At 38.9% G+C, this 253,182-nt stretch overlaps 3 protein-coding genes across 11 annotated transcripts in view; all 3 read right to left on the bottom strand.

The window, feature by feature from the left end:
- Positions 1-69,208: 69,208 nt before the first annotated feature.
- lrrc4ba (leucine rich repeat containing 4Ba) lies at positions 69,209-133,967 on the bottom strand. 3 transcript variants are annotated; one of them, XM_038297347.1, is made up of 4 exons: positions 133,615-133,967; positions 83,482-84,016; positions 70,882-72,831; positions 69,209-70,761 (listed from the first exon to the last, which is right to left on the bottom strand). In XM_038297347.1, exons 2-3 carry the CDS (start codon positions 83,731-83,733, stop codon positions 70,900-70,902), a joined length of 2,184 nt encoding a protein of 727 aa, XP_038153275.1. In that variant the 5' UTR covers positions 83,734-84,016; positions 133,615-133,967; the 3' UTR covers positions 69,209-70,761; positions 70,882-70,899. The 3 variants fall into 3 exon arrangements, with proteins under 3 accessions (XP_038153275.1, XP_038153277.1, XP_038153276.1); XM_038297349.1 differs by lacking the exon at positions 133,615-133,967 and adding an exon at positions 133,374-133,525; XM_038297348.1 differs by lacking the exon at positions 133,615-133,967 and adding an exon at positions 116,708-116,797.
- Positions 133,968-142,578: 8,611 nt separating this feature from the next.
- On the bottom strand, positions 142,579-183,600 carry med25 (mediator complex subunit 25). 7 transcript variants are annotated; one of them, XM_038297338.1, is made up of 20 exons: positions 183,443-183,600; positions 181,414-181,553; positions 181,275-181,320; positions 181,061-181,185; positions 180,881-180,979; positions 180,664-180,784; positions 176,901-177,051; positions 171,149-171,270; positions 170,937-171,012; positions 168,766-169,013; positions 165,514-165,615; positions 162,287-162,369; positions 162,092-162,149; positions 161,884-161,991; positions 160,824-161,000; positions 149,404-149,514; positions 149,170-149,241; positions 147,375-147,545; positions 147,175-147,295; positions 142,579-143,041 (listed from the first exon to the last, which is right to left on the bottom strand). In XM_038297338.1, exons 2-20 carry the CDS (start codon positions 181,536-181,538, stop codon positions 142,938-142,940), a joined length of 2,220 nt encoding a protein of 739 aa, XP_038153266.1. In that variant the 5' UTR covers positions 181,539-181,553; positions 183,443-183,600; the 3' UTR covers positions 142,579-142,937. The 7 variants fall into 7 exon arrangements, with proteins under 7 accessions (XP_038153266.1, XP_038153268.1, XP_038153270.1 ...); XM_038297340.1 differs by having other exon boundaries at positions 142,902-143,041; positions 147,175-147,292; XM_038297342.1 differs by having other exon boundaries at positions 142,902-143,041; positions 149,404-149,511.
- Positions 183,601-200,890: 17,290 nt separating this feature from the next.
- syt3 (synaptotagmin III) overlaps positions 200,891-253,182 on the bottom strand; it is a 75,614-nt gene continuing 23,322 nt past the window's right edge. The window contains exons 4-13 of the mRNA XM_038297328.1: positions 242,996-243,376; positions 240,536-240,644; positions 233,919-234,095; positions 227,583-227,709; positions 215,398-215,616; positions 211,320-211,440; positions 208,425-208,596; positions 207,714-207,843; positions 202,439-202,532; positions 200,891-202,040 (exon numbers count right to left, since the gene is read on the bottom strand). Coding sequence (XP_038153256.1) covers positions 202,443-202,532; positions 207,714-207,843; positions 208,425-208,596; positions 211,320-211,440; positions 215,398-215,616; positions 227,583-227,709; positions 233,919-234,095; positions 240,536-240,644; positions 242,996-243,376 — 1,526 coding nt within the window. The 3' untranslated portion in view covers positions 200,891-202,040; positions 202,439-202,442. The remainder of the gene's footprint in view (positions 202,041-202,438; positions 202,533-207,713; positions 207,844-208,424; positions 208,597-211,319; positions 211,441-215,397; positions 215,617-227,582; positions 227,710-233,918; positions 234,096-240,535; positions 240,645-242,995; positions 243,377-253,182) is intronic.

Raw genomic sequence — 253,182 nt, 5'->3', positions numbered from 1 at the left:
AAGGTTTTTCTTCATTTGACCATTTTTAAGGTCCTTTTCAGTCCTCAAATCTGACTGTTACATTATTTTGCAGTTTGTGTTAGAAAATATGGAAAGGGAATCCAGGAAAGACCCAAAGAGGATATGAGAGACTCTGGGAGTTAAGCTACTTAATTTACTTCTATTAATAATGTCAAAAGACATAGATTAAGACTTTTTTTCCCCTGATGTCTCCCATTGAAATAAGGGTAAAAAACATCTTAAAATCACTGTGAAATGAATAGAAAGCGTTTTTTTGCCGCACACAGCTAAGGTTTTATCTTTTCATCAGACGCGGGAAAATTTCATCACAAGAAAAATCGAACTTTAGTTATAGAAAATTTATTTTGTATCCATGCTAAGATTTTTTTTTTTATATTTTTGCAAATTTGTCAGCATGACACTAATATGACTTTGTCAACATCCCTCTTTAGTCATTAGGACAGGGCTTATGGTTAATTATCTCTGCTGTCTTAAGTCATGATTTCTGATTAGGAAAATTGGTAAAAATGTCTTCTATAAATCTGAATCCTGACTGTGAAGGTGGAGCTCAATGAGCCAGTTCCAACTCTGCATCTAAAATGGCCGCTGGTACTCGTATAGAGAAATGCTTTTAAATTATTTACTTATTTACTTCCCATTTAAGCAGTGGAAAATGGTGTTGAGAGTAGTTTAATCTGGTTACTGGAATACCTCAGCGCTGGTCTGGTGTCACTTCCGTACCATAATGCACCACCTGTATTTATAAAGTGATTTAAAGTAATGAAGATTATTTAAGTGATGTATAAACTGTATATACCAACTGATAACAGTAAAATTAAAATAGATCCGTAAAAACAGATAAGCTAAAATAGACAAAACATAGTAAAAAAAAAAAAAAAGCAGTATAAGATTTATTTAAATAAATAATTTAAAAAGTAAAAGTAAAAGTAGAGTTAACCTCTCAGGGTGTGAAAAAAGGTGATTTACCAAAAGCCCTAAACTATGCAGGATAGAGGGCCTGTCTTACATGCGATGGTAGATCAATCAACAACCTTGGAGTTAAGTGGCAATAAGGAGCTGCTGGTTAGAAAACCTGAGGGAGCGGGCAAGTGTGTGGGAGTAAAGCAGCTCAGAAAGGGGGGGGGGGGGGGGGGGGGGGGGTGCAGACTTTAACTCCTGAGACAAATCAAACGCAGCATTAGTTTTTTTCTCCGATAAAATTACACAAAGCAGGAACATACCAACAGATGGGGACTTGGCAAAGTGTTCTAGATCCTCCAGAGTTCTAATTCTTCTCTTGTACTCTGTTCTCTTTAGCCCAACTAACAAGTTTGCAGAAGGATTTGGAAGGACCATGGAAGATTGATAGAATCTGTACTCATTTTACCATCATGTTGTTGACAATGTTAAAAGAATTTTATTCCAAACTGTTCTAGTATCCACAAATTTGCCAGGGCCAGCATATTCAGCGGTGGACTTAAGGATCCTTTCTACATAATAATAATCTGATCAAAACATTTTGTATTCAAGAAACTTTGAATGTTTATGTGACAAAAAATTAAAATTAAAAAAATGACAGGTTGAATTTTTCAGCAATCTTGACAAGAGAAGTTTATTTTAAATCAATCTAAGCACCTTTGCAGGGTTGTCAATAAATGTGAAGTGCTCAGTAGGTCTTACGCTCTGCTTGTATAAAAAGTCAAAGGAAAGAGATGTGTTTCAAGCAGAGAAGTAACTGTAAGTCTGCGTGGTGTGAATATGGATAGGGGAGCTGTTTGGCTTATGTTTTCATTTGGAACCAGGAGGAGAAACCAGCTGGTTGACCATAATGCTCCCTCTGCTGTGTGGACGTTAAGAAAATCTGTTCAATATGAAGGAGCTGCAATATTTAGAATAATACAAGCTATACAATGAATTAGATCAAAGATGTGACAGCGAAACTCATCCATTCATGTGCCAGCTCTATAGATGCAAAAACAAATTATTCTCAACTGTAAAGAGAGCATCAGTCTCACCTGAGCAATTATTTCCAACTGGAAAATTATTGTTGGTGCAGAAAAAATAAGCAAAAATGTCAGCAAGTTTCTGATAAGTTTTCCAAATATGTCTACTTATGTCCTGTTTTCTGATAGAACCAAAACATCCATCTCATATGTTCCTGGAGTCTCTGAAAAACTGAAGATTCTCTCCAAATCCCAGTACATTTCAAAACAAACAAGATCCATAAGCAGAGACCAGTCCTAAAGACAAACCCCCCCAGACATAAGATGAGCAGAGGGGTGTATGCAGCAGTGAGGAATGCTCTGATCTTTATATTGGAGAAAACAATCAAAAGATGCATGGCTAAGCACGGGCAGGCTACCTCCTCCGGACACGACTCTGCGGTCCACCTACAGTTAAAGAACAAAGGACTCTAGTTAGAAGACAAGAATGTTCACATTTTGGACAAAGAAGACAGGTGGTTTGAAAGGGGTGTGAAGGAAGCCACTTATGTTAAGAGGGAGAAACCAACCTTAAACAGAGGGGGCTTCAGCTCTCAAAAACCTACAACGCAGCAATAGAGAGAGTTGATTCCTTCCCACTATCATCTCAATCCTCATTGCTATGCAGGAGACCAAAACATCCTACCTGGTCAGCCAGGCTAACAAAGACCTCAACAACTCCCCATTAGTAAGGAGTTTGCCAGTGTTTTTGTTCAACTTGCATGTTTTTTAAGCCAAAACAAGGCTTTTGTTTCGGCCATTTTATAAACCTAGAACTCAACACTACTCCAGACATTTTGAATTGAGAAAGATTTCTGGATGAGAAGCGAAACATCTTCAAACTTGGAAAAAAAAGTCCAGTGGTTTGTTTTTTTAACTTTGTAACTTTTTTGGAATGACTATGACCTGAATGACTGAGAATCTTCACCAGCAAAACTGAACAAATAATGTCTCTGACAAAATGTATTCAGGTGTGACTTTAGGAATATTGATTAAAAACGTATACTTTCTTTGAATTTTTTTATGCTGATAACTTAAAAAAAATTTAATAAATATCAGCACTTATTAAACAGGAACAATCTTGTAACTAAAGAAGACGGAGTTTTGGGTTAAAATGTTCCAAAAGCATTTGTACAACAAAAAGGGTAAAATATAAAAACAACGTAACAGAAATATGTACAAAGCCACAACAAAGCTAATGATTAATATGACATGATTAAAAAATGAATTAAAACTCCTTTCAAAGAGTTTGTCTTTGCTCAAGTAGACAGGGAATTGCCCAAACTGTATTTAGGCCTCACAGTAGTTGTGTACCTCCAGAGTATGGTACAGTGTGTCCTGGAAAGCAGAGCAGCAGTGATTTTATGACTTTAGATGAGCTATGCTCACAATGCTCACTCTGAGGAACATTGTGAGCTTCGTCTGCTCCAGGAGGTGCTTTGCATCTTCCTAGGCTGACCTGGAGAGCTGCTGCTCCTCTCACAGACTTTCTGCTGCTGCATGGTGTCTCATTTCCTTCCCACTCTCATCTGGTTCTGGGGCTGGTCCTGATCTAGTCATCTGTTTTTATTTTTTTTATCAAGATTATCTTCTAATTTGGATGTTTGTGAGTTGTGATATCAGTGCAAATGATTGTGTTAAAAGGTCATATGATATTGTATCATAATGATCACAGAAACAAAATTGTTTCAGGACAGAGTGCATATCAGGAAAACATCTTCATCAAAATCAATACAATATACTTTTGTTATAAATTTGGTGATTTACATCCCGGTTGCAGGAATAACGCTACGTGTTTCTTCTTCTCTGCTGGTAGTATAGTTCCTCTTCAGAGGTATGGTAATACTTCTCCCTCTGATCAATAAAAAGCTCAAACAACAGAAGGAAAACTCAGGTCAGTGACCATGTAACTCTGACGGAGGAAGATTACCAATGTGTTAGTCACTAACCCGGTCTTAAAGTTCATTCTGTGCCCAGAGAAAGAGGTGGAGTCCAGCCGGATGGCTGCCAACACCACGCGGTGAACGCCGCCCAGAGAGTTCCAGGATCCGAAGCCTTGAAGACTGCAGAATGAAAAGATCAGATCCAAGCAGATGAAGGAAGGAGATCTGAGGAGGTACCAAAGGGAAATCCAGGTCGGTGTCAGGAAGCAGATCCAAGTTTGGTCAACAGGCAGAATCCAGCAGGAGTCCGAAGAAAGGTTAGACATAAAGAACAGAAACATCCAGGCTCAAAGGTCCAAAGTCAGAACGGGTCAGGATCAGGCAATCAGAACAACAACAGGTACGCGAGAGAACTCTCACCGAAGGTTTGAATAATCTGGCACTGATGACTGGAAGCAGGCAGGTTGAATAGAGACTGGAGCTGGCGGCACAGATGAACGGTGATGAGAAACTGGGCCCAGCTAGACAGGTGAATCAAATGAACAATCAAGCCAGTCATCAGTGCCAAGATCATGACAAAAGCTTTGAGTATCAAAAAAAAAACAAACACCCATGATATTGGACTGACTTAATGTGTTGTTTTCTAGACTTAAAGTGATATTTCAGGTTTTTGGACATGAAGTTGTGTAAAATGTTCACTGTCTGTAGATGAGATGCAACAGTGTCCATGTTAATGATTGAATAAAACAAATAAAAAAACACCTAATGAGAACATATGTTTCATAGAACGGGGATGCAAAACGCCTTACCTGATATCATTAATAACTATAAAAATGTGTTAATGGTTATACAGTCACTGATGAGGGCAGAGTATATGGGAATATTCTTTAACCAGTTGGAAAGGTTTGAAAGATTGTAGTTGAAGTTTATCAGAGGGGCAAAAAAAAAAAATCTAATTTTTATTTTTTCTGTTTATTTTATAGTTTTTCAAACAAAACAAATATAAATGGTTGAAACAGGGAATCATTAAATGTGACTGAACAAGTTTGCAAAGCTTGACACCAAAAGCCTGAAGGGATCCCAAAATGAAGAGCACTCTGCCTTCCCTCGTTTACTTATAGTGCATCCTTGCCCAGATCGTGAAGAAGCATCCTCCAGATGCCTGAAACTGGGCCAGGACTGGTTGCTGAGTAAAAACACAGTGCCTGCAACTTCAACTCCGACTCTGCGTGCATGTTTACGTATGTGAGGATGTTGACATAACGTTTTTGTCAGTTAACCCAGGACGCAGGATGCCGCGCTCCTCTGCTGATTGACACATGAAAGCAGCACTGGGGATGCACTGCGCATTGCGTAGCATGGAGGTTTTGGGAAATAAAAAACACATCCTCCAGAAAGACAGCACATAACCTCAATCTTCAGTTTCAGCTCTCCTCACCTTAAAAGTCAGTTGCTAAGCAATCACATTAATTGTGTCTACCGGCATCATCCGTGAGCCTTTTGAAACTTTACAAACAGGAGAATGTTTTGGGGTTAGTAGTGCTGCAGTCTGTCTTTATATGTGTGCACAAACATTAGAGCATTTAGAGAAATAAGATTAAAAAAGGAAATATGGAGTGTTTTTTCCCCCCTCACATTCCTTTTGACAAACCTTAAGGCTCGTCAAGTTTGTGATGTGTGACTGCTTAATTAATAAGGAGTTGGAAGTGCAGGAGTAAACCAGCACTGTATCTGCTCTGCTGTTTTTCCAATATTAGAACAGGCCTGCCTGAGACGGCAACGACGAGACAAAGAGAAGTGACAGGTTACAGCAGCAGGCAGAGGGGGGAGGTAGATTTATGAGGGGGTGAGTACTTCTGTGTATGCGTGAGCAAAGTGAGACAGAAACAGACCTCCTGAAACAGTAGGATGGAGGGAACTATAATTATGCAAGTAATTATACATGAAATCACAGACTTGGAGTGAAAGAGAGAGCAGTAGAGGGAGAGAGCCTCACTGTGAGTCCCATCTGAGTAATTACAGTATAGGAACCAAATGAAACAGACACACACAGGACCAGGACCTTTCGCCTGTACTCCTAAACTTTGACGTCCAACTACTTTAATGTACAGCACATCAAGAAGTCTTCAATCACTCCTAATTTATTCTATATTAACCTACCTATCACTTAAAACTATATTGGTGAGTACGTTTACCTGTTGGACATTTATCTTTAAACTACTTTTTTATTTTTCATCTCCACTCCAATTTTCTGTCTTATTCACCCAGTTCTGACTAATTCATTACTTTTAACGCAATAGCTCAGATCCTCAGCAAAAGTCATTTTATGGCTCGTTGCGAGGCATCTGTCCATCTATTAATCTTCTATCAGGGTTCAGGGGAGGCTGGTGCCATTCTACAAGAGTCTATAGGAAAAACGTGGCTACACCATGGAGAGGTTGCCAGTCTGTTGCACGGCACATCAAGAGGTAATTTAAAGATGCCAATTAACCAACAGTCTTTATTTTGGGATTGTGCGGGGAGCTGGAGTACCCAGAGAGAACCCAAGCATGCACAGAGAGAACATGCAAACTCCATACAGACAGACCATCTTGCTTCAAGGCAACAGTATGCCAACGTCCAGCTCACTCTTTGTCAGACAAAGATCCAGCTTATATTTATGATCTTGGCACTGATGACTGGAATATTGGTTCATTTCTTCCACCTGCCTAGCTCTGCCTAGTTTTCATTTTCACTCATCAGAGGTTCCAGTTCCTATTTAAACTGTTTGTTTTCAGCCATCAGTGCCAGCTTATTTGAACCATATGTAAGAGTTCTGTATTCTCTTTGTTTTTGATTTCCTGATCCTTGGATTTCCATATGGTACGTCTTCGGAACTCTGATCTTCTGGCCTGGACATCTGCTCCCGACTTTCCCTCAGGATACTTTTGCTCTACCGCATCTACTGGCTTCTGCTCCTCTGTATGCTCTGCTTCACTCCTGGCACTCCCTGTGCGGCTCCTGCTGCATGCTGTGGAGTAATTACCCGGCTGGATTCTACTCCTTCCTCTGGGCTCGGACTGAACTTAAAAACCAGTTTAGTGACTCAAATGCTTGCTAACGTTCCCCATCTGAGTTTTGTGGTCACTAACCTGAGTTTCAACCTCTACAGAGATTTCACTTATCCTGTCCCAGCGGACGAGCCGCAGATTACTGAGCAGTAAAGAAAATGCTGAAAGTGGCACCAGTTTAAACTGGTCCAGTTTATTCCTGTAAAACCACACCTGGTGAGATTATATGCAGGGTATATGCAAATTTGCCACATTTAATAGATCGGAGTCTATTTCCCCCCTTTATCCAGAGCTTTGGTACAGTTGTGACTAAGAATCAGGATAACCCATCCGGACCAATGAACTGGTCTAAAACCCACTTTTTGGTGATCTCTTTGATTCGCTTCTGATATGAACCTCACTTCAACCAAAATGCAAGAAGCATATGTTTCTTTTGACTTAGCGAGCCACAGTAGTAGAAAACATAGCATAACAATCGTACGTAATATACTGTCTGGTTGTTGCCTGGGACCGGTGCTTCCAGTAAACTCACCCAGGACACAATCTCCGACATCAAAAATAAAAACAAAAGCCTTAAAATCTGCACTGAAAGACCTGGTTGTGGAACTCAATGATTTTTCAGCTGAAAAGAAAGAAGCAGTAACGTTAGCAACCAACACCCAAAACAGGCTTTAGAGAGTCCAGGAGCCGTGTCCTCCTCCCTGTAACAGATTATCTTTTATAAAAATAACTTTTGTCTACTTCTTCTCAGTTAAGTATACTGTGAAATGTTTTATATGTTTGCCTCTAGTAAATCAGGTTTATTCTACTGAACATAACAGCTCCAAAATGTATTTAGCAAATAAGGTTCAAATTCAAACCATCCCTGAACAACTTTTTGGAGACTATGGAGAAGAAAACATTTAATAGGAAAAAATTTAAAGCAAAGTCTGTTTTACAAAAAGCACTCATCAATTTCAGAAGTTGAAAGTTGAGGACTTGAAAGAGAAAAAAGAAACACACAACAAGATATGCTTTCTAAAAGATAATGGAGGCAATGGCTCTGTCAGTGTTGTTGTCCAGGAAAGAGACACAGCTTAACACAGGAGGACGTAGTCAGGAATACAGAAACAACAGGGTCAGTTGGGCCAACTTTTAGAAATACAGCATTGGCTCGTTATAATGGCTCTGTCTGAGGCATCTTAGGCCATTTCTCAATTCACAAGAATGGACTGGTGTCCTTCCCCAGTATGTTCTTGAGAAGAACACATGAAAGTATCGACTCGAGGAGAACAGGAGCATGCAGCATAAATATGGGTCAATTGGAACCGAAGTATACTTGTGACGTCAACACAGGCTCAGCTCGTCTGGAGCTGCATTTTACCTCCTGTTATTAATAGTCTCTGGATAATCATAAATTCTTACCTTTTTCATTTAGTGGGGGAATGATAATTAACACAGTCAGATAAACACAAATAAAATCAACATTTTGCCAAATAAAACAAAAGAATCGCCATCAGAGCCAGGGGTACTTCACACACGGCTATGCTGAGAGAGGGCTATTGCAGACGGGCTGCAGTTAGCTTTGGAGGTCTGCTGGTTGCCACAGTCCTCTTTTTTTAAATTATGCACCAAATCTTAGACTTGGACGAAGACAGACTTTATTATCATTTTGTACACACAGAGTGTATACAAAAAGAAATTTAATTCAGTACAGCTCTTAAGGCATTAAAAAATTTTTTTAAGTGCAGCCGTGATAAAGGAAAGCAGCAGTGATAATGTAAACATACGACTGTATATTAGTTGCAGTTTCAACATTCATTTTTAAATTTAAATTAAATCAGTAAATGGGCCATATAGTGAAGTTTAAAAGTGTAATGTTCTCGCCTCACATGAGTTGGGGGAGTGTTGGCCTAGTGGTTAGACCGAACCATTTCCTAACCGCTAGGCCGGACCTCTAGGCCCCGGTTCGATCCCGACAACCTTCACTCTGGCTCTCTGAGCAAGACCCTTAACCCCCACACTGCTCCCCAGGCGCTGCACAATAGAAGCCCACGGCTCCCCAAAGGGGATGGGTTAAATGCAGATAGTTAATTTCTCCGTTGTGAGACCAATAAAGCTCAATTTCTATTTCTAAATGACCTAAACACATACTTTTATAGAACAATGGCTAAAGAAAAGAGAAGTTTTAACTTAATACTCTGAGTTCTGTGAATGCTCCACTGGAAGCTGCTGCTGCTGCCGCGGTGCATGCTGGGACAGCTGTCAATCTCAAGAACAGACAAGTCTGCTCTGATGCATACTCAGTAAAGAGGGAGGGGTGAGAACAACATCCGGGGACTTTGTCTGTTTTTGGTCTGCTTGTTCTTCGGAATTGGAACGGTACCAGGGCTGAGGCTGATGACATTTTTTGAGTACACGAGCACATCAGAAAGCACAAGTGCACGGCTTCAGTAACTACTAGAAAAAAGATGAGACAAACTGGCTGGAAACTGTGACACTTACTAAACATCCAAGCCACAGCCAGGGCAATCCTTGAATTGGTTTTCTTGTGTTGTTGGTCTAATGAAAACCTGTATGACTTATGTTCTGTGTTATCATTCTCATTGCGAACAGCCTAAACTCCCCCCTGGGCTCATGACCCGTATAATGAGCTCAGTGTATCTCAGGATGGATCGAGGTTTTAAAGCAGAGAGCTACCCTTCCACTTCTCAATAAAAGCTTTATGGCTTAAACTGTCAGACTGCATCACTGCGCTAAGAAGAGGACCACTTTATAAAAATGTTAAAGAAAAATGCAAATTGTGTGATAAGTTACATCTTTTTTAACCGTTCTATAAAACCTTTTCAACTTTTTCTGGAAAGCATCAGAGGATTCACCATTTTTAGTAATTCTCTTGAAAGCCTGCAGACAAGAAGAAGTTGTCCTGTGAGATTTATCGGGCAGAGGTGAAGAAGGCAGGATAGACTCTCATCAAACAGACTGTGCCAATGCAATTCAAACCTCATAGGCCAAGGGCAGGTTAACCTGACTCATCCTTGCTACATTTGCAACATCCTCTCTGGAGAATCCATAAAACTAACTCTGCAAATTTTAGTCAATTGTTGTCAGAAACCATTGGAAATAAGAGAAATACCTTAAAAAGTAAAAGAAGCAAAGAAAGACAGATAAAATTTGTTACTGATACACTGTCTGTCTTGCCGCCCATCCATCTGCTCAGCTGTTTATCCTACCCTCCAATCATGAAGCCATTTCAATCACTCCTCCATTTAACTGTCTTTTTTATCCATCCAACTGCTCATCCTTTTCATCCACCCATCGGTTCTCTTTGTGAACATGTCACCTGTCGATGTTATCCATCCATCTGTCCATTACTTATCCTATTGGTTCCTTCTACTGTCCGTCCATCCGTCGGTCCATCAGCTTGCTCAACATTTTGTTTTATTTATAACAAGTTTAACACATAAATGAAATGCAAAGTGTCATGATCTTGGTTCTATTGTACTTTACTTTGCTCCTTGTTTTCTAGTTTTATTGGGTTAAATCCAGATTTATTGTCATTTCTAGATTTATGTTAGTTCTCATGTTTTTCTGTTGTCCTCTGTTGCCCTCTTGTGTGTGTGTGTGTGTGTGTTCCTTTCCCCTTGGCTCCCTCGTTGTCTCCAGTCACACCTGCTCCTTGTCAGCTCGTTAGCCCTGCCTTTGTCTCAGTCAGCTATTTATACTCTCCCTCTGCTGCCACTCCTTGTTGGTTCCTTGTCGTTGCTGGCTTCTCATGTTGTTGTCTTCATACCTCGTCTCTCCCTGGCTCCTCGTGTTTGGTTTCCCCCGATGTCTCCATGGTTCTGGTTTGCTTTACATTTTTAGTTGGATTTTTGGATTCCTGCCTTTGTTAACTATTTTCATTAAAACTACAAGAATTCACCTCAGCCTCTCTGCCTCTGCATTTGGGTCCTCTTAACTACAACCAAGACGTGACACAAAGACTTTTAGTAAATAATAGAATAGTCCAAAAATAAGTAATTCTATCTATAAACGTCTGTGTTTAATGCAGCTTAATTCTAGCAAAAAAAAGTAATAGTTACTTAAAGGTATAGTTGATGATCTTCGTGAATTTTTTAAAAGACCCCCCTCTCCACTTAAAAAAAAACAAACCATAGTTACAACCCTGTACCGCCTCCTGAAAGGAAACGCCTATTAAATGCGTGCAACAAATTGCATTAGCTCCTGTCTCGTTGTGTACGCTCTTTCTAAAAGTTTCTCTTTGCATCGCTCATACAAACTTACTTTCCAAAAGATTTGCAATTTTTCCACTATGTCAGACTCAGAACTGGTAAGTGAAAATCGGGACGAGCAGGTAGGACGGCCTTACGTAAACATATCACCAGAATGATTTAGAGTTAGGAGGAGCACTTATTTTGATGATCCAACCAGAAAAAGAACATCCTCCACTACACTTTTAAGTTGATAATCCTTAGCAACACTAAGGCACTAAAATGAATAAAAAAATATATTATCATCTATTATATATAAATGTGTCCAAAGATCCTGAGAGTATTTTTTTTTTTCAGTTTGGCAGCGTGTGACATTCAAAGCAGTAAAGCGGAAACAAACCCTGCATGTATACAAAGTGAGCATCTGTCTATAATCAGCACAACTGCACACATCACATGTAACCAGTGTGACCTAAAACATTTCCAGCATTTAGCAGATGTATTTTGTCAGGTAATCTAAAAAAACAGTGCAGAAAAGCAGTTGCATGTCATTACTGCCACCACTGTAATACTGTATCCTACCAAAATGTAACTGTGGATTGAAAAATGAGGTTCACACTCCTACAGGCATTTCTAATTTAAAAAATTATTTCTGTATTGTGGTTTCATGAATTGCAAAAGAAGACAGTGTAAAACAGTCAGCTAAAAAATGGGGTTTGTGGAAGTTATTGTGTTTGTAATTTGGAGCTACTTTATTTTAGAGCTACCATCCATTTTCCAGGAACACGGTCCAGGTCACCGGAGAAGCAGGCGAGCTGAGGCGTCTCTTTCCTTTATCACAGCTCTTCCTCAGAATCCCCCAGCTCCCAAGGTACTCTGGGGTCAGAGGGGTCGTATATTTTTATCTCCTGCTTTGCTGGGGAGTCTTCTCCCCTGTTGAAAATTCCCAGAAATTCCCGGCTGGATTCACTCTCTTCCAGGTATATTCACAGTTCATCACTACAATGTGTAACTTGAATAGGATTTCATACTGTATTTTAAAGTGCTGGTGGAGTTGAAGCCAAATTGGCAAAAAACAGACAAAAGTAATTTGATTAATTTTGAGTCCAAGAGTGTGCAAAATGTTTGAAACACTTAGCAGAAAACACGACTTCAAATTTCAATGAATCTGGAACTGATAATCTGCATTAAAGACACCATTAATAACCCAACACAGCTAATTAGCTAATTAGATTTGAATTAAGCTGCACTCTTATTTATAAAGATTGTTAAATATTTATTAAATAGTAAAATGTGCTATTTCACACCAATAAATGTTCTGGTTGCTCTGGAAATTTAAACTGTTTTCTAGGGCTGCAACAACGAATCGATAAAATCGATAAAAATCTACTTTTAAAAGCGTTGGCAACGAATTTCATCATCGATTAGTTGTGTCGCGCGATTAATGCGTCATCCGCCGCCGCCGTCATCCGGGGGAAGAAAAAAAAATATGGCGGAGCGAGTCAGCGCCGCAGTTGCAGTGTTGCCAACTCAGCGACTTTTCAGACCCCTCCAGCGACTATTTTTCAAAAAAGCGACTAGCGACAAATCTGGCGACTTTTTACGGTGTCACTGGCGGCTTTTGCCTGCCGTGGGGCGCCTCCCCCATCCCAACGCCTTTCTCCCTCTCCCACAGGAATCCCTCTCAGCGCGGCAGTCAGAGTCAGAGCAGCAGGATTTTAGTGAGGAGTTTACCTTCAGCGTCCAGACTGCAAATGAAGCGCGCATGCGTCGGGATTGACGGCGCAAATTGATCACAATAATTAAAATAGCCTGCGCTTTTAAAGTGAAAAAAGTCGTAACATGCAACTTTTGTAAAAACAAATGAACATGGCACGGAAGCACCACTGTTATGACGCAGCACCTGAAAAGAAAACACGTCGGAGCCTTCAATGGCAGTGAAGAGAGCTGATCAGCAGGATGAGCGGCCATGTTTGTTTCATTTTAAAGTGGGGAAACGTAACGTTAGTTTCTCAGGTAGCTCATCTGATGCTTTCCTTACCGTGTTAGTAGGTTACAGACAGTGATAAGGTTGGCTACTTATTTTACTTTTAATTTCATTTGAATTAGCTTAAGCAGCGTTTATATTTTCTTTATAAATAAATTAACTTGCAAATTATGAGGGCAAGGCTTTTAAAGTTTAAATCTTCTGGCAAAGATAAAGAAAAGAAGATCCTGCAATTTATGGAAGTAAAGCAGAACAAAATCCAGCAAGATCAGTAATATGTCAATTAATTATCTGCCACATTCCCATGTAAATATCTGTCTTTGGAGGATGTGTTTTTTACCACCCCTAGTTCTCTAATTTTTATTCCAAATACAATTTATAATTTGAATCACAGGGCTATTTTTATCTCTATGGTTCAGTATTTTCTCAAGTAGCAACTTTAACTGCTATACTTTCCTGTCTTAAAAGGCAGAACTCTTCTAGTCTAAAAAAACCTCATTTGTTGAAATGGGGGGAACTATTGTTTGAACCCCTTAGGGGCTTTAAAAAACAAAAATGCCTGTCTCTTTTTGCGCTTTATGAAACAAAGTAGCCTATATTTTGTGGATGTACAGCTACATTTCTCATGTAAGTTTGCATAGTTTTTACACAAACATTTATTTTTCATATTGCACCAGTACAGTTAATGAGCAACCTGTACTTTTGTGCTTGTTTGTTCTGTCTAAAATGTTTATTTTGGAATAAAGAGGTTAATATAAAAAATTTTTTTTGTCCGATTCATCGATTAATCGAAAAAATAATCGGCCGATTCATCGATTTTTAAAATAATCGTTAGTTGCAGCCCTACTGTTTTCCCAAAGGTTGGCAATGTTTTCCCTTTTTTAAATTGTAAATAAACTAAATCTGGATGACAATATTTTACAAACATTTGGGTTCTTCATGGAGAGAAAAACATATATCATCAATATTCTGCAGCATTCACAAAATAACCCAAAAGGTTCCAATAAAGATGATTTCCATGCAGCTCTGTGGGTCACTTAGTAAATCCAGTGAATGAAACTCTAACCTGACAGCTAGAAATATGTTTGTTAAGCAAGCAAGAAATTTTGAAATAAGTAAGATCTCAAAAAACACTGGATTTAACACTGGTTGCTCATCAGTAGAGAAGTTACTCTAGTGATTGACCTGTAACTACTTCAGCAGCTTAAGTGGGATCTGGAAATCCCGGCTTTAAGGCCTATAGGAAGGTTTTGATCACACTCACATCTTTATGTTTTTTTTTTGTTTGTTTGTTTAAAACGATTCAAGCAGAGGTACCAGAAGAAAAATAAAACATTCAAGCCAAAGAAAAAAAATCCCACAAAGTACCTGGTTACCCTCCTTTAATGGCTGACTTGTCAGCTTCTAGTTCCAGTTCAACAAGCTGCTGTCAAAACCATTTCCATGACTTATTAATTTTGTTGTAATTCTAAAACCAGGTGGAGACCATTTTTTAAAGCTGCAAAATTAGGAATAAAGACAAATTGGGCAGCTGTGATGTTGCTGTGACAGTTTCAGGTTTATATTTATAAATATAAGCAACAGAAGGTTCACATAAGTAACGTGTGGGTGTGCACACACATGCAAATCTGTGAAGGTGTTAAATGTGTTGACACACACAAATGAGTCACATTTCGTATATGTAAATCCATCTGCAGAGGGGGAAAGAGATAACAGTCTAGAAAAATCTTTGAAACATATGATAAACATGGCCTAAGCAGGGCTGATAGATACAAGTAGTCATCAAGATGGATTCTACATGAAAAAATCGGATAAAAAATTGGAGAAAATGAAAGATGAAACAAGTTCATAACATAACCAGATGAGAATTTAAGTGAAAAATTCAAAATGTTACAATTATTTCTGATGCAGTATTAAGATTTAGAAAGCTTTCTAATAACATGTTTACATTGTGAACATTGGATCACCTGATGCATTCAGAGGGGGGTGATAAGAACAGATAGAAGGTGACCAGACTAACTGGGTTTTGGGGTTATTTTCGGGTCTGACTAAACGCAATGTTAGGCACTGACTTTTAATAGGACCTATATACATACTGTACTCCAACTTTACGAACTTCTACAGCAGTAGCTCACCCTAACATACAAAAGCTCTATGGTTAAATCATGCTGACTATTTACTGATCATCTTTTATTTTACTTTTATACTCTTGACAATAAACAATGTACTTCTGTTTATATTTATCATGACCATTTGATTAGAGGTATGATATTGTGCATGCAATGAGTGAATGCAGCCGTTCAATTAAGTAACACCCAACAAAGATGGAAAAGGAAACATTATAAGTCTGAGATCAAGTATGAAAGAGACCAATAAAATATTGGATGCTAAGAGCAATGAAAGATGATGAATAGTACTCTCAATCCAATGACAGAAGGTATTTACTGATAGCTTGTTGAATGCGGGACTTCATGACCTTATTAATACTGATACTAGTGATGGTAACACTATTCTTAGGCTCTTAGTTATAGTGATGGAAAGGATATCACTGTATTTTTCAAAAAGACTCTGTTGATATTTCTACAGTACAGCCAGGAGATGGCGTTTCATGAAGCCTAGGCGGAAGTACAACTGAAGAAGCTGAATTACTTACCCCCATCCCCCTCCGACACAAGCCAATCAGCTTGAACCACAACTCCACGAAGCCCAATCAGCATCAAGAGTTCATCTTAAAAGGTCTCTAAATCTACAACTTAGTCTGCTACCCGGCAAAAGCACGTTCAGTGGTTGCACGATGTCTGACTTGATTCAGATGACCCTGATTTAGTCCACCTCCATCCCCTTCTCCACCATCGTAGCTAAAGCTTCATCTGACCTTTCCATGGTGCTCCTTCTACCGGACTCTTACGGCATTCTCCGTCTAATCTCAACTGGTCTGGCAGAATGCCATCATGTTGAGCTTAGTTCTGCCAGAGGTTTACTACCAAAGGGGAGTTTTTCCTCTCCACTGCCGCTTCATGTTTGCCTAATGGACAGGTTCATGCAACCTGTGTTTATCCAAACCTGACTTCCATCCTCCCAGGTCCCTAAGTGAGCAACTATTGTCAGCTCACACGGTATACTGGATCTCACCACCACAGCTTAGGCACACCGTCTCGCCAACCAGCAGTGTATAGAATGACCAACTTCATCTATCTCCATCACCAATTTCAGGTCTGGAGGCAAACATCCCGGTTCTCATACACCTGCTTATGCATATTAAAGTAAAATTCAGTGCTAATGTTTCCTGCCAAGGTTTGATTGCCAAAGAATAAAGTAATAGAATCGATAAAATTCTTCCAATTGTCTTTTTATTTCAGTGTGAGATTTTCAGATTGATACAGCATTTATGTCTGCTGAATGTGAAACTTGGCATATATTGCTAAAGTGTTGTTTTTGTGGTGACAGTATGTGATTAGGCCCCATTAATGATGCATTCAGACAGGGTGATTTCCGTGAGCCCTGCTGGGAGTTCACCCCTCTGCGTTTCAGAAGATCAGGCTGTGTCTGACAGGTCCGCCCTAACCCCTAAAACCCTCAACCATTATATAGAGTAGGGACTATATAGTTAACTTTATAGCGAGCTCAGTTAACTGACCGTTCTGACAAATGATCAGTATAGTAGAGGAGAGCTCACAACTGGTATCTGCTCATCTAGTGGAAATGGATGATCACTACTTTTCAAGGTGCATTGTGGGAAATTTCAAGTCCACAACCTTTTCATCCACTAGACATTCGGACAATCATCTAAAATAGCGTAACCACTATATAGTGCTCTATATACTGGTTAGGGCGGACATACGGACACAGCCAGTGTGTTTACACCCCGGACCACCTCACCAAAAAGGAGAAGCTTCAGCTGCATGAAAATCACCCACATGAAAGAAAAAAAAAACAGCAAATACATTTAATGATTAGTGCTTCATTAGTTCAAGTTTGTTCAGTTGAAATGATCCCCCCATGTCATTTCCTGTCAAGGTCTTGCTATCGTATTTCACAATAAAAGCACAGACGAAACTTAAAAACTCTATGTACAACTTTTGAATTGGCTTGGAGAGACCATAAATATTTTTGAAAAAACCTTGGAGGCACTGAAAAAGGGTTTCACTTTGGTTCTTCCAGAGCTGCGTGTGGTTGAATTTGGCTGTACTTCCTTCTAAATCTACCCATGCTAGAGAGTAGACATGGGCCATACTGGGAATTTTTATTCAATATGATACTAAGTAAATACAGGGTCAGTATCGTGATATCGATACGATACCGATACTTTTTTATTTATTTAAGCTTGATGTATCACGGAATAGTCGATCTTTCAGTGTTTCCGTGATTTTTATTTATTATTAAAATTGAATAATGATAGTATTAATAATGTAATGTTAATAGTGTTAATAATCTGCCACTTTTATTATATTTTTCGATCCTTATGTGATTTTGTTTGTATTGTGTGCACTTGCCTGTTGCTTTAATTCTATAAAGTTCCACATTGTGGGATAAATAAAGGATTAGCTAATGTTAGCACACTTAGATAACACATTTTAATGGGATAAATGTATTGGGTTCTTTCAAGGACTTAATTACACTTTCTGAGTGGGCTCCAGTAATATATGACTTAAAATATCTACTTTGAAAGTTAGAGGTATAGTGGAGAATGATCTTTTTCCGGTTGGATCATCAAAATAAATGGTAATAATACCAGTGATGAGTGTGACCTCTAATATGAAGTGCTGCTGAAGGTGCTCAGTCTTATCTCCCTGGATATTCCCTGGAGGTCTGAAACGCCTCTGTCAATCATGTCTGACTGAGGGTCTCTTGGGGCAATGAGCCAGTTTTGTCTCCTCTCTCCGTTTCCGTAGCTCGATGTTTACTTGCTCATGGTTTTTCATGTGCTTTTTAAACTGCATTTAATTGGCTTTTTGCAAACGATACAGCTTGCAGTTGTTTACATTTATGGTATTTTCTACTCCGATGGTCTCTCTCTCTCTCCAGTGTTTGAGCAGCACGGTTGTTTGTGTGTGGAGTGGAGAGAGAGCTGAGTAGGCGGGCCAGGCTTAGCCTGCTTACTGAGCCGGTGACGAGAGGGGAGCAGCAATGCGCTGCAATTATACAGACCGGGAGACTGGCGAATCTGTAGCTGTTAGTGTGTGCTGGAGAGAATAAAAAGTATCAATCTTGTTAAACGAATATTGTTCAATATCAATACCAGTGTTGGTATCGATAGCATCGATCCTAGGATCGATCGGCCCACCTTTACTAGAAAGTGGGCAGTGACAGACCGGGGTCTGTGCTGGAGGTAAGGGAGGATGATTAACAGTCCTTCTAGAACTAAATTAAAATGGCTTTTTTTTAAAGCCGCCTAAAATATTCTCGAGAGCATTGCTTATTTATACTTTTAAATTTTTTTCTTTAGTCCATTTTACCTGTAAAAAGCTTTGCACACAACGAGTCACTGATTTGTTGCCCCTTCGCTCTTTCATGGAAAAGTTGATCTTTTTTCAACTTCAGCAACACCGCTCCTCTCTCTATGCGGTGCAGCTGTTTCACAACACCTAATTTCTATCTAGTAGCACAAGGTGCAAGCAGATCAGTTAATTCCCCTTACCATGTGGAATTCCCACTGACCAATTCCCTGCCCTTCCCTGCACACTATTGAGATACTATGTAAATCCACCGCCCTCGCCACAGGTACCGGACTCGGTCTGAATACTACTTAAGAGGAGAATTTTCTACCTGAATGCAGCTCCTGCTGTAAGAAATTAAAGATGATGCGTTTAACTCCAAAGCTTTCTGTCCAAGTGCTTGGATGGATTGTGTATGTGAAGCTGTGGCTGAAAAGAGTGCTGACAAGGATAAGGATCATCTGTAATCCAAAAAGACATTTAAAAAACAACACCTTTTCATTCGAAAAAAAAACAAAAAATCTAGTTTAGGAAATTAAATTTTCAGATTTTTAGGGAAGGAATAGTTAGACATAATAACAGATATTTAGCACATTCATTTAATGACAAACTGCTATATATATATATATATATATATATATATATATATATATATATATATATATATATATATATATATATATATATATATATATATATATATATATATTCCAGAGGACATGCTGGAAGCCGATCCTGGTCAGGGATCCAGAACAGATAGGAACAGACAGAACAGGCAGGATCCAGATCAGGCAGGAACAGAAACAGATGGCAGGATCCAGACTTCCAGGCATCCACAGGCTCCCAGGAGGGTTCAGAGTCTGGCTGGGACCAGGAGCATGACCAGGTGGTCATGCACAGGAGCAGACAGGATCAGGTGCAGACAGGCAGGCTCAGTGGAAGAAGGTAGCCGAGACAGGACGTGGAACCGGAACTTGAAGCAGGACTTTAAACTGGTCTCCTCCCTAGAGCCAGGCTTACTGGATAAAAACTGAACCTCCACATATTGAGCCAAAAACCCAGAGGACTCCGTGGGGGAGGAAGAGTGGACGATCAGGAGACGAGACAAACACTAAAACCCTCTTTCTACTGGCTGCTAGGATCCAGGACATGAACCATGAACTAAAACTGAAACGACAGACTGACAGAAAGACAAGAAATGATCTGGCACTGAATGCTCAGGCTGAACTGAATATAAACCAGAGGAAACAGGTGAGAGGAATAAATTATAATTGAGGCAGGGAGGGAAAACAGGTGAAAGGAATTACTAATTAAGGAGGAGCAAACAGGCCAGATCATGACACTAAGGGTTTTTTATATTTCAATAGGGATTCGTGATGAAAAATAGCTCGATTGTTGACTTTATATGGGTGGATGTTAACCCAGAGATCCAGCCAAGCGACCCGGACCTGAACAGGTTGCATTGGTATTTATTGTTGGGAAAAAAAAGATGCAAACAAAGGCAGATCTGGAACTAAGTAAGGAAGGTGTGTTTCACTCCATTTAACTGCTAGTACTGAAAGCTGTGGGAAGACAATGGTTGCTCTTAAAAAGTTTCCCTAAGTTTTGCTCCCTCTTCTTCGTTGCTCTTAGACTCAAGTGATCCTAACAACAAAAAAAGAAAAAGAAAGTTAGAATCCAACTGTATTAAGCTCTTTAATCCTCTTGGCAGGCCACCCCTGGATAGCGCATCAATATACAGGTTTCTTTTCATTTTTATAGTTTTAGATAGGGGTGTAAATAATAATCGTTTTGTATCGATACATCGATCCAAAAGCCGACGATCCGATGCATCGACACGTCCGCAAGATAATCGATTCATGTTTTTTTTTTCCTCCGGTCTATTTTTATCCATTTGCTCCTGGGCGTAATTCTTCCTCCCGTGCTGCGGTGCCGCTAAACCTATTTTGCCCTCCTACCGCGCTTCCTGGTTATACTCTTACAGCAGTTTGTTGCAGCAAGCTTCAAACAGACATTTTTAAATTATGCTCAGTATTGAAGTGTGGTCTGAGCTACACACTGTGGGTCTAGATACGGCCGAGGCGGTGAGGAAGTGGGGACGAGTTTAGTCCGACGACGAAGGGACATGAGAGCAAAAAGAGCGGAGATTCAGCTGGAAAAAGGGTCCCAGCGGTCTTGCGCACCTCGCTCTTCTAGCGGGTCAAACTTCACGAGTTGTTTTCAGCAATTTCGGTCATAAAAACAAAACAAGCCGGCCTCCTGTCTGCTGCACTGTTTGCGGTCAGCTACAATCTGGGAGAGGAGCAGCGGAGCGTCTGTGGAGGGGGCGGTGACGTCGACACTCTGAAGCCTTCTTCTTCTTCTTTTTTTTTAATGGCGGTTGGCAAACAACTTATAGGTGCATTACCGCCACCTTCCACAATGGAGTATGGACCAGACAAACTATTATATTCTCCCTAAAATACCCGTTCTTCTTAGAAAATTAAAAATACTACCAAAAACTACATCCCCAGATGACCTTTGAAACAATTCCCTTATATGTAGTTTATTTTTATTCCTGTCTAACTCTCTAAGCAACATCTCTCTTTCCTGAGTATATTTATTACATTCTAAAAAAATATGTTGGACAGTTTCTCTGGAGCCGAGGTATTGCATTGAACTCATTACACTGATATTGTGCAGTATTTTTGCAGTATTTTTTGATGCAACTTTTCTACTTCTGTTATTTGCTGTTGTTTCTAAAGAAAATGCATAATGATATTACAGCTTTCATTGATTTATTTCAAACTTGAAACTTTGTTTAGCCTGTAAGGTGTAAAAAAAAAAAAAAAAAAAAAAAAAAACTACCGATTAATCGATTAATCGAATCGAATCGTGGTGTATTCTTGAGTATCGAAAATAATCGAAACGTTGGGTCAGGAAATCGATACTGAATCGAATCGCCATGATGGATGTGATTTACACCCCTAGTTTTAGATGAAATCTTTTTCGTCTTTGGTCACTAGGTTTAAATTGACATTCATGCTTGGTTGTTTCACTCTAACATTTAGTGGTGATGTTAATGGTCCATGTATAGTTTGTTACCTCTAATCAAATATTTATTGGAAAAACAAATCTTTCTAACAGAGAGGTAAAGAATCAATCCTTTAGGGGGTTCTTAAAATTACTTCTTAAACTTTTCAAAATACATTAGGGTAGAACTATTACTGCAATTTTTGTGTTATTTTACTTTCATTTTTAACAACACCCGTTTATTTATTTGGACGTTGTTGGAAAGTAGAAAATTTACTGTGGCTGTTAGTTGTATTGCATTTCTGAGGATACGTCTTACCTTGAAACATTGTGTCTGGGAACCAAGATCTGCAGGATGGAGAGAGAGGTGTTGATATAGTCAGGATAATTTTCCGTATTATTATTTTAGCGCAGCATGGCTCTATCTTGTAGAAGCTGTACATATGTACCTTTACAGGATTCGTTGCAAGTAAAAGAGTAGTGATTTTTCACCCGCCACTGTCGTTCGTTTCTCTTTTAAGTCAGGTTAATATTAGACTTTACAGACAGATGTGTTGTCCTTCATCTCCCTTTAAGCCTAAGGGTGCATTAATCTGAACTCTATTCTCCTGTAAAGAATATTTGCTTCGTTTGGAGAGCTGAGAATGTGTAAACACTGGTCTGACTAAATCCCAATAAGCTGTATTAATATAAGTTCAAGCTCAGACCAGCAGGCAGGTGGGGGAAACCAAACTGAGGCCCTGACAGGATTGAGTCTACTGGACTTTTCAGTGTGGGAACAACCCTTGATTGCAAAAAAAGTCTGAATTTAAGACAAATTTTTTAAGGAAAGGTTATTTTACAAAGAAATAAAAATAACAGCAGTATTGTTGCCAAATCTTCAATATTTTCCCACCAAAAATCTTATTTTCGTTTTGCAATATGCTATCTAATACGAGCCAAGAAACGGGATGAAAGCTGATGGAGCTGAAGCTGCTAGAAAGACAGCATGGTTAGGGGATGCTTCGGTTATTTGGTTAAATTCTCTCCCTCCTCTCTGAATGTGTTCATTTTGTTCTCTCTGCATGCATTTGATCATAATGTCCTCACCTCTGCTGGCATCCCATCACCAGCTCCCAGGAATCCTGCAGACACGGATTTTTTTTATTTTTATTTTGTGCAGAGCAGATTGGTCTGTTGCAATCTACCACACACGCAGAGATTACGTATTTCTATCCTTACAGGAGCTTTGCATTGATTTCCATTGATATACCATTGTTTTCTAAGGCCTATTCCTGACCTTAACCTCAAAACCAAGACTCAGATCTCACCCTATTACTAAACATAACCCCTGATCCAAACACATCCCTGTTTTTCTCGTGGGTCCCATGCTCTAAGTCCCATAAGAAGGGATGGATCATAAGAAAAATGGGTCTCTCACCGTAACAAATGTTGGAACACACACACACTTACACACGATTCCCTGATGAAGATGAAGCTGGCAGTGCTTCCTTCTAATCTCCGCACTTTGGGATTTTTTTTTCTTCTCCCAGGCTCCTCTGCAACCAAAAACCCTTGCTGTTGAATTAGATTTGCTTACTCGTCCTCAACCATCTTCAAAGGACTCAGATAGCTGAATATACCTTTTATTCATTTCATGCCACTGTAATTGTTTTTCTTTCCCACTGAGCAAATCCTGAGGTCTGTAGGGAACAGACTTGTGTATATGGCTGTGCTTTCATCTGCATTATGTTTAGTAATAGTGTTATTATTTTAGAGTGTGCTGCCGCTCAGCATTTAATGCTGTTGAGCATTCACTTTCCTGCTTCCTCCATGATTTCAGGAACATTCTTTCGTTCAGCGTTAGAAGGACTCATCTGCTGCCAAAGGGTAAGGTAAAAAAAAAAAAAATTGCCCTTAGGTCTTTTCATTAAAACAATTATGTTAATTCTGTCCTCCTTGAGCAAAGAATGTAGTTTGCTTAAATGTTAAGGGTCATAAAACTCCTACCAGAGAAAATAGAAACAGTAAATGCATGCACTTAATAAAAAAAGCTTAATTTTTTTTTTTCTAAAACCATCTGATATTAAATTAGACCAATATTATTTTGTTTGAGATAAATTAGGATAAACAAAAAAATTCTGAAAATTGCTTCACATTTAGAAACGAGCATTCATTAAAATAATTTTGCCTATAGGAGTCAGTCTGTATTTATTATTTTCAAAAGGGTACAAATTTTAAGCTTTGGGGGGAACAGGTCAAGTTATATTTTCCTTCATAGGTCCCATATTAAGGTATGGCATGGCAAACTTAACATTGCTGGATAACATGGGGGGTACAGCGCTGTTATACGCAGTCTGTGCAGCAGCAGCAGATTGAGTTCTTGTCACCCAGACGAAAAAAAAATTTCTCTTATCTGAACATGGCTGTAACTTGTTAAAGTCCTTCCGTTTTTTTTTTCTTTTATAAAATGTATCAAATTGGAGAATATCAGTGGTGACTTCAGCCTTAGATTGGTCCTTACCTTGGTTTTAGGGCAATCAAAGCGTTACCTTTACCTCCTGTTCCATCATGAAAAATTTGAATTGACTGTTAAAACCACGAAAGGATCAATCAGTAATCCATAATTCAGGTGCATCTAAAACAAAAATATTTATTGTGAAAATATTCAAGATTTTTTTTTATCAGTTATTCAAGTAGATAAGACCTGTGACACAAAGAGGGAAATATTTCAGTGTCAGGTTCCACAGGTCAAATTTTGGTTTAGATTTTATTTGTTAGGCTTGCAATATTTATAATTTTTGCTCTTTATGGTTCTGTTTGCTTGCCAACTGCTTCTTGTTTACTTCTCTTGTGTATTTCTTAGTGTTTCTTATTCTTAGATATTCTGTCTGTATTTTTGCTGTAGGTTTGTTAGGGTCATTTTTTTACTGTTTGTCAGGCTTAGGTCATTTCTCCTTTAGCCAGACTCACACTAATTAATTAATAGATTCCTTTCAATTGTCTCTCCACTTTTTAGCCCATTGTCTGCACCTGTCCCCTCCTCCTGTCAAGAATAAGAGGGGACATTTCTTTGCTTTATTTGGTTTCTTTGCTTTATTTTGTCATTCGGTCTTTGCGTACGCTTTCTGAATTTGTATACAGTTTTTGATCTTTTTGAGATTTTTTTATCTATAAAAGATTCTTTTAACGATGAAAAAAAATTGTCCTTGGTTCCAGTCCATATTGGGGTTTAACCTTACGACCTTAGTAATTTTTTTGCTCATGGTTCCCTGTTTGAATGGAAGTCTAACATAGATAGTATTTACACTGGATCATTGCTTCTATGTTCCTTTTGTATGTCTATCTCTTTGAAACGCAGTTGACCTCGGTATATGGTCGCTCACACTGAGCCTTGTTCTGCTTGATGTTCTTTTTGTTAAAAGGGAGTTTTCCTCTTCACTGTCACCACAAGCATGCTTAGTGCGAGGTATTGCTGTTGAGTCAATAAGTCGATGTCATCCGCTGGTTTTGCTTAAAAAACTTTGACCAATCTGACTGCACTATCTGGTTGAATTATTTCTATAAAGTACCTTCAGATGAATGTTGTGAATCGGTGCTATATACAGTAGTATCGGTTTACCTGTTTCCTGGATGTCTTTTACCATCGCTTGGAACTGACAGCTCTGTGGAGATAATGTAATCTCTGTGATGATGTTGTCACTGAGGCCTCAACAAGATGCCTGACTGTAAACTTGAAATACCCTGAATTTTCAATAAATGGGGTGAGTTACAGTAAAAATTGACATTGACTTTCACTTTCCCAACAGAAAGAAGGGGGGCCCCTCCAGAGGAATGAATTTGATGGGAAATTGGTTGGAAACCAGAGGCCATTAGACTGGCTTTCAGACTGAAGGTGAACTACTACTGATGATAAACTGAATTAAATTGAAGTTCTTTAAGTTGAACAAAAGCTGCATGAAAGAAAATACCTATTTTCTGGTGTTGTACAATATTAGCATGTCTGATTTGTTCCCTATACATAGTCACATTCAGTTTTTTCAATTGCAGTGCTGAATGCTGGTGACCAAATCTCGTGACCCCCTTGCAAACTCCCACCTTGCTCTAGAACTTTGGAGTCTTCTTATCTGGAGTGATGAATCCTGCCTCTCTGCTGGAGTCTGGGTTTGGCGGTTGCCAGGAAACAACACGTTTCTGACTAAATGATAACTAGTTTAAGGTTTAGTGCAAAAGGGATGGTGAAGATGTGAAGCACAGGCTCTTAGTTCCAGTGAAAGAAACTCTTAATGAACTCATCTGACTGAAATATTTTGGACAATTTCATTTTCACAACTCGGTACAAACAGTTTGAGGATGAACTGCTTCTGTTCCAAGAAGGCTGTGCAGCGAGATCCATAAAAACATGGATTAATGAGTCTGATGTGCCCCGACTGGGCTGCTTGGACGCCTGAGATCAATCTGGCAGAAGTACTTTAAAAGAGTTAGACTGCAAGTCAGAATCTCTCATCCAACATCGATTTCTGGCGTAACAAATTTAGGAAGAATGGTCAAAGAATTGTGCATAAACACACTCCTAAAGCTTCTCCACATGGAAATCGACACCCCGCTAGGAATGTGAAAATGAAATCCTTTGGCAGTGCTGAGGATGTGTGTGTGTATAGATGTGGATATTTGCAGTGATTTATGCAGTTTCAGGCAAACCCATATCTTTTTATTTCTGTTTGCATGTTTTTCATCTGAAATAAATGTAGAGAAATTTAAAGAGAAAAAAACTACCAAAAAACCATTCCTCCCATGACACCTTTGGGTAAGAATTTCACTCACCAACCTACAACTTGCAAGCCTCCTCTATGCTCAGCTTTAAAAGCATGAGATTTTTCTTCAAGAAGTTTGCAGAACCTTTGATAAAAGCGAGGCATTTCAGTCAGTTCACATCATCAGGCTGCGCCCCAGGGGAGGAGTCAAAAGTTTGACAGGCAGGCTTTCAGCTCAAACATTTGAGAGGAGGGAAGCTGAAGGTAAGCAGCAGATGAGGAGAAGAGGCTTCAGCAGCAGGAGCTCGTTCATAATCACGTTAGGTCGGTGCAGAGCGCTCAGGACAGGATGCGAGCATGCGCCGCAGCAGTCTTCAAAGCCGAGGCAGGTGTAGTGAAATGTTGCATCAGCATCACACAAAAGCAAACTTCCTGTACATAAAAATCTAATCCCAGATATATTTGAGAGCAGGTAAAATGAAGCATAGAAAAGAGATGGGGGTAAAAATAGCATGAGGGAGAGGAGAAGCAGAGTGGGGGGGACGAGTGCAGCAGTTCTGGAAGAGCTTGGCTCTGTTGGAACAGTTGCCATGGTTTCGAGATGTTTCCATGGAAATGCTAGCTGCCAATAAAATGAATTTGAGGACCGTTGCAGCAGGTTGGCATGAAGGTGAGAGCGATGTGGGAGAAAGTGGCAGCAGAGAGTGAAAAGGGAAGGAAAAGAAATATGAGGCGATTCTTGTCCAGGGCCCTCCTGCTGACCCGAGGGTCACAGAGAGAGAGGTCACAATGTGACGTATGAAGTTAAAAGCTAATTGAGGCCTCAGCAGGTCATTAAAGGAAGCATGTATTACCACTGATTAGTGTGTGAATTTTCTAGAATGGCTTAGAGAATTTGCATGAGTCTGTCATTCCAGCATATTCTCAAGGATTTGGACTCGATGATGGGAAGTGAACAAGCGCCGACTCCAAGATATATTTTTTTTACGTGTGAGAGATCGTCATACAATGGCTGTTTGTAAGCTCTCCTTTCTTTCACCCGTTAAATACATTATGTGGAGCAGGCTTTTTTAAAGTGGATGTTAAAATCTCCAAGTCTGATTTCTAGATTTCTTTGTACCAGCTTTTGGCAGTGAAGCATAATGGGCATGCTGATTCTGTAAGACATTTCATCTTAAGCTTGACCAACCTAATTACTGTGCGTGCCTCAACAAATAAAACACCTTCCATTACACTCAGGACTAAAAGACATACAAAAATAGGTGAAACCTAGAGCTTTTCAGGGACAAGTAGCACAATTACTAGCATGAAAATAGAACTGCCTGCCGGCAACGAACTGCAATGAGCACACCTTTAACCTTAAAGGGTGTGACTATATGGTTAAAACTGTTAAAAATACATAGTATTTACTGATTTCTTTTTGTTTTTATGTCTTGTAAACAATTGTTAAAAACAGTAATTTGTTCTCAACCAGTCCAGGTTTTTGTTTTTTTATGTATTTTATTTAGAGGTTTTGATAAACTTCTAGAAAATAAAACAATGTCTGCAGTGGGAATTCGAATAAATAAAATAAGAGCTGGCTGAGGAACATTAAGTTGACAAATTGATATTGTAGAGAGATTTGCAAGATTTAATTGGATATTAGCACCTTTAATGGTTATACCCATGTGATACTGAGTGTTGTAGAATATAAAAATATTCTATTGAATGGAGAAAATGATGTTGTACCCAGTGTGTGTTGTGTAAAGCAAATATCACATAAACAAATAGCAAACCTCACATTGTTTTGGAATGTAAAGCTTGAAACTCAGCAGTGACGTCATTCCCAGCTTCAAGCTGATGTATATTTGACACACCAACAAACCAACTGGAAGCTCTTAGTTTCATGGCAGAAGTTTGTCAAGTAATCTGTAAAAGGGATTTATATATATATATATATATATATATATATATATATATATATATATATATATATATATCTGTTTCTGTAATATTTTAATTAACTTTAGAATCTGTTTAACAGCAAAGAAAAACTGAAATAAGTTATAATGTAATTTAAGGGAAAGATTCTCAGTCATCCAGGCCACCGTAAACACAAAGAGGGTTAAAATAACAAAAACTAAGGTCTATAGGCTTCATCTGAAGCGGTCTCTTAGATAAAAGCAGTGAAGAAGACTTTTTCAGGCTTTAATGCTTTAAGTAAAGTTCTGTTCAGATTCAATATCACATGCAATCCAATTGGATCAGATTTCTGCTTTCAAAAACATGCACCTTAGCATTATAACCTGAAGCATCCCTCCGTAGACGTTTTCATCAACCCCATCAGCATTAAGAGAAAAATTCTAATCAACCTACTAAATTTTGCAAATAAATCAAGTTTTTAGGAGGCGATGAAAACAAATAAGTTCTAATGTTGTGAATATTTACCTCATACTGCCAATGTCCTTAATTGAAGCATTAGAACTGAACTTCCCTATGGATGTTTCCGGATGGTGTTTGCTATCCCTATCACTATCCAACGGAAGGAAAGATGAACTTGCCCGATTTTAATATGTTCATTAAAACCTCGCTCTGTCACTAAGCTGGGGTCCATGCTAGCTTGCTACCTCTACTTCCTGTTTATTACAGTCAATGGATGGAAACACATCTAATTCACATTTTTCTTTATTATTTTTTTGACATTTTAAAAATCTGCATGACTTCTGGATGGAAACACAGCTAGCCTGCAAAAGGCACAATCCTCTGCTGTTTGGGGAGGCAAATCTCTATGTGAAAGTTGGTCTGCAGAGCTGCAAATCCCAAACACCTCGAAAGCCAGCTTAAAACTTCTCCCTTAAAAATTTGAACTGAGAAAGCCCATCAGATGGAGGAGGAAACGTTTTGACTACAACTGGAGAAAAATTGCTTTAAACCTTTGATTGACTGTAAACAAATGCAGGCATTGGAAGGTGTTGTTATGTAATAAACAAGTAGACATGTTTTCTGTTTTTTCTTATTTGTTTTGTCTTTTTATAAGACATCAGTCATTAAAGCTGCTGCAATTCTCTATCAGCTCTTCAGCTAAAATGTGAAGCTTTGACTGTCTAACTCGAAGGCCTTGTACGTTTGGCACACAAAATGGATTTCTTTGGGGTTCTTAAATTTGTTCTCCTGATTCAGTCATACTTTGCTTTTACCATCATAGCTAATATTGAACAGCCTTATAGCTGCGTGCTGTGCCATGCTCTGCTCTCTCCCAGACTGCTGGGCCTCTGCTGAGTGGGTCACGTCACACACCTATCAATCTGAACGTCAATGTAAAACCTGCACTTTTGTTATGGTTTTATTTCTGGAAACCCCCAGGATTTCTCAATCAAAAGGCAAAAGTGCTACCAAAGCAACCCTGTGAAATCCTTGAAAAAATTTAGAAAATCCTAAAAGAGTTCAATCTATTAATTTTGTACCAAGCATAATGATTTTTATTTATAACCTACAGGAAAAAGGTGTTATATTCAGACTTGACAGCATATGCTTTAGATGTGAGAATGTTAATTTATTGTAATGCTGAGACTCAACTTGAGAGGAACCCCACTGATGGGGTTTCCAGGTATGTTTATCCAAGCACCTGTCAGAATAAGGAATAAAGTTATTTTCTATTAGAGACTGCTATATCATCTGTAACACAAACTCAAACTTAAAGAGTTGAAGCTCATAAAATGTTATAATGGTGGTTATATGGAGGGTCAAAATTCTTTAAGGCTAAACTACATTTCTTTCATTGAAACTTGCTTATAAACACAGGTAAATCTTTAACTTAGAAATTATAGTAAATTTGAAGTTTTGAATTTGTTTATTTAAATCAGGGGTAGATGAGTTTATTTGCCCAAATTGTACAGTAATGCTTTTTCATTAAACTGATGCCTTCTCCATTAGATTTGGTGGCCTGGCTGGCTCAGAAGCTGGCAGCACCTGTCACTGCCTACTGTTATCGCCGAGGCAGGCAGAAATAGAATGTCCCAGGCGAAGGTAGACAAATGTCACCGTGCACTTAACAAGTTCATTGTTTCACAGAATCGAAGGGAGAATCATAAGGGAATCGAATCATTTCACAGAATCGATAAGGGAATCGGAATCGTGAAAATCTTATCAATTCCCACCCCTACGCGCTATTATCTTGAAAACATTCTCCTTCGAAATGTTGGCAACATATTAATTGTTTTTTTTCTCTAGCCAGTAGTTTGAATGCAAATCCTCCCTCTTTAAGTTGGCAATCCAACGACAAACCCCTCCGTGAAGGATCAAGAACTGAAATGGTGAAATAGCTAATTTTTTTTCACTTTTACCCAATGCATTACAAGATCCAACTGCCATGCATGTGAGCATTGTCAGTTTAATTATGTGCTCATAAATTGTAATGGTGAAGTCCTCTGGAAAGCTTAAGTAATTGTTGTTGATTGCAGATGTGTCCAGTAGTTCACATTGATTTTGCCTGTAAAGCGGGAAGAATGGCGCTAGGCTTACCTCATGGTGACGTCACTGCCAGAAGATGTCAGGAGAGAGGTGTTACTATATTTGGGCATAAATGGCCGTTCCCAAACTCTACCTCTAAAATATTTCTACCTCATCAAAATATTTCTGTTCTTTGCCTGCCGAAGACACAGACGTCCATCCCTGTGAACACAGGGACGTAACTCAAGGGTAAAGTAGATGATTCTTATTTCTTATTTCAACTGTTGTGTTAGCTACGACATGTGAATCAAGATGCTATGAATCAAAAAATGAGATTGACAGATGACCGTTATATATGATTATATATGATTTGCCAAATTAAGGTGTACAAGCTGACGTATAACTAACTGGCCTCTGCGTAAGATAATGAAAGAAAAATTCTAAATTTTGGGACAATATTGTCTGATAAAGAGTACATTTATATACATGTTTAAGCCAGAATGATTTGACATTTATATATGACTTCCCTATGACTTTAACACAATGACACTCTCTGACCAGCTAAGATGGCTGAACCCTCTGAGGCTGTTCAATGCTTCAACCTCATTGTTTAAACAGACGACCCCTTCGGATGTCTGGAGATTAAACCCAAGGATGTGGCATAAAGTTCTTTATAAAATCAGATTTGTTTTGATTTTCCTGTCTTAACCCAGGAAGCAATGTCTGAGATGCTCTCACACACATATATCCACAGGTTTGCCTCTATTTTACTCAAATAATCAGAAGCTCAAAAAAACCTGGACATCATCCTTATCATCTTTATGGTTGATTCAATGAGAAGGGATCTTAGATTAAAACTTCAGAATTTCTTCATCCGGTTTCTCTCCTTTATGAAACAGCTCTAAAACACACATCATGCTCTCTCGAGCAGATCCAAAGAACATTATTCATGCATTTGTGTCATGCTGTCTAGACGACTGTAATTCCCTTTTTATAGGTCTGGACAGATCTTCTGTTTCACACCTTCAAGCTATCCGGAACGCAGTCAGACTTCTTACTAAATTTAGCAAATTCTCTCATATCACTCCCAGCTTTATAGCCCTTACACCAGCTTTGGACCACCAGTGAATTTTAAAATTGGATTTAAAAATCTTCTTATCTAAATGATGGTACATGACCTGGCTCCAGCCTCTTTGTGTCTGCTTTTAACTAAACTCTTCTCTCCTTGTAGCTTTCAAACCGGAATCCAAAACCTCCTGGAGATTCTTTGCACCAGGCTAAAAAAAATGGGGGGATGTTTATTTTCATTCTGTGGTTCCTAAACTGCAATATTTTGCTGCAGCAGCTTTGTATTGCTGACTCTGTGATTTTGAACAACTAAACTAAAATCTCTTCCACCATGCCATTGCACACAATTTTATTGCTCTGCACTGTTTGTATGATCATAGTTATTATTTATTATAAATTTCTTTTAGATGTTGTATCTATTATAGGGATTTATAAATAAGAATATTAATTTGAAAAGTTCTTAATTGTCAGGTTGTGTGGAATTTCTTTGATGACCCCAGAGATGAGTTTTTCCAATTTAATGGAGAGTTGATGGGCACAGAAGCACAAATCCAAGAACACTGAAAAGAAGTCAAAAAACCAGGAGACAACAGGGAGAAACACACATGAGGGGTTAAGCATTGAAGCAACAGAAACCAGCACTGAAGAACTGCACAGAGAGAGTATATGTATAGGAGACAGAACAAAAACTGGGGTAATCAGCTGATATTGAGCAGGTGTGGATAGAAATGACTAGAAGGGGAAAGGAGACTTGCACAAGGGGGCAAAAGAGGCTACATTCACACTGCAGGCCTTAATGCTCAATTCTGATTTTTTTTATGTTGCCTTCCACATTTCCAAATATATGCTACTTGTATGTGATCTCCTGTGTAAACTGCATTCATACAGCTTATGTGTCCCGCATGCGGAGTAGAGGACGCAATGACGTCACAAGCCAGCGTGCTTCGTATTTACGGAAGTAAACATGGATGAAATGCTGGAGCGCATCTAAAAATCTTTGCAAACCTTAAAACCTCAATCTTTTCAAGATGGATAAAAAATATACCACTCTCCACATCATCGTCTGCCAAGGTGTTTGTTTTTCTTGCCACTTCTGTGTAGCACGATGCAGAATAGTGACCTATGTCGGTTACTAATGGCGTTCAGGTCGGATGAATGCGACCTGGCCATTCAGACACGGGTCGCATTTGAGAAGATCAGATTCCTATCGGATTCAGGACCAAAAAATCAGATCTTACAGAGAAACTAAAAATAAACTTAAACAAAGGACCATAACATTAATCAAAACTAATTTTTGAGATGAACTGCTGTTAATTTTTATTGTATTTATGTTATCAAATTTTATTTTTTCTCATTTATTTTTAATTTTTTTTCTTTTTTGGAAGGATTTTTAAGAATTGCAATATTTTCAAACTGTGTCTTATAGATCTCATATGGTACTCATCATTCTGGGGTGGTTATCAGTTTCTATTGGTGTGAATGGATGTTTTTATTTTTTATGTGTGCATTGTATTGGGCTTAAATTGAAAAGAATGCAATGTAAAAAAATAAAAATAAATTATTTGTAAAACTCAACCTGAACAAGAGAAATTTGTAAACTAAATAAAAATAAAATAAATAATGAAAGAATAGAAAAAAAAGGAAATTCTAGGAAAATAGCAACGCTTTTCTCTAAACCATTCTCATTTTTTATTTTTTTTTTTGTGCTTTCGGCAATAATGGAAGAAAAGTCACTCCATAAAAGTCCTCTCCTTGGTTTTTGGTTTGCTCCAAATAGAAATAAATTTTAAAATCCTAATGGAAATAAAAGGGGGAGAAGTTATTTGAGTTTTAGGTCAGAGTGTAGGAAAGAAATAATGAATAATGCAGATAAGTAGCTAAGGATATTTGTATAGCCTAGCTTTATTATATTATATGATTTTTTTTTTTTACTGTCATAGTTAAGTTATAACTCTTTGTTGAACCAAAAAACAGATCAAAGAAAGCTTTTTCAGATAGATATTGTTTATTGGAGATTCCCTGCACTATGACCGGAGAATTGAAAATCTCTTCAAATCCTTTCTTGTAGTAGCGGATAAAAAAAATAAAAAAATACATCCTCCAGGTGGGTATGAATTGATCTGTGGTCAGTATGAAACATCCTGCAGCAGACAGCTCCATTTCCTACCAGAAAAACTTTGCAATAAAATGAGGAAGGAAAAATAAATACAACTTTTTCAGGTTCAAAGGATCCAGCTGTTTGTTAAGCAGGTGCTGAGCTTATTGTGGCCACCTTGTTCTTAAGGCCCAGTCAAGCTTAATTATGAGCTTTTTACAAATAAGATAGTTTCATACTTTGATTTATTAGATGTCCCTGGTCTAAACAACGTGTTTAAAGCTCAGTCAGCTTCTGAGGCAGTTCATACTTCATTCCTACTCTCCTCTAACCCTGCCCTATGTCTCCTTCCATTCTACGCTCTCACCTCTCTGTCCGTCTGTCTGTCTCAATTTCTCTCTCTGAAGGACAGAGGTATTCCCACCTTCCTCCGTCACCATGGCAACGCTGCAGCGAGAGAAGAAAGATGGGCCGCAGGAGGAAAGAGGTGGTGGGTAGATGCGGGGCAGTTAGGTTGGGGATGTGTGAACAATGCTAATGCTACTTCAATGATCATCGATTGTGTCTTCCTCCATCCCTCCTTTCTAACTTTTATTGTCTTTTTTCATTTGAGTCACTCTGCTACCTCGCTCATTACTACCGCACTCCGGCTGGCGTCCTTTTTCCCTGCGGTCTTAAAATCTCAACTTCCACACGCTGCTGTCATTGTTATGGTTATTATGGCTGGGTCATTTAACAGGCAGTACTGGGAACCCACTGGAAACCAGAGAAGGTCCACTGGTTCCTTGGTGAATATAGACAAGCATCCATCAATATCCCAGTGCCTCATTATGAGTCTAATGGAGAGGTCGCTGCTGTCAAACCCAGACTATAAATGATGTTGACTCTTCAAGCTCCACCTCCATGTGTAAACAGGTCTGACATGTGCAGTGCGGCAACTGAGGTGCATGGAGAAGAAGATGCATGTTTAGTGGACAGCTGTGCATCACAACAAACGAGAGGGTCTACTTGATTAAATAGAAACTCTGCAAAATATCCCATTTTAACACCAGGATTTCATTATAGCTACAATGCCAAGCAAAAGTATTCATACTTTTGAATTTTTCAAATTTTTACCCTATAAAACTACTTTATATAATTTATTGCAGACACGACTTAGCTTTGCATATAGAACCAGAACCAAACATGGAGAAGCTTGGTTTAGTTCTGATGCTCCAACTCCCCAAAGGCTGTTAAAGCTTTGAAACCCTCTGTGGCCTTGAAAGAGGATCAAAGAAAATGAGTTTGTAACTGTATTACCTTTCTATCAATAAAGTCTGAAAATTATAATAATAAAAAAATTTCCTACAAAACCCTGCGATTTAACAAGAGATCATCTTTTGTGATAAAGGTTTTTTGCAATTCGAAGACGTGGTTTTCGATTTGCATCAGGATCATATTTTGCAAAACTGCAATGCAAACATCACACAAGTCATGTGATCCGCAGCTGTAGCCCACTGCCTTGTAAAAAGAGGAAGAAGGTGACTGGATGTAGAAGAGGATGGCAGAGAGTATTTTTTTTTTAGTTAGCGACAAGGAGTACAATGAGGCTGAAATATGGAAATATCTCACGGTCTTATATTCTCTGCTTTCATGTTGTTTTCAAGATTTGTCCCATGAACAAACATTTACTGGCCATTGTACTTATATTTCTTATTTAATGGAAATGCCACAAATACCCCAAAATAGCATGATTGAAATTAGCACAATATCAACATAGTTTTAGGCACATTTGTCATGGAAATGCAACTAGTGACCCTAATAGCTAAACATTAGTAGTTCAATTTTCTTTCTAACTTTTATTTGATATTCTTGTATATTTAATCCTGTTATTTTAATGTGGGACTTTTATTCTCTATCTGTGTTGCCTCTGTGCCACTGCAAGGTACTCTGGTTTTTCTGTCTTTCTCTCATCTAGAGGAATTTTTATTGTCTTGCTTCTGAAATGCGCTTGTAAATAAAGTTGCCTTGCATTGGTATTGGAGCTGCAACAAATACCAGATCAAAGAATACAATATTGAGGTCAGTTATTATTATTATTATTATTATTATTATTAATATTATTATTTTTATTATTATTATTATTATGTTGTGGGTGATTCATGCGATAGAAATCCGATTTTTTTAATTTTTAAAGGCTTTTGCAACAAAAAAAGTATGAATGAGATTGCTATAATTGAATCTCATTAGCTATCCAGCTACCACGTGAAGGTGTCTGATATAGTTAGTCAATATTAATAAGCAAATATCATCAAGATGTCCAAGGAACACAGCAGACAGGTCTGGGTGAGAGGTTTGCTGGAGTTTGAAGCTGGGTAAGGTAACATATAATCTACACGTTATGGATGCATCATTAAGGTAAGTAGGAGCCATTATAGAGACAATTGGTAGAACTTTTTAAAGTATTTTTAAGGCCTATGGCTATAGGATGGTTTAGCAGAAGGCATGGATCTGGTTCAGGGACAGCAAGTTATCGTATAGAAGGAGAAGCATAACACAGTAAATAAAATAATTATAAATAGAGCTAGAGGGGTAATAATACCCTGCAGATGGGTTAATGCAGTGTGAGATAATTCAGATTATACAGGATATTCACAGAGAAGGGCCACCAGGGTGGTCTACAGGGAGCCTGTTTGAGCCTGAGGTCAAAACACCACAGGGGACAAGGAGACAACTGAACACTTCCAAACACAGCTGGGGCTTCCAGGATTTGCCATGAAAAACAAACATAAGGGGATTCACATAATGTAGTTGTCAGTCTAAATGTGCAACAACAGATAGGTGCTCTCATAGGTACAAACAGTCAGTATCTGCTGCACGTCTTTTAACTGGCACATGCAAGTACGAGCACATTTCACCTATTTTAGCTTCACTGCCCATCCATCTTAGGATTCATTTTTAAATTCTTTTATTTACTTTTAAAGCCTTGAATGGCCTTGCCCCAATTTACCTCTCTGAGCTTCTGCACCCCTACACTCCCAGCCGATCTCTCAGGTTAGCTGATCAGCTGCTCCTGACGGTGCCTAAAGCAAGGCTTAAGCTCAGAGGAGGTCGAGCATTTTCTGTTGCAGCTCCAAAACTTTGGAATGCATTGCCACTGCACATTAGACGGGCCACCTCTCTGTCTCATTTTAAAACTCTTCTTAAAACACCTCTTTTCTTTGGCTTTTGACACCATGTAGAGTGTTGATTTTATGTATACACATGTTGATTTTATGTACATATACACAGGCATATTTTTATCCTGTGCGGGCAGTGCTTTTATTTTATTTTATTTACTTTTATCTATTTTAGTTATTTTATCTTTTTTGTGCAGCACTTTGGAAACCTTGTGTTTATTGAAATCGTGCGTGCTATATAAATAAAGTGGAGTGGATTGGATTGGAGTATTTGGGACTATAAAACCAAAACAATAGAGGATTTTTTTTTTTGCCACAAACCAGGAAGAGGACACAACACATATAAAGGTGTTTTGTGCAGGTTTCAACAAAATTAAGCTGTTTGATTAAAAAAAACTGGTAAAAAAAAAAAAACTTGCTCTGAAGACACCTTCACTAAACATCCTCATGGTAGCAGCATGCTGTGGGATGACTATCCTTATTACGGACAGCTGGTCAGAGTTGAGGGGAAAATATCCATCCATCCATCCATCCATCCATCCATCCATCCATCCATCCATCCATCCATCCATCCATCCATCCATCCATCCATCCATCCATCCATCCATCCATCCTATTCAAGGTCATTTCACTCGGTTAGCAGCTTCAGGTCCAGACGTCCCTCCTTTATCCATTTGGGCCAAGTCCTCCAGGAGAATCCATTGAACTAAATACAGTACAATCCTAAAAAACATGTTCACCTCCAGCAGAACAAGGTCCCTAAAAGTCCAGCTAGAGCTGCTCTAATATGGTTTGGTCCATCACACAGAATCTTGGTAAAATATATAGTTTAGTTTACAGTGATTGCATATACAAAATGTTCAAAGTATGTGAACATCCAGACAACCATACAGGATTTTTATTTTTATTTTTATGCTACAGCAGTGAAGCAGAGCTGCAGGCTGCAGACTGCCTGTGTTTGAAAATATGTAGACACACATCTCTGCGTGTAACAACGAGGAAAGAGTCAGAGCACCTCTCTAATGCAGTGTCCATGACAATCAGCTCTAATGTGGAAAACAACCCTGAGAACACTTAATGCTGCAGAACTGTGCAACAAGGCATGAGATGCTGATTGCCTGTCTGCAGGATAGTAATGCATTCTTAATTGCATCACGTTTCTATAGATTTTCTCCTGTTTACCATAGTCTACAGAAGCCTGAAATGCTGAATTTAAGAGATAATTATCCAGCGTTGGAGCCTCTGATTCAATCAGCTAGAAACCTTTTCATCTCTTTCTACAGACAGGCCTCTCAGACATCATAAATTGTGAAGAATAGATGATGGACCCAAGCGGCGTGTCTGAAGTCCAAACTGCAGCCCATGATTGTGTCACATCACACGTCAACATGCTGGGAGCGCAGTACGGAGGTGGAGCTACGCCATCCTATAAAGAGCTGTTTTTAATGCGCACACAGTCACACACGGTGGATGGCAGACTTGTTTTATGTTGATGCTTCTGCCGGTGTCTGACAGAACATATGCTCACTCTCCAGGGGAGAAAAAACAGCATCTCTTCATGGATAGCTGTGCATGAAATACCGTCCCTCGGTGAATCCTTGATATAATTTACGTCTTGTGTTCTTTGCTGATTTTTTTGACCTTCTCCTGGGATAACATATTCTCTGCTCTGTCTAACTGCACACTGGTTCTCTTCTACCTGCTCTGCAGCGTGAGCCACATGTGGCCCAGAGTGTGTCGGTGTTTTCATTATGAAGCAAAGTGTTTAACTGGGAGCTTAAATAGGATACCAGGGTTCCTGGGCAGTCTGGAAAAATTGGAACCTTAAGTCATTTGTTCCAGATCTTGATTAATGTGGGAAATGAAAGTAAAGATATATTTCTTTTTTTTTTCTCAGCTCCTTGTTTTATTTCCTTCTTTTCTGTTTTTCTTGTGTCCCTTCACATGTCCTTTGTCTGCCCTTACTATCTGCTGTCCTTTCATCCTTCTTAATGTCTTTCTGTCCTTCTGTATTTCTGTCTTTTCTTCCTCCTTGCATTCATCAGTCCTGCATTAATGCTAATTTAAAGATCTGCTGTGGTGCAGTACCCGTTGTTTGCCTAATTTACAGCTTGCAAATGTAAATATGTGAAGGGTTTCCAGAAACTGGTCACTTTCAGTCAGTTTATGGGGCTGTCAGTGTTTTAAAGCTACTTTAATTTTATTCTAGGTCATCAAGTATGTTAATCACACATTTTACTGGATAAGGTTAATCTTAAAATCTTTGAAAAACATCCCTAAAAACCTAAATTAAAGCAGTTACCTGTTGTGTCTTTAAAAAAGATGCTTCTAAGAACAGATATTTGAACCTGGTGATGTATTACCCTTCAGTAGATTTGCTGTTGGTGAGAAGTAGAGCTTTCTCTAATTTAAACTGTATTTTCTTAGGAAATGTTTTAAAAATTAAATGTAAGCCCTAAGAAAAACGGAATCATCTACCTCATAAAACACAAAAAATCTAAGTCATTGATAGACAAATGCTGATAAATGAAAGGTGACTTGTGTTCAGAAGAGCATGGTTTTCAATGGAATAAATACCTGGTGATATTGTTTTTTTTATTTCACTTTATGCAGAATTTTTTATTTTTTTTGTATTTCTTTCAAAAAGTTCACTAAGTGTTGCCTTAATAATGGGAATGTGTGAAGTTTATATATGTTTCACACCATGACTGTGATATTATTTTGTCACCTAAAAATGGCCAAACAAAGCAAACTTCTCCATAGATGAAGCTAACGTTTAGCAACGCTGTTTCAGCCAGCTGACAAGCAGTTTTAATTTACAGGACTATGATATGGTCTAATTTATTTTGTCCCAGTCAAATATTTCCTCTTTGAACTCAAAATTTTGAAGCAACGTTTTGAATAATTGAGTGGAAAACACCAATCAAACCAAACTGAGCATTTAAAATAATTGGTGTCCTTGCTGAAATCATAAATTAAATTGAATTAACCACATTTCTTGTGAAAGCTGCTGTACTTTAAGTTCAGTGTAACTAGCCACAGTCCTACCTGACTCCTGCTGCACCTCTAGAATCAAATAAGTACTAAGGTTGAATCTGTTTGACTACATGAAATAGGCAATCAGTAACTCATCATGCCCCAATGTAAAGGAAATCAAAAGCAAAGTCATCAATTTTGGGATGTTTCCAAGCATTATAAGGTTTGGGAGTCCCTGCGAACTACAGAGAGACATCAACTCTTTTCATCAGGAACAACTATCAGGGATGAGTTGGGTCTACAAAAACATAGTAGTGATGAAAAAGTTGAAATAATGGGTGAGGTGAAATAGAGGTTAAATGGGAGAGTTTCAAGGTTGAATCACAGCCTGGCTAAATTCACACAACACGCACATGGTGTTTCTCCAAGAAAGATCTTGATATCCGCCAAAATTCTTTGAGCTGGCAAGCCAAAGGTTGAATCTTACGGAAGATGAGCATCTTATTTCATCGGTTGTGTCGAAGATCGTTTGGACTGCAGTGGGTTCCCCTAAAGACCTGAGCTGACTCTGAGGCATGGTATGCTGGAGCCGCACTTTAGCTGCAGCTGAGAAGAAGCAGCTGTTTAAGCTCATCTGTCCCAGGATTCCTCGGCAAACAGTGCAGGTGGCAGAAGATATAAACATTGTAGGGGAGTAAACACAATTGGTCAATGTCTTACATACCAAGTGTGAAGTTTGTTGCAGAAATATAGAATTCCTGCAGTGACAGACTGCTGCATCCTAGATGAAAAATGGAGCACAATCGCAGGTCCTTCCTGCCAGCTGCCTTAATGCCAGTTTGCGTGATATTAATTATTGCTGCTAAGGCATAACGATGTTTTCTCGCTGGTTCCGCCATGATAACTGCACAAATATCGCCACTGCGCTAGCAACGAGCATGCCTTTCACTGGGGGCGTGTAGCAGTTCTTGCTGTAAAGCAAGACCGACTCTCACGATGCACGAGACTTCTGGGCCTGTGTGTGCGGGCCGAGGGCTCCTGCAATTGCAAGTACGGTATTTCCCGTACAGACCACCAGGGCGGCCGAGAAAAACCTTTGTTCGACCTGAAATGACTCATTTAATTATCCAAAACGTTATGGAACACATTAATTAACTGAAAAATGTTGCATAGTATGCCTTTAAATTTAGGAAGAAAAAAAAAGAAACCTGCAAAGGTTCATATACTGTACTTTTGCGTAACAAACTACTAACATACAGTACATATCCCTTTAATAGCAAGGTTCTGTTAGACACCTAGGAACCCACTTCAGTCTGCATTAGCAGTGGTTCTCTAGCATACTTCCTCGGTCATTCAGTGCATCCTTTACCAGTATCTTCTGCTCTAACACAACAGATTATGACAAGTGTTTTTCTGTCTTTAATGCTAACACAAACACAGCCTACATACAGTAGAAGCATCCAGGGAACAAGCGGAAATAGCAGTGTCTTCCTTTCGTGTTGTTTGGTTTTTAGGGGATGAATGTAAATTTTTGCTCTAACCTGGGTTACGCCGTCCCCGAGCTGGTAGACAACACTCTACTTTGTCTTTTTTAGGGAAAGGATAAGAAGGAATAGATTGCCTTTATTCTCAGAGGAGGTGAACCAACAAAAAATCTTTTTTCAACATCTCAAAACAATCTAAGCTGGAGATTGTTGGGAGTCTATTACTGTAACAGGAATTATATTTTCGAGCAATAATCCTGTCACTGGCAGTTATGCATGCATGTAGCTGGCTACATTTTTCACACAGCAGTTGCATGTAGATGTGGTGTCCTTATACGATATGCAGGATGTGTCACTAGCTGGACGCGTCATCCTGTCTTTACTCTCTGGCTCTCTCTGAGTCGGATTACGTTTCTCCTGGAACCTGCTTTCTCATCAATAACTCATCTCTCGATGTCGATCCCCCTCTACCCTCACAGGAAAACAAATGTCCTTCCACAGGACAAACAAAAAGAGCGAAAGAAAAAGTAGGTTTAAGAGGTAAGGAGAAAATACTGTAAACCCTGTGAAATAACTAAACAGCCTGTTGCAGGGAAGAGGCAGAAGGTGGGAGGCCGAGGGGTGGTGAGGAACGGATTAAAGAGGTGGGAAGGGGATGGATGATTAACCCCTGTCTCCAAGGTTACACTTTACAACAACTGTATCTATGGGACAGCAGGACAGTGACGCCATGGCGACACAGGCCGTTCATCACCTGAGACCGTATTAAAGACGACACAGACACCTTTTTCTGCCTCTGACCTTCATATTCAGGACTGATAGCAGCCTTGACCTCCAGACTAAGCTCACTGTGCCAATGGACCACCAGAGCAGAAAACCAAAGACGAATGGCTCAAAGGAGCAGCAGAAGGAGGAGGACGTGAAGTAGAGTGAAATGCAGTGCATCTCCACTGTCCACATTTTAAGCCTGTTGAAAAGCCATGATTACAGCGTGTAAAATAATGAGACCCTGAGAAAAAAAAGTGTTCAGACTTTCACTAATTTCACATATTCCGTGAAACCAGGCAACAAAAAAACATATCAGAAAAAAATTAATACTGCAACAACAGCGGCTAATTAATGCAGTTTAAGTCTTGTTGTGATCACTGGCTACCAATCCCAGCAAATCTGATAACGTTCAGCTCTTAACTTTCCTCTCCACTGTCCCCACATACTTCTACAGGACGGAAGCAGCATGAGTGATATGATGTTTAAATCCTTCAAACTGTCTAAATAAACGAACAAGGCTGTGCTGTTTGAAGAAATAGTGTTGAATTTGAATTAATACAATTTACTTTAAAATATCCATCCATCGATTTTCCCTCATCCGAGTGGGGTTACAGTACGAGGGGTGCTAGTGATACATCCTGCATATCATATAAGGACACCACATCTACATCCAACTGCTGTGTGAAAAATGTATGCGGCTGCATGCATGCATAACTGCCAGTGACAGGATTTTTGCTCAAAAATATCATTCCTGTTATAGTAATAGTCTCCCAACAATCTCCAGCTTAGATTGTTTTGAGATGTTGAAAAAAAATTTTTTTGGCTCCTCCGAGACCTGCTTCTCGCCTGGTACACCCTGGACAGGTCGCCAGTCCATTGCAGGGACTTTAAAATATCAGAGGCTAATAATAAGTTCAGCATTAGCTTAATACATATAATTATATATTTACTGGTAAGAATGCTGAGTTGTGGTATGGAGAGTTAATGTCAGCTTTGCATGAAGGAGGGCATTCAACGACCTTGTCACAAGAGGATGGTCCTCTTCGATGTGCTTGCTGCAATTTCTTACTCTGACAAAAGAATGGCTTCTTTTTGTTCATTCATAATTGCTGGCTCTGAGTTCATCTAAACATCCCAGCCTAAGAGTGTATGGGCCATTTGGGGAAACTCTTTTTTTTGTAGCTGGAACACTTGTTTAAAAGCACCTGTTCTAGTTTTCGTTTGGTTGGTTGTTTAGAAATATTACAAGATAGAAATTTCTTTAAACTGATCATATCTGAAGGCTAAGTGAGGCATAATCTTCTGATGAAGACTCCATGACCAACAGCGGGCCAAACTGGATCCAGTTACTGTACAAGGGGTCACTCCCCAATAAGACCTGAAATTTGACGTAAAGTATAAGAACTCTGTAATCTGTAGTTAGTAATCTTTTTTTCTGTGGTTTGTTCCTTTACATTGGAGATCCTAGACATCCTTGTATTGATTACAAGATTATTTTTATTACTGTAAAATACTCTTATATAAGTTTTAAAACACAATTCTGGACTCCAGTGTTTTGTATTTTGTGATTTTAACCTATCAGTCCCTGAACAAACAGCTGGGAAATGAGCAGCAAATTTTGTAAAAGGAAGAAATTTGTTGCTTTTTCCATAATCTGAATTCCTTTTTGATTAAAGCTGAAGTCTGTAAGTTTTTAAAAATCACTTTTTTGTCATATTGGCTAAAACTGTCCCTATGCCCAGACAGCAGTACATGTAATATGTAACCTGTGAAAAAAAACTGCTTCAATTGGTCCCGCATACTGCCTGTATTTCAATCTGGAAAGAATAATTCGGGACGAGTCAAAACAACCAATCACAGCCAGAGGAGCGTCTGATGGAGTGTCAATCACAGCTCACACACGCTGAATCCTGCCCCCTCTCTCTCACCGCTTAACCTGCGGCTGCCGCCCGGCTGCTGCAGTCAGGAGGACACGCGTGGAAGTCATGGCGGAGCGACAGCCACCAGCGAAAGAGAAACTGCCCTTACTGCCCCTGCCGACAACTGCTTACACGGCAAACTTCAGTATAACCAGCATCTTATATCTAGATGCTTGGAGGTGAGTGTTATCGCTCTTACTGGTTCACACTCCATGCCGCGTAGGCTGCTTGGACGCTTCTGGTCGCATGTGGTAGCCGCGCAGATGCTGTGAGAGGGGTGGAGCTTGGAGGTGGGGCATGAGTGAAGCAGAGAGGGTGGGGGAGTGGCGTGAAACCTGTTTTTCTTCAAATTTTCAGTCGAAGTCTGCTCTCTTCTCAATGTTACAGACTGCAGCTTTAAAGCCAGCTAATTTTTTTTTTTTTACAAAGGTATCAAGTGAACTGTCAAACTTACACATTATAAAAAACAATAAGATGTAAACTAATCAGGGAGATATACAGAGGTTCCTTTCAACTGTGAATAACCTGAAGAACTTTCTGCCACATGTGTGTCTCCATATGTCCAGAGTAAAAAGTAATTTAACGGGGGCAAATATCACCGGAAACCTGAGGACGATGCAATCTGTGAAGGTCAGATGAAACCAAACATGAATGTTTGGCTGCAGTCCTAAAAAAACCCCACTAAAAACAGCAATACACAAAACAAATCGTACTACTTGATGTTGGCAACATTAAACTCTTTATTTTGTAAATGTGGATGAATTGTTCCAGACACCAGTTCAAGCAAACATCCAAATCAGAATCAGAAAAAAAGTCGATGCATTCTGAAAGTCTGAAACAGATTCTGCAGGCTCGCCTGAAGAAAGATAAAGACGAGTTTGAAGGTTTTCTCAAACCTGGGAATATTCTTCTTAAAAATGCAGCTGTTGTGGTTTATAGTGGTTCATTGTGGCTTAGATTCAGTAAGAACACACCTCTACAACCAGCTTAAAGTACAGTTCTCTGTATAAATATATTATTCTCTAAATAAGATTAGTTTGTTTTGCACATTAATCACAAGGGTTTTCCTTTTCACATTTAAGATATAAAGTGGTTTGAAAAGATTTATTATATTCTAAGTGTTTATATCACAAAAGCCTTAAAGCATGTTTACAAATACCAATTTGTCAGAAAAGCATTCTGCTTTCTTTTCATAAAGGAGAGAGGTGCTAAAATTTACTCAGTTTTAATCTCCACCCCTTTCATTTGCTTTTATTCCTGTAGTCAAAATTTGAATTCCCTCCCATTCCAACTTTTTGACCCAAACTGGAGCAGAGAGAGAATCAGAGCCTTGCGGTTCAGTTAGTCTCTCCAAACTTACTGTTTTGTCACATTTGAATTAGCCTGGATTTGAAGAGGTCTCCTCTTATGTACTTCCTCTTCACCCTTGGGTCATGTTGAAACAAGAGACTGTGAGGTGAAAATGAGAACTGCAAGGCAACTTTGCATAATCTCCTCAGTGAGACTGCGGTCTGCACCCTTGATAGCGTACATGCAGTGGGGTGGTGTCGCATCAGCATTTTAAAGTTCCAACAAAAGGCTTCTGGAGAGAGAAGCACTTGCATTTGATGATAACTGTCTCCTAGATATCATGCTCATGTACGCTATGTGTCCTTTTAAATCTAGGTGATTAAATAAGAACCAGATATCATGTAAAACAGGGTACCATTGCTTTTTAAAATTTAGCTATTTATGGTGCATGCTTCTAACAAAAACCGGAGGAGTAAAACAGGATTTGTAACTGGATTAAAATAATCTGATTGGGGAATTTAGAAAACGCTTGGTACAAGAGAGAAAAAGCAAAACTTTCCAACTTTCAGATTTGGAAACATAAATGCATCACCTATGGGTTTCCTTGTAGAAACAATCTAAGAGGGAAAAAAAGTTGCTCTGTAAAAAATAATTGACCTCTTGGTGTAGAATAGGTTATGGTCAGAATAATATATCAGTTTGGTTAAATAATAATTGAAACAACCAGGAGATATCCAGGAAAACCCCTTAAAGGTTCAGATTTCACATGATTCATAATCATGTTTTTTTAAAGGAATAGTACACCCAAAACATGATTAGCCTTCATTTTCTACTCACCCCCATGCTGAACAACACTCTGGAGTACTTTTTTGATATCTCAAATGCATCTGGAGATCTGGGAGGCTTCTTGCTGTCTGCTGACATTCAAATAATGGAGGTCTATGGCGCCCGAGACAGAAAGGTCCATAAAAGTCCACAAAAAACGTGTCAATATTCCTCCATACTGCTCGTCCAATGTATTCCAAGTGTCCTGAGTGGGTAGCATCCAGAATTTACTCGAAACGAAGTCATTTAGAATGTTTTTAGAGCATAAGCAGTAGTGTATAGAATTTCCTGAAAGCGCGCACCTGCGCGTTCACGACGCTACGGAAGCCGGCAGACCAAACCAGCGCATTCAGCTCGGCAAAGAACTCATGCTCTTCCTCAACACTGAAGTCCTCAGACATTTTTTCTTTCGTTGTTTCTTTCTTTGCACAGGTAAACAGCACATTTCTTCTTCTACGCTTGCATTATTGGAAGAGCAGACGCTGAATGCGCACTTTCATCTGGTTTGGTCTGCCGGCTTCCGTAGCGTCGTGATCGCGCATGTGCGCGCTTTCAGGAAATCCTATACACTACTGTTTATGCTCTAAAAACCTTCTAAATGACTTCGTTTCGAGTAAATTCTGGATGCTACCCACTCAGGACACTTGGAATACATTGGACGAGCAGTATGGAGGAATATTGACACGTTTTTTGTGGACTTTTATGGACTTTTCTGTCTCGGTCACCATAGACCTCCATTATTTGAATGTCAGCAGACAGCAAGAAGCCTCCCAGATCTCCAGATGCATTTGAGATATCAAAAAAGTACTCCAGAGTGTTGTTCAGCATGGGGGTGAGTAGAAAGTGAAGGCTAATCATGTTTTGGGTGTACTATTCCTTTAATACTAGAATCTGTTTCCTCTGTAACATAACAAGCTTAAATGTGATTTAAATGTGATGAACAGAAGCACATATACTGTACAACAAAAGAATATAATAATATGGACCTATATCACTAACTAAAACTTTTATAGGTTGGGAAAACATTTCAACAAACATATAACTAACAAAAAGGATTAATTAATTAATTTTTCATCTAAACCTCAACAAAAAAAAAAAAGTTTTTCTGATGAAGAGTTGTCTTGATTTCTTCAGTTTTTCATTTCATTCAAATAAAATTCATTGAAGATTTGTCTTTCAGCTTTCAAATATTTTGCTCATTTATAATATCTATATTGTAATTTTGTTTTTTTGAGCATTGCGGTTCGGATAAGGCAGAATAAAGTGAGAATTTTAACCCCAATATACTTCCATAGACGCAATTGAACGTAGAGCACATCAGCTTGACAGCTTTATTTAGTGTTGTTAAAAATCATTAAGAAGCAATTGTTTAGACATTTTTTCCAAGAAATTAAGTCTTTTTTTTGGCTTTGATGTAATGAAGAGAACAAGATAAAGAGGACAGAGTAGATTAATACAGGGTTAATTAAAAGTGGAAAATGAGATGTTAGACAAAATCTAAATGAGTTAGAGGGATGAGTTTTATGATTGAAAATCTAGTAAATTAGCATTCACTATTGTAAGGAGTACGTACCTTTAAATCAGCTGATTCTGGTTCATTAATAGGTCAGGGTGCATGAAGTGAGCTGGGCTGAACCAACTGAAGAAGGATGCAACTTAAATTAGGCAAATATTTCTTAAATCATGAATAGTTTACAATCTCAAATTCTTTTAAAATGACTTAACGGTAACTTTAATAATTGGTAAGACTGTAGGAGATGATATTATTTATTGGTAGTCAAAATATAAGAAAGAAGAATCAGAAACATACATTTATCCCCCAGTTTTAAAAAGGCATATCAGTTAATTTTTCTTTTTTTCCTGAATCTAAGACTTGTCAACCAGCTATGCTATGTTAGAATGGAAGATGGACTCACCAAAAGAGGTTGAAATCAGCAGCTGGTGTATGTGATAATAAACTAGGATAGGCTCTATTAAGTGCTGATGAGTTCTAAGGAGCAAATTACGTTCAGCAATGCATTATATAAGTGCATCATTGTGGAAAGTGGGCAACTCCAGTAGTCGGGCTTTGAAAGGTCATGGATGATCTTAGCGGCACTGTTAAGGACTCTTCTCATGAAAACACTTAGGGAACTTAAATGTGACTGAAGGAGTTTGAAATCTAATCCTACAGCTGGCTTTTAAAGTACTGCGCACACACCCCTTATAAAAGTTCAGGTGTTATGATGTAAAACAGGAGTCAATAAATCCTTTCATATATTTTTACACATTTAACATAACATAAAACCACTACAGTTCACCTAAAATATGCTAGAAAACTGCAATAACATGGTTGCACAAGTTGATATTTTGTTGTTGTACATTTAAACTGTGTTAACAGCATTCAGCCCTTCTGCGTTCACAGATATCCTGTGATAAACTTGACAAAAAGTCAGTCTATACTAGTTGGATTTTCCTGCCACTGGCCTATTTACATCTAAGTACAGCTTTATAAAGGTATCAGACAGGAGAAGAATACAACAAAGATCCCAAGGCATAATGCATTCAGATATTAATCAATAATGGTAAAGTAAGTACTTATATAGCGCCTTTTTTCAAGTCAGGAGACTTAACCAAAGCACTTTACACTACATTCATTCACCCATTCACACACACACTCACACACTGATGGTGGCAAGCTACATTGTAGCCACAGCTGCCCTGGTGCTCACTGACAGAAGCGGGGCTGCCGTACACCGGCGCCACCAGGCCCTCTGACCACCATCAGTAGACAATGCAGGTGAAGTGTCTTGCCCAAGGACACAACGACACTGAAAGTCAGAGTCGGGGCTTGAACCATCAACCCTTCGATTTCAGGGCAAACTCCAACATCCAACGCCACTGTCGCCCCTGTTATGTCTGTTAGGAATAATGGGAAATTCACAAACATTTTGGACTGTTTATTGCTTAGAAACCATTTTTAGTGTAGCCGTCTTCTGTTTGGTTCTCAAATGTCCTGCAGCAATAAATGCACCATCATGGGAAGGTGCATAGTGCCTTAATTAAACTGCTGAGGCTCAGCTGTGCTGCCATAGACTGGCATAATCAGAATGGAGGAGACTCCCTGGATTAGGCATATTTAGGTTGTTTTTTAAAATAAAAAAAATTAAAATACTGATGGCAGAAGCAGGGGCTCAACAGGAAGAACCCACCACCTTAAAAAAACAACAACAAAAAACTGAAGTAAAAATCTTTAAACTGAGTTGACTGGTAAGGCAAAAAGTAAAAGCTGTCTAGGTTATGTAACACTTAACAGTCACTATAGTCAGTATTTCCATTGTTTTTCACAAACATGAAGGCTTGGTGGTGTTTTGAGTCTCTGCTAATTCTTAACATGCTTTGATGTTATGTCTTAAATTTAGAACCACAATTTCCCAGTAAAACATGGCAGTGGCAGCATCAGGCTTTGGGGTGACTTTCTGTTTTATGAAGCTGTATTATTTAATGAGTTGGATAAAACTAGGAACAGTTCTGTTTAAGGATCATTTAAAATATTAGATGGGTTAGTTTTGGCTGTAGATGAAGAACAATGAATATGTTGGGGAAACCTGAAGACATATCCTGACCACCTGACAGGTTTGGGAGAATATTGATGAATGAATGAATTTGCTGCACGTGGACAGAGTCCTGCCAAAGCAGCCCAAATATGTTCATTAAATTTGAAGCTCACTGCAGAAAGTATTAGTTTTCTGGTTTTACAGCCTTCTTGCAATCAGAATCTGCTTTTTTTTTTCCGTTTTTACCTAAACTATTTATCAAATGTGAAAAAATAAGTTTTTGTACTATTTGTTATGATTACCTTTTTTTCCCAATGATTAAAACCTGGTGATCTGACGGGGGTGTGCATACTGCATATATTTAATGTTCATTGTAGGTTTTCCTGTTATCATAAAAGGAATAAACAAAAGATTCATGGCCAAGGTGACCAAAACAGCTCGGTAACATCAACCACTTTAATGAGCTCTGATCCAAACCACCAGCTGCAACTGTTTGACTGAATCTGGACCATCAGATTGGTTTATAAGCAGCTCATCAGTGAACTTTCTGCTTTTACCTTCTATTGCAAGAAGCGTATTAGTTGTGTTGGGATGATCCCTCAAAGTACTTCCTTCAGAATCCTGTGACGAGGATCAGAACCGCCTCATGCTGACTTGAAATTATAACTTTCTTTGCACAAGGCTTCCAGCAGGGAAGATCTCCTCTGAGTTAATTAAAGTCCTGTTTTTATCAAGATCCTCCTTTATCGGGGTTTACTATATAGCACTCTGCATGGCCTGACAATACCTGCTATGAGTCCCACAAGGGGACTTTTTGGCTCTACAAATGATTTAGTGTGAAAACAGAGGGGAATCATTTTAACCCCAATCTCTTCCTCTTTTGCAAACACACACATTGCAAGGCCAATAAGTGTAAGTCGGAGTCAGAAGCATGAAGGAGCTGACCTCTTGGAAAAACCCCAGCCTGCATGAGCAAAGTGATCACCGCGGGCAACAGCAACAGCCCACAATCAGAGCACTCACTCCCAGACAGACAGCACACCCCCATGCACAGGCAGACTCAGGGTGCAGGCGAAGGTCAGAGGTTCGGGTCATGATTGTATCCCGGCATCCAGGAAAAAACATGTTTCCTTTAGAAAAAAAAAAACAACCCTCACATATGGCCCAAAACAACGACTCTAAAAAACACGAAACAGAACGAGGAAAAAGACAAGACAATCTCACTGTGAAATTTGTGAAAAAATGTTTTTTTTTTTATTTCCTAAATTTCTCAATATGGCACATGAACAGAGATTTAATCTTCTGGAAAAAGATTTGGCACAGAATCTCAAAGCAACCCCCCACCCCCACCCCCACATTTCCAAGAACCCACATAAACCAACAAACAAACAAACCATGGAGTGGACTTTGTTCCATTAAAGTAAATTCCAATTTTGTAAATGAAAATTTGGAGAGAAAAAAAAAAAGAAATACAGAACTGAAAAACTTCTTAAATAAAACATATTTTAAGAGTAACTTTGCTTTTTGATAAGATTATTTTTGTTCTCATCTTCAGACTGAGAAATACTAATCATATTCTCTATTCACTTTAAGCCCAATAATCTTGACCAATAAAGTTTTCGTTGCCAAATTCTATGCAGATCAATAGATACATCTTTGCTCTTTACTCCAGAGGAAAGCCTAATCCCAGAAGTGAAAATCAGTAATCTGTAAAAAAGAAAAAAAAAACAATGCAATTTGTAAAGTTCAACATAAAAAAAAAAAAAAAGAAATATAAGTTTGAGGAAAAAATTGAAAAAAACAGAACAAATGAAGCAATAAAATATTAAAACAGAAAAATAGGATGGAAAAACAAAAACCGAGATACTCTCTAAACCTCAACGTTTCCCAAAGTTTTGTTCCTAGATTGCATTTTTTTTTTACATTTCCATTATCAAATTTGTTCTTTTCTTGCTGCAATAATGGAACAAAACTCACTCCATAGAGACATCACCACCCCTTCCCACTGATAACATGCCAACCAGCATTAATATGCACATCTGTGGCTTTAACTGGTTTAAACAAAGTCTTGATAAACAATCCCAAAAACAACCAGTCGATTTTGGCAGCAAAACAAAAACTCGTGTGAAAACAAAGAGGCAGATGGAAGCCATGTTTAATTGAACAGAGGGAAGGAAATGTAAGAGGCCGTGATTTGTTATCCGTTGTCCTGAGAGGGGATCACGGAGGTAAAGAAGAGGCCTGTTGGGTGTGTGTTTGCGTGTTTTTGTTGGAAGGAAATCCATAACTTGACATGTAGCTGCAGGGGGCTGAAACATGGCAGAAGGAGGTAGCATGAGGTAGATAGAGCAGAGCGGAGGAGGAGAACAGAAGCTCGGGAGGGGGAGAAAAGCTGGATAATGTGAGACGTACACCTGCGAGCATAAGAGTATGAGTGTGTGACTCAGAGAGAGAGAGGCCGCGACTGAGGCTTTAGCTACATTTTGGAGGGGCGAGACGATGAAGAAGAAGAAGGGAAAAAGAAAGCAGAAAAGCAGGAGTAATGAGGCGTGCTCCTCCTCTGAGTCCCCCGGGTTGAGGACAGAGAGGAGTAATTTCCCTTCTGGCTCTGGGTGACATATAAGCACCGCGGCAGCCCTTCCTCCTCCATGTCTTTATGTCAAACCCACAAACACAGTTCAAGTGGTTGTGCAACAAGCAAACACATATGCAAAAGTCTGCCACTCAAATGTTACTCCCAAACATTTGGGAGTAACAGAGTGTTAAAACATGTTTGGAGGTTTTCGACCTAACGCTTGCTTGTACTTCTGCAGCTCACCATTAACAAATAGTTGAAAAACATGAGCTCCCTGCTTTTCTTCATGCTGTCTATGGCGATATCTCCTGCTATGGAGCTTAAGAGGTCATTGCTCACCAAGAGCTGCAGTTAAGGCCCAGATTTTCAGCTGAATCTATACTATTTCCATCTAATCTCCTAAACGCTGTGTTTGGCTGCTCCTCCCAGTGTTGCTGATACCAAGATAAATGGAGATCTAGAGGTTGGACTGTGAAACGTTAACAGGCACGTCCTCTTGACTTATGAAACAGCAGAAATAAGTCAAGCTGAGATCAGGGCCTCTGGCTGTGTGGATACTCAGGTAACACGCTGTGATATTCCTCAGAAATTCACAATAAGACTGGATCTAAAAATGGACAGACTGAAGTGAGAAGAGCTCAATATCCAATTCTTTTTACAGATTCACAGCCTGATTTAGTTCTGGACTTTGATTTGGCCATTATAACCCATTGATATGTTTTGATCTTTGATGTTTACGCATCCAGCTGAAAACTGAACCTAGTTTGAAGAGATTTAGTTCTCATTAAAGCACTGCTATGGACATTCAGATTAAAAATATAAACTTCCTGACATTTTTGTGAAACATGCATAAACAATTGTGATTTCATGGTATCCATCTTTCCTCTCCACTGTCGCTACAAGCATGCTTAGTGTGAAGGATTGCATTCGAGTCAATGAGTCCATATAATCAACTGGTTTTCCTTAGATAGAATACTTTGAATCAATTTGACTGTATGATCTGTTTGAACTGTAAAGTGCCTTGAGATGACATCTGTTGTGGATTGGCACTATATAAATAAACTGAATTGAATCTGTAGGCCTATTGACATAAATATAATATTTGCAGTTAACTGTTTATGTGTGGTTTGATCCTCCACAAAGGTTTGGAATTAAACTGACAGATCAGACGTTTATAGTATGGTTAAGCATTGGCTCAACAGCTTTCAAAATTGACTGGCATTTATAAATTCTCACTAATTCTCAGTGTTTCTTCATCTTCACATCTGCTGCAACTAATTTCCCTTCCCCTGCAGTCCCACAGCATGCTACTACCTCCTTCATGTTTCACTGCAGGGAGCGTGTTTTGTGGGCAAATTGCAGCATTAGTTTTCTGTCTCACTTATGTAGATACGCTGCCTCTATGCTCTGGGATCCTCCACTAAAAATCAGATTAAAGTTTAAACAGGATAAAATTTTAAATAGATTGTTCCAGTGAGATAATGATAGGATTAAGAGTTTGCTCTCTGGATGAGGAATTTTACGATAGTTTTAGAATTGTTTAACATCTAGTTTGAGTTTTGGGGGAAAAAAGCGCTTTAGATCTACACACATCGATGTATAAAGAAATACATTGACGGGATGTCCTCCAGTGTCATCTTTTATTCCTGCTTCCATCCCAGGATCCTCTCTTTTTCAATTTGTGCCTGCCCTGTTCTCTGTTTTCCCTTGTTTTCCTCTGGGCTTGGCGAGAGGGGAAGCCTGGGGCGACAGAAGCAGTTGTGTGATAAGCAGGGATCTGGTAAATGTGGCCCTACAAAAACGAGGGGCCATTTAAAAGGAGCTTAATGCGATGGAGGGTTGTGCATGCAAACAGAAGCTCGCTCGTGGCAATTCATGAGCATCTGGGGTGAGAACATGTGTCTGCGTCACGTAAACTGTAAGCAGAAAGGAGAATGAGCAGAAAATGAGGCTGGTAAAAGCCAGAGTGGATAAATAAATAAGGACGAGGGAGAGAAGTATTTTCCCCTCACCGGTCCACATTTGGGGGTGGAGACATAAAAAAAAAGGTACAGCAAAATCCAAAGTGCCATGTGGAAGTTTATTACATATGGATGACAGCTCACAAATGTTTTTCTCTGCGTCTCAGGAACTTCACAGAGGGGAGGCTGCGTCTCTGATTCAGAGCTCAGCTGGGGAGGCTTATCTGGGTCAAAGAGGAAATTTAGCTCAGTTTTCAGCTTTCAGAGAATAGACAGCCTCTGAACGGCGCTGTTGACAGTGAGTGGAGGTTTGACCTCTTGTCCTCTGAGGCCACACTTATACACAAATATAGATCAGACAGCTCTATTATCAATCCACCCGTTTTTAAAATCCACAATAAACCCTGACAAAAATAAAGTCAAGCATAAAAAAAACAACAAAAAGAATTAAAAACAATCCACAGAACTTTGTTTCCAAGTTTGAAGATGTTTCGCTTCTCATCCAGGAAGGTTTTTCAATTCAAAATGTCAGGAATAGTATTGAGTTCGAGGTTTTATACAGTAGCCCATCAAAACCTTGTTTTCGTTTTGAAAACATGCAAATTGAAACGGACAAATGGGTCCATCCCTTTGGAATGGGGGTCGTTTGGCTTCTTTTGTTGGCCTGCAATGCCCCATTCCTGTCTAAGGCCCCGTCCACACGAAGCCGAACCCTGGCCTAAACGCACAAATTTTTCAACAAACCAGCCTCTCATCCACACGAAGCCGGCGTTTCGGGGGTCTGTAAACGATCTTTTTTTTATTCAGCCTTCAGAGTGGGAAGATTCTGAAACGCCGTTTTCGCGTTTCCATCTTTAAGCTCTAACCGCATTTTTTTTTTTACACGCATGCGTCATAGCGTCGCCTCTAAACACGCATGCGCGACACAGTATCACAACAACAATGGCGCCATACTGTGTTGAATGGTTGCTGCTCATGCTACTCACCCTGCTGTCGGGCTTACAACAGAATAATCTTCTTCTGGAATATCTCCAGGAAGAACAGAGCAATATAGACGACATAGGTCAGCACCTGAATTTGACTTAACCACGAAAATGGACCCGCAGGGCAACCATGTATAAATATTAGTGCGCATGCCCAACATTTCGTTGCCTATGTATGCGTGTGGACGATCACATTTATTTTACGTCTCCGTCTTTACGGCAAACGTTCTGGAAAATATTAGCGTTTCGTGTTCGTTTTGACTTCGTGTGGACGGGGCCTAAGTGTCTGAAATGGGGGTCGTTATAGGGAATTGTCGGCCTGGCTGAATTGGCGAGGTGTGCAGGACTACGTTTCTGAAACATGAGGTTAAACATCTGCATCAAAACATTAAGGAAGAATTTTAAAGCTACTACTATTTTATCTCTTAAAGCTTAAAGCTTTTAGCATCCTTTTAATGTTGCTACTGCTAGCTTTCATTTATTGTATTGTAATTGTATTACCAAGATCTGAATATTGTTCATTTGATTTAACCCACCTAAGAAAGGGGTCTGTCCCCCGTACAAGTCAAAGAGAGATTTTTGTCCTCAGTCCAGCTAATTTAGAGCCACAAAAGTAAAAACAACATTTATTAAGTTTTTAATGAATACGATCTATCCTTTTGTAACAATAACAATTTTTTATTTTTAAAGGTAATAGCTTCAACTGTTTCATCGAAAAAATTTAAATAATTCATGTAGAGAACAACTGGAGTGCTGCAAAACAAAATTATTTCACAGCAAAAGAGTATATCAAAATAGTTTTGTAAATTTTGACGGGTCCAAAATATAAAAATATGTACTTCTGGTTATGAAACCATTATTGACACCAAATAATTCTGCACCAACAGGAATAGTAGTCAGAGGCAGAGCATCCTATTAGCTCCATGATAACTCAGAGAAATGGCTTCTTTAAGAAGAATAAAAAGAGAGTATCAGTCAAGCTTTTCAGTTTTGGTTCCAATTTAAGGAAAGAAAGAGGCTCAAAATGAAAAAGATGGTTGCCACTTTTCTACTGAACTGGTAAGGTGAATGTTCGGTTTGGTTAGTACTATAAATAGCATTGGCGGGACTTGCACAGCCTGGGAAACAGTATAAGAAAGTTTGTCAAGGAGTAGGTAGAGACAATCCGTTAACATCATTTTTTATTAATTTTTTTTAAGAAGAGCTATTAAAGCAGCCAGATGCAGAAATTTTAAACATATCTATACAGCTCATTTTGGAATATTAAAGGGCATTATCACAACATTACTTTGTTGCGGCCACAATTTTGACTTTTGGGATCACAGAATATTTCTGTTCCATCCTGAGCTGTGATTGGTTAGGTTTGTTTTTAGACAAAACAGACTTACTACCCATGTAAAACATTCTGGCTAGGCAGGCTAGGTGAACAGTACAGAAGGAGAGCAGGCAAATATGCGTGCAGCACTTACTGTCCGAAACACATTAAACATGTAGCTATCATCTTTATAGTTAGAAAATAAACATAAACATTAAACCTAATTTTTCTCAGAGCTATTTTTATATCTATGGGAACTATGTAAAAGAAAAAGCAGAGATTTCGTTTACTATTTTACTGGTGCTTTACAATTGTTGTGGAAATTCAATGCAATCCCTCAATTCAAGGAACAGCCAAAAGTTATTGACAGCTGTTGTGAAAGGTTCAAAAGTCACTTGCAGCTCTGAAGCAGCAGATAGCAGACCCCTGCCCATAGGCACGACTTCACTGAATCAGTTTTAGCTCCAATTACATCTGTAGGTCTCTGAGGTCATGTCTCCACCAGAATTAATCAGTCGTCCATCTGTTTTGTAAAAAGAAAATTAAGCTCAGTCTCTGGGGAGCATGTGAGTACCTCAGTTGTCAAGTCAAAGATTCCTTATTGGATTTAAGAGTGGACTTGGACTAGGCCATTCAAACACATTAATATGCTTTGATTTATAACCTGTCATTGTAGCTCTGTTTGTATTTGTAGGGTTGGTGCTCTGCTGAAAGGAGAACCTTCACCCCAATATGAAGCTATCTGCAGCCTCTTACAGCTTTATTCCAGGACTGACTTGCTTTTAGGTCTATCCATGTTCCCAACAACTCTGGTCAACTTTCCTTTTTCTGCTGCCTAAGAAAATCATCCCCCTGCACCATGCTGCAATCACCATGTTTCACACTGACAATAGCATTTTTCACGTTGCTGTGTAGAGATTTTTTTTGCCATATTCCTCGACCAGATTCACAAAGCAGTTTGCACAGAATACTTCTAGAGGAAACCTCTTATTCCCAAAAATCAGAGCCTCTTTTGCACCTACCATAACATCAGATCATAGCTATCATCTCTTTAATCATAAAAAAAGCTATTAGATAGAAACTTGAAGGCAATTTTGATGAATCGATATAGCAGTAGGTAGGCTTATGTATACCTGGTTTTATTTTAATTTCTGTTGCTCATTTTCTGTGTATTGGTGAAAATGTTGTGTTTTTTATTTTTTATATGGTTGTGTTTATTTGAGGTAAATGATATAATAATAATATAATAATCTAAGGTTTTGCTTCTTTCTGCTCGTTTTCTTTCATTCATGATTTTTGTTGTCGCCTACACAGGTTTTCTTATGTTTTCTGATAATAAATGAGTGAATAACAAATAAAAAAATCGATAGAGAAACATGTCTTAACATATTCATACAATTGTAAATTACCACACAGGATCCCTGGATGTTGTTAGCATCTTCTAAATGTTCTTTTTCCAGAGCTTGTTGACTCTAATGACAGACAGATTTGGTGTGTTTTAGGGTGAAAATGAATTGTGTGTGTATTTGCGTGTGGGTGCATTTTTTCACTCTTTCAATTACCATATATATATGGGGGCCCGTAAGTCAGGCGGGGGGGAGCACAGGGCCTCCAGTGTCCAGGTTACTGCCACCGGGTCGGGTTTTGATAGCTCCGCTGGATCCACCGGGGCTCTTTTCGAGTGCCCAGTGTGTTTCGACTACGTGCTGCACTGTAGTGAACCAAAATCCTGGACGATTTTGAAATTTCCCACAGACAGTTTTTTAGGTCTGAAAAGTAGGACACGTCTGGGAAAAAGAAGATGTCTTCCTTTTTTTTGTGTAGTTGTCTGTTTATGATGTGTTTTCCACATGTTCATATGAAAGTTTTATACTCTTAACTTAGATTTCAAGAGAAATTCAGGTATGGGCAGTATTTTAGTTTTTTTTTTTTTTTTAGTTAGGTGGGTTTTACGTTGTTTGGGCTACAGAGTGTCATTCAAATCTGTTAACCCTGCCTCCGACAGGGCTCAGCTGCTTCAGACTGACAGCTGAGCGGGAGAGAACTGAGCACACCGCAGCATGGTGTTGTAACGCCTGACATTCGCTCAAAGCAAAGCTCTATTGATGAAGCAATGGTTAGTCAGTTTCTCTTTAAGCTTGAGCTGCATAGCAAATGTTACGAAATGAACTATCAGAACTGAGAGAAAGGAGGCTCTTGCTAACCTGCTGGTCCTTATAACAAGCAGAATGCATGATTACAGAAGACACAGGGAAAAAAATCGTTTCCAACAAAATTGCGTCAGCTCTTCACATAATGTAATGTTCTAATTCCCGTAAAGCCCACAGGTGGTTCAAATCCAGCCTCTCAGCATACAAACGCCTTCAAGTTGAGGAAAATAATGTTCAAATGTCGCTAACTTTCTGTGGAGTCAGACACCAAAGATCTGATGAACTTATATAGCCAGAGAGCCATGGAGAGCTCAGTGGAAAAGGTCTGGAGAGCTGCTGCCTCCAAGTCTTGCACTAGCGACCTAATGTAGAGCGTCAGATTCAATGGTGCAAAGCATAGCAGACTCTAAAAAAGTGTGGATGTGTTCTCTGGAGTAAAAACCATGTCTCATTGTATGGTAGTCTCACATTCAAGTCTGACTTTGGAAGACACAAGAGGGAAAAGTACTTTCTTGGATGTACTGAGTCATGTATGCATTTTGATGCAGATAGGGTGGTGGAAGGGGCTTCATGGGCTCTTTAATTCCAGTGAAGGGAACTCTTCCCCATCTTGAGCTGACAGAAGACCTTTGGGATGAATTAGAGTGAAGATTCCCTCACCCAACATCAGTGTCTGACCTTCTGAATGCACATGCAAAACAAATATCAAAAGTTTCCCATACTAAACTGTTGGAAAGCCTTCTCAGTAGAGCTGCAGCTCTTAGAGGGTTTACATATCATGGAGAAACAACAGTGTGTCTTTATTTGGCTTGGATAAGATATAATAACAGTAGTAGAGAAGAATGTTTATGTAATTTGAACTGTTAAAATGTCACTTCAATAAGAATACAATTATTTGATAAATCCCCAGAAATTTGGATTTTTTTTAAGTGAGGAAATTTAATTTGTTAATTGCATAATAATTCAACCTTTGTGGGAAACAAATTGTTTAGACTGTAAAACAAGAGATCCAGCAATATCAAAACAGGAAATATTGAATTTGGACAAAATCAAAATGAAATTTGAAAAAAAAAATAATAATAATCTCACATGAGCCAAATTTAATAAAAAAGGAAATGATTCCTTAGAGGTGTTAAGTAAACATCAACAGTATGTTTCACATGTCATTAATTTTACAGTTTTTATATAACTTAAGCATATATGACTCGATGAGATTAAATCCTGAACAAATTTAGCTTAAGACAATTTTTGGAAAAAGACAAAGAAAAAAACAAAAATCCAGTAGAAAAAAAGGGGAGCTTGCAAAAACTCGATGTGTATCATACATTTTTCCAGTGGCATTAGCATCTGGGGAACAAGACTTTAATCTCCATCTCTTGATGTGAAGCACTCCTCAGAAACAGCAGTTATACATCCCAATGTACGCTCAACAGTGACTCAAGAAATCATCGGTTTATTTATACAGTTAGAATTTCATTATACAAAGATAAATATAGATCCTTCTGATTTTTTAAAAGCCTTATAGTAATTTTGCACTACATTTTGCAGAGTGATAACCACATTTAAAGGAGTCATTGCCTGGATTTCACATATCTGGATATTCGGATATCTCTTTCATGTTAAAATGTGTGTTGGTGTTGGGCTTCTGTTAAAAACTGTCAGATAATCCGTAGAAAGTGGCTTCATTTTCTTTGTGTGGACTGTGTTAAATAATTACGAGAAGGCTGCTAACATTAGCCGACCTTGCACCAATTTCATCTATAGTCCACCAAATAGGATGCTTACAACAATTAGAGACTCACCTGCAGGCTAGTAATGCTGCTTGTGTAACTTTAAACCTATTGGAAGAGGAAGAGAAACAATGGTAATTGAACCATGGCCACTAATGTTACCACACTGGAAAAAAGATCTAGAAAAATCTAGTAAAAATTTCCTAAATTGTGTATTTACCCTTATTTTGAGTAGGTAAATGAGATAGTTTGGAAATGGGATGAGTATTTTCACTGTAATTAATATGCATTTGAAATAAGACAATGCAATAGTTTTTTTCTTATTTTAATTGTAAATTGTATCATTCCATTGGCAAAATTTCTCACTTTCCTTCTCAATTCAAGAAAAAATGCATTTTAAGAAAAAATGACTTATGTAGATTTAAATTTTTTTCAGTGTAACACTACATCCCAATAAATGTGCATACACACTAGTCAGATTTCATGCATACCTTATAATAGATATATCCTTAATATATAAATAAAATGAGATCTGAATTTGCTTTGTTTATTTATTTATTTCTCCTAAAGATGATTGAATATGAATTTAAAAACTATTTCAAAAGAATTGTTCATATAAATTACCATATTATGACTCCTTTAATGAATATCCAGTTTTGGGTGTATGGAAAGAAAAGTTGTTACTTATATATTTTTTAAACTGCAGTGTCATTTTGAATTGAACTTAAATAAAAACCAACTCCGGCTAGTAGTGCCACACACAACCCTGGTAAGTAAGCATGTCCAAGTTTTACCATTTTGGTCCGTCTTTGCAGCTCGGAGGCCTTTTGACCCAAAGCTGAGTGACACATGAGAGAAAGAGATAAGGCGCCGACCTGTCGACAGCCCTCAAAGCTCAGGAGGTGACCAACATGGACGCCTTGTGACCAGAACCATGGTTTCCAAGGTAACAAGGAAATAAGCCATGTGCTAATGCCTTGGCCATTTTTAAATTAAGGACACCTTCACAGGGCGTAAAGCACACACTGCGTGAGCTGAAGCACAAATGCAGCAGTAGCAGCTAAGAAGTTTGCATTAACCTCCACCGCACTCGCCTCCAAATTGTATGAAAACGCTTGATCACTCACTCATTCCCTGTCAGAGAGCAGAATGTGTGCGTTTGTAGTTCTCGCATGTATTGTAAGGCGACATTATAGGGCCGGGTTTTCACTGTCACGGTCATGAAACAGAAAAAAGAAAAAAGGTTCAGGTCTGACAACTTTTATTTTAGGTGATGTGATTGAGCAGAATGACCGGAGCATAAAAAGAAACTGGTGTCATCAGATCAGCATCAAACCGGTAAGACGGTGATAAAACCAGGGTCTGACAGCTGCAGCAGAGGCTCTAACGAAGCACAGTGAGGCAAGGGTAACGCTGCCGATGGTGCTGACTAGGGAGGGACGGCTTGGTGACACAGTGGCACAGAAAGCACTCCAGCACTGCTCAGAATCACAGCAGCCGTCATGTGAGAAGACAAGCTGCAACATTTGGCTTCCAGCGAACACCCTGTGAAAAATAATAGTAATAACGACGCATATAAATTCCAGACGCTTTGATGCTCTTGGCCCCTGCAATGTGGAGAAAATTAGCACTGGTGCCTCAGCACATGCATCATTGACACCATATGTATCAATAATGCATTAAGCTCTGCTATCGCTTCACTGCTATTTTTAAAGAGGAGGAGGGAGGTGTCAGAAAATAAATTAAGTTGTGCAGGGCTTGCGGAGGGCTCGTAGAGTTGAGGTTAACATGTGTGCAGTGCAGCCTTCAGGGACCGGCTCAAATACAGCCTGGATTTGTGGCACTGCTGCCCATAGCGAGAGGCGAAACAAACCTGGAGCGTTACCACATCTCAGATTACCCTACCAGCCATGAGGAAGACGCTTGGAATCATTTTCATATGAAGAGTTATGACAACAGACACATTATTGTCAGCACTATTAAAAAAAGAATCGGAACAATCTAAATTTAGAGTATAATATAGTGTATTTGTTTGCCTGTTTTTCAAGTTCCTAACCTGGATTATAAGAAAGTGTCTTAAAACACTTTTACAGAACAAATAAAAGCCCAATTTGCCCTAATTTAATTTAGGTATGATGTACAGTATTTAGCTAATGTATGTACAGCCTTATTCGTGTAAACCAAAGTCATAGAAACACATGTTTGTGTTTTAAAAGACCAGGGATCATCTTGTTTACAAGTTGTGTTGGAAAAAAAAAAAAAAATCTGCTGCATGCATCTTTTGCAGCAGTGGCGGATCTAGACCAAATGTACCAGGGGGCCAGGAGGGGGCCAGCGTGTTTTCATGGGGGCGCTGCACAAAGGGAAATTTCTTTTCAATCAGGTTCAATAAAAATTATATTTCTTATGAGGTCAATATACAATTTAAATTTAGGAATTGTACATATTTTTGACTTAATTTAAGTTAAAACTACAGTTTTCTATAAATTTGAATTTGAACTCAAGAAGAACTGTTAAATTCATCTGTAAAAATTAGAGCATTTTTTTATTTGTTGTGGGGGAAAAAAAACATTTGATAGATGAAAACTTGGATCTCAATACCACTGAAGCTTTCAACTTATTGTTTTTGAATAATTAGTAGAACAGAATTTGCAATGAAACAATGAAAAAGATCCAAATGACCTATCAGAAATTATTTCTGTTCCAGCCGAGATCATTATTAGAATTTCTTTTAAGTATTACAGTAGGTCTTCAGTACAGGGGCCATAACAGGGGCCAGGGCATGATCTACAGGGGCACTGGCCCCCGTTGGCCCCTGTCTAGAACCGGCCAGGTTTTGCAGGATAGGAACACGAAAAAAAAAAAAAAAACCTTATGGTTCTGCTGGCTTTAGGTTAAATAAACTGGCCAAAGACATCACAGGAGGCAAAATCTCTCCTCTACTTTTCTAAGGTGTTTCTCAATTTTGCATATAATTATTCTCTTTTAATCATTAAAAAATAATCATAATAATGCAGTAGCTTCAATAAACAAAATATCTAGACCATATGAGTGGATATGAGTGTTAGATGAGGGACAACAGCAGATACTCAAGTTAATACGGTAAGCTGTATAAATTAGTGGAAATTATTTTGTTAAATAAAAGCATTTCTTTCTAACTATAAGTAGATTATTTATTTAGATCTTTGAAAACAATGTTAATGTGATTTCCTCTTTCTGGGCTTTAGGTTTTAATTTAAATAAAAATGACAAAGATGCAAATTTTTCTTAATCTTGTTCTGCATCTTACGCCACAGTGGCAAAAGGACGGCTGAAATCTCACACGAGAATAAAAGTAACATCGGCTTCTATTTAGCCAATCTTCTTCTTCAAACTACTGCAAATTGCTAATAGCCCTCTAATATAACAAGTTCCACCATCAGGTGTTCGTCTTAATAAACAATAATAAATGTACTGCTCAATCCACCTGCCACTAAATTTGGCCAGATTAAGAAGACCTTTCATCAGTTTCCCGTATATTGCAGAAGAAAAGAGGGAGCAGCAGCTGAAGCAGTGAACAAACATCCTGTTTTTATTCAAAATGTCAGTGAGAAGATCATAAAAATTAGCCTGAAGCAAAGAGTGAGAGCGGGTTTAACCGAGGAATCTAAAATGGAGGTTTGACCGCCCCTCCTCCCTCCTACTGTCCTTACACAACCGAGCCAGCAGAAGCCCACCTGAAAACTCACACAGTCGATTGTTCTGCATCAGCCTGGTATAACATCTTTACCATGTAAACATCTCCAAACGTCCAGATTTCTTAGCCTTTCACAAGAGCACAACAAGTTTGTTTTTAACCCAAAGCTGCATCTGCAACAAGCTCTCTCTCTCTCTAACACATCTAAATTCTGGTGATTCTTCACCTTTTCCCTGAACGAGCGGGCCCCTTCCTGCACGGTAAACACAGCATTTCCATTAGATTGTTTGGAGCGTGTTCACTGCTCCGTGACTCAGACACTGCAGCAATGTGACTGCGTGTCTCCAGCCTCAATAACATGGCCTCTGGTTTGTGCCACTTCAGAGGTGCCTGTGGGGCTCCCCGACGCTTTCAGACGCGATGAGCTACTACGGGCGTGAGGGCAGGAATTTAGGGGTAAATAGCTTTTGTAACAGTCCTTCCTTTTAGCCAGTGATGTGCACAAATGCTGACAGAAAACCACACATACAAATGCTCTTACCCACAAGCATACCCACACGATCATTTCTGTTATTTGCACACACAGGCAGATGAATATGGAAATATGAAAGGGGGGGGGGGGGGGGGGGGGGGGGGGGGGAAGGAAATGTTAATAGCTTGTGAGCGTTAATCACAAGTGTAAGATGCATAAATTTTTTTAGCAATGATTTGGGGCCCATCTAAATTAAAGCGGCGGTTTGGATTTATTTGAAGGGAGGCTTGTTGGAGAGGTGTAGGAGTTGACATCATCTCACCTGGACTAAAGAGTTTTTTCAGTTTTTGGAAACAGGAAGATGTCTTATTCAATGAATTATTTTAGATGTAACTTTAATCATTTCAATTTTCCCTAAAAACCTTGGTAAATGTAGAAGAAAAACTGGCTTAATCAGGATAACTTCACAAAAAAAGCTCATGCCCAACGAGGACTTCAAATCTCCATTTAATTATACCTATAATGAGTATTTAGATTTATCTTAATACAGGCAATTACTGCTGCAAAAGTTGATTTAATTCTCTCCTTCTGGCAGATCTTCTTTGTCAAGAGCAAGTGTTTTGTTTGTTGGCATTAAAGTCTACCAGTTTATCTGCCTCTATTGGGCCTTTCAGACAGGACACAGCGTGCGATGTTCTTGCTGCAAGGTTCTGTGCATTTGCGGCATGTTACGCTGTCTGGTTGGTGCTGCATTGACTGGATGGGCGGGTGTTTGTTTGCTGTCAGCAATAAAGTGCTAGCACTAGCCATCCTAGTTCGTAAAAAAACAAAGAGCAACAAGGAAGAAGAGGCAATGGGTGCACAAAACAATGGGTCCAAGGGGCAAATAGAGGAGTTCCTGGATGTGACAGCTTTGGTTCCACAGAAACTGTGATTGGAAATTTGGGCCATATATTTGTGGATTTCAGACACACTATTAGTTTTTCCATCTTTTTGCTTTCTATTCTTTCTTAACCTCCCAAGGACAATTGCTAATGTGTATCAGTCAGGTATAGCACTCATTTTTTATCCTGGACTGCTCCCATGCAATCTGTTCTGTGAAGGGAGGGATGTTCAGCAGTACCTTTCAAAGCAACACCTAGAGCAGGGGTCAGCAACATGGTGCCCGCGGGCACCAAGGGGCCCTCAAGGACCACAAGAGGTGCCCTTAGAGTCTTCTGAAAATAGAACAACTCAACAGTGAGCAACGTTTTAATTTCATTGTATTCTGCTCTTTTTTTTTAATCAGTTATAGAACATTTCCTCATTTAATCATATATGGCATTTAAGCATTTATAGAGATTTCAAAATTAAAGTGTCTAAAAGAAAATGAGAAACTTAAAGAAACGATAAAGATTGACCCTTGCAATTCATCGGTCAGTATTCGTACTGTAGCCCTTCCTGTGACTCAGTGCCCCTGAAATAGCCCTCAACTGTAAAAAGGTTGGTGACCACTGACCTAGAGAATGCCTACCAATGTTTAGTGTTAGTCAATCACGATAACAAATTAGCTAGCAGCAGACCCCGCGAGAAACAACAAATGCTCTTAAGCTATTCCTAATACAAAAATTTTAATTTTGATTCTGGTATAGCATATGTGATAGCAGCTGCTGGTATCTCTCCGGCTCTGACATTTTATTTTGGTTGGTTGTGGTCTTTGCAGCTCTTACTTTCATCAACAATAGAGCTATACCATCCATCCATCCATCCATCCATCCATCCATCCATCCATCCATCCATCCATCCATCCATCCATCCAATTTCCAGCAGCCTATGGGCAAAAGACGGGCTACACCCTGGACAGGTTGGCAGTCCATCGCAGGGCAACACAGAGACATACAACTATGCACATACACACTAAAACATAAGGATAATTTAGGGTTGTCAATCAAGCTACCTGTCATGTTTTTGGACTCTGAGAGGAAGCCATATTACCTAGAGAGTAATACTGCAATGTGATTATATACTGTAACGTGATTGGTCGACCCATTTTGGTTTATATTCAAATGATTTATGATGGATTCTTGTGCATTTGTTGACTTCCAAACACTGTAAAAATCATCCTGCAGGCAAGATTAGGTCTCTCTGGCTTGTTTTAGGGTGGCTTGGATTCTATTGACTGCGCATGCATTCATCACTGAATACCACTGGCGATTTCTCATTGAATTCTGAGGCTAAACATCCCCTGTAAGTTTTGTAAAATTAATAGCTAAATATCCATTGCTACTGCATTAAATGTTCTCTAAAATACACTTAATGTTGCTCATTAATCAGCTGAGCCCACTCTAGGACAGGACCTCCCCTCCACTCTGGAGCAGCAGGACGCTGCCTGTCAGTCTGTATGAGAAATCCCTCTTGAGGCCAGAGCATCTGTACATTGAGGCAAGCAGTGAGAAAGTAGGACCCTGATTGAATAAGATGCAAAATTCACTTCCAGTAAGGCTTAGTTCTTAGGGGTTTATGGAGCAGGGGCAAGGCTGGGGAGGTCATGAAGCTGGCTGATTGAAGCTGATTGGCAGAATGTGCTAAAGAATTTGACTGACAGTGGCCAGAAAAAGGGGGGGTTTCCTCATGAGACTGAGAGGGGAAAAGGCGATCACTTAGTCATGTTGTTCTTAACTCTTGCCATGGTTTCTGGAGTTTATTATTTCGTAGAGCTTCACAACAGCTATTTTCACAGGTCATAGTAATGTGTTTTATGTGTTTCAACATTTATTAAAGATTATAATTTCATTAACACCATTGAAACCTCCCCTGTTTCAGAGACCAGCAGCTGCCACTGCTGCACACCATGGTAGAAAATAACACAATATTGAACTTTGACTGCCTAGCATAGCGGTTTACTTGCATGGTACAAGCCATTGAAAATAATGGGTTTCAGAGCAAAGAGGTCCATGCACCACGTCCTGTCTTAAAGGGGCATATCTAGAAAATAATCCATAATTTCTCTACTGTCACATAATGCATAATCGGGTAAGGGGGTCTGAGAATAATCAACGATCAAAGTAACCTGACCAAAACATCTATTTTGACATCTTTCCTTGTCAAGAAAGCATTTAAGCTGATACAATTTTTTTTTGACTGATATAAATTGATTTAAGCTGAATTTAAATCTAGAATGCAGTGTCCTTATTTTTATTTATTTTAAAAAGATACACTTAAAAAGTCAACTTTAGGGTTTAAAATATAAATTATCAGTATGTCTTCAAAATAATTATAAGAATGAACTGGAAAAACACATAGCAGTGCAAGTCTACTTTTTAAACTTTGCATACTGTTGTATTCTGCAATTTCTCATAGGTGTTCCTCAGGGAAAATTACTAGTGACAGCATTTTGTTGAAAATAATCCTAAATGACATAAAAAACAAACATGTGAAGCTCAACTGATGACTGGTTATCCGTTAGCTCTAAACATCTTTCAGTTGATCAAATCTGGGTCTGACTTTCTGGCATATAGAGCAGGACCTGCTCAACCTAACTGCTTCAAACATTTTAAACAAATATCTAAATGCAAGGATGACAGTAAGGGGAATAATTCTCTGCCTTTACAGAAAATATAGCTTTTGGTGTAAAATGGTGATTAACGCGGTGCATAAAAAACGTTAAGTTCTGAACTGTCTGCTCTCTTCTGTTTAGCATTCAAAACCCAAATCAAGACGCCGTGATAAGGGCTGTCGCAGCAGCAACAGTTGCCAGGGAAACCTGATGGCAGGATGCTGAGGACTGGGGTGGAGGATGAGGAGAAAGAGAGGGAAAAAGAGGAGTGGAGAGCGGGGGAGTTGGGGTAAGGTAGGAGTTTAATATGAGAACATGGTTCTAATGCTTAGGTTGATTTGCTGCTACTGAAGGAACACAGGCAGGCAACTTCAGATGCGGCACCTTTAGAGGAGTGCGACTAACAAGTATATGAGGGTGGGTGGGGGGTGACGCCGGTTGGTGCATTAGTGGGTAGTCATGGCAACGAGGCGTTGACATAGCGGTATCACACTCTGAGCACTATGGTCAGCGGTGACATTCACAAATGTACACAGCGAGCCTTTTCAGTCTTTTCCTTTCCCCTGTGCAGAAATAAAACACAGAAAATTTCTTTCCAAAAAAGCCTGTGTACCACTTACTGTTTCTTATTCGCTATGTCTCTTCTCAAAAGAAGGCGAAGGGATACAAACTGTGATACAACATTCAAAGTTGATCAGAGGATAAACAAAAATAATAAAACAATAATAATAAGAAACAGCGACCAAATTTCACAGACTTCCACTGCCTTTTTTTATGTGCCAAGTTTTTTTTTTATTTTCAAAGTGACCTCTGCTAACAGAACATCTCTCATAATTATAACCAGCGTAATCAGCTAATAATAACAATAACAATATTACAATAAAGATAACACGTGATTTAAAAAAAAAATCAAACTAGATAAAAACAAAAAATGAAAAACACTTATAATAATTTTGTATCGTTTTTTAAAAGAGATCTATAAGATTCTATTTTTTTTTTATTTACTTGTCCTTTTTCTTTAGAAAAAAATTCGCCCACCACTGAATACTGCACTAAATGCCACCTCCTCCTTCAACAAACAAGCTTTTCTTACCTTTTAAAAAAAATGTTCATCCATTTTTGCACCCCGCTGCCATCAAACCAACTCATAACACTGAGATACAGTCGGGAAATAATCCTCTGCAAATATGTGCAGTCTTCGTGCTTTATGTCATATAGCAATGGTGTCCCATCAGAAAGGGTCGATGAGGGTCGGACTCAAGGAAGCCCTTTTATGAGCCAGGTCATTTCCTTCTGACGCTTACAGAGTTCGTTAAGTGGCATGTTAGATCGGCCAAATGATATCAGCGTCATGTACAAATGAAAAAAGTCACTCTTCAGTTATCTGTGGGCAGTAGCAGTAACAATAATAGTCACTTCAACAATAATAATGATAGCACAATAACATTGACATTTCATATCATTAATATTTTAAATGATTTGTTAAACTTTCAAGAAATTAATTTTCTGCAACACCATTTTAACTGCAGAGTAATGTCCTAATGACAAATAAAGCTGAATTTGTTATCATTATTATCGGAGTGATTATTATTAATACTAGAGTGCCATCATAGAGGGAAAAACAAATTTCAAAGCTCCTGTCGTGTTTCATGGTTTTGCAGCAGAGAATAACAGACTCTGTTTCTGTAAGTGAAAACAGCGTTTGTGGATACAACAAAGATCAAGACTAAAATAATATGGTTTTCATCACTTTGTCAGGTCTGCGTTGTGGCTTCTTTCTTTCACATGTATCCAGAGGAAGAGCAGTCAGGGCGGCTTTTTGTATTTCAAGTTCCAGGAAGTTTTAAGAGGGATTGTTAAACTAAAACAGCAGGGCATGTACTTAAATCTTTTTTTTTTTAAATATATATTTTCTTCAGTTGTTGTAGTGGTCACTCATTAGCTTGATAAAGATTTTTCATAATTTATTTGAATGAAAATATATTTACGGTATATATATTATGTACCTTCAGTTCTTTATATATCGCTCTATAGTTGTCCTTCACTCCTTCATAATATTTCCATTCTTTTAAAGAAGACAGTAACCAGTAACGTGTAAAATTGAAAATAGTGATAAAGTAAGGAGCAAAATCACTTTTTGTTGTTCTGATATTCCAAGCGGCGTTGCTGCTCCGCTCCTATTTTGCTTCCTCTGGGTTTTCCTGAAAACCTGGGACTGCTCTGCTTTGCCCACACAAAGCATTGTTTGCTATTCCCTGCCTTTGCCAAACACTAATCTGACAACATGTTCAATGGCCACTATTATGTCCCCCTCCAAATATATACACTGAATGCATCTGGAAATGTACGAAGCAATCTGTATACATCCTTGAAGGGTTCACTGCAGGTGTGCATTGTTCATTTCTGTCCGCTGAGAGAAAATGCTTGATCTTGAGCTTTGGCAAATACCATATCAAGCTGCACACAATGAGTAATTCTGACATTTGAGACTGTGCAGATGCTGTTGGTGGGACTGGTCTCCTGTCTCCTTTTGTCTTGCTATCTGTTAACAAAGGGCCACCAAAAAATAAAGGTTATGTAGAGCCTTTCTGAAAATTGTCCAAAAGGACATTGCGCTACAATAGTCACTTGCTCATTTGCTTTAGCATCCGCTCAGTCTTACCTCAAACGTCTACCTTTTTTAGATTTGGGTCTCTTGCACATTTTCTTTTGAGCCGCTCTTGAAAAGGAGTGGTTCATTTTGGCCTTTTCCTATCAGGCCTTTCAGAGAACTATGTAGACCCAACTGAGGCAGGGCTATGTTGGACGGAAGGGTGCCACCAGTGGACGTCCCCCCACCAGTGCTAGATGGAACCTGGGAGCAGGATATGCTCTGCGCTTGAGAGCATGGCGAGGGGTTGTTGTTGTTGTTGAGGCCCACACCTGGCCCTGTGCCCATCCCAAGGCCCATCATGTTGCTGTTGAAATGATGTGTTTTGTAGTAGTGGTTGAGGTGCTCTGATCGAGCTAGGTTTGGTAGATTCACAATCTCTGGATGGTGCAACCTGAGACTCTGACATCCTCCTAATCCACTCCCTGCGCTTTGTGTTACAGTGGAGCCTCCAGATATTCCACTGCCCCGGCCACTAGCCCCAGGACCTAGGTCATCATCCACATTGATGATCTCAATTGCACGAGCAGGGCCATGATGTTTGTGCAGCTGATGCTGCTTCCTCAGCTTATAGAACACCACCAGCATCACTGCTGCCATGAAAGTGATGGCTACGAAGCAGCCAATGATGATCTTGGTGGTCTTCATCACATCATCCAGGCCAGAGAAACCTGGTTCCGTGAATGGCACAGTGAAAGTTGGGCGAGTTGCCCGTGGAGAGGAGGACAACCAACCACCAGTTAGAGAGGAATCTGTGGTAGGAACTACCTCAGACAATAGGTCAGAGGGAATGGATATGGTGGTCTCATCAACCTGTGCATAATCATTGGGTCCTCCATTATCTGTTTCCACAGTAACAGTTGTAAAAAAGGTGATGTTGACAAGGGCATCAGCAGCAGTAACATTGAGGACAGCAGTTGCAGTAGTGTTTCCAGCAGCATTGGTAACCATGCAAGTGTACTGGCCTGTGTCCCTCAGGGTAACATTTGTGAAGTTCAATGTGCCATCATGTAGAACAGAAATCCGGACTCGGTAAGACCCATGGGTCATTAGGGTACCGTTGGGAGTAATCCAGTTAACGGACGTTGTAGAGGTACTTGTGCGACACTTCAGCTCTGCAGCCATCCCTTCAGTCACATTAAGGTCAGTAGGGGGCTCTACAATGACGGGTGCAAAGCAGGTGAAGTGGCTCTGGTCAAGTTCTCCAATGTACTTGCCCTTGAGAACTGGAGGAGCATGGCAGCGTGCACAGCAGGTGGTGTTACTGGGCACTGTCTCCTTCAGCCACCAACTAAGCCAAAGTACATCACAATTGCAGACCCAAGGATTATGGTTGAGGTGCACCCTCTCCAGTTGGTGAAGGGGTGTGAAAAGATCATGAGGCAAGGAGTGCAGGGAATTATGTGAGAGATTGAGCTCCTCCAGGTTTTTTAGATCATCAAAGGCATTGCGCTCAATCACAGAAACCTGTGAGTGCATTAGCCACAGCTTTTTAAGAGACACCAGTCCCTGGAAAGATCCAGGACGAATTATCTCCAGGCGGTTCCCTGACAACTCCAGCTCTTCCAAACGCACAAGGGGTGTCAGTTTGGGAATATCTTTAAGCCCACACATACCCAAGTTCAGGTACCGTAGATTGACAAGGCCAACAAAGGCTGCATCAGAGATGTATTCCAACTTTTTAAGCTCACCCAGGTCCAAGCGACGCAGGGAGGGCACACGGTTGAAGGCATAACTAGGGAGGGTCTCAATAGGGTTGTTGCGTAACCACAGCTCCCGTAGCTTGCTGAGGTAATCGAAGGCCTGCGTTGGCACCAACGTGAGGCGGTTGTCAAAGAGCTCCAGCGTGTTGAGGTTGGGGAGGCCATTAAATGCTCCGATTTCAATTTGTCTTATCTGATTCTTGGAAAGCTGAAGAATTTCAAGGTGCCTTAGCTGCTTGAAGGTGTCCGATTTGATGACCTGGAAGAATAGATGAAATTAGCATTAATAAAAAATATAAGGATTACTTTATATAGTTTACAAAGAGTGATAAGGAAAAATATTGGTTTCTTTTTGCCACACAAAAGCAGTAGATCAATTCTTACTATTTAAAGAAGCAAACTCCAGCTGAATCATTTTGATTGGTCTTTTGAAAGGAACACCAGTGCTGAAAAGTTGATCAGTTTCTAAGACACATCCATGGTCAAAAGAAAGCAAACCTTTCTAAAATTCTTTGTTAGTAAGTATTTTGTACATATAAAAAGTTTTTTGGTTGAACATAAAATTGATTCGAATCACTGCTGCTCATGTCTTCACTAGAACTAAGAAACTAAAGCACGTCAACCCCGTTCCAAAGTCCTTCGACTGGCTCCCTGTAGCTCAGAGAATAGACTTTAAATCCTCCTGTCAGTATTTAAATCACTGAATGGATCAGCACCTCAATACTGTACATAACAGATTTGTTGTCAGTGTAGCAACCTCCCAGACCACTCAAGTCTTCTAATTAAAATCTACTCTATACAACCAGAACCAAATATTGAGCAGCAGCGTTTAGTACCTATGCCTCCTTATCTAGAACAAACTCCCAGAGGACTGTAAAAGTGATAGAAGGCTGTTCTTTTAACTGGAGCTGCCTTTGACTGTTAAAGTTAAACCGTTAAATGAGGTACTATAAGTTTACGGTTGCAGTCCAACTGTTTTCTACTTGTTTTAATATCTACTTTTATTATGGTATTATCTTTACCATATTTTATTCTACTTTTATTTTGCTTCTGTTTTCCTTTTTTTCATTCATCTAAAGCAATTTCAATTGTCTTTGCTATTCAAATAAATTAGCATTTCTTAAAATTTAGCATTTTGCTTTTATTGTTATTAAACTTGAATAATATGAATGGAAGTTTTCCATCCAATCATCCCTCCATCCTGTCCTGTAATCTGCAGACATACTTAAGAGGACTGTGCAGTGCCCTTGGGGGCATCAAAGTTGGACGAGAAGCTGAGGGAGCTGGTGAACCGCTTTGTGGCATAGTGTGGAAACAATCGCCTGGTCCTGAATGTCAGCAAAACCAAACATATGATTCCAGATTTCAGAAGAAACAGGAGCAAGATGAATCCTATATAAATCAAGGAAGAAGCATTGGAGGTAGTGGAGGAGTATAAATACCTCGGTGTTCACCTGGACAACAAACTAGACTCGAGGCGCCACTGTGAAACTGTCTACTAGAAAGGACAGGGCAGATTGTACTTCTAAAGGAACCTCAGGTCCTTCGGCGATTGCAACGAGATGTTACATATTTTTTTATAAATCTTTTGTGCAGAGTGTGATCTCTTCTGCCATCACCTGCTGGGGTTACAAATGACTTAAAACAGCTCCACATGCTAGTTCTGTTCTAGGAAGTCCTCTAGAACCACTAGAGATCATTTAACAGAAGCTAATTCTTCATAAATTGAAGAACGTTATGGAGAATTGATTCAATTAATTTAACATTATAATCCTTATTCATTTCTTTAAGAAAAAGGTAGAAATAGTAATCCAGTGTTTACCCTGTCACCCCACCTGCCAATGCTTGGTGTTATTAGCTGTAGAAGAAACTATCCTATATAGTAAAAACAATCAGAGCAGCACAGAGAAGTGTTGTATAAGCAACTTTCAAGCAATAACAGTTACTGCCGCAAATTATTTTTTTTTTGTATTCCCCAATCATCATATGTAGTGATCTGTATTTAAAAAAAATAGTAGACCTATATAGAAACTAGTAATTTAGTTTCTTCTTTGCAGTGTGCTCTGATAATCATAACCCTGTGAAAATGCCCAAACATGACCCCTTGTTTTGTTGTTATAACTGCACCAATAGACAAAGCTTAACACGTGGGTTCAGCTGATGCATGTTTAACATTGACTCCCTCACCAGCAGACAAGGAATCAAGGAAGATGTTGTTAAGGAATATAATCTTAAAGTGACCAATCAATGCTCATGATGACTTTTTTCACAATTTGTGTTAAAGCTCAGGTAGGAGTAAAATCCTTACCGTACTTTTGCTTGACATACTTCACAACTGACTACCAGATAAAAAATATCAGAGGATTATTTCCATTTCTAAGCGCAGATCAGGTATTATTTCAGGTTTCAGAAATACAGATAAACCTCATAATTAAATCATTTCAAAATTGGCTTTAATTTATAGGTGCATTCCAGTCTTCTTGTTAATAAACACATTTTTAACTCCAACAGAACATCCTCACTCTAAAACCAAGACAAACACAACCAATTTGCACTCAATGATTAAAAAAATACGAAACAGCAGATCCAGAAAAAAATGTAATGATCATTTTTCCTCAAGTAACTGTAACTTTAATGATACATAGATCAACATCAATACATTCATTAAATGATTTTTAACTCAATTTTATTAATGATAAATAAAAATATCAATCCACATCATGTTTAAGAGACACCTTCATTGTGAAATTTATTAAGTGCAATGTTATGTCATGATTCCGCACTTTTTTGGTTCTGTTTAAAGTTTTTTTTTCTTAAGATTAGTTTTCAGTTTCACTTTGATTCATGTGTTTCTGTTTTTTCTAGTTTTATTGTTTTAATTTCCATTATGAGGTATCTGGATGTATTTGAGTTCTTATATGTCTTGTTTGCCTTCTGTTGCCTATTGTGTCAGTCTCTTTCCCAAGCTCCCTTCTAGATTCCTCTGTCAACACCTGCTCCCAATCTGCTTACTAGCCTGGTCTTTGTTTCTGTCTCCCATATATAGACCTCCTGTTAAGTCACTGTTTGCTGGTTCCTTTTCATCATTTCATTGCCATTCATGTCTGTTTCCCTGGTTTTAAGTATTTTGTTGGAAGACTTTTGCTTCTGTTGCCCATTTGGACATTAAATCTGCAAGACACCACCTGTAGCGTCAGTCTCTGCATTTGGGTCCTCTTCAAACCTCCACACAGGTTTAGCTGCTTGGTGAACTGAGAAGACTAGTTAAGGGTAGATATAGAAGTAAATAATAAGCCCTCCCACTAGACTATTTAAAGTCTAGAGTCGATGTTCACTCTGAATAAAAAGGCAGTAAAAATTAGGTGGATTATCACAGTGATAAGTGTCTGACTCTGAGTCTGGCTCTGATGGCTGAGAAGGCCAGGGTTTGAGAAGTCCGACAGGACCACCAGCCTTTGTGAGCATTGTACCCTCCGTACAGGACTCTAAAGCTGGGACTCTCCTGAGCATAGATGTGGTTCCAGTGCCCCCCCAGCAGACACACCACCAGTGTTAGAAATGGAAGAAAAAAACTGATGTTCTTTCATTATTTTGTGACCTACATTTTATATGCTTAGCAGGACTTTTAGTCATTCCAATATACCTAGGTAATTAATAACACATACTTTTGCGGCATTACAACTATACTCAATTGCTACTTGAGATGGATTTAAAATCGAAAACAGCATTCCTCTAATAAAAACATAATATAAAAAATTGCCCATATGAATTTTAGGAAAATGGGCTATCTAAGAGATGATGATGTGGTTTCATGCTTTGATTTGGCATCAATGTAATTGGATCATAAATCATTAAATCAATGTTTTAAAGGGGATCAATTTATCATTACATGACCTTTATTCCCATAATTAATAAACAGCAATTTAACATAATTCAACCGCAGGGCCATATCTCATATTTCTTCCAATATGCTAATCAAATTTTTTGAGAACATATTGTTTTGATTATTTCTGCATTTTATTTAGGTTCTTATTGTTAATCAAGGAAAATGAATTATTATCAGATAATATATCATCTTCTGCTGAGAAGAACCCGTTCAAACAGGGATTGTTAAATATTCTTCATTGTTGAAAACAGACAAAACTGGTTCAGACGCTTAAGAGCAAATGTTTAAATCAATTAGGGTAACAAGAGAGATTTTGAATTCATTGTCTGAATAAAATTCTTTATTTTTTCTTATATATCTAGGATTTAAAGGCTTCTCTCAGGTTTTGCATTAATCAAAAAGTCCCAGATCTGAAATATTTGGATTCAGTTTTTATATTTTTTTCACTTATATTTCCAGTGTGCCTCTGGACTCTAACTGAACCCCTGCTGACCGGCTTCATCGTGACTCGTGCTGTGAAGCCGTGCCCAACCAGGCGGCGCATTCGTCAGGCAGCCACCACCACACACAAACTTGACCTTTGTGTAGCACATGTGCAAAAGGTCGGGCATTGCTCAGTGCTCGCACAGCAACAACGTCATCATGGATAAACCTCACAAGCATTCGCCTGAGGAGGAATCGACATGAGCATACTTAAGCAGAATATGCAAAACTGGAACGCTTCAAAGATGGAACCTAAAATTCTGATTATATTAACCTATTCACAGAAACAATCTATGAATACAATGGAAATAAACTTCAATTTTTTAAATGATTTTTAAATATTCAAACTCTTAGTTTGAGTCAACTTAGAGAAGCTTTGCTGTGCTTGAATAAAGCAGCTTGTATAGCTTCTTTTATCCTCCTTAATGCTGATGAATAGTGAGGCAGTAAACTCTAAATCAATACATTTCGGCTGCAAAAGAGCACTTCACTTTGCTTTTAAAGATTCTAAACAAATCAAGAATCTCTGTTTGCTTTTCTCACATAAAAACTGTACTCTGACCCAGCAAATCAGATGGCTTAGCAGGTCGATTGGAGAGCAGTGACAGTGACCATGTCAGCCCTTCCTTCCCTCAGCCCACACGAGGGTTAATTGTGGCCATTAAATTGGAATGAGTAGGTGTGTCTGAACGTCTGCCGGCTGAGAGAAAATAAAACAAACTTTGAGCTGCTTATTACCTGACAAATAGAAAACTGAGGGTGAGGAAGAAATCAGCAGTCTCAAAATGAAACACAGCAATGCAGCTAATACAAGAAATCCCTCATACTTGATCTATTGGCATAAATGGCAAATGCTTTATTAGTCACACTGACCAATCAAATCGCCTTACAATGCAGCCGCATTCACCCGATTGCACTAACTAACATTCATACAAAGACAGATAAAGTCGTTGTTGTGGCATTTTATTCCTAACTTGTAAATTGGTGCCACTGTTTCAAAATTTGCTGCCTTTTCTAAGATTTCCTGTTTAATTCAGCTATATAGAAACATTTAAAGTCAGGTCTGGTTGTTCATACCAACACATATTTAGATTGTCTACTGAGTTTGCACCTCTGATCAACTTAAAAACTATTTTTTGTGGGAAAGAGGGTTTGGATTTTATGTCTATTGAATTCTGAACCTCAATGCAGAGGTAGAACAAAGCAAATAACAACTCTCTGCAGTTAAAATGCAGATATTTCATTCAACCAACATGCATATATTTAGATAAAGGCCAGCTCATATTTAACTTTATTTACATATATACTATTAACCTGACTCCGCCAGATGGATTTGCTCCGCATATCCATCTGGAAACCTTCGGTTGAAGGAATTTTGGGAAGGGGCGAAAATACTGATTAGCTGATTGGCCTATGTTGGTGATAGACGGGCCAAATAAACCAATCAGATCAACGAAGCATATGACGTACTAACAGCCAGGCTACTCTTGCCGAAACCAGTCAGGAGAAGAGCAAAACATCTTTTCCTCTGAGAAAAGCCTCCAGAGCAGTGTTTTGCTCTTCTTTCAGTGAAGAAATACTCTGTAATTCCGATAAAACTTGCTCGATAGCCAAGCTAACGCTAGTTTCATCGGCTGAGGCCGCCATGTTCTTTAGACTGAACTGTCGCGCTTTTCGTTGCGTCACACCTCAACCCGCCTCAAAGCCAACGCTGATTGGACGTTCGTTTGGTGAACTGCTCCAAATTTTCTTCAACGGAGAGTCTCCAGACTGACTAGCGAGCGAAATCTTGAAAGCTCGCGAGATCAGGATGGTCTCACGAGGCTAATATACTAAACCTAGGACAACAAAACATCATTTTCTCAAAGATAAGAGCAGTTTTTTTTTATTTTCTCCAACTATTTCAAAACAAATAACATGCACTTATAAAGGTAATACAATTACCTTTATAAGTGCATGAAAAGTGGTTGAAATATTTTTCTTAAATATTCTCTGATTCTGTACCACAGCAAAATAGCAGTCATCATGAGAATAAAAACACATCAACTTAGATGTGATCAGGATTTGAAAGAAGAATAAAAGCAAAACTAAAACTATAATATATATAATAAGAAAACAGAATGTAACATTGGTCAGACTTGTAAGATTGATTTGATCCACCTTTTATCAGTTTAGACAGATCAGAATTTAGGTTTATATGTAAACTTGATTTAGATCTCGAAATTTTATATTTTTCAAGCACAATTTAGACTAAACAGTAAAAATACCTTGACGTCCCAAAAAAAAAAAATTAAAGTCTTTATATCAGTAAAAAATACCCAAAGCATAAACCAAATCTTTACGGATTTCCTCTTGTTGCAGTACTGTGGTAAAATTAGCCCTGTGTTGAAAAGTTTTCAGATTTTTATGTATGTAAATAAAGTTACTTAATATTATTTAAGGTGTCATCTGGTGTCAGCGCCAGTCGGGGAGCTCTTCCAACACTTTAGCGCTTCCCACACTATCACTGCACAAAGTCAGTGTCACAGAAGTCAGACAAACTGAAGGTGACAAAAATCTTTGAATTTTTAAGAAGTGTGTCCTGAGCGCTCAGTAAAACACGGCTGGAGTCTGAGCGCTGCGTTTTCTGTATGTAGAGCAGAAGAAGGGGCAGAGCGAGGAAAGGGTGATAGGCAGCGAGGGGAGGAGGCGAGAAGAAGGAGGGGTGAGGATGTTAAGAGGAGGTGGAAGCTGTCAAGGCTTTACTCTCAGGGTACTCAGTGGAGGAAAAAATAAGCCACAGAATCTAGGATGCCTTCAGGTGTTAAAACATTTTTAGATTTTTAATCATTTCAAGTGGAGCTGCAGGATACAGCAAACCGAATCAAATTTTCCGGGCTAAAAACAAGACGCAATAAATACTGTTATTATTTTTTTTCTTTATTTTCTTCCCCTCCTCGTTAACAGCTTCCCTTTAAACCTCACATTTCAAATCAAGTGGCGTGATGTCCTATTTATGCTCCGTTAACATCACATAATGTTTAATAAGATGTGAAGCACATTACTAGAGATGCTCTGGAAAATTTTAACAATCTCGAGGATATCCGTGGCTTTTCATTAGAGAAGATAAAATGTAGCAGAAACTAATCTAAAAACACAGAAGAACAAAGCTGTGTTAGCAACATGAGGATGGATCCAATTAGAGAAAAAACTGCAGAAGTATCATTCTGCACATATTCAGTTTCCTTGTTTATATATATATATATATACATATACATACATATATATATATATATATATATATATATATATATATATATATATATATATACATATATATATATATATATATATACATATATACATATATATATATATATATATATATACATATATATATATACATATATATATATACATATATATATATACATATATACATATATACATATATACATATATATACATACATATATACATATATACATATATACATATATATACATATATACATATATACATATATACATATATACATATATACATATATATATATATATATATACATATATACACATATATATACATATATACACATATATATACATATATACATATACACATATATACACATATATATATATACATATATACATATATACATATATATACATATATACATATATAAACATATATACATATATACATATATATACATACATATATACATATATATATATACATATATACATATATATATACATATATATATATATATACATATATACATATATATATATGCATATATACATATATATATACATATATATATATACATATATATATATATATATATATATATATATATATATACATATACATATATATATATATATATATATATATATATATATATATATATAAGTAAGCAAATTACCCTTGCAGTTCTGCAGCCACAAACAGTCCCCGCTCTAGATAAATTGGTAATGCATACAAAAGGAAGCTTTGTGTTGTGAAAAGTGTGCCTGACTTTGTTTTTTAAAACATACTCTCTCAGTTCTGCAGTCTTGGGTGTCCTTTTCCATCACTACAACCTCCTTCTCCCCCTCGGTTCTTGGACCAAATGCTTTAGAGGAAAAGCTGCATAAATGTATTAATATAGGTGAGCTTGCAAGCTACAGTCTGATATAAAGGTTAAGATTAGGATTTGTCCGTTTGTTTCAGAATGTAAATAGGAAATTATGTTCAGATCAAATTCATGTTGGTCTGGATTTTTCTACCCTTTCATACATAGTGATCACTACAGTCTACAGCTGTTTAAAATTAATTTTCTTACTATATATATATATGCCTAAAATTTAAAATTTTGGGCACTTATGCATATAGACCAAACTAATGGAGGTTATTGCATCATCTCATACAAAAAATGCCATTTATTGATAATCGCAATGGAAAAAAAAAAGAATCTGTGAAACCAAGATGGCTGACGCATAGGGAAAAATATCCCAACAGAATACCATATTAAAATTTAAAAAACTACAGTACAAATATATATATGCAACTACTTTTAGTATTAATTTTTTAAAAGTATAAAATGCATAAAGTAAACTTGAGTGGACATATGAATATTTAATTATAGAATGTAGATAAATGTTTTTTTTTTTACATTCCTAAGGATGTATAAAACCCTTTATGAAGGTATGAAGAAATACTAAGTTTATAATTCATGCATGAGAGGGTTAAATGGAAACTGCAGACTTTCTAATTTATTCCCCTTTACAGTATTTGTTGAACAGCCAAATATATGAAGCCCTTTGTACTCCTCACATGACCCTTAAGACGTTGTCAAAACCCTGGATAGACCATGAAGGTTCAGATTTAATTTTAGATTGCAGCCCTTGTTGTGCCGGTACATTCATTAACGTTCCTCTTTTTAACCTCATTAAGAGGTACGGCCATACTTTCTGATAAATGAATATAGGAGAGAGGAACCTTCTGAGTAATGACACACGAGGCTCCATGCCTGGACCAGTTTAGTGTAGACTTCATGTAAACAGTATTACATAAATGTTCACATGTAGGCAGACGACACTGTGGTTTTTACATATGCAGGAAAAATCAAAGAAACATCTTTTATTCTGATATTATCTGTTTAAAAATTTGAAAAACACAGTAGGTATCTGCACTCTTTGTTTTTTTTCACAAATTATTTTAAATAAAACTTGAAGAAAAACTCTTAAAGCTACAGTCTGTAACTTTTAGCGACATCTAGCGGTCAGACTGCAGCAACATGAACATCTCTCCCCCAACGCTTCTCCCCCCCAACCGTACGGCGAGCGTTACGGGACAGAACGTCTTCCACGACGTCCGCATCACCTACCTTCTCAAGTGATGAGGTTTGTTTACATAGATAATTTTACAGATAGTATTTCATTAGTCTGTGTAGGGTACAGATTTCATGTAGACTTAAGATAATAAATATACCCGTTATTTTTTCTACATCGTTGTGACATTTTGGCGATCTCGCAATCGCTAGTTTGTTGGCTCTGCGCTGCCGTAGCGCAAAGATGTCTGCCTCCATGGCTGCGAGACCCGCTCCTATGTAATTATAAATAACGAATTCTAAGGCAACGCAAATATTAAGGTTAAGAGGCTGAGCTCGTAGATGATGATAAAATAACATAGTTATGTATAATATATTACATTTCTGACTGTATATCCCTGTAATTATTACACACTGTAGCTTTAAAACTTTAAAAACTTTAAAAGCCTTTTTGATTTCACCACAATAACGGAATTTCTCTCACTTTTGAATATGCTTGTTTTCTGCATGAGCTCTTCTCATCATCTGATTGATGGTTAAGTAAAAGAGACGAAGAGGTATTTGGTAAAACTGTAATGCCTATTAATTGTGGTAAGTTTTGGTAAGTTTACAATCACCTGTTTTATCGCTGAAGTTTTCTTTAAACCGACTGGTTAAATCCGTAATATTAACAGGGTTCTACCTTGGCCACAGGTAAATAAAATTTTAAAGTTTGAACAATCAAATAGAGGAAAAACCAAGCAGCTGGCTGCCGTGGTGATGAGGGGATGAGCTGTTTTCATCAGTTTAAGACAAACAGGAACTAACGGCTCAAATAATCTGTAACAGTGAAAACTAGAAGCCATAGTGCAAAGAATACTGAACTGTTTGTGAGAGAAAACTATGCCTTTTTAAAGTTTAGTGAGTGTTTAACTTACGAGCCACTTTTCTCAGCAGTACACAGGAAAAATTATCTAGAAATAAGTACAAATTTCTTAAATTAAGTTTATTTACCCTTAATTTGAGTACGGCAGGTAAATTAGATAGTTTGCCAATGGAATCAGTATTTTTACAGTATTTTATAATTAGATAAAAAGGATTTGAAATAAGACAATGCAATTGTACTTTCTTATTTTAAGTGTAAATTATCTTGTTCAAATGGCAAAATGTTTCTTTTACCTCCTTAATCCAAGAACAAATGCACTTATTTTAAGGAAAAAAATTACTTATCAAGATTTTGATTTTTTCAGTGTATTTACCTGTATCGAGTTCTCCTGCAGGTTGAGGTATCGCGTGTTGACGGATATGCTTTCAGGCACCTGCTCCAGGTTCTGCCTGGTGCAAATGACTCGGCTGGCCTGGTTGGAGCACGTGCAAAGGGAAGGGCAGGTGGAGGAGGCTCCCGTTATTTCCGGCCCGTGGAGGATGAGAAAGAGCCGCAGGAGCAGATGGACCAATAGAAAGAGGAAGGGGGAAGGGCCGGGAAGGCAGGTCAGCGTGGCGATGCGCATGGCAACTGGGACATGACCCTGCTCTTTAATCCGGAGATACAGGTGAGGTGACTCCACACTGGTGGATTTAAGGTTTACTTTCCCTTCGGACCTCCAGCATCAATTTGTTCCCTCTAATTCCACATCCTCTGAGATCTCATTTGTCCTCTGTCAGTCTGTTTTCTCCTCTTGTTTCTTGAACATAGAAGTATGCAGATAAACAGATGTTCTTTTTTTCCTCTTTCTTAGGCTGTCAGGAGATTTGACTGAGGCGTTTTGTGAAGTGAGAAGAACCCAGGAGTTACTGCGATGAGCAAAACAAAGACAAAGAGAGAGAAGCAGATATTAGAGACGAAACACAAACTGCACTTTGTGTCTTCACCAACACACGTCGAACAAAACAAACAATAGCAAGACATCTACAGTAAGGCTTATCAGGGGAGGGATTGTCAAAAAAATCTGTCAGAAGTATTAGAACTTCTGTGGCGCTGCTCACATCAAATCCCACATAATCCCTGAACAGATATTCTGCCAGTAATCAAATCCCTTTGCACAGTAGCAGAGGATTCTGGTGTTTTTTAATTGTTAAAAGGTTTAGACAACAAAACGCAAAGTAAAGAGAAAACATGTGTTTCTACTGACATTACATGCATGTGATTTACACAAACGACTCAAGCTGAAGTAAAAGAGGAATATATGGAAAAATCTTCCTAAATAGCATTTAAGTGTTCTGCTGTATAAAAAGTCATTTAAATCGCAAGCATGGATTTCCTGCTATTTTTAGTCTTTAAACAAATTGTGAAAAATAGCACTTAGTAAGGAATATTTGGGAAATTCTACGCCAACCATGTGCTTTTGCAATCATTAATAATTGAAATAATTGCAAATTCTACTTAAATCTTTCAGTCCGGTTAAGGTCTCAGCTAATTTCTGCTGCTTATACCAGTGTAACCAGTTTAGATGCATGTTTGGTTTGGGATTCTTCTTCTGGAACATTCAGGTTGGTGCAAGTTTTAAACGCCAACCCATGGATTTATGGCTAACGTTAACCCTTTCACCCCATTGATGCAATGCAACAATAAAAGTGGAAACAAAATTGCCCCACAGTATGATGGTGCCACCACCATGCCTTAAAATGGGTAGAGAACTCTAGGCCTCCTTAAAACAGTGAAGCCGATAAAAGGGGGATCACACATTGTTACGGCTGCAGTGGGTTTCTTCACTCTTCCTTGCAGGGTTCTGGATGCAGGCCTTCTGCAGGTGTTCTGTTTTGCCCTAATTGGTGCTCGTCTGCTTTAAAAGCTGTCATGCAAGCAGCAGACAGGAGGCTTCTCTCTTTTACCTCCTCAGAACCCCGTTTGGCTTGGTTTGGTTTGTATCCTGTCCTATGGTTGGGTTTTTTTAGGTTTGGTTGCATTTGCTTATTTCTGTTTAGTTATTGGTTTTGCATTAAGCCATTTTCTGTTCCCCATTTTATTTACCCCTTTTCAGGTATTGTTTCTTTATTATAATTTAATAAATTCAATTTTTACTTTAAAGAAACTCCTTGTGTGGTCTCCTTTAATGTTACCCCCACCAAACAAGCCTGGTGGACGTAACATACATATAATAATCAGACACAGATAAAAAATCTTCATAAATAAAAACACTAAGTATCCTCAGGAGACACAAAAAATTAAAAACCCAAAGAAGAAAACCATAAAGTATTGAACACTAAACACCTTTTGTAGCTTTTGCAAGAAACATTAGAAAAGTCTTAAAAGATGTAAGCAAACTTATGAGAAAATTATGCAGCTTTATATCCAGCACAGTAATCGCATAAAGTGTAGATTGTGCTGAAGTAGTCTATGATTTCTACTTTTCTGCCAACTCCTTTCCTAGAATGCAAGACAGTATTAGATAGAGGCAGCATGATGGTTTGGGACAGGATCTTACTCTAAGGATAACAGGGCTTGTTTTTTGTTTTTCTAGAGGTCAATACAAAAAAAGAGAGACTTGCACACACAAAAAAGGGCAGATTAGGAATGGGAAGGCAATCCCACAGCACTCTGTGATCGAGTTAGTGACTCTGAGTAGCTCCTGCTATAACAGTACTGAGACATTAAAGTCATTTCGCTAAATGTGATTTTCTAGTTTGCATTAAATTTGTTTTGTTATTTATCTTTTTAATTACCTTGTTTTTCATGTTAGCCATTATATCAGCTGCTTGAATTGCTCACAAAATTTCGTTGCTACCAAGATTAGAAGGACATTATGGCTTATTTTTTTTTATAAAAAATGTCTTTTTCAAATTGCCACGGTGTCGTATTTCTTCAAACTTTAATCATTCAATCCAATAGAAATCACCAAAAAGATAAAGTCAACAGCAGAATAAACTGTTTGGCATTGGCATTTTAAACTGACTTTTCCTTCCAAAAACAGACAAATTTAAGGGAAAAGGAACAAGCTTTCCTATGATATCTCAACATAACATGTTATATCTTTTTTTTCTATCTAAGCTAATGTTTATATTTCTTTCCTCAACGGCTTTAAAAGACACACAAAAATATAAAACAGTCTGCTAAATAATGAGGTTCAATATATTAGCAATGATATTAGTATTGGTCACATCAATATAGGTCTGATAAGTAAAGCAGGGCCAATATTAACAAACACGAGCTGTATGTTGGTAAATATTGGTTATCAGCAGTGAAGGAGCTAGATTTTTTTTGGTTGGGGGAAGTTGAAGGGAAATAGCTCCTCTTTTACTATAAAAATATGAACCACAACATTTCTTTTATGCTTACAAACAAGTAAGTAACTTTTACTTAGATTTTGCTTTGGTTACTTTTACTTTTATTTTTACTTTTTTAAGTAACAATTTGAACTGGTAACTTAAAGGTATTGTGTAAGATTTTTTAAAAGACCTGCCCTCTCCACTTTAAAAAACAATGCGTGTGCAGAGCATGCAGGAACCTATCTCTCCTTGTGCACGCCCTGTTTAAAATGTGCTGTTCTCATAACTCATACAAGCTTATTACTGTCTCCACTATATACTGTAGTGGGCTATATAGAAAACTCAGTTAACTGACCAATTGGAAAGATGATCACTGCTTTTTGCTCCGGTGGTCACTTAACTCCTCCTCCACCGTGCAGTGCCTGCACCATCTTTGCTATTAGTCGCCCTATGGCGACAACGGGCCGCTTTGACAGCAAATCCCATATTATGCTGCAAGGCGAGCTCTCCGTGCAAAGCATTCTGGGATATATCTGCCTCTTCTGAGGCCTTTCTTTTCTTCTCACAAACTTCCTAAACATTTTTTTCTCTTACGACCCTCTGCCATTTTCAAAGAACTGTGGTGAGAAATGTGAGCTTTAATGACTGTCTGAAACCGTAGCTCACCACAGATATATATGGCTGAAAAATAGCTAAGGGGATGAGCCCTTCTGACGGCCTTACGTTAACATATTTATTTATTTATTCGTTTATTTGATAGGGACAAGTACCGGTATGTTTCATGAAACATGTCACACACTACAACATTTTAGCTAAGGCTAATTCTCAATGCCTGTCCCCAGAATGATTGACAATTAGGATGACCACTTATTTAGATGATCCACATGGAAATAAAAGACTGTCCTCTATACCTTTTAATTGTGTTTGAGTACAATTTTTAACTAAGTAAGCTAATACAGTGAGGTCCAGCATCCCCCCCCCCAGTCCCGGCCCTTGTTATCAGTCCAAAACAACAATATTATTACCAGATATCAATATTGGGTTATAGTTTCATATTGGTGCATCCCTACTGCTATTTCTTGATTTTAAAGACTACTGCTTATGTGTTACATATTTAGTCTCATTTGGGGAAAATAATTTCTGTTCGGTAAAAGCCCTCATATACTGTAATGACTCCCTTTATTTAATCCATAAGCAGATGTACAATTATAAATGTATTGACCTTACTTTTATGTGTAAGATAAATCCAAAATGCAGATTTTCTGATAATAACGATTTTATAAGACTATCACCCTAAGTGTTGAAGAACTCACTGCATAATGCCCTTCATCAAGCAGGAATATTGTTTTCCATACAGTATCCCTTCCTTATCAGGCGAAAGAGAAGAAAAGGAGAAAGAGAACAAAATAAAACTCACCATAAGTGACCATCAATTAAAAAAGTCAAACACAACTCTGCTGACGGGGAGCGATGGGGATTCTGAGGCATTTAGTCTAAAAGTCTGAGAGCCATTAATAACATCACTAGTGTGAGGTGGAGGCTTGCAGTCATCTCTGCCACGCTCTCATTTGTTAACACTAATTATACCAAGGTATAACAATTAATACGACAATGATGGATAGATGTTCGAACATGCCACACTTATGAACTGCAATTAAACTCAGACTTATTAAAGGTCCAAAGCCTGAAAACAACAAGCCCACCCATTCCAGTGGCATTTTCCTGCAGCAGACACAGAGGTGGGACCAAAATGCTAATGTCATTGTTGCGCTGTATGCTCCGGGGGCCGCAGAATGGGCCTGGAATAGTGCGGTCCACATTACTTCTAATAAATGACCGGTCAAGACAGACTCTAGCAGCCCTGAGGAGGGAAAAAAAAGGAAGCCTCTGCTCCCCCTGCAGGTTATTTAGGCCTGAATAACCCCAAATAAGGGCATCCAGTAATCTGGATCCGGTTATTAATGATGATGGTTGTAATGATGGGACGTTGACACGAAAACCCATTTGACACGCTGAGCATCCTAAAGAAAGAAGACGTGGGTTGGGGGTGCAGAGAAGGTGAAGAAGAGAGGGATTATTAATCTGATAGATGACTGTATGGCTGCAGGCAGAGGAGGGAATTATCAACACTACAGTAATAGATGAATACTGAACAGCTGCAGAGAGAGAGGGCCAGAGAAAGAGAGACAGGCAGGAAGAAAGAAATGGAGATCGAGACAGATGGAGGGAAGGCTGGGTGAAAGGGATAGAGGTATAAATAGTAGAAGGAGCAGGAAAGAGATCAGTAGTAGAAAAAACGAGTAAAGGAAAAAAGAAAGAGGTATTAATATTAATATTCTGGGAGAGAAAGAGGAGAGGAGAGAGCCAAGCTCAACAGAGATGAATATAAGACAGACAGAGATGGAGGGAGGGGGATGATAACACAGAGAGGCACATAAAAAGAAGAGATGGAGCTAAAAGACAACACACAGGGATGAATATGAAACAGGTGGAGTTTTCCTACAGGGGGGAGTGGGCGGATAGGTGGGCTCGGATTGGTTGGGCACGACTGATCAATAATGCGTACGCTGAAGTTCAATGACATTAAAACACACACAAGGACACGGCGATAAATCACACAGGTGACATCATCTCTGTAGAGGGGGAGCGGGACGGCTGCAGCAGCAGCGGAGGTGGGACTGCAAACGCAGAGCCGGTCTGCGACGCAGCAGTGACTGCTGCAACATCTGTATCCTGGCATGCAGCCCCGCCGACGCTGATGGGAAAAGTGCTGCTCCGTGTTATTTTCGGACCACCTCTTTCACATGTTTTAATTTACAGACACCTTTTTTTCCCCTCTCTCTCGGTCTTACAGCAGCGAAGGTTTAAGTGCCAGAGCTATTTCAGGTAGACATCCTCTGAGCGGAAAGGTGTAAGAAAAAGAAAGCTGAGGTTAAGATGGTTGCTTAGATGTTGGGAGGAGTGAGTCCATCGCACAGAGTGAGACTAGTTGATGCTGACAGCACGTTAGAGGCTGGTTGATTGCTGCCACGTTTCAACAGTGAACACTTTTACTCAACATCCGCTCTCTTCCTTATCTCAATCCTTCCCTCCCTTAAAGATGTATTGCTCTAACTTTCCTTTCACACTTTAACATTTCAATCATGAAACTAATCTAATACTAGACAAAGATAATTAGAGTGAACAAAAGAAGTACATAAAATGAAGTGACATCGATATTAAATTAAAACACATAGAAGTTAATGTTTGTTTTGGAATGATAAAACCAAAATTCCTGGCTTCTTTGCAGAAAGATGGGCAAAAAAAGCCAAAAACAAAAAAACCTTATTTCAGAAACAGATTTTTTTTATTTACTTAGGTTATTTTCTAACGTTTGCTGGCCATAAATATTTACATGCAAAAAAAACAGCAGAAATCTGCAGTGGATGGCATCCTTTTTCACTCTGGGACATAAAAAACTCCTCTCTGTAAACTCTCATCCTTTTTCTTTCATTTCTGACCTCTGATCCTTCCCCTGTTTGGAGCACTTTAGTCTCCGTTGTGTGTGTGTTTTTCGGCTGTGGAGGGGGGAGGGAGTTAAATGCTGCACCGACCTGGTAGTGTGATGAAAAATTAACCTGAAACAACGATGCATATTAACCTCTAACCCCACTCTTTCTCTTACAAACACAGTCACACTGCAGCTTCCGTCTTCCCCCCTTTCCCTTTTTCATTCTCTCATTCCTCTCTCCACATTTAAATCTTAGCCAGCAGAGTTACCATGGTTACCTATTCACCACAGTCTCCCGCTCCGTCCAGCTGTATCCCACCGACTCCGCATCCTCCCCTCTCCTCCTCCCTTTCCCCCCTCATTAGCACTCTATACACACCATCATACACAAGAGGCCTGAACCAAAGTCTGAAATACATCAACTCTCTGAAAAGCCACGAGGAAGCATCTCAGCAGGCCGCACCATGGATGTTACAATGATGATGCCAAAATTTGATCTGACAGTTTCAAGCAGGGACATATAAGAGACTTAACCTGATGTTGTCCTGTTAGGTTTTAAATAAAAAGATTTATCAAACAGGTTTTAAGTTCATAAGATCATTGGGAAAATGTGTTACTGTTGCTTCCTGCAGCAGACCCCTAGTGGTGATTAAAGGAAAACAGCACCTTAGGGATCATCTTATATGCAACAAGTAGAATAACGCTTTTACAAAGTAGAGATCCAAAAAAGGACAGTTAATTTAATAATGGACAAAAAAAACTTTTAGTAAAGAGGTGATTTAGAAAGCAGACAGTTTATAGCAAAACATTGCTGCATATAAAGCTTAATACAAAAAGTGTCCTCTGCACATGACTTAGTTATAGGACAGTTAAGTACTTAATGAAATAGGTCTACTGTATAATCTACCAACAGAGGGTCAGTATGTGTGAAGTATGTAATTAATGAAGTAATTACGTATGTAATTAAGCAGTTTTAGAATATATATATATAAAATAAATAAATAACAAATTTTGTCTGCACTAAATGGACTCAAGTAAATGCATTATGAGAGGTACAAAACAAGCAGCAATCTCTGCTGCCTCCTCTATGGAACCAGACTTCACTAAAACTCCCTCTTCTTTGATCTCTAAATAGTGATTCCATAAAACTAAAAATAAAACATACAGAAAACACTATTATTTTAGCAATATTTGTTTTCTTGGATGTATTTCCTTACTCTTAATTTAATTTGCTCTTCAAATGGCCTTTTGTATTGGCTAATACACAGATTATTAAATTGATGATCAAAAAGTCCACATAAACAATCAATAGAACCACAATGATCATAATATATCTCCGTGATATCAGTCTCAGAAGATAGTCAGAATATGGCGGCCTTCAGCTCAACTTATAAATCACTACATAGTCCACTATAAACTAGTTAAACAGTTTAGTAAGAAGCAGTATACTGATGTTCACTATGGATTTGATCAAAATAGATCAGAATATCCTACAAACTAAACTAACAACATAATATATCAACTCTGGGCTGGACAGCAAAACCCCAGAGACCCAACAGCTAAGAGTTTATTATAATGGCTGATATTGTGGAAGATTGATGGAAAAAACACAAAAAATATATATGTACAACATTTACAGCCAACCAGGCTAACCTGTAGAATGCAATTATGAAAAGTAGCTTCTTGCATTAGAACCTTAGAAAAATGAATAAGGATAAAATAATATTGAAGAGGTAAAAGATAAACAATAAAATACTGTATTTTAAAGTGTTTTAACAATATAACACTGCACCAAGAGAATAAATAACCAATAAACAACTATGGACATTTTTTTACAGATATTTGAAAATAGAAGAAACAACAGATGTGCAAAATGACAGCAACATCTTATTTAACTGACTAAGGTAGAATCTGTGAAAAATCAGCATGAATGTAACAACTTATTAAGGTTTTTGGGAACAGTGGTGGTTATAAAGTCTTCCAGCTGCTGGGAGGAAGGATCTGTGATAACGCTCCCTGGTGCATTTAGGGTGCAGCAGTCTGTGACTGAAGGAGCTCTCCAGTTCAGCACCAGCTTCATGCATGGGGTGGGAGACATTATCCAACAGAGATGTTAATCTAGTTAGGATCCTTTTGTTTCTCACATCCAGCACTGAGTCCAGAGGGAATCCAATCACAGAGCTGGGCTTCCTGATCAGCTTATCCAACCACTTTCTCTCGGCTACAGATATGCCACTGCTTCAACAGACAGCTCCAGAGAAGATGGCTGATGCCAAAATAATTAGCACCGTAACCAAAAAGATGGTGTTTAAAGGGAACTAGAAAAATAGATATTTAAGACTTTGCAGGGCCGATGCTACGAAAAAAATGGTGGAATACGTTTTTTTGCAGATAATAACTGTAAGAAGATTCAGTAATTTTCAAAATGGGCATTGCTGAGGTTATCTGATGCTTCAATTACATTTAAGCAATGGTTTATATTCTGTGTTCACAGCATTGACAGTATAAGAGAAATAATTTGAGCTCTTTAATTTACATTCTAATTAGAAGCATGTTAAATATGATATCTAACATTTGTGCAAAATCCTCCCACCGATTCAACCTGGATGTCTCATCTGACAGAATATTTGGTTTAAAGAGTGTCTCTTTAAGTTTTCCTTAACTTTTCTTAAACTGCTTCCTACTCATGGGCACAAAATATGTTTCCCTCTGTTGGCCAAACCAAAAGAGATTTGGCTTGTTTAAGTAAATTTCAATCCAAGCGTCACAACTAATTAATGTGCATATTCTAAAGTACAAGCTAAAAATATTAAGTAAGAAAACTAAGTGTTTTTTTTTTACAATTCTTACACTGAACCTGTTACTTTCAGCAATATATTTGAAGGTTTTTTTTATTTATAAAATACCACAAGAAGCCCTTAGAAATGTTTATCATTTGGATGTTTTTATATCTTATCTAATTGTTCGAGAGTATAAAAAGATATAAAAAGGAAAGTATGAAAAAAAGCATAAAAAAGCTCTAAATCAGAAGGGCCTTAAATATAATCAGAAAAAGCATTGTACAACTGCTCTGTTAAACTAGAAAGATGCAAGAGTCTTAAATACATTTCTAAATTGCCATAAATGCTAAAAAGAGAAAATAATTAATTTGTTTTTTAAGGGCATAATAAATATAAGAGCTTATAAAGGCCACAGACTTCTCTTTCTTAGTTGCTATCACTATTAAATTATTATTGTCGCTTGTTTAAAACAGCCTTTTTAGGCACTACTGTCAGCATTCTTACATAAAAAAAATAAAGAGCTGTAATTTTTTTCCCAATAAACTCTTAGGATTGTAGTGTAAAAAAAATAAAACATCGCCTCATGCTAAAGAATACAGTGTTGTTCAGAAACGTTTGGATTTTCGGGTTAGAATCCAAAACATCACTTTAATTTTAACATATTTCCATTTTCCACAGAACCAGCAAATACAAAGATAGAAAAAGGGACAAAACTGTGCAGAGAAAGCTCTCTGCCCTATATATCTACCTCCTCCACAGATATGAGAACATATTACAGATTGGTTTTGGAGAAAGGGGATAATAAAGCACCACAAAGGGTAATAATGCAATGTCTTCAAATCGGGATTCCAAAATAATTTTGGGTAATAAAGCCTAGAACCATAAATATCTTGTGCATTCTTCCAAATTCATTCCCAAGCATAAAAAACAAGCCAATAAAATGTGATTTAGTTAAGATCTCACCCAGAATATATAATAAAGTTCTGGCTGTCTGAGCAATACTTAGTGTCCCACAATACAAATGCAGACAAATTTCAACCAGCCGCATAGCTCATGGAAACAATGCTTCATTTCTGCTAAAAGTGATTTCATTTAGTTAATGTTTGTCTGTCCACCTAACAAATGCTATTAATCCTTGTCCTCTTTCAGACCTATTGTTGTGCCTTCAAGCTTTTTCTGAACTGTTCATGGTGGCTTTGTATTGTGTGCACAACACTGAGCATCAACCAAATAAAGCAAAGGTGAAAACTCTGTGAGAATCTCAATAAGTGGAACCCAGAAGTCCATATTAGGGATGCACAATATTGGGATTTTGGCCGATATCCGATATGCCGATATTTTAAAACTCATGTAGCCGATAACCGATATCGATACCGATGTTAAAGCTGGACAAAAATAAGTAGTCCTTGAAAATAGCGGTTTTGTTATCCATTTCTGACACTTTGAAAAATAATATACTCAAATATATTTTCATATGCTGATATCAAATTGATTTTTAAAAACGTGGTATCGATCTATTTTACTTTCAAAATCTCGTGAAATTTCATCGTTCTGTTACAAACTCTCGTGATATTTAGCAAATTCTTGTGAGATTTTGTTAGTAAAATAGATCGATACTGCGTCAATATATCAACATATAAAAATATGGCAAAATTTTGTGAATTTTCGGGGATTTTGTAGCATAACGATTACATATAGCAATATTTCATTAGTAAAAGAGATTGATATGGTGTTTTTAAATGGCAATATATCAGCATATGATAGATATTGTGATATTTTAATGTATCAATATTTTTTCCCTCGTCTTTAGAAGTTTTTAAGTCTGTAAAAAAGAAGTTTTTGAGGAAGAAGAAGAAGTAGTATTTTTTTTTTTTTTTTAGACTTTAGAAACTCAGAAGCTGATCAAATATCGGGTTAAATATCGGTGGGGTGGCCGATGTCCGATATTCAGTTTTAAGGCCGATACAGGCCGATACCGATAGGGGGCCGATTATATCGTGCATCACTAGTCCATATTATAGAAGCTACAATACTATCCTCAAGAAGGCAGCTTCAACCCCATGTTCAATCATAGCAGGCACATTTAAACCAGAGCAGAGCTTCACTTTTGCTGCCAAACGTGTTACTTATAGGCAGAGGCGCACCTTTTCAACAGGCAAACCAAGCAACTGCTTGGAGCCCCGAGCCGCTGGGGGGCCCCCCGAGAGCCAGCTACTGTACACCCGGTAGATAAACAGCAACAGGCGAGCATGAAGTGGCAACGCTATAGTGACTGAGGAGATGCACAACTGCATATAAAAATTCAGATTGGATGGAATGTTGATTGACATTGGCTTTGCCCAGTCAAAATCCAGCCCTGCCCAGGTGGATGACTTCCCTTAATGAAAATGAACGTAGCCTAGCGAATGGGTGACGTTGTAGGCCTATCGTTCAGTAAATTGGAAAGCAATTATGTAACTCAGCTGAAGGAAAATGATTCATTTTCCATGTCTCAAGAGAGACTTTCAGGACTGGCGCTTATTTCTATAGAGTATAGTGTGCAAAGGTCTTTGGATCTGGAGGACTTATGTCTGCATTTGCACAAGCCAAGGCCCGTAAGCAGCAATTCTGGAAGCAGTATAGGACCCCAATCATTTCACTACACTTACTATAACTACTTTATATTTTGTACAAAGTTTATATTGGGTTTTTAAAGTAATTTACTGTTTTTTTTTATTTTATTATACATTTATTTTGATTTATTAGTTTATGCTTTACTTTTATTCTTTTATATTTTCCAAAATAACAAGGTTGTTCATGTTTAGAACATTTGGAATAAAAAAAAAAAAAGGTTTTATTTAATAAATTTTTCATTGGTGTCAGATTATTTATAGCCTAACATAATGGTGATGAACACTGGTCAGTAAGGCCCCCTAGGATTTTTTGCTTGGGGCCCCCACAGACTCTAGAATCACCTCTGCTTATAGGAAAGAGTGATTAACATGCTTCAACAGCTTGATGCTAAGGAGGTCACGCAATCGTCGACAACATGCAGGGCAGAGGGTCCTCAGGCTGCTTTAGACTGATGAAAGACATGAAACTTGAGTTTCTCTGCACCTACTGGCCACTTCATTAGGTATACCTCTTGATTTCCCTCATGAAACAGGCAATGAACAATCGATTGACTTAGAAAAAAGAAAAGAAAGCTTGCTAAAGTTTAAACCGAGCTTTCATCTCTGCAGTTTACACAAAATGGACCAGAAAAGAGAATATCAAGGTAATCAAATAAGCACTTATTATAAACAGCAATGATACAGTGTCTCTGAATGTGTAAGAATCAGAGCTTTGAAGTACACAGGCTGCAGCAGCAGAGAACGTCACCTGGTTAAACTCCTGGTAAAAAGAGGAAAACTAAGTCTGCACCCACTTCATAAAGAGCTGAATGAAGGCCTCTGTTTTCCATCTACATGTGTTTAAAGGAGAATTCCGGTTTTTAACACTTTTAGCCCATTTTCTGTAGTGTCCAGGATGAAATCGAATGATCGACACCAAAATTTTGACAATTGGTCCTGTCTCTGCTATTTGGCTCATGCAGAATCCCCCCCTGGCTGCTTCAGAATGGCTTCCATTGTGCATGTCCGATAATGTCCTTAAAACAACCTTAAACGTTCTTTTTTTTAAATATGCTACTCACCGGGTCGTCAGCGCTGTTCAATGACGTTCCAAAAAAAGTTTCGTGAAGAAAAACCGTTCCTGTCTTGTTTTATTTAGCATTTTGTAAATCCCAGAACTATTTTTTCCGATACATCACAACCGCTTATAAACTTCCGCTTCCCGTTCGAATCTGAAGCGTTGCACACTCCAGACCACTAGTTGGCGACGGTATCCTCTACCGTCAAACTCAAAGTCCAATATGCCCTCCTCAAGAATCCACCTTTCATATTCCATTTTCAGAGTTTTTTAAAGTGTTTAACAGAGACGTTAGCACCTCGACGTCGGAGTACACAGAGTGGAGCATAAACACTTGGGCCTTGCGAAAAGACTACAACTAAGTGTAAACAGGCCCCATTTCTGTTTCCGGTGGCGGAGGGATATTGACTATTGCAACAGAACTCAATGGGATTTACAAAATGCTAAATAAAACACTACAGGAACGGTTTTTCTTCACGAAACTTTTTTTGGAACGTCATTGAACATCGCTGACGACCCGGTGAGTAGCATATTTTAAAAAAAGAACGTTTAAGGTTGTTTTAAGGACATTATCGGACATGCACAATGGAAGCCATTCTAAAGCAGCCAGGGGGGGATTCTGCATGAGCCAAAAAGCAGAGACAGGACCAATTGTCAAAATTTTGTTGTTGATCATTCGATTTCATCCTGGACACTGCAGAAAATGGGCTAAAAGTGTTAAAAACCGGAATTCTCCTTTAATGACGGATGTATCGAGGGGGCTAAAAGTCACCTGTTTTCCCCGATTTTTTTTCCTAAATTGAGCAGATAAGTGAGACAAAGTGCCAATGGAATAAGACTGTTTACACAAAAAACAAAAAAACAATTGGAGTCCCTTATTTCAAGTGCATGATATCTAATTATCTTATTTTCAGGGTAAAAAAGCTCATTCCATTGGCAGATCATCTTATTTTCCTGCTTAAATTAAGGGTAAATACTAATTTTAAGATGTTTTTACTCCTTTTTTTAGAATGTTTTGCAGCGTATGACGACAGAGCACCAATCCTCTGCGCTGCAGGAAGGTCAGAGTCTCTGTGACTCCTTGTTAAATCTGTGCCGTGCCGAATTAAGACAGTTCAGAGGACAAACAGCCACATCAGTGACATTAGCTAGCAGATGTATACCGAGTTTAATATTTGATACTTAAATTCAGCTTATATCCGTTCTTCCTTGAATGAAGTGTTGAATATGAGAAAATGAGATTTCCTAATTCTTAAATGTAAAAAATAGATTTGTAATTTGGAAAAGACAAACTTTTCAAGACTGAATTTTGAACTATATAGATGATCTTTGGGTATAAATATGTGTCCCCTTTTTTGCTGACCAAGAAGATTGAATATTTTAAGCTAAATGGTGATCATAACATATCTGGTCATAACTGGAATTTGCCAGTAGATGGAATTTACATGACTTAAAAGTTACGGAACGTTTCAGAAGAGAAACACGAGGAGACAGTCCAACATGGAGCGAGTTAAGCAGACAGGAACACAGTCCTTCTCTCCACTTTCCTGTCTGCACATCAGTATGGAGGCACATCAATAATGAGCTGGCACACACCAAGATGGCAGCTCATGCAGCCTCAAGAAAAAAGACAAAAAAAGAAGAGGAACGCTCGTCATGTCACTCGTATTGTTTGGGAAGAGAGCCATGTCCTCAGCTGATCGTGGTGACATCTCTCCAGTTGAGGCCGTGCTTGTGAAGTTTTCACACTTTCAAACTCCTTCGTCTCTGGCTTCAGGAAATTGTTTGAAATAATGGCCGTAAAGAGATCTTCTGTGCCGCATCTGCTGTGTTATCAGGGAAAGTTTATGCAATGATCACTGCTGATTGGATCAGTTTATTCAATTAATCTAATCGATTCAAGTTTGATTAAGATAGCCTCAGTCAACGTCGAATAAGAATATCATATGTATGGATTGACGACAGCATCTGATTCTTTCAGTCTGAACTAAATTCAATGACCAGATTCTCTGGAGAGCAATTAAGTGTTTTGCTATCTCATGGACCTTCACCACCCGATATCTGCAGCTTCAGAGCCTGAAAAACAGAGAGGGAAATAAAATTTGGAGGCAAATTGCCTCTTTTTATCTAAACGGCATCGATACTGGCAGTAACAGTCCAAACAACAAATGGTAATAAAAAACGATTCTGAACCAATCCAGGAGAATTTGCAGTGCATGTCCTGTGCAATGCTTCAAGTCTAATTGCTTGCAACAGGCGGTGAGTTACAGAGAGGTGATAAAGAGCGCGGCAGTAAGGACCCGGAGTCACCTCCTGTCTTGCTTCCTTCATCGCTTCTGTCTTTGGCTTCAGTGCTAATGACAGAAAACCCAAACTGGATGTCTGGGCACCTCGAGGCAACGCCAGGGGGTTACATCTCTGGGGACAAGTCCCAATGTTTACCCTTTTTATAGAGGCTCTTTTCAAATCCATTTTTAGGACCTGTTCTCCTCTTTCACCAATTGTTAAATCATTACTAATCTCCCCTGTGTCCCTGGGATATAACACTTTGAGTAGAAGTAGTTCATAAAGGCATCTACTTACATTTTACTTCAACAGAAAAATAATTTACTTGATGAGATGCAGACTGCAGCTCTTCTCGTTACCAAACTGGAGGAGCTTCTTATTTGCTTCTCTCTACGACTATGTAGCATCATGCAATTAAATTCTGCACCGATGGAATATAATGGCAAATAAGTTGATTCCTGAAAGTAATTAGCTACACAAGATTTATTTAGAAGCATCAGATTTTACATTAAAGCAGCACACTGTAACTTCTAACCACTAGTGGGCGCTAGAACATTACATCCTCCAATAGCCCAGCTGTTTCCTTTTATTAGTTTTGCATTTCGGTTTTCGTTAGTGAAGTTAGCATAGGTGGTTGAGTTGATTTTGATCTGAAATTTAACAGGATTTTTTTTTTCTGTCTGGTGTCTGACTTTTCCTGTTAAGCTCTCCTGTTTAGGGGTCTGATGAGGATACGACTGCAGCGTCTGTTAATCTGCAAAGCCTCAGTAACTGCACCCACAATGCACAGTGGCCGATGTGGGCGCACAAATTGCTTTCTTGTCGGGCCAAAATGACAGCTGATCATTTTCAGTGTTAGATTGACATGAACATATCTCTGGGTCACATGACTCATTCAATGACTGATCTGACTCTTAAAGGTATAGAGGAGGATTTTCGCATATTTTTGAAAAGTCCTGCCCTCTCCACCTTTAAAAAATGTACATGCACAACCCTGTACCGGCTCCGGAGAGGCAATGCCTATTAAACACATGTGAAAGCATGCAGGAGCCCATTTCTCTTCGTGCACGCTCTGTTTAAAAGTTGCTGCTCTCATAGCTTATACAAGCCTACTGTTTCCGAACATCCACCCTAATCCCTCAATCCCTTAATAACTATATAGAGTGGGGAGTATATAGTAGACTTTATAGAGACTCGCCATTGGTCAAGTAACTCCTCCTCCACTACGGGTGCCTGCGCCATCTTTGTTATTAGTCGCTGTTGCCGGGTTGCGACAGCCTATGGCGACAGTGGGCCGCTGTGACAGCAAATCCCATAATGCTTGGCGAGGAGAGCTCTCCGCGGAAAGCATTCTGGGATTTATCTCCCTCTTCTGAGGCCTTTCTTTTCTTCTCATACTCTTCGTAGACACTTTTTGTCTTACGACAATTGGGCCATTTTCAAAGAACCGCGCTGAGAAAGGTGAGGTTAAATGACTGTCTGAAACCGTAGTTCACCACAGATATAATCCTCAAAGTGCGCATGCACAGAAAAAGGTAGCTCTATACCTTTAAGTTACAAAGGAACGTTTTTAAGAAAGGAAGCCCTTTATAACAAGTGCTGAATATTGAACGGAAATATAATTTCATAGATCTCAAATTATTAAGAGATTTAAGGGCCTTTAATTCCCTAATTTCATTAAAGCCCTGTCACATCTATGCCTTGCTATAACAGTGAATCCATGAGTTGATTGGCTCTTTTTAAATGGTAAAAGAGCTACAGAACTGATTAATGATCAATGCCAAAACACCATAGACAGAAACTTGAGCCTTGTTTAACAATCCTTTCAACAATCCTTACCTCAGCAAGTAATTAGACATTCAGCATGTTCTGATCATTTTAATGGGGTAGATCTCCAGTCTTGTTTTGTCTTTTATGCGGTTATTCTTTCCTTAAACCTTTAAAGTGCTCATTGTAATTATTTGTGTTGGGGTTTTTTTTAAAACACATTTGAACGTTTCCCTTAGTTTTTGACATGTGTTTACATTTCTGTCAAGTCATTAACATCTTGCAATTTCTGAACAGAAAGCTGGAGATGACTGAATTATTTACTGATGTGATTTTGATCGGACATGTTTGCTATTTTCTATAGTTCCTTAAAGTGACTTTAATTTGGAAATTAGGTTTTTATGGATGAATTAACTAATAATCCCTAATTTCCAGTTTCTCTTCTTTATCAGCATAACGTTTCATTGAAAGATAACAGAGCATTATCAGGAGTTTATTGATCTACGTTAGTAGGACATGGTTACAAGAAGGAACTACTCACATTAACTTCCAACAGCCTACCCTTCTACAAACAGTAATGAGGATGGTTTAAAAATTCAAAATCTAACCCACAAAGAAGCACCACAGGGTCCCCAACTCTTGCTAATAACCAGGTTTGGTTGAGTGCAGGACAGCTGGTGGTTTGTGGATCAAAGTCACACCACAGAGGTGCAGCAAAGTGTGTGACTAAGGCTATAACCCACTTCCATCTCATTCTGCCCTTTTAAATATACAACTCAGAAATGGGAGCCTCTTTCAGAAACCATCATCAATTTTCATTCTGTAAACCTATTTAGTGACATATGTCCACGTATTGTGCAAGTACACGCCGATCCTGCAGCTCACGTTACGTTATATGTTTGTTAAGGACATGCAAAAACCTTATGCAAAATGTGCTCAAAATCAAAAACAAATGTGTTTCAACTAATTCCAGTTCCTGATTATGTATTGCCAAACAAAATACCCATTTTAATAATAAATTATAACTGATTGTACACCACTTCAAAGAAGAAGAGTATGCTAATAGTCAGCCATACCTGGAGTATCTACTGTATTATGTTACATTATGTTAGGATATAAATACTAGAATAATGTGACAGAATAACTGATTTTACACTGCACATCCTGATTTACTACAGCTTTTTTTTATTGAGTGAAGAAAAAAAAATTAAACATTTAATAAATAAAATATTTCCTTTTCAATAATGAAAACCGCTGCATGGTGGTGCAGCTGTAAGCACTGTTGCCTTGCAGCAAGAAGCTCCAGAGTTTGAAGCCGTCCTTTGAACCTGGATTTCCTAACCCTGGTCCTCAGGGATCACTGTCCTACATGTAGGTGTATCCCTATTTCCACACACCTGACCTGAAGAAATTGATAATTAACTGGCTTCTACAGCTTTTAATGGCTGCTCAGGGGATAATGCAAACATTTGAATCAGGTGAGATGCTTCTAGGGCCGCAGCTCTTGATCATAATAGATATTTTGCGTTGAATAATAAAAATGCAATGCAAAAAGAGAACATTCACTGTGAATATCGTATGAATTGTAAATGGCCAAAACATGCAAAAAAATACACCACATGTACATATACATGTAATCACACATAAAAATTGATATTTTCAATTTAAAATGGAAAATATATATTTTTTCACAATATTTTGTCTTATTTTAATTACTATTGTGCAAAGGTTCTTCTTCCAGCAAGTAACACGAATTAGAGTTTGTTTTCCATTACTCTAGCTGGTGTTTTGATTCGAACAGCAATTTAGTTGACGATTATTTTAATAATTATTTAATCATAATTAATCTGATTAATTGTTTATAGCTCTAGATGCATCTAACCAGGGATAAAAGATCCTTCTTTAAAGTAAACAAAACATGTCCTGATGTGCAAAAAAGACTGCTTAAGTCAAAAAGCTTCAATTGCTTTTAAGTTTCCCTTTAAATAAGTAAATTCCCCTAACTGTTTAATATCGTTTAACTTGTCTGACATGACATCCAAACAGCTAAAACTCAAAAATGTGTTGCTGACTAGTATAATTTTATTGCATTAAACACCGAGCAGTTGGATTGACTACCATTCATATAGTGCAGTCTAATTTTCCTTATAGCGTTTATAGACAATCAGCTAACCATGCTAAGCATGTTAATCACTAATGGAAAAATGCTACCAACCGTTTAATTTATATTATATTTATTCTTTGTTTTGAATCAGCTTTCTCACACACCGTGTGACATCACCGCTGCTTTTTATGTGAACGATTAATAGGTAAAGACTCCGGAAATAATTATTTTAAATGCTGGTAATTATTGTTCCTAAAGTTAGAAGCTACTTAGCAAAAGGTCAAAACCTAATCAAAAGTAAAGTTTGGAAATCAGCCACCAATAATGAATTAATCAATGAGTTGCAGAGCGCTCTTTCTTATTTCCAGATGTTGTTTTTTTGTCCTGTAAATTTCCAGGCTGAGGTGAAGTTGGTTTATTTCCTTGCAGCACAGCCTATAAGGATGAGACATATTTAGATTAGATCAGAACTAATCTGTTCCCCCTTGATGTTGGCTGGTTAGCATGAAAAAACACCAGCATTTTACTTAACAGGCTTCCCCTGTCAGCCTACATTATCCCGTTTGTCTTAACTTTGAGTCATTGGGAAGAAAAGGCAACTCATACAGAATACCTATAATATGCAGAGGCCTCAGTAAAGATTAAAGAAGCCACTTCCGCTTCAGAGCTTACCAAACCCAGGCAAACGTGCAATTTGTTTAAGAATCCCATCCAGACTGCATGGTTACCAACCAGCATCAGTTCTGAGCCTGGCTGTTCATCTAGACTCTTTTTATCCTTCTCTCTCAGCCTCAGCCTGCTCCCAGGGTGCTCTATCGCCCTTAAAGCTTCCGCCCTTTACAGACACTTATACACATTTAAGGCCTGGGAGTAACTGCCAGGCAAGGCTGACTTCAGGATCAAAGACTGTTGGGCTTTCAGAAAAATGAAAGAGGAAATCTGGCTTCAGGAGAGAGAAGCCTTATTTAATAGAAAGCAACTAAAAAAAAGGGGGGAGGAGGAGGTTTACTCTGCAGAGTTACGCATAGGGCTTTTCTGTATTTAATGATCAGCGATGGAGGACAGAAGGTGCCAGTGATAAAGGAAGCCCCGCGCTCCTCGGCTTCCTTCCCCGGCCTTTTCTCCTCTCACCCCCGGCCCTCATAGAAAGAAGCAAAGAACGGAGGCTGGATGAGCGCTGGCCTTGCTGCTGAATGAAGCCCTGACGTCACGGGCCCACGAAAACAAACACTGACTGTAAGCAGTCTGACTAACATCAGCCTTTGTGTTGCTTCAGTTTTCTACCTGATTCATGTCTGGCTCCCAGGAGAAGAAGCCCCTGGATGACTGAAATAATCATCCTAGATGTTAGTACAGGTGAATCAATGTCTCTTAAGGCCACTGATGGGTTACAGAAGCAATTCAAGTGAAAACACCTCCACTGTTCTCGCTATTGATTTTCTTTTTTCTTTTCCTAATACCGCACACTGTAATTTTATCCACAATTACAGGTTTATAGGCACACGTTTTTGCCTAACATCATGTTTTGAATCAATGAGCCACTGATGGCTGATATCATTATGAGGCAGGAAGGATGTAATGCGACTGAAAGGGGCGGAGGTGAAGAATTTCAAGCACGATTCTTTCCTTTTCCTGGTGAAATGAGCCCGGGAGCACGTTGAAAGAGAGATATGCATCTGCAGAGACAATCGCTGCGTCTGTCTTCCCCACCATGAGACACTGTATGTTTTACTGTAATGCTGATCGCAGATATAAAGTCTTATCGCTTCACGTGAAGTGCTCCGAATTAGTCTCAAATGAGTTCTCTCGCGTTCAAACCAAGTGTTTTCTCTCACCTCTCTAAGCTTGTTGTGCTTATCCGATTGAATCCTGATTAAATTACCTTTTATCAGGCAGTGGGCAGCAGCCAGGGACGCCGTGCTGCACGGTTTAAAGAAGCTGTGTGAGAGACAACTGCTAACAGAATCACGTTTCTGATTCTGCAACACAAATGAGAGCAACAAAAACCTGAAATCAAACCCAATAGGTTGGTTGTATAACCTATAATTAGATTTATTATCAGTATAACTGTTTGTTGTATTAAACAACATACGTAAGTAGGCTTTCATTCTATAATTACAGATGGTTTCTTTGTGCAAATGAGACACAGTTAGAACCAATTTATTCATTTATGTTTGTTTTTTTTCAAATGATCTATGTATTTCAGCGACTTTATTAAGTAAAGTCTATTTATGCTTTTATTCCACTGAACTTTAGTTTGATTTATTGTTTTGGTTTCATTTCTGCTTTCCCTCATTAGTATTCCAGGAACCAAGTATTTATTTATTCATGAATTTTATTGTTAGTATTATTATTATTTTGTTTCCATATTTATTTAATCATTTATTGAATAACTTAACTATTCGTTTACTGTTAATTAAATTTACCCTTTTGTTTGTTTTATTCATAGCAATTTTTTTTCTTTATTTATTTACTCATTCAGTCAAAAAATGTATATACATATAATGTTTATTTTACTAAATAACAGTAATTTTTTGTTTAAATTAAATGTTTCAGTTGTGTTTTTCATTTATTGTTGTTTTATTAATCTACAATATTTGTCCGTTTATATACATTTTTTAAAATGTTTCTAATATTTCAGGTTATATGCTGCTATCTATACTAAATAACAAAAAAAAGTTAGAATAATAAACGTTACAATTTTAAGAATAAAAAAATTCTGTTTTTTCAAATTATTACAGGTTTGTTCATCTAATGACTTAAAATTTAGGAGATAAATATTTTTTTTAGGTAAATAAATATGTTAATATTTCTATTTTGTTTTAGATTTTGGTTTAATTCAGTCTTATCTTCAATTGGATTATTGGTATTAAAATATTTTTCACCTGTTCTGAATGACACTAAAGTAATGGTAGTTAATGGTGGCTGTGAGGACAGTGGAAAATAATTTTAATCAAACTTTTTATCAAAATCAATATGAGAATCGTTTTAGAACTAGAAAATCGATTTTTAACACAATCCTGCTCAACAACAAAGGTAATATATCTTTGATTATATTAGTTCATCCAAATACATGCTGAATTTGTCAAGATCACATTATCACATTCACCTGTCTAGCTCCTCCCAGTTTTTCATCACGTTCACCTGTGTCACCTGCTCCAGTCTCTATTTAACCTGCCTGCTCCCAGTGATCAGAGCCAGATTTTTAGAGCCTTTTGTGAGAGTTCTAGCGTACCTGATTGTGTTCAGGGCTTCATCGTCTGGAACTCTCTATAAGTTTTTAACATCTTGCTCTGAAGTTTTTTCATCTGTTTGAGCTCCTCTCATTCTTTCCGCCAACAATTCAACAGGTCAATTTTACTATGATAATTGATCAGTTACGCAGAACTTCTAGTTTTTTTCCTGCACTATTTTATCAAGCACCATAATGTGATCTCATTGCTTTTTATTTTAGCTATTGCAGCAGCGTTACAATAAGTGCTTATTTTTAGTAAGCAGCAGAACGGCCAAATTAGTCTTTTCTAAAACGGGATAATTTGGCATCTCACATTTCATTCAGCTCTCATGCTTGACAAATAGGATAAACTTGGGCCCCCGCCTGAATGGTCTCCCACCTTGCCTTCCCACTCAAACCTTCCAAAGAGACAGCTCACTTCTCATTAGGATGCAAAAGGCACAGAAGAGTCCTGATCTATTCAGATTTGCTCTTACCAGGGCGGGGACCTCCTCCTCCTCATCCTTCACAGGGGGCTGAGAGCTACAGATTAAAAGTCACCGTGTTCATCACCCTGCTGAAGCACTCCCATTAACGGACATTACTTCACCTCCACCCCACATGGTCGGAGCCTTAAATGGGGGCTCCATACCACTTGTCATTAGGTGCCGAGATAAAAGGCTTTTTAATGTTAACATCTTCCCAATCGTAACGGCAGCTTTGGACTTCAAACAGAAAGCAGTTATCACCATCCGTTGTGTGGTGCTGCTTCTTGGGAGAACCGATTTTGTGAACAATTGATCTGCCTTTAAGCTGTTCGGAGTGCTGATGGACTGGTTTAGCGCTCACTGAGGTACAGGTGGTGGGGGCTAAAACCAGCCCATAATGAAAATGTCTCTCAGCCATTTACAGAACAGTGTAAATGGGACAGTTTTGGGATTTCTCTCAGAGCTTTTTCAGTGTTTCTGAGCAGAGTGTTTGTTGCTCCCAGCTGTTTTGCAGAAGAGAGCTTGCTTCAGCATTTCTGGGTTTCACGCCGCCTCCACCTTTTTTTTTTCTCCCATCATTAGAAAGCATGTGAGAGGGATTTCTCATAGGGGTCTGGGTATGATCTATATGCTCTGACTCTATGAATGTGTGTGTTGACTTTGTAATATTTAGTCAATCTATGCTGAATTCTTTGTTTTTTCTCCCCTGATTTTTATTGTTTGCTTGCAGCAAAAACAGACCATGATGCAAACTGTCCTTTTTTTATTGAGTCTGGAAAGTTTCTGAAGAAATATAAATCTTCATGAGTTTGTTCAGGTTCAAAACTGAGAGTAAATATTACAACAAAAGAAAACGGCTGAAAGAGAACTGTCCAGTGAAAAATAGCTAAGAACAATAGGAATCTTTAAAGTAAATGCTAACTTTAATGTTCCGTAAAAATTCAAAAAATATCCACTGGACTTGGTTTTCCAAGATTTGAAGACGTTTCGCCACCTCTCCAGGAAGCTTTCTCAATTCAAATGTCTGGATCCGCAGTGAGTTTGAGTCTATATATAGACAAACCCTTGTATTGCTTGGAAACATGCAAATGGTAACTGATGAATGGGTCGTTTGGTTCGATCGTAATTGAGGCCACTATAAAATCGAGAGCTGAAACATTGAATCGGATTAATCAATTATTGAAATAATTTTCAACTAATTTTGTAATTGATTAATCGTTAACTGGATTGTAGAGACTGTAAAACATGCCTTTAGCTGACAGAGCAACCCACATAGAGCAGTAATTATGTCACAATTGTAAAACAAAATACATATATATTTAGCATTTAAGATAAAAAAAAATATTTAGTTGTTTGTTAATACGGTATGCTCTATTCAGAATTCCTAAAGTACAAAAAGTTTGAGTTTCACCTGGTTTCATTTCGCAAAAATCTTCTTTAATGAATGACTCCCCTTTCAGAGACAAAGGGCGTTTCTCAATTCACAAGAACGCGAGTACGTACTCGCGTTCTTGTGAAGTCCGTTCTTGGCGAGAACGCAGGAAGATCGGACTTGACGAGAACGCGAGCACGCAAGCACGTATGTGTATTGGAACAGAAGCGTACTCGTGACGTCATCACATGCAACATACTTTAGCATTTCTTTAACAGTCAAAACTATTTATTCCCTACACAAAACATTTTGAAAACAATATTTTTAATTTCTAAAGCTTAAAAAACATTTAAAAAATTAACGAACCGCAAAAAATCGCCATCAGAACGAGCGGTAGTTCACACATAACTAGACCGCGAGAAGTGCACTACAGACGGGGTAAATTTAGCCCTGGCTGCGGTTACCCTCGGAGGTCTGCTGGTCACTCTGGTCCGCTCAACGTCAGACTTTTTTTTAAAATTTCGCACTAACTCTGTAAACAGGCCACACAGGAAGGCTTCAATGTATAATGTTATCGCCTCAAACGATTTCAAAATGTGCTTTTGAAGAACAACAGCAGCAGAAAAGGGAATGTTTTACTTAACACTATGAGCGCTGTCTCGAATCAAGCTGCGGCCGCGGGGCATTCTGGGGAAGCGGTCAGTCTGAAGAACGCACAAGTCTGCTCTGAAGCATGCTCGATAAAGAGGGCGGGGTGAGAACAACATCCGGGGATTTGGTGCGTTCTCGATCTGGCGTTCTCGAGAATTGGAACGATACTCGGGCTGAGGCTGATGACGTGTCACGAGTACACGAGCACACGAGAACGCTCAAGAACGCATATTGAGAAACGCCCATAGACAGGTATTGGGTATTACAGGCTAAGAAAGAAACCAAACGACCCCCATTCCAAAGGAGCGGACCCGTTCGTCCGGTTCAATTTGCATGTTTTCTATATAAATAAGGCTTTGTTTTTGGTCCACTGTATAAAGCCTGAAACTCAACACTATTTCTGACATTTTGATTTGAAAAAGCTTCTTGGAAGTGAAGCGAAACATCTTCAAACTTGGAAACTAAGTCCAGTGGATTTTTTTTTTTTACTTTTTTGTAATTCTTTAAATAACCTTTGGCTCTCCGATTATTAATCAATTAATCAAAAAAAAATTGAAAGATTTATCGATTTGCAAAATAATAGTTAGTTGCAGCCCTAATATAGTCCCCTCAATATATAGTGATAGAGGGAATTAGGGGTTAGGGCGGACATTCAGACACAGCCATGGTGTTCCCACAGTGCTTAAAAAAAAACTGAAAATCCAAAACATGGCAGGGGAAGAGGTAGATTAAACAAGCAGGAGAAGCCTCAAAGGTTTTTAGGGAGGATTAATGAACAAACAGCATAATCAAGATAAAGGAGCTCAGCAGGTAGTCAGGGAGGAAGCTGCAGAGACGTTTGAAACAGATTTAGGCTCAAGACTATGGACATCTCACAGAACACTGTTCAGTCTTTATGAAAACTACTGTGTGGCAAACTAACATCTCATTTCACCATAACACTGCATCTGCATTGTTAAACAAGAAGGTGGCAGTATTGTGATGTGGGATTACGTTTCTTCCAGAAAGACAAACCAAACCTAATAGAGTTTCTGGGGAAAAAGGTTGAGGCAATGAATGCTACTTACGTATTAAAGAAAATCTTGCATTACCAGTTTGCCTAAAGCGTATTCAAGCAATTTCTGCAAAGTGCGACACTATTGTAACGAATATTCATTTCATGAACTAATTGTCCGTTTTTTTAAACTAAAGTGCCTGCTCATGGTTTTATACTTTCAATAATAATATAAAGTTTTGTGGAAGGAAAATATCTAAAATTCTTCTATATACAAAATTTGTCTTATACACTCGTATCTCTAGGCTTTTACTGATTTTTAGCAGTTTTTTAAGCTGAAAAACAAAATCAGTATTGTGGGGGCAAATAACTTGTTTCATGTAGCTTTGTTTTTGGTAACTGCTCATATGAGCTTGGTGTAGCATTATTCAGGTTTATGGTTAAAAACTGCAAGTAGAAGAGTATAAAATCAAATGATTTGCAAATTTCATTTAATGTAGATATAATAAACTGTTATGGACCAGTTCAGGAACTAAATATTTTAGTGGCGTACGGATCATCATCATCATATATCTCTTTGGATATAAAAACAATGCATTCTTCTGGCTCTTTAAAACCTGTGGAGTTTAAACCCTTTATAATTATTCATTTTTCATTATTTTATGATGACAGCTCTGCAGAAGTGATCACAGCTTGCATGTAGTCTGCCTGCCAGACAGCTTCTGGGTCAGCTTCTCTGATTGGTTGATACTCCCAAGGTGCAAAAGTTCAGATTTACCAACTCCGTGCAAAACTCTGGATGCTGGAGCCTATGCTGCTCAAAGTTAGCTGTTTGTGAGGCTTGAGTCGCTCCAAGAGTCGCCGCTCCTGATGCTGGAACTGTGGAAACACCTCAATGCTCCCATAGACTGTATGTAAACCAGACAACCTGCTGCTTAAAACATATTTGTTGTGAATTAGTAAATATTTCATTTATGAATAAATTTTCCCTTATGTTGCAAAACATGAGAAAAAACAATCGTTTCTCATTAGCAAAACTGGTAGAGACAAAAGCCCTGTAACTGGTGGAACAGCAGTCAAAGGTAAATCTACATAAAATCACTACACCTTTTAGGTATTCATTTAAAAACACTAGAAAAAAAAGTAAATAATGTATGGTTTTCATCCATCTCCCAGCTATGGGTCCATCTGTGCTGGTTTATCAAATAAAATCCCACTAAAACACACAAGTCTGTGGTCATAAAAAACAAAATGAAGAAAAATCCAAATTCTACAAGGTACCTTTTCTCTGTACATCCATTAAGAGTAAAAACGATTGCTAAATGGCTCTATTTTCACAGCCTGGTTATGAAGATAAAAAAGATTAAAGAACAAAAAATTAAAGACAGCAAAATAAAAAATGTAGAATAATTAAAAGATTGTAATTTGGGAAAATAAATCCTCCTGCAGCAGGTTTAGGATAGCAAAGAACTAAAGAACACTGATGATTGAGTTTATTAAGTTTATTAAGAATGTAAATAACTGTGTATAACAGAGCTATCAGTTCACGTCTGACATTTCTGGCCGTGTTTCCAGACCATAAATGCGTAGTGAGTTCAAACTTCGACTTTAACGTCACACTAAAACATTGAGGTAACGTTCAGAAGCATAAAAATGATAAATTTGGCACATTATGTAAACCTAAACAAGCACATTACCCTTTTTTTATAACAAAATACTACTTATTCTTTAAAATAATTGCATGGAGAATATTTTTCCAGTCCCTGAAAGCATTGTGAGCTTGGCAATAACAGCAATTATAAATACTCCCACTCAAACATTCAAAGGACCAGCATCCAACGTGTTGTTTGTGTTGCTGCAGCTCCTGTTTAACACTTCATGGAAGAAATTCTCAGACTTTTGCAGCAGAATCATAATTATACATTAATCACACTTATATATGGCTTTTAAAGCAACTAGAACTAAAGAAAAAAAACTGTTAAATAAAACAGAAATGATTAGTAAGTTTAAATTTAGGCTTTTCTTTTAGAGATAAGTTTTGAGTCCGACCTTAAAACTGCATTGTGAGCACCACCCTCTTGACCTGTTTTTTAACCAACCACCTTTCTAATGAAATCAACATTCCTCAGATTTTTACCCTTCACACGTTATGCGAAAAGGAGAAAGGTGGTTTAACATAAAAAAAATGTAATCTAATACACAGAAACCAATAAGAGAAAAGCTCTTAACTATATTTTTACACTCCTTGAATCATGAGCTTTAATGCAGTCACAGTGCTTTAAAATACAGGGGCAGAGTTTCTTCTTCCTGCTGATGAGTTTTGCAGGTTTAATGCACTTTCTGATAGGCTCTGCTGAAAGCTTTTCTGGATTTAGGCGATGCAGAACAACCAGGATGAGCACTGTGATTGCTAAGTACAAACCTAACAGCTGCAGCCTGGCTTCGAGCCCATCCACATACCGGGACACAGCCCGCCGCTCCACTAATTGGGCCGGAGAAGTCGGTGCATTGCAACAAAGCAGCATAACAGCACCACTTAAGAGTTTAACGGATGCAGTTTTTAAATTAAACACTGAGATAAGTCTACCTCGCTGAGAGCTTTCACGCACAACTGCTTCGGATGAGTGCAGGACAAGGGCATCTTTCTAATTAGAAGGGTAATTACAAGTGTTTATTGGGCGTTAAAGGTCAAGGGCAAGGTCAGCGGCATGTCGTTTCACACATGGAGCTGCTAAATCTCAATAGAAAGAAGATGAATAGGGAGGCTAGTAACAGAAAAAGAAGGACGAATAGGAACTGGATGGTTGCTATGAATATTTGGTATTTTAAAGACTGAGTTGTGAAGGAAAACAAAGTTTCACATTTAGGAAAAGATAAGAAAATGATTGTGTCATCCTAACATATGTGTAACAAACGATTCTAAAATTGGAAAAGAAAATGTACAAGGAATGCTTTAGGACTTCAAATGTAAAGGAGCTGTTTATGTCAACCACCTGAGCTCCACTTTAAAGTCTTCAGATTTAAAGCCAAAAATATCAATATTTTCAAAAGCCAAAACCTTAAATTCTTTATTTGACCAGTTTTGTTTCTAAAACCGAAAAAAATGACCGGAGCTGCAGATCTATCCAAACTTTTGTTCTCTTTGTGGTTCTATGAAACCACACAGCTTATCTACTTATTCATGTAGGTGTTTGTTATGTTATTTAACAAGATCTCACTATTGTTTAAAGTCTCAAAAGAATATTATGTTAGAAACTGATATTTAAAAATCATATGGTAACGACTGATTTATTTCAAAGAAACCAATAGAATGTTTTTGTACAGTTTCTCCGGAGTTTCATTAATTAAAGCAAAGCCCAGGTATTTGGGGCGCACAGATGTCATGGTGGCCTCATGTTTGGACTAGTGGGAAAATAATGGCCTCCAATGGTAGTGATGGAAGTGATGTGGGTCAAATTCAGGTGGTACCCATTTCGGGTTTCTAACCATAAAATCTGGTTCTGATTGCAGTTTTTATCTAAACTAAATAATAAATATAAACTAAAGAGCTACCTTTTTTTTCAATTCAATTCAGTTCAATTTATTTCTATAGCGCCGATTCACAACACATGTCATCTCAAGGCACTTCACAGTTCACCAGATCAACCAGTCAAATTGATTCAAAGTTTTCTATCTAAGGAAAACCAGTTGATTGCATCGACTTATTGACTCAAATGCAATCCCTCCCACTAAGCATGCTTGTAGGGACAGTGGAGAGGAAAAACTCCCTTTTAACAGGAAGAAACCTCCAGCAGAACCAGGCTCAGTGTGAGCGGCCATCTGCTGAGGCCCACTGGGGTTCAAGGAGACAGAAGCAGAGATAGAAAAAGCAGCTGTAAAAGAAGGCCCCGTCCAGGAAACACACAGAAAAGCAGACGAGCTCTGAGCCAACTCCCATGTCAGAAGATGAAGAGAGCACATCCAGTCACGGTCAGAGAAACAGGACGACACTGGAAAACAGGCCAATCATCCAGCATTTTTTTAAGGGAACTAAAATTATTCTAACTGAAGATGCCTAAAAATTCTCCTTATAACATGTGAAATTGCTTTTTTATTAACGGAAACTATTTTTTCCACTATATAAACAAGATAATTTTGAATTCACATAAGTTCATTTTTATTGCAGTAGCATCTCAAGACTTTAATGTGAGAGCATTTATTTAGAAAAAAAAAAATTCAAGCTAAGAAATTTGTAAGAGAATTGATTTCTGTTTGTTCATTATTATGGAACCTAATAATTCCCAGCATGAAACAGCAGCATTGTTCATAAAATCTGTCCTACTTCTGGAAATGGATAAGATCATATAAGACTTTTAGACAGAAAGAAGTGATACTCTGGTAACTTTGGGTAAAAACATACTGTAGTGACCAGTTGCTTTAATTTGTTCTTCAAAATGGAAAAACACAAGATAAGACAGGCTTTTAGAAAGGCAGATATGTGGATCTTAATAAGTCAGAACTTAGCTACACACTTAAAACATTCCCTTTTTACAGCTGGAGAAAAAATATGGAAACAAGTAGAAACTTGGAAAGAAAGAAAAACTAAAAAAATCTACAAAGCATCACAGCAGCAGCGAGTCACATTTAGAGGTTTGAATTATTCATGCCCAAGTATAAAGTAACCCACTGGTTCTACAAAATTTGTAATAATATTAACCTTTTAGAGCAGAGCAGAATCTAGACCTGAACATGGAAGAGAATCCAGGAAGGTAGCTAATGTTTAGGGTGAAGGAAGCGATTCCTTCCACACTAAAACAGACATGCAAATGGCTGCATGCTAAGCAGCTATAATACTGGTTTCATCAAAGTAACTCTTAATAAATAGTTTTTTATTGATAATTTAAAAAAAATCTAATGTGAACAAATACAAATGCCCCTTTACACTGTTTTGCCATCTTTTATTATCTACTGCATTATTTCTACAAACTTTTTAAGTTGAATAAAATCCATTTTAAATCTTATTTTAAAGGAGTTTTACACACTACAGACAAGGTAGGTCTGTAGTGAAACAGAGGATTAATAGTTGAGTAGCAGATGATGCTCACAGTGAAGCACAGTGGATGATCCGTTATGCTGTGGGGCAGTTTTATTGTTTCCTGTCTAAATATCACATCTGTTATTGAAGTAGATCCTTGCAGATCCTGGCATCCGTCTCTGCCCAGCTTGTGTACCAAATGTAATTAATCCTTATGATTTTTTTTAGGCCTTTTAAAGTCACGTCAGACATATATATGATTACATAATACCTTCAGCTTGGGTCTGACTACCATATCACACGTCCTCTGAAGGGATTTTCATGACTTGAACATTAGTGGAAAAGGAACTGTTATTTTCCTGATCAGTCAGAGCCTCTCCGTCTAAACTTCCAGAGGAAATAATCGCAATCTGCTTCAATTCCCCCCTCCCTGTTCGAAGAAAGTGTGCGTTTGTTTGCTGTGCAGGCGCAGCACGGCTAAGCTAAGTGCTTCCTGGGAGAGGCTGTATGTAGATCCTTTCTATCTGCTCATTTTTACAGGTCAAGGACAAGTTTGCAAGGGTGGGCAATTCCAGTTCCTGATGGCCACTATCCTGCAACTTTTAGATGTGTCTATCTCTGCAAAATACCACTTTGTGCATGATGTTGGTGAATATATGGCACTATAAAAAAGCTAAAGCTAAAAGCTCAAAAAGCTCAAAAAAGCTCAAAAAAGTAGATTTTACAAATAAGTTCTTTTTTATTTGCATAATAGATTTTTTATATCGAGTTGGCATATGTTTTTCCTCAGATCACTGGGGAGACGTTGCATTTTTTTATCCGGATATTAACATATTGCTATTTCTTTCTTAGTTCCTGTTGTAACAATAAACCTTCACCGATTTAGCTCAGTTTGGATACCAAAACACTTATTACCTAATTCCAACATCTGACAACAAACTGGGTTGTTTTGGTTCATTTTACTCAGTTAATAAAATGAGATGTTTTTTTGTGTTTGTAAATATGTGGTTCCATCAGAATTCGTGAAGAACCGGAGGAACTAAATAGTGTTCAAAATTAGAAACTCTGATTTCATGAAGTAGAAGTATAGGAAAAAAAGGGTTACTGTTAAAGGAAAGGATTTGGACTTCAGAAAGGACCCTCCCCTCTGTCATCCTCTATGAAACCACAGTGAACTCTGTCAAGGCTTTCTGGGCACCACCATCCCCCAGAGCCTCAGCTTCCTCACCAGGAAAGCTCAACAGAGGATTTACTTCCTGCAGCAGCTGCAAAAGTTTAGCCCTCCTATGAAAATGATGGTGAACTTCTACGCTGCCATCACTGAGTCCATTCTAACACCATCTATCACAGTCTGGTTTGCTGCAGCCAGGGACAAGGCCGAGCTGCAGCAGATCATCCATTCAGCAGAGAAGCTGATTGGCTGTAACACCTCCAGGACCTGAAGACGTGCAACCAAGATTGCAGATGACCCCAATCATCCTGAAAACAGACTCTTTCAGTTCTTGCTCTCTGAGAAAACACTCCAGAAAAGACCAGAAGCTCACACCACTAAAACAGTTTTCTCCACTGCTGCAATCCGTCTGCATCTCCTCTCTATCATCCCATCACTTATTTATCTCTTGCAAAAATATTCTTCTTGTCTGTTTTCACTTTTTGCACCTTTTGATTCATTGTTTTGTGTTTCTGAGTCCTTTACCTCAGAGATTTCAAATGTTCATTTTTTAAGGTACCTAGCGATTCTGATTCAACAGGTTTCTGTCAAAAAAGGAAAACATCAACTATTCTTCGAGGGGAACCTGTAACTGAGCATAAAATCCTTTATCCAGGTTGATGCAACAGGGCAGAGGTGGAAACGCTTCTAACGGACGCCCGTCTGTGTATCAACACTTCGCCGACTGCAAGTGAGAGTTTTAATGTAGAAAGGCTTGACTTTTTCAAAACAAACAAGCAGCGTGTGCATGCATGCTTGATAAGCTCCGCTCCTTTGGCCCCCATCCATTCAGGCCCTCACCCCAGCCTTCGCTATGAGTGACACCCTGACTAACACACGCACAGATAAACACTCACACTGACAAACACGATAAGGCTTTGCCCACGAAAACACCGACGCCGACTGACTGATGGACGTCCCCATGGAGACCCCGTCACAGAGACCGACACGATGTCTCCCGCAGCGAAGAGCCAAGCCGGCTGAATCAGAGGTAAGGAGGAGGAGGAAAACCGAGGGGAGATAAAAAGTGGGAACATGTAGCGCAGTAGCAGACTGATTGCAAGACAGAGCCGAAACATTCCAGCACGTGCACCGATGCAGTCTTCCATGCCCTCTGATCCGCGCCGCTCACACCTCAGCCTCCCTCCATCATTCACAGCTCTCCATCACTTCTTTTTGCCTGCTCTCTTCCTCTCCCTTCTTCTCCTACACCTAAGGCGTGTTTATGCCCAAACCTCACCTCCTCTGCTGGTTTCTCCACCCTTCTTTCTCTGCGGGTTCTTCTCTCCACCTCTCTCCATCTCGCTCCCACTCTCCCACGCTGTGCGAAATGGAAGCTCTTGCAGAGACCTGGGGTTGCCATAGTAACGTGCCATAGTAACCACTCACCATCTTGCGTCTCTCCGTCACGTCAGCGGGGGCTCGGGGCGTCCGTGGCCCCGCTCTGCAGCTCCTATAGCGGGAGGGGGAGTCACAGCTTGCTAGAACCCGCAGAGTGACAGAAAAGTCCCCCTCCCTGATTGGGGTCGGAAAACTTTAAATAACCTGATTTCTGATTGGACAGATGAATGATGACTGAAAAAACCCTTGGTTTATCACCAGTTGCAGGTGCCACAGGTAAGATAAAACAGCCTCAAAATGCTCTTGTAACTTTTTAAGATTGGCTCTAAGTCTTAATGACAACTGACAGGAAATCAGAGTGGGAATGTCGCACAAAAGCTCCTACAATCAACTCTATGCATGCACTCACTGGCTGCTTTTAAAATTTATATCAAAAGTACTTTATTGGACCCATTTTTCCCTCCAGAACTGTCTTAAAGTATTAATGGAATATTTTCAACCAGGTGTGGGAACATTTCTCTGAGGCTCTGGTCCATATTTACATAACAGCATCACAAGTTTCAGCTGCACATCCATAATGCAAATCTCCTGTTCGTAGAGCTGGTTGACTGAGGAGGCCATTGCATTGCGGTAAAACCTCATTGACAAACACAGGTGCTCAGTTCGACTCGGTTATTCATTACATTTGTGGAAGGAAAGCATTCATTATACTTAGGAAATAGAAATCTTAGAATTTTATAACTACAGTATGCACTTCTCAGGTACCTAGTAAAAGGTTTGCTTTTTAAATAACATACCAGAACCAATCTGCATAAATCAGTAATAGACAATAGAAACACAGATATTTATTGTAGATCAAGGATTTTATTTTTAAATAAAGAGATAGTTTTAATATTCTTTCCCCCTCCTGTATCAAACATGTTCCATCCATGGTGCATCCAGGTCAATAGAGTAACTGGCAGGTAAAAACTGCTGAACACAGACGATACCCATTCATAGGAGTATGAACCAGACATGCGTTTATAAATTGCCAAAAGATTCCTGCAAATTTTGCATTTTATTACGTCTGTGAAAAAGTCACATTGACAAACACGGTCGACTGAGACCCATTACAACATAAAAATATACTTGCAGAGGAGAATATTAAAAGTTATATCGTAAATATACCAGTTTGAAAGGATTTGAGCTCTATATTTTGAATTATACTATTACTCAGACACCATTTAAAAATATCCCAGACCGCTGTGTGTAATAAGAATCAACGATCTGAGATGGAGCTGTCTGCAGGTTGCAAAGCAGTCCAATTGCCTGTGTATCTTAAAAGCAGAGTAAAACTGGTTGGATCCAAATGGATCCATCTTTTTAACCAGTTTTACACATTTGGGTTCAAGTTGTTTTTCAAAAATTTAACTCATTATCTCTTTATAAGACTAATTAGGCTTAGAAAGGATCTCTGACTTGTTTCTGATAAAGGGCCTAGAGTCACAAGGTGGCTGGGAGGAAGTAACCAACCAAAGATGGGTTCACTGGCCATAAAGAGATAGCCATTTGGTACTAAGAGGCTCAAAGTGAGCCATGAAAATATCCCCCACACTATAGCACCAGCATGAACCAGTGATACAAGGCTGGCCGGCTCTATGCTTTTATGTTACTTTATACCAAAATCTGACTCAACAGTCTAAATGATGCAGCTGAAATTGAGGCTCGTTAGAGCAGCCAACATTTTTCCAATCTATTCTCCAGATTTAACGAGACTGTGTGAATTGCAGCCTTTTCTGTTTGCTGTTCATAGCTGAGAAGAGTAGCAATCTTTTGCTGCTGTCAGCCATCTGCTTCTCGAACCAGCCGTCTTGTCCCCCTCTGACATAGACCAAAAATCCTCCACATAGCTGTATTTCCTGTTTTTGTAGTTGAGTGAGAAAGTCAAGAGTTTCTGAAATTCTGTGACCAGTACCTGCAGCACCAACACCCATCTCACAATCAAAGACACTTCCTCTTTGTACATTTTGATGCTCTTTCGGTCATAATCTTGGCACAGATGACTTGAATTATTGCTTCATTTTTTCCACCTGTTTAGCTCCGCCCCGTTTTCATTTTCTCTCATCTGATCTACCTGTTCCAGTTCCTATTTAAGATGCTTGTTTCCAGCCATTCTTGCCAGATTATTTTAGTAGTAGGTAAGAAATCTCTAGCATACCCAGTTGTTTTTTTGATGATCTGATTCTGACCCGTTTCTGTCTCTGGACTCCTGAGTTTTTTTGCCCCTTTTCTGATCTTTTTTTGCCTGTTCTGTCTTCGGACTGTTTTCTGTTTGGATTCTGTCTGTTTACAACTTTGCATCTGTCCCCTGACCATGGTTTGTATTCTCCATCGGTACCTCTTCATCTCTCTGATCTTCTGGCCTGGATATCTGCTCCTGCATCAACACCTGCTCCTGATTCTTCCTTTGGATACTTCTGCTCTTCCTCGTCTGCTGGCTTCCGCTCATCAGCCTGCTCTGCTTTACTCCTGGAAATCTCTGGGTCGCCCCCGCCACATGCTGTGGAGAAATCATCTGGCTGGATTTCACTCCTTCCTCTGGGCTTGAACAGAACTTAAGAACTCGAGATTCCAGTAAGATGGTCCCAGCTGACAAGCCGCAGTTTTTAGAGCAGTCAATTATCCATTTTGTCTTTAAATACATCTGTTCTGTCTGCCTGAATTCCGGGTCCTACATTCTGAGCCTTGACACTTTCGGACTCATAAGTCAGCTTCACCTCATCTCATATTAAAATGATCTATCTGCCAAGTGACTCACTATTAGTGTTAGCAGATAAGTCAACAGGTGTGTCTCATTAAGTGGCCATAGAGTCTATATTGCAGATAATTTTTGGAGCCAACATTAAAGGTTTGGTTGCCCACACAACAAGACACCCCAGTGACTGCATGCAGCTTCACTAACTGCCTCCACGGTGCCTCCCGTGAGGTACTGCAGCACCACTGCTGGCATGTCTCCTCGCCCTCCTCTGGAGCCACCATCTCGCCGTGACATCAGTGCCGCCCCCGTCCCTGCCCCCGAAAATACAACAACCTCAGAGCAGATACAAAAAGGACATTTGATTACATGTCATCTTGTGCGACAGCGCGCCCACACTTCTCTCCAGGCATCTCATTGTGATCTGTTAGAGTGCCGTGGAAACCAAACCTGGCTCTGTCAGGCTGAATCACACGCACTGAGAAAAAAAATAAAACATTTTAAAAATAACGGCAGCAGGAGGGGAATAAAAAAAAAACCTGTTAAGCATCACACTTTGGTCATCAGGGTTATGATTTCATGTTTACCAATCTCATACACTATCTGTTTCATGCCATCTACATCCTCAATATTTATACTGTCATCATCATCAACAGCAGAAGTATCAGTATGACTCCGGTGTTGTGCCTCCAGCTAGCGGAGCCAGTCAGCGGGGCTGACCAAGGAAAGGCCCCAGCCTGACTCTGCAATGCTGTAGTGAGCTCTTATGCCATCACTGACCCGAAACAAACTCCTTCTAGTCTCTGAAGCTGAACGCAGCCGTGCCAGCAGCAGCAGGGTGGTCAGACCTGATTGCGTTCATTACCCAATCCCATTTACTAACACACAGAGAGAGAATTCTCTTATTCATATTAAACAGACGGCAAAGCTCAGCTCACTGTGTGGATAACTTAGTTAAAACATCCACATGCACATCTCATCCTCCAGGTTTTACCCACCCTTTTTCTTTTTATGTAATGACGTCTGGTCGAGCACTCCTGGACATCTCTCCCAGGACATTACAAACTCATGAGGAAGAGTTTCCTCGGTTCATTTTTCAGGCATCGCTCTCTACTTTTGGCCATGATGAGAATATATTCCTCAGGGGAAATCTCACCATTTCTAATTATGTCAGTTCAATGGATTATAGCATTCATTTTTATGCAGCTAACCATTCCCATTCTTCCTACTGTTATTCAATAATTAATGCCCCGGACAGCCATCATGATCCCCAGAGGGCCGACACCCAGGCCTGGACAGAAGACTCAGTCAAACTGATCATGGTTAATTGCGCCCACCCAGCCATCATGGATATCTTAGCATTTGTGCTGCAGCTGGGTCAGTGCACATGCACTCCACAGCCCCTTGGATACTGACGATCAAATAGAGGAGCGTGATGCAAAAAGGAAAAAAAAAACATATATATAAAATTAATGTCAAGATCTGCAATTGGCAATATCTGCAACACAAACTCAAATTGTTTAAAGGATCCACTTATTTATTATTTAGCTCACCTTGGTCTGTGTTTTGTGGTGTCAGTGAATTTTATTAATAGTTTTTAATCCATCATAAGCTTTTAAAATCACACAAAAACTTTAAATAATAATCACTAAGCCTTACTGTAACCAGAGCTAAAAGGGCCTGCAAGTACTACCATATACAACTTAGCATGATAACTCTCACAGTGACTTATTGTAATCTTTCATGAAAGAAATTAGGTAACAGTCACACAATTGTTATCGGGAAAACAGTTAAATCTGGTCAATGAGTAGTTTAACCTTTGGTTACACGTAGAACTCAGAAGGTGGTTGTTTATAAGGATTTATTAAAGGTGCAATCATTATGTTTCTATGATTAAAAGTCAACTTTGTAATTCTGAAGTTGGAATTACTGAGAAATGTCCAAGTTCCTTACTTCAGATTCTCTCAGGAGACGTTAGTTTTCTGACTTTAGGTTTGAAAAAATTCTGGCTTCAGACCAAGATGTTTAACTCATATAAGAGCATTAACATGCAAATTGTAATCCTTTAGAAAAGTGAATAATTCAGACTTACTTATCAGATGCTAAACATTCAATTCAATTCAGTTTATTTCCATAGCGCCAATTCAGAACACATACTGTATCATCTAAAGGCACTTTACAGTTCACCAGATCATCCATTCAAATTGATTCAAAGTTTTCTATCTAAGGAAAACCAGTTGATTACATCGACTCATTGACTCGAATGCAATCCCTCACACCAAGCATGCTTGTAGCGACAGTGGAGAGGAAAAACTCCTATTTAAAGGAAAATTCCGGTTTTTAACACTTTTAGCCCATTTTCTGTAGTGTCCAGGATGAAATCGAATGATCGACACCAAAATTTTGACAATTGGTCCTGTCTCTGCTATTTGGCTCATGCAGAATCCCCCCCTGGCTGCTTCAGAATGGCTTCCATAGTGCATGTCCGATAATGTCCTTAAAACAACCTTAAACGTTCTTTTTTTTAAATATGCTACTCACCGGGTCGTCAGCGCTGTTCAATGACGTTCCAAAAAAAGTTTCGTAAAGAAAAAACTTTCCTGTAGTGTTTTATTTAGCATTTTGTAAATCCCAGAACTATTTTTTCCGATACATCACAACCGCTTATAAATATTGGCTAAATTATCCTAACTTTCAACCAATCTGAAAGTTGAATAACCTCAAAAATTGATCAAATACAATAATATGTCTTTAGTAGTAATAATATGATTATCCATTCAATAACTGAGAAGGAAAAAAGGTTTATAAATTTAAAATTTGGTTTTATTTCTCAATATGGTTTTCAATTAAAATGTGATTAATTAAAAACAGACAAACACTTAAATTGACTTGGATTTAAGTTATTTTCTTAATACATTATTATATATCGAATGCAAATGGTTGTGAATTTCTTCCATGAGTGAAGAGTTAACTGTGTGACCATGATTTGAGCTTGAATCACACTTTTCTCTGTTATCCTTAAAGACACAACACACATGATAATCCAAAATGTGTTTGATTAAATATTAAATAAGATAATGTAACAACAGATCTAATGTAGAATTAAACACAACTGCTTCGATTCTCCAACATGTTCATGAAAACAAAAGATGGCTGCTTAAGAGTCATGATATAAAAACAAGTAAATGCTTTTTTCAAATAGTTAGGATCTGGTACTATTGTATAGCAGCAATACAGTTAAACCATATACTAAATGCTATATACGGTAAGCAGAAATCTAACACAAGCTACAGTAGCAGAATCAGGCAATATGCACATTTAGCCTAAATTTACTTGTAGATTTTAGGTTTTAATCCTATATAGATATGATGGATGACCAAATCTTTATAGTTGTTTCAATTCATATGACTAAAATAAAATGTGAATCTTGATGTTTCTAAATATCATTACCTGAAGAAATCTATGAGGTAAAAATACCATAAGTCTCTAAAACAGAATTAAATCATTAGGGTTTTCTTATACTATAAAGCTTTGATGAAGTAATCATTTCTGTTGATTTGCTGAATTTGCAAGCAGGAACAGCAGACCCAGCCATGAAATTATCACCATGATCCTCTTCAGAAAATTACATTTAAATGTATAAATATTAGTGAAGCAAAAAGAAATGTAAAAAAAAAAAAGAAAAGAAAACACATTCTCCTGGACCTTTTAGGGTTTGCTTCTAAAACTACTAAAACACTTTAAGGATGATTTCCAGACCATGACGTTGTGCAGTACTGTGATATAGAACGGAAATCATCAGGAATTAATGGGTTTTATGTAGGGATGCACGATATAATCGGCCCCCTATCGGTATCGGCCTTAAAACTGAATATCGGACATCGGCCACCCCACCGATATTTAACCCGATATTTGATCAGCTTCTGAGTTTCTAAAGTCTAAAAAAAATAAATAAATACTACTTCTTCTTCTTCCTCAAAAACTTCTTTTTTACAGACTTAAAAACTTCTAAAGACGAGGGAAAAAATATTGATACATTAAAATATCACAATATCTTCATATGCTGATATATTGCCATTTAAAAACACCATATCAATCTCTTTTACTACTGAAATATTGCTATATGTCATCGTTATGCTACGAAATCCCCCGAAAATTTACGACATTTTGCCATATTTTCATATGTTGATATATTGACTCGGTATCGATCTATTTTACTAACAAAATCTCACAAGAATTTGCAAAATATCACAAGAGTTTGTAACAAAACGATGAAATTTCACGAGATTTTGAAAGTAAAATAGATCAATACCGGGTTTTGAAAAATAAATTTGATATCAGCATATGAAAATATATTTGAGTATATTATTTCAGAAATGGATAACAAAACTGCTATTTTCAATGACTACTTATTTTTGTCCAGCTTTAACATCAGTATCGATATCGGTTATCGGCTACATGAGTTTTAAAATATCGGCATATCGGATATCGGCCAAAATCCCAATATCGTGCATCTCTAGTTTTATGGGATAAAAACCATCTGAAGTTTAAAAAATAAACAGCATATCATTGCAGCTAGTTATTATAATATGTTTTGGGATTTTTAGGTTGGGATTTATGAGTAACCTCAGTGATCAAGAATCATGTGAAGAATAAACAACTCCAGGGAGTATTCCTGCAGATTTTTTCTAATAGAGAGTTAGAAATTCTGGGTAGCAATGGAATGCTGTGTTAACGCGGTTTGTAGCACTCTGTTGCCATTTTGCATAGAAATAATGTTCCATGAAAATAACAGTAATATTGTTACTTAAAATAACCAAAATGTTATATCAGTGTTTCATATTTAATGGCTTTAAATATTTAATTGAATATATTTCTTCAAAACTTTTACATATTCAATTTAAAACTGCTTGTGAGAGTGAGTACAGTACAACACAGCATAATGAAAGGGGACATTTATCAGCTTTGTAGATCATTTAGTTTTTATCTTTAGCCAAAAACAGCAAATTCCTGTGTTTGTTTGTTTGTGGAACATGTTGCTGGTTTGCACAACACTGAGAAGTACCCTGACCGTCCACAATCTTGTCCTCCGTGTAGGAAATGTGATGTGGTGACAGGGTGAATTAGAGAACATTGCTTGCAGAGCATAACTCTCATTTTTTGGGGGGGTGCAGCTCTTTGCACTGCATTATTAAGGGACGGCCGGAGGTTGTTCGTACAATTTTCAGCCTCTTTTGACTGATCAGTGCTTCTCCTCACCCTTCAACCTGTGCACATCAGCATATTGTGCCACCATCAATCACTGACACCGTTGCTCTATGAAGAGATCAGGAACCAGCTTGGCCTGATTAGAGCAGTTCAAGTGTCATCTATTACCTCCCCCCCCACAATCCCCTTCTGTTTTATGCACAGAAATGAAACATAGTCACTGTATGTGCTGAAACCACAAGCAGCCGCTGAGACTCGGAGTTAGTCTAACAGCTATTCTCACTGTGTTTTAAAGCAACAACATATAAAACATCCTGCAGAATCTTTTGTCTTTTTCCAGTCAGAGGACGCAGAGAGACGAGATTCACCATCTTTGGCTTTGGGACGTCGGTAATCATTTGTATGCTGGACGAACCTCATGACCTTCATCACCCAGTTTGTTTGTTTTGGGAGGATCTCCTCCAGAAATAATCCCTAATAGCTCCACATTCCTGCGGTGTCAGAACAGCAGGGGAGTGCAGAGCTTCGTCCCAAAGTCACACCCTTTTCTTCCAGGACAGGTGTGCAGGTGTAATTTACCATGTTCCCGTTAACCTGCTTGCTTGTTTTCATCCAACTCATCGGCCAAACGTAATTAGCGTGTCACAGAAATTAAAGAGCAGCCTGGTTTCAACACTCAAATGACTGAAATGGTCCAGCCGGCGTTTAATTTCCAGCAGGGGAAGGATTCAGTGCAACCCATATGACTATGGCTTGAAATTAACGACTGACAGCTTAAATAAGCTGGATGGCTTTAATGGCAATGTTCGAGACATTTTTATTTTACTTTTCATTTTTTTGCTTAGTTTCTAAAGATTAAAGACTTGGAGCATTATTTTTTTTAAAACGTTGTTTTTTCAGCTTTCATTAAAAAAAACTTTTATTTTGAAATTCATTTAAATTGTAAAAACTATAAAAAAATAAGTACAACTTTCTTCAAATAAGCGTATTAAGCCTTAATTTTGGTAGGTAAATAAGATGATCTGCCATGAATGAGTATTTTTATCCTTAAAATAGGATAATTGGATATTACGCACTTGAAATAAGACATTGCGAGTGTTTGTTTCTTATTTTAAATGAAAAATCTCTTATTCCATTGGCAAAGTATCTCACTTACCTACTCAACTTAAGAAAAATGCACTACTGATTTTGTAAAAGATTGACTCACTATAAATGTCTTGCAGTGTATAAACATTTTTTTTTTTATCCGGTTAATAAAGGAGAATCAGAGGAAGATGGAGAGAATAAACAGAGTAAATTACTATCTTTCTTTGTTAAAGCTCATCTAGGGTTACCAAATGGCTCAGTTTGTTTTAAATTTGTTGCATCATAGATCAAGGTGTAGCATGACTTGAACTTTTGCCTGATAAAAATATATTTTTTGTAGAATTAGAGGATGTTAGTATGAAAGCTCTATGTGATAAAATGACTTATTAATAAAAGTGGATGATCAATTGTTTTGAATTTTAACGGAGCAGCCATTACTAATACTGGTACTGAAATAACATTTCAAAGGGCGATTGTTGTTTTTTTTTTTTATCAAACATTATCATGTATTAGTTGTTATTTTGATACAAACACTTTTGCTAAAATAAAAGGTAGTCACTCAGATTGGGAATGAAATAATCGCTTTTTGGCTTTTTCTGCTCCTTATAGAATAAAAATATAACCAGCAATTCACAGACATGCTTCTGGTAGCTTGAGCAGCACGAATCAACCTTTAGAAACTAACATTTTTTTGCTCTACTACCATCATGAGCCAGCCAGATGGATCTTAGGATTTAGCCAAAGTAAATCATTAGTTTCATCATTATAGACATAATAACCACAAAAAAGTCATTTTTTTCTCTTTTACCATTTTTTTAAAACCTAATTGTTAGCTTATCACCAATATTGTGACTGGGCTCAGTGTTGTTTTTATGGTTTCATACTGGAAAGCTACAATTAAGCCCCAATTTGTAATGAATCTTTCCTCCCTACCAATTTGTTGCTATGGTTACCCCACCTCCCAAACAAAACAAAAAAAAAAACTCAGCTGATCATTCCCTAATTACAAGTTCTCTGGATCCAAGCACATTCTAGAAAGGACAGATTTAAACACATGGCGCCTTAATCAGTCCATGTATGTATGTGTGTCTAAAAAAAACCAACTTCTTAAGGAACAAAGAATTACCGAGATACAAGTGGCTGAAATTAGCTTTCTCCGCAGGGTGGCTGTGCTCTGCCTTGAAGATAGGGTGAGGAGTTCAGTCATTAAGGAGAGGCTTGGAGTAGAGCCACTTCTCTTCCAGATCGAGAGGAGTCAGCAGAGGTGGCTTGTACATCTTTTTCGGATGCCCCCTGGAAGCCTCCCTTTGAGAGGTGTTCCAGGTCCACCCCACCGGGAGGAGGCCCAGGAAACGACCCAGGACACAATGGATGGACGCTGTCTCTTGGCTGGCATGCTGAGACTGCTGCCCCAGGAACCCGGTCCAGGATGCAGCAGAAGATGACGAGTAGGAGTACAAACTATGAGAAAAGTCTGATTTAAACCTCAGCCTCTCCAACTTTAACAGCTAAGGGCCTGTCACACCTTGCAAATTTAGACAGCGTACAACTAACGTACGAGAATCTGCTAAAATGCTGGCATACGCTGAACTTTCTATGTATTTTTTCAATCTTGGGCATATACATAGCGTATGTCCAATGACAGCCTAACTTATGTTTAACGCACGGCAGCAATGTGACCTGAGGCGCCCGGCCTGCATAAAAAGATGTCTTTGATTAACCCAGCTGCTGTTTAACAGCTGCCAAAAAAATAATAAAGAAAAAGAAAAAGAAAGAAGGTTTGCCGTCGCAGATTCAGCTTCAGGTCTGCTAGGAAGTTTGTTGGTTGTCAAGGTGCGACAGGGGCATATTCCTATTTTAAAAAAGCTCTCCAGAAGATTTAGAAGTCCCTTAATAGAAATTTTTAATAACGAGAGTCTGTGTGGTCAGACACTGGAGCTGGTCTAGGAAACCAGGCTTATAATTTCCTCTCCATTTCATCCATAAGGTCTTCTGTCTGATTACACTGCTAGTCAGTTAGGTTCTACCAAACCTAATTTGCTAACCAATGTCTTCATGGACGTTGCTTCAAGAACTCTGTTTAACAGGAACTAACACTTGACATTATGCAATCAGAGAAGTACTGCTGTCCTGGCAGCTGCCAAAGCCAGACTTGTCCATTAGATTAGCCAAGCAGAGAGTTTGATACGTCTACCGCTCTGCAGTCCAGTGCTGGTGAGCTTTTCAACACTGCAGCCCACGCTTTGGATTCACTTAGTGATGAAAGGCTTGGATGTTGTTGCTAGGCCATGGAAACACATCTCATGAACTTCTCAGACTTTCTGTTGAGTTCATCCGAAGGCCACGTCAAGTTCAGAGGGTCTGCAGCTATGAACGCTGCAGAAAGCTTGCAAAATTTGTGAACTGTGACCTCCCCTCTGGGATTTTAAGATTTTCCGTCACTCCCAATCGTTCACTCAGTTATAAAAGCTACCAACAACTGACTGTGGAATATTTAGTGAGGAAATCTAACTACAGGACGTACTGCTCAGCTGGCATCCTATTGTGATTGGTTGCTGGGATTCATGGGGCTGCTGAGAATGATCCATCTTTTGAAGTGTTTGTAAAAGCAGTCTGCAGGCCATTAGACTTTAGACATTAAAGTCTGTGGCCATGGAAGTGATGGAACTGCTGAATGCAAAGATCTGCAGGAGTGGACAAACTGTTTTGTAAATATAGTGAATCTTTGAGTCAGAAAGAGAATCAAAGTCAATAGACAAGATCACAAAGCACACAAACAAGGAGACTGACTTTAGTTCTGTTTTTTCTAGACATTTCACTCTAAATATTGAAAAGGGGGACATGTTTTTATATATATATACTGATTAGAGGCTTTTTCTGATCAGGGGCTCAATACTTTTCACATTTACTTTACAAACTTTAGTAAAATATCAAACTTTTTTTCTTTCTATGCAAAGCTATTGGAAGTTACCTCACTAATCAGATTTTTTATTAGGTCATGAGCCTTAATATAAACATTTAAATTAGCTGATACATACACTCTTAAAAGGGAGTTTGATCGATGCTAAATACAATTCATGAAAATCATTTAAACGCATCTTTACATAGGTAGAAGATTACAAAAAGGTACCTTTTTGTTAATAGCAGCAAATCCAAAATCAAAATATCTAAAATAAAATGTATACAAAGATTTTGGCTTTCATATGTGCCGGGAAGTAATTTCTTTGCTGAACCATTCAGAACAAGACAGCATTAAAATTTTTAAAATTAGTTCCTTAGTATAACTGGATGTAGACCTTCATGATTTTTTTTTTAAGTCATCCATTTGACTAATTGTGCAGACCTATTAGATCTGCAGTATAAGTGACTGTTGAAAAGGCACAATAATAGCCTGGATGGAGGCCTGCTTTAAAACACTGCTGCCTTGCAACATGGAGATTGCAGATTTAATCCCAGGCCTGAGGCCTTTCTGTACTGAAAATGTTAAACTTTGAGATGAAATAACCTAATTCTCTTGGTGCTTCATAGCTTTTGAAAATAAATACACTTTACTAATAACTTTTGAGTAATTTCACTCAACCTACGTAACTGAGTGCAAATTGTTACCTTTGCTTTTTTCGGATAAATCATATAGGTTGTTTTTAACAGTGAAAACCCACCTTCTAAAAACAGTCTATGATAGGCAGTCTTTTCTTAATTTTAAAGTCATTATTTTTTGCTACAGGAAATATTTCCTCAATGCACAGCAGCAAGTTGGGGAGGGGCCCCATGCCCTTGCCTCTTTGGAAAAGTTTATGGTTTTTTATATAGGGCTGAAACAATTAATCAGATTAATCGTGATTAATTAATTATTGAAATCATTGTCAACTTATTTAGTTATCGATTAATCATTAACTGGAGTATAGAGACTCTAAATAATGCCTTTAGATGACAAAATGACCCCCTAAGGGCAGTAATCGTTAGAAAAATGTAAAAATTTATATAAATACTTTGCATTTAAGAAAAAAACTTTTTCATCTGTCCTCTATCCAGGACTTTCGATATCTGATTATTAATCAATTAATCAAAAAAAAAATTATCGACAGATTAGTTGTCTTCATTTTATAAACCGAACATTTTTAAAACATTGGTATACCTTGAGGGTGAGAAATGTTCCCAAAGACTAAATTCTCAGCATTCTGACCTGAAATAATAAAAGAGCGTCCCCTCTTTTTTAAGTGACTCCTCTCAGTGACCCAACTCGCTCTGTCATCACTTCAGCTCAGGTCACTCTGTGGTTCGAGGAGCGAAAGTTGAAAATCAACAAATCCTGCTGACATTTCGGCCTCGCATTTCAGCACAAACATGTCTTGATATCCTGAAACCAAGTCCCCGCTGCCTGGGCTGGAGGACCTTGCCTTTAAATATGATACTTTGTGACAAGCTTCCCATGAAAGTGTGGCCTTGTAGTGACTGGTGTTGCTGCCGCTGCTGCACGCCTCGTACTCTTCAGATGACAAAGACTCTCTTCCTCACAGCTCAGCATACAGTAGATAACATGGCCGATTTTACAGCCAACATAAAAAACTTACCACCATCTTAAAGTTTTACCACTTTGGATCCGGTAAAATGTATTGTAAAGTGCATAGCCATAAAGAGTATAAGCCATGGTCATTCTGATGGAGATAGATCTATGATGGCCTTTAAGTTTACAGGTACAGAGAAGAGCAGCAAGCTACAGAATAGTGATCCCATTTTTTTTTTCAAAACGTATTTCAGTCTGTATGTTATAGGAACTTCTGTGTGCATTTGTATTCACCCTTTCGTAACCTAATACCCCTGACTAATTTAGTTCTATCTAAGGATAGGGGTGTTTTTAGAGAACATCAGGCAACTAAAATCTCTGTGAAAACCAGACAATACATCTAAAAGGTCAAGGAGAAAGTTATGGTTCCTTTTAAGCAGGTTTGGGTTCTAAATCAAGTTCTTTAGTTTTGAATATCCTACTGATCTCTGTCCAATCCATCATCTAATAGTTAAAAAAGAGGAAGCTACTGTAGAGCTACCAATAGTACTTAAATTGTCAGGTTACTCAGAAAAAAAACTATATATATTTTTTTTTTTATTCTCAGCGATACACCTAAAAGGCATATGGTAACTCTGGAGGAGCTGCAGAGATTCACAGCTTCAGTGAAAGCTTCCAAATAAATAAATAAATAAAACAATCCACTGGACTTTGTTTCCAAGTTTAAAGACGTTTCATTTTGAATTGAAAAAGCTTCCTGGATGGGAAGCAAAACGGCTTTAAACTTGGATTCAAAGTCCAGTGGATTGTTTTGTTTTGTTTTTTGGAATGACTATGACCTGGATGACTGAGAAAGTTCACCAGCAAGCTTCAGTGAAAGAGTTTTTCAAGAGGACAACTAACATGAAAATGCTGTTTGCGGCAGAAAATGTTTACATCATCCTGAATATATGATGATGGAACTTGGTGGTGGCACCATAATACTGTGGGATATGGTCAGAATTAACAGGAAGAGGAATGAAGCAGAAAGAAAACCTGTTAAAAGTTGTCCTTACACTATTTTGTTTTACCCAAAGCTTCAACAAAATGCTTTGAATTCATTTTCAAATTATGTGTCAGATTGACACAACCAAAATTCAGACAAAAATAAACACCTTTCGAGGATCTGTGGCAAGACATGAAAACTGACATTTAAAGACATCTTCAGATCAGTCTGATCTAGAAAGAGCTATTTAGATAAGAAACATGAGAAAACTAAATTTAATTTAAGGAGTCATTTCTCTAAAGACCTGCAGCTGCAATTTCTGAAATTTTCTGTTAAAGTTACAGTATTAACCTTGAAAATTCCCACTGAGTTTATGGCTGGAACATGACAGCATATAGAAAGGTCAGAATAAATGAGCAATGCATCAAAGGAAACACATCTTAGTAGTGGCATAAGCTAATCTGTTCGAATGTGACCAAATTTAAACTTTCTGACATTTTTGAGGCAACGAGATGACACATCTCAAGGGGCATTCCATTAAAAAAACAATTTCTAAACATTACCCTCTGAACACGGCAGTATCATGCTGTGGGACAGATGTTGTATCCTGATTGGATGGGAAAGGGAGGCTTGTCAAAGTTTATATAAGGATGGAGGGAGCTAAAACAGAGATTTTGTCTCTTTGGCCTGAACTTGCAGCAGAGCTACAGAGGAAAGTCTGCCATGTAAAATTCCACAAAAATATACTTATGTTATAATTTCAAATAAATGCAATCTTTTACAGAGCCCTGTGTCAGTCCCTGTTTCCATGCCCCATTGCATCCAACAAACATCCCATTAATATCTTAGTTACCGTATAAAAAAGGTTAGGGGATCATCCTGCTGCTCCATTTATGTCCATGCTCTGTTCCCAGTCCACTCAGATTTTACGAATTTCTCCATATAAACATTCAAATCCCCTCATAACCGTGACATTGTTTTGCAGACATAGCCAGTACACTGAAAAAAATTCCTGAGTACTATTTACTTAGAAAAAGCTTGGTGACTCTTTCCACATTAAAATGCTTTCTAAATTTCACTCAGTAAAAGTTGATTTTAACTACTAAAAAGAGTTGATTTAACAAAAAAACAAGTACATTTTACTAGTAAATTTCTCTTGTCAACAAAATATGTACTTTTGTGTTGCTAGTGACTTTTACACAGAGACATACAACCCTGAGAATCTAGAGAAGCAAATTAACCCAACAGTCATGCTGTTGGAGGTAGCAGGAGTACCCAGAGAGAACCTACGTATGAATGGGGAGAACACCTAAACTCTATGCAGAAAGGCCCTGGGCCAGGAATCGAACCAGGAACCTCATGGCTGTGCTGCAAACTGCAACCCTGTGCAGCCGACAAGAAAACAATACTTCCTGTTTCTGATTTCCAGGCTAGTAAAAAGCAAAGTTTACTCCTAATATCAATATTATATGCGTCTGTTAAGTTCGTAACTTATTGCAATTGTTTTCTTAATACGGTTTGTTAAGATGCATTAAAATTACTTGACTTCTGGTGGATATAGATTTACAAAATAGTTCTAAGTAACGCATCAAATAAAATGTGTCATCTTTAAGTAAACGCATTTACGTGGCAATCTGCAGTATAATTTGCAGAAAAATCGAGGAAATATCACAGGACCAAAAAGTCCCTTTTTTCAGTGTAGATCATTCATCAGCCTCTAATCTATCCTCTCCTTGTTCTCAGCCGGAGGGAGCCCAGGGCTTCTTACCCAAAGCTTGCACCGCGCGTAAAAACCCGCAAAGGTGGCTGCGCGTTTCTCAAAATCTACGGTTATCGGTGGGGGCCAAGAATAGCTGGAGTAAAAGGAGAAGCAACAGACTGATCCGATCAGGGAGGGGTTAAAAAGAAGTGGATTTCAGTAGAACAGCTTGGGCAGCAGTGGATGCTGCTTTTCTTATGGCCCAAGGTTACAGCAACTCCGGAAAAACAAACAACCAACAGGGAAAAGTTTGGATAACGGGGGAAAAAATAAATGAACATACATATACCTGACATGTGACTGTCGGATCATACGTGTTATTCCTGTACATGAGCGCACCTTGAGAGTCAGCATCAGAGAGCAACCAAAAAGGACAGCTGGAGCTTCGCAGCATCGCAGGAATCATTTCAATTTCCAAGCGTTTTGACGCGCTCGGAGAAAACGCACTTCACTGTCAGGACACAGGCGCGCACACGCACCCACCCCCTTTATTACATAAACATGCATCAGTGAAAGTCATCCAGACTCACCATGTTGTTAAAATCCAGTAATGCCATCATAGAGTCAAAAAAAAACGCAACGTCGCTCCAAGCTTTCCTCAGATAAGCGCGTATTCCACTGCAGAGCCGCCGCCGACGCTGTCCCTTCTCCTTCTCCCTCTTTCTCTCTTTCTCTCTCTTTCTCCCTCTCTCTCAAATTGATTCAGCGTTTCCAAGTGCTGCGCTGCCGCCGCTGGTATGATGGGAATTGCCTCAGAAATCTTCAGGTGGATGAAACCACCGGAGGACGCGCTCAGAGAATGTTGGACTCATCCTGCGGCTGCAGGATTATTATTATTTTTTTCCACACTACAATAACCTGAATAGATCAACTGAGGCAGCATGCACAACATGCAATATGATGTAGTCGGATAGTTGCAGCAAATCTTCTGATTATGGCGGCGTTTTTCGCTTGTTTCAAGGAACATTCGCTGCTTGGCAACACAGCTCCACCTGGGCTGCTTCCACTGCAGACGCCAGCACAGCAGGTGCACTAAAGTGGCATCTTATCGAGAAAAAAAGTGTTTATTTTTATTAGTTACTTTATTTCAAGATTTATTTATTCAAATGTATATATTCCAAATATGTATGGCTCCTCTACGGAAAAGGATTAGGGCCACTGAAAAAGAAAAAAAGTTAACTGATTTTTAAATTTTATTTCAGTTTAATATGGGAAAAAAGTCAGAATTCTGGCTTTTTTCTCTGAATTCTGACTTTAATCTCAGAATTCTGACTTTATTGTCAGAATTCTGACTTTTTTCCATAGCCATGTCTGTTTTAGAGACTTGCTCTCTTGTTTTAATGACCTTCTGCTCCTCCATTAATGAGGGGAGCCCTCGAGCACGTAAAAAGTTGCCTAATTCCATCATTTTCCACCAATGTGTCACTGGCCACCTCAAACAACTCACATCTTTGTCAGTGAAGCTAAGTGCTCCCACATCTATTCCTTCATGGTGCCCATCTACATTAAGATCCAAAGTTCTGAGATTAAAGTCAGAATTCTGAGAAAAAAGTCAGAATTTTTTTTTTCAGTGGCCTTAATCCTCTTCCGTACTTCTCTTTGTATTTACTTAAAGCAAATGTTACAATGGGAATGGTCATATAAGGATATGGCTGTGTTTTAACTTTTTAAGAAATGCCTCTAACTTGGACATATCCAGCAGACAAGTCTGAAGCACCCTCCACACAGATTGCAAGGCTAAACAGCCGCTGTTTCCTAAAAATATAAATTAAATGTTTTGTCCAAGGAAAGGTGCAGGATTAACAACAAATATGTTATAATATAATTGTCTGTTTCTATAAAAAAAAAAAAAAAGTTAAAATCTTCTCAACCTGGAAGTATAACCTAATCTGATGACTTGGTCAATTATAGATCTATATCCAATCTTCCTTTCTCTTCTAAAATTTTTAAGAAAGTAGTTGCCAAACAAGTGTGCGATGATGAACTTTTTGAAGAGTTTCAGTCTGGCTTTAGAGCTCATCATAGCACTGAAACAGCTCTAGTCACTAATGATATTCTCATGGCCTCAGATAATGGACTGGATAATGGATTTGTTAGTTGAATCTCTGAAGTTACGGTCTCTCTGCTTTTTCTGATAGTAGCTTCATCTGGTCTGTTCCTAAACTGTTCTCAATTTAGTTTTGTCCCATTAAATGTTTGAAATTATCAACAATCTTTTAAAGGCCATATTATTCTACCTCTGAAAATAAGAAAAAATAACACTCAGGCCCCCAGAGAAGGTTTAAGCCATTTGTGCAGAAAAATTCCTGTCAGATTAAGCAAATAGCCTTTACCAAAAAGCTGCTCATTCAGCCCTCTTCTAAACTAGCTGTTTTGGCTTTCCACACCCTTGTCCTACCGAAGGCCATCCCTCACAACCTGCAACCATGGCAACCATCCAGAGATCGTAATGATGGCCTAGGAGCATGGAATAATACATTATGTGAAGGCTGTAGTTTGAGTGATGGGCTAAAGACAGACCGCTCTGGACAGCTTAATTCCCCTTATGACATCATCAGGGGAATGCTTTTCAAACTGAGTATTTTGAGCACACATCTAAGAGGTGGAGAAAGGCAAGGATAGAGGTGAAAGGGTTTTTTTTATTTGTGAACCTTGTGAACAGGTTTCAGGACACATGACTTGGCAATATGTATATAAAGTTAATTTTGCATAATTTGGGGCCCTTATATGAGACAAAGATGAACTAAGGAAACCTAATGATTGTATTAATGGATAAAGTGTATCAAAAAAAAACAAAAAACAAAAAACGGCCCTTGTTGGAAAAAAAAGTCACTGTCACCAGTTATGGAATGCAACTGGCATTACGTACAGTGAGTTTTTGGTTTCATTGATCTGAAGCCACTTAATAAGTAAAAATAATAAGTGATCTATTTCTTTAAAAAGTCTACCTTCCCTTATGATGAAGTATGTAAAATAATATCTCAATTAAATAAGATGTTTCATTTTTAGAAAAAAAATAAAATAAAATTTCTTATTTTAAATGCATCATATCCAATTATTTATTTATCTGCTTAAATTAAGAGCATATAAACCTATTTTCAGATTCCTTATTTATTTTTAGATCAGTTTTTGCAGTGCACTTTATTCAACACAAAACAAAACAAGCTTTTCGGCCACAGCACCAAGCTTATGGTTCCTTTACTGCAAAAATTCAGGCACTGGAGCAGCAAAGCAGATGCAGAACATCACATTACCAGGTGTGAAATGGTTTGATACCAGATAAGAATTTTACTTTTTGTCTCATCACCAGAATGTTTTCCCAGCGGTAATCAGGATGTTTGTTGGTTAGATGGGCTTTCCGTTTGTTTTGGGTCAGCAGTGAATTCTTCTCAGCAGCTCAGTCTGTTTCTTATCTCTGAATCATGACCTCTGACCTTAACTGAACTGATTGAGGCCTGCTGAGGTTCAGATGTTCTGGAATCTCTTCTGACCTCCTGGATAAGTCGTTGATTCAAGTCTTGAAGTGATTTTGGTAGATCAACCCCCCTGAAGATTCCTCACTGCCTCACATTATCTCCATGTGTTCAGTGGGGTCCTAAAACTGATAGAAGACAGTGAAATTAAATGTCTTTTAGGTCTAACACTGTTACTTTCTTGAAATTTATAAACCTACTTCATGCTGTCAGGTCGAAATAATTTAGGGGATTTTTCAATTTTTCAAATATGAAGTTAAATGTAGTTTTTCCTGATTACTCATTTTAATTATCTTATGCCAACAAAAGGAAAAGGGGTAAATGCTAAAAAAAAAAAAAAAAAGAAGATAAATGAAATATTATTAAATATTATATTCAATCAAATTGCCTTTGTTGGATTTTCAAACTTTCTTTGATGTGAAACATTAAAAAAAACTCAAAAAAAGAAAAAATTTGTATGGCACCTGATCTGTATCCCACCTATTAAAACATGCGGTCATAATGTAATGCCTGATGGGCGTGTGCACTGAGTGGAAGCAGCAACAGGGTGGCCAACCTGTTCTCACTTTAAAGACATTGAGTCGAACAGACTTGGGAAGAGCCTGAGCTCTTGCTTCATGCCGACAGCAGCGTCTCTCGCTCTGAGCTTTTGCATTGCGTCGCTCCTTGCTTCTCTTCCTCCTCCCTCCCTCACTTACTCTATTAAATTTCCAGTCACACAACAGTGCAGTGAATATCCCTCCCTCTCGCTAACTCTCACACACTCTCACCCCCCCAGTCCTGCTCCTTTACCTCAGTAGTTAGTGGAGGTGTTGTTGTCCTCCAGTCTCCGACTCTTATTGACTCTTTTCTCCACTCGTTTTGCTTTGAACCTCTCAATCCAGCTTCTCTCTTTTCCCCATCCTCTTCAGTTCGTTATTCAGAAGAGCTTTCTCACATTTTGTCCTCTTCCTCCCCAACCCGCCCCTGTTTGTCTCTCTCTGTGCTGCAGTGTCTTCTCGGGCTGTGTGGTGTGGAGCATAACCTCCCTTTTTACTCCCTCTCCGCGCTGTGTTTGTGCAGCGCTTGCTCCGTCAGCCTTTAACTGACTGATTGAGTGGACACCGCAGGCCGATAATGAATAAAGATGTGAGCCTCTGTGAGAATTAATGCGCCTCATATGAAGACAAAAAGCAGACCTTTGAGAGTTGTTCTCCCCTCCTGTGCTGGGTTTGCTGCTACGCTGGCAGAGAGAGAGTGGAACCGGTTGTGGGGTCATGCTCAGGTCCACACCAGTTGCTGCACTGGGGTGCAACCTCTGACCTGTCGCTGTGCTTTCCTGAAAAAGGCCCGTTGAGAGGAAGTGGAGCAGATATGCCCTTTGCTGTCAGGAACAGCCCCCCTGCCTTTCTCTTCCCACCAGGCGTGCATCTCCTCACACTTTGGCTCCATGTTGAACTCCTCGGAGCCTCCCAAGGTCTGAAACTGAGGCCCCAATCCGTATCTGATGATTAAACAGCACGCCTTCGACTGGAGAGTCCAAACTGAACACTCAGCCCGTTGTGACAAGCATGCAAGGGTTGAACGCTCTAACACTTCTTCTTATGTACTCTCAGTTTTTCACCTGCAGAGATGGAAGATGCTCCTTTAAACACAGGGCTAACCAACCTTGCATCTTCATCATTAACGCTGCAATAAAAAGCAGTTTTGTTTGGCCACACTAAGGCCAGACTGCCAGACTGCCTCCCCTCATTCCTTTAAACTGTTAAAGCTCCAGTATCTAGAGTAGTTATGAATATCCGATGGATCAGTGCTCTAGTATCCAGGATTTAACACGAGCTAAAGTGGATCAGGTTGTCAGAACCCGTGTCATGGTGAAAAGAAAGCACACCATATTTTATTTCTACAGAAGTATGACAGAAAATGATCAGGAAATAATCAAGAATCTATGCTCAAAGAACCCTGAAACCTCAATGTTAAGTGATTGATGTTCTCAAAGCCTAAAAACGGCTCCTAAAGTGGATCAAAAAATGTTTGGAGTAGTAAGGAGGACTTTTACTAAAGAAACAGAGACAGCTGATTGGCTGATCGACCATCTGAATTATATGAAAGTGAACTAATCAAAGTCCAACATTGATTTCAACCACACCTTAACAAAATTATTTTAGAAAATAAACTCTTGAAACAAGGCTGGACAAAAGGGAAGGTACCATCAACTTAATATTTTATTGCACAACCTTTTGAGGCAATAACTGCAATCAAACATTTCCTGTAGCTGTCAATGAACTGTCTACTCCTCTCATATTTTGGACCCAACCAACCTGAGCAAACTGCTCCATTTGTCTCATGTTTGAAGTGTGCCTTCTCCAGACAACTTGTTTCAGTTCCTTCCAAAAAATATTCAATAGGATTTAGGTCAAAGTCCTATATTTTCCTCTTAGCCATTCTTGGGGTTTTTTAGTTGTGAATTTTGAGTCATTATCCTGTTGAAGATCCATGAGCCGCGACTGAAACCAAGCTGTCTGACACTGGGTAGCACATTTCTCTTTAGAATCCCTTGATAGTCTTGAGATATAATTTTACCCTGCAGAGATTCAGACACCCCATGCAAAATAAAGCAAAGCAACCCAGGTCATAACAGAGCCTCTTCCGTGTTTCACAGTAACGACAGCGTTCTTTTCCTGATATGACTCATTTTTCCATCTGTGAACAAAGAGCTGATGTGCCTCAGCAGAAAGTTAAATATTTTAATAGTTTAGAAAATTCCAGTCTGGTTTTTCGATGATTATTATTTTGGAATAGTATATTATCGTTAGAATCATTTTGGTTCCCACACCTCGGTTAACATCAAAGGATGGACTTCGAAGGACTTTCCAGAGCTATTTTCCAGACTTTCACTGCGTCAGATAATTTACCTCCTGCTACCACTTAAACTATCATCTATTGCTACATTTAGATGGGCGAAAGTAATTGGAATAAACAGTTAATGGGACCAACAATGTGTTATGAAAACATGCCAGGTGTGACATTGTGGTTGGATTATGTAGGATCAGAATGAGAGGTTTAATCTGACTTAGTTAAAAAAAAAAAAAAAACCACTGGACTTGGTTTTCTGTTTAAAGATGTTTTGCTTCCCGTACAGGAAGCTTTCTCAATTCAAAACGTCTGGAGTAGGATTTGAGTTCCAGGCTTATATAGTGGCACAAATAAAAGCCTTGTTATGGCTTAGAAAACATCATATTGAACTGAAAAAAAAAACAAAAACGGGTCCACCCCTTAGTAATGGGGAGCTACGGAAGAGGATTAGGGCCAGTGGAAAAAAAAAAAAAGTTAACTGATTTTTAAGTTTTATTTCAGTTTAGTATGGAAAAAAGTCAGAATTCTGACTTTTTTCTCAGAATTCTGACTTTAATCTCAGAATTTTGGATTTTACTGTAGATGGGCACCATGAAGGAAGAGAGAGGAGCACTCAGCTTCACTGACAAAGATGTTAGTTGTTTGAGGTGGCCAGTGACACATTGGTGGAAAATTACGGAATTATGCAATTTTTTACGTGCCCGAGGGGTCCCCTCATTAATGGAGGAGCAGAAGGTCATTAAAACAAGAGAGCTAGTCTCTAAAACAGACATGACTATGGAAAAAAGTCAGAATTCTGACAATAAAGTCAGAATTCTGAGGAAAAAAAGTCAGAATTCTGAGATTAAAGTCAGAATTCCGACTTTTTTCCCATACTAAACTGAAATAAAATTTAAAAATCTGTTAACTTTTTTTTTTTTTTTTTCCAGTGGCCCTAATCATCTTCTGTAATCACGAACACAGATGGTTAGAAAATAAGTCTTTATAACCCTGACCTGACTGAGGGGTAACAGCAGCTGCTGCTCTCATCTTTCCATCTTGGAATAGGGTTAACTTTGATACAGATCCTCACTCTGATTATTACTATCAGTTATTAAAGCATTTCAGTATAAAAATGGTTGAATACTGCATACCTCAATGGACAAAAGGGAAAACTAGCCCTAATTTCTGAGTGTTACTGATAAACTAATCGAACAGCAGGACCATTACAGTTGTGTCGGGTTTGATCGTCTTTCCTCATCTTCCATCGCTCTATTCTGTCAACACCTTCCCAGCAAAAAAAAATCCACCCCCCAGGCCTAAGATCCTCTTCTCTCCTTCAGTTAGTACCTAAACTACCTCAGCAGAAAAATAATGAACCATTATATTTACAATTTCTGGGTTGGAATTAGTCTGACAAAATGCACATCATCCTTGGAAGCATTTGCTAAAGGAAAGGGTGTTTTTATATGTTGGGTAGAAGGTAAGCTCAAAGGGATACTATTGTCTTTAAGGCAGCACGCTCGTTTCAACCGCCTTTCCAAACCTCACTGATGGCTTTGGAGTCTGTTTGTCTCTTTTACATTTGTTTTGTGGATCTGCAGAAGGCTTATGTCCCTGTCCCCTGAGGCAGCTGCGGGGGTGCCGGGGACATCCGTTCTGGTTTGGTCTAAGCCCGGGCTGCTCTTACCTCTAATCCTGTTTGTAGCTTTCATGGACAGGATCTGGAGGCGTATTGGTGGAAGGTGAGGTGTTTGAGGGTTAGAGGTTTTCATCGTTGGATTTTGTAAATCATTTGGTTTTGTTGGGTTCCTCAGCGTTGACCCGAAAGCTTCCTTACAGAGGATCAGATGCTGCGATGAGTTAACGGTGGACGGCTCCCTACAGTTGTGGGTCAGTTTCTGAGAGATGATTAGAAAAAATGAAATGAGTTTCCTCTGTAGTGCTCGTCCACACAGACAGGGTGATGTTTCCTCACCAGGGGAGCTGCTGCTCATGCATTGAAAGAAATCCTCTATGCTTCCTGAAGTCAGATCAGATCTAGAACTTATAAAAGGGTTTATTTATTCCTTCCAATCAAGGAACACTTTGGCATCTCCAGAATGAGCTTCAGTGTGTCCCTGATGAGGAACGTCTGGGTTTACTTCTACGCTAGCAGCCATCACCTGATTTTAGACGAGCAGAAGAAAACAACCAAATAGATGAACAACACTCCAGAGGGAACAGCATTTAAATCAATGTGTTTAAAAATTCACGTTAAATGACTTTTTATATCCAGATTCATAATTTCTGAGTCATTTATTCCAGTTTTTGTTTGTTTCCCACCTGTATGAACATTAAACCTATAGGATCACAACTATAGTCCTTGTTAAAAAGCAGCTGATTGGCCAAATATGCAGCTTCTGTTTGCTCAAGCTCTAATCAGTGGCTTTAATTTAGCTTAGACGTTTTAAAGGACATCATTATTGTAGGGAGCTGGAGCTGATGGATGAGAGGGAAAAACCGAGGCTAAGCCTGGGCTCCGAGGGGCCGCCCAGTGATTAAAGGATGGGAGGGATGGGCTCCAGCATCTGAGGGACCACTGTGTCTGTGAATCCATTTAAAAAAAGGAAAAAATGGGCTGATGAGGGGGGAAAGAGAGAGAAAGGCTCAAAAACAAGAACCCGCTGTCATCGTATCTTAGCAACCATCTCCCAGGTGACACACAGTCTGACATCACTTCCTGTGGATGAGTATTTAGACACTGCATTGAGTCTAAGGAGCTGCACAAGCAGAGACACGTTGTGTAGGTTCAGGCCGTTGTGTATGTCGCTGTCCTCTCAGAACCTCCGGGTCGGATCAACATCCGGACCGGGTCTGCCTTCATTTGACTCTAAACCGAATCAAATGCATGTAAGGACACATTAAAGATGCTCACTGCAGGCATATAGAGCAAAGCTGCTGGGTGTGCGCATGCGGCCAGCCTGATTCTACACCATGCCAACTGATACCATCTGGTAGGACTAGTTGGCACAGAGAGGCCCGCTATGGTTCCTCGACATATTGGAGTAGTTAAAATTAACAGTGACACTATTTGGCAGGAAAAGACACTGAACTATCTATTAGTGGATCTATTTCAGCATCTCTCTCTCACCTTTTGAGTCCAAACTGCAGCAGTGCAGAGGCTCCTGTGTTTATGTGCGTGAACCCTAAAAGATCAAGTACATCTCCAATTTTGTACCCTGTTTTATTCCATCTGTAAAGACTTGAGTTTTTTTTTTTAAGAAAAAAAGAACATTTGCTCTTTCAGCGGTTACAGTTTCTATTCCCAGAGGTTCAGTCCATTATGTAGCATGAAAGATTAGTTTGCTCACAGTTTGACCATTTCAATTAAGAACCTTTATTTTCCTGCGCCCTGCGAACTCTGGCAGCACAGTACTGCTACAAAAAAGAAAGAAAAAAAAAGTAACTTTAACCTTAAAACAAGTCAGGAAACATAATGTATATTTATAACGCCAATGTGGAAGCAAGATGGAAAGATTCAAATAAAGACAAAGGTTCCAGAGTCTGTTTTGGTTCCGAGTCCTTTAGAGAAGATCCCTGATGACGTCTTCATCTGTGATGCTGGGGACCTGGGGCATGCCGGGCTGGGGTATGGGTCCTCGCTGACCTCCAGACATTAGCATCTGACCTGCAGACAGAATTGAGATGTTTACATTTTCAGATGGAAAGGGAAGCAGGCATTATTTTTACAGTGAGCTACATGGAAGGTGAAACAGAGGAAAGCTGTTCTGTAAATGAGATATATTTTTGTCATTTTGCAACAATCCCTGAAGAAACTTTTTTCACAATGTAATGGAAAATTCGTTTTCAGTTTAGGGAAAAGATATTAAATCAGCACCATTTCGAGTTAAGGTCTTAATATATGGAAATGTTGAATAAATGCACATTTGCTGGAGACCTGCATTAACCAATGGGTGCCTGGATTTGGAGTCAAACACAAAATTTATGTGGAAAAACAAATTCCAGGCCGATCCAAATGTGATGTAATGTCCTTAAAACAGTTCAAAATGAGTCTCAGTATTGTGTGTGAGCCTCCATTTTTCTGTATGAGTTCCCTGGATTTTCTCCAAGACCTGGTCTAAAGCGTCCGCCAACTACTGGACAGTCTGTGGCGCAATGTAATGTCGGTAGATGGGACATGAGACACGATGTCCCAGAGGTAATCAATCAGATTCAGATCTGGGGAACGGGTGGGCCAGTCCATAGCTTCAATGCCTTCATCCTGTAGGAACTGCTCACACACTCCAGCCACATGAGGTATAGCATTGTCCTACATTAGGAGGAACCCAGGACCAAACACACTCATATATGGGCTCACAAGGGATCTGAGGATCTCATCTTAGTACCTAATGGCAGTCATTCTAGCCCTGGTGAGCCCATAGAGGGCTGTGTGGCCCTCCAAAGGAATGCCAGCCCACACCACCACTGACCCACTGCCAAACTGGTCATGCTGATAGATGTTGCAAGAGGCAGATCGCTCTCCATGGTGTCTCCAGTCACATCTCTCAGATGCGCTCAGTGTGAATCTGCTTTCGTCCGTGAAGAAGAGGCCAGCGGCAAATTTGCCAATTCCTGTTTTCTCTGGCAAATGGCAGGAATCCTGCATGGTTTTGGGCTGTGAGCACAACCCCCATCTTTGGTTGTGGGGCCCTCATACCATCCTCATGGAGTTGGTTTCTAACAGTTTGTGCAGAAACATGCTTTTGCAGAGCTCTGGCAGTGCTCCTCCTGTTCCTCCTTGCACAAAGGGGAGGAGGTGGTGCTTCTGTTGGGTTGTTGCCCTACACCACGTCTGCTGGAGTACAGGCCTGTTTACTGGTTGTGCCTAACAGAGACAGCAAACCTTCTTGCCACCGCTTGCATTGGTGTGCCATTCTGGATGAGCTGCACTACCTGAGCCACTTGTGTGAGTTGTAGAGTGTCTAATCCAACCATGAGTGTGAAAGCACCAGCGACATTCAAAAGTAACCAAATCATCAGCCAGACAGAATAGGTACTGAGTAGTCTGTAGTCCCTCACCTGCAGAACTACTCCTTTATTACACCATCTTGGAGATAAATATCAGCTGTGCTACTGTCATCAACACCAAAGTTTATAGATGTTGGAGATCGGCTTGTTTTTTCCAGTGTAGTCCTGTTTCTCTGACTGTGACTGGCTGGATGTGCTCTCTTTATCCTCTGACATGAGGGCTGGCTCGGAGCTCGTCTGCCTGGCTGTGTGTTTCCTGGACAGGCCCGCCTTTCACAGTTGCCTTTTCTATCTCTGCCTCTGTCACCTTTGAACCTCAGGTGGCTTCGGCAGATGGACGCTCACACCGAGCCTGGTTCTGCTGGAGTTTTCTTCCTGTTTAAAGGGAGTTTTTCCTCTCCACTGTCGCTACAAGCATGCTTAGGCCCCGTCAACACGAAGTCAAAACGAACACGAAACGCTAATATTTTCCAGAACGTTTGTCGTAAAGACGGAGACGTAAAATAAATGTGATCGTCCACACGAATGCATGAAAACGCTGCAAAATGTATGCCAGGCCTGTAAGTGGCGCTGTGGTGCCAAAGCAAAAATAGGCGACTAAATGTTGGGCATGCGCACTAATATTTATACATGGTTGCCCTGCGGGTCCATTTTCGTGGTTAAGTCAAATTCAGGTGCTGAACTGTCGTCGATATTGCTCTGTTCTTCCTGGAGATATTCCAGAAGAAGAAGATTCTGTTGTAAGCCCGACAGCAGGGTGAGTAGCATGAGCAGCAACCATTCAACACAGTACGGCGCCATTGTTGTGATACTGTGTCGCACATGCGTGTTTAGAGGCGACGCTATGACGCATGCGTGTAAAAAAAAAAATGCGGTTAGAGCTTAAAGATGGAAACGCGAAAACGGCGTTTCAAAATCTTCCCACTCTGAAGGCTGAATGAAAAAAAGATCGTTTACAGACCCCCGAAACGGCGGCTTCGTGTGGATGAGAGGCTGGTTTGGTGAAAAATTTGTGCGTTTAGGCCAGGGTTCGTCTTCGTGTGGACGGGGCCTTAGTGTGAGGGATTGCCTCAATGAGTCGATGCAATCAGCTGGTTTTCCTTGGATAGAAAACTATGAATCAATTTGACTGTATGATCTGGTGAACTGTAAAGTGCCTTGAGATGACGTGTTGTGAAATGGCGCTATAGAAATAAACCGAATTGAATTTTCGAGTGTCCTTTGCTAATTGCCAATAATTTCCACCTTTCATCTTTTCCATTTGCTCAGAAGCATGTGAAGTTGTCAATCAGTGTTGCTTCTTAAGTGGACAGTTTGATTTCACAGAAGCTTGATTTGATTGATTTTATATTGTGCTTTTTACATGTTCCTTTTATATCTTTGAGCAGTGTACATAAATAAAAATGAAAGAACAGAGTAAATATCTGTTCTAAACCATCAATTTCAGTCCAGATTTTTTTTATCCGTGCCTCTATTTTAAGATTTACTTCTTTAGTGTTTTTTTTTTTAAGGAAAAATTTAAATCAAGAACTTCCTGTTAACCCCTTACACCCTAAGGGGGTATAAATAAATTTCTGCCTGACAAAAACACACAAAAGTAAATCACTTTTAGCCTCACAGCTTTTAGATTTAAGAAGAAACTTTTGGTACCTCTGTAAAGGTAAGATGTCATAGAATGGTTTTCTGGTGTAAGCACCATTGTAGCTTTGACCCTGCCTGAAATATTAGGGACAAAATACAAAATATTTTGCATTTTTTGAACCTCGCCAAAATTTTCTTTGAAATAAGCATTGCAAAACACTACCAAAATATTATTTATAGCACAAAAAAGTAGTACAGACTTTTAAATCTAAATGTTGTGTAAAAATATACCAAATTTGGACTCAATCAGATGAATCATATTTATTTTAGAATGGTATTAGTGAGAAATTTCTTAGGCGGAGAGGCCATTTTGGCACATTTATCCATAAATGTCACCAAACTGTGCCAAATGTGTTTTTTACATCAATACTGGGGGTTTGTTAAAATTACGAGGTCACGTAGCAGCTGGACCCGCCGGTGGGTACGTAGGGTTCTAGGGGTTAACAGCTAAGCTGATTTATCTTTACTTTTCAACAAAATGGGAAAAACAAGCAGGTATTTTGAAAAAAGAGTTGAATTTAACATCTCCTCGACTTTGCTGGATCTACGCTTAGAGGTTAGATCGATCACTTGATTTAGTTTAAATTTTAACAAAATAAAAAAGTCACTTGTTTTTTGTTTTTTTAATACCACTTTGCAAGAAGGAAAACTAAATGTAGACAAAGCACAGACTAGCCAGTTGGACGTTTTTTTTTAACCGTTTACATGTGTTGAAATAAATCAAATTGTGCCACGTCTACAGTTTCGTTAACTAGAAAACATCTCTGAAAGAGGATACAAGATGCAGACCGTATCACCTTCAACCAGGAAGCAAACAGAAGCAAAATTGCTTGTTTTTACCTTTGGATATATTAATAGTTTCAGTTCAAACATAATATTGATGCGTTTGGATGATGTGCAAACGTTTATTTTTCAATAATTCAATTAGCAGGTGTATAAACTGTTGGGAAACATTACACCAAACACTGTTGGGAAACCTCGGCTAAAACCTGTTAGCTGAACAGTTACCTGGCTTTAACCAAAAAGATTCAAAAAATATTTTTTTACTACTTTTTCCAGAGATATATTTTTTAACCCTTGAAATAAAAAACAAACCTCTAAAACGTGTGTAACATCTTAGGCTCTTTAATCGTCTATAAACAGTTTGCTGACCTGTCATGGGCTGCCTCCACTGGCCTTGCATTTGAGCCCCTCCTCCTGGTGTAGGATGGACCATCTGCTGTCCCAGAGCTTGGTGGGACATCATGTTTGGCATGTGAGACACCGCGCCCTGCTGTGGGGAAGAGCAACATTAGAGCCATACAATTTCAGAAGCTGAATACCGTGAATGAAAAGCGATTCGTTGCTCCAACCGGCTGCTGTTGACTAAGTAGAAGACTTCGAAGCTGCGGATTGGCTCCTGGATTTGGGAGACGGAGTATTGATCCCTGTTGTTGGGCCTGACCGCCTTGTGCAACCTGATTGGGTGGAGCTCCACTGACCGCTGGCTGCTGATTGGTTGGTCCCGTTGCTCTCATTGTCATCTAAACACATGAAATGCTGGTTAAAGATTCATATAGCATTACAAAAATATCGGCACAGAAATGCAGAGCTCTTATGTGGATTTGGACCTATGATGAAAGGCCGTAGCTTTGTTTTGGTCGCTGTAACCGCAGAAAATCCCGCCTCACAAAGATAGGATGTTATAGATAGTGATGAGTCTTGAACTGAATTAACCCGTGTCAAGAGGCACAGATGCACCGACTGATGTAATTGGGAGAGAATACCGCAATTTTTTACATTTTTCAAAATAAAACATCACTTAGACTCTGATCGTCGATATATATATATATATATATATATATATATATATATATATATATATATATATATATATATATATATATATATATATATATATACTTTTTTCTGTGCGGCCCGGTACCAAATGACCCATGGACCGGTACCGGTCCGCGGCCCGGTGGTTGGGGACCGCTGCTTTAGAGCCTCCATTTAGTTACATGCCCTCTCTAACACACCTAAACCAAATGATACTGGACGTGTGACCCTGACTAAAGTGGACACAGACAAGAACACTTCATGTTCTGACCTGTTTTATTCACTAACCTTTCTTAATCGCCATGATTCAACTGCTTTAAAACTACCGTAAACAAAACAATAAAATGTATCCTGGTTAAGAAAACACACCTATACAGAGCCGATGTCCACTTGCAGTCTGTCGCCTGTTTCATAGCAAACTATCTCAGCTGAAGATGATTTAAAAATACATTGATTCTTCTTAGTTTAACCATTCGATAAAGATGTTGGAGGTTAGAGGAAACCAAGACGAACATACAGAGATATTCTCAACTAGAAATCTGTTAACAAGGTTAAAAAGAATCCATGCTGATCAGAAGCCTTCACTCATCGCTGCTTTTAATCTACTGCCGTCATGTAGAAGGTACTACTACACAGCCCTTCTAAAAATAGAAAAAAATAAAATAAAATAATAACTTCTTTAACACGTTGAAGGTACAGTTGTTGTTTTTACTCTTCTGTTTAATAAGTCTGAGCTTTAAATGATTCACTTTGTCTGAGGAAGAATGAAGTTTGAGATCAGTGATAGAAACTAACAGAAAGGATAACATTCTGGATGTCTGAGACTTTTTACCAGAACGACTTCATTTCTGAAAATTTAGTTTTATATTTCTTGTCTATTAAATGTATATACAGCTTGCCATAGTGACAGACTAGGGAGAAATCTCTGCCTGTCACTATTGAAGGAATAAGGCTTATAAGTAAAGGACTGGTGCAATAAAAGGCCTCCCTTACTGTTGACACATTCTCTTATGTCCTCAAAGCACCAAAAATAAAAATGGTCTTTTAACAACAATAATAAATAATACCGCAGCACTAAGTTCTATTATTTCTAAGCTGCATTAAAACCCTCACATAAAAGTAACTTATATTAAGTAGTTTTGTTTTAAAGAAATAAAAACTGCCCCCATCAGAGCCTCATGGCTGTGTATGCCTACAGGTATTACATGCATGAAAGAAGCTGTGAGTCCAGCACCTTTAATCTAAGAGTTCATAAAACAGCTCAGCCTGTAACCAGTCTGCAAGGTGAATAGAAAGTTAAAATCAGGCGTTAGTCGTTTGGGTTCTCACCATACTGCCCGGCCTTTGCTGCTCCTCCATTATAGAGACCTGACTAACGGGGGGCATGCCCACCACCACAGACTGGATGCAGAACAGATAAAAGAGGAGGAGAGGAGGTGGGAGGAGAAAGAGACACCTGTAAGGCATGCACCCGAGCAGTCAGTGTCCCCAGCAGAGAGTGTAAGGAGGGGGAAGATTTGGACGGACAGAGCGGGTCTGATAACAGAGAACAGCTTTATTTACCTGCGGGACGTTGTTGTGGGAAACCGGAATGGGACCAGGGGGCCGGTTCAGAAAATTCTGGTTGGGAGGGACTTGATTGGGCTGCATTTGAACCCCTGCTCCACCTAACTGCTGTTAGGGCAAAAAAAAATAAAAAAAAATCTGTCAGTTTATTTCACAAAAAACATCTTGTATATCTAGAAATTGACAAAGTTGAACATAATAACAAAGTAAAAATAAAATGACTCATGGTTACAAGACAACTATTAATTCGTAACAATTTTGTGAAGAATGGCAAGAAAAGAGTCTTCGCTGAAAGAATGCACACCAAGTCCAGCTTGCAACAAGCCCTGTGGTCAAATAAACATGTGAAAGAAAGTCCTCACAACAGATTAGACCAACTAAACCTGACCTATCTGCTGGAAAACCATAAATAATCCCGAATAGACTACGCCCATGACGAAGCACAGTGGTGGCAGCATTAAGTTCAAGGGTTAAAAAGTTGCACTTTCTAATGGCTGCAACATATCTTAAAAAAAACAAAACAAAAAAATAGGAGAAAAATTATACAACACAGATAAATAACAAGAAGAATAAAATTAAACATAAACGGAATAAATAAAAAAATCTGGTTTAACAAAGAAAATCAGATTTCTTTAAAATCAGCAAACTTTCGTTATACGTTTAGCAGAATTTACAGACATTTTTTTTTCTAACTTCAGAATTTAAGAGTTAAAGGTTTGTTTACATTTTAGCTGCAGAAGGGAAAAGCCTCTTATTATTTGATGGTACATTGCAGAATTAAATGTTTTACATAAATAAATAATTTTATTGTCTTTTTATTTAATGGAAAATTTATGTATTTATTGTAAACATTCCGCTAATGCATTATATGATGTATTTTGGCCTTCCATATACCTCTGGAATTACATAAACACCTCGAACCCCAGCCTGAGAAGCTCGCTATCACGGCCCCCAGAGATGCCCCCACCTTTCAGCCATTCAGATTTTATCGCTTTTTTTATTATTATTTCAATCACTAGTGGGCGCTAACCTGCTTAGCAGTAAACGGTACCTCCTCGTTTACCCCGTGCACACATACACAGTATATTTCATTATTCATTTGAAATACAGTCAGACATTCAGCAAAAAAAGATGAAGACTAAAAAAATATAAAAACTAAAGTAAACTTTGAGAAAAGTTTTGTATGCAATGGGAACAAACTACTGGTGTTCAAATTCTAAAAAAGTCATAATGCGACTATGCCCCCTTTAAACCCCATCAATCCAAAACTGTGCAGATAAATATTGACGGTGTGGATTTCTTCTGATCAAAACTACCAAAAAGAAAGGAAAAATAAGGAGAGTGAAATCTGCTTTCCTGGGATCCTTTCATGATTTCAAAGCAATGACGGTTTGAAACACAATCAAAACCAATTTTATTGTGGAAAACGTTTTAATTATCCAATCATCTTAAACAAATACAGCCTGTGATGAGAGTCTGGATCTCAGAACATAAACACTGTAGACACCAATTTACAGGTCAGAGTCTCCTAAAAGGGATGTGAGGAGAGTCCTACTCTCTCCCTGCAGAAATCCCTTCTTTCTTAAATCCATTAATCACAGTTTGAATCAATCAATTCTTTTAAATGCAAAGCTCAGTAAAACACTAATACTCAGCATTGGTAGCTGTGTTTAACTGTTGAACTTGCTAATGGAAATTATGTTGCATTATTTTGACAGCAACAGAATATATAAGGCAATATGACTGAAACAAAGTTAGAAATGAGATGCAAAGCTCAAGCTGTAGCTCAGAGTATAATCAGGGGAGATTTCTACCTCTTTTGTCCGGTTTAACCCGGTTTCCTGCACCAGAAATAGACAGGGTACAAAGAGCTATTCATAAACGCCATCTGAAGTTCTTTAAAGGTTACATGTAATGGAAACAGAACTTTATTTCTTAAAAGCAAGTTAAAACAAAAATAAAAGTTTGATTAATATTTTTATACATGCAAAATGAATCTTAAAAGGAAGAACACAGATACCACCCGTCTGCTGTTTCTACACCCTCCTTCTGTTGACATAAAGTATATGTACAGCACACAGATTTTCTTTATATTAGCAGTGTTGAATGCTTGCTAGGATGCGTTTACACTCATTTTGTCAGACAGCAAATGGAAAGGGAAAAACAAACACTGACAACAAATGAGGATTTAACTCAAAGCCCCACCTGCGAGGTGTTTAACTAAACCTCGACCTCACTCACTAAAATCTGCAGCAGAATCTGGAGAAACAATAAAAAAAATCATGTAGAAAATTGCAAATGAATAACAGAAATCAGAGGCTTTCCACAGTTTTTAAAGGAGCATCTTTTACTGCACCTCACTGTGACTAAAGTTATGATTTAATGTTTTATTCACACAAGATCTAGTAGTTCTCATCAACATTGGGCTCTGCTAACATAACGATCCAAACTTCCTCCACAGATGACAAGAAATCTACGTTGGTGTTCAGAAACCAACCAGGCTGAAGCCTTTTATAGAGTAAAACCCGCTAAAATGCCAGCTCTGTTCTCCAGAGTGAAAGAATTGCAGACTGAGAGAGTGAAAACCAAACGGCAAACATCTTCTGCAAAAATTTTTAATATTCAGATAGGAGCAGTTTGAGGAACCCTAAGAATGCGGTGTTTGCAGCATCAAGGTGTTTGGACACCAGTGGAGCGTGGCTGAGTTGTACAGAATGGGCTCAAAAAATGATTTAATTCCAAATCAAAAGCTAGATCTTTAAAACTTGGACACAACAGTTTCAAAAAAGGTGTCAGATTATTTGGCAAAATTTAGACCTTTTGGATGGTGTGAAAAAAGTCATGTTGAAATGGTGCAAATTACTTCAACACTGCAAAAAATTGAAATATTTTTTTTTCTTCTTAAAATAAGTGTATTTTTCCTTAAGGTCGTAAGTGAGACACTTTGTAAATGGAAAGTGCATTTGAAATAGAAAAACAAAAACAATTGCATTGTCGAATTAAGGGTAAATACATGTAACTGATCTTTTTCTAGATGGCTTTTGCAGCGAAGTCATTTGATGAAACATTACTGGATGTTTTCAGGTTTACTTTAGCTTCCAACCTTGAAACTAATAGAAAACCAGCTTCACAAAAATCTCCAAAAAAATCCATTCTGTGCTCTTAAAAATTAAGAGATCAAACCGCCCGTTTTACTCAGAGCTTAACCACTCTGAATGTGTGTTAAGGTACAATCCAGTGGTGCTTTTTTATTTCACTAAATGATTTAAGCAGACAATAAAAACACAGCTGGGTTATAAATGATTGATTTCCACCACAGGATTTCACAACCAGTTTATACAAAGTGCACAAAAACAAACACAAACAATTTGAGCTTGGTGCGTATTTAGGTTAATGATATCGCAAGAGGCTGAAGAACGGAGCTGATCTGCTGTTACAGGAAGTCATTATGGCTGAAGAAATACTTTTAACAAGATTTTTGAAGCATTTGCGTTGCAAATGTCTCAAACTGAGACGTTTTCAGAGGAGATCCGCTAAAAAAAGTTCTACTTTGCTCAGTATTCGTAGCTACAGACCTACAGGCATTCTAGAGGTCAGACACTGATGCTGGAAACCGAGGCCTGCCTCTTAATGGGCTTTCTTTGTGCCCTGGTGTTCAACCTTCTTACAGCAGAAATGGTCTGCAGGAAATTGTCCAAAACGCTTCTGTTTGATGAAGGGAGTTCCTTTAGCTCTAACTAAGCACCTGAGGGCAACTACGACTAATCAGCCAAACCCATAGAGTCCTCTAGACCAGTGGTTCCCAAAGTGTGGGGCGCGCCCCCTAGGGGGGGCGCAATGCCATTGCAGGGGGGGCGCGGGAAGCGGTATGGATGAATGAAGAAAAAAAAAAAAAACAGCGCTTGCTTGACTGAGCATAATGGACAGTTGTGACACTGCAACCCAGATTTGAGAAGATCTGCAGCAAAAAGCAGGCTCACTACAGCCACTGAAAAGATGGGAGGATTAAAGTACAAAGAAAAAACTCAGGGAGCTGTTCAATGTTTTCACTCCATTTTGCACAGAGGCTTTTTTAATGTATAGATTATAGCAAAGTTAAATATTGTTACAAATAAAAAAAAAGAAATATGTTTAAAATAACACAGACAACAAAGAATCCTCTTCTAATCTACAGTATAGAACTATGAAAAAAAATAGTTACACAAAAGTGTTCCACTGTAAAGATGGTGTAGTTTGTTTTGTTGCAACCTGAAGTGTGAAATAAACTTCAGTGTAGTTTGAAAACAAAATATGTGTATAGGTTTATTATATCTGGTTGAACGATGTGTGGGCCCAGTTGATTCTTTTTTTTTTTGGGGGGTCGGGGGGTTATGGTGGTGTGGTGGTGGTGGTGGGGGGGGCGTGGACATTTTATTGGAATCCAAAGGGGGGCCCAGAAGAAAATCTTTGGGAACCACTGCTCTAGACAAAACTTTACACCTGCTGGTCTCCTGGTACCTGCCAGGCCCAGGCTCTTTCACTGGTTTCTCAGACTCATTACTCCAGAGGACCTGAGTCCAGGGAGGCGTTTAGACCATCCCTCTTTAAGGACATGGAGGTGCAACATTTTCTGCAGAGGAAGGAAACGATGCTGCCCTTTACAGGAAAGCTGTAGCTTCTTGAAAACCTTCTTAAATGTAAGCATCAGTGTTCCTACAGCATAAGGCAATTTAAATTTTAGACTTTTTAAGACTTTTTAATGCCACTTGAAATAAAAATTTAAGACCAAATTCACAAGAAACACAAGAAAAACCTGCTTGCGACAACTTAACCCAAAGGTTTATTTTAACATAAACCACTGCACTAATGTTTCAAATTTTGAAAAGCTTCCCATACAGGAAAAAAGCTAAAAACACACAAATGACAGATATATTTTAACAATTATTTAACTGAATTCACAAACTTTGTTTTAGCAGGGAACAAAACAAATCAGTTTTAAAGCCACAACATAACCAGTGCTAAGTCTTTTTTTGGCTAAAAGTGATCTGTAAGGATCTTTCTTTGAGCTGCAGTGTTGCCAAATCCTCCTGGAATCTGTTCAGCGCCTCACAGGTGCCTCTTCCTGGCCAATAAGTGGCGCACTCGCGCTCTGTTCCGTTTGATACCCAGTTCCAGGTCCGCTAATGCTAACCTTAGCTAATATTTAACTTGCTTTTCCAGAAGGAAACAGCACCCCGTGCATGGCTTCTAAACTCCTTTGATATCTTAAGTTGGCACATTGCTCTAAAGCTTGATTGATGTTTATCTTCAATATCTTTCTTTTTCTTTATTTTGGCCTGAATTTGAGAAATGTGATGCCAAGAGGAAACCATTTCTCGGTTCTGTTATAAAGCTGAAAGGATCTGGCAACTCCTCGCGTCACTTCAATCTACTATTTCTTTTGGTGGAGAATCTCTTGTGCTTATGCTGGCATAGTAACCCAAAGTTTATTTTTTATTTTTATTTTGGACCCATTAAGTTAATAAATTAGTAAAATTTATACTTTTATTCTGCACCGCACTAGATGTTCTGCGGATGTATTATTTTTATTAAAAGTTAATAGCTTTGGTAAAAAAAATTGCAACTAAAGCTTTCAGGAATTACCACGAAAATGAATGAATAATCAGGAAACGTTTAGGAGAAGATAAAGTATAAACTATTTATAAGGTGAGTTCGGTTTATTTACAGCAAAGTCTGTCAGGTCACTTTAAGAATCAAAGTTCTGATTTTTCTAAAATGAAAGTTAACAATATCCAGCTGCTGAAGCTTCCTCTCCACAGCCCTGCAAAAGAGCTTCAATCTGTTTCCACACTCAGGGAGACACAAGGGGAAATGAAAGGCATTTCATCTCCACTCCCAGCTAAAATTATTAACTTTAGACACAGGAAAGCGAGATGGAAAAACACCTTCACTCATCCATCATACTGAATCTGAACAAATCACCCTGGGATGGTGCTAACGGGCACCTCACTCACTGACCAACAGCGATGAAACAAACAGCTGTGGGTCTTTTAAGGAAACCAACAGAGGAAAACAAAAAAACTCTCCTGCTATGATTCATCTCCTGCCTTTAGACCCGGTAATCTGTTCGATCTTCGATGGAGAGTCTGCATCACTTGAAACGCCGTAATATTCAATTCTAAAAAAGGAACAAACAGTCATCTGGCTGCTGAAGAAGAACGCCACTCTGAGGGTTCTGCACAGAGAAACCTTAACCAATGGTCCAAATTTAATTTTAATTATGTTCAAATTGCTGTAGCACTTCCTTATTAGCAATGCAGCGCTGAATTTGTGATGATACACATGAGGCAGAGGTAGAGAAAAGTCTACATTAAAATTTCATGTCATCTGCCTCCCCTACAAGCCCGATACTCATACACACGACTCATGAGTCACATATTGGGCCACTCGCAGAGACGTAAAATTAGCAGGATGGTTAGACAAGAGCCATCAACACCGATGATATCAGAGCGCGAGTGGCAATGTAATCTGAATCGTGTAAACTCGCCAAGCAGCTTTATTTTTAAAGAGCAACATGCTGCTCCCCTGCGCTGTTTAACAGCCGTGCAGCACCTCTCCTCCGCGCGAGAAGCTGGAGCGAAGCCATGTGACGGAAACACGGCTAATCTGAGGGATGAGTTCTAATTCGTACCGTCTGCAGGGATGAAAACGGAAGCGGGTACGCTTTTAGGAAGAGGAGGGAGGCCGTCTGATTTCTGTCCAGGAGGAATGATGTCTGTGCAGCCTGAAAAATTTACACATCTCTGTTTTAGTCAATGACACATTTAAAGGGTTTAAACTGAGCCCTGCAAAGATGGCAGTTTTAAACTCTTTTATAAAAAGGCTTAAGAATTTAAATTATATCAAGAATGAAAATAAAGAAAAAGTAATTTAAAGTTCTCTTATAAAATAGTAAGGAATAGAAAAGGACAAGTGAGGAGCTCATAATTAGGACCTTGTTCCTCAGCTGTTTGAACCAGGTGTGAGAAAGGGGACACCAAGGTGAGATCTAAAGAGGTCATAAGGAAGATCGAAACAATTTAGGAGTCCAAGGTGGGACTTAATGAGGTCTCAAAAGAATTAAAATCAATCGTTTCACTGTAGGGGATAAAAATGGAGGACATTCAAAGCATCTGTCAACATGCCAAGGTCTAAAGACCCGAGCAAATTCACCTGGAGAGAAGATGCTAGAAGAAAAAGAAATATTTAGTCATCGCAGCTTATGAGAGTGTAGGCCTGTTCAATCAAAGACAAACTGCATAAGGCATGCAAGAAGGATGAAGACACTAAACAGGGTTCCTACAGCATAAGGCAAGTTAAATTCAATACGTTTTAAGACTTTTTATTGCCACTTGAAATAAAAATTTAAGACCAAATTCACAAGAAACACAAGAAAAACCTGCTTGCGCCAACTTAACCCAAAGGTTTATTTTAACATAAACCACTGCACTAATGTTTCAAATTTTGAAAAGCTTCCCATACAGGAAGAAAGCTAAAAACACACAAATGACAGATATACTGTAACAATTATGTAACTGAATTCACAAACTTTGTTTTAGCAGGGAACAAAACAAATCAGTTTTAAAGACACAACATAACCAGTGCTAAGTCTTTTTTGCATCTATTTTTGTTTGTATCGTTTTATTAGTACGTTAGTTGATTTGGTGATAAGTGGAGGCGTTGCAGAGACAAGGGTGGAACAAAACTGAGAAATACCGGCTGTTTCTCGGTAACTCCATTTTGACGCTTTGTGTTTCACGCTTCGCATGTGCGACTCCCCTGCCTTAATTCCCATCATTCCGAGCTTGAATCGCTTCTTGCACAAAATACACTGTGCCTCATGTATGTTCCCTGGTTTTAGCCATGGAGAAAACTCTTTGCTGGAGACAATTTTCATTACATTTATACTTGCTAATATTTTCCAGACAAAAAGTAAATGGCGCATCTCCCAAATGTCCCAGCCGCAGCAACGCTTTTATTAGTTCCGCTATCGGGACGGAACCAATAATGCTGAGCCGTTATTTTATTTTTTTTTATAAAAAAAAAGTTTTCAATTTTAATGTTTTATTTAGACTGCAAAAATAAATCATAATAAAAATAATCCTATTTATGATGTTTTAAAAAATAAGACCTACGAAAGACTGATTCAAGACATTTTAATACCAATTAAGGCCTTAGTTTTATTTTGAAGAATTTAATGCCTTTTAAGGCTTTTTAAGGACCCACGGGAACCCTGCTAAAGTTCCCGCAAGAGAACAGAGGCAGCAGAAGAGCTGCAAATGACGCCCCTATCCTGCGCTGCTTGGCAAATTCAACTGATTTATGGAACACAAAAAAAGCAATTTAATCTTAGCTTTCTCTTAAATTCTGTCAAACAATAGGTAGCCTTAAAGAAGAAAAGGAAATGCTTGGATGATCATTAAGCCCCTGTCATACCTCGGCAGTTTAGCTAGCATATGCCTGACGTAAGAAAAATTTGGCTAAAACGCTGGCATACGTCGGGTAAATTTTGGGTCAGTTTAGTATAAGTTATGAGCACGCTGGCACACGTCGACATATGGCAAGTATATCGAGAAACTTACGATAACTTAGATATACTGTATGATGGTGTATTGGCAGTGTTTTGGTATAAAAGGGGGTTCACAGGAGGAAACCGTCAGTTCTCCTCCAGAGATCATCCCCATCATAGGGTGAGCCAGAAGGTGAGTGTGATGGATCCTCCCTTCGTTCACTATCATTTCTTCGTCTTCTTTTTTAGGTGGGCGACAAACAGCATCTAGGTTAATACTACGATCAAATAATTCCTTTTATGCTGGCCGGGCGCATCGCTGCCTCACTCAGGACACTGGCCTTAGTCCTCGACGCAGCTGACCCGGGTTCAAATCTAACCAGTGGTCCTTTGTCGCATGTCTCTCTCCCTCTCTCATACCCCCTTTCCTCTCAGCCTACTGTCAAATAAACAAGCCACTAGTGCTGTAAAAAGTTAAAAAAAAAGACAGAAGTTCTTGACTGTCTTTGAATACTCTATGTATACAGCATTTGATAAAATACAGAAAGTGTGGCGCATGACGGCGTTTTAGGCGATTCTGGGACATCAGACATACACTGGTTAAATCGTCAAGGTGTGACAGGGGCTTTAGCAATTTCCTTTATTAATCCAAAAAACCCAGCTTTAACTTAAAAATGCCAAAGCATTTGTATTAATAAATTTGCATTTTAAATATAGGACAACTTAAAAAAATTTAATTTGAGCACTTCTTTCCTGGATATCTTTGAAAATGGAATGTTAAATCTTTATTTCCAAAGTAACAAACGGGGAGGTCTTGGAGAATAAAATGAAAATTCAGTTTGGTTTACTTATTGCTTATTTTTGAGCACAAAAAAAAAAAAAAAAAAAAAAATATATATATATATATATAAACTAAATGTCTGACTTTGAAATAAAGTATTTCTGCCATTACAATAGGGGTCTAAATCACATCCATCATGGCGATTCGATTCAGTATCGATTTCCTGACCCAACAATTCGATTATTTTCGATACTCAAGAATACACCACGATTCGATTCGATTAATCGATTAATCGGTTTATTTATTTATTTTTTTATTATTTTTTTTTTTACACCTTACAGGCTAAACAAAGTTTCAAGTTTGAAATAAATCAATGAAAGCTGTAATATCATTATGCATTTTCTTTAGAAACAACAGCAAATAACAGAAGTAGAAAAGTTGCATCAAAAATACTGCAAAAATACTGCACAATATCAGTGTAATGAGTTCAATGCAATACCTCGGCTCCAGAGAAACTGTCCAACATATTTTTTTAGAATGTAATAAATATACTCAGGAAAGAGAGATGTTGCTTAGAGAGTTAGACAGGAATAAAAATAATCTAGATATAAGGGAATTGTTTCAAAGGTCATCTGGGGATGTAGTTTTTGGTAGTATTTTTAATTTTCTAAGAAGAACGGGTATTTTAGGGAGAATATAATAGTTTGTCTGGTCCATACTCCATTCTGGAAGGTGGCGGTAATGCACCTATAAGTTGTTTGCCAACCGCCATTAAAAAAAAGAAGAAGAAGAAGGCTTCAGAGTGTCGACGTCACCGCCCCCTCCACAGACGCTCCGCTGCTCCTCTCCCAGATTGTAGCTGACCGCAAACAGTGCAGCAGACAGGAGGCCGGCTTGTTTTGTTTTTATGACCGAAATTGCGGAAAACAACTCGTGAAGTTTGACCCGCTAGAAGAGCGAGGTGCGCGAGACCGCTGGGACCCTTTTTTCACCTAGATCTCCGCTCTTTTTGGCCCTCATGTCCCTCCGTCGTCGGACTAAACTCGTCCCCACTTCCTCACCGCCTCGGCCGTATCTAGACCCACAGTGTGTAGCTCAGACCACGCTTCAATACTGAGCATAATTTAAAAATGTCTGTTTTAAGCTTGCTGCAACAAACTGCTGTAAGAGTATAACCAGGAAGCGCGGTAGGAGGGCAAAATAGGTTTAGCGGCACCGCAGCACGGGAGGAAGAATTACGCCCAGGAGCAAATGGATAAAAATAGACCGGAGGGGAAAAAAAACATGAATCGATTATCTTGCGGACGTGTCGATGCATCGGATCGTCGGCTTTTAGATCGATGCATCGATACAAAACGATTATTATTTACACCCCTTCAATCCAATCTGTCCAAATCTCCCTTTGAGTCATTTAAATAAAAAAAAAACAAATAAGCAAAACAATTAATATCCAGTGTGGATGATCTGTTACCCATTTTATTTATGAGTCAAATAAAGCAGCTATGACTAAAAATAAAAAAAACAGAATTTTGGTTAAAACATTTTGCATTTCTAATTCAACATTTCATAATAAATCTTAGTTACTTTTGCTGGGACATCTTTTGAAAATTTTATGTAAAATATTTATGTTATTATTTAAAATCAGTTTTTTTTTTTATTGACCCGTCTGAAGAGAAAATGAAAATGCAGTTTAGATTATTTTTTTATTTTTCAGCAAAAAAAAATGTAGCTTACTTTTTAAAATGATAAAGAATTTGCACTAATCCATTTCAATCCATAAGGTATCGACCGGAAGTTCTGACATCACAGTATTTGGACTATTTAAATCTAACTACAGCTTTCCAGGAAAAGACTCTGATACTAACATTGAAGCACAGAGGTGGAAGAGTCATGACATGTGGACGCTTTGCTGCAGGACCTGCCCATTCTGAACTTTCCCTTTTATCAGAGGATGTTTGAAGAACATCTGAGATCTAAAGACATTGAAGCTAAAGGAAAACTCAGAACACATCAGTAAATCCGCCAAGGACTGGCAGGATGATACATGGAAGAAACCCTGGAAGATCTTATAGTAGACCTAAGTAGCTAAATCTGCCGCCTTCCACTCACCGCTCTGTGCTGCTGGACCTGCTTGTGGTTGGTGATCACTTGCCGGATGCCGTTGACGAAGCCGCTCTGGTCGTTGGGGATGAGGCCCATGAAGATCTTCTTCTTAGAGGAGTACAGCAGCATCAGCACCCGCACCTCACACGGAGAGGTTGTGTGAGGAAAGTGCACACAGCCTGCCTGTAGAAAGAAAAAAATAAACATGCCTGGAATATAAATACATCTATTCACACCTTTTACGACGTTGTTAAAAAAAAAAAAGCTAACTTCTAAAACGGGGAGGGATTTTTATTTTACTGTGCTAAACCAAAGAAGGTGGACTGTTCCCTCCCTCTGGGTAGGGGGTCGGTTGCTGTATTCGCCTACTCGGCCGACTCAGCCTTAGAGAAAGGGTGAGAAGCTGATTTCTGTCCAGGATGTGTAGAGCTACATTCTTTGTTTTTGTTATGCTACTCTTTATCCAACCATTTATGCCACTGGTGGTCATCTCTTCTACTTCTTAAATCTGATAATAAATGTACCCATGTCTTTATTAAATGTATAATTGTTCTTTTTTTTCTAAATACTACTCTTTAGAACATGAACAGAAGGACGTTAAGTTTGTGGTCCCTTTCAGTCACACTCAGCATCTCCTGTCTTTCCCCAAAGATAAAAGAGAACCAAAAACATTAGAATCTTGGAAAGGCACCTGGCTGCTTCACAAAACGAATACAAACTATATAAATTTATAATGCACCTTCTGTGGAGTACAAATTAAATATACTGGACAGCTTGGCCAAATCCTGCACCTGCCTTGCCTGTTCTCCTTCTAGTAAACCTTTACGCCTTGATTAATGTTTTACAACAAAAAATTTCTATCTGAAATGAAGGAAAATCGAAAATTATAATTTGGATTAAAATCAAGAAGCTTAGAGGGCAAGTAAGCACCTCTTTATATTTGAAAACTGGAACAAGGAATCATGTTCAGGCCACCTAGTGGACAGAGGAGGAACCCGATTCATTACGAACAACAAAATGAAACGCATTTAAGGTTTAACAAGAGAGGAAAAAAATGAATACTCACAAAACCATTGGCCATGATTCGATACAGGCCCCTCAGGGACTCCATGTCTTTGTTGGTGAAGAGAAACTGAACCATTCGAGAGTTTCTGAACAGGTGACCTAAAGTCGTCTGAAGGAAAACCAACAGAGCATCATTCAGCATCAGCTAACAAGCTTCTTCTGCGTAAAAAGCAGAGCAAGAAGAAGTGAAAATAAAAAGTTCGGCTCACCAGTAACTGCTGTGGGATCAGCTGCATGATGAGCTTCTGGGGCCACTGGTCTGTGTTGCTGCAGAGGAAATGTCACGTTCATCAGAAAATAGAAGGATAGCGTGGGACAGAAGACTGGCTTCGTTCTACAGGGCAAGCCTACCGGAAGCCCTGCAGACTGAAGTCAAAGGCTTAACCCAAGCTTTAGCTACTCACAGATTTTCTCCTTGGTTGACGTGAACTTGGCACGGCAGAGAACGTGTCAGTTTGGTTGAATCCATAGACGAAGCTTTGGGCTTCTGCAGAAGAAAGAAACAAACAGTGAAATGTTTAGTAGGGCTGAGAAATTGAAATTAAACCTAAACCTGATTTGGAGATTGTTCTCCTTTGTATTAGGAGTGGAAGCAGTTGAGAAATGAACTGCAGAACTAAACCCTGGGACTTGTAGAGTCTCTGAGGCGCGGCGGTGAACACTGCTGAGGTAAAAGACATGCAGTTTGTCCAGATCAAACCTTTGTCAGTGACCCCAATCAGGAGAAGCAATTACAAAAAGTCCCAACGGGAGAACCGCCAAGTCTCATCTTCAGGGCATCAATACAGGATAAATGATTAATCAATCACACATTAGTCAGGTCCACTGTACTCAATTACAGATTTATTGCGGTGAAGACAAATGGGTAATTTATTTTAAGTGCTGGCTAAGGCAGAAAGGACGTAGAGCAGAGCTGTAGACAGTAACAAAACAATTCTTCCTGCCCTAAATCAGGGCTTGATTACTAGGAGAGAATCCTACAGAGAGAGAAACCTACACAGATCCCACTGCGCTGTTGACGCTGCGCTCTGACAAACATCCAATCCTTTGTTTTTATCAACAATTACTTTCTCCAAAGACTGCAGAGTAATTCATCCCAAATATACAAACTGCCCCCAGCAAATAATCAATTCTAAACAGGAGAGCCAGATGAGTTAACTGGAGGAGGAAATCGTAGATTAAGAGCAATGCTTCACGCTCCCAATTTGACCTGTACGGCTGTTTATGGATTTAGACTTCACGTTAACTTCTCCATCTTATTCCTATCCATTTAACTGGCTTCTATAACTCTGACAAACAGATGAGGGAGGATGAGCCGACAGTCGATGGAGACGATTGATCAGACTCTCGCCGCCCAGTGCGAACATATAGTGTGTCCCTCACGAGTGTCACATAAACGCCATCCGCATCCAACTTCTTGGTTCTGCACAGTAAACTCAATCGATTTGACCTTGTGCTAAACCAGTGAACGCAGGACGGTAAATGATGCGTGATTAATCAAAGTGTACAGTAATCAATAACGGGGGGATTTATTAGGACTTTGCAGGATGGTGGCTGCAGGACATCAGTGATGATTACATCATGTTTCCCTCCCTATAGCATTCATATTAATCACCAGGGAGTAAAAGATTTAGAAAATCAACTGGAGCAACACTGATTGCTGCCATTAAAGCACCAAATGTTTAAAAAAAAAAAAGTTTTTCTACTTTATAAATAATTTGAAAAGATGCATTAGCACCTCAGAACTGCTTTCATTTGCATTCATTTAAGTTAAGGAGCGATATCTTTTAACAGCTCATTTCTGTCAATTAAAAACAATTTTTTTAAACGTATGATTAAAAGTTAAATCTAAATATAAGGTTATTTAAATTTTTTTTTTTATTAATACAGAATTTCTCTTTTAAAGTCAAGTTACCTAGCCTCGTGAGACCATCCTGATCTTGCGAGCTTTCAAGGTTTCACTCGCAGATCAGTCTGGCTACTTTCCGTTAAAGAAAATTTGGAGCCGTTCACCAAACGAACGTCCAATCTGCGTTGGCTTTGAGGCGGGTTGAGGTGTGACGCAAGGAGAAGCGCGACAGTTCAGTCTAAAGAACATGGCGGCTTCAGCCGATGAAACTAGCGTTAGCGTGGCTATCGAGCAAGTTTTATCGGAATTACAGAGTATTTCTTCACTGAAAGAAGAGCAAAACACTGCTCTGGAGGCTTTTCTCAGAGGAAAAGATGTTTTTGCTCTCCTCCCGACTGGTTTCGGCAAGAGTTTGAGCTTGTGGTTGTGTTTTCGTTGTCGCTCTGTTAGTACGTCATATGCTTCGTTGATCTGATTGGTTTATTTGGCCCGTCTATCACCAACATAGGCCAATCAGCTAACCAGTATTTTCGCCCCTTCCCTAAATTGCTTCAACGGGAGCAAATCCATCTGGCGGAGTCAGGTTACAAGTTACGCCAATGAAATCAGAGAGGACTGCGGACCTCAGAACACACAAGGATCCTCACCACAGAAAAACCAGACTCAAAAGTGCCGCATCCAAGAATATTTGTGGAAAGTTGAGTGGAAGGAAAAAGTGCAAAATTAAATGTGAAATGGAATGAATAAATAAAATCAATTACCGTAAATTCCGGACTATAAGCCGCTACTTTTTTCCCGCTGTTTGAACACTGCAGCCTATAATACAGTGCGGCTAATACATGGTTTTTTTCATGGTGCGAAAAACAGACCAATAAAATTGATGAGTATTCACAGTTCTCAATGCGTGGAGCCGTTTGAAAACATCCAGCATCACCGGCGGGTTTCGGAAGGCTGGGCTACTGCGGGATGAAGAGGACCGCGAGTGCTCAAGTGAGAGCGACAAGGATGAGACTGAAGTCAGTGACAGCATCTTGAAACTGTTCAATTCAGACACCGAGGAAGAGGAGTTTGAGGGTTTTAGTGCGCAGGAGGAAGAAGAAAGTGATTAATGACTTTTCCTGGTTGGCTGCAATGTTCTGTGCGTTGTTCAATTAAAAGTAGCGGTATATGCAGCGTTATTTGCATGTTACCGACAGATACGTATATTTAAATGTGTTACAGGTAGATTGAAAAAAAAAAAAAAAGCATCCATAATATGCACCGTATTTGTTTGTTTTATCATACAGATTAAATCAAACGTTAAAAAAATGCTCACGTGTAATATCTTTATTTGTAAATATCTCATACAACGTGGAAAACCTGCGGCTTAAAATCCGGTGCGGCTTATAAAAGTACAAAATTGATTTTCTTTCTAAAATTAGAGCGTGCGGCTTGTAATCAGGTGCGCTCTATAGTCCGGAATTTACGGTAATTCCAAATTACATTTCAAATGTTCAAAATGTTAAAATCATCCTGCACTCCAAGCATATAAATGGAAAATGTTGTGGAAGGAAAAAGTATTTCCTATTTGCCGTTAAAACACTTTCAATAAGGATAATCAGTTTTAAGAAACGTCTTTCCTTTTTCAATAAAAATGAGACTGTGGCAAAAGGTGCACACGCTTAAAGCTTCATGTTAACAGCAACGTTGAAAATATAGTGAGGGCAATCTTTATTTAGAGCTGTTCCTACGTTTGCAAAAATAAAGACAGAAAATTTATAGTCCGTTGTTTGTTTTTTTTACCTCTTGCCACTCCAGAACGCCGCTCCAGGCCACAACTTTGTTGGCCACCCCTTGAGGCTGTCCAATGTTGTTTGCATTACCTTGACTTCCAGGAACACCCGCCTAGGGAGAGAAACACCGGGTGAGTTATAGTGATATATACATTTTAATTAAAAGGGAAAACACACAACTACCTTAGCTTTGCTGAAAAAACAGAAGTAACATAGAAGAAACACTGAATTTTGCTACTGAACAACAGAACCTGTTTTGTTGTGATCTTTAGGAAAACATTGTTTGGGTTTAAACAGGCAGGAGCGAGTTTATAATTCATTCTGACATTAAAGTTCAGAAAACGTTTGAGTCTCCGGACTCCGCTAGAGGCATCAGCAGCAGCAGAAATTAAAGATCTGGTTAGGTTTTTTTTTTTTTGGATCTAAAATCTCATTTTGTCTTTCATTTGTCTGTCATTTAGACAGAGTGAGTCCACTGAGAAATGACTTGTCCTCTTCCAGGGAGACCCATTAGAAGCAGCAACCAGTTTAACAGTCAGGCAGTCTCATTAACCTGCCACAGTTCCCACTTAAGTAATTAATATGGACAAACAAAAGGCAATGCACCACTCCATCTGTGTGTGTTTAATAATGCCGAACCCGCACCGTGGAATCAGCTCCAACACTAATGTGAGGCACTGGAGTGCCTTTAACTAAACGTGTACAAACTGGTCCTATTCCATCCTAATTGGTTTCAGTTATGTAATATTTCCCAAATACAGCGCTGAATAATTCGTATTCACCCCCCTCTACATAACTTTAAAAACTCTAATCATGCAAGGTTTATACAGGAATGAGTAACTCTAATTTAATGCTCTTAGAAATACTTTTAATGCCATCAACAAGTACCCGTCGTCAGGCTGCAGCCATGTCCCGAATTCCTCTTTCTCTAGTCACTTTTGTTGAAATGAGCATTTTCCCCATTTTCTAGCTTTTTCTCCGCCTCAAGGTTCTTTTCTGAATGTACGGCTATATGAAGCATGTTAGCACAAACATATCGCGATATAATATATCTGACTTTTTTTTTTAAAGAAAGCATTTTAAATGCCAGAATGATCACATTTAATGGCTTTTAATGATTTTTAATGACCCGTGGAAACCCTGTCAGAATGGCAAGAAGAACGCCGTTAGAGACTTTGTATGGTCAAAATACAGCAAACACTTTAACTCATCTGTTTTGATCAGGTGAGAACATCTAAATTTCCACACCAACAAACAAAAATCTAAATACTGTGAAAAATTAGTGCAGCATTGTTTATAAAAAATTTCCCCTACATACAGCAATGCTGAACATAATGAATGGAGACGGCTAAAGGGCAGTCCAGGAAGTAAACCTGCCAGATAAGCTGGCAACCGTATATTCATGGGTTAAGATGTTCAATTCAAAGTTCAGACATTAACACAGTTGAGCTGGGTGCAGTTTTACAAACTACTGTGATTCAGGGGGCTGGATACAAAAGCATGACCTCCTTTGCATGTTTACATTTGTAAAAAAGGTTTAAAGCTAAGCTCCACTCTAATCCTATCAGTTATTTGCAAGCCGAGAGGAAGCAAGACTATGTATAAACCTAAGAGCTTTAACATTCTGACCACTAATTAAGAAAACTAACATCTCTCCAAACTGGACATAAACATAAACCAGTCCTAGTCACAGAGGTCTAAACAAAAGTTTTTAGTGGTTCTGAGGACTAAACAAGTGACTGAAAGACACCAAACTTTTTCAGTCGTATCCCCTAAACTGCAGATGTTTCCCTCTCTCCATAAAAGGTCAACCAGAAATCTGGACGTTTTTAAAATCGTATGGAAGCGGATGTTCCAACCGTTGCATTTCTGAATTCTCCCGAGTTGTGCCCGACTTTACACGAGTGAATAAAGTGAATGTGATTGGTCGTTTATTAAGGGGATTGTTGTGGCGGAAGGTTCGCAAGCAAGTTTGGTTGTGGCCGGTGTCTCAGAAGCATCTTGCTAACCAGTTAGCGACTTAGTGCTAGTATGTTCCAAATGGCAAATTACATTGGGACCAAGTAGCACTACATTGTTAGCTCTACGCCTGCCGAAGACACAGACGTCCATTACCGTGAACACTAGGACGTAACTCAAGGGTAAAGTAAATAATGATTCTTATTTCGTATTTAAATTGTTGCGTATATTAGCTGCAACATATGAATCAAGATGCTATGACGAAAAACATTAGATTGACAGATGACCGTTGTTATATGATTGGCCAAATTTAGGTGTTCAAAATGACGTATAACTAACTGGCTTGCATAAGATAACAAAAAAATAACTATTTTTCTTTAAATATAAATTTTTTAACCTTTGGGAAAATATTGTCTAATAAAGAGTACATTTATATACATTTAAGCCAGAATGATTTCACATTTAAATATGACTTCCCTATAACTTTAAATCTCTTTTAAAAACTCATCACTTTTATGTGGCTTTTAATTCTGTGGAGCAGGAGCATTAGGCCGGCAATGTTATCATCTCCACTTTTGCTTTTATTGCTTTACTTTACTCTGTAATGGGTTTTATTACTCTTGCTTTAACTATTTTACTGCTTATTCTATCTGTGAAGTCCTTTAGTCACTTTGCTGTGTGTGATATTGCTCTATAAATAAAAACTGATTGGTATTTTTACAGATCAGACGAAAAACCTGGTAAAGAATCAACTGGAAAAACTGACATATAGTCCGATGGGTTCTCCTAAAAGCACAAAAGCAATAAAGGAAATAACCTAAAAAAAAAAACAACTCTTAGTGAGTTTACAAGCATATGTGGTTTTCCTCTGACTGTGTTGAGCGTTTGTTTTAGGAAACAATGATGGCATCATTTTAAAGAATCTGTTCAGAAACAGTTTAAATTGACCAGTTAGTCTCACCGTCGCTCCCAAATAAAAATAAAAAAAATTAAAAAGGCAATTTAAATATAAATTAAATATAAAACTTAGGATAAGTTCTGGAATATGATGTTTAAAACACAACAACAGAATGAAATAAGCATCTCTTACTGTAAACTTTACTGTTTTTAACCTAATTATAACTTAGTTGACACATTTCAGTCTTTGCAACCAAAATAAGAAGTTTTCAATTCTTAGAGAAGTGACCTGGTTCTAAATGAATTCAATTTCAATTCAGTTTATTTATATAGCGCCAAATTCACAACACATGTCATCTCAAGGCACTTTACAGTTCAACCAGATCATACAGTCAAATGAACTTACGATGGGCTGTGCTGACTGTGGCGTGGGCTGATTTGCTGTGGGCTGCGACTGCTGCTGTGCCTGCTGATTGGCCGCCGGCTGTCCTGGGGTTGGCACAGGCTGCTGTGGATTGGTAGGGACCTGCTGCGGCATCATTGGCTGGCTGTTGGGTGGAGTGTGCTTCAACCCAGTGACCGAAGAGATGGGCGGCGGGTTCGAAAAGGGAGGCCCGCCTGCACTGGCCATCCCTGTAACTGGAGGGAGCCCTACTTCAATAAGTTGGGCCAATCACACAGTGATGCAAAGGTGCAAGTATCCACACTGAGCTGTTGCTTTGCGGATGCTACAGACTGGTACATGCAGTGGAACAGGGATACGTCACTTATGTTTTGATTACATGAAAGCAACGGAGTAATTTATCTTAAAGGGTCTATATCATGCAAAATTAACTTTTTTTTACCGTTATATAGTGGTATTCCTTCATTAAAATCATGCACAATATTGTTTCGCTTGATTCCTGCCTCTCTAATTAATCCTCATCAGTTCTGCTGTATGAGCAGCAGCCCCTCCCTGTCCTTTGAAAACGAGCGGATGGAGGAAATCTACGTCAGAAGGCCCCCTCCAGGAAGCAGCTCCCATAACCGCCCTGTGCCTGCACTATAAAAACACATGCCCACTTTCTCTGATTGGGGAGGGGGATCCGATGACTCCAGCTTAGAGTTGAGACTAAGGCCCCGTCCACACTAAGCCGAACCCTGGCCTAAAAGCACAAATTTTTCACCAAACCAGCCTCTCATCCACACGAAGCCGGCGTTTCGGGGGTCTGTAAACGATCTTTTTTTTATTAAGCCTTCAGAGTGGGAAGATTCTGAAACGCCGTTTTCGCGTTTCCATCTTTAAGCTCTAACCGCATTTTTTTTTCTTTACACACATGCGTCATAGCGTCGCCTCTAAACACGCATGCGCGACACAGTATCACAACAACAATGGCGCCGTACTGTGTTGAATGGTTGCTGCTAATGCTACTCACCCTGCTGTCGGGCTTACAACAGAATCTTCTTCTTCTGGAATATCTCCAGGAAGAACAGAGCAATATCGACGACATAGGTCAGCACCTGAATTTGACTTAACCACAAAAATGGACCCGCAGGGCAACCATGTATAAATATTAGTGCGCATGCCCAACATTTCGTCGCTTATTTTTGCTTTGGCACCACAGCGCCACTTACAGGCCTGGCATACATTTTGCAGCATTTTCATGCATTCGTGTGGACGATCACATTTATTTTACGTCTCCGTCTTTACGACAAACGTTTTGGAAAATATCAGCGTTTCGTGTTCGTTTTGACTTCGTGTGGACGGGCCTTAATAGATCTTTTAGCAGCTAATCTGCATGGGGTAGGAGCTGTTTTATTATTTTTTTGTTAGCTAATGTTTTAGTGATGAAAATCTGTCTTTGTCTCCATTCAAACCCAGTGTTAAAGCCTTGCAGGGCAGCCCACTTTCTCATTAAGCCATAAAAAAAAAAAAAAATTGGTCAAATAAAATAAAATTTTAAAAATAAATGGTCAGTTCCGCTATTTATTTAAAATGATAATGCATAACATGGATGCATAAACACCTGCACTTTATATCAGTGTTAAATTCAGTTTAAAGTAACAGATTATAATCAAAATTGTCTCCGGACGTTTACTGGTTGTTGATTTTCTTTATTCAGCCGCCGCTGATTTTTAATTGGTTACCCTTGCTCTAAAATATATATATATATATATATATATATATATATATATATATATATATATATATATATATATTTTTTTTTTTTTTTTTTTTTTTTCGTTCTAAAGCTCAGGCATGAAGTTAAAAACTGGATGTATTATTAGCCTTTCTTTAGAGATAAATAGCCTTTTGTGTTACTAAGAATGTTACGGCACAATTTTGCCGTCAGATTTTGATCAAACTTAATTTTTTAAGGCATTTTATTTTTTGCCTAACTAAATTTTACTCATTAACAACTTCAAACTTTTACATATGTTGTGACTGTAGTAAACATAACTGACTTTTCCTAAGAGCAAAAAAGGAACTGCATAAAAAACAATCCCAGATATGGCAGAAAAACATGGAAGAAATGCAAAACAAATCTTGGCGAAAATTAATTATTCTCAAAAGCTTAGCGCCTCCTGTTAACTTACAGCGATTCTTCTGGTTGTTGGCTGCATCCACGGCCATCTGTGCAGCCACCTGAGCAGGAGTCATGGGGGCCGGATTCTGCAGGAAGCAGATTAAAAACCACACAAATGCGGCGTCAAACATTTTACAGAGGAAAACATAAACACCAAGTTCTGGGAGCCAGCCAATAAGCAGGTGACAGGAATTAGCATGAAGGGAGCTGCTCGCCCGTTACCTGATAAGGGTGTGTGGGGTTAATGGGTGGGGGGGGCTGGGAGGCTCCAACGACAGACTGGCTGCCAGGCAGCGGCTGAGGAGGCAGGACTGGTTTGTGAGGTGGTCCTCCGCCTGCGGAAACTAATAAAGATATTTCCATGAGACAAAACATCAGAAAGGCTCATTTATTCCTCACTCCTACGCACTGAAAATAGAAGCAACAGTTAGGAATGACTAACTTCCTCTGTTAGGCTGCTAAAACCTCAAAGGAATAACTAAAGTGCAGCTAAATTGTGAAAAAGCAATTAAGGTGTGAAAATGAACATCTCAAAAGTAGCAATATCATGATTAAAAGAAAACCTCACAGTTCATAAAAGAAAGATGAGGTTTTATTAAATAAATCAGCCGACTGACAGCAATCATTTAGGCCTCCTTTTACCAAAAAAAAACTCACTGAGCAAATAAATATAAAATGAACATATTAGTTAAGATTTTAATGATATAGAGAAATGTAAAGAACGCTTTTTCCTCAGGCTTACACCAAGATAGAGTTCTTTTTCTTTTGGTTTCTTTTTGGCAGAGAAATGCAAAATTGCTGTCCAATTTTATGAAGGCACAGCAGACGACGAAGTGAGCACACACAGTTTGCCCAAATGAGGTGGAAGCTTCCTAAAGTGCTAGACTAAATAATCCCAAAATAATTACCCAAGGTAGCAAGTGATAACACGCCAGGGAGAGCGGTGCAGCAGCTGCGTCCCTTAGAGTAACCACAGAAAATAAAAAGATGTAATGAAGGTCAACATGTGGCACACAGGCCTGTGTTGTAGACCTGCTGGGTTTTGTTTCAGCCTGTTTTTATAAGAGCCACAGAGCTCTCAGAAATAGTGGACCAGAGACATGTAGCAACCTACGCAACATGAACAGATCCGCTGATGTTTTGAAACATCACAGATACATAAACATTATTCAATCACTCATTAAGTTTGTCTAAATCTGTGAATTTAAAGCACTCAGTGTCAGCACGCAGACACTTGATTTTAAGTTTCAGCAAACCCTGTTTGTTGTCTAAAATAGATTTACCGTATTTTCCGCACTATAAGGCGCACCTAAAAAACTCAAATTATCTCAAAAGCCGACGGTGCGCTTTATAATCCGGTGCGCCTTTTATATGGCAACTACGGTAAGCAGCCGCCGAGTCTCAACTGTGGTCTGAGCTTTCAGGAAGGCAGGAATTGTCACTGAACTGCTAGACTGCAGCAGCGACACTGACTCGATCAATGACGACTTCGAAAAGACGGAGCCGGGAATGTTGGATCCCGTATTCGCCCAACTGCTAAATTCGGACACCGAAGAAGAATTCCAGGGATTTGTGGATGAGGAATACCTTAGTAAATCTTTACGTGTTTATTTTGTGTGTTGTGTGATATTAACGTTTGAGCAACATTGAGTTATTGATATATTGTTATCGCTTTGCACTATTTCGAGGAAAAGTCCCCCCCCCCCCACTATGTGGGGTGTATTAACATTGCACTACATGTTATACCTTAAACTCTGCTGGTTTGTAATCTATTAATAAAGTTGAACTGACCTATCGGACTGTTTTGTTGACTTTAGCGCAGCTCCATCTAATTGATGCATAAAGTAACCCCCAGCCTCTACTGAAGCATCTATTGTATGCGCCTTATAATGCGGTGCGCCTTATATATGGACAAAGTTTTAAAATAGGTAATTCATTGAAGGTGCGCCTTGCAATCCGGTGCGCCTTATAGTGCCGAAAATATGGTATTATAAATTATGCACATCATATTCAAATAACTGGGTCTAAATAATGAGCAAATACTTCAAATCCTGGAGGCCTTTCCTACTTTTTGTTTTATTTAACTTTTTTTACCATAGTATTTTTTTTTTTTTTTCAGCTTTCTTAAAAAAATTTCTTTTGTATATTTAAATAAACCAGTTTAAGCGATAGTGGATGAGGTCGCTGAGGTCTCAACCTCTGACTGCTGCCCTCTGACTGCTGCTAAATCCTCTCAGCACAGTCCCTCATGGTTCCACCTGCAGGTGGTGGGCTTAGAACCTCCTAACAGGGGCATATAAACCCCTGACAACATAGCTTCTGGGAACATCTGAGCTCTGAAATCCCTCCATAACGTTAAGGTTCAAGGAGAGGCACGTCCCACTGGGATGGCCCAGGGAAGGTTGGAGGGACTATGTCTCTCGACTAGCCTTGGACTTCACCTAGCAGAGCTAGATCGGGTGTCTGGAAAGAGGAAGATGAAGAGTACAAGAATTTTAATAAGAATAAAATGTCTAACAAAAAATGCCATCTGTTTCAATCAAAACTGTGTTTGGGAGCTTCAGCATCTTACACATCAGCTGTCAAAAATGTTGGTGTTACTTTTGATTTCAGAATGAAATTCAATAAGTAGATCAGTAATGTTAAAATGAGCTTCTTCCAGCTTCGGCTGCTGGTTAAAGTTAAGCCTTTTCTGAGCAGGTGCTACCTAGTAAAGGGCTTTCAGGCTTTTATTAGTTCAAGGTTGAACTACTGTTATGCTCTTTTTGTTGGTCTGATTCAGACGTCCATCTTAGGCCTTCAACTTGGGGAAAATAATGCTGCTCGCTTTCTAACAAATACATCTAGACGCGCACACATCAACCCCGTTCTCTACACCCTGCATTGGCTGCCGGTGCATTTTAGAATACTTTTTATTGTTGTTTTTTATAGCTTTAAATGGTTTCACCCCAGAGTATTCCTCCAAAATTTTAACTTTGCGGGAGCACAAACGGCTTTACGTCAGTTGGTTTTAGAAGTCCCAAGGGCAAGGTAAGAACAGTGGGGTGATCAGGCTTTTGCAGCTGCTGCCTAGAGACGCTGGAACAACTCTGGAACAAGCTACCCAAGCAGGGTTCCTACAGCATAAGGCAAGTTAAATTCAAGACTTTTTAAGAGTTTTTAATGCCACTTTAAATAAAAATTTAAGATCAAATTCACAAGAAAAACCTGCTTGCAACAACTTAACCCAAAGGTTTATTTTAACATAAACCACTGCACTAATGTTTCAAATTTTGAAAAGCTTCCCATACAGGAAGAAAGCTAAAAACACACAGATATAGACAGATATATTTGAACAAATATTTAACTGAATTCACAAACTTTGTTTTAGCAGGGAACAAAACAAATCAGTTTTAAAGCCACAACATAACCAGTGCTAAGTCTTTTTTGCAGCTATTTTTCTTTGTATCGTTTTATTAGTACGTTAGTTGATTTGGTGGTAAGTGGAGGCGTTGCAGAGACAAGGGTGGAACAAAACTGAGAAATACCGGCTGTTTCTCGGTAACTCGATTTTGATGCTTTGCGTTTCGTGCTTCACATGTGCGACTCCACTGTCTTAATTCCCATCGTTCTAAGCTTGAATCGCTTCTTGCACAAAATCCACTGTGCCTCATGTATGTTCCCTGGTTTTAGCCATGGAGAAAACTCTTGGCTGGAGACAATTTTCGTTACATTTACACTTGCTCGTATTTTCCAGACAAAAAGTGAATGGCGCATCTCCCAAATGTCCCAGCCGTAACAACGCTTTTATTGGTTCCGCTATCGGGACGGAACCAATAATGGCGAGCCTTTATTTTATTTTAGTTTTTTTATTGTAAATTTTAACGTTTTATTTAGATTACAAAAATAAATCATAATAAAAATAATCCTATTTATGATGTTTTAAAAATTAAGACCTACAAAAGACTGATTCAAGACATTTTAATACCAATTATGGCCTTAGTTTTATTTTGAAGAATTCAATGCCTTTTAAGACTTTTTAAGGACCCGCGGGAACCCTGCCAAAGATATGGCTCTTTTCAGGTCAAAACTCAAGACATATATGTTCAGGCTGGCTTTTAATACATAACAGTGTGACAATTTCATTATTTTACTTTTTTTGTTTCTTTATAACTTTTTGATTTTACTGTTTTCCATCTTCACTTCTTTTTCTATTCCATCTTGTGATTCTACTCATTTTGTTAAGAACTTTGGTTACCTGCTGGTTGTTAAAAAGTGCTACAAAAATAAATTTTGATTGTTCACAATCTGCTTACCTGTATTTGCATCTGTTCTTAATTAATCTTCAGCAAAAAATTAGTAAAAACTTTAGATTAAGAGTTAGACAGAGGTGGTCACCCAGTCAAGTCTTAGGTCTGTAATGACGGAAGATAAAAGATTCACATCAAATCCTCGACATCCAGAGCAGATCTAACCCAGCATCTCTGCAAGCTGGGAAGCCTGTGCTTTTTTCTGGAGACAGTGACCCAGAAGGTAAACAAAATGAAATATCTTGGACCTACCCTGAAAAATTAATTTGACATCACGTTACAGATGTACACAAATGCTCTGCTGTAAATAAAGCAAACAAAAAAAAAAAAACAGTTCCTTTGTAAAAAATGACTTTCAAATTTTAACTTTAGAGAATAAAAAAAAATAAAAAATTGTGTTCACAGGAAAATGTATTTAATTAGAAGAAGTCTTTTTCTGCCCTTCATTTTAAGATGCATTAAAGAGGAAGTTCTATGCATTCTAGTAAGCAGCTAGTCTTTGTCCTCTGCTTCAAACAAACAGTGCTGTCCATGGTGCTGAACCGTAACACCAGCTACACTGATGCGAACTTCATCCCTACATTGCTGTTGGGGAAATTGGAGGAGGATGTGATTTCTTGTCAATGCTCACACACAGAGCAGTAAAACCTTTTAATTGGTTAATGTGATTCTTATAGGTGCAGTTTATCTTAAACATGCAGTTTTTTGCTGGTACTACGACAGGAACAGGGAAGCTGTGTTATGCAGAGCGACGGGATGAAAGTCTTTGTAGGCATGCGCTTCTCAGGTTAACACCAGAGCTCTCTCTTTGTTTTTGTTACTCAACCAAATTTCTCTTTTTTGTTGTTGTTGTTATGATGTGTGTTCTGGTTATTTGAGCATGATTAAACATGCTGCCGTTAATATTGCTATAATAATAGGCTTGGTTTGTTTAAAAATTATTTTTTTATGGTGATTAGGGGGGTGGGGGACGGGTGAAGCAGATAAACGACGCTTTAATATAATCGGGCCTTTTTTGAACAACAAGAAAAATAAAAAATAAAAAGAACAGCAATGGAAGTGGTGTTACTTTGACTTTCCTTCCACAAGGGCCCTTGAAATAAGAGTTTTAATTTCAAAATGAGAAAATGCTGGAGGTCATTTCGGCTTTTTCTTTCTGAAATGATCCAATTACATTTAATACGGCCTTTAATGACAGAACCATTTATTTGGTCAATATCATTAAGCTACGGTTAACAGATTATTTTAAGAGATCATCAACCTTTCACAGTAAAACATCTGAAGCGTCTGCAGTCTTCAGCTCCGAAACAGACTTCCTTTCATTTTTTAATACCGGAGAATAACAACTGTCACTAAAACTCAAACCTCTAAATGCTGGTGAAGATTCTCAGTCATCCAGGTCATAGACATTCCAAAAAAGTACATATAAAAAAAAAAAAAGTCCACTGGACTTTGTTTCCATGTCTGAAGACGTTTCACTTCCCATCCAGGAAGCTTTTCGAATTCATTTTTTAACTTTTCTGGAATCAAGTCAAGAGTTTAAGTCAAGCCTTAAGCCTTTCAGACACAAAGTTAAGTCAATGCCGAAGGCTTTCATTCAGAGTCCCAAACTGGAGTCAGCATCTCTACTTTAATGATAGATTAATATTCCACACCTGAAAACACAGATGATTTTATGCCCTTACCAGGCAGTGAGATGCCTCTGACCAGCACCATGTGGAAAGGATCCTGGCTGTAGTCTGGATGAGGTTCCACCGCCCCTGGAGATGCCCATTCAAACAAAGCCCTCAGGGCCGGGAGTTTTCGAGGAGCCACCACCGAGAAGTTAATTCCCCTCTGCAAAAAAACCGCACAAAAATATGCATACAAACATCTTAATACTATTGGGATCCTGTTACAATAAATCAAATACTAGCACAGGGATAGTTCACATTCTGGACTAATATTATCAAATATATACACAAATTTTAATCCATTTTAACTCTCAAAACCTTTCTGCAGTGTCAGAGTATTGAAGAGGCCAAATTCAGACTATGACTTTGTCAATTTATATGCCAGTAGCTCAATCAGGTTGTTATGGCTTGTGTCCTTTGAAGTAGAAGACAAAGAATAAAAGTTATTGGAGGAGTGAGTTAGCACTACCAGCAGATGGCGTAGGTGTACAACAATGTTCAAGTCTGCTGATCACTCCTAGTACAATATACAGGTGCTGGTCATAAAATTAGAATATCATGAAAAAGTAGATTGATTTCAGTAATTCCATTTAAAAAGTGAAACTTGTATATTATATTCATACATTACATACAAACTCATATATTTCAGATGTTTATTTTGTTTAATTTTGATGATTACAAATGACAACAAATGAAAATCTCAAATTCATCATATCAGAAAATTAGAATATTGTGAAAAGGTTCAAAATTGATGGCCCCTGGTGCCACACTCTAATCAGCTAATTAACTCAAACCACCTGCAAAAGCCTTTAAATGGTCTTTCAGTCTAGTTCTATAGGCTACACAATCATGGGGAAGACTGCTGACTTGACAGTTGTCCAAAAGACGACCATCGACACCTTGCACAAGGAGGGCAAGACACAAAAGGTCATCGCTAAAGAGGCTGGCTGTTCACAGAGCTCAGTGTCCAAGCACATTAATAGAGAGGCGAAGGGAAGGAAAAGATGTGGTCGAAAAAAGTGTACAAGCAAGAGAGATAACCGCACCCTGGAGAGGATTGTGAAACAAAACCCCTTCAAAAATGTGGGGGAGATTCACAAAGAGTGGACTGCAGCTGGAGTGAGTGCTTCAAGAACCACCACACACAGACGTATGAAAGACATGGGTTTCTGCTGTCGCATTCCTTGTGTCAAGCCACTCTTGAACCACAGACAGCGTCAGAAGCGTCTTGCCTGGGCTAAAGAGAAACAGGACTGGACTGCTGGTGAGTGGTCAAAAGTCATGTTCTCTGATGAAAGTAAATTTTGCATTTCCTTTGGAAATCAAGGTCCCAGAGTCTGGAGGAAAAGAAGAGAGGCACTTCATCCACGTTGCTTGAAGTCCAGTGTAAAGTTTCCACAGTCAGTGATGGTTTGGGGTGCCATGTCATCTGCTGGTGTTGGTCCATTGTGTTTTCTGAGGTCCAGGGTCAACGCAGCCACATACCAGGAAGTTTTAGAGCACTTCATGCTTCCTGCAGCTGACCAACTTTTTGGAGATGCAGATTTCATTTTCCAACAGGACTTGGCACCTGCACACAGTGCCAAAGCTACCAGTACCTGGTTGAAGGACCATGGTATCCCTGTTCTTAATTGGCCAGCAAACTCTCCTGACCTTAACCCCATAGAAAATCTGTGGGGTATTGTGAAGAAGAAGATGCAATACACCAGACCCAACAATTCAGAAGAGCTAAAAGCCACTATTAGAGCAACCTGGGCTATCATAACACCTGAGCAGTGCCACAGACTGATCGACTCCATGCCACGCCGCATTGCTGCAGTAATACAGGCCAAAGGAGGCCCAACTAAATACTGAGTGCTGTACATGCTCATACTTTTCATGTTCATACTTTTCAGTTGGCCAACATTTCTATACATCCTTTGTTTTTATTGGTCTTCAGTAATATTCTAATTTTCTGATATGATGAATTTGAGATTTTCATTTGTTGTCATTTGTAATCATCAAAATTAAACAAAATAAACATCTGAAATATATGAGTTTGTATGTAATGTATGAATATAATATACAAGTTTCACTTTTTAAATGGAATTACTGAAATCAATCTACTTTTTCATGATATTCTAATTTTATGACCAGCACCTGTATATATTTTTTAGGGCAAAAAATGATTTCATAAACAGTATCAGGATTAATATTTGGCATTTATTGCCTTATTCTAACATGAACATAGGTTTTTTGGTGTCGTTTGGTTCCAAACTCCTAATAAATATCATTCTCTGATGTGTACACAGCAGCTCAAGCATAAATCTCCAGGATTTATCAAGTGTGTGATAGGGATAGATAAGGACCAGGATAATAATAATAATTAAACTTTATTGATCTCACATTGGAGAAATTTACCTCTACATTTAACCCATCCCCTTGGGGAGCCTACTGCTCCCCAAGGGGATGGGCTGCCATTGTGCAGCGCCCGCGGAGTAATCGGGGGTTAAAGGAATAGTACACCCAAAACATGATTAGCCTTCATTTTCTACTCACCCCCATGCTGAACAACACTCTGGAGTACTTTTTTGATATCTCAAATGCATCTGGAGATCTGGGAGGCTTCTTGCTGTCTGCTGACATTCAAATAATGGAGGTCTATGGTGTCCGAGGCAGAAAGGTCCATAAAAGTCCACAAAAAACGTGTCAATGTTCCTCCATACTGCTCGTCCAATGTATTCCAAGTGTCCTGAGTGGGTAGCATCCAGAATTTACTCGAAACAAAGTCATTTAGAAGGTTTTTAGAGCATAAACAGTAGTGTATAGGATTTCCTAAAAGCGCGCACATGCGCGATCACGACGCTACGGAAGCCGGCAGACCAAACCAGATGAAAGTGCGCATTCAGCGTCTGCTCTTCCAATAATGCAAGCGTAGAAGAAGAAATGTGCTGTTTACCTGTGCAAAGAAAGAAACAACGAAAGAAAAATGTCTGAGGACTTCAGTGTTGAGGAAGAGCATGAGTTCTTTGCCGAGCTGAATGCGCACTTTCATCTGGGTTGGTCTGCCGCGGTTTCCGTAGCGTCGTGAACGCGCTTTCAGGAAATCCTATACACTACTGTTTATGCTCTAAAAACATTCTAAATGACTTCATTTCGAGTAAATTCTGGATGCTACCCACTCAGGTGGACTTTTATGGACCTTTCTGCCTCGGGCACCATAGACCTCCATTATTTGAATGTCAGCAGACAGCAAGAAGCCTCCCAGATCTCCAGATGCATTTGAGATATCAAAAAAGTACTCCAGAGTGTTGTTCAGCATGGGGGTGAGTAGAAAATGAAGGATAATCATGTTTTGGGTGTACTATTCCTTTAAGGGTCTTGCTCAGGAACCCAGAGTGGAGGCTGTGGGGATTGAACCGGGTGCTTGCAACCTTCTCAGAGCTTCAGTTGCATCCATATACAGCATTATGTCCAAAATTCTGTGACGGAATTTCTTTGGCCGACAAAGTTTTCAAGGGTTTTGTTTATTTTTACTCACATTTTCAATTTTTGAGGGATATATATATATATATATATATATATATATATATCAATTGACTGTTTATTAAATCAAAGACAGCTAAACTTTCCTATTGTTTAAGTGATTCCTAACCCTACTCAAATTAATTATAGATACAGAATGAGTCCTTAACTGATCCGGGCCCATTTTCGATCTAGAATTTTCTTTGATATCGGGTCAGATACAGAAAATATCAGATCGGTGCATTTCTAAAAAGAAAATAACATCTCTTACATCTCTAATGATCTGGACCAGTTTATCCGCTGTGATGCCGGTGTAGCTGACACTCTCCACAGCAGGGAGCAAATAGGGAGGAGAATTACACAACAGCACACACACCTTGTGTGTTTGACCTCTGGAATAAAGCACAAAGCAAAGCTTAAATAAAACTCAAATATGAGCATAAAAGGAAGAGCTTCTGAGGAATAAAAAAAAAAAAAAACTGTCTTACATTTGTTCTCTCATCTTTTTGAAGTCGTCAAAAAGCTGCAAGGCCACAGCAAGTCCTTCTGCAATCAGGCTGCAGCTCTCAGCTCCTCCCCCCCTAAACCTGTTGAAAATCAAATCATAAGATATCAATTAGCACCTTTAATGAGACACAATAGCTTAGATTAATGATTAAGTCATTTACTGGATGCTGTCGATCCACGACACAAACTCAAAAGCAGAGCTGGTCGGTGCGTGACACTGGGCATAGGATTCAGGAGCACAGTCCACTGTGTTGAAGACGACCAAACCGTACTGCGTCCCTCCGTACTGCGACGAAAGAACAGAGGGAGCAGCTATGCTTACTTTTCACTCTATATTTCATTCAGAAAGTGAAACGCAATAAAAGAAGCACTCACATCTCCACCAAAATCTGTTTCTGCAGGGGGGCCTCCATTGAAATATCTTTGATGGGCAAAGATCACATAAAAAACGAAACAGTCATTAATTCAGGAAAAAGTGAAAGCAGGAGATGACCCGAAAGCTGAAGGAACTTACTCAATAGCTGGAAGAATGTAGTTTTTCCTTAAAGACTCAAAGTAGGGTCCCAGGTTTGCCGTCCCTTCGATTACAAACACCACATCAGCAACCTGGTTGGAGCCAGGTTTGCTGGGGGTCTCCATGACGGTTGCAGAGTTCTTAAAAAAAAAAAAAAGACAGGAAATAACATTTTATTTGAATGGAGATGGAGGAGAATTAATGCCAACCCAGCCCTGCTAAAGTTGTCACCTCAGAAAAGCCTGTTCTTGTCACGTTGCAAAAACACACCTTAATGCATCAACAAAACAAAATGCAAGGTTCAAAGGGGGCTGCATAGTAGAGCAGTGTTTTTCTACTTAATAGCATTTGCAATATAATTTTTCAAATCACAGAGAGATTTCGATTTGGTCAGACTATATTGGACAACAGTAAGACATAGACTTTCTCCCTCCAGCCCTTTAGGTGGCAATGCTAAAATTGGGTTTGCTGCCACACAGAAGGGAAGAGTTTGTTGCAGCGATCACTGGTTGCAGCTAACATGCACGCAAGTAGAAGTAAGCATTTTTTCATGCAACAATAACAGTAAAATCATGCGCCGATTGCTGGTTTTAAGATTATAATCTGTATTGTTTCCAAAGATTATGTTTTCCTACCAATGTCTCATTTCTTCTGATGACATTACCACCCTAATTGTTGTGCACAAAGATCCATCCCAGTGGATTCCTTTGTTTTTCAAAAAAAAAAAAAAAAATGTTTTGAAGAAACTTTGTGGCCCCAAATTAACTCCATAGATTCACGTGTCATAAGTAACTTTACAGAGACAATACAGTCTGTTTGGTGATAAATTCTGTCAAGGAAAACCAGTTAATTGCATTCAGTCATTGACTTGCAAGACATGCTCCTGGTAACCAAGCTGCCAAAGTCATAAAACAGTAAAAATCCTTAATGGAAATATCTACATGCTTGTGATGGATGCAAAGAAAAATCTAATTTAATAAAAATTTTGGTTAAATAAAATAAAGCAACAACAAAAACATTTTGATTTTTCGAAAAAAATTGTTCAGCCCTAAATTTGTATCAACAAAAATATGAATTTCAAATGATCCCTTATTACTGTAATACTCCTAACAGCCTCCTACTTGGTAGAGTTAGACCAATACATTCACTGGTTGATAATGGTGGCCATTATTAGTGTTTTTTGGTTTGTTTTTTTCCTTGTATTGTATGAAACTATATGTGCATGTTCTGGCTGATTAATCACTGCCATAGTGACCTGATAAAGTAATTATCGGGGTAATAGTGTAATCAATGAACGTGAAAATTTCATGTAAACTTGCCCAGCCCTAATTTTAAGGACATCTGTTACTGATCACAGAATGTCTTACCCAGATTGGAATAATAAATGTTTTATAGCGTTTCTTTATGCGTGATCTGAATGAATCCAGTATAATAACCAATTACTTTTTGTCCATTTCAGTAATACCAATAATATAGAAAATAACTGGCTTATTTCCATCACTTTGCCAAAGTAACCAAGTAAAAATTCATTGCCAGTAAAAGCCAAGTTTGAATATTTAAGCCATAGTTCAAGTATAATTTTGTCTATTGGGTCATAGCTCAGATAGAGGCTTGTTTTAAATGGTAATGCATAGTAATACGTTTTAAATAATGTTTTGATAATAAACAAGATTTAACTATATTTAAAATGAGCTTTAAAGACTCAGTGGGCGGCTTGAATGATCATTTCCAGGTTTTACCTGTCAAAGAATTGTAGCCGATAGGATTGCTAGCTCTTTATTTTAGCTCCAGCTTAAATTAATTACAGATAATGTGTTGTTAAATGTATTAAAATGCTGATTAAATTATATTGAAACTTCAGATTACGCTTAAACTAAAGAAAAGAAAAAATATATCTTATTTATCTCCATCTTATGCCGGATGAAACTCTACAGAGCTTTTCTTCAGCATTAGCAAAGGGGAGAGCTTTGGACCATTACAGCATTAATGTATTCCTGTATCACTCAGGCAGAAAGTGATGTACACTAACCTTTCCGTTGAAGCGTATGATCCGTTCAACCTGAATAAAATCAGTCTGTGGACCAATTAACCGCAAAGCAGTGATGCTAGCGTTAGCATAAATTAACCATTTGTTTTATTTTCAAAGGAAATGACGTAGAAACCCGCCCACAAAAGCGAAGCGCTACTTCTTCTTCGTTTGTATTGGATTGCAAACACCGCCACCTACAGTAGAAGAGGATATAGAGTCAGTTACTTCCACTAGATTCTGCTTTTTTAGTTTTTAGATTTTGACTCAAGTTTATTTATCCTTTGGGATTACTCCTTAAAGGGAAATTCCAGTCCCAGTAGCTTATGTAGGGCACAGAGAGTTAAACCAAGATGCTATTAAAGATAGAAATACAACAAACAATATAAAAAAGTGTATATAGTACAAAAAAGGATAAAAGAAAAAAAGGTGTAATGTAATTTTTATGCAAGGCATAAAGTTTAAAATGATAAAGTTTAACTAATAAGTTTTAATATATATATATATATATATATATATATATATATATATATATATATATATATATATATATATATATATATATATATATATATATATATATATATATATATAGACAAAAAATAAAAATCTGAAATTAAATGTTTATTCTCTTATTCTCTGCTTCACATTGTTTAGTAGTCACGTAGAGGGAAAGTTCCCCCTGATCACCAGTAGATGTCAGCAAATATCTTTATTAGGTCAAGTCCATCCTTTGTTCACTAAATTTTACAAACACCTCAGCCTCTAAAAGTTATAGGCATGAACTTAAGGTTCTCTGTTTTTTTTTTCACTGTTAGTTTCATGTCTTTTGATATTGTGTAACCGGCCTCTGCGTTGTGTAATAATCTCTCGTTCAACCACTCCAAGTCAGCCAATAAATGGCGTGTTTATTCTGAAAAGAGTGAAACAAAACTGTTCAGCAGCAAATAAAAACATCCAGCCGACATCAAGCCACCTTCCTCCATTGCAGTAACGAACATTGTGAGGAAGGAGGAAGTGATGTCACAGGTTATACCCGCCAAAGTAAAATTAAACTTTCCCCTATTATACAGATTATCGTTCCTTAAAGTAATAATTTCAAAGTAAAACCAAAATTGAATACATTAATAAAAATATAAGATGAAGGAATTTTGGTGGAATGAATTTTTTTCTTCCATGTTACATTCACCCTCCCTGAATGACACCAAAATCCTGATTGCTCAACAAAATAACTCATCCCATAACACGAAAACCAACACCTGGACAAAAGTAGGATGGTATTATTCCAAAGAATACAATCTTTATAATCAACTGCAGAAGCTACCTGTTAACACAGGCCCAAAGAAATTTAAGGGTGATCAAACCTCAAACTCTCGTGGATCAGTATGGTGCCGAATACACCAAACCACCCATCTACTTATGTCCCGTTCGTTCATATAACCATAATAATAGACATCTCACAAAACGAACAACCAGGAAAGAAAATAAGCAAAGAGAAGGAAAAAAAAAATAACACCCTTACTAAAACAAGGAGAGTAGAGACTGTGATGTTCTGCGAACTGAGCCAGTAAACTGCCTGATACCAAATGGCTTCTGAGCCATGGACTCAATCAAGCGGTCAACCTTTTTAACAACCCTACCAACTCGTGTTCTAACCACACCTGAGCTATCAGCTCTTTTAATGGCCTCACTAGTTGAATCCTGACCCCCCTCAGCTGTGTCCATGGTTTCTTTAGGTCCATCCATTAAGCTGCCTGCTGTTTGGGTTACATTTAGGCCATCACACTCCTTGAGGTCAAAAGTCTCAACCTCAGATTCATGTATATCCAAAGATTCATGACCCAAGACCAATGACTCTACACTGTCCTCTTCTGTCTGTTTATTGCACAGCTCACTTTCATGTTCCTCAGGATCAAAAAGACTGGTAACCCTCGTTTCACTGGGTATCCTGGCTTTGGTTGTATCTCCTGGATCCTCTTCATCCATTGAGCCTAAAGCTTCTGCTATAGAACACTCGTCCTCAGTCTCATCAAAACTGCACATTGTCTCGTTCATAGAAGCATCTGCCGGCTCAACAGGCAAGAAGCTGACATCCAAAATGAGGTTCCGATGCACTACTTTTTCTTCCCCTTTCTCATCTTCAAGCTTGTAGATGTGTGTCTTGGGGTCCTTGTCTATGACTCTGTAGACTTTTGATTCCCACTTGTTGGCCAACTTCCTCTTTCCTCTCTCTCCCTTATTAGCAAGGAGGACTCTATCTCCTTTGTTCAGTTGAAATCCCTTGACCTTTTTGTTGTATTCCCTGGCCTGCTTATCCTGTTCCTTCATAGCATGTTTTGAAGCAATACATGCCGCCTCTTTTAAATGGGACATTAGTGTTTTGGCATAACTGCTGTAATCAACCACTACTGGATCATGCAGAACCTGTTGAAAGATTACATCAACAGGTAATCTCGGGACACGGCCAAACATGAGAAAGAAAGGAGCATAACCAGTGGTCTCATGTATCGTTGCATTGTATGCAAGTGTCAATGCCTGTATCTGCTGGGGCCATTTGGCTTTTTCTCTGAGAGGTAGTGAACGGAGCATATTCCCCAAAGTCCTATTGAACCTCTCGGTCCCACCATTTCCCATTGGGTGATACGCAGTAGTATGCGACTTGGCTACACCAAACAGCTTGCATAACTCTGTGATAAGTTCACTCTCAAAGTTTGCCCCCTGATCAGTGTGAATCCTTTCTGGGAACCCATACACACAGAAGACATGGTCCCACAGCTTTCTTGCAACTTGTTTTGCTGTTTGGTTTGCACATGGGAAGGCATGAGCCAACTTTGTAAAGTGGTCTGTCACTACAAGAACATCTACAGATTGCTGTCGGTTGTTTTCTGCACTCCAAAAATCCAAACACACCAATTCCATTGGAGCAGATGTTCTGATGCTTTCAAGTGGTGCTCTGGCGGAAGGCTCTGGTGTCTTAGCCAGTATACATCTCTGACAACACTTTACATCATTTCTGATCATTTTCCATCTTTGGCCAGAAGAAGCGCTGTCTCGCCAGATAGATTGTCCTTGCCTGACCTTGATGGCCAGCTAAGTCATGCACCCCACACAAAGCTTTCACTTCCAGACTTTTTGGTAGAACAAACTGATATCTTCTTTGTTTACTTAAAGGATCTTTGATTACTCTGTAAAGGACCCCATCAAGAAGCTTGAGTCTGTCCCATTGTCTCATAAGAACAAGTGCTCCTGGATCGAATCCCTCTCTTTCTCTTCTGGATGGCCTCCTTTTCTGGCTCAAAAACGGCAGTATTTTAGAAATACTGAGGTCTTGTTCTTGGCTCCTTTGGAGTTCTTCTATGGAAATGGCAGGTAATGGATCAGATCCATTACATGAATCAGCAACCTGCTGAACAGTCTGGACAAATGGAACTGCCCTAGACTCTGTAGACACATTCCACTGGTCATGTGCATCAATGATTGCTTTTATAGCTGAATGACCTCTGGAATTAACTGAGTGAAGCTTAACAGCATTGACCTGTGATGCTCCTCCTACACAATGACACTGAACTTTAAGACGGAAGACATCTTGAATCCCTTGTTCACCAACTCCTTCAGACTCAACAAGTAAATCGTCATAACATTCAGTAATGAGCCTATGACCAACTGTTTTGGCAAATGGATCTCTGCTGAGAGCATCTGCCACAACATTTTTGGTGCCCGCAATATGCTTTAAGTCGAATGTGTATGGGGCAAGTTTAGCAACCCATCGCTGCTCGCAAGCATCAAGCTTTGGCTTCGTCATAATATGTGTTAAGGGATTGTTATCCGTCCATAGTGTGAAAGTGTTGCCCTTTAGCCAATGGCTAAATTTCTCGCAAACACTCCACTTTAAAGCCAGAAATTCAAGTCGGTGGGCTGGATATCGTCTCTGAGACCCACTGAGTGTCTTACTTGCGAAAGCTATGGGTCTGGCTTTGCTTTCACCCTCTGGTATCTGTGACAACACAGCACCCAAACCATCTAGAGAAGCATCGATGGACAAGATTAAAGGACGTGAAAAGTCGGGGTGAGCAAGAACCACACAATTCATCAGACTCTCTTTCAGCTTCTCAAAAGCTGTGTCACATTCCTGTGTCCAGTCATCTGGTTTGAGCTTCCTATAGGTTCCTGCACTTGCTCTTGCCTTTCCTCTTCTTTTCTGTCCAGCAGTAAGAGAAAAGAGTGGTTTAGCCAAAGAAGAGCAATTGGGGAGGAAGTGTTGGTAATAGAATACCATCCCCAGAAAAGATTTAATCCGTCGAACAGAAGGTGTACATCCATCGTCCTCCATCAAATCGGACGTTGACATTTTGGATATCACCTCAACTTTTGAAGGATCCACAGCTACACCATTTCCATCAATCACATGACCCAGAAACTTCACAGAAGCTCGCATGAGATTACACTTTTTGGGACTCAACTTCAAGTTATGCTCTCGCAGCCGCTGAAAGACAACCTCCAATCTCTGCAAAGCCTCCTCCTCACTCGGAACAAAAACAAGCAGGTCATCTAAGTAGCATAACAAACTGCTGAAGTTCAAGTCACCAAATATGCTTAACATCATTCGCATGAAGGAAGCTGGACTATTGCAGAGCCCCTGTGGCATCCGGTTGTACTCATGCAAGCCCAGTGGTGTGGTAAACGCTGTATACTTTTTGTCCTCTTCGGCCATAGGGATATTGTAAAAACCAGATGTAAGATCCATTGTGCTAAAATAGATATTCCCTCCCACAGCAGCAAGGCAATCAGACTGGTGAGGAAGAGGATGAGCATCCTTGAGGGTTCTGGCATTCAACCACCGGAAGTCAGTGCAGATCCTGAGGTTTCCATCCTTTTTCCAAACCATCACCAATGGTGAAGCATACTCACTGACAGACTTTCGAATTATCCCTTTTTCCTCCATATCTGTCAGCACCTGCCGTAACTTTTGGTAATGAGCAGGGGGAACTCTCCGATAGGGCAAGCGAAATGGGCGATCATCCGTGAGCTGAATGCGATGGACGAAACCCTTAGCTTCACCACAGTCTAACGAATGTTTGGAAAAAACATCGTTGTAGCGCTCAAGTAAACTGACTAGTCTCTCTTTCCCAGCGTTATCTGTGGTACAATTTCTTATGTCAACATCTGCCAGACCAATTTTTTGTAATCTTTGTTCAAGTTCTGAAAGGCTATCAGGCATCACAGATTTTTCTGAGATGGACTTTTCAATCTGTGTGGAACCCTGCAGAATCTCAAAATCTTCTACAGCCATACAAGGAGACACATCAGCGAGTTTACAGTTTTTCCTGAGGGTGATCGGCTTGTCAGACAGGTTTGTGACCTTCATAGGAACCCATCTGTCACCCCATAATGGTGTTATAACACGACCAACCATAACATTCCGTGGCATGGACTTTGACGTAGTAGGCTCAAAAACAACTGTGCTTCCAGGGGACATAGGAGAGTTACTGGGTAGTTTTCCCCAAACAAGATGCTCCCTCTGTGCTGCAAGTGTGACAGATTGTCGCAGTGTGACAGTGCCGATTTTTTCTGGCTGTTCTTCCCCTCTCCAACGTGATGTACTAGCCATCAGGTCCAAGAACTGTTCACATTCAGGAGATGCTGTCGAAGTGTCCCTGGAAATAAGACGCCAATAATCATCACTATCTTTTAACTGATGCATGAGGAACTTGATCACATTTGTGCCTATTATTAAATCATCTCTCTGACCTGGCACCACAACTACTGGAACGAAGCAGTTCTGTCCATATATTTTAAACTCAACTTCATAGATACATTTAGGTTTAGTTAGTTTCCCACCACACCCGACTAACACCACTTCTTGCGTCAAGGTTTTAGCTTCTGACAAAACATTCTCTCTAAGCATTCTTTCCTGTGCTTCTTCACTGAAGGTACATGCCATAGAACCTGAGTCTATCATCCCCCGCATCTGAAACTTTGAGTTCACAGTAACAGGTGCATAGAACAACTCATCATAAGGTTCTACCGTTTGTGTATTTTGCATAATCACCTTAGCATCAACTGATACTGCTTCACATGCATTGAAATAACACTGTACGAGTTCGCTTTCACCTTTGAGGGTTTGTAAATCACTACCCACACGTCCCCTCCCCAAATGCGGGTTCTTCAGTTTAAATGCTGTTGCCCTCCAAGAGGACATGGGGTCTCAGTATTTTGTCTGACATCCTTGTTTGGGCAGTCCCTCTTGATGTGACCAGGTTTGAAACAGGATAAGCACAAGCGGTCTTGTCTGCAATGAGCCAAAGTTGAGTGTTCTGTGGACTGGCAAACCTTACAGAACTTTCTCTGCAACTGACCATGAGAGGGTTTTCTGAGCACAGTCTGGTTATTCTGAACAAGGGTACGGTCAAGCAGACTAATAAGAGTCCTTATACAGTTGTCATCTAAATGAGGACTGAGGTTGTCGTTCCCCTCAACCTGAGCAAGAGAAGAACCTGGAGAACTGAATGAAATTAGCTCCTCAGGAGCTTGAACATGTGATGACAAACGCTTAACCAAGCTGGGACGATTTGGTTTTGCCTTCATCTCGATCTGATAGCGATCGACATGTTCCTGTATTTCTTTAGCTGTCCACTTGTCAGGTGCTTTATATCGTAAGACTGCAGCAAGAGAGGGATCTGGACAATACTTGACAAACATCATCGTTACCTCTCGGCTAGGGTCATCAATATGTCGCCCTTGTCTGCTCAGAGCCTCCTCAGCTACATCAATTGCCTTGTTGAGGCGGAGCCAGTACTCAACAGGGTTTTCTCCTATCTGAGGGACAGTGCCATAAAAGTCTGCAAGGGGCATACTTGAACTTGTTTCACCAAAATGTTGCTTTAGTATGTCAATGATGACTTTTGGGTTGTCCTGAGCCTTTAGGGCTGGATTGCTACGGAGTGTAACCTTCACAATGTCCCTAGCTTTTCCCGTTAACTTATATAGGATCTCCTGATGCTGTTCTTCATGTGGTACACCTCTCTTTCTCAGGTACGTGTCCATAAGTTCCTCCCACTCATACACTGATAGCTTATCTGATGCATCTCCCCGAAAACTGGGGGGTTCTCTTACATCAGCTTGCATAACTAATCTTATGCCTGCCAGGTTATGAGTAAGGCTGTTGAAAGTCTGATCTGCACCTGAACTCTGAGCTTGTGCATCTCTATCCTCATTGGCCTTACTGTCCTCCTTTAACTGAGTAGATATAACCTGTCCAACTTGCTGTGCTATGTGTGTGATGAGATGGTTTAAAGCTGGATCACTTAGGTTTGGTATTGCTGATGGCTGATCAGTGATTTTAGGCGAAGTGGTTGGATGACTAGGTAACCGAGTAGAGCTGAAGGCTGGTGAACCAACACCGTTTTCATTTCTAGCAGGGGTATCACAAAGCTCCCTCAAAAACCTTCCTCTGCCTAGGCCTAGAGTATTTTCACTTGTTGTAGGAACGTCTCCTTCTCCAAACTTATAAGCCATTTTAAATAAAAAGAAAACTTAACCCTATATTATAACAAAAACAAGTTCTTAAGTTCAATCAAACTTAGTTGAATTACACAGTACGCGGGAGGAAAAAAAATGAAAACCCCTTTTTTTTCCTTTTTTTTTTTCTTTAAGTCCTTTCAACTGTGTAACAGCGTGGCTTCGAAAACAGCTACTTTAACAGAACCTCTTGTAACGATCAGCAGCCCATCGGTGACCAAGCTGTTGTTGATCCAAGATGAATCCGGGTCACGGCACCAATGTAACCGGCCTCTGCGTTGTGTAATAATCTCTCGTTCAACCACTTCAAGTAAGCCAATAAATGGCGTGTTTATTCTGAAAAGAGTGAAACAAAACTGTTCAGCAGCAAATAAAAACATCCAGCCGACATCAAGCCACCTTCCTCCATTGCAGTAACGAACATTGTGAGGAAGGAGGAAGTGATGTCACAGGTTATACCCGCCAAAGTAAAATTAAACTTTCCCCTATTATACAGATTATCGTTCCTTAAAGTAATAATTTCAAAGTAAAACCAAAATTGAATACATTAATAAAAATATAAGATGAAGGAATTTTGGTGGAATGAATTTTTTTCTTCCATGTTTTGATATTGCAATTTCAAGTGATCACCATTTAAATATGACTTTAACAGAGTCATGCATTTAATAAACTCTTTAAAGATTCTTTATCATTTGCAGTTTTGATTTCTTTTTTTATTCATTAGATACAATTTGTAGTCGTGCAAATTTGCCTCTTCATTCTTCTAAAGATAGCACTTTTATTAATAAAAACAGACCAGAGCCATAAGCATGTAGCAAAACATATGTTTTTAATGCAGTGATGCACTCTTTCACTCTGGTCCACTGGGCTGTTCCCCCCTGCGGTGATGCAAGCCAACCAGGCAGCTCAGTTCAGCATTTCTCAAAGCATCCTTGGTGTTTCTAGAAGTCCAAACCTTCAACAGACACAATAATTGTCTGTGGTTTAAAGAATCAGCATCAGTTTAACCCAATTTCTGAATGCAGGAGAAAATTGCTGCAGGCTCTAGCATTTGATGAGTAAAGTTTTTATGTAAACATTCATCCTCCCACAGTGCTTTTTATTCTGACCGAGCGACGGGATTGCTGTTGAAGGTTTGTATGTGCATGGCCGTGCCTGTATTGGTAGGCACCTCTTTGCAGCTCTGATGTTTTCTGCTGCTTTGAGGTATACCGTCTATCTTTGAACTTCAGCACACACAATACAAGCAGTTGCCAAGCAATTACAGAAACCCTGCTCTCTAAGAGTGTCTTTGGAAAGCCAGACAATGTTTACTTCTAATGCATTTTGTTGTTTTTTCTCTGTATTGTCAAAGACCGACATAATACATTATGAATGAAACACACACTGCACTGTGTCTGCAAGGTCCAGGTGGTGTGGCGAAGACAATCAATCTCCTGACCATTTTAGCCAGCTGGGAGGGCCAGATGGTCTCCTCACAACAGGTAATCACAGCCAACATGCTGTTACACTTAAATCCTCACAAGTGGGTTACCAGAGCTACCTGGAACATTTGGGATACTGTTCATTTCCAATCCTGTTACTCTCTTTAGGCTTTTATGACAAGTCTGCAGCTGGTGATTTGTAGTAAAAGCCTTAAAAACAGACAGGATTTTCCCTCTTATTGATTCCTGCAGTTTTGTAGTCATACTTAAGTTTTGGATCATTAAACAAATTGCAATCTTAGATAACGATACCCTGAATACAGAAGGCAATATTTAGATTATCATTTTGTTTATTAGTTTAAACAAGCTAAACAAACAAACCAACTTCCACTATGAGAAGAAAACAAAACCCTGCCTCGGTGAGGGAGTTTTTTCTTTCTCTTTTCTTCTCTTGCACCAAAAAACAGGTATTTCTCATGAAATCTGTTTGATGCAAACCTCACTGTTATGACTGAATCTAAAGCAATTTTGTCAGACTGGATTTCCCATTAATAATGCATGCTTAACATGTGATTTAAATGTGAGCAAACTGCATCAGTGTAGAGAGACATCTTGTACTGTATATGCTGGAGCTTTTAGCGAGCAGATCTTCCCCTGTGTGCAATTCCAGAGTTGGAAGCTGTGGTTTGCACACAAACTAATAAAGACTACCCAGGACCCTGTGGTTATGCTAACCGAGATAATCTGCTGATTGTTCTGATGACTAATCAGAATAACTGTCTAGATAGGTTTAAAATGTTAGCTGTATCATTTGTAAACTTATGTAACATTCACTCCTCTACATGGTTTAGCATTGTATTTTATAGGTATGTGTGTGATTTATAAAAAGGAAGCCTACTAATTTCCAGCGTATAATTCAAAGAAATGGTTTAAGAACTGCTGCCTTAAACAAATGGTTTTGCAGCAAGAAAGTTCTGGGTTCGATTCCCGGCCTGGGGTCTTTCTGCATTGAGTTTGCATATTCTCCCTGAGCATGCGTGGGTTCTCTCCGGGTACTCTGGCTTCCTCCCACAGTCCAAGAACATGTCTGTTAGGTTTATTGACTTGTCTAAATTCTCCTTAGGTGTGAGTGTGTGTGTGAATGGTTGTTTGTCCTGTTTGTCTCTGTGTTGCCCTGCGATGGACTGGCGACCTGTCCAGGGTGTACCCCGCCTATCGCACATTGACTGCTGGAGATAGGCACTAGCTGTCATGATCTGGCCTGTTTGCTCCTCCCTAATTATTAATTCCTCTCACCTGCCGTTTTCCCTCCCTGCCTCAATTATAATTTATTCCCCTCACCTGTTTTCTCTGGTTTATATTCAGTTCAGCCTGAGCATTCAGTGCCAGATCATTTCTTGTCTTTCTGTCAGTCTGTCGTTTCAGTTTTAGTTCATGGTTCATGTCCTGGATCCTAGCAGCCAGAGGAAAGAGGGTTTTTGTGTTTGTCTCGTCCTCTGATCGTCCACTGTTCCTCCCCCGCGGAGTCCTCTGGGTTTTTGGCTCATATGTGGGGAGGTTCAGTTTTTATCCAGTAAGCCTGGCTCCAAGATGGAGAACCAGTTTAAAGTCCTGCATCAAGTTCTGGTTCCACGTCCTGTCTCGGCTACCCTCTTCCACTGAGCCTGCTCATCTGCACCTGATCCTGCCTGCTCCTGTGCGTGACCACCTGGTCATGCTTCTGGTCCCAGTCAGACTCTGAACCCTCCTGGGAGCCCGTGGATGCCTTGAAGTCGGATCCTGCCACCTGTTTCTGTTCCTGCCTGATCTGGATCTGGTCCCTGTCTGTTCTGGATCCCTGACCAGGATTGGCTTCCAGCATCTCCTCTGGAAGTGCAGCACTTGGGACATTCTAGGACTGGACTGTTAAACCAGGTAAGTGGCCAACTCAGATAATCATCTTCTGTCAGATAATCGTGGTCACTTACCTGTGTTGAGTTTTGTGATTGGGCGGTGCCCCGCTCCCCATACTGCAGTGTCCACGAGCCACAGCTCCACTTTAGTTTTTGTTTTATTATTTAATAAACGTTTGAACTTTCCTACTGACTGTCTCTCCTTTAATACTGGGTCCATCTGTCTTCAGTTCATGACACTAGCACCCCTCGTGAACCCACTTGGGACAAGCGTGTCAGATAATGGATGGATGGATGGTTTAAGAACTGGAAACAATAAATTTTTTCACTCAAACATGAAAGCAGGAAATGAGGCTGAGTTAAATATATTTATATCTTTCAAAACACTATGTCAGCTTTTAAAAAAACAAACAAAAAAATCTAAATAAAATCTAAGTCCCATTATTTTAAACATTAAAACACTAATATTCTACAAAAAAAAAAGAAATGAAATAGAGGTTGGAGTTATTTCAACATTTGAAAATGCAAAAATTGACCCTTAGAGTCAAAGAAAAGCAGGAGGAAGCGGCCAATCTGACAGGACGCCATCATGATCTCACCCATTGAGTTTCATTGATTTTCATAAAGCTGCTGCACAAATAAAACATTAAGATTGAAATAATAAAAATATTGGAATTAATAAAAAAAAAACCATTGTCATCATTTGAAAGGTATGCTTAATTTTTTTGGTGACACATTTTACTATTTCCTTCTACAGTTCATAATTTTTTGATTATGTAATAAAGGAAAAGTAGTACATTTAATTACTTAAAGCTGCAGTCTGTAACATTGAGGAGAGAGCAGACTTCGACTGAAAATTTGAAGAAAAACAGGTTTCACGCCACTCCCCCACCCTCTCTGCTTCACTCAAGCTCCACCCCTCTCACAGCATCTGCGCGGCTACCGCATGCGACCAGAAGGGAGGGGGGCGGGATTCAGCGTGTGTGAGCTGTGATTGACACTCCATCAGACGCTCCTCTGGCTGTGATTGGTTGTTTTGACTCGTCCCGAATTATTCTTTCCAGATTGAAATACAGGCAGTAGGCGGGACCAATTGAAGCAGTTTTTTTCACAGGTTACATATCACATGTACTGCTGTCTGGGCATAGGGACAGTTTTAGCCAATATGACAAAAAAGTGATTTTTAAAAACTTACAGACTTCAGCTTTAACAGGACTTTTTAATGGTACATTTATTTCATTTCATGTTATATTTTTCATAGTAATCATATTTATTTATTTTATGGTGCTTTATTGGTTCACGTACCTATAAGTATTTAATGGGACATTATTGAAACATTTATTACATGGTACAATTAAAGTTATTTATTTCATAATATATATTTTTTCTAATGTTGTCACCTTTGCTCCTCCATATAAACTTTGTATTGTAACAGTATTTTATTTATTCATTTATTTATTTTTTTGGTGGTATGGTATGCAAACTAAACAAATAATTAGTTTAGTTTGCTTACCATCACTGTCTGTATTTCTTCTAATCATTAATATTAAAGGGAAACAGCATCCGTTTTCATTAGAAATACATAAGAAATAAAAAAGAATAACAAAGGGGATCTAAAACAGAAGCATTTTAAAGCTACAAAGGCATTGAATTTGTTTAGAACTGAGGAAATGGTAGTGGAAATGTAATCACAGAATGACCAAAACCTGTCCTGAAAATCATTCCTGTTACTTCTCTGTACATGAACTGCAGACGGGTGATGTTTTATTGCAGTTATTACTCTCTAGTAGAGTTCCTAAGAAGCACTCTGGCCTGGGAATTTAAATAATTTGTTAATGGATGTTGGAAGAAATTTTAGAGTTGTAATCCTTTTCTTTTAAGCTATGGAGATGGCTGAATAAAACGGGAGAATCATAAGTCAGCTTTCCAAATCGGGAAGGTTTTCAGATGCCAAAGTCACGACTTAAAGATGAAGATGTTGCTACTGAGGAGTTTCTGTCCTACTAAGCTTTTGCCTCCATGTTTAATGAAGCAGGTTAAGTCATTATCAGTAGATATGTGGTTCCCCCCGGTTGCAAGAACAGTTAATGTTTAGTTGTCGTGTGTGGATTGAATTCTCCCAGTGAAACAAACAGTGCTGCACACATCACCCAAACGTCTGAGTCGCCTCCCCCTCCTTTCCTCTCTGCCTCTTTCAGCTCACTGAACTGAGTGAAATGTCTTTCCGACTAAATGATTTTTTTTTTTTGTTGCACGGTGGAAAGTTGCCATGGAGACAGCACCCCCCTCCTCCCCCCATTTCACCACATCCTCTCATTTTTCTTAGTCTTCAGTGTTAAAAGCTAACTGGTGGGTTGTCACATGTGCCTGCCTGTGTGTGTGTGTGGTCTGAATGTGGCCCATTATCAGTGTCTTTATAAATCCCCATCCTCCACACATCCAGCGTGCCGCTTTCTCCTCTGCTGCTCCAGGTTTTCCCACTCCTGCTCTCCTCTTCTTCCTCCTCCTCTGCCGCCTCCTCGCTCTCGTCATCCTCTTTTCATTTGTTTAATCCTCTCCTACTCCTCCTTCCCCGTCGTTTCCCTGCTCATGTGATCTTCCGCTTCTGTCTGCTGAAATATTGGACTAGCAAACTGCCACTGGTTTGCTTTGTTTTCGCTGTAGCAGAGATGGTTGGAAGGGCAGTAACCACACAACAAACAGTGCAGAAGTTGAGGTGGTAGGCTCCAGCAATGGTGCTATATTTTGGGGTCGTGATGTAGAATTCATGACAATTACACACTTAATGCACAGCAGAAAGTCTAGAGAGCTCTTCTGCAGGTAGAGCATGTTAATCCTAATACTTCAGTTAATTACATTGGGTAAAAATCTGATATCCCTCTCAGCTTCACATTTGATACACTGCCTGGAGGCGTGATGCAACAGTTAAAGAGAATCAGAAGCACAAGAGTGGATGATACATATCCTTTTATTTCCATTATTGTTGCTTCAGCCACACTGTTACTTACACATTCACCGACACCCCGTGACCTTTCCTGACTGAAACAATCGCCCTCGCTCCGAATCTCACCAACAACCAATTAAAAAAGTAAACTTCTTGAATAAATTATATATATATATATATATAAAAAAAACAACTGTAAACCAACAGAGAAAGGAATACTGGTAAACACAGCATAAACGTCATTTTCATCATCGTTGTTTTTTTCAACAACAGAGATTAAACAACTGCAAGGTCTCCATTTAGTCGTCATTAGTAGTATTAGTATCAAGTTCATTGTCAGATTTTGCTTAAAGCATCACTTTATAGAATTTTTCATTGCATCAAGTTGACATCATTCGTGTTAATATAAGCATGCAAACAGGTTTCCCCATGACCATTCGGGACTGCACGAACAAGAGAAGACAGCAGGAGAGAGAGGAGGGCGGAAGGAGCAAACAATAAGGGAGACAAGATGGAGGGCTGGGGGGGGGGGGGGGGGGGGGGGGGAGAGCAGGTGAAATGGATAAGAGCAGGAGAGAGCCAGAGTAATCAGACAGACAGAAACAGAGAGAGGGAGGAGGAAGCTGTGGGGGGGCAGTAAGAAAGGAGCTAAACAGGGCTGACAGAGTAGGAAAGAGGGGGAATTATGGACCTATGAATCAATATCGCCTTCTACGAGCTGAGTGATCATCCCCTGACCGGCAAAACACAGCCACCACAGAGCATGGGACCCGACTTCCTTCATCTGGAAGTAAAGGAAACCAGGACACACTCCTGAGAAAAGGTGTTTCTGCAGGGGAAGAGTAGAGGAAAGTGGTAAAAATCCACCAAGCTGTGCTGAGGTGTTGCACCGTTCTGCTGAGGTTCGGTCATATTTGCAGTGACAGGGATGGCTTTCTAGGTCTGTATTCAATAAATGCAGAAGTGTCTGCTATTTTCTCCTTCCTCCATATCAACGGTCTCTTTTATATAGATCAAAAATGTATGGAAGCCCATATTCTGCCATTTTAAAGGGAAATAATAGAAATGTTATATTTTGTTTCTGGAATATTACTTTCAATTTGACCTTCAACCCCACAGTAATTGAACTAATTCTGTGTGGTTCTCAGACCAAGCAGAGGATACATGAAACAGCACATACCCCAAATTTAATCTAGTCTTCCTCTGTTTCACTTTAAATGGCTTCACTGGTCTTAAAACCGACTTTCATCGTTTTGCATGACTTTGCTCATTATGTTTGTTTGATATGAAGGGCGGCACTACGTCTGTGAAAACGAGCCAAAACTAATTCGTTTATAGGAGCTATTGGTCTGGTTTTGATTAGATTACAAAACCAAAAACCCTAAGTATTAGCCATAAAACAAACATATTTAATTTTGTTTTTTATTGAGCCAAACTTTGAATTTAATCTTTGACTCGTCAAGTTAAAAAAACAATACAGGTTTTTATGTATTTATATCTGACTTTTTTTCTTGAACTGAAGGGATGATTTCAAAAAGTATCCTCTGGTTGGTCATTCAGCTCCTTCTGATAACTCCTCCTCCGAGTTCACAGACCGAGGCAGAACTTCAGAGTCTATAAAACCAGAGAATTTCCCAAGTCAGACATGTCTATTCTAGTGTGACCAAACATTCTGATTTTTTCGGGACAGTTCCACTTTTTTCACTTCTGTCACACAAATCAAAGTCATGTCCTGCATTTGACTGGGTTAAAACGGAAAACAAGATATAAAATATATTTAAAGGCTTTTCCAAAGTTCAAATAAAGCAGAGCAGCAGTTATTGTCAATGAGCCATCAAGACAAACCTGCACACAATGGTCTTAAAACAGAAGAAGCAAAGGATTTTATTACAAAATATGATGAAAATTACATTTAAAGTAAAGAAAATGCACCACGGCAAAGACTGTGGAACAGTTCATCATGGGTGAGGCCAGTGAAACGTGGTTCTCAGAGAACCTTTTGTTGAATTTGAGGGGAGTACAACGTAACGCTGGCAAAGTGAGTCAAAAAAGAAACTTGGAGCTCAAAAAGCCACATCTGTCCCTGATTGTCCCTCATAAGCAGTTTAGTTGTCCCACATTTGTTTTTTGAAGATCTGGCCAGCCTGTTGGGTTTTGGTTGCACTGTATGCTTTTTCATCAATGCAGCCTGGGCATGTGCTCAGTGTAATTATTACTATTATTATTATAATTTTTTTTTTTTATTAAACCACATTTGCTTTATATCGACGGTTACCAACTGTATTTTTATCATTCTAAAAAACTTTGATTCCAAACAAAATAAAAAACTTCAGGGATATTTTTTTTATTATTTGTTTGGATGCTTAGTAAAAAAAAAAAAATTAATTGGGAAGGTTAGGTTAAAAAAATTATCTTGTGTTTATAAGTTTTAATCTCATTATAATGATATTTTAAACCTGCTGTTCCTTTTGAAGCCATGATTACATCTAAAATAGAAATGGTTTTATGTTTGTTACTTTGAAGCTAATCTCTTTAATTTAATTCACTTTTTATAATATAAAGAATTTAAGCAAAGTTTATGTCTGAATCTCACATTTATGATTTTTAAAACTGTACCTTTTTTCTTATATTTTGTTTTTTATCCAAAATGTTTTTAATCAAGTCAATGACTGAATCCCAGATTCATAACTTTTAAAATCCTGATTTAGTTTCTACTTAATTCTTAAATAATGATGATGTTAAAACTTCAAAATATTACTACAATATCTCTGCAATATTACATTGAGGATGATGTTGTCTCATCAGTTCAATGAATCTCTTAACCCTGACATAATTTTTTTTTTTTTTACCTCATATTTATGATTTAATTTGTACAAAAAGGCATATTTGTTTCTGTCTCACAATGTGTGTTCATCACATTGTGGGTTGGACAGTTTAACCTTTTTAATTCTGACTTTTAAACCTACAGTCATGATATCGCAGGGGATTCTTTTCTTTTTGAATTGGCAGAAATAGGCTTCCATACTTTTAGTCATCGGCCCATAAATCAGCAGCATTTTCCATCTATTTCTAGTTGTTGTGTTCTTTTAAATAATTAGAAGCATAATACACTGACTCTTCAGCACTTTCAGTCCCCTATTAATTCTTACCTCGAACAAAGAGCACATGAATTAGTGAAAGAAGTACACGATTAACACAGTTACTTACATCAGGCAAAAGGGTTCAAGGGGAGAGGAGGGCTGACTGGTGACTGGCAGCAGTTTTCCGAGACAACATAGACAACAAAAACTAACGCCTATCAAAGACGGTGCTTCCCCACCTATAGTGCAATGAGGCACGAGTAGAACACACATTCACATCTTCCGTCTCTCACAGCCACACACACATTCCCACACATTTAATTACTCCCTTTAGAGACACAGAACAAGACAAAGTTTGGCTCTGAGGCAAACTTTTCAGTGCAGATGCCTGGATTTTAGGTGTGAGAACAGAAAAATGATGGTGAGGGGGACGACAAAGGTGAGTACAGATACGTGTCAAACATACACACACAGACGCACACAAGTACAAAACAAACACGCCCACAAACACTGAAACACACACTGATAAAAGCAACACAGAAGTGTGTGTCCTTCTAGCGTCCTGTCAGAGACATTACATGGACAATTTGATCCTCTGACGTGTGTCAAAGACTTTTTCTGTTCTTTTTCTTCTTTTTTTTTCTTCTCTCAACTGAGAAAGCAAAAGATTAAGTCCTGGAATGATAGAAAAATAACTGAGTGGTGATACATCGTCCAGAGAGCGCGCTCCAAAAAGTCCAATCCAAATGCAGGATCCTGTAAACCTGTAAAAAGTATGGTGATCATATAGTCTGTCTCTCTGAAGCTGGTCGTCGATAGGACTGTAAAAACGTGAACAATCTTCCCTCCTGACGGATGTTTGCGTTCTCTATCACAGAACTGATAGCAAAAGATGATCTTTGAAAAACAAAACAAACAAAAAAAACAAGAAAAAAAACCCCTAATGAGTCCAATTAGGACTGAGATGAAGAGCATGACGAAGAGGGACACATTTCAGGTTGCGTAACGTGCCAAGACCAATGAGTCTGTCCTCATTTATCCCTCCTCTGACATCAATAATAACCCGACGGATGCTGCAACTTCTTCCCTCTGGGCGGGGGCATCCAAACGGGCCTGGATGGTTTTGTCCCATTGAGAACTACGCAAGATATATTTATATGTATTTATATATTTTCCTATCCGGTACAGCATAGAACTCTTTGACACAGATTTTTCTCTTGTTAGTCTGTACAAGTGCACAAAGCTTTGGTCCTGGTTGAAATGACCACTCTAAGATGGCTTTCTTTTTTTTTTTTCTTGTTTTCAAGAGAGAAACGCTCTAGAGTGAACTACTACACATATCTGAAGAGCACACGAACTACACACATACTACAAACTCTGTGTATTCATGTGTGTGTGTTTGCATGTGTGTGTGAGTAAGAGAGAGGGAGAGAAGGAAGTGTGCGGAAATCCCAAATTTACACCTGACATCAGTTCTGGGCATGTCGTCTTTGTCCGCACGTGTTTAGGGTTTGAGTCCGATGTTCACACTGCAGCTCGTGATGGAGGACCCCCCCTTCTCTCCTTTAGCTCAGCAAATACAGCACAGAGGTTGGAGGATTCATTAGCAGGAGCAGAACGGCACTAGCAGTCGGACACTGGCAGCGTCTCTGCGTCTCTCTTGTCTTTGATGGAGAGAATTATTCACAGATGAGAGGAGAGGGAAAAAAATGGAAAATCTGGAGCTGTAGAGATGATAATGACCTGAGGAAGGAGAGAATAAAGGAGAAGAGGCGGATTAAGCACGCGTGAGACAGTGGGAGACAAGATGATATATAAACAGCATGGAGTTTTTGCAAGTCAGTGAGGAGGAGGGGGAGATGCATTACATAACCCGTAAAATCTAGATTATACAGATGCTTTAGCCTTAGAGCTGCAACATCTGACAACTTCACAGCCGCTGCTTTATCGTGCTCTCACAGTTTGGTCATGCTTTTTAAGACTTGACTAGATGTCCCCGTGTTAATCGGGCTGGAGAGCATCTGCCACACAGCGGCGGACGTGTGCCGGAATGAAGGAGGCTGAGGCGGTCGCAGGGAAATCATGGAGACTTTCAGCTATTTGTGGAATGCTTGAAGCTAATAAACAGACGAGCGACTCACCGTGTTAATCAGAGTGGGGGCTGTCCACCACAATATGCGGCTTAGGGGAGGGTGTTGTGGCACTCTTTGATACAAAAGTACCAATCGCTTTTTCCTGCAGGGAAGAAAGTCTGCAGTTAATGTTTTATTATGAGAAAATAACAGATTATTTCAACTTTATATTTTTAGAGCTGCAAGTGCTTCATGTCTACTGAGAGGTTTAGAAAAGATAGTGACCCTCAGCTGTGGAAAGAAAATCTACTGAAGACCTGAGGGCAGATGTTCACTCTTCCTTTTCATTTAATTTGAATACAGCTATTTTTAATTATCCTATTTTTATTTTTTTTTACTTTTAAAGTATCTGTATTCATTTTAAATGTATTAGGAATCATGGCAACTACATACTTAATGCTTCATAATATAGTTCTTAACTATTCTAAAAATAATTTGTTAATGTTTTTATTCATTTTCCTACATTCTTTATCTAGGACAGAGTATTAGGTCCAGGCTAGAATTTTTTTCTTTCTATTTTAAAAATAAAGTCGTAAAATTACGAGAATAAAGTAGCAACGAGAATAGTTATAAAATTACGAAAATAAACTCATAAAATTACGAGAATAAAGTCGCAGTAAGAATATTTATAAAATTACAAGAATAAAGTCGTAACATTAGGAGAATAAAGTCGTTACACTAGGAGAATAAAGTCATAAAATAACGAGAATAAAGTAGCAATGAGAGTAGTCATAAAATTACAAAAATAAAGTCATAAAATTACGAGAATGAAGTCATAAAATTATGAGAATAAAGTCATAAAATTACGAGTTTAAAGTCTTAAATTTACGAGAATAAAGTCTTAAGTTTAGGAGAATAAAGTCTTAAGTTTACGGGAATAAAGTCGCAACGAGAGTAGTCATAACATTACGAGAATAAAGTCGTAAAATTACGAGAATAAAGTAATAAAATTACAAAAATAAAGTTGTAACTCTATCAGAATAAAATCATACAATTACGAGAATAAAGTCATAAGTTTACAAGAATAAAGTTGTAAAATTACGAGAATAGTCGCAACGAGAGTAGTCATAACATTACGAGCATAAAGTCGTAAAATTACAAGAATAAAGTAATAAAATTACGAGCATAAAGTCGTAAAATTACAAGAATAAAGTAATAAAATTACGAGAGTAAAGTCGTAAAATTACGAGAATAAAGTCGTAACATTATGAGAATAAAGATGTAAAATTACGAGAATAAAGTCATAAAATTACAAAAATAAAGTCGTAACTCTACCAGAATAAAGTCATAAAAATATGAGAATAAAGTAATAGAATTACGAGAATAAAGTCCAAAAATTACGAGAAACAAGTTGTATTTTATGACAACTCTTACAGGAAGCACCGTCTCCCCTAAAATGAGGAATGTCGAGCATCATGTCAAGTTATACTTTGCCTCTGGTTTCACAAATAAGAAAATCTTTTAGCACCAGAATCAAATTGGGCAGAATGTCAAAGTGGACTCAGGTTGCTAACTGGTGGAGCTGGTCGACCGGCATATGTTGGTTGGAGCTCAAAGATTTCTTTCTGAAAAGGGTTAAGATGGGTATGATGACTTAATTCTCGCAATATTACAACTTTATTCTTGTTATGTTACGACTTTATTCTCATAATATTACAACTTTATTCTCGTAATGTAACGACTTTATTCTCAAAATAAAAAAATCTCTAGTCTGGCTCTAATACTCGGTCGTACTTTATGCCATCCATCTCCTGTGTTTTCTCACTTATCAACACAAAAATGCCTCCGCAGTTTTTCATCCTCTATAATTGATTAGTTTTACTGACGTTTAATTTGTTTTTGTTTTATTTCATCCTTCTTGATTTAATTAGTTTGATAATTTGTCAGATGATTGTCTCCCTTTCTGTTTTTAAATCCACTTTGTGTTCCATATAAAAGTAGGAAACATGATGTGTAATTAAAGTTAGATTGATTCACAATCATTATGGACATAATTTATGTAATTATTGCCTCTAACCATGTTTTTCAAAAAAAGATACAATTTTCTTCTTTATTTTTGCGTATGTTTGAATATGTTTTCATCTTCTCTCAAACATGTGGGTAAAATTAGACTTAGACAGATTTATTTGTCCTTTTGTTTACATAAGTATAAAACAAAAGGAAATTTCATTTGGAAAAGCTCTCTGGACCATTTCATCTTTTTTAAAACCCTTGAAAAATAGTTAAAAGATATATATATATATATATATAAACAGTAATATAAACATATAACTGTAAATTTACAATTCTAACATTTGCATTATTTTTTTATTGTACAGAAAGCCTCTGTTATGTAAAAACATTCACCTTCATCCTTTAATAAGAGGTGCTGAAGGCTCGAAAATTGATTTTATCTTGAGAGGTTTATGGCCTTTCCAGGTAATGATCTAGGCTGCAGCTCATGATTTCTCTTTGAGAGCTTAAGAAAGATTTGTTTAACTCCACTCATTTGATTTCATGGGAGACACCAAATAATTCAGTGAGGCTCTAAGGAGGAGAAATGCAAATCTACAAATTGAGAATATCTATCAAAGCCATTTGTAAACTAATGCAGATCTCATTGCCCTCTGTTCAAACAGCTGTGTGTGACCACAGGTCATGTGTATACGTGTGGTAGCTCTTTTCCAAGGCTGGCTAGAAGATCTGAATCTCCACTTTCAGATACTAAGGACTATAATGGTGGTGGCAGCATAATGCTGCGGGACCGTTTCACGTTCAGTGCTACTGGCGCATTGTACAAATAATCTTTTTTTTTTTTTACTGCAACTTTGTTCACTATATTGAGAACCGTCCAGTGTATCCTTCATTGAGAAGTGGGCTGCTACTTATTCTGGGAGTTTTCTGATCAGAAACCCTGAGATCCAGTCTGTGGAAATCAAACCAGGGATCTAACAGCCTTCCAGGAAAAGGGGCCTGCTCTGACTAATACATCCCACTCCCAGAAATTAGACTATATCCACATTTTAACAGGAAAATAAATGCATAAGCAAACCCAGAATGGTGTCAAATGGATGAAGAAGACTAAGATTAAAGCTGGGTTTATGTTGAACGTGTTTATGAGGCTAGAAGACATCATTTTAGCAGAGGTCAAACAGCCAGATTTTCAGCGTCACACATGTAGAGAAATTTGTAGATAATTATAGCGAGAATTCACAAATATAAACATCTACAGATATCATCTTATATGGCTCATAAATATCACCATATTCAACAAAATGTGAAAACCTCTAAGAAAGAAATTACTGTCATTCTTGGTTGACAGGGACTGAGCCCTTCATCCCCCCTAGAGGTGGACAAAATATTAGGTACAGCAGGGCGAAGCTGCACCAAGTCAAGCATTACCCAGCCATCAGCCATGACAGAATTTGCTCTGAACTTCTCCACTTAGATTTCAGTGGAATTAAAATAGTTTCTTTTCTTAATGTTTTGTTTTCTCCGAGTAATAACATTTTACCTACTACTATTTAGGCTTTTTTGTTAAATAAAGTTAAGCATTTTCATTTCTAAATTTGTTGTCAATTGTTGTTTTAGTTGTTGTAAAAACAAAGACACTAAGACATCCAAATAATACTTTTAATGCATTTAATCATTTGTATCTTTCAGGTATAATAACTAAAACATTAAATAACTATTAGCATAATGTTTATTTCATCTCACAGCCCTACAGCATTAACAGTCTGACATTTAACAAACCAGGAACATTAAAGACACACGATTAAATCGAACAGCAACCTCACTGACAGTGTTGCAGCGTTAGCCACACTTATCGGGGTCAAAATCTACACAAATGCTTCTTCATTACTGTTAAGTTGTTCTTTATTAAGCTATATAAGACAATTAAATGTAAATGCGGCAGCAAAATGAAAGAAAATGTAAGTCAACACATTTTAGTCAGCAGACATTTTACAAAATAAAGATTCTGTCTTTCTTTCAGCCTGTTGATGATAAAAGCTCTTCCTTTCTAGGCTTCAGTTAGAGACAGAGATCCCAGCTTTACTTAACGTCCTCAAATAATGGCAGTTAGTCAGGCCTCCATCTCACGGTTATAGCTGGTGCAAAATCCTCCAAGTTTGTTGGTTTTTTTATGTCTTTAAATAGTTTTATCTCTTCCTATTTAAACTGTTACACCTTCATATTCCATCACATGCTCTTAGATCGTCTGAGAACATGGTTTTAGCAGTCCCAAATACCTTCTAAAAATCCAGAAGAATGAGATGCTGAAGGTCGTGTCTTTGTTGATCCTATCTCTTTTTGTTTTTAAAACTGTTTTAGTTTTTAATTTTGTTTAAAAACACACGTTAATGTTGCAGAGCACAGGTCAGCGTCTATGTTGTATTTTAAGGGCTTTAGAAATAAAATTGGTGTAGTAAAGGTTTCAGCAACTCGCTCTATTTAATTTCCGTCAATATTCAGCTTTACAGGGCATTTGGCTGAGCTGGAGGTATCTTCTGGTTAAAATTGAGTGTTTCCTCTCCACTCTCACTGCATGCATGCTCTGTGTGAGGGATTACTGTAGTGACAGCAAAACACTATCTACTGTCGCCACATGCTCATCCAGGAGTGAATCCTGGGAAATCAATGACTGGATAAAATCAGCTGCTTTTCCTTTGATAAAAACTAAAATCTAATTAAATTGTCTCTATAAAGAACCTTGAGATGACATGTTATAAACTGCCACTATGTTAATTAACTGAAATTGATTTGAATTTCCTGATTTATGCAGCTCAAAAAATATCTTCATGTGATTCATCTTGTTTTTTTCCCCATTTTGAGACTCACAGGAAAATGACTCAGATTGATATAATATTCGTATCTCAGTTAAACACAACATAAGTGTCAGAATGTGTGTCTCAAAACAAAGTTAAAGATGAGCTGGCATGGAGAAAATCGAAACAAAACACCAGGAGTGGCAGACATTAACAGAACTCTGGCATAGCAGAAAAAAAGAGTATTTTCCTGGTGGGGAGTGCAGATAAATGGCAGGCTTAAATAGCAGGCTAACAGGTGGGGAGCATGAGTTAAATGAGTAGCAATGGGTGATCTGAATGAGCTGACTGCATGGTGGCAGAAGCTTAGAGCAGAAACCAAGACCTGAACCAAGCAGACACAAGAACGTCTTCTAATATAGGAGAAAGTTAACAGAAACATAAAAAACAAAAAAATAAGAACCACAAAAAAAAAAAAAAAATCATAGATCAGGCAGGAAATGTAAATAATCATATTTTTGGCCTATTAATGTGCCTACCTCAACGAGCTGATGCCAGTGCTCTATTGGTTTCCGTGGATTTGCCAGCATGGCTGTCCAGTGTTCCCTCCCGGGACCGTCAGCGTCGCTTCCCACTCGACACATGCCTATAACCTCGTTATGACCGATGCTGCCACACAGAGAGGGAGGATCAAACAGGACAGATAGTGCTTCACAAAAAGGAATGGGAGGAGAAAAGAGGCAGGCTCGGTAACATAAAAGAAAAGCATTAAAAAGAAAACAAATCTGACTCATTTATCAACCTTAAGCTTTTGGACAAACCTGACAAACGTCTGGGGGAAGTTGTCAAACACTAGCTCACAATTACAGCTATGGATAAAGCTGCACACCTATGCCAACGCTGTGTCTACACAGCATAATAGGGAGGCGGTGCATTTATACACAAACACATAAAGCAGCCAAGTAATGCTGCAAGGGACTGCGAGATAAATATTGGCAGGGTCGCACGTCTTCTTTCCCTATTAGCATAAATCATGCTTATTCATGAGGTCCTCATCCATGTAAAACAGGAATCATTCACCAGGAGGGTGCTTCTTACGGGGGCCCTCGTCATGTTCGACACCCCAAAAAATCAACATCGTGCTGCATGCACAAAGACGTTTGACAAACAGCTGCTTCCCAGTAACCATCAGTCTGCTGTTAAAGCGCCCGGAGCATGCAGGAACGCAACCATAGCCTGGGCCTGCTCACCAATCATAATCCATCACAGCGATGATGATGGAAACGCTCTCTATGTTTTCATTGGGAATGTCAAACACCAGAGCCTCGTTGTACGTGGGGTTCAGCGTGTTCTTCTTAATGGAGGTCTTCCTCTTTTTTAGCCGCCGGCCGTCGCTTATCAGAGAGGCCTTCACGTACGGGTCTGGAGCACAGACAGGACAGGAGAGAAAGATGGAATTAGGAGGAGAAGGTGGGAGACACATGCAGGGCAGAAGCACAAAGCGTGAGATAAGAGTTTGCATGTATCTGCATCTGTCACACATGAAAGCTGTGCAGGATGGAGTCGCTGAAGCAAAGCTGGATTAGGAACACAAGGGGGGGCAGAACAGGTTAGATTCCTTCAGTATGTGACAGTAGCCAGGAACAATCACACACACCCTACACTGCATGTCTGTATCTTATGATACTCTTAAATCAAGCTGTGATCAATGAGGCAATAATAACTGTAGGCGTAATCTGTTGATGTGTGTAACTTTTATAGATACGAAAAAAACACATCCATGTAATGCATTATTTATTTTCTTATCCTTATTATACTATTTGTTACCTTCCCTGGTCACTGTTGCAGCTACAGGAGCAGGCGATCGATTATGAAGATCATGCAACATGAAATTACTCTGCATGAAGGTTTGTTTGGAAAAGTATTTACACTCCATCGATCTTTATCCATATTTTGGGAAATGAAGTGTGCTTAAAAATTCATTAGAAATAAAATTCTGAAAGGTGTGGCAAGCATTTTGTTTAAAAGTATAGTGGAGCGTGTTCTTTTTGCAGGTGGATCTTCTAAATGTCAATCATTCTGGTGATATGTTTTCGTAAGGCCGTCCTACGAGCTCGTCACCTTTTTTCCCTTACCCGAGGTGAGTCTGACATAGTGGAAAAATTGCAAATCTTCTTTTGGAAAGTAAGCTTATATTAGCCATGCAAACAGCAATTTTTAAACAGAGCGTGCACGAGGAAAAATGGGTTCTTGCATGCTCTCGCACAAGTTTAATAGGCCTTCCTTCTCAAGAGCGGGTACAGGGTTGTGATTTTTTTTTTTTTTTAAGTGGAGAAAATCAATCAATCCATCCATCCATCCATAAAAATGTTCTATTTTTAGTCGAATTGATTACTGCAACAGTGTTTTCACAGGTCTGCCTAAAAAGTGGATCAGACAGCTGCAGCTGATCCAGAATGCTGCTGCCCGTGTCCTCACTAAGACTAAGAAAGTAGAGCACATCACCCCGGTTCTAAAGTCCTTACGCTGGCTCCCTGTATCTCAGAGAATAGACTTTAAAATAGTTCTGTTATTCTATAAATCTCTGAATAGCTCAGCACCTAAATACATCACAGACTTGCTATCAGTGTATCAACCCTCCAGACCACTCAGGTCTTCTGGCTCCAGCCTGCTCTGCATACCTAGAACCAGAACTAAACATGGAGAAGCAGCATTTAGTTCCTATGCTCCACTTATCTGGAACAAACTTCCAGAAAACTGTAAAAGTGCGGAAAGCCTGAGTTCCTTTAATTCAAGACTAAAAACACATTTGTTTAGGATTGCCTTCAACTGATCTAGTTAAACAGTTCAACTAAAACATATTTTCTTTAATCCAACTGTTTTTAATATTCTTTTTTGTTTCTGCATTTTTTATTTTATTTTATTAATTTTTTATATTATTTCTTCCTACTTGCTTTGATTCTGTTTTATCTTCCTGTATTTTAATCATGTAAAGCACTTTGCATTGTCTTTGTACTGAATTGTGCTATACAAATACATTTGCCTTGCCTTGCCTATGACGGCCTGAAGGGAAATTAGAAAAAAAAAAAAAGAGTCCTGGCGGTTAAGGTGCCCAGTAGGCAGCTCAGGAGAAAGCTGAATGATTCACAGTTGTCCAGAGGCTCAAGTTAACTCTGGAGGAGCTGCAGTGATACACAGCTCAGGTGGAGCAATCTGTGAAACTATTAATGGTGCTACTGACAACTCTAACAAATCTAAACTTTATAGAAAAGTGATGAGGTCTAAGCCGAAAGAAATCCTGCTAGCATTTCTATGCCATGTAGGAGACACAATAAACATTTAAAGGATTAGATTAAAGTTGAACTTATTTATAATTAGTGAAAGCATCACAACTGTTAAGCACAGCTGTGACAGAATGATGCTGTGGGGATGCTTTTTAGATTTGAGGTTAAACGCAGCTTTTGAAGGTACCAAAATAATTGAGAAAGGGGCAGAAGTTCACTTCCTGTTGGACAAACACCCCACAAACAGTCTGAGATAAAAGCAAATGGTTTGGGTCAGGGGTGACCTAACCTTGAAAATTAATTTGTGTGGCTGTTTTTTCTTAAAAGGATTATTGGACTTTTGCAGTTTTTTTTTTTTTTTTTCTAAGATTTTCAACCTCTTATCCAAAAGGCTTCTTCAATAATTGTTACACAAAAATTTGCACAAACTTCAGGAGCTTAATAAGGCTGCACAGAAATGAAAACCACACTTTAAATAATAAAAAAAACACTTTCCTGCCGCTTCAAAATCCTGCACAGCTTTCTTTGATGCATCAGAATTATATCCACCCCAATGCAACCAAACTCAAGCCTCTTAGAGAAGAGATGTAGAAAGGAGTGGGTGTTTGGAAGGGACTTAATGAGTGGTGTCTAAATGAAATTGTAACGTGTCATTGCATTAGATTATTATTAGCTGACGAAGCTCCAAATACTACTTCACAGAGAAAACTTTCATGGAAGCATATATTTGAAGAGTGAAACACCAACAGGAGTTTATTGACAGTAACCAAGCTGCTTCCTGTCTCATCCTTCCTGTTAATGCTTCCAGTCAGAGCCGAGCTGGAGGTCCAGCAGCAGCCTGATGACGTGCGATTTATTCACCTGAGAAACCCGTCAGGTCCATGGCTTTGAGGTTGGTGGCCTTGATGATTGTAGCGGTGAGTCTGCCTGCGGTGGGCAGGTAGCACAGCGAGAAATTAAGCTCCCCGAGATCAGCCTTCTCCTGCAGATAAACAGACGAACAGGGATCAGAGACGAGGCGGCGCAGCTTCGATCGCTCACACAGCACGCGAGAAACCGATTCAGCTGGAGAAAACACTGACAGACACAGATCTGATGCTCTGATATGAAAAGATCTACGTCTGTAACAGTAGGAGACTTGATGAGGAGGGTTTAGAGGGAAAGTAGTGTCCCTCCAAACCTTCCAAGTCCTAAAGTGGAGAAAATGTTAGGTAAAAAACAATTATTCCCCTAGATCTGTATGTTTTTATCTCCCTCCACCTCTTCCATCGAGTGAACATTGGTTATGAAATCACTGCTTCTCAGGTCATTCCACAGTGTGAATACTCCTCAGTGGCTTCGAGTCGCACTGATCAATACTTCCCCAAATGAAACACTGGCATAGACAGATGCTTTAAACTTATTTAATAAATTAAACCCTGATGCCAAAAATGTTAAAAGCCCAGCTCCGTCTAATTTGCTAATAGCCTATATGAATATTTCATATAAATCTTGCTGGACATAAACCAATATGAAGTTTGGATTTGGCCAGTAGAGTCCTTCCACTAATCTATACAAACTCTCTTAAGAATATTTTTCACACGACCAGACTTCTAATGAATCCATCCTGCAGGCAGACTCAGAGCCAAAGCCATGGATGGAAACAGTTTGGATGTACCTCACAATCTGAGCATGTCAGCGTTTTCCACTCCCCTCGATCCCAAACTAATCAGAGAAGCAGGAAACAGTTCAACACATTCATTAGGGAAGATCGGATGTCAAAATGAAGCTTGAATGTTTTAATGCTGTGAGAAGGGTGGCGCCTCTCATGGACAAAATGTTGATTTCAGAAGTGGGGGGGGGGGACATAAGTATTTTTTAATATAACGAACTTCAGCATGTTTCAACGTCCAATAACAGACCCGATTCAGTGGCACATCAGATGTTTAGATGAAGGGTAACATTGTTTTTGGACAGTAAAAAAAGTTCAGGGGACCAAAACAGACCTTTGAAAACATGTAGGGGACATATCCCCCCTGACCCCTCCCAAAACGAGCAGACTAGGTTTCCTTGAAAAATCGCTCACATTTCTGACATCAAAATAAAAAATGTATAAAAAAAAAATAAATAAATAAATTTTTTCGTTTGCATGAATATATTGAGCTGTGATCTGTTAAACTATTGATCTTGTTTCACCGCAGGCAAATTTAACATTTTAAAAAGAATCTGCTGAATAAAAATTTTCAAAAATAAATACAACTTATGTGGATTTTCTTAACTAACTAATCCTGATGTGTGTTTATAGTGATCGTGGTTATTTTTCATTTGGGTTATATAAGGTAGATTTTAAGTCCTTAGTTGTCAAGACTTGGTTTAAAGGTTTTTGATTGGACCCAAAAGCAGAAGCTGAGAGGCAGAGGTGAGTTCTTGGAGGGTTTAATGAGAGATCAGGCAAACAAAAAACAGGTATCCAAAAATCCAACTTAAAAATGTTAAACAAAAACAGGAATCCAAAAATCCAACGTAAAAATCAAACACTAACCAGACCCATGGAGGAAAATCATCAAGGAGCCAGGGTGAGGAAAGGTAAGACGAGGAACCAGCAAAGAGGGACTGCAGAGGGAGTGTATTTATGGCTGACTGAACAAAGGTAGAGCTAATGAGCTGATAGGGAACAGGTGTGATTAGAGCTGACGAGGAAGCCAAGGGAAAAGAACACAAGGAGGCAGCAGAGGACAGACAGAAAAACCTAAGCAACTTAAATGAATCCAGACACACCAAAAAGGCTAGAAAACAATGAAAAACCTGGCTAAACTTGAAACAGAAAACTTAAAGAAAAACAACAGAACCAAGATCGTTACATTAGTCGAGTCTCAAGTCGTGACAGGTGACTTTCAAATCAGTTCTGAAGTCTGTGACTTCAAATTTCAAGCCATTTCCATTTTTATTTTCAAACGGAGTTATTATATGCCAAATGTAAATAACTAACCATGTTACTTTTTAAATGTGTATTTTTGTTCAACGCTGTATCAAACTACTGCAGCTAAACAATTTCTAATGAGACAAAATTAGTTAATCTAATAGTAGCAAAAGAAAGAACCACTGACCCATATTTATAAAACGTTCAAACTATGGTTGAAAATGGTTCAGTCCCTTTCTGCAATTCTTTTCTTGCATGGTTTGCAAATTACCTTTCATTTATCCTTGGGTAGGTTGAAGTTTATGTACCAGAAAACAATTACTCCTGGAAGCATATTTGTTCTTTTTTCTGGTCAATTTGATCGGCTGTGCTTCAGCTCAGGCATTTTAGTGGAAAGAGTGAGCTAATTACTGGTGCGTGCTTCTTAAAAAACAGGTATTTTAAAGCAAGAATTAATTATCATATCTTAAATGAAAGACATAACATTACACATACATTATTGCACAACTAAAAGTAAGACCAGAACTTAGAGATCTTGAATCTAGTTGATTATCCCCTTTAAAAAGCCAGCAATCAAAGGCAGAGTTTAACTTGTGGCAAAAAGAACTATAAAAATAGTCCAACAAAAAAAGTTTGATTTTGAAAAATGTTTTTCCACATGAAAAACTCCTTAACAAAAAAGCAGAATCATTTTTTTTCCTCAATAGCTTTCCATAGGTGGTTTAAAACTCCCAAAAGTCCTAAATCACTCTCCAAAAGCCAGAATTATTGGGTTTTAAACTGTAAAAATGTTTTAAGGTTGTGAGACAAATATATTTCTTTAACATTTAAAAAAAAAATTATAATTTTGATTGCCTAAAAGGGCATCCATTCATTTCAATTGAAAATGAAAAATTTAAAAATTTTGTTCAGTTGGCAAGATTATAATGACTGAGATACAGTATGTTCAGTTACATAGAATTTCTGAATCATGAACCGACCACATTTCTATGTGTTTTTCTATTGTTCTAATTGTTTGAATTACCCATATAAATCTATAATCTACGTAAGAATCTTTAGCTGTTATTTAATAAGATTATATATATTTTGTAAAGCAGAGGAAGTACGAGATCCAGGATACAAGCGGCCAAAAAATGAGTTTTCTGCTTAGGGTGGCTGGGCTCCCCCTTAGAGATAGGGTGAGAAGCTTGGTCATTCTCGAGAGGCTTGGAGTAGAGTCACTTCTCCTCCACATTGGGAGGACTCAGCAGAGGTGTCTCTGACATTTTTTTTTACAAATTCACCCCTCACGATGGAGGGACTATAGCCCTATTAACACTACCCTCTAAAAACTGATCTATACCAAGTATGGATCAGTTAACCGTGCCGCATTTGGTTCCTTATAACCATATACACACCCCTCTAGTATGGTTCCTCACCTCATAGAGGCATTGGGATATTTAATTATTTGTGGAATGACAGGCGAAAAAGGCAGCCTTTCGTGAATTTATTTCACAGAGGTGGCTTTTAGGAATTTGATATGACAAACGATAGGCTAATCAGGGCTTACAGAAGCAGGAAACAATGACAGACGTTGAGGTTCATCACACTCGTAAGCAGAATCATCACTAGAAATCATGTGGCAAGGTAGGGAAGCTAGTATTTTTATGAATGTTTGAAATTTCATGATTACGAATTCTTTGTTATCCGAAAACCAAGCCTGAATTGAACCGTGCCAAGCCCTATTGATGAACTAGTACCAGTTTAATGCGGTGTGGTTGTGTCTGGCACGCTCCGGTTAAGTTGTGCGTGCCATTTACAGAGCTGGAGGAGGTGTCTGCAGAGAGGGAAGTCTGGGAGTCTCTGCTGAGACTGCTGCCCCTAGCCTGGTCCTGGATGAAGCCGAAGACGAGTATGAATAGTTTACTAACGTTTTTACGCATCCAGAGATCTGTTCCATGAATGGTCTACACAAAGCATACAGCTCTCATTTAACCACATAGCTCCTTCAAAGTTCAAATTATATCAGAACCGAGATTTTATTGTAGTTTGGTATCTTACTGCAGTGCCCTCCACGATGTCCCTCCAGATGGGTTTGTCCCCGCTGCCCTCACTGAAGTCCAGCAGGTTGTCCACCACCACCTGACCTATTAGGTCGTGTCTGGAGAAGCGGTCGAAGTCGTACACTGAGAAATGCAGCTTCCTGGAATGTAGCTCGTTCAGCGGCACGCCGAACTGGAACGTCTCGTTGAACACTGGGTTTAAGGTCTTTCTGTGGACCTGAGAGACAGAAACAATCTGGGTTAATGTGCTGAATCGCACCAAGCTTTCATAAGCACACCTTAGCGAGAAATCTTCAGGACATGGAAAGATTTAAAAACAGTTTGGAAAGGAAACAAATGTAGTTAAAATTTGAAATCTCTTTTCTATTTTTGTATTTAATGAGTTACATTAATCTAAGGAAGACTAGAAATGGAAGAAAGAGATTTATGTAAAGCAATGGGGAAAATCCAATAAAAGCGGAACAAGTTTTATTGGATTTTGGAGGAAAAGCAGCAGCTAAAAGCTTTTGATACAATTAAGGAATCTTTAATGGATGTTGATCAAGAACCTACAAGTACATGTTCATACAATGCTAACATGAAAAGATGTCAGCAATAAACTTAAAATCCGTAATACCATAATGATTGCTGGCAGCCAATCCAATAAGGGTAAATTTGAATTCATATTTCTCCCTGGAGATTAATCTTTCCTTAGTGGAATACATTAAAGACAGCTAAAGATCTTTCCAGCAGTGGGCATCTCAGCAAAGTCATCCCAAGGTTAGACTGAGCAACGTCCAGAGAAGTTGGCACCGAGACTTCAGTTGGCGAAGCTGCTGGAACAAAGTTCCTTGATAAACAATGTTCACAGCCAAGTTAGGAGAGAAAACATCAGCTGTAGGTAGGAGATTTATACACCCAACTCCCTCCCTCCCTTCCCTGGTTAAACCACAATGGTGGAGGGTTGATGATATGGGATTGTTGTGACGCCTTAAGCTCACGATCAAACTTAAACTCCTGAGTTTATGTACCAAGAGCTGAAACTGAGGCCAATCTCTTTGCTGCTTCGCCTAAACTGGGTCACAGCAGCAGATGTACATCATGGCTAGAAGAGCAGAATTACGACTATTTGACTGTTTTGACTATACAAATATAATCTGTTTGCCTTAGAAAACCCATGTTATACATTTAAACTGCACTTACCAGTAAAAGTACATTACTTGCAAAATAAAAATGCTAACTATGTTAATTTCACTAATGAGGAAGAGGTATTTGAAAAATTTGTATTGAAAATGCAACATATGAAGCTATATATTTGATATTTAGGTAATATTTCATTCTCTATAATAAAATGATTTAGCTGCAGTAAAAAAACAAACCTTAATGTTCTTCAACTACCTACTATTAATAATATTACTGCCTTCAGCAATTGTTAAGTCGACACACAATAAATAAAAAGAGACGTATTTAGAACCTCCTCCTCTCATTCCTTAATATTGCCTCTGGCCAGGAGTCCTAATGAATGCAGCATATTACTCAAGCATGGTACATGCTGAACAATTACACAGTAACTCAAGAGCTGTATTGTATGGTATCAGCCCTTATTATTAAATAATCATATCAACATTTTAGTCTCAGCATCGATTTGCTTTGTTGCCGTTTCAGAAACAGGCCAGTGTTTCTCAAAGCTGCAAAGAACTAAAGAGGGATTTTAGAGCAAAGTCAGTGAATTTCTTTTATGAAGATGAGTCTTAAAATCCTAAAATGAGATTTTCAAATAATCTTCTGTGCTGCATATTTGGAAGCAATCAAAAACTGCACCTTTATCTCCACAACAAGGAAACAAAAAACAACAGACAAACAAACGATCTCCTTGGGATTTCTGTCTTTGAACACTTGCTTAGTGATGTGAATGCAGACGTTCAGTTTAGACTCATTGCTGTGATGAGTGATTTAAATATTCAACAAGTGGTTGGTTTGTCATTTCTCAGTGTGCCTTTTTTTTTTAGCTTTGAATAAAAACAAACCTCCCTTCCATTTCTATCCAAAACATTTAGCAAATGTTAAAAACCTCAGTTTCTGTAAATCAAAAACAGATCAAAGGAAAAAAAGGTAAAAGATAAACACCGTTCCTGGTAAAAGTTGACAGTTCTCTACAACATCTCGTCTTCATTAAATGAAAAGAGGACATGAGAACAAGGAATAAAAGCAAGGATAACGCAGAATTAATAAAGTGTCCTGTAGAAACTGCCAGAGATGTGGGATCTTGAGTCAACGAGTCATCTCTATGTCTTGTTTTTGTTCAGTCCAACCACTGAACCAGGTAAGTCCTATCTATACAGGGCAAACTGGATTGGACTCACCTGGTTCAGTGGTTGGGCAGAACAAAAAATGACAGAGATGACGGTACAGCGCCGTGAAGCGGGCGCTGTACCGTCATCGTGGTGGTGAAGGTGGTCATCGTCATGGTGAAGAGAGAGCTGAGTCAAAGAGCGAAGCTGTCGATTTACTGGTTGATCTACGTTCCTACCCTCATCTATGGTCATGAACTCTGGGTCATGACCGAAAGAATGAGATCGCGGATACAAGCGGCCGAAATGGGTTTCCTCCGTAGGGTGGCTGGGCTCTCCCTTAGAGATAGGGTCATCCGGGAGGGACTCGGAGTAGAGCCGCTGCTCCTCCACGTCGAGAGGAACCAGTTGAGGTGGCCGGGGCATCTGGTTAGGGTGCCTCCTGGACGCCTCCCTGGTGAGGTGTTCCAGGCACGTCCCACCAGGGGGAGGCCATGGGGAAGACCCAGGACACGCTGGAGAGACTATGTTTCTCGCCTGGCCTGGGAACGCCTTGGGGTTCCTCCTGAGGGGCTAGAAGAAGTGGTTGGGTAGAGGGAAGTCTGGGCCTCCCTTCTTAAGCTGCTGCCCCCGCAACCCAACACCGGATAAGCGGAGGAAGATGGATGGATGGATGGAGATGACTTGTTGACTCCAGATCCCCCATTTCTGGAATCTGCCTATAAGAAATTTATTGCAGATCCTTTAAATCCTGTAAGCTGTGATTTGGGGCCTTCATAGATTAGCCCTGCTTATCCAGAACATCCTAAAATGCCCCATGCATAAGAAACTGCAACAAGATTCTGTCAGAACCAACACCAACTCATTCAGCAATCTCAATTCAATTCAATTCAGTTTATTTATATAGCGCCAAATTCACAACACATGTCATCTCAAGGCACTTTACAGTTCAACCAGATCATACAGTCAAATTGATACAAAGTTTTCTATCTAAGGAAAACCAGTTGATTGCATTGACTCATTGACTCAAATACAATCCCTCACACTAAGCATGCTTGTAGCGACAGTGGAGAGGAAAAACTCCCTTTTAACAGGAAGAAACCTCCAGCAGAACCAGGCTCAGTGTGAGCGGCCATCTGCCGAGGCCGACTGGGGTTCAAGGAGACAGAAGCAGAGATACAAAAAGCAGCTGTAAAAGGCGGCCCCGTCCAGGAAACACACAGCCAGGCAGACGAGCTCCAAGGCAGCTCCCATGCCAGAGGATGAAGAGAGCACATCCACCCAGCCACGGCCAGAGAAACAGGACCACACCTGAAGACAGGCCGATCTCCAACATCTACAAACAAGGGTGTTGATGGAAGCAACACAGCTGATGTTTCTTTCCTGGATGACGTCACAGCCAAACAGGAACAGACGAGGCAAAGCTACTCTGAGGAAAAGCAGAGAGAGCAGAAGGTTAGAGATTGAACAAACAGATTCTGCAGAATAGGAGAACAGAGAGAGAATGAAGCAGAATGATGAAATGGGGGTCCCTATGTCCTCCAAAAGTCTAAGCCTATAGCAGCATAAATATAGAGAGAGAGCTCAGGATAACCTGAGCCACCCTAACTATAAGCTTTATCAGCTTATAGTTAGCTGTAGTATGCATCAAACAAACCAGCCTTTAATCATGCACTAATATAAATGTTTACCAACCTTTCTTCTCTTGCACCCGTTTTGGAAGATACTTCCCATCACATCCACTTGTTTTGCTTTTAAGATGTCAACTTTGACAACATTGCACCCCTAATAGGTGCAATGATAAAGATATAATTATCACTATTCACTTTTAAGTCAGGGGTCATAATGTTTTGCCTGTGTGATATAGACTCACAGTGCAAGCACAGCAAATATCAAAATTGCATTAAAATGTGTTTTCAAATTTGTTTCTGTTTCCCAGGCTGCTTTATCTGTGGCGTTCCTCTTAAGGTAAAGTAAAAAAAAAACTGCATATCTATGTTAGATTGCTGGAAACAATCAGAGTAAAACTGGTATTAAATGTAGGCTGATTTTGAATGCAGCACTGTCTGCTACCTTCTGGGTCCAGGGACCTCTTCATGTCTGAATGATTCATAGCAAAGAATCAAATGACTTAAAGAAAAGAAAATAATAATAATTAGAGAACGGTTGCAGCAAAAGTTCAAAGAAAAACATTAAAAGACAGCCTAATCATTCCTGGAAGCTCTTGATGCTTGACTGGGAAAAAAACATAAAAAGATGAAGGATTCCAAATGTTGGCACTGTTACAGCCTCTTGCTCTTTCTCCATTTACCTTTTTCTCTACTGAGGGATTATAAAGGATATGACGACCTATTCCACATGTTGAAACCGTCCTTGAGCAGCAACATTAAACCTTAACCCAAAGGCTGACCTTATTCCTCTGCCACAGGGAGAAAAAATAGTTCTTTATTCCATTAGGAAGTAATCTAATGAAATCTACTGCATTGAAACAAGAAGTTTAAATCAAATGTTCTCATTTGTTTTGATTTTTTCAGCACCGGTTTTATGTAATTGTACTACTTCACATTTTTCGGTAAAAGCTCAAATCTGACAGAAAATATATTGGGGATTTCCTTCCCAAGCCTCTTCTACCCTTAATAACAAGTGTCCTATTTGTTGATTAACTGGTGGGAGTGAATTGCTGTGGGGGGTTTCGATATAAATCCTATTGAGCAGCAAGCCGTGCCATAATTTAAACGTGACACACAAACGGCTTCCAGAACAACTTTTGTTGCTGGCTAAGCGGCCCTGACAATCCAGTTTATTAGCACTTGATGATCACTTGTTAGCCTTGGAGGAAACGTGCATCCGACGGAGACACGGCGAGTTTAGAAACAAGAACACAAGCCCCTCCGATCATCTTTTTGTGAGCCAGCGTTTGTTCAACTGTCACAATCAGCCGGGGGAATAAAAGCGGGTGCTAATATGAAAGGTGTAAAATTTAAATGTTAATGAGAGTGTGATTGAAATTAAACAATCAGACACACTTCAAACAAAAAATGGCAGCCATATTATGCAAATTAAAGAAAGCATTCATGCTTTTCAAAGGCTGAGGGGGCTTTTGTTACGCACAGGAGACAGTTGCACAAAGGGGAAACCAGGAGGGAGCGTTTGCTAACTGCTGCAGCTTCATCGGCGGTTGGAGCTTCACCGTTTCCACTGTCTATTGCCTCAGATTTATTTCACTCTGCAGAGGAACTTTTGACATTTCTGGATAAAACATCACTTCCATATATAACCTTTGTTATTATGTTGAGCTTCTACACACAAGAGGATTAGAAAAAGGGAGGTTGTTTGTTTCTAGAGCAAAAGGTGCATTTTTCTGAAGCAGAACAACATGATTTGTTCCCAAATTTAAACTTAAGTCAGTGGGGAATTATGCAGTGAAAGCTGGGGGAGGGTTTGGCTTGCCTCTTTTTCAAAATAAAAGCATTTCAGTAGCATGTTTCTTTTATAAGTTCAATATCTGACATACACTCACCGGCCACTTTATTAGGTACCCCATGCTAGTAATGGGTTGGACCCCCTTTTGCCTTCAGAACTGCCTCAATTCTTCGTGGCATAGATTCAACAAGGTGCTGGAAGCATTCCTCAGGGAGTTTGGTCCATATTGACATGATGGCATCACACAGTTGCAGCAGATTTGTCGGCTGCACATCCATGATGCGAATCTCCCGTTCCACCACATCCCAAAGATGCTCTATTGGATTGAGATATCTGGTAACTGTGGAGGCCATTTTAGTACAGTGAACTCATTGCCATGTTCAAGAAACCAGTCTGAGATGATTCCAGCTTTATGACATGGCGCATTATCCTGCTGAAAGTAGCCATCAGAAGTTGGGTACATTGTGGTCATAAAGGGATGGACATGGTCAGCAACAATACTCAGGTAGGCTGTGGCGTTGTAACGATGCTCAATTGGTACCAAGGGGCCCAAAGAGTGCCAAGAAAATATTCCCCACACCATGACACCACCACCACCAGCCTGAACCGTTGATACAAGGCAGGATGGATCCATGCTTTCATGTTGTAGATGCCAAATTCTGACCCTACCATCCGAATGTCGCAGCAGAAATCAAGACTCATCAGACCAGGCAACGTTTTTCCAATCTTCTATTGTCCAATTTCGATGAACTTGTGCAAATTGTAGCCTCAGTTTCCTGTTCTTAGCTGAAAGGAGTGGCACCCGGTGTGGTCTTCTGCTGCTGTAGCCCATCTGCCTCAAAGTTCGACGTACTGTGCGTTCAGAGATGCTCTTCTGCCCACCTTGGTTGTAACGGGTGGTTATTTGAGTCACTGTTGCCAATCTATCAGCTCAAACCAGTCTGGCCATTCTCCTCTGACCTCTGGCATCAACAAGGCATTTCCGCCCACACAACTGCCGCTCACTGGATGTTTTTTCTTTTTCGGACCATTCTCTGTAAACCCTAGAGATGGTTGTGCGTGAAAATCCCAGCAGATCAGCAGTTTCTGAAATACTCAGACCAGCCCTTCTGGCACCAACAATCATGCCACGTTCAAAGTCACTCAAATCACCTTTCTTCCCCATACTGATGCTCGGTTTGAACTGCAGGAGATTGTCTTGACCATGTCTACATGCCTAAATGCACTGAGTTGCCGGCATGTGATTGGCTGCTTAGAAATTAAGTGTTAACGAGCAGTTGGACAGGTGTACCTAATAAAGTGGCCAGTGAGTGTATGTTAGATTATATTGAACAATCTGTTATGGTGAAAAACTGCCAGCCATCCTTCAGTAGAAGCAGACTTTCTCAAACTTGATGTTGACATTTTCTTACTGGTGACCAAACAGTGAGTGGTCTGCATATTTTCCAATCTGTTTACACGGCTAACAAGTCACTCTGACCATAGTGTGGATATTATTCACTGAAGGACTACGGCTGAAAGCCCACAACTTTTTGTATCACTGAGGTGTTCAAAAATACTGTGTGAGGTAAAAGAAAATCTATAAAAAGCTTCTAAAAGAAATATAATTGTGGTTCTTCATTGGCCAAAACCAGACATAGATAGACCTCTGGGATGATGGTCCAGGTTCAGATGTAGGTCAACCCAACAGGCAAGTTGCCTGGTTTGCAATTTGTGCTGGAGAACCTTTTTTTTCCCTGCACCAAAGTAGGCACTAAAGCACTGCAAAGTCCAGAAAAGCAATAAAGTTGTGACGTAAAGCTGTTGGAGGAAAGCAGCAGATTTTCTCAATCTCACCTAGGAATGCAATCCCGGCCCAGGGTCTTTCTGCATGAAATTTGCATGTTGTGCCTGAGCATGCTGCATAAAGACACCTGTTTCCAGGCCTACTGTTGGTAATAAAAAGAGGTCATGTTTGAAATCATGCATGGCACGGAAGGTTCCCAGGCTTTAATCAGCACATGTCAAGGCCTGTCTTAACTTTGCCAATGTCCATTTGGATGATCCAGAGGAATCATGGTAGAAAGTCATGTGGTCTGATGAGACCAAAATAGAACTTTTTAATCATAATTCCAATAACCATTTTTGGAGGAAGAAGAATGATGTGTACCATCCTAAGAACACCATCCCTACTGTGAAGCATGGGAGTGATAGCATCATGCTTTGGGGGTGTTTTTTCTGCCCATGTGACAAGGCAACTGCACTGTATTAAGGAGAGGATGACCGGAGAGGATGGGTCGAGGCTTGGTTTTCCAACATGACCATGAACCGCAGCACACAGCCAGGATAACCAAGGAGTGGCTCTGTATTAAGCATATCAAGGTTCAGGTGTGGCCTAGCCAGGCTCCAAGCCTAAAACTAATAAAGAATCTTTGGAGGGGGCTCAAACTGCGTCTTTCTGAGAAACAGCATAGAAACCTGACTAATCTATAGAAGATCTGTGTGGAGGAGTGGGCCAAAATCCCCCCAGAAGTGTGTGTAAACCTGGTAAAAACTACAGGAACATTTCACCTCTAATTGCAAACAAAGGCTACTTATTCTGTGTTTTATATTTTTTTATTTGTTTTATATGTTTTTATTTTGTGTACGGTGACCTTGAGCGTCCAGAAAGGCGCCTATGAAATAAAATGTATAATAATAAGAATAATAATTATTACTATTATTATTACTACTGTACCAAATATTAACATTGATTTTCTCAGGTGTTCACACTGGAAAATATTGAAATCTAGATAATCATAATTCTTTCTTAAAATAAGTGCATTAGTTCTTGGATTGAGGAAGTAAAAGAGACATTTTGCCAATAGAACAAGGCAATTTACATTTGAAATAAGAAAACACAATTGCATTGTCTTATTTTAGTGCATATTATCTAAGTATCTTATTTTAAGAGTAAAAATACTCATTCCATTGGCAAACTATCTCATTTACCTACTCAAAATAAGGGTAAATACACTTAATTTAAGACATTTATGACATTTTTACTCATTTCTAGATCGTTCTTCCAGTGCAAATATTTATTTGTAGCTGTATCATACAAATAAAAAGTAAAAAAACAAACAAATTATCCTTTTGTTTTTAGATTGTCTCTCACCGTAGACATGCACTGTTGGGAGCTGGAGAAATACACCTTTTCTCCAGCAGAGTCCGCCCTGGTTCCTCCCTGCTGAGCTGCTCTGCACACCTGCAGCTGATGATCTCATCTGGAGGACCTGGACTACTTAAGCTGCCTTCAGACCTTGCCTCGACGCCGCAGTGTCTTAATCAGTTGGTTAGCACTTAAGCCATAGATCCCTAGTGAACCAAGTCTCCTTTGAGTCCAACCTGGATTCTAACCCTTTTGTCTCTGCTTCCAGGTTTCCTGTTCTTTCTCCTGTGAAGCTCTGGAAGAGCTTAACCTGCCGAGCCAGCCCTCCGAGCCAAACCTGAAGACTCACTCTCTGGATTTCCTAGCAGCTCTGGATACCGAGCTGGAAACACAAGCCAAGGTCAAAACAGCCTTTAGAAGTAAGACGCTGAAACAGCTTAAGGACTCTGCCAACCCAAGCTTTCTCCGGACCCAACACTTCCGCTCCCAAAGCCTCCTCTACGTTCATCAAGGTACAAACCTGAACACAATCAGTCAAGTCTCAACCAAGCCTTCGCTAATCAAACTGTCTTTCTCACAGACGCCAGTGAACCGGTCCCAGCCCAGAACCATTGCATCAGTCTTTATTATATGTGTGAATTTGCCAATAAACTCTGTTAAACTTTCCATCCGTGTCGTCAGTGTTCTGCATATTGGGCCTCCCTGATACCCATCATGACATGCACCTATTTCTAAGTGGGAGAACTTGCAAAATAGCAGGGTTTCCAAATGCTTATTTTCCTCACTGTATACATTTAACTGAGATGCTTTGTTATAATCATAAACTGGGAACTATGAGTTTTCTTCTCTTCTTAGTGGCCCCATTGTTTCCACTCAGAGCAGGGGGCTCCATCACACGAGAAGCCTCCAGCAGATTTGTTAAGTGCCATAAGGAAATACTTCTTATAGACATTCAGAATTTTCCATCCCAAGCTTGTAACTTTAAGCCGAGAGCTGAAATAAAATCACACCAGGGACATTTTAGATGTCATCTTAAATGAGTCTTAAAAAGATGACTGTCATATGATCACCATTACATTTATGTCAAATTTATATTCTCTCAAATTTTTTTTTTTAAATGAGTCTCAACAGTGTGTTTTAGTCTTCCCTTCAAAGGGCATTATGGCTAGGAGCACCATAGTTAATAACATGCTGAATGTATATCAATCCCTTCCAAAAAAAAACCCAAAACATAAAATGAACAGTCACTTTTGTCCCGTTACCGTAGTGGAGGGTTTACCAGCAGAACAGCCTTTTTTAATGTAAGAAAAATGTAATGATTTAAGCTGAAAAAAAAAAAAAAAAAAATTAAAAAAGGATGTTTTTTTAAGTTTCCTGTCATGGTGTTTCAGGCATACTGTAAGAAGCTGATGGTTAACTAGATTTGCCTTAACAGTCTTGCTGGACTAGAATAATTTGGCAAAGTTACTAACAGCATTTTTTTGTTTCTGCATTTTTTATTTTATTTTATTTGTTTTTTATTTTTTCCTACTTGCTTTGATTCTGTTTTATCTTCCTGTATTTTAATCATGTAAAGCACTTTGCATTGTCTTTGTACTGAATTGTGCTATACAAATAAATTTGCCTTGCCTTGCCTTGCCTAGCATGAGTAACTCGACTTATCCAGTCATTAAAAGCAGTCAGACCGCAGTAATGTTATAGAAGTCTTGTTTTTATGACCTTTAACAGTTTTGAGGGATTTTGCTGTGTGATTGAACATATGTATAAAAATAAATGAGTTTCTCTCGATTAAACGGTAAGTTTGTAAGGTGGTCAGCCAGTCGCAAAGCATTCCCCTCCGCTAGCGCAATGGAATCCACCTGATGCAGCCACACCATCACCACCAGCACCACAGGTTGAGTCTGAGAGCCAAATATATGTCAAAACTCATACTAAAGTTTACGATACTCCAAACCCAGCTTTGCTTGGACGGGTTCCTGTTAAGTTTGGGCTATGCTTGATGCACGAAAAAAACGAGCCACAAGTCACAACGTTTGCAGCATTTATACTGTGCAGCTTTTGCTTCATTCTGGCCGGCTCCAGGATGACGTGTTCAGCAGAAGAAGTAAGCTTTCAACACCACACCTCACGAGGTAGTAGAAAACACAGGCGTTGACAACTTTTTCAAAGCCTCTTTGTGTTGCCCAAGAGCAGGAGTTTTCAACAATCTGTTGATAGTGGTGGTTTAGGGTTAAATCACAGGAAGTCTCCAGATGTAAACATTTGTGTCCCCTTGCCAGTAGGAGCTAGGGCTCCCTGGCTATGTTTTTAAGCATGGATCTGTCCACGTAGATACCAATTCTTTCCACACAGACGGCACGTGGAAGGAAAAAACTTGTGAAATACCCCATTACCCCAACCTTTTTTTAACAGTTAACAAGGAAAAAACTGGTTTAGATTACATATTGCATCAGTAAAACACAATCTCCAATTCCAAAGCCTCTACCTTTAAAGAGTAATTATTTAGGCTCATCATTCTGTTTTACCTTGTAAAACTATTCAAAACTGCTATCAATGCTCATTTTCCCCCTCAAAATGGGCCATTTCTTCAGTTCTTCTCTAGGGGGGTACGCCCAAACTTTGGGAACACCTACCTTGAACTACAGGTTAAATCTGTTTTATGAAGATAGTGAGAGCCAATCTATCTGTTACTTGGTCTCTTTGCCTTGGCTTCAGTAGTTTTCAGGATCCAGTTGGAGATTTTTCAGCTGCCTTTTTCAAACACTTGAAGGCGATTCACCTGCATAAGTTAATAATTTGCTGCACCATCACGCTCCGGTCAGAGAACTGAGCTCAACATCTCAGGGGCTGCTAGAAATCAAAGCCTCTGAATAAGAGATACACTGCCCTTGGTAAAATTTCAAATCCTTACTTAAGACACACTGCTTTTCATTGGCCTTTAGCTCCAGAAGTAAAGGACATTAACTTTGATGAACTTTCATAACTTCCATTTCCTTTCACTCGTCATAATTGCTTTTACTTATTTACAAATTACATATATTTGGGTTCTGTATTTATCTTAATCTGCTGATGCATGTTTTATTTTCTATATGCACAGAGTTTCTGCACCACAAGGAACTTTACTTGGCATGCTAAATAAATCAGTTTGACTTTGATCTTGATCTTAATTGAGGGATAAAATCCCTCCTTGGCTGACAAGTGTCTAAAAGAATCAGTAGCGCAGGTATCATCCGAGCCCCATTATCCTGCATAAACTGTGTCTCAGATTTGATTAGATGAGCTAACATTAGTGAAACCGCAAACCTCCATGGGTATTTAGAACAGAATAAAGCTGGTGGAAAGTGTGAAGCATGCGGGACGCACCTTTGTCTGGAATTTCTTCTTTCTGTCTGGCAGTAGGTAAATCTTCACGTATGGGTCGGAGAAGCCGTTGGCGTCCTTTGCTGGCAGGTCCAGAGCTTTCAGTATCTTAACCACCAACTGCTCCGTACTGGGACAAGAAAGAAAAAACAACAAACCAAATTATCCTCACACTTGAAATAAGATTAAAAAGTCAGGGCTTACACAGCAAACCCTCCGTGAGACGCAGACAGGATTAGCCCACACACAAACACCAAAACACCTGTGCTGAACTTGTGCACACAAATTGGAGTGGGAGGTTCTGCGTCTCTGGAGAAGAAGAAAAGGAGCAAGAATAGCAGGTGTGTGTTTGTGTGCATCTTCAGAGCTGTATCGTCGTTGCACCGTCAGCAAAGCTAAATGAAAGTTGGGTGAGAACAGATGTACTTAGAGCTGCACAGAGTCCACCCAGAACTCAGCTCATTAATTATCTTTAACACCTTCAGTCTGTTGTCACGTGGTTACATAGAGCTGTGGCCTGATATAGTGAGGTGAAGGAGCCCATTGACAGACCAAATGAGGGGGTCTTCAGATGATCTCGAAAAATAACCTCCACTTAAATGACAGGGAAGGGAAGACGCTATGGTGCTGGCTTTCCAATAACTACCTCATTTTTAGCAGCGCCTCGTAACGACCCTTTGTCACTATAAGATGTTGGTAATTCACTGAGTGGTTTTGCGCTCCATGAAAGCAGAAGCAGGTCTCTTAAGGGAAATATCCAACTCAACCTGCATAAATTAAGCAGTGTTTAAAGATTCAGAGATAAAAATGTGATATTTGTCATTTCTGAATTGAAAAAAAAGATTACCTGCCTACCTATTTTCAAAATCAAACATGGCTGCATCCTGTTTGTATTTGCAACACAAAACCAAATAATTTTAACATTTTTAACCAATTAAATCAGTCACACACGAAATGCTCTATAACCAATTCAGTCCAGACGCGGTATTTAAACATACACAGTGAGGACAACTACATCACCAGGAAACATTTCTTAGTTGAGACCACGTCAAAAGGTGGAGGGGCATGGGTGTTAGCTACAGTAGTTTGCCTTACATCATGCCCCCATCCATCTCTATAACACTTTAACCAAGGACTGCAACCCTTCTGTGTGTCTTCCTAGTTCCTGAGGGGTAGGCCGAGAAATGTAATGAGCCTCTGCCATAATTCTTCCAGAAGGGCACAGTTAATAAGTGGACAGTGATAAATTCATACTGGATATCTTGGTATTTCTGCCCTCACTAGTATAATCATTCCTACCCGACGTCATTACTGGTCTTTTCTATAGCAGGTCGAATTACCAACCTTGTCTGTGTCCTTCACTCCTTGCTTGGGTTCATCTTATATTTCAAATAACTGATTAGTAGTGGGAGGATAGCAGTAAATAATCATAATCAATAGTTGGAAGCTTTAGAAAATATTAAGTAACCACCTTTTAAAACTCTCACATATTATCTATTGTTTTGCAACCATTTCCAGATGTTTTTTTATAAGAGAACCTTGTCTTTTTAATCTTTTTGCTTTTTTCCCACCCTAAGCGCTTCTTTTTTCTCTCACCATCTTTTTATGAGATAACAACACAACTCTAATGAAAACAACACGCCTCTTGAGAATTCAGGTAATGGGGGTAGGGGGGTGGCTGAAGGAGAGGTGAAGAAGTGGAAAGCCTATAATTAGTGATATGCCTACATTACTGATCATATAATTTACAAATGCACAAACAACTGTCACATATGGATCAATATCAAATCATTTTTTTCTGCAGACCTCTAGTGCAGCTCCACCCGGTGCATACCCATTCTTTCTGCCACAACCCCGTCCACAGGTACCAAAGATGTTCATTTGATAGATAAGCAGGATGAATTGTTTTCGATCCAAATGCTTAGATGTCTACAGTGACTAAAATCTAGTCAGTTATTAAAGTCTTTGTGCAGCACAGAAAACAAGCTGTCCCCCAACAGCTTATAAGATTAACCAGAAAGTACAGCCTGCAAAGTCAATGGATGGAATCAGTTGTTTTTCCTGAGACAGAAAAACGCTCTACCAATCGGACTGTATTATCTGCCTGAATTGTCTCCGTAAAGTGCCTAAAGCTGACATGCATTGTAATATGCTATACAAATAAAACCAAACTGAATTGAATGGAATTCCAATTGAAATTCATCTACAAATTGGACACTTGCACTGAACCACTGCAGATATTCTATGAATGAATACATTTTGAGGATTAGAGATCTGACGAAAAACTTGCAGCTACGACCTTTAAACTTGTATAAATATAAATTTGATCGATTTTATGCAGTTTGGCTGCCCTCGATACTAACAGCTGATGATGGATTATAGTGACTGAGATCCTCAAGTAGTAAAATAGGGGTCAATCGTAACAGATAGTGAAACTGCCTGTTTCTCTAATGCAATGCCAACTGACATTAGGTCAAACAGAACCATTCGAAATCTCCTCACAGCATTATTTCTGTTAAAAAACAACAACAACAAAAAGATGGGCAAGACAAACTTTGCTAAGAAAAAGCTGAAAATATTAGTCTTCAAATTGCCAGGCTCGCCTTCTCTGTTCAATGGCAGGAAAATATAAAAACCAAGTAGCATGTTTTTAGAAACAAGTCACTTAGACTGCTCAAAAAGCGTCAGGCGGTTGGTCATAACGCTAGTCGCGGGGAGTATTGGCCTAGATATAGCAGTGGGCTTGTGCTCTAAAAAGGTTGTTAGTACCCAGTTCGATCCCCACAACAACTCTTAACCCCACATTGCTCCCCGGGCGCCACACAATGGCAGCCTGCTGCTCCCCAGGGTAATGGGCTAAATGCAGAGGTACGTTTCTCCAATGTGAGATTGATAAATTATTATTAGTATTCTTTCAACAAAAACACCTTTAATGGGTGAACATATTAGTTAGAATCTGGACAATCAGCAGCCTTGAGTAAAAATAGCCTCCCAGCCTCTTCTTGCACAGAACAACCTCAAAAAGGGATGCAATGCTGCAGGACTGAGAATATTTCTTTGTCATGCAAACAAACAAACAAATTCACAGGCGAGCAGGCTGGCAATGATGTCTTTACATACAAACGCTTTGCCACGCAGACGTGGCTGCATCTTACACGCCGTTAATTATGTATTTAATTACCAGATGAAGATGAGGACGGCTCGGAAGCTTTTAATCAGACCTCGTTAGGCTGTGTCTCCATGTGTTAACGAGGCTGTCAGCACTTCATTTGCTTCTGCAGGAAGGCAACGTGAGCTCGGAGGCTGAGGGCAGATCAGCGGGGCAAACGCCAGCAGTGACCCCACAGCAGCTGTAATGTCTGCGGGATATGCATGTTGACCTCACAGCTATGGTAAATCTGGACAAGTGTTTACCCCTGACTCAGATCATGCTAATACCCTCAGATAAACATCCCCTCCTCCACAGTCAGGTCAAATCAAGATAATGATGAACAGGGCAAACTGCTGCATGATGTTATACTTCAAAATATATCCACCAATTTATCTACTAGATAAATAATAACTGGACAGAAAGTAAGCCTGTGTCCAAAAGGAGGAAAAGATGTTACCTTGTATTTGATTACAGGTTTACTGGTACTTGTGTGTCTTATTACAGAACAATACATGAGCCTGAACCAAAGCTGATGTTTATACTCCATCTCAAAGGACGGCTGCAGAGAATACACCTATTACAGCTCAAACAGAACCCCACCACCTTATTCCTCGCAGGCAATATGGAAAGCATGCACTTATTCCCACTGTGAAAATGTGTCAGCTATTAATGGGATTGTCAATAGAAATGCCTTTCCCAGAAGGCCCGAGCAGGACTGACATTATTGGTGCAGACTGTTAACACTCCAAATCGTGGAGTCTCACACATTAACATGCCAATCCTATCGCAGCTTCAGCGCTGACACACCTCGACGAGAGCGTTTGCAAAGCCCACCTCTCCTAAATGAGAAAAGGGGTCACAGGAATAGCTTTTGTCATTACGCCTTTTCTCTATTAAGCTCCCCTGCTAATTCTTGGCATTTGTCTTTTGACAGCAACACCGTCTGCTGTTATTAAGTGCTGGCAGGGTTGCTGTTAAAACTGGCTCACATATATAATTCATGAATGAAATGGTCGCTCCCTTTCCTTTTTCTGACCATCAGCACTTTCACACTTTGCAATGTTTCAACATGTCAGGACAGGCCGAAACGCAGAACAACCAGCTGAGACACAACAAGCCCCCCACAGACCCCCAACCTGCCCTCCCCCCCCCCTCCCCGCTCAGGTCCCACAGGCACCTTGGTGCACACTTGCATTTCTGCACTCACCTTCCTATCAGCTACGCCTCAAGGTATCAGGCAGGTACAATCATTCATAACAAGTCTGTACCACACGCTAGTTACAAGATATTTCTGATCTTTTTATCAATCGCATCTAACTTTTAACCATTGCTTAAATTAGAAAAAATAAGCCAGGAACAAAAAAAAAAAAAAACCCCTAAAACTAAAAAGGAACAGTTTAATTCACTCCTCCACAGAAGTTCTAGTGCTTGTCCATGGATGGTGGACTGGATATTACCTGGTTATATAAGAACCTTCAACGAGCCCCAATCATTACAATAAAACGATAGAAAGTTTTTACACTGAATTTAATGTACCTGCATTGTTTCCTCTGCCAAACCCTTTCTTTGTGTAATTCAGTTTTTAAATATTGGTAATTCGTTACAATGCAGGCGGACAGGTGTGACCTTTAAACAATGTAACAACATGCCTCTGTAGCCATAGCTTAAGTTGTTTCCAGCAGGATTTATAAATCCCTACTGGTGATATTAGAAATCCCAAGACTATTTATAAATGTCATTGCAAGAAGGCCATCAACCAGGGTCTACACACACACATTATTTATATATATATATATATATATATATATACTTAGAGAGATTTTATTAAAAAATGTCGTTTGGAACAGCTCTGGACAATTAATTTTTTATTTTTTTTTAAGTGCAGCCTTGAAAAGTAGTAAAAAAAATATATATATATATACACACACACATACAGGTGAATATATATATATATATATATATATATATATATATATATATATATATATATATATATATATATATATATATATATATATATATATATAGTACATTTTATTCTACATTCTCTAGTGCTACTTTAATAGTTGTATTTATAAATGTCATTTGAAACAGGAGCATACATTTCCACCAGGTTTTATTCAAACTGAATGGTGATACTAAAACACCAAAAACATTTGTAAATATTTCTGCAACTAGGATTTATGAACATGAGCCAAAATCATAAATACTTGCTAATAATGTAAAAAATAAAGCAGCAATATTCACCAATGTCTACAAACACTGCAAACAGGAGTTACATTTAAGCAGCACTCATAAATATCTGGTTCTAACACTGATTGAACAGTGTTTATAAACAAAGATATATTTTATAGCAGATAGTGCTAGAATGTAGAATTAGGGGTCTTAATATAAACGGCTATAAAAAAAGAGATTTGTTTTTCTTTTCCAGTGCCAAACCCACCTGCTCTGTGTGTTTTTATGTTCTTTGTTAGTTTACTTGGAGAAAAAAGAAGAACATCTTCAACAGTTTGAGTTCTGATTGGTTGTTGGAGTTCATTCTTTATATGGGGCTTCTTTTCTTAGGCCCAGAGAGTTTGTGACAAGATGAAATAAGTTTTAGAGTAATAGAGTTGGTGCTCCAAAAGTGAAAACATAAGAAAACCACAAAGAAGTATTTGGAGGAAAAACGTCCTCCTTGGTTCCATAACCTTAGAGCAATAATGATCTTCTTCTTAAGGTGCAACACTCAGTTTAACCATTATGTGTTTCGCATTATGGAATCGTTAGAGTTATTACAGTGGGAGATACTCTGACATAACCTTTGATAAGTCCCTGGTGTAAATGGAAAGGATGAACTTATCATCCAAACTGCTTCTGTCAAGCAAACATGACACTAATGCAAGAAGAAGCTACCTTAGGCTGCAGGAAGCACTGCATCAAAAGAGCCACTCTCTGTCTGAGGACTATCCAAGTCTCTCACTATGACTTTTTATATCATGTTTTGGTGATTTATCCATTAAGATGCTAGCCTCTAGGTCTTGTAAGCTTTCACCAAAAAAAAGCAGTATGTGGGATTATGCATGAAACATGGTTCAGACTCACAACATTGTTTGAAAGCAATAATAACAGATATTTGTGCGAAAATGCTTCACAGTTTGAAAGTTCAGCACCCTGTCAGAATGCGTAGGCTGCTTTGGTTTGCTTACTTGAAGGCGTAGCGCAGCAAGAAGCAGATCCTGCCACAGGTGTCGCCCTGTTTGCCTTCACCCTGATCGCCTTTGGGTCTGTAGAGCTCTGGCTTGATCTGCCCGATGCAGGTGACCTGCTCCTTCTCCTCACCGTGGAAATCAGGGCTGGAGAGCTGGTGAGTCATGGGCTTGGGTCTAAGCACAGACATAAGGAATCAGAAATAAGAGCACAAACAAGATGCTGGGTGACTAGGTGACTCTGCAGGGTTATTTTCCTATGACAGTTTTTAAAATTATCCTTTCCCAATGCAACTGTCCTGGTATTTATAAAATGAACTGAATAAGCCTTAAATCAAACAAAAACTAGTTCCTGATTAAAACTGTTTGCAAATAAGTTAAAGACAATATACACTATATTGCCAAAAGTATTTGCTCACCCATCCAAATTATTGGAATCAGGTGTTCCAATCACTTCCATGGCCACAGGTGTATAAATTCAAGCACCTAGGCATGCAGACTGTTTTTACAAACATTTGTGAAAGAATGGGTCGCTCTCAGGAGCTCAGTGAATTCCAGCGTGGAACTGTGATAGGATGCCACCTGTGCAACAAATCCAGTCGTGAAATTTCCTCGCTCCTAAATATTCCACAGTCAACTGTCAGCTGTATTATAAGAAAATGGAAGTGTTTGGGAACGACAGCAACTCAGCCACGAAGTGGTAGGCCACGTAAACTGACGGAGCGGGGTCAGCGGATGCTGACGCGCATAGTGCGAAGAGGTCGCCAACTTTCTGCAGAGTCAATCACTACAGACCTCCAAACTTCATGTGGCCTTCAGATTAGCTCAAGAACAGTGCGCAGAGAGCTTCATGGAATGGGTTTCCATGGTCGAGCAGCTGCATCCAAGCCATACATCACCAAGTGCAATGCAAAGCGTCGGATGCGGTGGTGTAAAGCACGCCGCCACTGGACTCTAGAGCAGTGGAGACGCGTTCTCTGGAGTGACGAATCGCGCTTCTCCATCTGGCAATCTGATGGACGGGTCTGGGTTTGGCGGTTGCCAGGAGAACGGTACTTGTCTGACTGCATTGTGCCAAGTGTAAAGTTTGGTGGAGGGGGGATTATGGTGTGGGGTTGTTTTTCAGGAGCTGGGCCTGGCCCCTTAGTTCCAGTGAAAGGAACTCTGAATGCTTCAGCATACCAAGACATTTTGGACAATTCCATGCTCCCAACTTTGTGGGAACAGTTTGGAGCTGGCCCCTTCCTCTTCCAACATGACTGTGCACCAGTGCACAAAGCAAGGTCCATAAAGACATGGATGACAGAGTCTGGTGTGGATGAACTTGACTGGCCTGCACAGAGTCCTGACCTCAACCCGATAGAACACCTTTGGGATGAATTAGAGCGGAGACTGAGAGCCAGGCCTTCTCGTCCAACATCAGTGTGCAACCTCACAAATGCGCTTCTGGAAGAATGGTCAAAAATTCCCATAAACACACTCCTAAACCTTGTGGACAGCCGTCCCAGAAGAGTTGAAGCTGTTCTAGCTGCAAAGGGTGGACCGATGTCATATTGAACCCTATGGATTACGAACGGGATGTCACTTAAGCTCATATGTGAGTCAAGGCAGGTGAGCAAATACTTTTGGCAATATAGTGTATATTGTGAACCTTCTGACAATTGTTACATTTTATCTCAATAAAATATAATCAACTATAGTTAAGTTAATAAAATCCATGTAGATACAGAAAGTGTCATACTGAAATAAATATCTTCATTCTATTCAATTAGAATTAGCCCAAAATACACATTTAATAATTCAATACATTAAATCAACAGTTGAAATAATTTGAATAGTTCATTTTCTCAGTGGTTGCATGTTAATGCGTACAATCATTAAGTTCCAACACATCATTTTAATGAAGCCTGTATGCTTTATTGGTAAAAAGTAAAGTCTCAACATCCGCCCTCTAGACATCTGACTGTAAAGGAGGCAGGAAAAGATCCAAGGAAATTGAACATTCATGTATTTTACTGTAGTTCGACAATTAATAATTCAAACATGAAAGTGTTTAAGCTCTTGCTCAGAGAAAATGAACATAAACTTTAACTTTGACAATCTTTATATATGAAGTGGAGAGAGCTAATGTAATTAACAGTTAAAAATGTTTTAATCATCCTATTAATAACATAGCAACAGTCCAAACGTTTTATAAACCAGTGGCTAAAAAACACCAAATAAAAGCTATCACATTTTATGCTTTAGATCAGCTAGAGCTAGAAACATTTATTCTGCTAAGATTATTGAGATAAAATCCATCCACTGTCCTGCACCTCCCTAAGACCTAATCTCTAGGGAAGCAAGTCCAAGGGGAAGGCCTACACATCTGTTTCCCTGTAGAAAACCTTCAGCTCAGGTTGGTGGATTTCCAGACCTTCCAAAGGTCTTTAAATTGTCCCTCCAGGGTCATTCCCAGCGCTCAGGGTTGGAACATAGAACTGTAAAATTGCTTTTTGGCTCTGCTTTTATTCCACCACATCGCAACAGAGTAGTGCACACATTGCTGCAAATGAAGCCCTGGTCCATCTCCTATCCTATCCTATCCTATCCTATCCTATCCTATCCTATCCTATCCTATCCTATCCTATCCTATCCTATCCTATCCTATCCTATCCTATCCTATCCTATCCTATCCTATCCTATCCTATCCTATCCTATCCTATCCTATCCTATCCTATCCTATCCTATCCTATCCTATCCTATCCTATCCTATCCTATCCTATCCTATCCTATCCTATCCTATCCTATCCTATCCTATCCTATCCTATCCTATCCTATCCTATCCTATCCAAACCTATCCTCTATACCAGAGGTCAGAGATTAGCAGACCGGAGTCCGGATCCGGACCCACCTGCTAGGTGATCCGGGCCCAACCTAAAAATTACCTCATGTTATCCGACGCAGTGTCTAATTTCACTTGTGCCACTTCTCCTGTTTGTACGGTAAAACCATTCGGCACCAGGCTACACGTGATGCATATTAGCCAATGAGCTGTGTTAGTCAGGGCTGTTGCCGCTAGCTACTTTTAGACACAGCAGGCAAACCTGTGGCAAGCCGGGCGATGGATAACGATGATTAGAAAACGTGAAAGAAAGTGTGGACTGCTAGAAGAGGTGCAGTGAACTGGTGACAGAAAAGTGCAATGGCGTGCTCAGAGATGACCCTGCACATTTTGAGTATTGTTTGGCTCAACTTCCTGCTGTGAAGCGGGATTCTCTACCATGAATATTATCAAAAATAAATATTGATCCAGGCTCACGAATGAGCACCTTGATATGTGCTTTAGAAACAAACCCAGGTTTAAAACCTTGCAGGTCAGCTTAAAGCCCACGTCTCTAATTAAGCCATACAAAAGAAAGAAAAAACAAACAAACGGTCAGTTCAGGTGTTTTATAAAATATGTGAATCAGGAAATTCTCTATATACCAAACTGAACCATTGTTCTCTACTTCAAAAAAACACTTTAGATTTTAAAATGGAAACATTTTCAATTTAAAAAAAAAAATTTTTATTTAAAAAGTCAATGTACTACATGGATGCATGAAAACCTCATTTATTGCAGTGTTAATTTCTGTTTAAAGTTACGGATTATAATTAAAAATATGGTTACCCTTGCTCTATCCTATCCTATCCTATCTCCTAAATATTAATGGCTTATATTTTACATTGATAGTTTTAATATAAGACAACTTTTGTACTTTCAGCTTCTCCCTTATTCAGGAGTCGTCACAGCAACTTTTGTATCTTCACACAATTATTTCATAAACCTAGAAAAAAAAATCATTAGTGTTAAAGGTAATGACTACATTTTTATCTCAAAGCTACAAAATGCTAAATACAGTTAAAGGGAATGGCTGGCTAGCTTCAGCTGAGCCTAAATTAGGTCGATTCATGTTAGAAAGTCCATAGAATATTGTAAAGCCTTATTATGAGCAACAGAGACACATACATCAGACAAATGCTGCTCTATCCTCAGAGCAAAGTTAAACTGTTAGCTTTAATCCTCCATGTAGCTGTGTGAAACACATTTGGATGGCTTCAAGCTCTTCATTACACTTTTGAGTTTATTGCATCTGATGCAGCCAGCATAGTAAATTCTCTATCAGTTAAGTTGTTTAACTGTTTAAAACCAAAACAATAAGAGCTGTTATCTAAATCCATCACCATCCACAGTTTTGCATATTACTACATTTTCAGAGAGGATTATTTGCACAATTAAATTCTACTTGTAATCAATTCAGCTACTTGGAAGTCAGCGTTTATTATAAGAAATGTTTTGTTAAAAAAGCTTTTAATTTCTGACATGAACAGCTTCATCTGTTCTTAAAGTCCCGTGAAAAAGGATTTGACCTTGATACTTCTAGTTTTGCTTCAAATGTTTTAACAAACAGATTTTAAGAGGCAAAGTTGAGCTGAGTTAATAAAAATATTATTTCTCTTATGATTTACTTTGCAGACATGCCATGCCCGTGTCTTATTCACCTTCAAGTGTCTAATGCAGTGATTACCCAGAGTTCACCTGTGCTACACCTGTGATCTGCTGCATATGAGCCTCCTGTTAGTCTGCCTCCTGTCAGATTATCAATAGCATTTTCCCAGTAGAGTTTCAGCGTTTCCTTCCATGTTCTCCAGTCCACTTATTGATCTAGCCACTCGACCATGGATTTTCTCCTTTGCCCTGCCAATGACAAACCTTCTCTTCAAATCTGATTTCTGGACAACGAGCCTTGCTCTGCTTGCTGACGTATGATCGTTGACCGACCCCTCAGATGAGGATCGCCTTTTCTTCCACTGTGATTACTGGTATCGTTTTGGGTTAAACTTGAAAGAAAGGCTTCTTTCATCAACAGTACCAGGTATCACAGACTAAAGAGGGATGCTTACTGTATTCACTAATCAGACTCTTGCGCTCCACATGACCGGGCCTAGTCTCGGTCCCTCCTTTCCTTTGCCTGCTCTAACGTCACTGAAGCTTCTGCTGTTCAGTGTGCCTAGAAGCAGTACAGCTGGTTTGTATTAAACGTTTCATACGTTCTGAAACCCACAACAACTTATCCTCTCTTCTTACAAAGTTTCAATTGACAAGCCTTTTCAAGTGCTTAAAGGAATAGTACACCCAAAACATGATTAGCCTTCATTTTCTACTCACCCCCATGCTGAACAACACTCTGGAGTACTTTTTTGATATCTCAAATGCATCTGGAGATCTGGGAGGCTTCTTGCTGTCTGCTGACATTGAAATTATGGAGGTCTATGGTGACCGAGACAGAAAGGTCCATAAAAGTCCACAAAAAACGTGTCAATATTCCTCCATACTGCTCGTCCAATGTATTCCTGAGTGTCCTGAGTGGGTAGCATCCAGAATTTACTCGAAACGAAGTCATTTAGAATGTTTTTAGAGCATAAACAGTAGTGTATAGGATTTCCTGAAAGCGCGCGCATGCGAGTTCACGAGCCTACGGAAGCCGGCAGACCAAACCAGCGCATTCAGCTCGGCAAAGAACTCATGCTCTTCCTCAACACTGAAGTCCTCAGACATTTTTCTTTCGTTGTTTCTTTCTTTGCACAGGTAAACAGCACATTTCTTCTTCTACGCTTGCATTGTTGGCAGAGCAGACGCTGAATGCGCACTTTCATCTGGTTTGGTCTGCCGGCTTCCGTAGCGTCGTGAGCGCGCAGGCGCGCGCTTTCAGGAAATCCTATACACTACTGTTTATGCTCTAAAAACCTTCTAAATGACTTCGTTTCGAGTAAATTCTGGATGCTACCCACTCAGGACACTTGGAATACATTGGACGAGCAGTATGGAGGAATATTGACACGTTTTTTGTGGACTTTTATGGACCTTTCTGTCTCGGTCACCATAGACCTCCATTATTTCAATGTCAGCAGACAGCAAGAAGCCTCCCAGATCTCCAGATGCATTTGAGATATCAAAAAAGTACTCCAGAGTGGTGTTCAGCATGGGGGTGAGTAGAAAATGAAGGCTAATCATGTTTTGGGTGTACTATTCCTTTAAAGTCAAAAGTGAATAAACTATCATCCTGCATTGTGAATTAATTTCCCGATGTGATTCCCTCTGGATTAGAACACTTTAATTCAAGCAAAAAGCTAATCTAATCCACAAACTGGAGCCAGTAGCTTTATATTTCCTTTTTTTAATTAAGATTCAGATTTTCATTTCAAAAAATAACTTTCAGAAACATTTTTTCTTCTCTCTATTAAACCGTATCCCCTCACTTATTCTCTAGTTATGTTTGTATTTCCTCTGATCCCAAACACCTGTCAGCAAGACTTACTTCCTGCTCTTCACCTAACATTTTGAGTTGCCTCAAACCTCATCTTTTTTAATGATCCTTTTTCCACCAGACATCAAATCACATCTTGTTTTAAGTGCCGCTTTTAAAACCCAAGCAGCCTTCTGAACTTTCTGGGATGTCCAAAAGAATGGCAATTAATAGAAATTTAAAACTATTTGTACAACAGACCCAACATTGCATTAAGTTTAATAGTGTTTTCTTTTATTAAGTTTGTTTTATTCTACAGCAATAATCATAAACACACATCAGACTGACCGTGGGGTGACCTGCTGATGGGAATGGGCGTTGGGCAGCTCTTTATTGGGATGGGCTCCACCCTCTGAGTTGGGGACATCTGGTGACGTCTGACTCAGCTTCAATGTTCCTAGAAAAATGAAAAACAGCCACATCTGTTATTTAATGCTGCCTCCAATTCACCTTTAACACTGTGACAAAAGAACTGATGTTTGTTGGTTAACATCAGGAATCTGACTAGGCAGACAGAATAAGGGCCACCACCTCACATACTCTGTAAATAATAAAAGACTTTGCAGTGGAGCTGCGAAAATTCAACGGCAGGATAAAGCGTCTGGTGAAAAATCTAATCAAAACATCAGCTACAGTTCCAGGCTTAGTTTTGTATTTTTAAAATGATTATACGATTAACAGAGCTTTGCAAATGATGCGGTTGTGATCGCATTATCTTTCCAAACAGGTGTTAATGCCTAAATATAAATCGCTACGTTCATCTTACTGATTATTTTCACAATGTGACACCGAAAAGTTAAAATGAATGTGCATCTGCTGTCTCCTTCTGCAGGCCCTGAAGGACCTACAGGGTGCCAATAAGCCTCCAAAAGCTTATCGGCACCCTAAGGTAAATCTGCATAAAATCCCTCGGATTAAATTAATCTGTTACTGCAGAAGCATAATCTCACAGAGAACCTTTATTTTGAATATTTTTGTAAAGAATAAATATATATACAGTATATATACTTTAATTTCTTTAAAATAAATGTAGTGATTATTTCTAGCAATTTAAAGTCATTCTATACCTTTTATACATTATTTAGTTTATAAGTTAAGTTAAACCCTTGCAAATAAATTAAAAGGATTTTTTTTTGTTGCCCCATCATCAATAATGTTTATTAAACCGTACTGTGGCTTAAAGTAAAAATGCATATTATGGTTAAAAGAGAACATTATTGAGTTTAAGGTCAAAGCCACCTCAGGTGGGTTCATGGGATCCGAAATCTGCAGCTCCAAAGCTGCATGTGGCTTTTTAGTTTCTTGACTGTGCCTCTTAATAACTTTGACAAAAATAGCTAAAGAACCGAGCATTTTTATAAAGAGTAAAACTAATTAAATAATATCTGCAGCAGTTTTTCCAAAAGCAAGAATAAAGGAATGAAACTAACAGTGACTATAATATTCTTTACGATTTTTTTTTTCATTTATAATTGTTTTAAAATGTACAAAACTAAAACAATGTCATACAGTAGTCAGATATTATAAAAAAGCTGTTTTTATCAATGATTAAATTTTTCTGAATAAATATTGTTTATAAACGTTGCTGACTTGTGGTTTGCTGTAAAAATAAAGGATGAATAACAGCAAATAATGGCCATTGTTAGGTACAGAAGAGGCTCAGTTATCCTGTGGGCCTTTTTTGTTATTTTAAACTCCATTGGAATCTTATTAAAACACTGGACATTATAAACCGATCTTTTATCAAAATAATAATACAAAACAGTAAAAATATTGCTTTGGGCATTTTAGAAAGTAATATAAAAACTAAACTAATTAAATTACGTATTTGCCATAAAAGTTGTAATTGACAGGAAATACCAGATAAAAACACAATATTTCACACTTACATTATGTATGAGGGATAGTGATTTAGATCATGGAACGATTTACATTAAAAATTTAGGGATGATTTAAGTCATTATTTTGTTCCTGAAGATTCAATTTTTGGAAAACTGACTTTTTTCCAACAATCCACTGCTTTGGCTTCAATGTCAGTGTGACATCAGTTCATCTTTTTCTTCTTAGATGTCTCATTGTCTAAAACCACTAGCTGCAAACATTCATGTGTCATATTTCCATTTTTTTTTGTCAATCATCATCCCAGAGGGCATGCTGATTGATACGAAAACTATTTATTTACTGTTTATAGCTATTTAAAGCAATATATGCTAAAGTTGATGATGAATTTATTATGTTTTTAACCCATTTATAAATTTTAGACTGATTCTATGCAAAAACAAAAACATTTATTTACTAAAAAAATGTTTATTTTAACATTATGTTCATTCTAAAGAGTCCATCAGTGTTAAACATCTTTCTTCATATATTTGAATCCATCCAACTTAATAAGCTTTTATATGTTAGCATAATTTAGATCTAAAAAATTCAACAGTAGATCTCCACAGGGTTTTTATCCAACTAATTTTTCAGAAATTTTTAAATCTACCTTCTGATCATTGTGAGATTGAAATGTTTAAACATTGTTTTCCAGGTACTTAATTCTATCGTATGATCAGAAAAAAAATCAGAAGCCCCTTGAAGTGATCAGCACTAGTTAAAAAGACATAAGCAAATCAGGTTGTCTGGTAGAAAAACATAAAGGAATTGGTCTAAAAAAGGTCTGAGAGGTTTCTGTCAGGGAGGCAGTGCCAAACCTCTCAGAGGCAGGTTGGTGTCAAGCATGGATAACTTTAGAGAGCTTCTCACCAGCATTATTGGGGTAGGAGTCCATATCCAGGTATGAGTGTTCCTGGGTCTCATGTGGCCCCCCAACCACCCCTCCGCCTTCCCCCCTCTCCAGCCCCACCATGTCAGAGAAGTGGGGGTGTCCCTGCTGCCCCAGTGAGGGGTAGAGCGAGGACGAGGACTGGCCCTCTTTCCTCTGAAGCAGAGGGGGTAAAAGGTTCGGCCCTGTTGCCCCTCCGAGCCCTGCGGTTCCGGGCAGCAGCCCTGAGGTTAGACTCAATCCCCCGCCCTCCTTGTCCCGCCATGGCAGCCAGCAGAGCTTCCAGGAGACGAACAACGAGACAGACAGGAGGACGAAGCCGCAGAATGTCACGATGACCGACAGCAGGCTGACAGAGATTTCTGCAGAGGGGAGGAGAAAAGTGAGAACTGGAATACAAGACTTTGACTTGGGTTTACAGAAGAAAAAATAGCTCTAACTAGTAAGTCTAGCTTGAGCTGAGGAGGATATTTTTAAACAAACCATACCCTAGATGAGATGCTGGTGGTATACAACAATAATAACGGAAATAAATTAGTAGCTAGGGTTATAAAGACCAAATTATGAGGCAGGATTCATCATCTGGGATCCTAAAAAGCTTTATCTGTCTCACTGGTGCATCTGATGGATCTACGACACCAGCGTGAATGTCACCAACATGAATAAAAACAACAACCTCATCTCTAAGAGCGCACTATTAACACATCATGCATATGCCAAACAAATCAACAGTAAATACCACAAATGCACCATTAGCCGCAACATCTACAAATCACACATCACACAGCAGCAGAGGAAACTGCTGCTAACATAAAGTGTAATTTGCAGCCATTCTCTGAAGCTTTTATACAGCATTTAAATCCCGAGCTGGACATGTGGGAGAAAACGGGTGGGAAAAATGAGATGAAATGGGGAGGGGGCGATGATGATGGAGGCAATTAATAAAAAAAAAAAAAACACACCGACTGTGATCACGCTTTACTTCACAGTTGTGAGCCTTTGAATGTCTGAAAGGTTAGGAAAGGTCCAACAAAATCCTCTATCAATCTTGCCTTCAACTCAAGTCACACATTTATATATGTTTATTATTTATTTGATAATTTATTGTATTTTCCATTAGTTTATCATGTTTTAGAATAAAACAAATCACAATCATATCTCTGAAAATTGGTGCATTTTCTTAAACAAACCTAGCTTTGATATATCAATGGACATTTTTCAAAGAGGTAAAGGTAAAAAAAATTGGAACCAACAGACTGGAAACTGGAAATGTTAGCCTGCTTCATTCATTCCAAAGCTCCTTTGATTTATGTTTGGTTCCATAAAACAAATCTGTCTAAATTAGATAATCTACCTGTTGATTTGAGTATGCCAATTTTTTTGTTACGCATAGAAATAAAACAGTAGCAACATGAAAAACTCTTTTTAACAGCAAGAAATCTCCAGTAGAACCAGAATCAATACGAGCAACCTTCTGCTGGGGGTTCAAGGAGACAGTAAAACACTACAAAGGAGGTTCTAAAGGCCTATTTGATATAAGGCTTACTGTAAATGAAAGTTTTTGGTTAAACAAAATAACTCTGAAGGTCTTTACTTCATCATTTTAATGGAATTGAGGCGAAGTGATTGGAAAAAAAGTAAAGTTATTTACAGTAAGTTAATACATTTTAAAGATAAACAAATGTATCTTAAAAACATAAAGCCTTCAAAAAATTAAAAATTGCTTTCAAGACACACTTGCTGTTTACCTAACTGATTGTATTCATCATGACTTATGGACAAATATAGATGAGTCTAATCAGAATAAGAGAAAACATTATTATCTGCCATCTGATCAACTAAACAAATAGAAAAATATTCTGTATCTAGTTAAAACATGATCCAAGCAAGGTGCAGTTTGGTTTTCCGCAAGTAACCCTGAAGGCTAAAAATGAAATATATCAGATTAAAAAGATTTAAACCAGCGTTGTGCTGATCTGTAGATTCCTACAGCACGTTATGAGCCCTTTTAAGAATCATATTGAAGGACTGTATCAAGCGCAGCATCGAGACCCAACAGGTGAAGTGCAGAAACATGTCCATTATCTAAGGCCAAGAGAACATAAATAGTGATTCTTAACAACAGGTTCACCAGTGAATGATAAATAGCTCAATCTTCATCTCAACTTAAAGTGTTTCTCCTGAAGGCATTTCACATCAGTCAAGTTTGTTGAGTTTCAACTTTTGTTCTTGATTTTTACATTTGGTTTTTAAGACTAACACTAAAAAGTGCTAGCCTCTTGAGACCATCCTGATCTCGCGAGCTTTCAAGGTTTCACTCGTAGATCAGTCTGGCTACTTTCCGTTAAAGAAAATTTGGAGCCGTTCACCAAACGAACGTCCAATCAGCGTTGGCTTTGGGGCGGGTTGAGGTGTGATGCAACGAGAAACGCGACAGTTCAGTCTAAAGAACATGGCGGCTTCAGCCGATGAAACTAGCGTTAGCGTGGCTATCGAGCAAGTTTTATTGGAATTACAGAGTATTTCTTCACTGAAAGAAGAGCAAAACACTGCTCTGGAGGCTTTTCTCAGAGGAAAAGATGTTTTTGCTCTTCTCCCGACTGGTTTCGGCAAGAATTTGATCTTGTGGTTGTGTTTTCGTCGTCGCTCTGTTAGTACGTCATATGCTTCGTTGATCTGATTGGTTTATTTGGCCCGTCTATCACCAACATAGGCCAATCAGCTAACCAGTATTTTCGCCCCTTCCCAAAATTACTTCAACGGAAGGTTTCCAGATGGATATGCGGAGCAAATCCATCTGGCGGAGTCAGGTTAAAAAAGTGCATCATTATGAGGTGAAAGATGCTTAAATTTAGTCTTGGTATAAAGAGAATATTTAGGGAACATTAATCAACAATAATCCCCCTGAGGACTGAGTAACACAGCAAACAGGTCAGGTAGATAGTTGTGGATGCACATTAAAATAGGGTAAGGTTGTAAAGCCGAATCCCAACCTTTGAACATCTTACAGAGCGTTATTCAATCCAACATTAAAAAAGAGAGGGTATGGCATTTACAAACCTAACGAAACAATGTTATCTGCCTAAACTGACACCTGAAAGAGAGAATTAACCACTGAAGCAGCCAACAGAACAGACACAAAGGTCATAGCCGTTTGCTCTACACTTCTTGCAATCCCATTTCCAGTTTGCCAGGAACCTTGTAGGGGACACGGCAAACATATTGAAGAAGGTGCCCTGGTCAGATAAGACCAAAATAGTGCTTACTGGCCTACATGCAAATCTCTGTGTTCAGCAGGGAAAAGGAAGCCGGTCAGACGGGAAGAAGGATAGACCCAAATACAGGACAGGCCTTGAAGAGCCACGTTAGAGGCTGCGGGAGACTTGGGGTTGGGGACACGTTAGGACAACCACCTTTAACACATCAGAATGGCCTAGATAAAGTCCAGGCCTATATCTAATGTATCCATTAAAAGATTATGCAAAGATGATTTCCATTTTATATTTTCATCTTAACTTCTGCAAATGCAGGAGGGCTAAGAAATGCAGCATGAATATTTATAGATAAGTAGACTAAATATACAATAAATATTTATTCTTATCCTGGTCTATTTGAAGTCTTCTTATAAATAGCACATTTGGGTGTGATGACTGTTTTGACAAAGAAGGACCCATCAAAGCTCACACTAAATTTGCGTCCTAGAGCTCAGACCATGAATATGCATGGTTTGTGACTAGCCCAAGTAGACTCATTACAGAGATCTGCAGAGTGAGAATGCCTGGCCTGTCCACCCGGAGGCTTGACAGTAAAAACTGCATCTTTGCCCCTCTTGGGTTACTTCCAGACCACAGATTAGGAATGCTTAAACACGGAAAGGCTTTCTAAATTGTTCCCAATTTGAAAGCATCACAAGACAAGGACAGCAATATAACATAAACAAAACAATTTTATATTTGACAATGCCATAAAAAAGCAAACAAGCCCATCCTAGATTTGATTGTTACATTTCCAACCTTCATTCCTTCCTTTTCCGCTGCACTTTTTCCTTATGCGACTGCCTCTTTGTTCATCACCCCTTCCTTCTATCCTCTGCTTACTCTCTCTCTCTTGTTGGTGAATTATTCATCAGTCTGTGTATGTCATTAATCAGCACTTGTTCAAAAGATATGATTGGAGTGCCGAGAAGGTGGGGTGGGGGTGAGCACCGTCTCGGTAGAGAACAAGATCAGGGGAAAAAGATATAAGAACAGAGGGAGAAATTAGGGTTGGGGAAAAAAATGAGGACCAGGAATTGTCCGGGTGAAGGAAGAGGGGAAAAGACAGACTGGAACATGTGTTGAAACAGACATATAAGCTGAGGGGTCGATTCCACAAAGAAGGGAAGGGAGGAGGAAGGCTGCAAGGCACATATAGTCGATAGCACCAGCATGCCGTGTGTGAGAGAGCAGATACATAAAAGGTAATAATAGGAAGAGGAAGAAGAGTGGGAACACAGATGAAGGAGCTTGACAATGATTTAGAGGAAAACACCTGAAGAGAGGGGGAGCTTCAGAACGTGAAAGGTTAATGCATTGATCTGTAGGAGAAAAAACAAAAGGAGAGGAGTAGGCTGTGTCAGGCGGGGAGATCAGTGAGCACTGATAGCACACTGGTGTGATCAAACGTGTTCAGTGACAGGAGCAAAAACCGCTCCCCTCCATTTGTCTCTCTTTAGACAAGTCACTGTACCATCCCGAGCACTGATCCTGCCACAGATCCGTCACTAATCCACAAAGCATAAAGAGCGAGTCAGCAGGCGGCCGGGTTGGTGGGTGGGTAGCAGGCCTCTGAAGCTTGCCATGAGGAGCGGCTGAGGCTCCTTGTCAGTCAGAGACTGACGCAACCCCCGCTGGGAGTCGTACAATCCTCCACATCAAACGCATCTCCGCTGCTTACACAAGCCGTTCGCTGACAGCTTTCTGCGAGCGGCAGCCCTCTCAGGGATCGGACACTTCCATCAGCAAATGCAGGGAGATCACAGCCCCTAAAACAAGGAGCTCCACGCCTAAAACCGTGACCTGGCATTTCTGCACAGAGCCGTTCAAATCTCAGGAGGTATGCCAGGCAATCCAGGCTAATCTACGCTGAGCCGCAGAGTCATGCTTATCGGTGTAGCACATCCCATGGGAACCCACACGATACCAGCTCAGCAATTTAAGTTCTCGGATTGCTTTATTTGTTTCACTGTGACAATGCCCTCAGTGGTTACTTAATCCTTGAATTATAGCTTAAAAATAGTCTAATGACTGAAGTTCAAAAATAATAATAGAACTTTATCGATCTCACATTGGAGAAATTTACGTTTGCATTTAACCCATCCCCTTGGGGAGCAGTGGGCTGCCATCATGAGGCCACCCAGAGTGGCAGTCTGTGGGAGTGGGGCTCAAATCCTGAACCTCAGGATTCCAAGCTCTATGCCCTGACCACTAGTCCACCACTCCCCACACTACAAAAGATGATTGTGATTAGGAAAATTTCATTAGTTCGCACAGCACGTTTTTAAGCCTCCATTCTCCCAATGCATTCCTTGGTTTTCTTTGGGTATTCCTGTTTCCTTTCATTTAAAAAAATGCCACTCCAACAGGGAATCTTACAAATTAAACCCTTTTTACTGCAAATCTGAAAATATTTACACAGCATAATTTCAACAGTCCCATATCTGGGCTCTAGAATAATATCTCAGACTGAATACATAAGAAAAAACTACACAGACAGAAGTTGTTTGCATGTCATGATATAAGACCTCAGTTCAAATCTAAACCTGGCTAAAGTCCATGCCCTTATCATCAAAATTGAAATTGAACCTTATGTAAGTGTCATAATCTCGCATGTTTGCTCCTCCCTAATTAGTAATTCCTTTCACCTGTCGTTTTCCCTCCCAGCCTCAATTATAATTTATTCCTCTCACCTGTTTCTTCTGGTTATATTCAGTTCAGCCTGAGCATTCAGTGCCAGATCATTACTTGTCTTTCTGTTAGCCTGTCTGTTATTTTTATTTTATGGTTCAAGTCCTGGATCCTAGCAGCCAGTGGAAAGAGGGTTTAAGTGTTTGTCTCGTCTCCTGATCGTCCACTGTTCCTCCCCCAAGGAGTCCTCTGGGTTTTTGGCTCTTTATGTGGGGAGGTTCAGTTTTTATTCCAGTAAGCCTGGCTCCAGGGAGGAGACCAGTTTAAAGTCCTGCATCAAGTTTTGGTTCCACGTCCCGTCTCGGCTACCCTCTTCCACTGAGCCTGCTTATCTGCACCTGATCCTGTCTACTCCTGTGCATGACCACCTGGTCATGCTTCCTGTCCCAGTCAGACTCTGAACCCTCCTGGGAGCTTGTGGATGCCTGGAAGTCTGGATCCTGCCACCTGTTTCTGTTCCTGCCTGATCTGGATCCTGTTCCTGTCTGTTCAGGATCCCTCATCAGGATCGGCTTCCAGCTTGTCCTCTGGGACTGCAGCACTTGGGGACATTCTTGGACTGGACTGTTAAACCAGAGTGTCAGAGTTTGGGCGGTGCCCCGCCCCCCTCCTGCAGTATCCGCAAGCCACAGCTCCACTTTAGTTTTTGTTTTATTTAATAAACATTTTGAACTTTCCTACTGACTGTCTCTCCTTGAATACTGGGTCCATCTATCCTCGGTCCATGACAGTAAGTTTGAAAGTCAAAGGAAAGTGGCTTGAAGTTGTACTCAAGGGTGGTGTTAATAGATTTTTTGATTAGAAAAATCTGAAAACTGTATCATTTTGATACATAGCAATTCATACCCCGAACACTATGTGAGGTACATTTAATATGAAGCTGTTTTAACCAGATTTCGTAATGCTGAAGCAACGTCAACGGATTATGAAACCTCTCATCTTGCCAAATTCTCATCATCTCACTCTAAGGAAATTTTCCCAGATTTTAAATCTGTGGCTGAAGCAATTATGTAAATAAGGTCTCTAGTGCGGAAGCAGAAAGCGGATTTAGCCTTCCACACAACATACAAATAGTGATGAGAAGTCGCCTGTCTGAGGCAATTGTCCAACAAGCAAAAAGAAGCAGGAATCCAACTACATTTAATTACACACAAACAACGAGATTGCCGTGAGACTATGTGTTCAGGTCACAGCATTTACTAAAATAGATAAGCAGATATGCTTTAAGTGGTTCAATTATTATCATAAAAATAAAATGATGGCTGCACAAATAATTGCATTTGCAATATAGTCACAGTTGAACAAAAACACAATTTTCAAATAGCAGAGGCACTCAGTGTTGGTCACATTTACACAAATTAAGACAGAAAGACACTACATTTACTCCAGTCCTTTAGGTGGCACTAATATGCTTCAAATGGGTTTGAGGCCATATAGAAGGAAAGAAGCGCGCAGATCCATGCATACCATTGGAAATTAGCATTTTTTACACAAAGGTTTCAGTAAAGTCCTGCAACAATTGACTTTGGACAGGCAAGATTTCAAAGCCATGAAAAACCGAAACCCTGGAGTAAAACATGCTAATTACAACGTGCTTGTGGTTAAGTCAAAGGAAAATGGAAATAAAATCGCAATATTCGTTAAAAATGATCGAGATTTTTGGCAAAATCCTTCAACTCATTCTGAGTTTGTGTTTTTTGGACATCATAAATGGAGGTTTATCAAAAATAAAACTACAGATACCGACTCCCAAGTTCATCGATACATTTCTCCCAGTCTGAAAAACATATTATTGAAAAAGGTTACTTTAAATCTAAATTTGTAGCGGGTATGAATAATATTGGGCTTAACAGTATGTATAAATATCTCCATGTCCCTTCGGGCATCTCAAAAGAAATGTGATGTCTCTAACCATCACCATTTGAATATACAACATGAATATTTCATGATTTGTTTTTCTGAGTCCTCATAGCTTCAAACAATCATTAAACAGCCTTGTCCTTATTCCTACTCACCACTTACTCTGATTATTTCTAAAATCTTACAATAAAAAAGCACAAAGCCTGCATCCTATCTTCAGAGTAGAGGACTTTTTTTCCTCCAGAAGTATTAAGGTGTGTGTTAAGATCCATTACTCTCCCTATGAGGGTGCAGCAGCTGTGGTCATTTTGAACACACCGAGCTGGAAATGAAAGCCATCTCTGGCAGTTTTCATCAGGTGGAAAATCTACTTATTTACATTCAAAGCAGTCTTGTAAGGAAACTCTAAATACATTTTTGAACAGTAAACTGTACAACCAGGAGGAAAGCTGTTTACTCTACAGAAAGCGGTTTGAGGTGTATTGATGCTTCCTCCTCCACCATGACAGTGAAATCCTATTTTCATGGCCTTACATTCAGGCAGAGCATAATCTATAACGAACCACGGCTCGTGACTGGTGTGAAAGAAGCAAAATCCGACTCTGACATGTTTAAAACGTTAAGCAGAGTTTTAGATACAATCCTAATTTCTCAGATGGTTTCATTTTCTCCCTTTTACAGCACAAAAATGTAATTTGTGAAGACACTTCTTTATTATAATTATGCATTTCTTCATAATAACTCCTTTGATTTAGAAAGAAAATATAGAGACAAATGAGCCGTCTAATGTCCTACATGGGTCAAACCCCCTGGATTATTATATTAATTCTAATAAGCCAAGGTAAGTCCAATAATTTAGGATTTACAAAAAATTGTAGTAGTTAGTAAGTTTGCTGCTCATAAAAAACAGTTAAAAGTTTTTATATGCAGTGTCTGGCATTCATTTCATTCAGGAGTTTTTTACGAGTTTAAACTTTCACTGATAATGTTTTAATGTTTGATGATGAGTTTACATGTCAGTTAATGTGAAATTAAGGATGTTATCATGCACTTTTTCCTTATCAAGTGGGAATGCTTATGCATTCCCACTTATTGTTTTTCTGTTTCTCTTTATTATTGTGTGAATGCTGTAGGCATTCACACTATTGAGATCCTGTTTCTCTTTATTCTTTATTTATTTTTTTTATTATTTTTATTCTTCCGACCATTTTTTGTAACGCTACTACTTCTGCATACTTTGTGCTATTTCAACCATTCAAATTTCACAATATTCAGCTCATTTAGGACATGTCGGCTATGTCTTTTTGTATTTCTACCTCTTTTGCTTTTTAAATTATTCAGCTTTTTCTGCAAATTTTTGCCTCATTGAAATGAATGGCATTTTGCTAAAATTCTGCTAAATCTTCTGCTATTTTGCTCTTTAACTACTTCTGCATACTTTCAGCTAGAAACACCATTCAACTTTTAAAATGTTTCCGCATCTTTCTGCTATTACAGTTTAACTCGGCTTTTTGCTAACTTTTACAGTTTTGCTTCAGTGAAGCTTCAAACTTTTAAACAATTTTTAAAGATTTTCAAATTTATAATGGAAGTCTATGGACGGAATGTTCAGCTGCTAGAGTGTGCCACTCTAGCGTTTTCAAACATTTCACTCATGCCGAACAGCTTCAACTCACTCGCTCATCTTTTACTCTATCTAGATAAATTTTACATCAAAACGTAGGGATTTTTGTCAGGATTCAGGAAATGTAACCCTCATTTGTGTGGCATTTACGGTTTTCCGACAGTTTGGCCCAGACCACGAAGAAGTCCAAACTTCCCCAATAGAAATCCAATGAGAGCTCTCTGAAAATCCGAAGTGAAAATTCAAAAAAACAGACTTTTTCGTATCGCTCCCATTCGGGAACCGTTCGACGTAGCAACACGAGCCTTGTGGAAGTTGTTCCTCAGACCTTCCTAGCACTCACATTGAAGGAAGTGTGTCGATATCTTTTATCGTTTAGCTAGGAAAAAGGTTTGTTCGGGGGTAACAAATCTGTCCGAACCCCAAAATCAAGATTTTGACAATTATACACTTTTTTACATCGTCACCACGCCTAGACGAAATATTGTAGAAATATGAAAGTTACACCAGTTGTAGTCCAAAGATGGCTGACGCTCACGGTGAAAGAATTTTTTGAATACCTAATACGGTTTTGGCTCACCGCTCGTTTGTTCGGAGGGAAAGTTTTGCTTTTGAGAGTTCTGCTCTACCATTGTGCTGCATGTTATTCAATGAGACCAGCAGGATTTCTCAAACCTTTTTATTCCTCCTTCCCATTAAGGTTGTGAATGAGCTACATCCATGAAAGTTACCCCAATCG

Source organism: Cyprinodon tularosa, unplaced genomic scaffold, assembly GCF_016077235.1.
Source record: "Cyprinodon tularosa strain WSP-4 unplaced genomic scaffold, ASM1607723v1 ctg386, whole genome shotgun sequence".
Taxonomy (NCBI): Eukaryota; Metazoa; Chordata; class Actinopteri; order Cyprinodontiformes; family Cyprinodontidae; genus Cyprinodon; species Cyprinodon tularosa.
This window is presented reverse-complemented; position numbering and strand designations above follow the sequence as displayed.

Excerpts from the sequence above, each read along its gene's own strand:
- lrrc4ba (XM_038297347.1), bottom strand. The coding sequence starts at position 83,733 with ATGCGCATCGCCACGCTGACCTGCCTTCCCGGCCCTTCCCCCTTCCTC. Across the intron at positions 72,832-83,481 it reads TGCAGGAGAACTCGATACAG|GTCATCAAATCGGACACCTT; the intron begins GTAAATACACTG and ends CTATTCTTCCAG.
- med25 (XM_038297338.1), bottom strand. The coding sequence starts at position 181,538 with ATGGAGACCCCCAGCAAACCTGGCTCCAACCAGGTTGCTGATGTGGTG. Across the intron at positions 171,013-171,148 it reads ACCCCACACACCCTTATCAG|AATCCGGCCCCCATGACTCC; the intron begins GTAACGGGCGAG and ends TGCTTCCTGCAG. Across the intron at positions 162,370-165,513 it reads GCGTTCTGGAGTGGCAAGAG|AAGCCCAAAGCTTCGTCTAT; the intron begins GTAAAAAAAACA and ends TTTCTTCTGCAG.